The 288,358-nt window shown below is 46.2% G+C and overlaps 2 protein-coding genes and 2 long non-coding RNA genes across 9 annotated transcripts; 1 reads left to right on the plus strand and 3 right to left on the minus strand.

The window, feature by feature from the left end:
• Positions 1-18,652: 18,652 nt before the first annotated feature.
• On the minus strand, positions 18,653-24,295 carry LOC148222669 (uncharacterized). Its single transcript, XR_015805739.1, has 2 exons — positions 24,215-24,295; positions 18,653-23,257 (listed from the first exon to the last, which is right to left on the minus strand). It is a non-coding gene; the product is annotated as an uncharacterized LOC148222669 (long non-coding RNA).
• Positions 24,296-24,357: 62 nt separating this feature from the next.
• Positions 24,358-88,603, plus strand: P3H2 (prolyl 3-hydroxylase 2). Its single transcript, XM_014891584.2, has 15 exons — positions 24,358-24,849; positions 71,165-71,311; positions 72,250-72,439; positions 75,144-75,275; positions 76,382-76,524; positions 78,359-78,448; positions 78,922-78,962; positions 79,447-79,541; positions 82,216-82,343; positions 82,862-82,957; positions 83,046-83,196; positions 83,708-83,825; positions 83,987-84,062; positions 85,241-85,381; positions 86,406-88,603. Exons 1-15 carry the CDS (start codon positions 24,373-24,375, stop codon positions 86,496-86,498), a joined length of 2,118 nt encoding a protein of 705 aa, XP_014747070.2. The 5' UTR covers positions 24,358-24,372; the 3' UTR covers positions 86,499-88,603.
• Positions 88,604-102,719: 14,116 nt separating this feature from the next.
• Positions 102,720-205,030, minus strand: TP63 (tumor protein p63). 3 transcript variants are annotated; one of them, XM_088170909.1, is made up of 14 exons: positions 204,838-205,030; positions 183,662-183,790; positions 182,813-182,945; positions 150,550-150,804; positions 123,451-123,637; positions 121,661-121,776; positions 121,233-121,342; positions 120,848-120,984; positions 119,755-119,837; positions 118,673-118,809; positions 108,874-109,031; positions 107,837-107,981; positions 106,924-107,017; positions 102,720-105,677 (listed from the first exon to the last, which is right to left on the minus strand). In XM_088170909.1, the coding sequence occupies exons 1-14, from the start codon at positions 204,873-204,875 to the stop codon at positions 105,384-105,386; spliced, it is 2,016 nt and encodes a 671-aa protein (XP_088027035.1). In that variant the 5' UTR covers positions 204,876-205,030; the 3' UTR covers positions 102,720-105,383. The 3 variants fall into 3 exon arrangements, with proteins under 3 accessions (XP_088027035.1, XP_088027034.1, XP_014747072.2); XM_088170908.1 differs by lacking the exons at positions 183,662-183,790; positions 204,838-205,030 and having other exon boundaries at positions 120,860-120,984; positions 182,813-182,939; XM_014891586.2 differs by lacking the exons at positions 183,662-183,790; positions 204,838-205,030 and having other exon boundaries at positions 182,813-182,939.
• Positions 205,031-268,538: 63,508 nt separating this feature from the next.
• On the minus strand, positions 268,539-281,950 carry LOC148222670 (uncharacterized). 4 transcript variants are annotated; one of them, XR_015805743.1, is made up of 4 exons: positions 277,449-281,950; positions 276,301-276,439; positions 270,253-270,304; positions 268,539-270,148 (listed from the first exon to the last, which is right to left on the minus strand). It is a non-coding gene; the product is annotated as an uncharacterized LOC148222670 (long non-coding RNA). The 4 variants fall into 4 exon arrangements; XR_015805742.1 differs by having other exon boundaries at positions 268,543-270,148; positions 276,301-277,886; positions 278,393-281,950; XR_015805741.1 differs by having other exon boundaries at positions 268,543-270,148; positions 276,301-277,610; positions 277,828-281,950.
• Positions 281,951-288,358: the final 6,408 nt, after the last annotated feature.

A 288,358-nucleotide genomic window follows, 5' to 3' on the forward strand; every position in this document is an offset into this window, starting at 1 on the left:
ACCTTTCTGGTCTCTGGCCGGGGCACCCACGGGCTCCCCTCTGCCCCAGGCTAGCCAAAATTGTGATGCTGCGTGGCAGGGAGCCAAGGCAACAGCCGTGTCAGAGGGCTTTCCCCGCATGGGGAGCAGATACCCAAACCTCCCCGAAAGGCTTATATGGAGGGAGAAAAAGCCAGCAGGAAAGAGGATGGGGTGGGAGGAGGTAGAGCGGGGTGATCCTGGAAGGGAGGATTGGTTTGGAGAGGGGGAAGTGCTTGGTGCTTGGAGGCTTGGCTGGGGAGGAGAGGCTGGTGGAGGTGTGGGGTGAGAAGGTGACAGTGGAATGTGGGGACTCTGAGAGCAGCCTTGCTGGAATGATGGGATGGAGCTGGGAGAAAACCAGTGGAGGAAGGGCAATGAGGCAGATTGTTTTCAGCTTTCTTTTGCAAATGAACAGAGGTGGGAGAGGCTCTGAGGGGAGATAGGAAGATTGAGCTAATCTCCATCAAATTAACCATTCTTTAAAGACTTGCTGAGCAGGCAGTCCATCCATGGGGGATACCGGTGCCAGTCCTGATCTTTATCCTCCTGTGCCCATGGAATGCACTGCTCACCACTAACACAGCACCTGCACAGCCTGAGAGGGTCCTGGCTGGTGGCTGGGGGTGCCCTGTGCCACCCTCACACCCCCAGCTCTCTGCCACACCGAGCCTTTGATGAAGCTGGATAAAGGGATCTGGGAGAACTGGTCCTGCAGGGAGCCTGGCAAAGCCCACCTGATACCTTGTGCCCAGCTCTGCCATGCACTGGTTAAATTCAGCTCCATTCTCAGCCAGAAAAACCCTCTGATAAGTAGTAAGTCAGCCAGCTGCGTATTTACCTTCCAAGCTAGCCAGCTCTGACATGCTTTGCAGAGCCAGGCCCAGCTCCAGTGAGGGGGGAGTGCCCGGGAATGCTGCGTTGGGGAAGTGGGAGGATTTATAGCTGTTTGCGATGGAGGTCGGATGGGTCACCTGAGCCGAGGGGGCCTCCCAGGTCCTTCTCCCTTGCCAAGAAAGACTTTCCTTGTTCGGCCTCCCAGATAGTTGGATCGAGCAGCCCCTTCCCAGGGAGTGGGGTCACTTCGGAGCAGCTGAGCCTGGGAGATGAACCCATGGGTAGGGCTCCTATCCCGCCGGGAGCAGCATCCTGCTGCTGGGATGAGGAGATGGGCCCGGAGGGCTGGAGGGAGCTCGGCAGAGAAATGAACCGGGCTGCAGACATTGTTCTGTATTGCTGAGCATTTCTATTTAGCCAGCTGACCATCTCTTTGTACACCCCCACCCTTCCGGGCTGCCCTCACACCAAATAACAGCAAAAAAATAGATATTTTCCAGGTAAAATGGGGTCAGTGCCTGACCCAGGAGGGGTGCATAGGGATGGACTTTGTTTTCAAACTGCAATGGCTTAGAGAGACTGCTTTACCATCCAGCAGAGCGTTCTGCAGGAGCTGTAGCACCCCAGTTTTAACCCCCACCCCACCATGGACTGACACAAACAGCTGGACTCCCCCAGCTCTCCTCACTTGCTGGTTTGTTGGGCTTTTTTTTCCCTCTTTTTCCAGGAATGCAGGAACCTGCTGCTCCTGGATGGCTCTGGCATGAATTTCCACTTCCAGCACTCCCAGTTCCAAAGCTGAGCTGCGAGTGCTGCCAGCTGAGCTGCTGGAGAGCTGCACCACGCCAGGGGAGCACTTGGCAGAGGCACCGAGCATCCTGCAGTGCCCAGAGCAGCTGACCTTGCACAGGGAAGGGGCATGGGGCACGAAAGAGACGTGTGCAGGCAGCCCTGTGTCCCCCTGGCTGAGACACAGCTGTGGGGAGCTGGGGGACATTGTTCTGCTCCAGGGGAGGTTGTGTGTGAGGAGGGCTCGTAGGAACAGTTTCCACAAAACTGTATGAGGTCACAGAGTGTTTTGAGGGATAATAGGTGACATGTAGGCTTTTCTTCTGAGAGGAGTTCTTGCAGGAAAAGACAGAAATCGGAGTAAGGTCTAGCAGAATTTCCTATAGCCAGGCCCTGGGGACAGGGTCAGTCTTTCTGGGCCAGTGAATATTGAATATTTATGCTAATTGAAAAGCCTGGCAAGGTGAAGGCTGGCTCTACAGGTGCATGGTATGGTAGTCCCACTCCGTGTCTTAAACTGTGCTGAACACCATTTTCAGCTTATTTTCCATGAAATGCCCTGACAAGGCTTGGGTGTGTCTGCTGTTGGCAGGGCACTTTTGTCCAATCCCCATCTCTGAGATTTCTCACCCTGGTTAGGAAACCAGTTGCAGAACACCACAGATTCCTCTAAACACGACTGTTCCCCAGCCTGGTGGGCCTCCACAAACCTGAGACAAAGTCTGTGGCCTGGTGAGTCTCTGTGTCCCTCTGGCTGCCTGCGTCACCCACCAGGCACTGGGCTTTGCAGGCAGGGGATGCCGCTGCTGCAGCTCCATCTGCAGGTGCTCACCCAGGCTGTGCCTGCACTGAGCCGCTCCCCGGAGCGTGGATTTCCAACCAGACGACATTGCTCATGCTGGGCTTGCACAGTCTGTTGCTGTCTGTCCATCCCTTTCCATCGAGTTCCTGCCCTGGGTTTCAACACCAGAGTGCTGCTCCTGGCTGCCCCACTGTCTGCCTCTCCACGTGGTGTGTTCTCATGCTTTGCCTCCAAACCCTTTGAACCAGTCTGTAAGATCCTTCTTATCCTCCTCCAGATCTTCGTCTGAGAGGATTTCTCTAGGACAATGATGAGAAATTCATTGTCTAGCTATGAGGAGAGGAAGGGTGTGGGGTGGAATTTTTATCTCCCATCCCTGCTGGGACATTGGCTCCTGATGTGATGTGACCCGTTTGCTGACAACCACATTTTCAACCTGTCCAGCAGTTGTTCTGCTCACTGGTGAGTGAGAACAGTCTGTGGAGAACAAGATCAGAAAGCCACGGGCAGCAAGTCCTGGGAAGATGGCCCAAGCAGCGTGCAAGGCTCCTGTACTCATCTGTCCACGTTACCCTGTGTCACAGGCATCTGTCCCTGGACAAGGCAGGAAGGTGCATTTAGCCAGTGCAAAGTCCAGCAGCAGTTAAAGCAGAGCCTGTAACAGCATTTCATCATCCCAGTGTCCCTCTCCACTCAGTGCTCCTCAGGGCACGCAGGGGATTGTGGCAGCCTGTCCCAGCTTCCTGCAGGGCTGTCCCAGTGCCACTTGCTGCTCCTTTGGTATCTGCAGCAGCTGTGATGGAGGCCCTTGCACACCTTTGAAACCACAGTTTCTGTACCACTCTGGACAGTCAGATTAGCATCTACAAAGAGAAGATATGAGGCCTGAAAAGGGCTTAAACACAAAAAACATCTCCAGAATAAACTGATACCTCAGAGGCAGTCATGACTGAGGAGCAGCCTTCTGGTCTTGCATTACTTATAGCGTAAGTTCTACAATACCTAGTGTGGGGTTTACACAGGCAATTCATGCCCTGTTGGCTGTGCTTTGTGAAAGACCTGCTCTGAGATGTCTGTGGGCAGAGCTTGGCAAAGTCTACACAAGTGGGAATGTTGAGATATTGGAGCAGACTCTGGGTTTACTTTCCAGGAAGAAAAAGGATCCCCTGCTCAGGGCTGACTCACTGTCAAGTAGGATTTCAGGAGGCTGTTTGAAGAAGATTTTAAAATAAACAGGAACACCAGCCTACAAGGCTTGTAACTTGACAATTTTCTTTGATACATGAAAATAAAATGAGCTGGAGGTGGTCAGTCCATCAGATTTCTAGCTCTATTTGAGTCAAAGAGTTCATCCTGGACTGATCATGGGATGTTTGTTGTTCCTTTAACCTAAGAAATCATGAACACAGCCCCACCTGTGTCTCGTGCTACATGGACAGGCCTTGTTCATCCTTCTATCTGGAGAAGATGGCAGCAAAGGCAGTTAGATTGACCACTGGCCTAGAGTCTGGGAACTGCTGGCTCTGAATTTTGGGCTTGGAGAAATTCTACTACTTTTGAAGTATAAAATGGGGGGGTAATGATGCCTCAGCAAGTTGCTTAGAGTGGTGATGGGGGTTAACTAGTTAATCTCTGCAAAATGCTGTAGGTATCTGAAGTGTCATGGTTGTATTCTCGCCTTTCACACAGGCAGTGTTTACTTCATCTGAGAACTCAAAGCACACTGCTCTCATTGAGACTCCCAGAAGAGTTTTTGCAACCTTTCGTGTATGTGACCTTGTCAGGACTGACACAACCAATCTGTGTGAAATAAGCTGTTGTGATCCCATTCATTTTTCTAGCAGCAAGCATGGTTCTTTCATCAGCTCATTTGTCTGATGCAGAGACCAACGCCTGGGATTTCAGGTCCCTGGACCAAGTCTGGTGTTGAACTGGCTTCACCTGCAAGGGTTTGCAAGCTCTCCATCCTGAGTAAGCTGGCAAGAAGCACATAAATAGCATCGCTCCACTTACACATTCCCACCCGGTAAATCTCCGCAGCCCTGTCTGGGGCAGAGCGTGCCTCGAGCGCTTCAGAACTCGGGGGGGACAAGGAGGAAGAGGCGTGCGATGGGAAAGCAGCTGTTGCAGGGCTGGAAGGCGGCAGGGTGAAGAGGATGGCTGTTTTTGGACGCCGGGGGACGCGGGGCTGCTCGGCAGCGGGGCCGGCCCCACGCCCGGCGCTCCGGGACCGCGGCGGTGGCGAGCAGTGGCCGGCAGGTGGCGATGCGCCCCCGGCGGGCTGCGGGCAAGCGAGCGGAGCGATCCCGGGATTCCATCCCAAATCCTGCCCCCAGGGCACCGAGCCTCCGGCTGCAAGGAGCCCAGAGCCCCGAAACTGCACCGCATCACACCCAGCCCCGCGTGTGCTGCTCATCTGTGCTGCTGGACAGCGGCGTTTGTCACCCGGGCTCGGCCGAGGGACCGTGCGGAGGATGGATGGAGGCAGGAGTACACCCAGGATGGAGAAAGGAGTTCAGCCAGGCTGGAGGCAGGAGTACACCCAGGATGGAGGCAGGAGTTCACCCAGGATGGAGGCAGGAATTAGCCCAGGAGCCGCCTGGTTCTGACCTTCCTTCCATTGCCCTTTCTTCAGGGGTGGCTGCTCGCCTGCCTGGCAGGGAATGAAGGGCCAAGGGGGGGATGAGAAGGAAGGCATTGTGCCCTGCTAATCCTCTCCAGCCCACACTTGTCACTAAAATGCCTGACTTTGTACCCAAATCATGTTTTCTGCCTTCCCAGTACAGCCAAACGACTTTGTCCCTAAAATGCTGAGTGTCCCTTTCAAGAGGCTGCCAGCTGTAACTCCAGACATCCAAATGGGATGGCAGAACTGCTCAGTGCCCCACCTGTGCTATCGTTTCTCTTTTCTTTGCCTTGTACATCTTAACTCTCTTACCAAGAACTGTGTGAACTTAATCCTTATACTTCTTCAAAATTAAATTTACTTTTTATCTTTCCCTATTAAAGGGAGATACTTTTCAGATGGCAAGGACTCACTCCTCCAAGAGGAGATGAATCGAGGGCTGAGGCACTGCTGTGTTTTGGTGGGAGTGGATGGGACACCAGAAAGCAGGGGGATGTGAGGGGGAGCAGCATGTCACCTGCACAGGTTATCAGTCCTCTGGAGGGGCAGGACAGTGCAGGGGAAGGGAAACAGAGGGACCTTCCACCATGGGCTGATATTTTCTGATTTTATACTTTAAAATATATAAACTGTCCTAGGATGAGTGCCTGGGCAAGCATCTCCACACCCAGGAGGACTCCCTCGTGGTCATCTCCTGCAGATTTTCTGTCTCCTTGGGCTTGCCTGGATCCAGCATGATCCTCAGGCCTTCCTCTTGGCATCTTTGTCCCTCCTCTGCTCTTGCTTCAGTTTTCAGCTCTCCTCTCTGCATTCCAGCCCCAAAGGAAGAGCTGGGAGGAAGGCAGCAGAATGAGACCAGGAGCTGGAGTTAGGAGTTAGAGATAGACCAGAGTGGCCATAACTTCTTTCAAGTGGTTCATTCTCCTCATATGCCCCCCAAAATCTCGCTGCCTCTCACTGCATCCCAAATTTCTTCTGCAATACAGACCCTCACTTGCTTGCTACCCTCCAGCTCCCAAAATACAGGCCATACAGTCCTGTACTTTCTCTCTAACACTCCTATACTCTCCTTCTTGCCTTGCCTCCCATTCCAAGGAGAGAAGGGAAGCCACTGTCACTGTTCCAGTTTACAGGGCACTGTATCCTCCTTCTCCCCCCTGCACCGGTCCTACCCAAGCAGCTGAGAACAGGGAGCTGTGGACAAACATCCAAACTCCTGGGGCAGCCATAGGAGCCATAACACTGAATAATACCCTTCCATGAAGCCCAAGCCAAGGGCTGCTCCTTGCACATGCAGCATGCTGAGCTGGCCTTGATTTTCAGCACACTTGTGAGGCCAAATCCTGATTTATTCATGGCAGTTTTCCAATCAGCTGGAGTAGACTAGGACTTAAAGCGAGACACACATTCTCACTAATGTTTTGTATAGCTGTACTTTTTCTTCCAACACGATGGTCTTGTTAGTAGCTGGAATGCTTCAGAAATGTGCAGAACAGATGCAGGTAATTTGGGATTTCCAGTCTTGGGAATATTTTGTGCCCACTGAAGTCAGTGAGAAAACTACCACCACTTCTAGTGGGTGCTGGAATGCCTCTGAGCTATTTGGCAGGAAAATTTTGATTGCCTTAATGAGTAAAGGAGGGCTTAGTTTTTCCACAGGATAAAATAATCAGCAGCAGTGAGCTCTGGAAATGGCTGTGCTATCACTTAGGTCTCTCATAAAAACAGACCAAACCCAACAAGAGCAACAAAGTCCTGAGTGAGGGAAAAGGAAACATTTTTTTCTTAAAAGCTCTGGGCATTTGGAGCACTGGGAATCATCTCAGTGATCAGTTTGAAAATGAGGGTGTTTCTTAACCTCAGTTCGTTGTGGGAATATGTAGCCTGGTATTTCTGTTCTGAGCAAAGATCTTATCTGGCAAATGAGCCAAATTACCCAAAAGGCCTGTGTTTATCCCATTTCTGTAACACAACAAGGTCCAAGTCCCACTCCACAGACTCACACAGCTGTGTGTGCAGCAGAGCTCATTTCAGGAGGACATTTGAGATGTAGATTTTCAGGAGTTCCACAGTGTCCACACTTTTTTTTCCCACATCACGGATGTTCCATGCACTCAGCTCACAAGGGCTGTGTCTCCTTCTTCTCAACTGCCCAGGGAAGGCTGCAAGGTTGGAGTTGAAGGCTGAGATTCAAACCTCTTCTGCACCTCTTCTGTTCTATTATGCCATGTTTTCCTTTCCTCCAGTAAGGAGGTTTCTTTTTTCTCTCTGACAAGGGGTTCATCAGAGGCAAAAAGAGCCCTCCATGCAAGAGCCAGATCTCTTGCATGGTTTAATGACAATTCACAGCCTCCTCTTATACCAATATGTAACAAGAGTGTCACCTGTGTAGTGTGGAAAATATTCCCGGGAGAGCTGAGGAATCTTGGACTAGACACAGAAGTATCTCACTATGGAAATTTTAAATCATGAGGCGTCAGGGCTGTTTAAAGAAATCCTGAAAGCAACAGCCCTCTGAGCTTGCTGCTCAGAGAACTGCACGTTTTCCTAATGTGGGAACAGGTGATGGAAAAGCCCCCTTCCATTATCGAATGCTCATGACTGACCCCTGCCAGGAGAGTGTTTTCCCTAGAGTGTATTTTCCCTTCACATTGTGTTATTTCATCAGATTAATATCCCCTGCTTGAATTTCTTCAGTTCACTGCTACAGAAAGTGGCTTCAGCTGTAGGTGTCCTGCAGCCAAACTGATGTTCTGCACGTAGGAGGCATCACCCCGAGGTGACCTTGCAATGACTTCACTCGGTGCCTCACAGTAACCTATAGATACTGGGCCTGTAAAAATGGTTTTGTGAGAGGTATAAATACAAACACTGTGAGATCACATATTCCAGGCTGTAACTGAATGCAGACTCTTGGAAGAAAAACAACTCAAAGCCCTCCTGGAAAAAGCTGTCAAGTACAAGCACACTTCATAAATTTTTCCACAACCCCAAATGTACCATGCAACAAACAGGCTTCTTTTAGAAAGTGGGGCCGTGAACCCCACAGTGGCTGGGCATTGCCTGTATTATTTGTAATCTGTTCAGGATGGGGGGGAGGAGGGGTTATCTCAAGCCCTGTTGTGCTGATGTTCTGAGGATCTCCATGGGAACCATGACCATCAGGAAGGAGTCGTGCTTGCTCTGCAGAGTGAGTGTGATGCCTTTGGTCTGGTGCCACGCAGCATTCTCCTTGCCCAGGGAATTCCCAACGTGGCTGTTCCAGGCAGTCCCAGCAGTAAAACCAACCAGTGACTTGATCAGATCAGCCCGCCCAGCCCAGCAGTGACACTGGCAAGGAGGACACAGACTGGGCAGGAAAGTGCTGAACCTCTGTCTTGATGGACTCAAGTGCCACCAAAGGAGAGAGAGTCAAACACAGACCTGCTCACTACTTTGATTTTTGCTGTCTTTTCTCTCTACTTCTAGGCTAGTTGGAGCAAGGACAGTCCAAGCAGGATTCCTAACAGCTTGCTGTGGAGCCATCATCCTTTAGATTTCATTGGAGAAGGTTAACCATCCTGGCAGATGAACCTGCTTGCAGTCAGAAAAGCAAACATCTGCTGTGCAAGTGATTTAGTGACAGTTTACCTGGCTGTGAAAGGTGCCATAGCAATGACAATTACAGTATGGCCATAGGGAGCTCCCGAATTCCATCTCACACTTGTCTATTAGTGATGGTCTGATTAGTCTGGTGATGTTGCACAAATGCCTAGAGCAGGCAATCAAAAAGAATTATGAGCTTAATTAAAACCCACCATGACCATTTAACTAGGCATAATGAAGCTATCCAACCTGGAACTGGCCCAGCCCTCAAACACTTGCTATTTCAAACGAGTGAGAGTGGCCAGCAGTGGTGGTTTTACAGTTCAGGGGAAAATGGCATGTCCAGTCCTACAGTCCCTCTACACCCATGCCAAGGCCTCAGTGCAGCACAGTTGTTTGTGCATCTCCTATCGAGCTCTGTCTGGGCACAGGGCCACCCTCACACAGCCCCTGCCAGGAGCTTGGCCCCAGCTCAGTGTCCTGCACACCACCTTCTGCCTCTCTGCATGTTTTTCTCCCTCTTTCCAGCAGTTACTCTAATTATTCACTGGAGCAGGGACCGGATGCTGTGACAACAAAGCTTGTGCCACAATCCTGCAGAGTCCCTCCCAGATCAGTAAATAGTTGTTGATATTGAAAATAATCCATCTGGGCTTCTGTTCAGCCTCAGAGGAGGAGAATGCAGAGGCTGCACATGGTCTCCACTGCCATCTCCTACTCATGCTGCTTTTAATGAGGCTTAGCCGTGCTCCTCAAGGCTCTGTCCCAGCAGCACAGGGACATCTGTCTCGGGAGAGCTGCCAGAGCTTGGCCATGATGCAGGAGCTGTCCATCAGCAGGGTCAGCCCTGGCGACTGCTGCAGACTTGTTCCCTATGGGCACTGAACGTGGGCTGGGGGCCCACTTGCACTTCTGGGCAGCACCTCCCAGACCTTCTTCTATAACTCTGTTAAGTACTCTGAGCTAAAGGTTTCCATGGGGTCTGTCCATCTCAGGCATTTCCATGGTTTTAGGATTTTTCAGCTACAATCGTCCTGTTCTCTGTGGCCAAGATTTGGGGCAGATATGTCATTTTGTGCATTCTTGCCTCTGGTTTGTTGTGAAAACAAAGTGCTGCCCAAGCCTGGAGGTTTGGCAGGGAGTACCCACTTTGAGTAGGAGGTTTTCTGCTTTGCCCAAACTGGACAAGCTACAGGTGTCTGAAAAATTTATTGTAGCACTTCTCAGTGTGATGGGGCTTGTAGATGCTCACTGATATAGCCGATGTTAATATTAAATTGTGTTCTAGATAGAACAAATAAGCCATAGTCTGAAAAATCAGCACATTGATGCCCTAGTAGGCACACCAACATTTGTTGCTATATTTAATTTTCATTTTGTGTGGATCAATTTTAGACAGCTAACATGTAGCTAATGGCATTTATTTCTTGCACAAAGAAATTAATGAGTATCAGAGCAGAATTTAGAGGCAACATAAAACAGTCAGAGAAAAGCTGAAAGTGAAGTTGGGTCCTCAGAGCAGCATTTAAACACTTGCACTGAAGCTACAAGGGGAAGAGGAGAAAACAGAGGATGAAATTATTTCATATGACATTAACATCTACTCTGTGGTGTGAGCAAACCACAATGCTGAGGGGGAAGGAGGAAGGAAGAGTGAATAATGGACATTATGCCCTGGAGATCTCCTGTAGAGCACTCAGCTCACAGGAAGAGCAGAAAACAAAATAAAGCACTCAGCTCTGACACTGATTTCAGAGGGCTTCACATTATCCTTCATTTTCTTTAGCCAGTTTAGGAACAGAGAACTTCCTTGCATGACCTGATAAAGCCATTTATTTGTGGTTAGCCTTCAGTGTCCCTGGCTCTTCAACCTTGCCTGGGCTTGCATCAGTCCTGTGGATCTCTGGGGTCTTATGCCTCTTTAAGAAACCTGGCCAGGCTCAACACTGATGTATTTTTATCTTCTTGGATTACTGGATGAATGTCAAACCCACCTAATCCTGTAACTCACAGTGAGGGTTCATTTCTTCTCCCATATGCAAGGTGCCAGGCTGGGACTGAGGGCAGGGAAGGCAGCAGGGGACTGGGACCCTTCTCCCATAACTGGGGACTGGATGGGATGAGGGAAGGGGGAGCTTCCCTAGGTTTGTTTTTGTCATGAACTTAGGCATCATAAATTTCTATTTTATTCATTTTCCTCTGTGTCTACCTGCTTTCTGTTTTTATATTGTGAGATCCTGAGAGAGGAGGACTGAGGTTTTTTTATTCTGGATTTTTATAGCACTTTGCACAAACCCCGAGTGCTGTCATAACAGATAAATATAATAAAAATTCCTGTGTATATAATAGGTTATGTTGTTTCCTGGTCTCATGATGAGGTGCCTAATAAACCTTGCATCTAATGCTTGGACCAGCTCCATAACTGGTGTAAACCAACACAGTTGCCAGTTTCTTGCCCTGTGGTAGCAGAGTTTAACCTGACAGCCACTGAAATGTTCCATATGTGGAGAGACTTCTGTCTGATTTTCTCACCTGCACGTGTCTCTGTGAGAGACCATTTTGGTGCAGGGCAATGTTAGTTATCTCAGCCTTTCAGGGGGAAGTGGTTGCCCCAGGGGGCGGATCTTGGCTCTGTGTTTTGTTGACTTTACAGTCTGTGCTGGAAATAAGCAGAACATTTTTGAAATAAAGGGGTAGCACTGATATATGACAAAAATACATCTCAAAACATGTTTAAGGGAGGGATATCTTGGTCTTTTCTCTCATAGCTGTTTGGATAAAAGAGAGAAAATATAGCTAAGACAAAAATAAGACAACCAGGATGGTTGGAGGCCTGGTTGAGAAGAAGTTGGGCTGTATTCATGGGTGCCTGCCTGGCACTTTCTCCCTGACATGCTGACAGGCAGTTCACAAATGCAAGAATTTATTGTCTGGGTGTCACATTGCTGAATGTCACTGAAATGCATTAGACTTCAGGTTTTCTGTTTTAAGTGCAGAATAAATCTCCATGGCCAAACCACTGCAGAGATGAAGCACTCCTGGCATCAGCTGGCAGCTGGTTTCTCTTTATGGGGGCTAACTCTGCCCACTTCTGTGTTAACCCTGCAGGAGAAACACAGCCTTGACACAGCTTTTGGGCTGGACACACCAAAACCTCACATACTGCTTTTTTGAGCACAGCAGCTCATTCTACTCGCACAGGAATGTTTGTGTGCTTGCGAAGCTGGGGGTGCAGCATGGGAAAGAATGAGTTCCTGTGATGTTTTGTGATGAAAAAGTGGACACAAAGTTAAAGAAAAAAGGTCCCATTTTATCCCAGCCAAGCCTCATTGGGGAAACTCCAACAAAATCAGTGATGTTTGGCCCAGAGAGTGAGCATGTTGGCTTAAGCATAAAATGAAGCATCCAACCGGTCACAGATGATTTATGAGAATTCCTCATGCCTTTACTGCCATTTCCTCCAGCTGTCCCAACTCCTTCCACACCATCCTCCCATCAGAGAGCAGGAATTAGCCTTCTTTTCCCTAAAATGCTACACTTGGGGAAGACATCTGACTGAGCAGGCCCTCTCTGCAGATGGGATTGGCTTCAGATATTGAATGGTTTCTCTTTACATAAATATGCTAGCTCCAGCTCTCCTGGAAAACCAAACACCTCCCTTGGGCACCTTTAGCAGGCATCGTTTCCCCTCATGGAAAGTCTGTGTGGAATGAATACAGCATCAATTAGGGAAAATCTAGCACTGATGGGCAGTTTGGTGCCTCCTCAGTGTAAAAAGGACAGAGCTGTTTTACTTTGGGTTCTCTACTTGCCTGTTATTTCTTCCTGTCACGTTTGTCCCAGAGCTGAAGAATGCTTTTACATGTGTCCTTCTCCAGGGCAGGGTCCTCTGGGACCTCTGCAGGGCCACCTTTAATGTCCTGCAGAGACCTGCTGAGAGAGGAAGAAGGTCACAGACTTTTGGTGTTCCTGTCAACCTGATCATCATGAGCTTGAAAAATCACTGCAGCCTCTCACTTCCACTGGAGCACAGGACTCCTAATAGGTCTTGCTGATCCCTCATGTCCATGGAGCTCAAAGCTGGCTTCTTTGCTTCCAGGTGACCTCTGGCTGGGGATGTGCCATGCTGAGGATAGGAGCCAAAGGGAATGGCAGTTTTAAAGCAGCTGGGGGTTGAGGGCTGGTCACTAAAACCACAGCCCTGGGCGGTGCTATTGGTTGCTGCTACCTGGTACTGACCCTTATGTCAGTATTAACCCTCAGCACTGTCATCACAGCTGGATTTTGCTGTGTTCTCTCCTCAGGTTCTGTCTCTGCTGTGCTGTCCATGAGCCATTCCCCTGGCCTAGGGACTGTCCCTTGCATCTCCACCAGGATGATGCTCTTTGGGGAGGGAGAAGTTGAAGAAAAAAGCTGTGGGCACAGCCACTCCAGGTGTCACTGATATGCAGGATGCTGATTGCAAGCTGCTTTCATGAATTTGGGGAAAATCCCCTGAAGCCCTACCAGGCAGGGAAGCTCTGGCCAGCACAGTGTGAGCTATTCTGCTCAGATGTTAGTGCAGAGGGAGAAACGTTTCCCAGGGATGACTCACAAATTCCTGAATGTGCTGAATGTGCTGAGGTTTTTCTGAGATGAGGTCAGCTCTCACAGAAGCAGGACTGCTGCAGAAGGGGGTGAGCTGATGGCTTGATCTCCATCCTGTGTGTGTTCAAAGAGACACCACAACAGCCCTGGTGCAGAGTCCAGTGCTGGCACACATCCCTCTCCAATGGCTGAGCAAATACAAGGATCTCTGCCAGCTCCCCTTTGCCACATCTCCCTGCTGGATTTGTATCTGCATCTGGAAGCAGAATATCAGCAGTTCCTTGGGATTTGGTCAGTGCTTATAACCAGCAGTGCAGCAGGCTTTGAGGCAGACATAGAAGCAGAAAGAAACACAAGGAAACACTGCAGGCAGTGTTAACATCAGACATGCTTTTCTTTCAGCTTTCAAGGTGGTTTTCCAGATCTAATTGTGTTCAGTAGTTAAAAAGCACATTAATTTCTTCATTACCCGCAGCATATGGGATGTCCTTGTTCTTATGTTGTTTTGATTTCTAGGTATTTGAGGGTTTAATAAGGTTTTGTGTTTGTTTAAGGAATTATTGCCCACCCAATTTAAAGATAATGGGACACTGTAGCCTTGCCAAGTGTTTTTATGCTTCAATAAAACAACAAGCAATTTACACAAGGCAATAAAATGGTACCCTGCCTCCTCAATGAAGAAACACAAAGCCATGTTTGAAACCATGTCTAGCTCAGAAAATAAATCCACCCTTACTCAATGCACTCCATAAAATTAACTGGGTACAAAATCCCCCATACACTCTCCTTTTCCCAGAAGTTTGGAATATTGGCACAAGATGTGTTTGAAAATCCTGTAATGTATCAGCAGAATTTGTCCCAAGATACCATGCTGTCTGTGAAACAACAGACTGACTACTCATCAAGACTTCCACAGGGGTGTAGGTTTGATCACATACCCCACCAATCCCTTATTTCTTTTCTCTTTGGGCTCTGTCACTCGATGTAGGGAATTGCCTCTTTACCCACTCTGCTGCAGGGCTCAGGCATTTCAGGGCATTTTCCACAATGGCATTCAGAAAATTTTGAAGGCTGTGCTGACCTTTTGCCCTCTGAACAGCTCTGGCATCTCTGTTGAAGAGTTGAGAGCATCCTCGAGCCCTCAGGGTGGGCTCTTGTTGCCTTGCCTGCTTCTTCTGTAGTAGCAAAGGAGAATTTTGGACACCCATGGGGATGATCATAGCAGGGAAGTAAGAGTCCTGTTCCCTCATGTGTCTCACCTCAATCTAAATCTTGAGCTTCAAAAGCCTGCCTGCAGCTTCATCTGAACGACCTCCTGGCCACAGGGATGCTCTGGCCCCCTTCAGGGGCTGCCATAGAGGAGAGAATTCGAGCTCTGTCACGACTAAAGTGGCAAGAAGAGGTCTGAGCCCAAAGTGGAGTAGGATCCTCTTCTTCTCACACAGCACTTTACTCTTCAGCAGAAAGGATTTCTGCTGGCTGTTCCAGTGGGAAATGCCCCAACAAAACTGAGCTTTGTGTTTTCCTCTATGCAGCAATTTGTACTATAAATGTTGCTGTTGGTAGTGTAAGCAGGGGCACCACCTATAAATAAAGGCTCAATTTTGCTTTTGCAGATGCCAACCAAACTGAGGCCCTGAAGCACAGGATGGCAAAAAGGATGGTGGAAACTCACAGCAATACTGCACTAGGTTCCAGCTGGGGAGGAATACACTCCCCACATTCCCCAGTGAATCCCCCCTCAAAACCCATCCAGCCCAGCATATCCAAGCATGTGCTGGTTAAAAGCTTGGAGCAGCATCCAGCTGTGGCCGAGGACCTTCTGAGATTCTGAGATGCTTTTTAGGCCTGCATCTCCACCCAACCGACTGCTAATTCTCTGGAAGTGCTCTGGTGACCTCTGCTTTGGGGCGCCTGCCAGCCTCTTCAGCAGCTGCTGCTCTGAGTGACCTTCCTGGCTTACAACAATGGAGGCTGTTTAAAGAAATAAATATACAATCTGGCCCATTGCAAAGCCAGGTTCACAGCAATCTGTCCTGACAAAAAAAGGTCAGAATCTCCTTAAATAGAAACACACCCTGGTACTAAGATTAAAGATTTTGCATATCTCTTCTGCCATTAAAATCCCACTTCTCATGAGAAACATCATTTCTCCTTCCATAAAGGATCCAGCTCATTTGAGCCATCAGCTTGTCAAAGTATGATGGATTAATGCAGCAAAAGGTTGCTGAGGCTTTTAGCTATCCTTCTCTGGACACATACTTCAAAAACCACTCTTGACCTGGCATACAGAGCAAATTTCACTCCTAGTCCTGAAGGCTTGGCCAGGGGGATGCCTGTGAGACCAGATCACTGCTCTCTGCAGAAATGACAGGGGTCAAAGAAGAAACCACAGTCTAATTTCTAACAGCTGAGTCCTTCGATGCAAGGAGCTGGTACAAAAGCAGCACTGTCTGTGTCTTACTTATTTTCCACTAAAAGCTGAAACAGAAACCAGAAAATTAAGGAAAACTGAGTCTTTGCTACTGTGTTTAGACATCATCCCTTCTTGGCTACCCTCCAGAATCTTTTTTTGGACAAGTCCCAGAGGTAATGCAATGTAGGGGAGAGGGAGCGAATGCACACTAGGGTCTATTTATAGTGATTACATTAAGGCTGAAATCTGTTCCCTCCCTCCAGTCCATCCTCAGCCAAAAAAAGGGCCCAGAGGAACTGCTGAAGCTGTACTGAACAGGCTGTGCCAGTGGCATCCTCTCTGCTGGGGCACTCAGGTGCTCACCTTCCATGCCTGAGCCAGCAATGGGTGTCCCCTGCAAGGAGAGTCAAGAGAGCTGATTCCTCTCTCCTGGGTGGTTTCAGGCTGCTTCCACGCCTGCCTGGGTGCACAGCACGTGGAATGCTGGGAATCTGCTCCCTCCACAGCCTTCTCCTGCTCCCCTCAGACAAACAGCCACTAATCAGAGAAACATCAGCTTTCACAGAGTGCTACACCACAGGGAACACAGAGGCCATTTCCCTTCTCATTCTTCAAGAGTGTTTCTATTCTGCAATATCTGTAATTATAGGGAACACTTCGATGAGATACAGGGTATTTGCTCCCCTCCACTTCACTGTCACCATCTGGATTTGCTGCTCTTTCCATATGTCCCACAGCTGATGTTACAGTCACCCTCTGTGCCTCCTCTGCTGGCTGGTGTGCAGTTGGTGTCCCTGGAGCTTGCCATCCCTTGGAAGGGTAGGAGAGGGTGGCACAGGGGAGCTTGAGGCAGGTACAAATCTCACAAGTGTTGTTCTTGAGCAAACTGGAGTCACTCTCTATGCCTACACCACTGCTCCACCATATCCCATGGTTTCCATCTCCAATCTTTCTGTAATTTACACCACTGTGAAACCAGAGTAAGTTTGCTGCTGCAAGGGAGTTTGTCCAGCTTTAGTTCAGCTTTAATGAAGCCTAAATATTATCCATGGGGGAAGAGAAGGAAAAGAGAGATTGAGGGAACATGTCATTCCTTGGATTGGCAGAATCTTTTCCAAACTGAATGTTTTCCACTGGCCTGCAGTAGTTCAACAAATAATGACATTAATCCACTTCTTCCAAGTCTCCTTCCTCCATTCACCCCTTCCAGCCCTTTCTCCAGCAGGAATGCCCTACAGAGCATCTGTGCAGCATCCAGCTCTCCCCAGTCATTGACACAGGTACAAGGGATGGGACGAGAGAAGGAATGATGGTGCCATCTCCTGCACACCTTAGCTGGCCACAGAACCTCAGTTGTCATTTTCCTTTCAGCTGGAGCTGAGTGACTGTCAGGAGGTTTCTCGTGGGCTGGGGGGCAGGAGGTGCCCCTGCTGCTGTGTGTTCCCAAGCTGGTGCCAAGCATGGCAGTGTAGATGTTATGGACCCACTGCCAGGGGAATCAGGGCATGGTCCATCACAGGCTCCCAGCACAACTGAAATCTTTGTGTTTTCTCTCATTTGCCCCAGGGCCACACATTTGGCTCCAGCACTCTTGTTCCAGAATTACATTTGTAAAGAGCAACCAAGACCTGCCAGAGGACTCTGTATTACACAAAATGTTAAGAATTCCAGTTCTGCTTCCTTTCCCAGGGGTAATTTCCCTTAAAACAGGATTTTGCTGAGATGTCCTGGGTTGGTTATTCCCTTCCCACATCTGGGTGGGAAGCAGTGTGCCAGCAATCTGTCTGCCTAACAGCTGTAGTGAAGTGAGTTTTATGTGTATAGCATTAGCAGAACATTTTAGGATTCTCTAGGATGAAAACTATGGCCATATAAACCTAACACCTTGCAGTAAAAACGATTCAGCCAAATGTGGTCTGAAGTGTAGTTTTAATCACCTCTGAACCTCTCTCTCTGCATGCAGTGTCTGTGATCTTCCTCAACAGCACTTCACCCTCATGAAGATTTGTTACTTTTAACTAGGGCAGGTCTTTAAGGAGATGAAAAGCTATTCAAATTTATACTTAAATGCACATAATTTCTTCTGCTTTCCCTCGTGCTGTAGCTGATAGGGCTGCAGATGTTATTTGCACCTCTTGGTCAGCTCAGTCAGAACTGCATGAATGTACAGGAAAGATGGACTGTGAAATGGAGCCACAGGGAGCCCAGTCCTTGTGAAAGAAGTCAGCTTAATGTCTTTAATAGTTTGTCATCCCCCACTTTTCACTGAATCATAAAATTAAAATTGGGAAAGACTGACAACACAGGAGTCCCCTCTACCCCTCTGCCATGCCGCTGTTAGTGAGAGCCTCTGGTGTTTGCTGTGGTGCTGGTGGGTGATGGATCACAGTTATCACTGCTGGTGATGACCAGGGAGCTCCTCTCTGCTGAGTGTGTCCTACCATTGCCAGATTGCTTTTGCATTTCCTCAGTGGACTTTGTCTTTTGGGCTTCCACTGCTGCTTCCTCCACCCCTCTGGTTTCACAGGCAGGATGTTGGGTTTCCCACTGCCACAACTCCCCATTCTCTCCTGCTGGGCTGCTCTCCTTGTGGGCCTCTTCCCCCTGCCTGACATTTCCTTCTTTCTTCAATAAGTTGGAGTCTGGCTCATGTGGAGAGCTCTGTGGGGAAGACAAATATTTACTCTTGGAGTCACAGTCTCTCACTGCTGGGCAATGCAGGGTGGCAGGTCTGTGGATAAAACATTGCTGTTAGAGAATTATATTTTGGATGGGATGCAGCATCTATCTGAGCTGGCTCAGCTGCCCCATGGCTTATTCATAATCTTATTTTAAAATGTTTTCTGAGACCTGATTGATATTTTGAAACCAGACATGACCTGATAAGAGGAATGAAAAAAAAAAAAAAAGCATCAAGGTGCTCAGATTATAAGTTAATGCATACAAAAAATAAGCATGAGGTCATACAGAGGAAATACATGGCCACACTGGATTTAGGGGTAGTTATATTGATTTTAATGAGGGTTTATTTAACATTTCCAGTAAAAGACACAGTCTGCTTCAGATAGTTTTTGAGAAACTCCTGAATATTTTCCTGTTGTCCCACTTTAATGCCCACATCTCACTTTCACTCTGATTCCTCCATGTCACTCAACACCAGCTCAGTCCTCACACTTTTGGCATGAACAGCTCCAGAGCTGCCAGCACTAGGAAACCTGGGAATCAAATCCACCAGATGTTCACCCCAAAGGTTTTCACAGGCAGGATTTTCATGGGAAGCTCTTCCCTGGAGAGATGGTGAGTCTGCAAACATCCACACCAGCTGCACGGGAGCCTGGGCCACTCATACACACATCTCCATCCACCTCATTTTGGGCAGAAGAGGAGGTTTGCTCTGTGTGGCCTCTCTCTGCCATCCCATCTTTCTTCTCCCTTCACCACCACAAAGGGCTGCAGTTTGTCAGACAGAAGTGTCACCTGTGGCTCTGCCCCTCCTAGAAGAATTCTGTGTCCCTCAAAACCTCAGCAGCCTATGGCACTCCATCCATCCATCCATCCATCCATCCATCCATCCATCCATCCATCCCTGTCTGTGACCTCCTGGAGCTGCAGCCAGGCTCCGGCTGTGCGAGCACACGCTCTGCACTTGACCCATCATTTTGGCAATGTCACCAACTTTGGTCCAATTACAGCTGTCATGAATTGGACCCTGTTCACGCTCTGGAACTGCCACAGCTTACAGCTAAAGTTCAGACAGTTACACAATGAAACCATTCACACGTCTCATTAACTCCCGACTATGCACTGAAAATAACTGTGTCATATGAGTCTCCAATTCAATTTTCCCCGTTTATATCATTTATAGGTACCTTCCTGTTCATAACAGCAGCTCTAGTTATGTAAAACCTTTTGCCTGTCAGTGTAGGAAAAGTGGTATGTAGAGCACAATATAATAATTCTTTAGTGTTATTAATTGTTGTCATCCCAAATAATATAGGCCATAGAAGTATTTTAAATCCAAGCTCAAACGTGACAGGCATGGAGCCAACTCCTTCAAGAAACCAGTGTGCCTTTCTGTATTTTATACTTCTGGAACTTTATTTTTATTGTTTTTTAATTTACAACATCAGTCAAGTCCAAGTTTCCAAGTAAGCAAAGTGCAAAGGCACTTGGAATTCAGTAAGGTTTATACTGTTGTCTACACATGGGAAGACACAAGGATCTTCTGCTTATGTGATTTATAGGATTGTATTTCTCTGCCGAGTGCCAACAGCAAATATTATGTTGCATTTGTCTGTGCTCTTGTATTAAGGCTTTTATAACAGAGGCAGCACAGGGGTTTCTGTGTATCACAAAGCACTTGCAAACTAAAGCACACATGTCCAAAGCTTCAAGAGGCACAATGGAGGGATGATTGCAGAGGTGGTTTTGGGGAGTTAGTTTTAGTTTGTGCTGCAGTAGAGAAGCAATGACAAATTCTAGAACACAAAACCCTGTCCAAAACAGGAAGAGGTACAGTAAGTCCCATGAAACGAAGCAGAGAGACGGGACAGACAAGAACAACAAAAAAAAAGAGCTGTCAAGGCTTTTATTAATAATGGTGTGCAGCAGAGAGAGAAGTGGACAAACCTGTGCCAAGGCAACTTTTCTGGATGCTGCAAAGGAGGACATGAGATGACCTTGGCAGTCTGCGTGAGGATAAAGAGCAGGTCATGCACTTCTAGCAATGCTGTAAGCAAAGCTTTGCTGGCAGTCATTTTGTGCTTCTTCAGATATAATGTTAAAAGGAAGTCATTAAGAAAAATGAGGCTGTCATCAGCAAGATATGAGATGGACATGTGTTGGAGAAATGTCAGGATAGAGGGCTGCTAGGACAGAGGACATTCCAGGTTCTTGAGATTGTAGTTCATGAAATAACAACAGCTGGTGTTTGATCACAGGTCAGATGTCTGGGAGAAACTGATAGCTGCTCCCAGGTCCTGAGCCAACGGAAATATTGCTAGAAGGAAGTAAAATTTAAAGTGCTTAGGAAGAAAAATTAAAGACCTTTTCACTTGTGTTGACCTTAAGTCATCAGCAACCCATGCAGAGCAATGCATCAGAGACAGGCCCAAACAGACAGTGGGACAGCTGTGGGACAGCAGATTTGTAAGCCACCAGCAAAAAAATGACAGGTAAAGCTTGGAGCAGATGCAGTGGCATCCCCAGCAGGCACTTTGTGTTCTCTCCATCCATATTCTACACTGTTGCAATGTGCTACATCTTGTTATACCGAGATTAATAATTTACAGAGAAAATTCCTCCTTGGTCACTCATCCTTTCACTCTGCCCGAAGCCAGTTTTATACAACTCTGATGATGGATTTTTTCTAGAAGGAGAGAGTCTCAAAATATGGTGCACGATTAATATTGTAGTACATCTTTTTATTTGGTATTAATTTCCTGACATTTACTGACATTCACAACCACTCTCACACCCTCTTCAATAATAAAGGTGTTGGGTAGATGGAGGCATTCCATGGAATTCAAGTACAGATTTGGGTCTAAATCATGAAGTACTTAACTAATGGATGTGATATATTCAATTACCTTCCACTTTTGTACATGAGGCAAAACCCAAAGCTCTTTAATAAGGGCATGTTGTTCTTTTCCATCTGATTCAAAGCCCTCTGTCTCACTAAGGTACATGGCTGAAGGGGTCACCTGTGTTTGATTTGGAATTATAAAGTTTGTCCATGATTATATATAAAAGCAAATCTGCAAATGAAACAAAGAGGGCTTGAAACCTAGGTCTGCTTGTAAAGTGCATGTTGGAAAGTAATTTTGAACAGCATTTTAAATTCTGCTCTTATCTTGTTGCCAAATCATCAGTGGTTTGACTCATATATCAGAGTTGTCAAGGAAAAAAAAAAGCTTCAGATGAACCTATTTATGTAGGAAAAGGTTTTTCAAAACAACTGCACAGGGGCCAGGATCAACATCTGAACACGGGCTGAGTTGTTATATTTTTAGAATTATTCCTTTCATTAAAGGCATGAGGGATATCTAAGGCATCTTGGGGCCTGATTCAGAGTTGTAACATCCTAAACCAGTAATCGCTATGCTGGGTGAAAAACCCTCTCTTTTTATATGCAAAGCTTCCAAACCCAGTTCCTTTCCAGCTCCATGCAGGCAAGCCCACCTTGCCTAGCCTATGGCATTGATGGCTGTAGCAGCAGCACTGCTGGGTGTTACAGTCCAGATCTTCTGCAGGAATAAGAATCACAATAAAGGGACCAGCAAACTTCTTTCCATCTGGTTGCTGCTCTGGCAGTGAGCAGGCTCATAAAACTAAAGGTGGTTGTTGAAGCAACTGCACAAATGTTGGAAAGATGCACTGGATTAAGAGCCTTGTGTGTGCCAACTCTTGCTGAGGTCTTTGCTGCAATTAACTAAAACAGACTGTCAAGGTGAGGGAAAGCCAAATGTTTGTGAACAAAGAAAGTGTGACTCCAGGCAGGGAGACTGAAAAGTGGAGTAGTGGCAGTGTGGCCCTAAAGTGAATGGGTGCCTACAGAGAAAACCCTTCAAGAAGGGCAGCAGAATGGGGTTGCAGGGTGTCAGAACAAAGAACGTTTTCTTGTGTTTTGAAAAGAACTTTTAATGGAAAAAAAATCATCTGGACCAGAACATGCAGCAGTGTGAAATAAAGCATTTTGTTTGACTTCCTTCTCTCTCCAATCACTCATGTACTTTCTGCATTCCTTCCTATGCAGGGCCTCAGTTACCACTGCAAGCACAGAGATGTTGCTGACTTGGAAGCAATGTGGATTTAGGAACAGCACTTCTGCAAATAGATCATCTGAGATGCATTGCTCAGAAAATGCACCCAGAAAGCTGAGCATTTTATTAGGGGCAGGGGTGTCCCCAGCTCTAAACTTCTACAGTCACCAGTGGCACCTCTGGGACCCTTGAGAATGTTTAAGTAGCCCCCCCATAATGTCGCCTCTGCTGCCAGAGGAGTGCTGATAAACTTTTGTTTGCAAAAGGCTTTATCTGGACCTGAGACCTTTGTTTTGCACTGGCAAATGGTAACAGCACGTACCCCTCCCACTGCAGATACCCCTTCAGGGTGCTGTTCTCCTGTTGTTCTCCTGTTGTGAATACCCTCCCCAGCATGCCAGCCTGGCAGGCACAAGGGTGGAGGGACACCCAAACCTTTAAAACATTTTGTGCCAATTTGCAAGATAGCAACAAAGACAATTGTGATGAAATCTTTGCCAGACTGGAAAGATCTTCACCAAGAAGTAATCTCTGGTCATGTGGAAAAAAACTTCCGTTATGTGAAACTGCTGTAAACTGACTCCATAATCTGATCACTTGCCTGATGAGAGGCTGTTGAGCCTGGTTTCTGGTCCTGGACACGGCAGTATAAACAAGGCATGGTTTGATCAAAGTCACTGGAGCAGCAGAGAGGGATGCACAGCATGACCGTGAGGAACATCTGGCTTGATGAAGTAACAAGATCTTGGACCAAGTGTACTTCAAGCATCTCCCATTTGCAACTATTTTAGTCTATGAGAAGATAGGCAATATCTCTACAGATATTCCTGAAATGTCTGAAAGAAACAAGGCCACAATGCCTGTGAGAGACTCTACTGAGAACAGTGCTGTATGCAGAGACTTTGGAGTAGCAAAGCCCAGAACATCTTACAGTAAAGCACCTAGCCAAATCCAGGGTTTGGTTATTCCCCCTCATACAGGAACAGCTGATTTCAGCCAAATTACCTGTGTTAATATGAAAAACTTCTTGGTGACAGGTGTTCAACACTGAGATTATTTAAAATGCCAACTAAGATTTTTTTTTTCATGTGTCACCAGTCTGCATTGCCAAGCGTCTCGTCACAAGAAAGCATTAAAATTCATTCAAAAAAATGAGTAACATTTTTGGCAGGGCAGGGCATTGCAGCATTGGAAGAAAGAAATCTTGGAGGACTCCAGACAAACACACAGCTGGGAGCTGAAAAAGCTTCGCCAGCCACTCACTGTGCCCATCCCAGATTATTTATTTGCAGATTTCCCGAAGGAAGGAGGGTGCCGGGGTAAGAAAGGCGAGGGGGGTAGAGAACCCAGCGAAAAATGGCTCCAAGCAGCAGCCTCGCAGGGAGACAAAACCAAGCATCCTTTGAATAAGCGCGGGGATGAGGAGCGGCAGGAGGAGGTGCGGGGCACGGCAGGGAGAAGCGGGAGCAGCGGCAGCAGCCTGCCACTGACATCACCGCGGGCCGATTTGCATTTCCCGACGTCACTGAGAAGCTCAGGAGCGGGGATGCTCCGAGCAGCCCCCGGCTCGCTGCGGGGGGACGGGGCCGGGCCGGCGGCGCGGGCGGGGCGGGCCGGCCGGCAGAGCGAGGCCCTTTAAGAGGTGCCGGCGGCGCGGGAGGCGGCACAGGCCGGGCGTGCATGGAGACATAGCCCCGCCGCCACCGCCACCGAGCCCCGCGCACGGCCCCCGGAGCCCGCCGCACCACCCCGGGACACCGCTCCCACTGACGGACCCCCGCGTCCCTTCATACCCAGATCCATCGCGCGGACCCCCGCATCCCACCACGCCGGGATCCGCTGCGCGGAGCGCAGCACAGCGAGTTCCACGGCGCGGAGCCCAGGATTCTCTCGCATCCCGCCGCCGAACCGGAGCGCGCTGCCCGCGGCGCGTCCCGGCGGTGCGGCGGGCATGGCACCCGGGAGCCGGCCCGGGGGGGCCCCGCCGCTGCTCCTGCCGCCGCTGCTGCTGCTGCCGCTGCTGGCCGTGCTGGCCGTGCCGACGGCGGGCGGCGGGTGCGCGGCGGAGGGCGGCCCGCTGGAGCCCTTCGATGCGCTCTACGCCAGCGGGGTGGAGGCGTACTACGGCGGGGACTTCGCGGGCGCGGCGCGGTGCCTGGAGCGGGCGCTGCGCAGCCGGCGGGAGCTGCGGGCGGCGCGGCTGCGGTGCCGGCGGCTGTGCCGAGCGCAGGTGCGGCTGGAGGCGCCGGGCCCGGGCTCCGGCGGGGACCTGCCCTTCTTCGGCTCGGTGCTGCGGCGCGCAGACTGCGTGCGGCGCTGCGAGGAGCCGCTCCTGGGAGCCGTGTCCCGCCACCGCGCCGCCGAGGAGGTGCGCTCCGACTTCCAGCGCAGGGTGCCCTACAGCTACCTGCAGCGCGCCTACATCCAGGTAGGCACCGCCCGCCCTCGCCAAAGGGGTACCCTCGCTTCCGTACTCCGGAGCATCTCAGGTGTGCCCGTCCTCTGCCGTGATTCTGTGCGGTCACGGCCTGTTCCCGAGACAGAGAATCCTGGATGGCAATGTAGATTCTCTCCAGCTTTGGCTCACCTGTGCTTTCCTGTCTTGTTTTGGGTGGTTTTTCTATTTGCTATGGGGAAAGGATGTTTTTGTTTTAGTGCAACATAGTATAATTCTGAAACTTGTCTGGCTTCAGTTTGCAGAGAAAAACCCCCAGAAACCCCTCAGTAACCCCTCAATGCCCTCTGCAAGAGGTGTTTCCCTTTCAGACAATCTGAACTGATTCCATGTTTCAGGAACTGGGACTGTGCATGAAGCTGGAAGGTACATAACCTGTGTTCCAGGGACCTGATGCTCATTATCCTGATGTGGAGTACTTTGCAGTATTTCTGCAAAGCAACAGTGTGCAGTCAATACTTAGCAGCCACTGACATCCTGAGTATCATCCTCTTATCCCAGTAACTTCTGCCTTATAACTGGTGCCTTCTCTGAGAAAAATGGTGCTATACTTTGAATTTCCTTGCCAAAAAGAAGAAAAAAACCCAGAGGAAAAACAAAAACAAAAAACCAAAAAACAACCCCCACACCGCGACAGTTAATGGTGTTTTTCTTATTAATTGAAGACTTGTGCTCTGTCAAGCTAGCTACCTGTAGTCAGTCTTCCTGTTCATGACTCGTAAGGACAGAAACTCTGGGAATTTCGTTTCATGCCAAGCGGAATGTTTAATACATTTCTGGAACATCTCCCTGCGGATTTCTGTTTTATTTGAGCACATTCATAACCTTTTTGTTGCTATAGGCAACTTAATAGGTGAAGACCTGCATAGCGGAGCACAGGGAGGGTGATTCTGCTGAAATCCATTTCCAGGTGAAGAAGCAAACACCTTTCCTAGGCAGTGCTGGTGCCTGTGGTGCAGTGCTTACACAGCAACACATCAAGGAGGCGACACATAAGCACTCTGAAACCTAGTGGAAAATCATAGTTATATTGCTTTTTCTATGCTTCCTTTTCTCTCATTGCGTTAACTTCAGTTTTACAACTCAGGGACTTGAATTGCATTGGCTTAAACTCTAGTTTATGTGATGCATAGAGCTCCTGAAGGAAATCCTGGGGGTGAACTGGAACTGTAATTTGGCTTGTGTGCAATGCCAGTGCAGCTGATGGTCCTTATTATAAAAGATACTCTATGTAGTGTCAGCATCTGTGGGAAGTGACACAAAATTTGTCATGCTAAAAAATTAAGTGATTTCTTAATCTGATTTCAAAGCCTTTTTCAGACTCACTGATGTCAAACTCACAGAAAAACTTTCCTCTAAATTAAGTAATAGGGTTTTTGTCTCCAACTTAAGAAAAATTAATATATAAAACCCCAGAAGATTTTGGGGTATGGGCTCTTCTTGCATGTATGCTTCTACTGAGACTGAGGTTGTTTTCCTCATTTAAAATGGCATTCTAAGCTTGTCAAAGCAGTGTGTTGAAAACAGCCCTTTAAAAATTTATTTTATTTGTGACTCATCTTAATTTGCTTTTGCAACATCTGGGGATTTTATGTTCATGCTAACACTGATTTCAGTGCTCTCAGATGGTAGTGGATGTTCTTGTTATCTGCATGGCTGTCCGGGTGTTGGGCATTGGAGCCAAGGGAAGGTACTCTTTGACTAGACTTGTTCATGTTTTTAATACCTTTTTCTTTAACCCTTTTTGATGCTCTTGGGTTTTATAAGCAGCACTCTGACCAACCTCGTCCCTCACAGCATCCTGCAGTGATTTGTCTACATCCTCACCTGGCTGTTGCCTGTACCTGAGCTCTGCTCCCAGGATTGCCCTTTTGCTCTGGCTCAACAAGTCTGTGCACAGGAGAAAATACCCCACATGGGATTTGCCTGCACTTGCACCAAACATGAGGTCTAATACCATGCACTTGGATGTGAACCATCTCCTCATGCCAAGGCTAAGTGCCAAGGCTTTGGCATGTTCCCTGAGGGTTGGGATGCATCAGCTCCGCGCCCTCTGGGTTGATTTTGGCTGCAGCCTCTGCTCAGCATTTTGTCTGCAAAGGGGAGCTGCAAAGCAGGGCTTGTGCAGAGCCCCCCTGCCTTGCTGTGGGTGCACAGACAGGCTGCCCAGCTCTGGGGGTGGCCATTGCACCCTTGTGTTTTCTTCTTGAAACCAAAGGGGAAACGAGATGAGGTTAAATGCCCTGCTATGTACCCTGTCCAGCTCCTCCCTGGGCTGCATGATGAGGCCAGGATGCTGGGCACTTGTACAGAGCAGTGGGAGGATGGCAGGGTTTGGTGCCATTTGTGGTTTGAGAGAAGAGGAGCAGCCTGGAATGTGCTTCCCACCTCCCACTCTTGCTGACCTCGTGCTTGTTTGTTTCTCAGGAGGGGAGAAACACATCCCGTCAGGAGGGAGTGACAGAGCAAGGAACAGATGAAAAAAAATCGAAGGGTTTGGCTCTTGTGCAGTGCTTTGAAAAATGGTGCTGAATATACATGAACTAATCGTTGCAACACTCCTGTGGGGTAGGAAAAGCAAAGGCTTTCAGTCCTGCTGGACAGATGCACAGCCAAACGTTGGCCAGCACTATGTGTGCCTCTGCTGTTTTGGGAGCAGCAGAGCCACCTGGATGCCCTGGGAGCAGGCAGGGCTCCCCACTGCTTTGTGGTGCCCTGGGAACAGGTTGGGGTCTCCCACTGCCTCTGGTCTCTCACTGCAAAGCAAGCACCAGCACACCCTGGCCCAGTTGTGATGATGTGAATGAGACTCTGCAGTGAATTGGTGGAAAACTGGTGCTAGATTTGGAAGTTTGGGGCTTTTTTGCTCTTTTTTTTTTTTTTTTTCTTTTTTTCGACTTTTTAAACTGGACGATAGCAGCAAATGCACTGGGCTGCATTGCTCCTGCTTCTGAGCAGATGCTGAAAATATTCCTGCATAGAGCACTGTGAAGGGGCAGGGAGGTGATGATGTGTGTAGGTGAAATACCAGTGCTATCCCTCTATAAAAACATCTTCTGTCAGCCTCTGATGTGATCATCTCCATCATCCTATCAATTATTTCCTAATCTATCTGCATTTTTCTGAAACAGAAACAGTGGTCTTCTGAAGACTTTTCTATTTCACAGACATGATCTGAGTGTTTCTTGTCTCTCTGGCATGATGTGAGGGGAGGCTGTGGTGCACTGCAGGAACGGGACAGCTTGTGGATTCAGGTGAAGGTTTCTGTTGGCTTCAGGCTCAGGCTCCTGAGGTTGACTGTAGACAGATGGCATTGAACAAGGAGCCCAAGTCCAAATATGTTTACAAGACTTTTTTGCAGCTTCTCAGTATGTATTTAAGTAGGAAGACTCCTCCTTTTCCTAGGATAGCTGGTGGTGTCAGGTAATTTGGAAGTGTAGTGGGTACATCTGGTTGAGGCAGTTAGGGTGGGGTGGGTTTGAGAAGGTTTGGAAACAGAGAAGGGGATGAAAGCATGCAGTGCATGTAGTGGGCTCTCCAACCCACAGTGAGGAGGCTCTTCAGTGGGTTTCTGCTGTCATGTTCCATGGACAGTTTCCCAAATGCTGGTGAGTTTCAGCTCTATGCTGGCTGCTTGGTCTTTGTCAAAGAAATACCCTCTAGGCTTGGCAGGTGGGTGTGGTGGGATCTCTTTGCCCTCTTAAATATTTTATTAGTCATGTCCTCCTTGCTTTGCTGCTTTAGTCATCTTGTTTCTGAAAAACCTAGCCTGCAGGCCATGATGTTCCTAACCCTGCTTTTTGGAGTTTTTCTAAGAATGAGTGGAGGGGGAAATGTGCACAATGTACACTGTGACAGCATTTGCTGCTGTGAGCTGCTGACTCAGGAGCTGTGTTGGAGCTTGCCCTGGATGGTCTGCCATGAACCTGTGTCGGAGCATTACTTCCAGTCCCCAGTCTAACTCCTGCAAGTCAGCTTGGTCCAAAAACAAGAAGTAACCTGGAAAAGTTGATCACTGTGTCAATTGCAAAACCAAATCTTGTTTCTCTTCTACCTTACTGACCCACCCCTTGAGGTCTCTTTCCTTTGTCTCACCCTGTTCCCAGCCACAGCATTTGCTGGCCTGCTTGCTGGGTTGATGGCTATAGCCTGTTTTAATTTTCCCTGGATATTGGTGTGCTGCTGCTGAGCACTTGCTCCCAGTTTGTAAATACTGAGTTGCAGTGGTCTTGTCTTCCTCACTTGCCTAAATGCCCTGTGGCACATCACTGAAGCATGGCAGGAATTGTATGTATGTGGTCTGTAACCACCAGCCTTGGATCTAGATGAAAGAAAAGCTTTTTAGTCTGTGCTTGGGTTTAAAGCAATAAATAAAACAAGTCTCCAGCATGTTGGACATTGCTTCTCTCTTAGTAATACCAGATTGTAGGTGGAACAAAAGGGGCAAGAGTCTGACTATGTCTGGCTTATTCTGTCTTTGGCTTGAGTTCCCCCTTGCCATGTTTGAGATGTTCATTCTGTTACCATCATGACCTCATGTGTTGCAAGCATAAAACAATAATGTTTAGGAGAGGCTGTTTATTTGTTCTTTAGAGCTGTTTCTTTTTAAAAAAAAAAAAAGTCTTGTTTGGGGAGAACTTTGGCTTTTATCTTCAATGCTGGGTTTTCCACAGTGCAGCAGATGGGGCAGTGCTGGAGGCACTGCTGGGAACATGAACATGTCCTTGGGTCACACTGTGCTGTCCTGCCCACCCACACCACCGAGACGTCTGAAATGCAACTGACACAATAATCACTTGATAAAATACCACAGGAGAGAAACAAAAGGGACAAGTGGGAGCCCAAACTTCAGAAACACTTGTGATACAGATTATTGCCTGACTCCGGTTCTGCCTTTGAAAACTGCCTGTTTATGAGAATGCAGACCCAAGGGAGGAGAGTCGTGTACATAAACCTTGGCCTTTAATCTCTCCAGTCTGATTGTTCTGTTCTCTGCCAGTGCTTTTGTGATCTCTCCACCAGCCACATTTGGGTGTCTGAATGCCTGTACCAACCCTTGGGATGGTTGTTGTGACACCTCCACCAAATTCTTTCCACCTTGAGTAACTACTCACTGCTGCCCACCTCTGTGTTTCACAGGACCAGAGACTTTTTGTCTCGGTGACAGAGACAAAATCACGTGTGGCTCACCTACCTAGGGATTGTGGAGTAATCCTGGATTCACTCCAATGTAGTTGCTTAGGAAATTTGGTTTGTTTCACTCAAGGACTGCTGTTTTCCATGAACATTTTGCTCAGTTTTCCTTCATGCCACAATGCTGCATGGAGCTAAGCAGATAATGGGGTCCTGCCCTGGGGTGAGCCACAGCCTTTGGGGAAATATGGTTTCACTTGCAGCATCTCTTGGGCAGTGACACAGGATAATGTGTAAAGACTCTAACTTTGAAGTCTTTGGGGGAGCAGCTGTTTTCTCACCACAGGCACCACCTGTCCCAAGGTCTGCCTGTGCAGTTGGTCTTGTTTTTGCAGGATTTATGTGACATCTCAGACAAAGACCTATAGTAAAACTGTCAGATAATCATTATTATTTGAATTTTTACTATTAGTGGTGTTTATTTATCTTCAATCTTGAGAATTGGTATTACTCAGATACAGGATAAATAAACAGATCCCAGAATTAATCTCTTGGAACGTCTCTTTATTTAGGTTTTCTGAGAAAGCATTCCTACTCCTCAGCAGAGGGTAAATGTTAGTGCTCAGAAAGTTAAAATTATTTAAGACAAAAATAAACTCAGTTTATGGGGAATGGAGAACTCTGTGCCTTGATGGTTGGGTCAGTATCCTGACTTCAGAGCAATATTTCGTCCTACCCTAAGCCCGAGATACTGACACAACTGCCCCTGCTCCTGTTCTTGCTGACCATTTCAAATGAAATGCTTCTAAAATGTTTAGAGTTTAAAGTATTGTCAGAGAGGGAAAGAGGTGACCCAGTGGTTCAATTCTGCTGCCAGCAAATGCAGACTAGGTACATCTTTGTGGTGAAGGTGTCTCACTGTCTTCACAGGAGTCACAGTCTTGACTTTTTGGACTTGACTATGGCTTGTGATGTACTAAAAACTAGCTGTAGTGATTTTCTGATGTTTTCTTTTGCTTTTTGAGTGTTTGGGTTTGGGTTTTTTTTATTTTTAAATAGAGCAAATCCAAAAGCAAAACTAAGGTGTTTGCAGTTTGCCACATCATTCCAACTGGTAGTAAATTAGCACAGCACTGCCCAGCAAATCAGGACACAACCAGTAAACACATACTGGTCTTAGACCCACTAAGCTTATTTCATACTGCCTTGTTATCATCCATTTGCTAGCCAGGGCTGCTCTTTTTGTCTTGCCAAATTCCTCTGTCTCACTTCATGGCTATGCAGTCGTGCCAGGGCTTCAAAATATACTTGCAGTGGGTCCCAGCCTGCAATATTTCTCAGTCTTTTGGAGAAAACAAGGTAACGCTGAATTCCTCATTTCTTGGCAATCTCTGGTGACGTGGCTTGGATGATGGCTGAGACAGGTGTGACTTACGTGGTTTGAGTGGATTTTTTGAGACCTTGATCTAAAGGCCTCCCTGTGCAGGATAATATCCCAAGTGGAACAAAACTGGGCACCAGTAGTGCAGGAGAGCTCAGAGTCCTGCTGCTGAGATGGGACCCAGCAAGGAACCCTTCCCTGTTTGTGAATCTCCTCAGTTTCTTGTGGTTATTGCACCTGCCCCTGCTGGCTCCTTGGCAGAGCCTTGCTGCTGAGCTGCCCTGTCCATGTGCCTTGGTGTGCTGGGATTTGTTAAGTGGCTTTTTGTGCTGCCTGTTAAATCTCATCCATACGTCCCAGAGCTCTGCTCTGGCTTCTGCAGAGCCCTTTTGTTGTCCTTGGCCACAGGAATAACAAACGGCAGCTGATGATGAACTGCATGTGAATGAGCAATGCGACTTAGCCCTGCTTAGCAGACTTTTGCCCAGTACTCTCTGAGGTTTCAGCAAGGATTATTCCCATTTCCTTGTACAGCTGGTGACTTCATCGTGGATGGCACCAGCAGTGGTGAGAAACCATCCTGTCAGTAGCTGACACATTTATTGCCAACCTCCTGAGCCCTGCTGGAGCCTTGCTAGCAGGGTTCTGGGCTCAAAGCACTGCTGGACGTCTGGAGCAAGGAATTGAGGGGTTATTTATCTTAGCTTTTTCCTTTGGAGGTGGTATGAATTAGTCATTGTGATTGGGTTTGTTCCCAAGGAGTAGGAACCCCTATACTCTGCACAGGGCAAATTTCCATGTGTGCAGTCTGGACTGAGGCCAGGCTGAGTTTGGATAAATTTATGTGAACCCAGAGTGACCCAGCTGAGGGCCAGGGAGTTTCTCTGCCCTAGCACTGGGGAAGCTGAGATCAGGACTTGGCCAGTGGGTTTCAACAGTGATGGATGGCAGGAAGGAGGGCAAGAACTTCTCTGGATGCTTTTGTTTCCAGCCAATGTATCAGCAATAATGTATTGACATTTTTATTTCTTGGCTATGAGCTGGTGATGACTAACGAAGGCAGGGGGTCTGCCTGTGGGTGGGTTCAGGCAGCAAAGAGCTGTTCCTCATCAGCCTGTACCTCCCAACCAGTCCTTCTCCTTTCCATGACAACTGGACAGTTAAACAGCCCCTCCAGGGCTGACGTCAAGGGTCAGGGATTTGGCCACCAAATAATTATAGCAGCAAAAATAGCATCACTTCCCCACCCCTTCCTTCCCACATGATTCTGCTGAATCCCAACTCATAAATGTCCTTTTTTTTTCTTTCTTGGATGAGAAGCAAAGCCCACATGTATTAGCTGGAACATATGGCAGGGTTTGGCTGCAGCCCGTAAGTTGTGAAGGCCAAATACTCACTTGTAGCTTCTTGTTCACTTTAAAAAAAAAAAAAAAAAAAAAAAGAGGAGAAAAACACGTTCTTTCAGGATTGGATGAAAGGCTGAGTCTGTGCTCATGCTGGGATGGGAAGCAGATAGGGTGTGGGACAGCACCTCCCCTATGCTGTTGTGACAGGGAACGTGTCCCCTCGCAGCACGGAGGTGACAGGCTGGCCACTGAGAGGTGGCCTTGCTGGCAGTGGCCACTGTCCCCTGCTCCCTGCCCTAATGCTGTTTCTCAGGTCAGGCAGAGTTTGCAGACAGGCTGCTCAGGAGAATGTCACCAGCACTAGGGCTGCAGAGCAGTCAGCAGGTTTCCCATGTGGGTTAGCCATGGGCAGGAGAAAATCCTGACTTTGCAGCACTAAAGGTTTTAGTAAGGGTCATGGGAAGATCTGAGAGGTCACAGAAAATTTGTAAAGGAGAGGAAAATGAAGGGACATTGTCAGAAATTGACTGTCTGCACCACCAGAATGTACCTGGTGTTCCCAAGTTAAAAAATCAGAAAAATCACAGAACTGCTTGTTAGACACTAACTTGCTGCATTTCACCATGGGTTTTCCAAAGGACTGCAGTGGTGGCCTTGATCTCACATCATATCCCTGCAGAAAGATGAGCCTGAGACCTTGCTGTATCCTGTCAAAATTAGAAATGGGATGAATCTGCATGAATCTGCAGAGCCTTCTGCCTGAAATAAAGGGGTGGGCAAATCCTGCCTCAAAGTATTGCAGGTAGGGCACTGCCTCCACCACAGCTCTTTGAGGTCAGGGCTGCACTCCCCAGGGTGCAGTGGGGAGATGTGCTGAAGTTCATTGCCCAGGGCTGCAGGTACAACTTCTTTTGAAGATGGAGCCAGCCATATTCCTTCCTAGGAAAGATCAGTGGGGTACAGAGAGAAAGAGCTTGGAAAATATCCTTCAAAATATTTGCTGAAGGTGTTGCTGTGACTGCCTAGGGACTGAAGCACAGTCTGTTGGTTCCCTTGCTTAGAAAGCTGCTTTTAAAGTGGTTTTTGCCAAGGCACTGTCTGTTCTAAGGTGTATATTTATTCTGGGGCATCTGTGACCTGAGTTACTCTGTGTCCTTGGAAGCAGATGAGAAACTGCAAAGTTTCACTGAAATAGTCTGAAAGGAAGAGCACTGACCTGTGGTATGTTGCACTGTTCTGCTGCCGGAAAACACTTCCCCATCCAGGGCCGTCAGCCTCATCCAAAGGATCTGTGAAGCAAAATATTTTAGTGAAAGGGAGGAAAATGTTGTATCCTATCCTATTTTTCCTATTTATGGAGCTGCTGGTCTCTCTGTTGCAGGGGCTGAGAATGGACAGGAGTTTTCTTACCTGTGGGCAGCACTGATCTTGGGGATGTGTTTGCAGGCTGCTTACCAAGAGTTTGAGATGCACTGAGCTGAGGAAAGGCTATTTTTGTAGAGGGAGCTCATGCTGCTTTGGGAGAGGCTTTTATTGCGTGATGATGCAGAGTCCTGATCTGTGCTGCTGAGAGCAGATGGTTGGGACAGGGTTTGCTGAGTGAGTGGTGCTGGTGCATCTTGTGCTCTTAATTACCCTGGTGCATTCAGCACGCTGTGTGTAGGCACAGCAGGGTGCTGCTCTAGCTGCAGATCCCATTGTGGGCTGCTGGGGAAGCTGGTCACCACTGTTCCCTTTGTTTCAAATAATAGTCTTTTGGCCGATGGTGGTTCCTTGGTTGGCAGCCCTACTCCATTTTCTTTAACATACGTGCTGCACCCTGGGACCCAGGTGGCTCTGCTGTTCTCTGGAGTCTCCTCCAGCCAGCTACCTTGGCTCACTGGGGTGCTGCTCTGTAAAACTTGGTTTCACCTTGGATTCTTGTTACAAGGCAGACAAATAGCAAATAAAACAGCCATGTGCCACTTTCGGAAGCAGCTTGTCCACTCAGCTGTCACTGCACGTCCCTTCTGTGCAGCCTAGGCTGGGCTGCAAGATTGTGGTAGCTCACTGCAGGCATGTCCTGTGTGTTGTGAGGATGCAGAGGACATCCTCAGGCTCCTGCAGAGCTGTTTCCCCAGGTGATGTTCGTCTCTGGGCTGTAATCACCAACTGAGTTCCAGCTGAAGCCTTGCTCAGACTGGCCTCATGCAGCAGTTTCTCCTGCATGGGGGAGCTGAAGCTATTGCACCCCTGTCTGCCATCATCTTAACCTTTGTGTGCCCTCCCAGCCACCCTTCCTGCTGCTAGAGTTTGCTTTCCACCACCCAATCTGGCTGAATCTCTCTCCCTATAATCTGAGCATTCTTTGACCAGACTCGCCACCCTCTAAAGGGGCAGATCCTGTGCACACCCAGTGCTTTAATGCTGGATTTAGGTCTCATTCCTGTAGCCTCAGTGACCTGGGTGTAACAAAAGCACACCAGTGCCTGCTTGTTCCTTGGTGCCTGGGCTGTGAGAGGAGGCAGCTCTGCAAGGCACTGCTTTGTACAGGACAAGGCTTTAGCTCCCCATGGCCTGGGATGTGCAGGACAGTTTCAGTTTTGGCAGCTGGACTCTTCCGTGTGATAGATGAAGCTCTGGGAGTTGGACTAGGCTCTGATTCCTTGAATGTTGCCAAACTCCGATCTGAGCTTAACAAAAGAGATTTTCCCATCTTGGGAGACTCATTCCAACCTGATTACTGTTTGGGTTGTTCAACAAAACAGTCCCTAGAAAATGTCTTTTGCACTGTATCTCAAGGCTTTCCACAGTGGCGTTTTTAACTCCAAATCACTGTTTCTTTAATCACTGTGTTTTCCAAATATATTTTTGGATCCTTGCTGCGAAATCTGGCTAGATGACAGACTCGTAAATACGCTATTTTTATCTTCTAATTCTTTTTGAATCAAATCATACCAAACCAGGTAGAGAGACCTGCATAACCATTCATCTGGACTTTCACTTTGAAAGTTACAGCACTTAAAGCTGTCAGTGAGTTGCCAGCAATCACTACACTCAGTTATCTTGAAAAACACAGTATAGAAGCCATAGTGTCCTTCATGATGCTTTTGAGAAGTATTAGATAGCAAAGGTTTGCATGTTTCAGGGTTATTGTTTGCATTCCTGTCCCTTTGCTGCTATTCTACATGGTGGATGTTACAGCTCAGCTCCTAAGAGGTGGAAACCTGCTGAGAAAGGGTTCCAGGTCCTTTGGGATCTTCTGTGCTGCCCTTTGGGGTTGCTTTGGTGTTGCAGCCAACCTGGGCTGAATAACAAAGTCCTGCTAAGTAGGATTGCCAGTTGAGCTCTTGCATGCTCTAGGTGTGTGTCACTGGCTCTTCTCGAGTGCACAGATGTGCATGGAGCTGGGGAGATGAACAGGAAAACCCTCCTGGTGTTTGCACACCTGAGATGGGAGTGAGTGCTCAGGTATAAGAGCCAGCAGTGCTTAGCCCCTGAGTGAGGGATTATTTCATTGAGGCAAGAATGTACTCAAGCCTAGAAAGGGTTGTGTTTGAGAAGTGATCAGGATTACTGTGCCAAGTGAAACACAATGCTGGTGTTGCTATCAGTGCTTTTAAGTGCCAGTTGGCCAGTGGTACAGCTGGGTCAATAGTGCATTGTATGAACCACTTTACTGCCCATCTTATTTAAGCCACTTAATGACAGCCTTGGAAGTTATTCTCTGCTATTGAGGGAGGAGAGCTAAGCTCAGACAGCTGAGAGTTCAACTGTATTTAATTTTGCTGTTTGCTCTTGAGTCCTAGGGTTGGAAAGGTAAAGATTGTAGGAAGACAAGGAAGGGAAAATCTGCTTTTCTTTTCATAGTATTTCCTCTGTGTCAGGAGGATCATCAGGCATTTTGGAGGTTATTCTTGTAGATTTCCCTGTAGCAAAACTGCAGTAGAATTTTGGCTGTGCTGTATTCTCCCTTTTATGTGCCAGCGAGCTTGGCCCTCTGCTCTTATCTACACTTAGTGCTTTAGCAGTCCTGAGCATGGAAAACTAGATCTGCTTTTGCTTAGCAGTGTAAGCCAAAAAGCAACACTTGACTATCTCTTGTTTCAGAGCCAGGGGGCTGCTGAGTGCAATCAGAGACTTTGTCCAACTGGTGAGGGGTGACAACAGAAGGATGTCAGTGCTAGGGAATTTCAGACAGAGATATGTACCAAAGGCTGCTGAAAATAGCAGGGTTTGAAGCCTTCTGAGCTGCACGCTTTGATCTTGGTCCATTCTGAGGACAACTGATCTGACTGATGGACTGCACTGTAAGTTGGTGATGGATTTAGCAGAGTCCTCACAGGTGTCTGGATTTTAGAGCTGCTGAAATAAGCAAAAAAACTGTGTAAAATGTCCAGTGGTATAGGTGTATCCGTCCTTTAATCTGAAAGCACTGAGATGGAAATTGTTATAAACTGAATAAGGATAAATGGAAGGGAGTGTGATTCAGCTTATTCAGAAAGAAAAAGAGCTGAAGTGGTGCCTGTACTTGCTGTGGACTTACATCTGTTCTAATGACTCAGGTTGATGCCTGATGACTTACTAAAGCACAGCTGCATTGTGCATTGAAGCGTGTGTGTTGAATCTGTTGGGTTTTCATTCTGTCCAGTGCTCAGATGAGATCTGGCAGACCTCAGGCTTAGCAACTGCCTGGTAGTCCCAAGTGTGTTTTATTTGGGAGCGTGTGACCCAGACACCAGAAGAGCCTGTGAGGCAGGACAGGAATGGCTGGGTTTGCTGCAGCCCAGCACTCTGTGCCCTGATTTGCCCATCTGTGGAATGAGTTTGATGTGCAGTAATTGCACACCAGGAACTCGGCGCTCTAAGACATGACTGACATCACATATTTGGGGAATGTCAGATGAACTGTGTGGTGTCTGCTCTGTGAGTGAGCTCCAGCAGGAGCAGCACACATAAACAGTAGCAGATTAATTAAAGATGTCCTGTTCTGCAAAAGGCCAATTATGGAGCAGTTTGCTCAGAGTCAGCAGTGCTGCCTGGCTTATTAGCAGGGCATGAGCTAACTGTCCCCTCAGAGGAGAGCAGCCATACAGCTGTGACAATTCACTGTCACAGCTGTCCTGGACATGAAAGAGGAGACATGGATGTCAGCCATGGAGGCTCAGGGCAGGGCAGCTTCCAGCCCTTTGTTAAAGCTCTTTCACAGGCAGCAGAGCAGTGTCTGTGCTCCATACAGCAGACATTTGCAGTCAGGTATTGCTTACTACCTTTGCAGAGATCTCATTGATTTCAGTACCTTTGGTATGTTTATTCCAGATGTTTCTCCTTGAGCTGCTCCTGCTGCTGTTTAAAGGGCCCTCAAAACCTGATAATGTCCCTGGGATCTGGGGAAATTGAGCATTTCAGATGAGTGGGAGTCTGAAATCATTGCCAGGCTGCAGAATAATGGTTCTCCTTGTTTTGGGCCTTCAGAGCCTGACAGGATCATTGTAAGAAATGTGACTCAAGGGTTTTCTTTGGAGTGGTTCCTGAGTTACAAACATTTTCTGGTTGGGACCTGGGCTGAATGTGGAAAGCCACATTCCAAGGGCAGCAGCTTTCATCTCATAGGATACATCTGACTGAGGATGAAGGGCGAAGTGTCCTAAATGTCCTAATATCCTAAACTCAGTCACATCTCTCTGTCACACCACTGCCCAATGCCATATATCCCATTCTATAGCTCACCATAAATTACCCTGTGAATCTTTTCTACACACACCCCTATTTTTTTCTGGTGAACCTCACTAGCAAGACCCCTACAATCAGCATGAGCTACTGCAAGGACAGTCAGACCCATCAGCCATGGGGCTGAGCAGGGCTGACAGCTCATCCTGTCTCAGCTTGAGGAGAATTGCTGAGAGGGATTCTCCCTTTCCAGCAAGACTTCATCTATTTTTCATATTGCTTTACTTAAAACAAACAAACAAAAAATCATTGCTGGAAAAATAATTATTTCAACATCCACTGAGATTTGTTTTGGAAGGCTGATACTCTGCTTGATTTCAAATTCAGCTCTGAAGCATATTTCAGTTTGTCTTCCACCCATGGGAGAATGGAAAGAGAAGTGTAAGTGAGAAATGTGGGGCAGGGAAGAGAAGTGGCAAAGGGATCAGGGAAAGGAGTCACAGCATCAAATGTGTTTGGTAGACTCCTGTGCCAAACTGGAGGAGGAGGTCATGGAGATGGTGTTATATTGAGAGGCACTTGCCTGTAGCAGGGTTTGGGGAGGATGAGTAGTGATGGGTTTGGTTTGTTTTGAAAGGAGGAACTTGCCAAAAGGTTGTATTTGAACTTCTTCCTGCAGAAAACTAGAGCAGGAGTTCATGCTGGGGCTGAAGCAGCCAGGTAGGCTCACCATGGCTGGGAGAGAGGGAGCTGATGGTAATACCTCACAGGGTCTCAACCCTGTGCAAAGCAAACAGCTGCTGTTCATGTCTCTCAGCTTGTCTCTTTTGAAGGTTTTGAAGGCCTTGTGGTTTTGCTTTCACTCCCTAAAGCCTGTGTGCCAGGTGTATGGAGGAGCCAGTGCTGTCTCACAGGGGATTTGGTCCTTCCTAGGACAGACTCATCCTCCAGGCCAGGTAGGCAGAGAGGTTGAACCAGGGTTGTTCTCAGGTAATGTGCATTGGGTTTTCACATGACTGAAACATGTCCTAAATTTCTTATTGCAGTTTTTCCTAGTTCATAGTAGAAGATTTCATCTTTACAATAGGACATTGATTCTTCAGCAGCAAGCATAGACAATTCTTTTCTGATCTACAGAGACATGGATTGCTGCAGAAGAAAATTCACAATGATTGGTGTTTTGATGGGTCCCAGGTTAGCAATTGGGAGTGTCTTAGCCTGTCCATAAATACCTTTTCTACTGTAAAGTAAGGCTTTCCAAGAGCTTTTGGCCTTTGCCTTAGCAAAAAGGATACAATTCCCTGGCATGGGATGCAGTACCCCAAACCTTGCTTTACTTTACCCCTGACATATATATTTGTATCCAATGCACAAGTGTTAGTGTGTTCAACTGCTGTGTGATATCTTCCACAGAGCTGGGCAGGGAGGCTTGTAAATTTGGGAGATCTTGGAGCTTGCTTGTGCATACACACTGGTGTGCACTCATGTGTGCAGGGCTTTAGGAATGAGTGTAACTCATTTTTCTTTGAATCTTTTTTAGTCCCCCAGTAGAAGAAAACTTGCCAAAAATATGGCACCCTGAATTCGTAACTGTTTGCTTCTTTGTTCTCATTTGCTCATATCCCTAGAGGAATGAAGTCATTTATTTGATTTGCCCTGCTGCTTCACACTCCTCCTGCTTATGAATGGCTGGGACAGGACTGGGAGTATGAATAGCCTGGCTGCGTGTGGTTTGGAAAGATGTGTTCACTTGCACGTTGGTGTCCAAACAGAGTAGCTGGCTCTGAAATCCTATCAGTAAGGCTTTTGAGTAACTTAAAACCCTTCTCCTAGATGCTTTGAATTTCTTCCACTCTGACATTGTGTAAGCCCCTGTTGAAGTTTCATTACCTCAGTAACCACAGAAAGGCAGCCAGCCTTTTCACTGCAACCTTCCCCACAAAGGTCTGGATTCATTCCCTCACCCCTCCTTTTTCCTTGAATGCAGAGCTATAGCTTATTGTAGTTTAAATTACAGGGGAGAAGGCCAAGACTGCATATGGAGCTGGGTGGCATCGTGCTAAAGAAGTAAAAGTGTGTCCTGTCCCCTGGCTATCTCTGAGCCACTCTGTACTAAATATGGAAGGTGACCTGTATAATTTTCAATATAATTAGGATATTCAGTGCTTTCTTTAGAGTAGCTTATGACAGACCAGTCCCAAACAGCTGCCATTTCATGGGCCATTCTTGGTGTTTTCTGTGCTTTAAATAACTCCAGAGTTTCATGATGTGCTCTGGTGAGACTTTTCCCTACTTTCTCTCTAAAATTTGTTCCAGAGTCTTGTGTATTGAGTCACTGATTCACCATTGGTTTAGCAGAGCATTGTGGTGTGAGCAGTCAGAAGATTTCTCTATTGCTCCTTTCTCTTAGGGGCGGTATCCTGGCAGAGGAGCTTCAGCCCTCCCCAGAATGGTACAAGTCCTCCTCAGCACAAATATTCCCTTCCCACATTCACTACTGAGCCCCTCCAGGTTGCTTCTAGCCAGACTTTTCCTGCTACTTTTAACATAGATCAGAAGAGTGACCCAGGAATAAGAAAAATGTATTTTTTTTGGCCAATTTTTCATCTCATCTGGTTTCACCCAAGCAGACAATGACAGTGTATACCACTGCTGTGTAGAGAGGCTAAAATATCCTGTTAAAAAATTTAGTCAAACCTCTGCCAGCATGGAGCTGCTGAGGAACTGAGAAAATTTTCCTTGCCGTGGAATATTGCTAGAATTTAGGAAAGATTTTAATTTTTCCCTTTTTTTTTGAGTGACCTGAGCCCAAAGAACTGAAATCAGTGGCAAACTGAACATCAAGCGAAAAGGTTTTTTATTTGAACTCTACAAGTTAGCAGTTTAAATTAAGTCAAGTTCCACTTGCCTATGCTTGGAGAGGGAAAGTAAAGGCTGTTTTAGACACCAGGCGATGCGTTATATGTGCCTCCCCAGACACTCTCATTTGCAGCCTTTTTTATATTCAGACACCTTTAAAATTAAGGGATTATTTTCTTTGGCACAAGATCGCATCTATTTTCAGAAGCACCCAGAGCTGCTCCAAATGCTGCAGTTACTGCTGCTGGGGGAATTGGTGCCAGGCAGCTGCTTTTCATTTCTAGGGAATTTAAGAAAAGTTCACAGTGCTTAGCTGATGTTTTGTGTTCAGTAAAGCCTTTGTTTTCTCCCTCAAAATTTAATTAATCACATTATTTGTTGCTTAAGCAGCAAGGTAGCAATCAGGCAGAAATGATTGATGTTATTTGCTCATACCCAATCCAAAGTTGTTGAAGCAAGAAGATGAGAAGATTCTCTGTCCTGAGAAAGAAAAGCTGTTACTTCTGGCTGTGCTATGGGAGGTCCAAGGCAAGAAGTTTACCTTAGCTGAGTGAATAAGCACAAAAACCCCATCTAACAGCTTTCCTCTTTCATGGTGGTTATGGCTTTTTTTCCCCCCTCTAAATAATGATTTTTTTCATGTGTAATCTGCACAGAGCCCGTGTGCAATTCTGCTCTGTGCTAGAGGATGGGATGCTCAGAGCCAGTAACAGGTGTACAAACTTTTGGAGTTCTTTCATCTCATAGAGCCTGCAGTGCATGCACTGATGTGGTAAATAAATTACTGGGATTGTACATGTTCAGCAAGGTGAAAGCAGGAATGAGAGTTCCCTGCTCTTGGTTCATGCCCGTGGTCAGACTCTCCTGGGCATCAGGCACTCACCTCACTGGTAAGATGAAAAGGTACAAAGGCACTAGAAGTGTGCTTTGCCACACATCACACCATGTCTTGTTGGAATTATTCCGTTTAGAAGACTAAAAGAGCCCAGTAAGTTGTCTTCCACAGAAAATGTTAAAAAAAGAAATTAAAAAAGCCATGTATGCCAGAAGGGTGGCAGTGGGAAATGGACCAACAGGGCTTCTCTGCCCTGCTCTCAAGAGCATGAGCCTCTCCAGTGATGTGAAATCCATCTATTTCTTAATTTTTTAAATTAATTTCAGTGTTGTAGCTATTCAAACTCCCGTGCAGGTGGGAGGGTTAGCTGTGCACATTTTCATTGCAGGTAACTGCAGAAGGAAAGAGGCTCCACCACTCCACAAGGGGGGCTGAGCTGTGTATGTTGGCAGGAGGACAAGAATTATCTCTTCATTAGCAAGCTTGTGAATGTTTGCTCTAAACGTGTTGTTGTGAATTGACACCTGCAATTCATGTCCTTCCCCTGCCAGATGCTGTCAGGCTCATCTGTAAAGCCACTCTTGGCCACCCTGTAATTCTGGTTAGACCTAACCAAACCCACAAGTGGGGTGTGAGGAGGAACAGCTCTTGGTGCATACACCAAGAATGGATGAGATCGAGAGACGCATTCTTGGTCTTTTCTTAATGTTTCCAAGACAGAGGTTTCAGTGAATGCTGGATCCCTCCCTGGCTGATATGCAGGAAACCATTTTGCCATAAAAGCTGTGGTGTTAGAGCTGCTTCCCTGAGACAGCTGACATCTCACAGTCCTTGCTGAGAAAGCCTTGCTGTAATCTGCTAGATAAGGAAAGTATTTTTATTTCACCTCCAAATACACAGCTTGCTCAGAGTCTGGCTGTGCCACAACTGCACATTTTTTCAAGGAGAGGGGGAGGTTCTTGGTTACCAGAGATGCTGATCTTACCCCCTTGCTGAGTCACGTAGATGCAGCCCAGACAGGATGTAGGTTGCCTCTCAGAGTTCCCAGGTTTTTCCACCCTTGCAGACCTCCCATTGTGGTTTCAGCTAAAAATAGAATGGAGGGACTTGATTCATCCTTCAGGGAAAGAGCAGAGGACCAGCCTGGATTTTCATGTCTTTTCCATGCAGGAACTGAAGTTCCAAAGGCAAACATTGGTGTTGGCTCCTTGGAGAGATGATTGGCTTCCTGCTTCGTTCTCGGGGACTCAGGACATTTCTGACTGTCACGTTTTGGGCTGTGTGCTACCTCCTGTGGCACTGAGAGATGGGAAACCTTGCTGGGCTGGGAATTTGCTGTGGTGCTGATTCAGGGAGGCGGATGGGGAAGATGCTGGAAGATGCCTGTGTTGTGACATGTGACCAGAACCGTTTCTGGTCACAACTTCTTTCACAACTTCAGATATAAACAGCCAGCCTGGAGCAGAGCCTGGAAAATGTAGGGAGTCATGGGCTTTTTCATTCTTCTTCACAGCTTCTTCATCTTGGCCCTTGAGAAAGAACAGAGCTCTTGTTTATTATTTTCCAGCTCACAGCCAAGGCAGGGTAGTCTCATGGAAACTGGATCCTTGCAGAAGGAAAGTTTAGAGAGTGTTGGTTTGTTTTCTTTGCCATTTATCTTGCTTGAGGAGATGAAGGACTGGGAATGAGGCAGGTATATCACCATCTGAATAATGTGGATTGTCTAGTGTGTTTTGGGATTAATCCCAGTTTCCTTTGGCTATTTTTATCCTACAAGGTGTCAAGTGCTTATGTAGATTTCATCAAGTGACTTGTGGATGCTTCTCAAGTAAAAGATGCTTCAGTTGAAATGAGGGATGTTTCCCAGCATGAGGAAATCATCAGAGGCACAGGAGTGCCCTGGGTGGGAGCAGTAAATTAGGCAGAAGCTGGAGGTACCAGCTGAGGAGAAGGCTGATGGTGACAGTGGTGCATCAGTGGCTGCCTGTCTGCCCTGACACACTGAGCTTGCTCTACAGATCAGTTTTCTTCTCCTCTGTTTTCAAAGATGTCCATGATACCAGTCCTACAGCTCTTCTTCATCTCTTTTCCCATGTCTATATCATTGGGTTCAACTGGGTGCCAAGGGACAGCACAAAATCAGAGGTACCTGGCCAGCACAGGGCTCCTTTGACTTCTGGTTTCAGGAGGAGGCAGAGAAGCAGTTTCCTACCTGGAATTTCCTGTTTGGGTGCTGGGAAGGTTGTTACGGATTCCAATCTTAATTACGAATTTTTTGTTTCAATTAGATCCCTCCCAGATAAACTTGAGCCCAATACCAGATGTGTCACGAACTATTGCCTGCCATTCTGTTCCTTTGAAGCTCCTTGCAATAACAGTGTGGACATGCAGTGCACTGCAGAAACTACATTTGGATTTTCTAGTGAAAAAACCTATTTGCCCCAGGCTTTTTGTTATTGTTTTTGTATTTGTTGCTCTTAGTAATGTTTGTGTGCACTAGAAAACACATGATTAATGGTGTTGGGGGAGGAGGAGGTTTGCTTTCAGTTTTTGTTTTTATGCAACTGACACAGAGAGCAGCTGTATCCAGTTACAATAAAGGTCCCCAAGAGTGGCCAGCCCTGGGCACTCGAGGAAGGACAGAAAAACATGTTCAGAGCACAAACAGGATGCTTGTTTTCTATATAAAAGGCAGCTAGCAATTGCAGTGGTTCATTAAGAGCTGGGGCAAATGATCTGGCCTGGAAAATTTTCTGAAATAGAAGTGCTCATGATCTTTCAGAAATTGTAATTAACTCTCAAGGATCATAGATTCCTGTGAATGCTGCACTGAGAGATACTTTAAAAATTTATATATTCCAGCCGTCTGATTGAGATAGGTACATGCCAGATTATTATATGTCCTTTTAAAATTCTCCTGAGGAGAATCCTGAATTCCCAAAGGAAAATTACCTTGAACTTGGGTATTCTTTTTCCTGATACCTAGATAAACATTTTTACATGGCATGAACTAAGGCAGTGGCTATACTCTGGTTCCTCATCACCTTTCTTTTTATATGTCAGCTTGCATCTGAAGTGTGTTTTCAGCTCCCCTCTGTGTTTTCAATTCTAGCTTGAGATATCCAACTGCTTCCAGTCTTCCCTCCTGGACCAGACCTTCCTGCCTCCTGTCCCTGCCCCAACTCTGCTGGATGTGTGTTTAACTTGGTTCCACTTTCCCCAAAGCCCAGACCTGGCAGTTCTTGCTGCTGATGCCCTGCAGTGGGAATGCCAGGACTGATGTTATTGTGAGATAGGCTGTTTACAAGAGCAGCCCACATTCTTCAAGTTATTCTAGCCCTGGCATTTCTGCAGAAATCAGATCACTGGCGGGACAGGTGTGGCCTTTGTGTTTGTAGGTCCAAGGCTGGGTTAATCTGTGCAGGGGAAGAGCAGAGTGCTTGTGAAAGGGCTCTTCCTGCTGAGGGAGCCTCTTCCTTCTGGCACAGGGGGGATGCTGCCTACCCCAGAACACTGACAGCATGTGCAGATGTTTTGGAGACTGTGGGATGGACAAAGGCAGCATTTCCTGTCAGAGAAGGTTCGTTTGCTGAGGAAGGTGGTTTCAGGGCCAAAAGAGCAAGAGCAGAAGAGTCCCGTGGGTGGTTTCTTGTGGTGTTTTTCCAGAGGAGATGCTGATTTAATACTTCCTGTTGTTCAGTGGGATTCTCCAGTTCCCAGGGCAGGAGAGTCAGTGGTGCTGAGCCCTTGTGTAATGGTATGCAGTGCAATGGCCACACATGCTCTCCAGGGCAGCAGACGTGGGAGATGCTGGGTGCTGCTGGAAAACACTGCCAGATTCATGGGGAGGGGTCTAGAGGGCAGGGGCAGAGCTGCAGGGTATTGCTCTGGCATTCAGGGAGCATCCTGCCTTCCTGGGAGCTGGTCAACAGGATAAGGTCATGGCAGGGGGTCTGGGCCAGCTCCACAGCAGCTCCATGAAGCTACTGCTGAAGACAATTGTTCCTTAGTGTTTTTTACTTATAAGCAAATTCCCCTGCACTGGATAATGAATTATCAGATCCAGACAGAGGAAGTCTCTCATAATTCTCTTCCTCTGAGGTAACTCAGATTTTTTGTGAATTAACTTGTTTCACAAACTAGAAGCACAGGATACAAAAACAGTGGTTAAGAATCTCCTCCAAGTAGTACTCCAGTGGATGGAAAGTTAATATAGGTCAGACAGCTGTGCCAAATCCCAGCTATCCAAACTGGGTAGCAGACTTTCTGCTTTCCTGTATCCCTTCATATTCTATATGATGTAAGCATCAATAAGCAGCTCAACACATGTGTCTATTGCAATCATGTCAATGGGTAAAGCCACACAGAATGTGTGCTCCCTGGGCTAAAGTTGTCTTTGGAGAACTGGAGATGTGTTTTCCACCCTTCCCCCTCACTCTCTTATCTCCAAAGAGAGCTGATAACCTGTCTTCCCTTCCTCCTGGCTTTTTACTTGCCATAAACTGCTGATAGACATAGCAGACCAGTCTGTGAGTGAGCTGTCACTGAGCAGGGTTATCATCCCACACCACTGCAGAAGTGACAAATGTTTGATTCCATTTGTTTTTTCCCTTTTCCTTTTTCTATTTTCCATCCTATAGTGAAGTTAAAGTTCATTTGTTTATGGCTGATCACATTTTGTCAGCCTTCCCAGCAGCAAGTAGTGCTTGGCAAGGTACTGCTGAGAGTGCATGGACCAAAAATTATAAATACCTTGAAATTTAGGTTGCATGCTCCAAATTTCAGTTTTTATAGGGGAAAAAGTATTGCTTCATGTTACAGAAGGGAAGTGGAAGAAGTGGAGAAAATCAAATGCTTCAAGCAAGGTCTTGTCCAGGAATGGAATCCAAACAAATGCTGTCAGCTTGTGGCCTCTACAGACAGAGGCAATTTGGGAGGGGGGTGTGAGCTCCCTGTACTCCTGTGTCTGGGGACTTGGCTGTGCTGCTGCTGGAGGATGGAGAGAAGGGCCAGGGAGAGCTTGAAGGTGCTGTTTCCAAAATGAGGCATTCTCCTCAAAAGGAGGAATTAGATGACAAGGGCCCTTCACACCGATCAGGTGAAGGAGGAGATGGAGAGGTGTGGGTGTCTCCATAGGTGACCTCTGTGAGTGGTGATAAGTTATGGAAAGGAGGGTGTGTGCTGGGGTCCAATCTGGAAAGTGTTTTTCCTGTCAGTTCTGGATTGTGATGAAACCTAGGTGGGAGGGGAGGTGTGTGTGAGTGACATTTATCCTGCAGAGTTTTGGGATGCTCCAAGGTTATTCTGGAGTGTTGACTACCTGGATTTATTGCTTCAGCATAACCACCAAAGTTCTCGCCAAGTGCACACCTGTGAAATGAGGCTTGTAGCCATAGATAAATTCATTATATTTGGAAATTTTCGTCATACACACATAGTAAAAAAGGCCTGATACAAACCTGTGTAAATTCTGGGTGAGAACTGTTAGAAAGAAATTTTAGTAGGAGATGAGCAGTGATTTAGGGGAGAGATGATAAGTAGGGGTTACAGAAAAGTTGAACTGATATATTTCTGCTTTGTTAATAGAAAAAATATCCCAGGGGAAAAAAAAAAAGCAACACAGTAAATTTCTTTCAGGAGCTGGACACCCATGTTTAAATACCTGTTGGTTTTTGCCCTGTGGTGTTAGAGAGTAACCCCATTCAGCAATATATTCTGATTAATGTGTCAGTTCCCTTCTCTGGAACACAAAGATCAAAGGTTTTTAGAAAATTCTTCCTTCCCACACAGAGGGCTATTCCTAGTATTATTTTTGGAACTGGGGTTGCCAGAAATTTTCCAAGACGAAAATTGCAAATCTCATTGCTCTGTGGGCCATCTGCTTAATTTAATTTTTTTTTCTTTCTTTTTTTTTCTTATACATGAGACATTTTGGAGCCTGTACGTAACCAGACAGTGGTGTTGACTGATTCTGGCGTGTTGCAGAATGAACACCTTGTAGCCTGAACCAGATGTGGGGAGGCTAATGAGGTGTCTGTAACCTGAGTGTGAAAACCTGAAGCTGCAGCAAAAATTTGGAATTTGATACCTCTTGAGGTAATGGAAATGAGTGCTTTAGGCAGAAGAGAAACTGCAGATTTGGAGTAAAGTGCTGTTAAAGCCAATGAGAAGTACATGAATTAGAAATGAGCGATGTTACTTTGAGAGTTGAATACTGGCTAGAAAGTGAGGTCCCTGGAAAAGCTTTCATGATACTTCTTTATATTTGGTTATTTTTAACTGCTGAGAAAACACAGCTTGCAAACATGGAGTTTAAATGGAGTCCACTGGGTGTCTTGCACCCAGGCATTGCATATGCTACAGCTATCTAGACAGACAGAAATAACTACTTTAAATCATCCTTCTTACTTAGGGCTTCTTACTTGCCTTTGGGAGAGGGCTCTTCATTCATATTCCTTTGAGAAACTTTGTATGTTTGTTTTTGTCTTGTCTGGCATGTTGAAGCAAAATGATGTGATTGACCTTTAGGGTTACAGATGAAGCCTGGCTTCCGATCCTTGTTAATTTAGGATAGCTGCAGGAAAATCTCAGAAGCACTGAGATATTACAGATGAAAGCAGAACGGCTTGAAGAGGTTCAGCACTTCAGAAATTTGTAAATATTCAGCTGAGAGGAGTGGAGCACGTGTGTGATTTACTGGGTGTCCTTGGCAACCTTTGCCTGTTTATTGGAGCAGAGCAGGAATAGCCATTAATAAAACAAATAAAAAAACAACAAAGAAAAAACCCCAGGAAATCTTTTTAAATTTTGCTTGAGGCTTCCCTGAGCACATAGATGAGGTGGCTGTGCTGTTATGTCCCAGTGAAGGGCAAAGGCCTGGAGAGGAGGCTCAGGGCAGAGCCGTGCTGGCACTGCTGTTCCGTGTGGATCCTTACACCATCCTCCAGGCAAGCACTGCTCACTCTGCAGCTGCTCCACGCTGCCTGTGGGAGAGCTGCTCAGCATTTTTCTCAGGGATCTTGGAACGTGTGTGCAGCACCACGTGGATCACATGGAGCCCCTGGTTCCTGCTGGAGCAGAGGGAAGCTCTGTCCAATTCCCTGTGCGTGTGATGGAAAGCTGCCCATCGCTGTTATCTGCAAGGCTCCTCCCAAGGAGTTTCTGAGAAGGGAGCAGCAATATCTGAATTCAGCTCCAAGGGGACGTGGAAAACAGCCTCTCTCCTATGCCTCTGCTGTAATGAACATCAGCCCAGAGCCCATGGGACAGATGGATAAATGCTCCAAAACTGTGCTGAGAGGAACCATTCCACATCACCATGGCTCTGTTAGTACAACACTGAATATTCGGCGAGGTTGTTCCTGTTGAGTGTCCTGGGCTTTGCTTTAAGGATCAGACTAACCCCTGCTTCATGCAGCATCCCTGTCTGCTCTCAGCCCCCGAGGAAGTCGAGGCTCTAATGGAGTGAAGCCGCAGCAATTCACTGGAAAGCATTGGGGTAATTACTGACAAGGCTGTTTACATATCAAGTTCCCTCGTTGTGATGCACTGATTTGGCACTTTGTACACAGCTGCCGGTTTAATGCTGAAGCCAGCCTTTTCCCAAGCCTGGCTGTGAGAGAACCGCTTAAAAATGTGTTGCCTAATTGCTGTTGCTTAATTAACAGCAAGAGCATGCCAGCTCTGCATCTTGGCTGTGCCAGGGAAGGGAGGCAAGCAAAACTGGGAGGGGGAAGCTCAGAGGAAGCCTGGAGCTCAGTAGGTTTGTGCAGGTCGTAATGATCTGCCAAACACTGCTGAACTTTTTCACTGGGCTGCAAAAAACTGTGACAAATTTTTCTTTCTCCTGTCCCTTCTTCCCTATATGGAGCCAACTCTGAGAGCCACCAGCTTGGTACCGTATAGACTGGAAGGGAAAATGTGTTAGGCTTAACAAGTCACAGAAACACAGAATATTCTGAGTTGGAAAGGGCCCACAAGGATCACTGAGTCCAACTCTTATGTGAATGGCCTGTCCTGGAGGTTTGTTTCTGGCTATTCCCATGTTAGCTTTGAGAGTGTGGGTGTCCTGTAGTTGCCAGCATCTGGGGTAGCCAGTCAGCATGGAGCAGTGCAGCACCAGCAGAATTACCAGGAGGGGCTGGAAGCAGGGTGCTTGTCCTAATGCTGTGCCCTCAGGTGTCTCTGCACCACAAGCCTGGTGCTTTACCCGTCTGACTCTGGCTCTAATGTCATATGACTTTTTTTTTTTTTGGTAGTATTTTACCACCTTGCACTACTGGACTTGGGCTTACAGAGGTAGGAAAGGCTGTCATAATCTCTTCCTCTTCACCACCAGTGCAGGGGTCCTCTCCTGGTGGGCTGGAGGCTGAGCAGCACTGGCCTGGCTGCTCTCACTGGTGGAAGTGCAAACAGGAAGGTGTTGATGTTCAGACTCAGTCACCAGCTCCCAGCCAGCCTGTTTTTAGCATTAACTGTCTGCTGCAATGGAAAGGCCACGTTCAAGCAGAATATCCCTCTGTGGGTCTAGGATGACAGTGGCATGGGTGAAGGTATGAGTGAGTGGGTGTTCTTTTGCTGCCTGCAGATGAATATGTGCAGCTCCTGCCTTTGGAGTTCAGAGAGGGGTTCAGATCCATCTGCAGAAGTGCACTGAGCCTCTGCTGTGGTTAAATGACTGTTCAGACTTGGAAGGAAGGAATGGAACATAAGATCAAAGGTGGATGGATGAGGCTGTGTGTCTCAGACATCTGCTAAGTCCATTGCAGCTGGCTGTGCTGCAACATGAAATTCTCAATGCCTCTTGCAGAGGAGAATTCCCATTGCCTGCGTTACATGGCAGCCCAAACACACAGCCTGTGCTGTGCTGCAATAGGGTTTAATTTTTTTTCCAGAGCAGCTTTTAATCCACTTACTTTTCAATAGGCCTATTTGAACATAAATGAATGCAGTTAAGTGTGTGTTTCCCAGTTGGATGAAGGCAAGGTAGAGGTAGGCAGATGGCCTGGAAGGGAACACAAAGACTTTGGAACAAGCTGCTGTGAGGTGCTCTTATGTGGTTTTTGGAGTTCATGAGCATCCAGTGAGGGAGATGCCAGGCAAAACGTGGCTTATACCCATGTGAATTGCCTTGATCAGAATCCTCCTGTTTGTTGCAGAAGTGCGTGGGACTCATCAGGGGAAGTGGTGAGGAAATTAATTTCTTTGGGATCTTGGTTATTGCTCTGTAGGAGTGTGAACATGCTGTGCTGTTGCTGTAGATCTGCTGCAGCTGTGTCATCTGATGAGGTGCTGAGAAAAGGGCTCTTCAGGCCAAGGGGCATTGGTGTCTTTCAGTCTTTCACAGGATTTGATGCACCAGAGTAACTTCTGCGAGTCCTCAGAGTGTGTGTGTGAAAGGGAGCATTTGGGTATGAACACAGGTCAGATTTAATTCTCACACTGCTATGAAGGCAATTCTTCATTTCTTGTCAAAGTGTGGAGTAGATTGATGTGGACCAGTGGAAATTACTTCAGTCCTTTGACTGGGACAGCAGAGTTCAATACCTGCCTGTGATCAGATAAAACCTGAAGCTACATGGACTGAGGCAAAGGAGTCCCACTAATTTATCCATAAGTTGGAGTTGCTTAAAAGGACCTATTGGAACTGAATCTTTGGTTTGTTTGCTCATTATTCTGGGAGGTGAAGTGGGATGTAGTCTCAGTGCCTGAATTCAGTACTTTCAGAACTAGACTGTGAAGATTTTTTTGATGAAAATCTGCAAGCTTTAAAGGGAAAAATCCGCAGTTTAGCATCAAATCTTCTCCCCAGGACAAGGTTCCTAACAGCAGTGCTCTCAGAATGCTCCCACTCATGCTGGCACCAGATCAGTTTGGCACTGAGGAGGCTCAGGGAGCAGATCAGTCAGCCTGTGCCTGGGGAAGGTGGCCCTGGCTCAGGATCAGCTGCTGGAAGGGAAAGTATCCTGAAGATTGAGGGATAGTCAAGCTGTTGATACTCTAGGGCTGTTGGCCACTGCTGGCTGGTGAAAGATGCTGCATGTGTCTGAAGCTCTGGATTTCTTTCTCTTTTCATGCAGCCGATGCTAAGACATTCATGCACACTGAGGGCAGTGCAAAGGTCATGTCTCAGTCTGCAGAGGACCAGTTTTTGTTTCAGCTGCAAGGTCCTAAGGTGTGTAGCATGTTCCATCAGTGGAACTGGGAGAAGGGAAGGGGCAGGAGCAATGTTTGTGAGGTTTTGGTGGTGTGGGTGTAGCTGGGCTGTCCTTCCCTGCCCATGGCAGCTCAGTGGGGACAGGAGCTGTGCTCGAGGCAGTTTGCTCACCCCATGGTGACAGCAGCAGCAGCAGTGCTGTGTGTGGAGATGGAGCACAGCTGCTTGGAGCAGGTGACAGATGACAGAGCTGCTGCCATGGGCTCCTCTCAGCACTGATCCCAGAGCTGCTGCCTCAAAGCTGCAAGGGGGACGAGGTGGGGAGGGGGTGCAGGGTGGCCAAGAGCCCACAAGCTGGGGCAGGGTGACCTCTGAGCTGTCCTGTTCCCTCAGTGAGGGCAGCAGGGCAGGGAGGGGAGTCAGTGTTTCCACTCTTGGCTTTCATGCTTTATTGCTGCTGCTTTCAGCAAACTAGCTTGGCCAGAGGAGCTGTGGGGGGTTTGCAGACAATGGCTGCTCACATTTTCCAGCTGTCAGATACTTAATGACATTAACTCCCCAGCCTCCTCGTTTTTTTACTGATTTATTTTTTTCTCTCTGGCACAGCCGGCTGAAGTGCTTCCAGCAGCCAGATAGACCCAAATCCTGGCTCTTATCAGTGCCCTTCCACTCTGAGGGACCCTGCTCTGCCAGGCTGCCCTCAGCAGCAAGGGAGTTTCTTAACTTACTGGGAGCAAAGTTCAGAACGTCTGAGGTGCAGTGGGGATCCCTGGTCTTCCCCTCCCCTGGAGGAGCTGTAAATGTGCATTAACCTGATGGATGTGTGGGAGGGAAGTGTCTCCCCCTTGAGAGCAAGGAAATAATTCATTTTGTGTATGGAAAAGGCATCTATTCTCTGCACAGACTACTGACAGCAGCAAAAGCCACAGGGTCTGAGCATCCCAGAGAAGGGTGCAGGGGTTTGCCAGCTCCATGGCCCTGCTCACACACAGCCAGCAGTGTCCCTGCCTTTGAGCCTTTGTGGGGCTGGCAGGTCCCTTGGCTCTGTGTGTGTCACTGCCAGGCTGCAGGCTCAGTGCAGGAGCCCTGGGCAGGGCGAGCTTGGACCCTCACACCCTGGTGTCTCCAGTCATTTTCTTCAGCTCTGCTCTGCTGGTTTTGGGTCAAAGGACAGCTGAGCTGGGAAGTGTGCTAAGCCCTGCTGCAGCCCAGTTTGTTCAGTTATTTTTGTCAATTAAAGGACAATTTGCGTTCAACTTTTCCTGGGGGTAGCGGTGACTGGGGAGAAGACACTCAGCACATGGAAAAAAAAAAGGAAAAATACCTTTGAACTCTGTCCAGCTGCTTGCATTCTGGAGCCACCACTTCTAAACTGATCCTTTCCACCTAGCTTTGACTCCAGCCATACAGTTTGCCCTTGTTATAATATAAGCATTATATATAATTGCATGCAGGTCTGCAGACAGCCGGCATGCTGTCACAGCGTGCTGCTGCTGTGTGTGGGCATTACCTGTGTGTTTAGATGGTAAGAGCTGTAATGCTTGAGGAGGCTGTGGCCTGGGAACATCCTGAAGATCTACAGTGCCTTTATGCCCCACTGTGGCGTGTACCTGCCAGGTGTGTGTTCTCATATGCATTCTGCTTCCCTCCCATCACGTGCTCTGGATTTTGCACAGGGTCCGCATGAAAAATAAAAAAAACCAAAACTCATTAGGTCATTTCGGAACACTCTAGAGAGTTTCAGTAATTTGCTTCAGTTATTCTTTGGTATTTCTGCTTTTTATTTTCTTTCTTTTTTATAATGCTATAGCAGTAGGTAGTCACAAAAAGTCAGTGCTTCAGTTTGTTAATCAGTGATCAGGCATGTTAGCAAACCCTTCCTGCCCCAGACTCTGTGTGGGTTGTGGGGTGGTGGAGTGTGAGGGACCCAGCATGGAAGAGCCACGGCACCAAAGTCTGGCAGGGTCTAAGCTGTTTTTCTGTGTAGCAGCAAGGAGATGTCCCCTGCAGGTTTTGATTTAAAGAGCTGAGTGCCTGTGGGTCAGACTTGTGAAGCAAAATTCATTATTGGAGTTAAATGCCAGGAAAAGCATGTTTGCTCCCCTTTGTGCTGAGGAAAGTGAACTTAAATTGTTCTCAGAGGCAGCAGGTGAGGATGTTCTTCCCCCAGCCATCAGAGTGGGCAGTGGGACCATCTGGCTCGTGTGTCCCTGGGGCTTGCTTTAGCCTGCAGGCACTTGCCAATTTACCAGCAGTGCAAAGGCAGGAGTGTGGGAGGATTCCCATGGGCTGGTGAGTAGGAGTTGACAGCTTGCACCTCACAGACCTCCCGATGTGCAACAGAAAAACTCAAGTATAAAGGGCACTTGAGGGCTGTTGTTCCTCTAGACCTGACATTATTCCAGTCCACTTCACCTGAGGCTTCTCCTTTTTGCACCATTTCATTTTCTGCTTCATTGCCAATGAAAGCAATATGCTATTTTGATATGATTAGTGGTAGAAAGCCTAATCAGCCCTTTTCTTTCCTTGACAATATCTGCCCTGCCTGCCTGAGAGCTGATCCACCCTGCCCAGCCAGTCACGCAGCAGGATTTCCCAAGGGCTGTGGCACAGCATCCTCCTCCCTTTCTTGATGTTTTCCTGTTTATCAGGCACAGAGCGCTGTGGGAAAGAGTCAGGCTGACTTTGTCATCCTCCTCGCTCTGAACTGACACATACTGAAGTAATTAACTTGGCTATCAAATCTCAGCCGTGGGCTGAAACTTGGCAAAGAAGGTTTTGGGGCAAAGTGTGTGTGTGGGACAGGATATAGTGGATCTTCCTGTAGGAAGCCACCAGGGTCAGGGACATAAGCAAGAGGGGTCATCATCACCATGCCTTCAGATTTCTTCACAGCAATGTGATTTATGGGCAGGGCACTCATCCTAGTTCAGATTTCTTTCACCAGTATTGCTGGGTTCATGCTGATCTGCTGTGCCTCTGACCCCTTCTTGCCAGCTAAGCATATGGTTGAGTCTTGTTAGGGTCATTCGTTATAGTGATCAAAATACAGTCAGAGAAATATGGATTTCCCCCTGGAAAACTTCAAAAGTGCCCCTCTCCCCATCTGCAGATTTGATATTACCATCCAAGAAAGCTGTGAGTTAAGTTGTTGAGAAACAGGCAGACCTGGAGCATGTTTTTTGGGCCAGTTTATCTGGGGTTGTATTTTGGACTCCCCTTGGCATTAGAAGATTTGCCATTGACTGTCATGGCTCTAAGTTTTGATGTTTTCCTGCACCTGTATGTGAGCTCAGAACTACCCAGCCTGATATGCAGTAGTTGGGGAAATACTTGGGCCATGTGTTACCTGTTCTGATGTTGTACAGCAGAGGGTAGGCAGGGAAACTCACCCAGCCCCAGTGTGGTTGGCAGCACCTTATGAAGTATGGTGACTCACCCATGCAGGGCATTGGCTTGCCTGCCGTGTGCCAAGCATGTGGACATGGCCATGACTCCACTAGAGCAGGTGTGAAGTGCTGGAAGGGGCGTTTCCCTCTGGTAGAAGAAGGGCCAGAGCCCATCTGTGTGTCAGTGCAGCACCACCATGCCCTGACACCTCTCATGCTTTGCACACCCTATGTCCCTGCTGGATGCGAGCAAGGAGAGCTGAGGAGGATTTTCTTTCATTCTGTTTCACCAGCTTTCTAATCTGAGCCTGCCTGTCACTTCCTTGCTTCAAAACTACTTATTTGGCAGGGTTGGGAGCGTGAGTCATGGCCGTGGCCCAGGATCCTGCCTCCTGCTTTGGCCAGCAGTGCTGCAGCTGGGGCAGAGCACATCTGCTGCTGATGCTCCAGTGTGCCTGCCTGCTGCACGGCATGGAGGCACTAACCTGGAGCAGAGGAGAGGGTAAATTAACAGGTTAATGAGCAAAAGCACTTCTTCTGATGTCTGAGAACAGACCGTTTTCTAACGTTTTGCTTTCCAAGGAGAGGGTGTGTGCACTCACTTGGTAACTTCAGCAAACTTCTCCCAAAGGCAGGATCACTCTCAAAAGGAAAAGTTGGTGGGAGATGCATCCACACACAGGCTGTCTCCAATATCATGGGCTGGGAAATGAACCTGGATTCTAAAAGCAGATATTCCTTAGAGATTGAGAGAGCTTTGCAGAATTTGTGCTGAATAGGAGTAACCTTTCCATCAGGATTGTAGGGAACACGAGTTTTGTTCTCTCCTGGTATCTGACTTTGTGACTTGTGCTGGACTCACTGCTGGAAGAAGAAACACAGTTCCAGTTGGCAGCACAATGAAATACAGGGTTTCCTGGAGATATCCCTCCTGGTTTGCATAATGGCAGGACCATGTGGGCCAGTCCTCAAGGATTCATCTCTTGCACCCCACTACTGAAAAGAGCAAAGAAAGTGAATATGCAGACCCTTAGAAAAACTGCCTGGCAATTTTGTTGGTGAAAAAAACAGTGCATTCTTCTAATAAGAAAGATGGGAGGAGGGAGGAGGCAATATTTTGTTTCTGGTGTATAATGCTAAAAGCAAACAAAAAGCCCTCTTAGGGATAAAGGAGACTCTCAGAAGTGCTGTAGCCTGCTTGAGACGTGCAGAACTTTGTCCACAACCTTAAGGACTTCCAGGCCAGCTTCAAGCATGGCATGTGTTGGCCAGACAACAATGAACCCTTTGAACACACTTTAGGTCAATGTGAAGAAACACTTGGCTTGTTTTCTTGGAGGGGGAAAGGGAAGGGAGGCTGGTGCTTTGGTCTTGTATCAGCAGCCGTCTGTGGTGAGCCGCAGATGATTGCAGTGGATGGCACGGCTGGCTGTGGCTTCTCTGTGCAGGGCTGGTTCCTGAGGCACTGAATCCTGGTCTGCTGGAGAGCCATTGCTGTGCAAGGCTTGAAGTGCCTCTGCCCTGGCTCTGTGGTTTCAAAGACAGCTTTTAAACTAACGTGGGAGTCTGTGAAATTACCCTGCTGCGATGTGTCAGCTGTTGACACAGCAACATGACAGTATGTCATCACTTATTTCCTGCTTGAGGGATCATAAAGCCTTTTTGCATGGTTTATTCCCATATGTTTTCCAAAAGAGAAACTTTATTGTATCTCTCTTGCCCTCATTGTCCTCCTCTTCCAGACTTGGCCTCTGAACCTCGCTCCTGAGCTCTCTGGGGTGAGGTACATGTTTGGGGCTGCACTGGCCCTGCTCTGAGCCATCTCTTTGGACTGATGTCATCCGCTGACAAAGAGGACTATTCTCTGCAGTTAATGGGTACCTAAGTCTGACCTTTTTGCCTGAACAGCCTGGGACCAGAAATGCCAGTGGGCCAGCCAACCTGTCGAGCATGAGACAAAAAAGTGTGATATGGTACTTGAGAAACAGCAGCTGCCTTGCAGCCCTGGTTTGAGCATCTGGGCTTGTGGGAACCCCTCAGCCCATACCTGAAGGGGAGTTTGAATCTCTAGCTGCAGTGGGAAGCCCACCCTGTGCTGGGCAAATCAAGGGGTGCAGCTCCTGATGCTTTAGCCTTCCCTGGTGCTTCATTGAGAGCAGCTCTTATTTCCCAGGAGTCCAAAGCTGCAACTGTTGTTGGTCTGGTGTAAAACCCAGCACAGAATTGACTGGAGGTTGTTGTCTCTCCTGCCCCATCACAAGGCAGCTTTTGCTGCTGTCCCGTGAAGCAGAGCCTTTTCCCTTTACCAGGGCAGGGACAGCCTGTGCAGCTGGAGTCGGACATATGGGCGGTCTCATGGTAAATCCTTTGGAGAGCTGCTGAAGGAGCTTGGCTCAGGTCTCCAGTCAAGTAGGATGAGGGAGGGAAACGCCTCCAGCTTGTTTGTGGTCTGGCGGCCAGAGAACTCTCTGCTGCTGTCACTGGAAACCAGGGTTCATTTTTACATTGACGTCGTTCCTGGAATGTTTCTGCTGCGAGTGCCTGAGCCCCAGAGCATCTTGGAGGAGAGGGATGCTGCTGTCACAGAAAGCATCTGTAAATCATAACCCAGAGAGCTGAGGGCAGCACTGGTGCTAACTGTGCAAGTCTGCCCATGCCTCCGTTTGCCAAGTCACCATTTAGGTCATGGAGATTTTATTCTGTGCCCCAGATTTATTTTGGATGGAAAGCCACGTGTTTCCAGTGAAGTTACACCTGTAACTGGGATTTATGTTTTGAATTAGCTTCAGAAATGACCAAAACACATTTCTGAAAAGTTCTTCATATTTGTACTTTTTTTTTTTTTTTTGGGGGGGGGGGGGTAGTGTTAGAAGGATGGTCTGCGTTTTTAACAGTAGTCTGATCTGTGAGCAGATTAATGTTTTTCCAACAGCTTCTTGAAATGAACAGCTGTTGTTCACTAAGCCATACAGAAGGGTTTTGTGGAAACTAAGTCCAAACTGATTCTCTTTAAAAACAAAACCAAAATTAGATGCGGTATTATGGTTAAGTACACGTGCCAGAGGCTGAGTAAATGTAACAACAGACTTGTGACTTAGTCTTCACCCTATTTAATCCATCAATAGCTGGCTGTAAATCTCTGTTTAGAACAGCATTGTTGGGAAGTGCTGCAGCTCCTGCACTCTCCAGCCTGGGATGCTCTGAGCTGTTGTTAGAGGTGGGTGGTGGCAGATCCTTCTCACTGGCTCTGATGGGATTTCTCAGGGCTTGTAGTTTCCCCTCAGGGGTTTGGGGTGAGTGCCATAGGATGTCATTACATCCTGCCTGCCTCGCTGCTCTCTGTCACTTTCTGTCTCTGCCTGTCTCAGTTGTAACCCTGGGTTGTGTTTAACCAAGTTAAAGGATATTTGTGAACCAGATGATGACTAGCATCCTTATCAGAAGTTTTGTTAAAATACTTAGCTATATTTTCTTTTAAAAATCCCTGCAGTGACTTATCTGTTTCTTTAAGCTTTCTCTTTTCTTGCAAGTAAAACCAGTGGTTTTTGGTACCAGTGAGAGAGAGACCTCTGGGTCTCAGTTTGGTTCTGTGGCTCCAGGCCAGGAAAAAGTTGAAGGCATGAAGTCTGCTAGATAGCAGAGTACCTCTGCTTTCATCCATGTCATGCTGCCATTGGAGCTGCTTGCAGGTTTTATTTTTTAAATAAATAATTTTTAAGGGTTCCTGAGTTTGCTGATCGGGTTTTCAACAAAATGGAAATATTTGCAGAAAGCAAAAGGGTGAATCAACATCTGGCAACTTCCTCAGCCACTGTATTTTTTGTTCTTTCTTGTGGACAAATGCAAAAAAAGAATTTAAGTGAAGTCTTTGTGCACATAAAACCCTCACTGTCCATGCATGATTGATTGGGGATGCTTGCTGTTTCCCTAATTCTCTTTCTTAATCTTGGCATCATCCACGTTTTCTGTCTTGGCTATTTCCAATGGAGATTAAATGTTTCTCTGCGGAGGGGCAGGCGACACCCACCCACCCACCCACCCACGTTGGAGGCTCCTCAGACAAATGGGTCAGTGTTCCCTGCAATCACGGGGGAGCAGGAAGCCAGCCCCTGGCCACAGCTCAGGGCAGCAAAGCCGTAGAGAGCCTGACCCTATTTGACTTCTCTTTTCTAGATCTCAGTCTCTATAAACAGCTCTTTATGGTATTTGCCTTTCAAAGAGGAACCAGGGTGTGGATGGGAACAGTGACAAAGAGCCACTTATAAGGACTGAGTGAGCTCTTACAGGAGTCCACTGCGTAATTTTCAGATCAACAGAAAAATCTTGCAATGTCTTAAGCCCTGACATGTCATCTGAGGTATTTAAATGCTGTCATTCATCCTCCCAGCAGTCAGGGCCAAAAGATTTGTGCTCCTATTTAACAGGGAAACTGAGCCATGAGGGTGCTCAGTGCGTGGCAGAATTACCAGTAAACCAGAAGCGGAGCCAGCAATTGAAAGCAGAACCCCAGTGCTTGGAAAACACTGGCTTCTCACAGGAGCATGACTTCAGCTGTGTCCTCAGCAAGGGCAGACAGCTCCTCATTTTTTGCATAGTAGAGCACAGCTCTGCCCCAGACAGCAGGTACTGTGTCTCAGGGTGCCAGGGTGACATCAGTGCTGGGGCTGCAGCAGGGGCACAGAGCCTGCCAGTGCTGTTAGGGATATCAGCCTGTGCTCAGGGGGTCCCCACAGCATCCCTGTGGGACACACCACTCCCCGGGCACCCGGCTGCATTCCTGTCCAGCTCCCCACGGGCTCTGGGCTCCGGATCATCCTGCAGCTGGCGGGGCTCCTTCCCTGGAGCTGCACCAGGCAGCTGCTTTCTCCATCCCAGGCAGGCAGAGCAACGCAGGCAGTGATGGAATAAACACCTGTGTTGTGCCTCAAGTGACATGTGCATGCTTTAGGATGTTGCTCCCTGGTGGTAGTTGAGAACTGAGAAACTGAGGAGCTGGTGCTTGGGTAGGAGACCAGAGAAGGTCATCCATCATGGTTTTCAGCCTTTGATGTGAAGAAGGTTGAGGAGTGTGTCTGTACAGAGTTTCCAGCAAGCAGGGCCACAGGGGTGTCAGAAGATGGAGTTTAACACTGAATGTGTTTATCTTCATCCAGGCTGTGGCTGGGATCCTGCCTGTCCACATCTGCCCCCAGTGCAGGAATGTGTGCAGACCAAGTGCCTAGCCCATGGACTGCTCTTACTCAGGGTAGTGGTCTGTGTCTTATTTCCAGCTTGTGGCTGTGAGGAAGAAGGGTGAAGTGCACACCTGTAGGAGAGCACCCAGAGGCAGAAATGTGGGATGTGCCACTGATCAGCCCTTTGCAGAGGACACGTCTCTTGGCTGCTCTCAAGGACAGACAGGTGCCCACTTCCCCTTGGGTCACTCACTCCTTTGGCCACATGTGAACTGGTCAAACTGGGAGCTGACACATCCCACCCATATCATTCTGCTAATTCTTGTGAAGGGAAAACTGCACCATTGGGAGAACCCACTTTGCACTTCTGTAGGTTCTTTACCAAGCCAGGATAATAGGATTAATGAGAATGCCTGGAAGCCTCAGTCATTGGAAGCATAACCCCTAAGCTGAAGTCTCCTTGCCTTTGTTCTCCAAGCAGGTTTGCCTTAGTTCTCTCCCATTGGATGTGAATGTTTGGCAGCCCTCCAGGATGGGCAGCAGCTCCTGGGCTGCTCACAGGGTAAAAGTGATACTGATGCAGCAGCAGATCTTGTGATTTGGTGCTAATGGCTCTATAACTCCATTACTGTCCATTTGTAGGGTTTTTTTTTATGCACTAATTAACCAACAGTTTGATTTGATGGCATAGTCTGGGCTCTATTACAAGTGGGCAATTGTGTCTGAACATCCCAGTGGGCCCCATGGCACAAAGGAGGGGTTTGAAAGCACTGCTGCTCTGTGTGCAGCACATTTGGCAAAGGCTCCTTCCTCCCACCCCTGGATCAAATGTCCTGATAAGGGGATGGAGCTGCAGGGCTGGTTTCACTCCTTCGAGGAATGGCATTAGGAGCCAGCAGCCCCCAGGTCTGGTTCTGATTTGCTGTGAGACATCAGACTCCTTACCTGCAATTCAGGGAAAATGATACCTCTTTGCAGGGGCCTCGCAGGGTTCAGCTAAGATTAATAATGGAGGGAGGGGAGATGAAATATCTGTGGCATTTTGCTGTTAGAATTAATGATGTAGAGTGAAGCCAGGGCATCTCTGTGAATGATCACTGCACTTGCCTCTTGAGATCTGGCTGTGTTTTTTCCCTCTCCTACCCTCTACTAATCAGAACAAAGTTAAACTTTGTAGTAGAATGGCTCAGAAACGAGCATTTCTCAGTGTCTGAAGAAAAAGCGGCACGTTTCCTGGAGTAATTAGGTCCAGGCTCTCAGGAAATGAAGGCTGTCTAGCTGATAAGTGTTTAGTAATGATTACCAAGCCAAGGCTGGGGAAAGCAAGCAAAGTGTTTTCATTGCAGAAGCAGCAAATCCAGCTGAGGCTTGTGGTGTGTGTCACGTATGGAGGAAAATGTCCAAGTGTTATGTGGCTTTGCTCGCTGGGGCACGAGCCAAATCTGCCCTGGTGTAACTCCACAGGAGCCTCTGGAGCTGCACCAAGAGCCTGAGCCGCAGAGCACACATCTCCATACAGTCCCCTGGGCTGCCAGAGGTGTCATTCTGGGGACTGGAGTTACTCTGCTCTCAAAGCCAGCAATTCCTCTCTCAAATTAGTAACAGTGCTCATCAAAGCTGAGGGAGCTGGAGGAGGGTAAGAGGCACATTTGTAAGGGTAGAATTACATCCTCTCCAAATGAAATACATGTTTCTTCAGTGGTGCTGGGTAAACTGAATGTGGCAATGCGTGAAGGTGGGTTCTTCAGTGTGCTTCTGTTGTGTGTCAGCCCTTATGAAAGGGAACCTCTCTCCCAGAAATTTTAGGGCCAGATTTTGCAGAGAACGTGTCTGGAAGTTGCTCTGCTGTGAAGTCAGCACAGTCCATCCCATGCCAGCATACTCATCCTGTCAACAAACCTTGAGACCTGATGTGCTCTCAGTGTTCTGGATGAGAAGGTGGCTTGTGGACCCCTTCCCCTGCCCTGTTTCATGTCCCACTTCATTTCAGAAGATGCATTTTGGTGGGAAACCCTATCCCTGTTTTAGTCAGATGGGTTTGAGTTTTACAAGCATTGAGCATTGGAGCAACCTGAAGAGCTTTGCTGCTGCAATGCCTCTTGCCTTCCAGATGAGGCAACGTGTACTTTGCAGTTCCACCTTTTTTAAAAGCTCTAACATAGCCTAGTGGTAGGTCTTTCTCAACCACACATGTACTCTGGTGAAAATAATATACTGATGTCTTAAAATCTCCCAAATCCCTTTATTTATTGCAGCCTGTATAAATGAGTTCCAGAAAGGATTACACAATTCCCAGGAGGACAGGGCCATCAGTGGCTTTTCAGCACAGTGGTCCAGAGGCAAATCCTTGTTCAGGAAGCCTGAAGGTGCTGGACATTGCTGACAATGCCCTGTGTGTGAGGGTCTCTGTGGACCTGCCATGTCCTTGCCTTGCCCACAATTGTCCATCCCTGGCCACTGGGAGAAGATTCCTGGGATGCTTGAATCTTTGCACTGAACTTGGCAGCCCTACAGATAGTGCTCCTGGCAACACCCCTCCTTTGCTTTTCAGACCAACCAAGATTAAATTGCAGAACTGTGGATATATTTTCCCTTCTTCCTTGTACTCTCTCTGTTTCTCTGCAAACTTTGTTTCCAGTGCAGTGCCTTCATGCTGGCCCAGTAGTAGTGAATCAGCACAGAAAATTCTTTTCAAATATGGCAGTTTTCTTCAAACCCACCTAAGGCATAAGCTGAGTTTTCTTCCCCTTGGTGTCAGTCAGTTCCTGTCATGGTGAGCAAAGCCCACCCCCAATCTGTAGATTTTCTACAGACTTTGCAAAATGCTTGAAATGGAATCTGATGGTTTATTTTATCAGATCTGCAGTGCCCTGATGTCCATCACCATTATGATGTTTTCCATGAATTCAGCAGCTGTCAGTCATTATTTGCTGGTTTACAACTTGAGCCCTGGAAAAGGTATTCAAGAAATACCGTGTCTTGAAAAAATGTGAATTAAAACCATTTCCTTGAAGACTGTCAAGGGTTTTGGGTGAGGGGGCAATGCATAGATATGCTGTGAGTCTGTTTTCTTGTTGAAATTTATTGTTTGTTTGCGTCTCCCTTTGCTGCCCCATCACAGATCAGGGCAGGGAGAGATAACCTCATCCTCAGATAGCACAGTCCTGTTTGCAGCCCACCCTCAGGCAGCACTCTGCTTTTCAAACTAAAGCTCTAACAGCACACACTGACCATGGTCACTGCCCGAGTCAGTCAGCACCTTCTTCAGGAGAAGACTTTTCTCTTGGGCTAAGGGAGGCAGTCCTCAGGCTGGCACAGGCCTTAAGCCTGTTGACAAAATTCCATTTACAGCATAAAAGGGCTGCAAAAAGCAAGTATCATTTATCACCAGGTTGCTGTGGCTTCCTGGCTCCGGGATGCTGGTGGAAAAGCATGTGTGTTCTGAGAAGGGCGTGTTCTAGGGACACACGTAGCTGTTTGGATGTTGTTAAGTAGCAGCAGACAAGCATATGCATCTGCACAGGAAACTTTGGCTCCCGAAGGGCATTCAACAGCTCATCATGTCTGATTCTTCTAAGAGGTGCTGAGCCATTGCTAAACCTTAGAAAGGGAGGAAAGTTTCTGCTGTAAGAATTTTTCTGCTTGTCTCAGATTTTTCTGTTGTGTTTTTCTTAAGTGTTTAAGTAATTACTTCCATAGAGATACCAGTGTGGAGACAGCTGGGTTAGGAGTCTGACCCAGTTATCAATCAGTGCAGCTTGATTAGCTGCAACGTCCAGGGAGGCAGGATGCTGGAGAAAATTCACATCGAAACTGCAAAGCTGCTTTGAACTGTCTGCCAAGTTTGTTTTGTTCTGGTTTTCCCCTAAAAGCATGAGACCCTCCTCTCTTGGTAGCAAAGGTCCCCCTCACTCCTTGCCAGTGTGTTCAGTAAGCTTCACCTTTCCTCTCCCAGGTGTTTCCATGACTCGGGACCACCTGCCTCAGTTACCAGTCAATATATCAGATGAAAGCTCATTATTTGTCTAACAGGCAGTGGCCAACAGAAGTGCTGGTGGTCTCTGGGGAGGGGATAGTCACATCCTGCTTGTTCCCAGCTACTCAATTTCATTAGTTTCAAATGTCTGGGCTCGTCTTTGATACTTTTCCAGGTGAGCAGCAGCTCAGGCTGCCACAGGGATATAACAGGAGGAAGGACATGCAAGAAAAAATCCTGCTGTGGAAAGCCTGTTTGGTTTTATACTGTCCATCTTTTAGTATCAAGCACTGCTTGTTGCCATTAGTGTGTGAGGGTATTGCTTCTTCAATGCTACTCATCTCCAAGGGTACTGGTTAATTATCTGGCCAAGGAAAATTCTGGGATGTAGGAACTTCATGGGTGACAGTCTGCACAGATTCCTGAGGGCTGAATGCATCCCATCTTCTTTTCCTCCCTGAAAATACTGTTTCACACACAACTTAGCTGCTCTCAGAGTTTGTTAGGCGGAACTGAGTGTCTACACAGGACAAAATGTGGCTCAGAGTGTATTTCACAATCAGTCTGATTGAAGGTTCAGTAAACACAAACACATTTCCCACTGCTTGCTCTGCAGATGAATCCTGCAGTGCTTCAGTGCTTCAGTGTGTGGGAGATTTGTATGGGAAGGGTCCTCCCTGCTGGGAAGTGGTTTTGCTGTGAGTAAATGCCCTGTTCCTTGTGCAGGATTTGTTACACAAGTGTGTGCTGAAGCATACAATGTACAGCCAGAAACGTGTGGAAATCTTCATTCTTATGTGCCTGGGAACAGTTCAAGAAGAGCATGTCAGAGAGGGAAGGAAGGGAGAATGTAAGGGTCAATCTAATTTGCTTTCTCAATGCCAAATGTCCCTTTCAGACAGGGTTATCCAGTCAGTCTGCTCAGCATGGACTCATGCAGACATGAAATAATGCCAGCATGGCTCAAGTGAAGGTTCATTAAGCAATATAATTTCCGTCTTCATTAATTGAAAGAATTTTTTCCATGAAGAATATTAAAGTGGTGTGTTCAATTTGGTTGTAGATTTCCAAGTATCTCCCACTTTCTGGAGACTAATTCATCATTTAGTCAGCTCATTTGACCATGTACCTACCAATCCACATATGTGTTTGTGTCCTGAAAATTGCTTGTTGGAATACCAAAAAGCCCCAAGCCATTTCTAAATTTCCTTTCTCATGAGAGATTTTCCCTGTGCCAATTCTGCAAATTTGTTGTTTTGGATTTGGGTCTACCAGAGTAATAGGTGGCAGCAGCACACAAGCTGGGGAGGTCGAACAGAAACTGTCCAAAGCAGGCTGGAGGTTGTCTTCATTTTGAAAACAAAAAAAACCTCTGAAAATATACGTGTGGATCTTCCAGGAAGACATAATTATTGCCCCCCTTCACAGCAGTAGCAGGGATAGGAGGCAGCCCTGTTTATCTTGAGTTGGAAGACAAGAAACTGGTAAAAGGTTTGGAGAGCAGGGGATGGTGTGGTTCTGAACTTAGAGATGGCCTCACACCTTTGGCTCTTGGTACCTATTCCCTGCACTTGATTAAGGCCCTTTCATGCTGTGTTCTTGCCTTGCTCTCTGATTTTGGTGGTTCTGTGGGGCCAGTTGGTGCCACAGTGGGCTGCAAACAGCTCAGTCATCATTGTGCAAATGTGTGACCCATCAGCAGAGGGAAAATTTCCCGATTAACTTCTCTGGAGAAATTTTTCCTTCTTATTTGCAATAATAAAATAGTTGAGACAAGGTCACATGCTATTTATAGCCATCTCACTGCTCCTTGCTCCTACTCGGCTGGGCAGTAAGCTCTGCACAGACACAACGAGATTAATCCTTCATGACACTGAACCTTTTATTTCCCTTGTTGTGCTTGCAGGCTCCAGAGCCTCCTTCCTCTGCAGAGCCCAGTGCACTAAGCCTTCAAGACAACACAGCGGCACTGGAGCTGTGGAAAAGTTTGGAAAAAACATTAGAAAAACATTATCTGTTCAGCAAACCAGGGATTGTCTGCGAGGTTGGAGACTTTGTTTTCTAGGTCAGCTGAATGGTTTGAAATTTTTCATCACAAGCTCCATGCCAAGCTTAGGCACTCTGCAATTACCTGAGGTTACATGCAGGTCCAGTCCTGGCACGGCAAGAAATGCTGAAGGATCTGACATTTTCCAGTATATAAACCTTCCTTCTTTTCCCCTCAAAAAAAAAAGTTTTAATTGAAACTATATTTTCTGTGATGAAGAAACCTTAATAATGAAGCAGATTTGATTAGGACAGTCTGACACAGAATGCATGACAGCTGCCAATATCTGATATTAAGTTCAATGCAATGGTAACTCATGAAAAATAATCTGAGGTCTTGGTTATATCATACCTGTGACCTCTTTTCTCAGGCAGAGTCGGTATTGCTTTGGCTACATTCTCTATAAAATCCTCTGACTTTCACACCTCTTTATCCTTGTTTTTGCCCTGAAGAGCTCAGGGTGAGCTGGGAGCAGCTGAATACCTGTAGTTGGTCTGGCTACAGCTGCTTTCCCCATAAGCTGCAGTGTGTCAGTGTTCAACACGAGCAGAGGGGTGGTGGGAGGGCAGCCCTGGCTGCATGAGCCCCCTGTAAAGCTGAGCAGTGCTTGTCTCACAGACCTCACCCTGCCTCTTCCACTTCCTTATCCCCACTGCCAAGCTCCAGAGTGCAAACTTAAAGGACTGAAAGTTTTGGGTCATGGTAGCTGAAGCCATGGTGCTGCTGTGAGGCTTTTTCCCTAGGGAAGGAGCAGGAATTTGTGCCAGCTTGCTGAGCATCTGGCACGAGAGGAGCTTTGGTCCGAATTCATTTGTCTGCAAGTAGTGAAGGCAAGTGTGAATTCAGAAATGCCTGCACATGGGGCTGAGGCAGCCTGAGGTGTTTGGGGCAGGTGTAAGTGATGAGGTGAATGCTCTGATTCTCTTTAGGGGACCCAGCAGCCAAAATGGGGTAAAATCAAGCAGCAAGTTAGACATTTTTCAGTGAGACAGCTTGTTCTTAAGCCCAGCAGGTTGGTGACTGTGGCATCACAGGTACAAGTCAGGTGGCTCAGCGTGGAGTTTGCTGGCTTAAACCTATCTTGGCAGGTACCAGCACGACAATGAATTGTAAGGGTCTGTTAGTGTTGTTAAGTGTCACTGTGCAGCCCCTGAAGGCTCCATAAAGGATTTTCTCAATGGTTGTCAGTGAGAATTGGGTTCAATTGTCTAGTGATGATCAAGATGCTCACTCAAGGTTCTTTCTCCAGCCTGTGTTTGTTCCTGCACAGTGCTCCAGTTACAGCAGCTATCCTGGTCCAAGCCATCTCTGCAGGCTGGAAGCCACAATCCCACTGAAGCCCAGGCCAGCACTGTCCCAGATTGGAGTGAAACGGAACATTTGCAGTTTGCTGATATTCTTTTATTTGAGGTTCCGCTGCTTAAAATAATTTTTTCCTATTTTTCTGTGAAATGAACCACTCCTAAATCACATTGAGGGAAATAAACATCTTCCAGCATCAGAACCCAGCAGCGCCTACGTGTTGTGTTTTCCCCTTCAAGATCAAAATGGACAGGGCAGGGTATTCCCAGGGCTCTCAGTGCTGATGCTCTGATTTCTTGTGTCTTCTCTGGTTGAAATATACACTCATTCCAGTGGGGTGAGCAGCAGACCTTAGAGCACATACTGAGGTTGTGAGTCTACATTTGTCATTTTTTCCTTGCTGATTTTCATTCAGCAGTTGTTGTGCAAAGATCAAAATCTTCTTGTGTTACATGCTTGCACATGGCCCCCTAGTTGCTTGCCATCCAAAAAAACAAAATTACAACTCTCTGGGAAAAATGGTATTATTTTTATTGTTATTAGTTAAAAACAATGGAAAATCAGGCACAAAAAAAACAAAATTATTTTTTCCAGTGGCTGCACAGTGAGATTGTGACAAGGCCAGGAACTGAGTCCAGGTGTCCTGCGTCCCAGCCCAGACCTTTAAGCACCAAAATATCCTGCTTCTTGTGAATTTAGAGTGTTTTGGCAAAGGTTTCCCCAGAGTGTTTCATAACTAATGTCAGAGCTAGACTCTGAACGTGTCTTACCAGTTAGGAATTTTGCTTTTATATACACTCACCCACTTTAAAACTCCTCCAAACTTAGCAGCTGTTGGCTTCTTCGTGTTACTTGAATGTTTCTAAGAGAAATATGGAACATGATAAATTGAAAAGCGTTGAGTTGAAATGTTCTGCTTCAAGTCCACTTAACAAACTCCAAAGGTCATGGCTGCTGTGTAGAGCCAGCAGGACTAGACACAGTGTGGGCCTTGTTTGAAAGGGATTTTCTGTTGTCTAGAAATCAGACTCATCCTGTTTCACAGGGGTGGACTTTATCCAGAAGAACTAAGCCCATCCTGGGATCTCTGACAGTTTTTGACAGCTTCCTGAAAAGGATCTAGAACTAAGGGGAAAAAGAACATCCCAGAGCAGACTATTGCAGGTTGTGTCTTGAGGGACCACTTCCCCTTCTGAGAGGTCTTTATTCCCTTTTAAATCTGCACAGGCAGGGTGCTGTTTGTGAATAGAAATCTGTGGTGTGGAAGAATGCAGTTCCCCCAGGCAGCTCAAATAGTGGCTTCTTAGCAGTGCTCTGGGTCAGGTCAGCAGCTCACATCTCCAACAAACCTTTTATTCCATCTTGACTGTCTCTAACTACCAGCTGCAGTGGCATTCCCACAGACACTCAGCAGGACCTGAGAATAACCTTTGTGAGATGCTCTGGTCAGTCCTTTCTCCCACATCTGATGGTGTCCAGCTGCAATGAACCTTTCCAGAGTGGGATTATGTTGCAATGATCTATTTCAAAATGGAACGTATGTTTCTGAATAGGAATGTCTCTTTTTTAAGAAAAAAAAAAAGTTCAAAACTTCTGCTCTGAAGGGGTTTTGTGTTTTTTATGTGCTGTCCCGGTTAAAAATTTCTTATAGTCATTTTTCATGCCTGCTGGAAAGCCAAGGGATTATTATGGAGAGTGGTGTCCTTTGGAAAGCTCCAAATGAAAGACTGGAATAGATGTTGTTTTTGCAGTAAAATCTGGCTTCCCTGCACATGTTGTCAGCACAGAGATAATCCTTAAAAACTTCTGAAGTTTACACAAGGCAAATTTTTTGCGTTTCTGTGGGCACTGCAGCACAGCTGTGCTCTGGTGTGCAGACCTGGGGAGTGGGCTGGGATGCTGTGGCTTTCACCTTCCTTTTGGGGATATTCCTGTGTGCTTCTTGGGCTAGCTCTGCCCTGGAGCTTGTCTGCCCTGCTGCAGGATGTCAGGATGTGAAGCTCCTGCTTCCCTGCAGGTCTCTGTTCTCATTCTGCTGGCAGGGTTTGTCTGCTGGGTGCCTGTGCAGGTGAGCTGCTGTACCATGTCACATGGATGTGCCTGAGCTTGCTGGCTCTGGTGCCTCAGGAGCAGCCTTGCAGCACTGGCACAGGGCTTGATTTGGGTTTTGCCATCAAGGAGAACACTTGGACACAGCCTAGCCTGGGCTAGCACTAGCCAGGCCCTGGCTCACAGGTTTGGGTCAGACTGCTGATATATCCCAGAGACCTGAGTGCAGATTGCTGGTACTCAGTGGTGTTGGCTTTCTTTCAGAAGTGTTTTAGTGACTTCTCTCTTGCTAGCTCGTGCAGAGCTTTCACCTGAACATCTGTTCTGCTTCTGGTGCTCCCAGCAGCTGTCATGGATGTGTTTAGCACTAACAGTTCTGTTTGTTTATGAGGCTTTCTCCAGGGTGAAATTGATGTCTGGTCTCAGTTGTAAATATCTGAACCCAAAATAACTTGGTATATCAAAATAAACTTCTCTTTATACCTTTGCCACCATCAGCAGTCTGGCCTTTTGCAGCTATACACAGCTGAACTTAATAAATGGTCCTCAGTCCCCATCTCCAAGTAGAAGCCCTCAGCCTGGACGTAGCCCAGCCTCCAAGGCTTGTAGAGAGAGCAGAATTTGCAGCTACTTTTCCCTCCTCTCTCTGTCTCATATCTCATGAGAGCATCTTTCCACCTGGGACTGTGCAGGGGGTTGGAATAGCTGAGTTAAGAGGATGTGCTGCTGGAAAACAGGCTGGATCCCATCACCAACAGACCATGTTGCAGTGACTTGTCTGGCTCTCAGGAACTCCAGCTCTTTCCATTTCATTTATATAGGGCTTTCCTCTCAATTCAGCCTTTTTTTCTTTTGCCTCTGCATTCAGGTTTTCCTTTTTTGTCCCATCATTTCCCAGTGGTATCAAAAGGATGTCAGAGGATGCAGCATAAACTGCTATGTTCACCTTCCTACATCACCAATCTCACTTGGTCTTTCTCATCTTGTTACAGCTGAACAAGCTGGAGGAGGCAGCAAATGCAGCTCACACCTTCTTCATGGCAAACCCTGAGCACATGGAGATACAGCAGGACCTCGAGAACTACAAGACCACGTCAGGGAAGGTCAGCTTGATCGACCAGGAGGCCAGGCAGCACATGGTGAGTCTGAGCTGAAGAGGTGCCCACCTTAAGTGTCAGGAAGTCTGGAGAGGAGAAATTAGGAGGCCAAGAGAGATAAATCTATGAATGGGGAAATTCTTACCAATACAGCAAAACAAACTCTCCCTTCTGCCATTTTCACTTAAAGCAAGCCCACTCCTGCCTTCTCTAGGCACTCTGCTCTTTGATTGCTGCATCTCCAGCCTGGTCCCTCTATTCTGAGAACTCTGGGGTCATACATGGCTGTGAACAAACACCAGCAGACAGCTTGGATGGAAGCCTCCATGACAGATCTCAACTCCTGTGTGTGTTTCCTCCATGACAGATCTTGGCTCCTGTGTGTTTCCTTTGACCTGAGTTCTCCCACCTGGGCAGGGTACTTGCACATGGGTGGCTGTGCTGGTGAGGATGCAGAGTGGCAAGCAAGAGTGTCAGCTGTCTCAATTTCTCCAAAGCAAAAGCCCAAGGGCCATCCCCAACTTCCCAATTTCACAAGTCTCAAGGGAGCAGGAATGGCTGTTGGATGTAATTAATGGAGGTGCTCATTAGGGGCCATTCTAAGAAAGATCATCCTTGGTCAGGACCAATCTGTTCCTTGGCATTCAGTGTCGTCTGGTAGGAGGGTAAAAACAAAAAAAAAGGATTTTTTGAAAATACAATGCATAATCTAGGAGTGGCACTGAGGATTCTCTAAGTATAGAGGAGTTCAGAAGAGCATTTAGGCAGGTTTATTAGGTTCCACTGGTTCAAAAGTCCATTGATGGCTTAACCATGGTTGGGTACAAGTGGTTATATCTGATTGCTATCTGGGAAGACTCTCCTGTCCCTGTCCCCTTGTACCTTCTTTTGAGAAGCATCTGCAGGTGGCAAGGGCAGGATGCTGTGCTCCAGGCAGTGTAACCTGCTCATGGTGTGTGTTCTGCCTACCTGCTTTGCAGGAGGACTACAGTGCTGGGGTGAGGCACTATGACAAGGAGGAGTACGAGCTGGCCATTGAATTCTTGGAGCGTGCCTTGAAAGGCTACTACTCTGAGGATGAGGATTGCCAGATCATGTGCGAGGGGCCACAGAGATTTGAGGAGCACGAGTACCTGGATTACAAGGCTGGTCTCTACGAAGCTATTGCAGGTGAGATCTTTTTGCATTTTTAGAGTTCTCACCCTTGCCCCTGAAATGTTTTTAATTATTGAGTTTGGGCCTTTGGCTGGATTTGTTGAAGTGTCTTCCCTTCCATCTGTGCTGCTGGTGAGTAACGCTGCAGGAGGCACCTGGAAGCCCATAAAGTGCAAACTCAGAGGACAGTGAACTAGAGCATCTCATTTTGGTCCTGAATAGAAGCTGGGCTAGAAGAAATGCATTTCCAGATGCGTGGAGCATTTGCAGCTTTCTAGAGTTGGAAGTTTAGGTGCTTTATCATAAACTGCTTCCATTTCCCCTGTACACAGTCTCACACACCTTCCTGGAATCTAGACATTGCTGGCCTTTGTTTATGTTTTCTGTTTCTGAGAGCATATGAAGAGAACAGCAGAGTTCTCTTGGCCATGCTCCAGGTGGCCAGGAAAGTTGCCAGAAAGGCTCGTAACATGGATTTTCTCCCCATCCAAAAGGATGGATTTGTCATTAGTGGAGGCCCACCTAATTATGATCTTGACTGAAATCTCTGGAGAGAATTGAATGCTGCTGTGTAATCTTCAGATTTGCATGTGTGGCTCTGAGCCAGAGAGGATTAAAACAGTTCATTCTCAGTAGAAATGAGATTACATTTAATTAGTCGTAAGGGAAGGAAGAGCAATAAATTAAGGTTTGATTGGTGACAGAAATCTTATTTATCTGCTTATGGTCTTGGAGTTGCATCAAGCCCTGAAATCTTGCTCCTTGTGTGGAAAATACTTCACTCAGATGAAGACTGCCTTTTGGGTTTGCATAATTCTGTTTGTGTTGAGACAGGAAATCTAATCGAAAGAACCATGAGGAGAAACTACCAGAATTCTGGATGGGAAGCTGCCCTGGTGGTGTTTGTTTACCCATGCAAAAAATAGAAGTGTTGGAAGGGCTGACTTGGTCCCAGTGTGGCTGATCAGGCCTGCTTTTAGAGCCTTGACCAGGACACCAGGGGCCTCAAGAGAGCAGCCTTCAGTGACAAAGCAAACCCAGCATCCTTCTCCCTGAAAGCTGCTGCTCTTCAAACAGGACAAACTGTTCCTGTGCTGGGCAAGTCGAGTGCAGCCCCGGTGAGCTGAGGTGTCTGAGGTGTGCTGGCCCATCCTGAGCACAGACAGGGTCATGTCAGAGCAGGATGTCACCTGGGAGGGACAGCAGCCAGGTGGTCCCTGCAAGTGCTGTGGCTTGGCCAGGTGTGCCTCGCCATAACAACCACAAACCCCAGGGCCATTCAGGCACCCAAAGAAACAGGGAGCTGAGGGAGGGAAATAAGATCTGTGATGCAATTGCTTTTCTATAGGAATTTAGGTGGTTCCTTCCAGGACAGCATAATCTAAAGTTCACCCCTGGTCCAAGGCACTCAGGCCCAGATGTTTCAGTAGGGAGTGGGAACACATAATATACCAAGAAAAGAGAGTTTAAGTTTCTTCAAAACTCATTTCTCTTTTCAATCCCAAACTGATTTGCTGTGCTGCTGCTTGGGGTTGAAACATTCTCACCTTTTCCCCCCAGGGACAGATACATTTCAGTGAGCTGATTCCAGTCCTATTTCTAGGGCGCTTTGACAGTACCAAGAAAAAGCAGTGCTTCTCAGTGATGGATTGATTATTTCAGATCTAGGATGCTTAAACAGGTTTAAATTACACAAATATGATTTGTGTCCTCTCCCTTCTTGCTTTTCTGAATGTAATAACCCTGGATGTGCATGCTAAGTCAGATAACTGGTCAGACTACCTGTCAAGAGCACACAGGCACCGTTCTGAGTTTCCACTTGATTTTATTGCAAATTCCTGAAGCGGTTTTTATGGCAGCTCTAAGAAATGCTTTGGTAGCTGAGCACATGGTTATTTTCAAGCCTATTTGTTTCTTAAGGTTTTTAATGGTGTGCAGAGACAGAGCAAACAAAATAGATTCGTAAGTACATTGCAGCAAGGGCTCCAAAATGGAATCAGATGTCAGTGTTGGCTTTGAAATTGTACAGCTGGTACAACGCCCATACTGTGGAGTCTCACTAATTAATAAACTTTGTTAATGGCAGATGTTTACCATGTGCTTGTGATTCCCTGGGATATACCTCATCTTTGAGAAGCAGCAAACATGGGGATTTCTGCTGCCCAGATTTGCACCGCAGACGTTTTGGACTGGCCTTGCTTGGCTGTGCTGGGAATCTGCACCAACCCCTCTCAGCCAAACCTCCCCGTGCCCTCAGGAGCTTTCTTGCTGCAGGAAAGGAGAGGATTAAAGATGAGCTGAAGGGAGGGAGTCTGGGGCTGGATTTCGTGTGGCTGCACATGTGGCCACCTTGTCTTCACCCCTCTGCTTGTTTTGTGGGTGTGTTTTTGGGGTTGAAGTGCTACCTGCCACCTGCAGTCCCCGCACGCCCCAGCTTCCCTGGGCAGAAGCAGCAGCTCCTGCCACTCAAAAGAGATGCTCAAGCTCCCTCTACAGTTAACAGGAGGAGGAATGTTTTTCTTCAGGGGGACAAAAATATATCTGCAGCTCTGTCAAATTGGCTTTGGGGAGGAACTTGAGCTCTTTCCCTGGGCACACACTCACCTGGTGGGGCAAAGCGGTGTGAGTTGCACATCCCTCAGCTCAGGAGTTTTAAGCTGTGTCTCAGCACCATCACCATCCTTCCCAGCTCAGCCCCTTCTCTGTGTTTTCCTGGCAGATCACTACATGCAGGTGCTGGCCTGCAAACACGACTGTGTCCGAGAGCTCGCCACGCGCTCGGGACGGATCTCGCCCATCGAGAACTTCCTGCCCCTCCACTACGACTACCTGCAGTTTGCCTATTACAGAGGTAAAGGCTCTCGTGCTGCTGCTCACAGCACCTGCTGAGTGCTGGTCATTTTGTACGAGTTCAGATCGCTCCTTTTGGGAGTAAGGCTGTTTGCCCCGATGTCCACACTACAGTGATACAGAGGCATGGTCTGAAAGACAAGCAAAGGACATTTGGAAATTGTCTCTTCAAAAGCCAGGTTGACTGCAATACAATTAAGTAGTTTTATGAAGGTGTTTTAGATGATCAGTCAGGTTTTAAAAGCCTGAACATTAGGCTTAAACATTAGCTTAAACTTTAGCTAAAACATTACTATTCTTTAAATAAATCATGCTTTTTAAGGGTCCTTTCATTTGCCTTTTGATATTAAAATCCTTGGGATTTATATGTTTCACATTTTCTGAAATGAACTGATACATTTTCTAAATTAATATATAACAAATATATGAGTTAGCTCAAGTTTATCCCAAGATGCCAATTTTTGCCAATTACCAAATATTTTAAGATTTACAGTGAAGTTGCAGGAGTTGGAGAATGTCAGGGGGTGGCAGCGCAAAAGAATAATTCCAGTTGTGTGGTTGTGTGTGATGTTTTATTATGTTCTGTTACATAAAAGAAAATAGAAATCTGCAGAAATCTGCTATCTCAGGCTTTTGCTAATAACTCTTTACTGAAAAGGGCAGACTGTGCAAGGGTCAAAATTTCTATTCAAACATAAAGATTCTTCATTCATCAACACAACGAGAAGAAAGCAGGAGGAGTCAGTTCATGTGTGGTGTACAGGCTTCTTTATTCTCTGCCCAGTTGGAGGTTTACTGTGGTGGGTAAAACCCCATGAGCTCTGAGAGATGAGAAGCAGTTTGATGCTGGACAGTATCCACATCCTGCCCATCCAGCTGGATACCATCTGGTCTGTGCATAATAGCAGAAAAGTCTTGTCTCTGTGCCTCAGTTTCCTTGCTGTGGAGTGGTTAAGACCAAGTGGTATTAGAAGAGTCCTGTGAAGTGCTGGGCTGCCATTCCAGCTGATGGGGAGCTCAGGCTGTGCTTCCCTCCCTGCAGAGTCCCCTCCTGGGCTCTGTGTGAGGCCCCTGTGCCCCCCTGACCACTGTTGTGTTGCCCCCCAGTTGGTGACTACGTAAAAGCCCTGGAGTGTGCCAAGTCCTACCTGCTCTTCCACCCGGACGATGAGGATGTCCTGGAGAATGCAGGTTACTACGAGGGTCTCCTGGAAGGTACAGTGGATCCAGCCACCATCAAACCCAGAAAGGTGAGGCTGAGTGACACCTGAGAGCTCTTGGTGAGAGGCTTTAATAAAAGAATCTGCTGGAAATGAAAGCAGCTTGGCAGCTTTCCCCCAGTGGGACCACTTTGAAAAGAGAAGCAGAAGTGCTGGGCTCGCTAGTGGTGTTGAAGTAGAGATTTTCAGGGTGCAAGTTCAGAGTCACTGGTGTGGGGGAGAAGCTGGTGGGCGGGATCTGCTTTAAATGGAGATTAAATGCCTAGTGAAGCCTGAGCAAGGGCAGGGAGGGCAGTGACCAACAGTGTAAACCCTCCTCTTGCCCAGTGCTCCAGCAAACACACAGAGGAATGCAATGGAACACCGAGCAAAGGGCAGCACCTCTTCAGAAAGGGCTGAGAAATATTTTCCCAGGGGAGGCTGGGATCTCAGCATTACTCTCAAGTCTCTTAGCTTGGAGTTCAGAGATCAGCCTGTTCTGCAGGGAGTAGCTCTGCTATCACAGGGTTAGGCTGGGGTCAAATAACCAAACAGTGTGTGTTCCATCACCCAGCAGGACAGGCTTCCTCTCCAGTCTGGGCAGCCTTTATCTGTGGCCCCGGGGCTGCCTTCCTCACTACAGAGAAGTTCTTCCCATCCCATCCCATCCCATCCCATCCCATCCCATCCCATCCCAGCCCTGCTCATTCCTCTTGCACCATATGTAGAGTGTTGGCAGGAACTGGTGTTTCCATTCCTTTGGGAATTCCTTGCAAATCAAGGGGAATTTGGTAAAGTACTAAAAAGTAAAAGCAAAATGATCAAAAGGAAAACAAGACAAATTGTTGTTTTCCCTCACAAAATTAATCTAGGAAAAAAACCTGAAGTTGACAAAACCATTTAATTGTTTACAGTATTTTGAAGTTTTCTGTAAAATGAATTGACTTTTGCTTTGCACAATAGTTTTCTAGGAGAAACACCAGTGTTTTGTTTGCAGATTTTTCATACAAAATGAAGCCCTCTGATGGACAGTTTCCAGCTGGCTATGCTTTGTGGCCCCCATCCAAGCACTCTGAGTGCATCCCAGGGCCAGGCCATGGGCTCCATGTGGGGAACTGAGGCACAGCCCAGCCAGGGTCCCTGCCCCACCAGTCTGAACTTGCCCCCATTCCGCAGCTGAGGGTTCTCTGGTCAGCCTTTTGCCCAGATATTTTGAGGCTCTCCAAGGTGCTCAGGAGTTTCTGCCAGCTATGGACATGTGTTTTGGGGATTCAGGCTTCCTAAATGAGTTGTTGAATGTCACTGTAGGGGTGGGCGTGACATACAAAAGGCACACTACATTTCAGAAGGCTAATACCTGTTTATTACAACAGAGCACTGTCTTCTATACCCTCTACACAGCCTACACATTCTTCATTACAATTAATCAACATAACGATCATTGGTGTAAAACCATCTACGCCTCTGTTTCCATAAAACTTTTCTAAAAATACTTTCTGCAGCTGCAGGTTTCTTCTTGCTTATCTTCTTCTTCTTCTTCTTCTTCTTCTTCTTCTTCTTCTTCTTCTTCTTCTTCTTCTTCTTCTTCTTCTTCTTCGTCTCCAGGCCAATGGCCTTGGTCAGAGAATACTTCTCAAAACAAACCTCATTCATTAACCCTCTCTAACCCACAGACCAGCTATGGGTTCTACTATAGTTGAACACCTTCTGTCATGTACTGAGTGGCTCAGCCTTGTGCCTGGGGTTGTGCCAAGCATCCCTCACCCCACAGCAGCCTGCCTACAGCATTGAATGAAAACCAGAGCCCTCTGAAGCAGAGGTGCTTTGCCACTGTCTTGCAAAAGCTGGCCATGTGCAGCTGCTGTTGTTTTCCTTCTCTTTGCAGGAAGCCAGAGCGCTGCTGCGGCGCCACAAGCTGGAGTCTCAGCTCTTGCAGGTGGCTGCAGCCGGCCTAGGATACGCCTACACGGAGCTGGTAATGCTGGGGGTGCTGTGCCTAGCACCTTTGGGGTTCACAGCCATAGGACCAGCTCCCCGTGCCCCTCTCCTATAAATCCAGTCCTGTGCAGGTGACTCAGGAGCTGGGTCTTGGCCTGGTTCGTTCCCTGTAGGAACATAGTGATGGCAAGGCAAAGAAAGCATTCCTGGGGGGAAGGAGAGGCACGTACAGCCTCGTCCAGCTCTCTTGCCATGGTGTCTGAGTCTCAGCCACTGCCATGGTGATGGGGTGAGACACAGATGCCTGGGCAAGCTGGGCTTCCTAGGTACTCGTCACACTGTGCCAGTTTGGGTTCACATTTTCAATCTGGTGACCTCAGGCCGTTACCTAAATTTTTGTGGGGTGGAGCCAGAGAGGCTGGCTGATGTCCCTGGGAGTCAGGCAGAGCAGGTAATGCCCTGGCTTTGGCTGGAGCATTAAATGAAGAAGTTTGTCCTCTTTTCCTACAGAACTACTGGAACAGGTACGGCGCTCGCCAGGATGAGCACAGGTGAGCCACAGTCACCCCAGCTGAGCTGCAGCTGCACCATTCCCCACGGTGGGATCAAGGGAATGCGCTCATGGTGGGGACCAGCCTGCTACTCAGGGCTGCTGCCCATCCACCCAGCACACCATCATGGCTGAATTAGGGACCTTTGCCCCTTACCATTGCAAACATTCCCACAAGGACCTTATTTTAGCTGACTGCCTCAAAACCAGCAATGGTCTAGAGGGAACTTGATGGATGAGGCAAGTGGTGCTGGTCAGATTTGTTAGTGTCTGTGCTTTGTCGGTGGAAACTGTTGCTCCCATTGCCAGAAAAGCAATGTTTTCCACAGGGCAGGGTGAGGACTTCAACCTGTATGGTTGTGACATTTGTACAAAGTATTGATTTGCTTGGGATTTCTGTGTCTTAGTTTCCAAAGGGTGCAAAAGTGCAAGTCCAAGAACTTGTGGCCAAAGTCATGATGTTCCTCTTCTCTTTTGCTCCTCAGTGTCCCATCAAGTATCAGCAGTGAGCCAGAGGATGGGCCCCGGCTGTCCCTGACAAAGAAACCCATGCCGAAGCCAGATCGAGAGCTGAAGGAGGGTAAGGCTGATGAAGATGTTTCAACAAAATCAGGGGATATTTTTTTTTCCTACTGCTAGAGACTACAGACTGCAAAGGCTGGCCACTGAGCAATGAGGGCCACTCCTATTTAAGGGAGTTCAAGTTTTGTTTAGGAGACACAGTGCTGCCACAGCATTTCTGGGTCTGTGGATCCCAGGGCATTGCTCTGCCCTTGGATTTGTTTTTCCCACCTGCTGAACTACTCAGTCCAGAGCCCTGAGATGTGGAGCTGGGAGGCTGGGCCTTCCTCACCGTGGGGAAAGCGATAGAGCAAACAGTAGTCTTTCCTACAGGTGCTTTTAAGATCAGTGTGTTCCCTGTTGTCCAGGCTGCAGACGGATGGATGCTGGAAGCAGCCTGTCCTGATGCTTTGCTAAATGTGCTGGATCACACCATACTAACAACCACTTCTCTTTGCAGACTAAGCTTATGGTTTCATGTCTTAGCTCACATGAAATCACTTGTTTATAACCCTGTCAGCAGACATTTCAACTGATTTCAGCACATTTTCAGCAACCACAGAAAATATCATAACATCTTCTACTAAAGACAGGATTTTTCCCCTTAACAATTTTGAAAAACAATATTTTAGCCAAGCACCAAAGCAGAGTCCTTGCTGCAAAACAACAGGGTCTCAAGCCAGGAGGTGTGTTGTCTCTAGTGAGCCAGCTCCACAGCAGCAGGCAATTAAACCTCCCTGTAATGCAATGGGTGGTAGCACTTTTGGGGGAATTTCACAGCTTTCCCCAGCCCAGGTTGTGTCCAGCTGCTCAGTGTTGTGTTTAGAGTGTTGTTATCCCTTCTCTAGCTGTACATAAAATAGGCAAATACCACAGGAAGATACCAAAGATCTTGCTTAAGCCAAGAGCTGGTTGAATTATATTTGTTGGCCTGTTTGCTGTTTATAACCAAGTAATTTCAGAGTCCTTCTTTCTGTTTTTATTTCTTTCTGTGCTCTTATTCTGGTTTACTTGCAGAATGTTTTTGTTTACAAAGAAAACTGAAACCATCAAAAAGAAACTGGGATTTTTGTCCATCCAGCTGCTGCTTTTCTCTGGTGTCTTTCTTCTTTCCCTCTTTTTACTTTGAAAAAGGCCAAAAGAGAAAAGTCTATTTTAATTTTGTACTCTTCTGTACTTTTGCCCTTCCTCCCTTCCTCCTTTCTGCCAATTCCTTCACTCCCAAAAGTCCAAAGAATTCCTCAGCTTCTATGGTGTGTTTTTCACAGAGCACAGACACAGGAAACAGGTCTGTCTCTCTGCTGGTGCTTAGGGCAGGCAGAGGCAAGGAAAGCAGGTGGGAGCCCATTGTCAGTGTGGGATAAGGGTTCAGTGTCCATGGCACAGAGCTGCCTCATAGTTCCCTGGGAGGAACAAGAAGAAGTGTTGGAAGTGTTGAGTGATGCCTTCCATGTTCATCCCTCATGTGCCTATGGCTGGGGAAGAACAACATCTGAGCTGGAAAACCCAGCCCTGTGTTGGAGCCTGCCAGGAGTTTGGATTTGAGAATTCTGATCCAGCTGCATTTGCAATAGGTGTGGTTATCAAGCAACAAAATCAGCACAGTGAACACCAGAAACATTCCATCTTTTCCATTTCCAAGAAGCCTAACTCTTCAAAAATGAAGCTGTGGGCTAATGACAGGGCTCTGTGGGCCTTACATGTCTTCCATAGGCCAAGCAGACCTGCCAAGAACACAGTTTTGACTCAATAGGTAGGAAAAGTAAAAGTTACAAAAGCATTGTCACAGAGAAATTTCTTTGTGCCACATGGTGAGAGGAACTCTGCAGCTCTGTTTCCTCTATTTCATTGCCTGTCTGTGACAAATCATTTTCTTCACAGTTTAGATGTATTTCATTTTTCTCCTGGAGAAACATCTGGTTTAGGCTTTTATTGTTACCATTTCTTTCCTTTTCTTTCTTGGAGGAGATGTGTGGAAGAGGCTTCAAAAGATGGTGGTTTAGGGGCCTTGCTCTGGTTTTTTGATCTGCCAGGTTTGGTGGGGATGGATTGAAATATCTTGTAAAAGGCTAGCAGGCAGAGGGAGGCAGCTCAGAGGCTGGATGTGAGGGATGGCAGGGACAGCCATGGCAGCTCCTTTGTCTCAGTGGAGGAGGATTATCCTGAGAGTCCTCTGGCTCACCCACTCCCTGCCCTCCTTCTTGGAGGAGAGCAATGCTTGCTGCAAGCTCAGCCCCATGTGAGGTTTTCTCTATGAATAGAAGATAAAAAACACTGATGGCAGCTGCAGAGAGTGGCTTTGCCTGCCAAGCCAGCAGCTTCCACACAGCACAAATGCAATGGGAACCTACATTGGTGTTGACAGCTGGGCTAGAGAGTCAAGTTAGCCACTGTCCCTGTCTCTCCCAGTGTCCCACTGGGGTTTGGTGTTTCCAGGCTGTAGTCCCTGCATTTGCAAGGCAGCTGTTGAGAAGGTAGAAAATGCTGATGCTTCTGCAGCAAATTGATTTCATCTCCTTGTGTTCTTATTGCTTCTGTTTCTTATGTTTCTGAGGAGAGGCCAAACTCTTCTCTCTGCTGTGGAGCTCTTTGCCTGCCAGTGCACCTGGGTGACTTCAGTGGCCTCCAGCCACTGTACAAGATTTCAACAAGCCAGGGCATGTTCAGCAGGATGGTTTTGTGTCTCTCCTCAGGGGGCCCTCTTCTCTACAGCGATGTGAAGTTTGTCTACAACTCTGAGCAGCTGAATGGCACCCAGCGAGTGCTGCTGGACAACGTCATCTCAGAGGAGCAGTGCCGGGAGCTGCACAGGGTGGCCAGTGTGAGTGAGCAGTGCCCTGGGCTGAGTGTGACAGCTGGATGTGTGATCAGGGCTCCTGCCTTGCTGAGTGGTACAGCTGATGGCAGGATGCCTGTGGAGAGCAGGAGGATGCTGGTCCCCAGTGCACACCCATAAGTGCAGCACAGGAGCTGCTGCTCCATCCTGGGCTGTTCTTATGAACACAGTGCAGGAGGACAGAGCCTGTGCAGAAAGAGCTCTTTCCCCATGTAATAACAACCCCAAAGGATGCTCATCCACAAGTCTGGTTGAGCCTTCTTATTTGCATTAACTGAGCTGCAGAAGGGACTGAGGGTGCCTGAACATCCCCAGTTAGGAGGTGGGTGGTTGATATCCAGCATCTGTGTTCACAAAGAGCTGCTGCACCTTTCCACCCCAACTCACCTGGCCCAGTGAATGCAGCCCTGGGCAATTTGGGGAAGAGGTGCCATGTACTTCCATTGCAGATCCCTCTCTCCTGACCAATCAGTTCACTCCTCATCTGTATTCATATCTTCCAGGGGATCATGTTGGCTGGAGATGGTTACAGGGGCAAAACCTCCCCCCACACCCCGAATGAGAGATTCGAAGGAGCCACTGTCCTCAAAGCCCTCAAGGTACAGCTCCCTCCTCCTCCTCCTCTCCCGTGCCCTCCCTCCCAGCGTGCACATGCACTGACCTCTCTTTGCCCTTCTCCTTGCCCAGTATGGCTACGAGGGCCGTGTCCCCCTGAAGAGTGCCCGGCTGTTCTATGACATCAGTGAGAAGGCTCGCAGGATTGTCCAGTCCTACTTCCAGCTCAACTCCACGCTCTACTTCTCCTACACACACCTGGTGTGCCGCACTGCCCTCTCCGGTGAGACACGGGGCTGTCAGTGGGGCAGGCAGGATGGGAGGGGTTCAGCAATCCGTGGGGGGGTTATGAGAGGGGCTCCCAAGCCCACAGTAGCTCTATTTTGCTTCATGCTTAAATTGGTGGCCAAGGGCTGGGCACAGTCAGCATCCCATAGCAGCGAAAAGGGGGCACTGCTGTCCCCCAAAAAATAATTTCTGGGTTGTCTCTTGGTTTTCATATCTGCAACTCTTCCTATTTTCTCCTCCCTTTTATCTTGCCTCCTCTTGTCTGTCCCTTCTCCTTTCCACCCAACCCCAGCTCTCCATCTCGCTTTCCTGCAGTCAGGAACAGGCAGAGCTGTGAAGATCTGAGTCCTCAGATGCTGCTTTTTCTCCTCAGCCATTCCTTTCCCCCTCTCACCTGTGAACACCACGGGGAGTGGGGTCACCCCATGATGAGACCCCACAGAGCATGGCATTTCCATCTCATCCATCCCTTCTCCTTCCCCCTTCCTCCACATGGTCCTGCCTAGGCCAGCAGGAGCGAAGGAATGATCTGAGCCATCCCATCCATGCTGACAACTGCCTCTTGGACCCCGAGGCCAACGAGTGCTGGAAGGAACCTCCTGCCTACACCTTTCGGGATTACAGGTAGGAAGGAAGGGAAGGAATCTCCCTTGGGACTTCTCTCCCTCTGGCTGTCCCCCACCCATGTCTTAGTGGAGCAATGTGGGATCTGTCCAGGAGGTGGGAGTCAGCCTTGAGACCTCCCCAGTGCTCCCCTAACTGGGGTTTTCCACTTCCTTCCCCAGTGCCCTCCTGTACATGAACGCAGATTTTGAAGGTGGCGAGTTCATTTTCACCGAGATGGACGCCAAGACTGTGACAGTGAGTTGTTGCTGTGGGCCAAAAGCTGTTCCTCAGCAGTCCATGCTCAGGGCTCTGGGCTTCTCCGGGCAGCCTGTGGCTCCTACCTTGCAAACAGCCCATACAAAATCCTGCTGCAGAGGTTCACAGACCATCTGCTCCCCCCCTAGAGGCTGTGCCAAGCAGTAATCTGCGGATTAGGGGTTCTCCCCACCCCAGTGCAGGCAGAGGGATGGCTGGTAGCTGGACTGCTGAGCTGCCACCCCATCTCGTGGTCAAACATGAACTGGTCTCCGTACAGATGAAGTGCCTGATTCAGGTCTCTTGTTCCAGAGTGGGTCACAGTGGTGGACATCAGATTCTAAGAGGAATGTGCCTCAGGCATGAGCCCTCATCTCTGTTTGGGGTCATTAAGGAAGCTGGGCACTCACTCCGTGGTTGTACAGAGGTCTGGGCACCATGCTGGGGTCTCTGGAGAAGCTGGAGGGTAGATTGTGTCTATTTAAGTGCTAGAGGGTTGATTTTGTTGGCACCTTTGCTGCTAAGGTCCTGCAGGACTCTTCATGGACTCTGGCAAGAGAAGAGGAAAAGGAAGGAAGGAAGGAAGGAAGGAAGGAAGGAAGGAAGGAAGGAAGGAAGGAAGGAAGGAAGGAAGGAAGGAAGGAAGGAAGGAAGGAAGGAAGGAAGGAAGGAAGGAAGGAAGGAAGGAAGGAAGGAAGGAAGGAAGGAAGGAAGGAAGGAAGGAAGGAAGGAAGGAAGGAAGGAAGGAAGGAAGGAAGGAAGGAAGGAAGGAAGGAAGGAAGGAAGGAAGGAAGGAAGGAAGGAAGGAAGGAAGGAAGGAAGGAAGGAAGGAAGGAAAATGTTTCATAGCCATGCCAGGCTTACCCTTGACCTCCCTGGAGTTATGCCACGGGCCCATTGTGCTCTAGGTGGTCGCCTGCAGGCTTTGCAGAGACTCCATGCCATTATGACCTTTCTGCACAATGTCTGCACATCAGCAACAAGCTTCACACCTCCCTAAGTCCCCCACACATTTTGTCAGCCATGTCCAGAGCTGTATATGTCCCCCAGAGCAGCTCACTAGGTCCTGGGGCAGTGCAGAGGGATGCCCAGTGAGTTCCCAAGCCCTGGACCGTGGTGAGCCCAGCCACAGGCAGTGTGTGCAGCCTTGCCAGCCCGGCTGTGCTGTTTCCCTGCAGGCCTCCATCAAGCCCAAGTGTGGGAGGATGATCAGCTTCTCGTCAGGAGGAGAGAACCCCCACGGGGTGAAGGCAGTCACCAAAGGCCAGCGCTGTGCTGTGGCTCTCTGGTTCACCTTGGACCCTCTGTACAGAGAGCTGGTGAGTCCCTCCATCCTCATGGGAGGGGAGTTGGGGCATACCCAGCATCCCACAGGAACCAGGACCATCTTATTTCCTCCAGTCCTAGTACATCTGTTTTCCCCCTTTACATCCTCACAGCAGCACTCCCATGATATGAGCTGGTGTCCCCAGGACAGGCTTTTCCTGGGGCACCCATGGCCCTTGGCTTGTGGAGTGCAGTGCCAGGCTGGGATGCTGAGTGGGGCGTGGAAGGCTCCGTGCAGGGCTGGGTTGGCCATTTCTGACACCTAGTGGCAGCAGCCTGATGGATGGGGAATTCCTCCAGAGCCATCTGCAGCTCAGAGTGCAGTGCTGAGTCCTTCTGCTAAGTCCTCTCAAAGGCATTTCAACAACTTGAAGTCCATGGCTCTGGGCACCCAAGATGCCTTGGACAATCTGAGCTGTGATGCCTTTCACCAGGCACCCTCCACATTCTGTTTTAAAAAGCTACTGTACAAGCCCCTGCCTCCCTTTGGTAGCAATTCCGGTCTGTAAAAATAAGACCAAGCAAAATTAACTGCAGGAAGAATGCAAACCCCTCATTCCACCTCCACGGAGGTGGGCTACAAGGTTTGGGGAAAAGCTCATTTTCAGACATGCACTTCAATGTGTCCCAGTTTTTTTGCACTAGCAGAAATTCCTCCAGTGCCTGTATGGCAGGAGATCAGCCCTGAGCTGGAAATCAACAACAAGCAGAGGGGACAGGAGGAGAGTGTGCTATGGCTGCTAGTGGAGTGTGACAAGGGAACATCAGCTCTGCCCCAACCACTGCAGCCCTGCAGGGAGGAGGGAATCAGGTCTTGAGGTGGAAAGGGATTTTATTTATTGTGCCCAGCAAATCCCCAGCTCCAGTCCCACACTCTCCCCCGTTCTCTCACCTACACTGCTGGTTCTGGGGTAAAATCCTCGCTGTGTGTCCTCCCAGCAGCCTGAGCCTCACTGAATTAGCTGAAGCAGGCACTGAAGTTCTGCTGTTACCATTTCTTCCCTTCCCCTCTTGCAGGAACGAATCCAGGCTGATGAAGTGATTGCAATGTTGGACCAGGAGCATCTAGGACCCAGTGAAATGAACATCAACCCAAAGGATGAGCTATGAACTAGGCCAAAGACTTTTTCTATTAAATATTTATTTAATATTGTTAATCTTATTAGAACCCTTCTATTTTTGTACAGAGATGCTGTATAAATTAACAGGTTAATATGATTGTGGAGTTTCAGGAATGCCTCTTCTGTGTTTAGCACAGCTTTTGCTGGAACCCTCATCCCTGTGCCAGCATCTCCTGGTGGGGCTGACTGCTTCCAGCATTCCCTGTTTTTCTCTAGCACTTCTCAGGACTCATTCAGGCCCACTCTACCTCCTTGGAAAATCTATTTTTTTTTCTTTCTCAACCGAAAATAGCTGCTTCTCTTTAGCATCTGCTGGAGAAAAGTCTCAGGTGTCCTAATGCACCAGTCTTCCTGCTCCTACTTCCTGCTAGGGGAAACTGGAGCACAAAAATTTGAGTTATGACTGTCCCTTACCATTTGAAATATGCCTTTTAGGGGGAAAAGGAAAACCCAAGTCCTAGAAAAATGGAGATACCTCTGTAGCCATGCAAAGCTTACTTCTGAGCAGAGCTTCTGGAAATAGGCTGCTGAGCAGGGGCATGAAGGGATGTGATTTGCAGCTGACTCTGGTGAAACAGGGTCTGTCACTCATGCTCCCTTCTCTTGCTGATGGCCTGGGAACATGAAGGATGCTGCTTCACACTGCATTCTTTGAGCTTCCAGCCCAGTCTGCTGCTAAAACCCAAAGTTTGTAGTCATAATTTCCAGATCCCTGTTGGAAAGCAGCTTAGGCAGTTACAGTGCCGTGGTGTTGGATGGTCACGGTGCAGCTCTCTACTCTGGATGTCCAGGCTGCATCCTCTCATCTTGGCACTGCAGAAGCAGCAGATGTTCATGGTGTGGTAGTATCTGTTTGCTCAGAGTAGTTCTGACCCAGCCTGAGGATGTTACAGTGAAAGCAGGTAGTCAAGTAACTGCTGCCAAGCCAGTTAATCATTCTTCCCCAACCATTACATTTAGTCCTGTGTGTGGGATCAGAGCAGCCCCTGTCTCCATCAGAACAGGCACTGAGTCACAGAATTGCTGTTCTAGACATAAGGACAGCTTTTATTTTGAACCAACAGCTGCTTCTGCTGCTGGAACAGAGTTCCTAAAAGGCAGGTTTTAGCAATCATCACTGTTGAAATTACTGCAAGGCTGCAATCTACCTAGAAAACACTGCAGGGACCTTTGCTGGAGTTCCATCCTTGAGCTGCTTTGCTCAGCTCCCTGCTGCGTTGGCTCTTTCATCAGTCCTTTTCTGCTCCCCTCTGCAGTTTTGGCATTTCCCAGGACTTAAAATCTGCAATAGAGAGCTGTCTTTTCTCTTTGCTGCTGTACCTTGTGCCTATTCAAACCTCCCAGGCTCAGAAGCCCCCACTTCCTATCCAGTCACTGGCTGCAAAGGATGTAGACAAGGATTGTCCTTCTGTAGAGACCTCCTCCAAAGCTGGTTCTGGGCAAGATAAGAGGAATTCTGTGCATCTTAAAGGAGAAATGCCCAGACTGTGAAGAGGGAACTGTTACCACCTGGAAAATTCTGGAAGAGTCGTTTGCTGCTCCTCCTCCAATGCTGCATCTGCAGAGGAAAAGGCTCTGAGCATTTTTAAGTCACCAGTATTGCTTATTCCTTTGTTGTTATCTCCCTTCCTCATAGATTGTTGAAAAGATTCATCAAGTTGGCTCCCCAAAGAGCTGCCCACGGGTCTCTGCCTTTGAAGAACCTTCCCTGCTTAAGTGCCTCTTCTGTAAATACTTAACTCCATCTCTCTTTTCAAAACAGCCAGAGGAAAAGCTAGGGAGAAGAAGGGGAGGGCAGCTGTTGAGTTTGGAGAGCTGACCCCCATTTCATTGTCCTTCCACATGCTGCATCCAAGGCTCGACTCTGAATGCTGCACCTTCCTTGTGGGTCTGTGCTGCCATTCCCCAATGAGCAGTGCCCAAGTGCATCCTGCAGAGCTGCCCCTCGCTGCAGCCCAGCCCTCCCAGGGATCCCACCAGCTGGTTCCCCTGCCAGGAGGTGCAGGGCCTGGCACAGGTTATGGTTTGTTTGTTGCTGTGGTGGTTAGCCAGAGCTGTGTCTAAATCCAGGGAAAATAAACCAAACACATCTGGGCTTGTCTTTGTCTTTCTTCAGTCAAATATTAGAAGGAGAGACCAGGCACTTTGGGGTCTGCTTTGTGATGGCACCTGTGCCTTTGGGGTTTCCTGCCTTAGCCCTTAGAGCATGGACTCTGTGTGTGTGCTTTTGGCTGCCTGTCCATCTGCCTTGTATCCAGCTGTGCAGTAGCTCCCATACCATGGCCATACTCCATGGTTTGGTGAACAGGAGGGAGTCACAGCCCCTGTGCACTGCTGGGGTGTTCAGGGCCACAGCCACTTTGGGTGAAACAACTCTTGTGCAGAGCCATGGAGCAGCCTCGGGGGATGCATCATTTCTGGACTCATTGCAATCATCCCCCAAGAAGGGAGAATACTCTGGGCTGTGCCTTTCACCGTGCTGCTGTGCCAATGAGACCTGCTGGCAGCCTGGGCCAGGCTGAAGCCAGGAAATGGGAATGCAGTGAGTCAAAGGCACTTTTCCTGTTTGTTTTTCCACCTCTCTGCTCTGGCAAAGTCTAGCTCAGAAGTGGATTTGTATTCCTGCTGCAACAGCAGAGGTGGGTGCCAAGTTTACTGTCACTCTGTAGCCTCACAGGAGCGAGTCACAGAGCTCTTTGGGGCATGCACAAAACATAACGTAGGGTTTTGCATCTGTTGTATCCAAGTGGAACGGTTTGCCACCAAGGTGGCTTGGACTGAGAAATGAATTTTAACTCTCGGATTTGATGTGGGGGCTTAGCATCCCTGCATCCCTGCAAAAAGAAAGCTGACAACAATACTGAATGTATACACTCCTCCTTGGTCAAATATGCCCCAGGGACAACCTGGTGCACTTATATTTTTGTTTCCTCCTACTTTGGTTCACTCTGTCACTCCTCCTCTGACCTACCAGTCTGGTAATTGCTGCTTCCTAAAGCCCCATCATGAAGCAGCTCCCCAGGGAGGCAGTGCCTGCAGTCACAGCACTGAGCACAAAACTGATGTGCATTTCAGAGCACACTTCATAGCCCCCAGGCCAGCTCCGAGCTCCTCCAGCCAAGGCTTGCCCAACCCACTTAGGTGTTGGCCATTTGTTGTACATTCCCCAGTTCTATCACCAGCAACCTGAGCCTTTTGGAGATGGAGGTGGTTGAGCCATGCCTTAGTTCCTTTTTCACTCTGCTGTGCCCTTATTATTATTATTATTATTATTATTATTATTATTAATAATAATAATAATAATAATAATAATATATGTAGAGTGGGATTAGCAGGGTTGATTTATGACAGTCAATGAGGCAAAAAACAACCTACCCATAAAGGAAATGTAATGGAATTTAGAATTATTTAAAACAACAACTGAGGTGGTTCTGTGTGTGTGTGTGTGTGTGTATGTATGTGTGTGTGTGTGTGTTTGGGGGTGGATGTGGTTTTGAAAGTGAAGCCTGCATGCTGTTACTCCATGCCAGGGCACCTTTACTACCGAGGAGATTTGTTTTGCATTCATGTCCAAGTAGCCCAAGCCAAGTTCACTCGCCCCTTGCACAAAGCTGCTGCAGGTTGTGAGGGCACTGGGGGAGCCTGTTCTGTGCCACAGGCATGTCTCAGCAAAGGGAAGCCCATCATATTTCAGGACTATACAGATGAAATGATGCCTTCATTAAGGACAAGACTGCACTTTGCAGTCAGGGATGCAGCAACAGTGTGAAGAGCCAGTGGCAGCAAAAGCACCAAGGGTCGGGAGCAGTGGCTAACAGAAGTCATGACAGCCCAGCAAGGCACCTGATGGCTCATGCAGAGGGTAGGAGCATGGAAAACACCTTATGTAAGTGAAGAACCTCCAAGAGAGGCCAGCAGAAAGCCTGAGGCTGAGCCCCCTTGGGCTGTAAATGCCTTACTCCAAGTGGCTGCTGAAAGCTCTCCAGCCAGAAGCTCACCTCTGTAACCTCACCTGAAAATAAGACTTGTGGCTACTTATAAATTCCTGAATCTATAATCAAGGCAGAAATACCTAAAACTTTATGTCCAGTGGCTACAGTCTAAAAGAACCTGGACATTCCATAGGCATTAGCCTGAGAGACTTTCTGAGGCACTAATTTTAAGCAACTGAACCTTGCCAATGTTCTTGTGGAGTCTTAGGGCCATGTGGACCGTCAGTCTCCATCAACTCCACTGGATGATGACTAATCCCCATTATTCCAAGCTAAGCCATGGTAAACTTAAAAATACGGTGTATTTGGATTTCTTGTATGTCCTCTTTATTTCCCAGGCTCTAGACTGACACCCCAAAAGACAGCAGCTCTGTTCACCCTGTGAGCCCCACTGACAAGCTCTGCCAGCAGCCAGCCTGGCTGAAAACCCTCTGCTGCTGCCACTCCATCCCACCCCACAGCTTCATCCCTCCTGCTCTATCCCCACCCTGCTGCTGGCTCTCTGACCTGGTGAAGGACAATTTGGGTGGCACCATCCCCACCGTGAGGTTGGCAGTCCCTGTGCAAGGGTGTCCCCATCTCAGAGGTGCTGTGGCCTTGGGAGGGAGCAGAGCCTGCCCTGGGTCAGCTTTGCCCTGCAGCTGCTGAGTGCCTGAGAGCAGCTTGGACAGAGAAAAGAGTGGGCAAAGCAAGCAGGTGGAGCTTGCACTGAGCCCTGCTCATCCTTCCACCTCATGTTTACACCTGGGCAGAGCCAACCTGAGCACTCACAGGCAGCTGAACATCTTCCCATGAAAAACTGTCATTAAAAAAAAAAAGAGGTTGTTTCCTCCTGTCCACACCCTTGCCCAGCCTCGGGGAAAAAAGAACAAAACAGCTGGCAGTGAGATAAAAATGGGCTAGTCCTGCTTTGGGGAAGAACTATATTAAAAGAGGAAAGAAGTATGTATGCCTTTTGTTTCCATTACTATTTCTTATGTCCACACCCCACAAGTTAAGAGCCACCTTTTCCTGGGAGAGATGTTCCTGCTTGTCTGTGCATTGGGGTATGACCCTAGCCAGGTTCCAAGACACTGTGCTCTTCCCCATGTGTGGATGGGCCCATATTTATGTGTGCTTCTCCTCCCACCACTCCATTTCCACACCAGCACTGAATGAGATGCCTTGGTGTCAGCAAGAGCAGCAGGAACAAAGGAGAGCAGCCAGGCACAGTCAGATCCTGCACTGCTGCTCAGCCCAAGCACAGCCCTGCCTTCACTTCGGGCCTGGGGCTTCACATGGGCAGGTTCAACAGAAGTCACTGAGAGCAACAGAGCTCCCCAGTATCCTCCAGGAGCACAGTGTAGTAGTGTGTGTGGGCCACCTGACCATCTCCCCAGTGGAAACTGCTGTCTCCACAGTTCCAGACGATACCATGGCCAGCCAAGAATTGCTTTTATCTTGTTTTAAACACATGGTGAAAGCTGGCACTGAGTTTGTTTCCTTCTCATATAGCAAAACTTTTGTTATGCAGAAAAAAAAATTCATAAATGTCAGCACGTCCCAACCTCCTGGCCAGCATCCAACCCCACCAAAAATAAGTGCAGCACACTAGAGGAACTTGAGAAAGCAAAACAGGTGACTCAGAGAGCTGCCTGGCCATCCTCACCTTGTTTGTGGTTGAAGGCACCCCTGAACTTCAGGGGAGGGGTCCAGCTGTGGTCTGGCTGGGTAGTAGCATGGGGGGCTCTGGTGGCAGGGCACAAGTGCAGGAGCCTGCAGGGTGTGCCCTGGTGGGAGCAGGCACCGTGGGGGCCCTGTGGGCAAACAGAGCAGGCTGGTGAGAGGACACAGTTGGCAAAGGGGCAAGTCAGCTAATGACTGGTTCCAGGGATGGTTTGGGTAATGAGAATGGCAATTCTAGTAGGTATTTCCTGAAGCTGAGCAGGGCAGGGCAGGGGGAATTAATATATGCTCAATTTGGCTTCTACTCCTCCTTTATTTATAATGAGATTAGCAGCAGAGATGGCAGGGCACCCTCACCCACTGCTGTGATGGGGTGAGCTGATAAGCACCTCCTGCACAGCCTTGTGTGCCAGCCCCTCAGCTGAGTCGGGGGGGGGGAAAACCACCTGGAAAAACCACCCTCCCATCACACAGGGCCTTTTTGCAATGGTCCTAAGCTCAGGAGTAAAATGTAACACGAGACTGGCTGGTAGTGCCAGGGGTGGTGCTGATACCCCAGCGCAGCCCAGTGCCACATCCCCTTCTTGCAGTGCTGCTGCAGCATGTCAGCTGAAAGCATCAGGTTAAACGTTTGTCCCACCTCACTGGTGAGATATGAGGCCACCACTTGGCCACCGATGTGCCTTGGGCAGCCCCCGTGTGGGAAATGAGAGGGGTTGATTTGACTGCATTGTGGCAGAAGCTGTGCAGAAGTGTGACTGCCCTGCAGAGCATCTCCCAGCTGCTCAAGGTGCTGTAACTGGGCTGTAGCAAAGGTGGAAAGGAAGCTCTATTATGATCCCCCCCTCTCCCAGAGAGGAGAATGTGGATCCCCTGACAAATTTTGAAAAAAAATCATCATAGCACCAATGACAAGGTCTGTTCATGGCAAACCCAGAGCCACCTCTGAGTGTACATAGCCCTAGGCAGGAGGAATTTGTCTGTAAAACCACTGAACCCCTCCACACCTGTATTTTAAAGACTCGTATTAGTTACAGCAGCCAAACACGGGTTAGTAATAAACACATGGGCCAAGTGCATCCATCCAGGGCAGAGGCTCCAGCTGCTGTGGGGCACCTGTGTTGGCCTTGCAGGGCTTTCTGCCACCACTGGGCATATCTGAGGCGATGGCTGAGCCTGACATCCCCTTCATGTTGCCACCGTCTGCATTGTCCCAAGCTGGTATGTCCATGAAAACCATCTGTGGTGGCATGCATTTCTCACTCAGCCCTTCCCAGTGTGTGCCCATAGCCAGGGGTGACCATTTTGCTATAGGGGGCAGTTTCCCAGTCATGTGGTGATTGTGGGGGGCTGCTCCCACCACCACACAGGAAAAAACAACCCACCAGTATCTTAAAACCAGTTTGCAGCCCCCAGGCACCTGGGGGTTGTTTGTTCATCTTCTTTCATTTCGACAGCTCATGTGAGAGGCTGGGAGCTGGCATTCACTGCTCCTATGGTGCCAGCTCTGAGATTGTTTTATTTGATCTGCCAACCAAAATGGGTGGAAGGGTGGAGACTGTATTTTCCTCTTTATTTTTGTTTTCAAAAAACCCTTCTGGCCCTGGGTGAGGCAGAAGAAGCTGAGTAGTTTCACGTCTATCTACTCTGTGACAGTTACCTGCCTACAGCATCAAGGCACAGCTTGGTTCCTCCAAGCAGAACTGGGTGTGAGTGGATGGCCTCCCTGTTTAGGTGGGGAAAGCCCTCAGCCACTTTCCACAGCATTTTTCCCCCCACCAAGCACACTGGAAAAAGCTGTCGTGTGAGCCCCTCCTTCCTTCCTCTGGCCAGGAGATCAAAGGAAAAATGAAGTCAGCCCATGGCACTGGGAGAGAATGGGGCAGGCTGTGAACCCCTCAGCAGCAGGAGGGTGATCTCTGCACTCATTTTGCACAGCTGCAGGGAAGGGGTTTGTCACTGGAGTGCCCAGGGAAAGCCCTGAGCCATGTGTGGTTGACACCCTGACCTGCCCTGAGCAAACACTCTCACAATACCCATCCCCACATCAAAATGTGTCCCAGACAGTGATTCCTAGGGATGGGATGAAGAGCATCTGGACTTTCTCTGGAGCCTGGCTGCACCCTGTGCTTCCCCAGGTGACTCACAGAGCCTTCACAGCATCTCTGCAAGCAGAGCAGCCCAGGGGGGTTTTCCATCTTGCTCATGGCTATGAAGAGATGGATATTCATGTGCATCTTCCAAAAGTTCAGCCACGAGCAAATGATGTGCTGTACTCTTCTGTGCCCTGCCAGGTCCACCCTGCCAGCCACAAGCCCACGGTTCTGCCACCAGGTTTTCCTGGCAGCTTGGGCTTGCCCATCCTTCTGGAGCCTCCTGAGAGGCCGTGGGGAAAGTAAACGTGCCTGCACCAAAGCCAGGTGCTGCAGGGAGTGAGAAATCCTGGCTGGTGAGCACACACCCTGCCCTGCCCAGTTGGCACTGTGCACAACCCTCCCTGTTTGCTGTGGTGCTGCCCCTGCAGCCACGACCAGCACCCTGATAATGAGGCTTTAGTTCCCCTTGGGGTGGAAGATGCCACATCCTTTCTCCCTTTTCAGACTAATTACACTGAAACAAAAGGGGAGCTGCACCATACCAGGAATGCTACCAGGCCTGGGAGTCCCCCACCCAGTGGGATGAGGTGGGAGCTCCTGATGGCAGGGATACAGGAGCCAGCAGCCAGCCTCCCACTCTTCTTGCTCAACTGCTGGCGCCACCAGACAAAAGATAACAAACACTTCTCCTGTGCTGGTGATGGGCCTAGCAGCAAAAGGAAATTTCCAGGTCAGAAGCTCCTGCTGGATAGCCCATGCTCCAGGCTATGGGGAAGAGCTGAAATTCCAATTTGCTCCCTGTGTAAGCATTGCATAGTACTGGGGAGACCCACAAGCTGCACACCCCAGGCACTGCCTTGGGTTGTCCCCTGCTGCCTTCAAACTTCATCTCATTTCCAGCACTTCCACCCTTCCCAAGAAATGACATGGCTGCTGCTAATTCCTTCTGAATACCTGCAGCTTCTGGGGGAAACCCACAGGACTTTTTGTTTCCCCCTCCTTCAGTAGCTTTGCAAGCCAATAGTCACCATGTGCCAGGCTATGGTAGTCTGAAGGCAGCTCTGCCTTGCAGGCCCACTTGGTATAAACAGGGATAAATGCACCAAAGGGACTGTCCTGTTCTAACCTAGGAGGGAGGAAAGGGCAGAGTGCTGCCTGGGAACACAGGTCAGCTCTGGGAGCATCACCTTGACCTTTTCTCTCCCTGTCATGCCTGGCCACCCCAGTCAGCATTGCTCTTCTCTCACTTGCAGTGGGAATGCTCACAGGCAGCTACAATAGCACGAATGGGGAGAAAATCAGGCTTGGGAAATCTGCTTGTATTAGTATAGATATCTGTCTTGGGCATCCTTTTCTGCAGGCTCACTAGGTTTGATTTGCCTGTCTCAACTCGCTGAGAACCTTGTCAAAGCCATTTCAGATGCCCTGGCCTAAGCAGGCATGCAAGGGTTAATCTGTGTGCTCCTTGGGCCCAGCATCACCTCAAGTCGAATGGAGATGTGAGACTCTAGAGCCAGTTTCTTTCCAGCTAGGTTCTCTCCATGGGCTTCATCTCCTGTGAAACACCTTGGCCTCTCAGCTCTGCTTCCTGGCCATGGGGCATCACAACAAAAACAAACAAATAAACAAACAAACAAACAAAATACAATTTCATTCAGCTCTCTGGTTCCTGGGGCCTCTTCAGACAGCAGCTGGTCACTGCCTGTGTAGGATCCAGGTGCCTTCACCTCCTCACCTGCCCACCTTTGTGTAGCTGCTGGCAGCCCTGGCCCTGGCAGGGCATTGGACATGACTTGTCCAATTTCCTCATCTCTGAGGCAAGGCTGAAACCATCTGAGACAGCTGCTGCCCATGGCCTGACTGTAATGTACTTGGCTTAATGGTTACTCACTAATATTTTACCCTTGGGTGAAATGATAAGGTTCTGGGCCAGGTGGAACATGTTCAGCCATCTCTTCTTCAGGGCAAGCCGAGTCTCTGCTGTTAGAGTTGTGCAAAATCAAGTTCACGTGTGGTTTTGGTGCATCCATTTTTACTGTGAGCCCTAAACCTCCAATGTACAGCACAATCCTACCTACTGATAGCTCCTAAACAACGGACTTCCTCCTGTTTAATCACTAATTAAGCAGCAGGAAAACTAGAATAGAAACTGTAGTAGAAGCAACTGTATTGCTACCCGGTCACTTACAGCTGGAATGAACCTTCTCTAAGGAGAGCAAATCATCTCAGTGGCAGGCAGAAACCACCACAGGCTGCTCTCCAGTAAAGGGAAGCCCTGCTCAGGATTTTCAAAGGTTGTTGTGGGTTTGAGGCTCAGGCCAGAGGGAAAGGACTGGCCAGTGCTCAGAGCTGGCTCAGCATCAGCCTTGAGAGGCCAAAAACTGCCCTGAGGGGAGGGCACTGCTCGGGGCCAGGCTTCTCACACACGGGCATTGCAGCACCTTTGAGGCACAGCGTGGTGGAGGTGATCCAATACCTCCTGTTTCTGTGGAAAACGTCTCCATGGAAATACTCCTGTACACCTTCAGGCCTGCCACTCTCTGCAGGCTCAGCAAGGGCTGCTTGTCCGTGTCCTTGGAATAAGAAATCAATGCCTGTATCTCGCGTTTTGCCACGGCGCGTGGATAATTTGATGCAATTGTGTTGCCGCCCACTCCTTTAATTAATCAAAGAGTTTTTCACACAGCACTGTGCAATATTTTATTTCCTAACATCCCTGCTACAGTGTACTAGGGTCTGTTGTAACATTTCTTACCCAATCCCAGCACTGAGGGCTATGCAGCCAAGAAGAAGATGGATCACATGTGTGGAAATCTTCAGCATTGTCTCCAGAGGCGACGGCCAAGGAATCAGAAGCTGAATTAATCAGAGGCTCACAAAGAGATTTGGGAAAACAAAACAAAAATAAAAAGGAACCAGCCAACAAATGAAAACAACCCCAGGAAGAAAACAGGAAGAAGTCAGAATATTTCCTGGGGTTTCACTTAGGAAGCTCAGGAAAAACTGGAGGACATCAGAGGTTCTCCTAAAAAACTGGGAAACAGCTTGCTAGAGTTTGCTGTTCTAGGACAGAGCTGAAAACACTTTCTAAGGGGTCACCACAACATCTTCACCTTCAAACCTTCTTCTGCCCAGCTTCACCTTGGAGCTGCTGATGGGGAAAAGGGAAGTGCAGGTAAATCCTGGAGATGATTGGGCTGAACACCTGAACAGAAGTGCCTGAAAAATGCCTGTCCACACCTGAGAGCTGAGCAGCCCTCCCACAGGTGTGAGTGCAAATGGGCACTTCTGTCCAGGCTCCCTGAAAATTGTGGTGTCCCTAGCCAGGGAAAGTGGGCTCACTCGAGGCAGGGGTGAGCAGTGGGGGTGACTTTCTGCCCAGCAGAGAGGTGGCCCCACACACATGGCTGCCACCACAGCACCGTTCTCCACCTGCCTGCCAAGGTGGGTGCTCTCCTCTCCAGCTTCTCCTTGGGAGCTGCACACCATCTCCACGGCACAGCCCCGACCTGCAGCAGGTGCCTGCCCAGCTCCGGGGGCTCTTCCCACATTTGTCCTCCCTGGAGCAGGACCCACATGTGCCAGGTGAGCTTTGACAGACTCACCATCACACTGAGGCACAGCCAGCTCACAGCCTCGGGGCCAGCAGCCCCCGGGGGAGCCCCTGGAGCCGCAGAGGTGCCGGGGGGTGCCGGGGTCCCCACCCAGACCGGCTGAGCTGCCTGCCGGGCAGGCAGGTGCTGCTGTGGGAGTTCTGGCTGCAGCGTGTGCTCGCTGCCAAATAAACACCCGCTGGTGTTTTCTCAGCTGGAAGAAGCGATGTGTATCGCTGTGGCAGGGAAGACTTCTGCAGCCAAGGCTGTGTGTGTGCGTGAAGGGAAGGTGGAGCAGCCCTGCTGCCCCCGGGCAGGGCACGCACGGTGCCCGGGGCGCTGCTGCACCTGCCTTGGGCTGGAGGTGATGTGCACAAGGCACCCGTGCACTGCTGCTGCTCCAATGTGCCTCCTGGGGTAGGTAGGCTCTGGAGGCATCTCTGGGCAGAGGTTCACCAACTAAAGGCACTGCTTCAGGCTTCTTGCACCCAAGGGCTGCTTGGGGTGAGAGCCATCTCTGCTGGTTTGGCAGGTGATGGGTTTTGGTCTTCATCTTCTGAATTTCTCATTTGTGCTGGCGTGGGTTGGGATGGGCACAACACTGGGAGATCCCCTGTGTGCATGGCAAAGGCAGGAGAGCAGCTGCTTTCCCAAGAGGTGGCTGCAGGAAGATTGGTTTTGTAACAACACCAAGGAGTCACTTGCTTATTCCGCTCATGCAAAATAAACAAACAGGAGTTGCTCTGCTGCCTGCACGTGGGGCGCAGGGGCTGAGAAGGGGCGGCTTGACAAACTCTGCCCACGCTGTGACCCCGAGTGGCCGTGGGGCACCCGCGGCTCCCCCGGGCTGAGCTGAGGCTGCGCTGCCGCGCGGCACCGCCAGGGGGCAGTGGCTGCCCGGCAGCGCTCCGGGCTCTTCCCTCTTTTTTGGTGTTTTTTGTCATTTTCTGCTCTACAGAATCCCCTCGACAAGGAACCCAGCAGCGGGAGACGATGGACACGGGAGAGTCCTGGCCTCTGTGCAGCCAGATCTCACCTTGTCTTAATTGTTTTTTACTTTTTTTTTAAAATACAAGTTTGGATTCCTCTCCTCTCCTCTCCTCTCCTCTCCTCTCCTCTCCTCTCCTCTCCTCTCCTCTCCTCTCCTCTCCTCTCCTCTCCTCTCCTCTCCTCTCCTCTCCTCTCCTCTCCTCTCCTCTCCTCTCCTCTCCTCTCCTCTCCTCTCCTCTCCTCTCCTCTCCTCTCCTCTCCTCTCCTCTCCTCTCCTCTCCTCTCCTCTCCTCTCCTCTCCTCTCCTCTCCTCTCCTCTCCTCTCCTCTCCTCTCCTCTCCTCTCCTCTCCTCTCCTCTCCTCTCCTCTCCTCTCCTCTCCTCTCCTCTCCTCTCCTCTCCTCTCCTCTCCTCTCCTCTCCTCTCCTCTCCTCTCCTCTCCTCTCCTCTCCTCTCCTCTCCAACAGAAGAGGAAAAGCAGCATCTCTTCCCCAGGTCTGCTGATTTGTTTCATTGCTCTCCTTTTCCCCTTCAGCCCCTGCACCAGTTTCTTTGCTGCACACACTTGTGCCATGACGGTGTCTCTCTCTCAGTGCAGCCACAAGCTTTTGGAACTCAGCAAGGCTGATTGTATGGACAGAGCCACCCTGCTAAATATTAACAAACATGCTTAGTCTTCCCTTGGCCTTGATGCAGGCAATAATGAGACTGCATCTTCCAGGGCATGATTCAGAGTGGGAATCTAATATGCTCTGAATGGCTCCCCAGGGACTTTCTTGCCACTGATGATGCAGAGTGCCTAATCTCCTACCCTAGGCTCTTGGGAGAGACAATATAAGCATCTCCCTTGCATGTTGTAATGGTTGGTATCAGCCCAGCTGCTGGTGAGTAATTGCTGAGCATGCCAGCAGGCACACACCTCCTGTTGGAGCACGTATCCCCATCATCAGGGGAAGTGGCACAGCCAAAAAGCCACTGCCTGCTGTGCCCATGTTACCACAAAGGCAAAGGGCAGTGCACTGCAAAAGTAGTGAGAAAATCAGCTGAAGTGTGCATGGAGACCCTCACCAAACAATCTTAGAGCACTCAAATGGAAAGGCCTCTTATGGATATTACTGTGGGAGCAGGGTGGGCCATGGCACTGCTGTGACTGCAGTCACCAAGGCAGATTGGGCACAATCAATGTCCTCAGCTGTAGTAGGGACCCTTCAGGCCTTGGTTTCAAGGCAACAGGTACACAGCTACCGTATACCACCCTCAACGATGTCTCTCAGTGCTCATCCATGCCCTGGACCTGTAGCTGCAAGTCCCTTGTCCTGCCCCAATTCCTGCATCTCCTGCCCCCTAATCCCACAGTCTTTCCTTTACTCACCTGTGGCCCCAGGCACCCGGCTTATTTCATAAAGGCAGAGCTGATGTTCCTAAGAATAAAACATACAACACTAGGAGTGTTGGCAAGGAAGTCAAAACATTTTAACAAAACCAGTTAATCCCCCGAACACCCTCCAGAAAACAACTTTGACCACTTTGAGCCAAGGAAGTCACCCAGCAGCAGGGCAGAGCTGCAATGGGCAGCCCTACAACATCCACAGGCAGACAAATAGGATGCAGAGGGCTCTGACTCCTCACTGAATTGAAGGCACCTACTAACACTAACTGCTGCTGCAGTGCACTTACATACAAATCTAAAACCACCTAGTTTCACACTGCTGATTTTTAGACCATGTGGGAAGGAATGCATAAAAAATTTGAGAGGCTGGGCCTGTATCAGTTGATGGGGATAGAGATCAGGATAGAGAATCTTAACAAAAGATAACTACCATACACCTCTGAATAAAATTGTGGCTCCTTCACCTTAGGGAAGCAAGCTGGGAGAAAGCCACAGCCAGTCCTTGCCAACAGAGCATAAAGATTAGCTTCCTTCCTGTTTATTTGACCTTCATGGCCAGTGTATCCAAATATCAACAATAAGGCTACAAAACTGCAGCCTCCACCTTCTGCTATGTGCTCAGGAAGACAATTCTGCCATGGGTCATAGGCAAAACGACTCAGGACCCAAAAACCACCAGCTGGAGCGTGGCAGGCAGAGAGAGCTGTGTGCCAAACCTCCCTGGCACGGGCTGAGCACAGGCACAGCCCACAGGGGCCAGGCAGGGCAGCCCTGCAGGCTCCCCACTAACCCCCACACAGCAAATGACAAGAGGTACACATTCCATAGCCCAGTTAATCGGAAGGGCAAACAGCCCTAGCTCTGACTCCGTGCAGGGCTGGGCTGCCCACATGGTTTTCCCATGGAGAAACAACTTGGGAAGAGGCAGAGTGGGAGGCCAGCTCCTGTAATCCTTCCCCCATGGCACAGGCAGCTGCTTTGCCATCAGGAAGGGGGTTTGCTAAAGCACACAAGACAGGAAGAACACGGTGAACAGGACACCCTCCACAGGCTCCACTCAGACACAAGTTTTGTTGTGTCCGGGTAAGTTTCATCCCAGAGGACTGCTAGCTTCAGCACACTTAGGACTAACAGAGAGAAGGGCATGCACATCTTCAGAGGTCCACCCAGGCTTGCAAAACACAGCTGGAAGCTCATAATGGATCCCTGCCCTGGAACCTTCGTGCTTGCAAATGAAGCATCCCAATATCCAAAGACGAAATTCCAGTGGGTAGGGGTGGAGGGCTAAAGGGAGAGCAGCAGCTTGGGATTCCTCAGCACTGAAACTCCTGCTGTAGCCTAAGCAATGCAGAGATTCCCCACTTCAGCAGTGGATCACAGCAGACAGAAATTACAACTGTAGTTGAAGCCTATCTGTTCAATAGAAACAGAAATCTTATTTTATGTGATCCAGTTCGCTCATTTAGAGGCAGAATCCATCAGCTGAAACAGCAGATTCTCACAGGTAGCATTTCTCTCTTTTGAGAACAACATACTAATTTTTAATACCACATTCAGGCAATCTCCGACTACCAGAGTGCAAACAGGGTGCTTTTGCCTCTGGATATTGTTATCTAGAGTCTAGTTCTCTGAGCATTGGGGAAAAGGGAAAAGCAACAGTAATCAGAACCAAAGGAATGAGGCAGGCATTCCCTACCCCCATCAAACCAGCTCCCAAGGGAAGCTGAGGCAGCCTCTTCTTTTAAGACCTTTTTGGGGTTTTCTTTCTACTGTCCCCATTCCTAAGCATCCTCCCCCAACCATAACCCATAAAAACTGTAAGACACAGTCATGGGGCCCCTGTCAGAAACGACTGATGAAGCTGGGCTGTTAATGTGGTGGTCCATGGACAGAATGAAGTCCCCAACTAATGGAAGCTACTCCCACCCCCTTCAGGACAGCCACCCCCAGCGGCTCTGAGCTGTTTCTCACTTCAAAGTAAGAAGAAAAATTGAGAAGAAGAAATTGGAAGAAAAATTGAGATGCAAAGGAGAAGGAAACGGCTTTGCTAGGGTGCAGACGGTGATGCACAAAGCCTTTGGTGCAAGGCTATTTCCCAAGTGTGGAAGTCAAAGGGCAGCACTGACCCTGCCTGCTCCAAGCACACACTCCCTCCCTCCAGCAGGACATGGAATGTGGGGCACTAACCGGCATCCTGCTCAGAAACAAAACAAGGGCAAAAAAGAGCCATGCCAAAGACTGAACACTTCACAGTTCATCAAGAGTTTTATGGAGCTGACCTACTGCATCTGTCAGAAAGGCAGCAGATGGATGTGCGATGGCACGTGGACCACACCCTCAGGACTCAGATTCTGTGGGGACAGAAAAACTGCACCCATGGGCAAAGGTGACACTAAGCCCCAGCTGCTCAGAGGAAGACTTTTCCAAGAAGACACACAGGGAGGAAAAGAAGTTTGGGAATCCAGTGTCATTTTCAGTTTCGGCTTTTATTTTCACTCACTTCAACAACAAGGTGTTCCAGGCAACACTGTCATTGCTACAAGCACTGGCAGATACTCAGCTCAGTTAACACTTCGACGCCTCAAAACAAAACAAAATCACAGCTCTACATAGGGGAGGGCAAAAGCTACAGCAGTTCAAACTCACTTGAAGATTCCCGTTATACAGAAGTGGCTACCATAGTTGCATACAGTAGAAAGGAGGTTTTCACAGCATATATTTTAATCATCAGTGATGCAGCAGAAAAGCTCCATCTGGCTGCCGAGTTGAGAAGCAGATACTGAAGTTCTTGCACCCAGACTCTGGGCACAGCATTAATTGAATTAACCTTAATAGTCCAAAGCCCCCTAGATCCTAAAAATGACGGTGTCTTTTGCATTAATGTATGTACAGTACTGAAGCAGCTCAGGAGGACTACACAATGGAGATGCAAAACCTCGGAGGTGAGAAGGGCACAGCCTAATTCACCTCCAGGGATTTGTAAAGTATCTGCACTAACCCTTTGCTCACACCAATACTGCCCTGCTGAATTAATCATTGCATCAAGTCAAGAGCAGAATGACTCTCTTCTTTTGTACTATATAGAAAAAAAAAAAAAGAGATATAGTAAGTTCTCACACTGAGCATGTTAAATACTTTGAAATCTAGGACACTGCTCTTTGAAGTGTTACAAAATAAAATGATACAACAGGCTTCCAGTACGTGCCCCCCTCCCCCTCAACTGCAAAATAACACAGTAATCTCAGTATGAAAAATACAAATATATTCATCCAATGACTAGTTGTTTGTTACACGATTTGTAACCACTAGCCTTCTGCATAAAAATAATAATTAAAAAACAGAAAAACAAACAACATTTTATTGTGGTTCGGTCCCAGTAGCCCAAGAAGAAATAAAAATTGTCATGTTATGCTGTAGGAAAACAAACAATTCTATGTACAAAATATTTATATACAGACTTCGACAGTGGCATCACCATTTACAGGTAACCAAAACAGGCTTGCACAGCTACCAAAAGGCAGTCTTTGAATGCAACACAGACCTGGCACAACAGACAGATGGAGGATGCTAACCATACTGGAGTTAAATGAAATGCATGGCACAGAGCAGGGCCCACAAACAGCCGCTGTACTGCGACCAGTATATTCAGCTGTAGCAAGGTAGAATAAAAAGTTTAAGTTGCTTTTTTCAGTCTTTTGCCAGTTAAAAAAAAAAAAAAAAAGTCAGGCTTACTGTTAAAAAGAGCAAGCTGACTTGAAAGCAGCTGTGCTGAGCGCCTTTCTCCTCAGCTTAGGTTTGTTTGGTATACCTTAGAGTATGACTACTTTGGCTAATAATGTGGAAACATGCACTGTTCAGCTATTTATCCAGAGGACCACTGGCAGTAGGAGGAAATGCACCAGAGCACAACTGTGGTAGATCCCGTCAAGAAAAAAAAAACAGAGAAAAATCAATTTCTCATGTAAACATGGCTTATTGCAGTAACACCACTCATAGTACCAGGAACTGGTCCTTGATTTAAGGCAGCTTGGTGGCTATTGTTTGACTCTTCTAGTTGCTTGTCACTTAACCTAGAGCAACAAACACAACAGGTTCCAACCCATTACAGATATACCTAAAGGCAGGGCTACTTTACTTGGGAGGAAACCAATGTATGTGAAAGGCTGTCTGAGTTTAGGATAGCTGAAGCCCTACAAACTGGTGTGCAGCTCTGGCTGCTCCATTTAACTGGAGGCTAGGTGGGAAATATCCTTAAACTAGCCAGGCTGCATGTGTGGCAAAGCCTAATCCTACAGCTTAAATTTCAGTAGTACTGCAGCACGGGTAAACTTTGGGTGGGGGCAGAATGCAAGAGTGATGAGTAGTTTTATTCACACCACTGAGGTTGAACGGAGCAAACCAGGACATACACATGCATATCCAAAACAAGAAGAGAGCAGGCTTGGTTTTTCCAGAGAAGGTGAGGGAAAAGGCAAAAGTAGGATGCAGGTGCTGTAAGCACTGGCCTGCCCAGCAAAGTGCATGTGCTGTCTCAGCTGGAGAATATTATGAATATTACACATGAACAGAGCACTCAGCTCCAGGGGAGGAGGCTGTTTAAGTGCAACGTTCAGCAGACCAATTCCCATGGATTTTTTCAGATAAATTGTCAGTTCAAGGCTTGGGTTTTTGCTTTTGGTTGTGTTGTTGGGGTACTTCTGGCTGCTTGGGGTTTTTTTTCAGGGTTTATTTTTTTGGCTTTTTAGGATTTTATTTTAACCTTCCAGCTTTTCAAAGTGGGATTGCTGGGTGAGAGAAACACGTTTGCAAGTCAGGGCACCCACAAGGTGTGCGAAGATTCAAAAAGTTGAGAAAAGAAGCCCTCTCCCCAAAGGAAAACACGAAACAAGTCGGCCTTCTCAAGAAGGTCAACGGTTTTCAAGGAAATACCACCCACCTTCCCCCTTCGCTCAGCTCTTCCCCTCGCAAGAGGGTGGAGGCTGCAGTCCAGGAGCACGAGCTAGACAGCACCCGGGGCATGACCTAGCAGGAGCGAGCAAGAAGCTTCCCTCCGCCCTCCGTCCGGGGGTGCAGTACCAAGCAGAAGGAAGACAAACGAAGGGCTGAGCAGTTCGTGGCCGGGGCGGGGTGGAGGAGGGGCCCGAGGCTCTCACTCGCCCTCCTCTTTGATGCGTTGCTGTTTGTTGCGCCGGGCGTCCATGTCGAAGTTGAAGTCGTTCCAGTCGTCGCGGGGCGGGAAGGAGATGGTCTGGCGCAGCGTGAAGCGCACGGCGTCGATCACGCGCTCCCCGCGCGTCTCGCTCGAGCCCACGCTCACCGTGGAGGCGCCGCTGGGGGTGCGCAGCAGGTGGGGAGGGGAGAAGTCATGGAGCTGCCGGTGGTCCAGGATGCCCTTCCAGATGGCATGGCGGAACTGCTCCGGGATCTTGAGGCTCACCAGATCCTGCAAGGCAAGGTGCAGGGCTTAGAAGGGGAGCCCCGGGATAAGCTGGGATCCAGGAGCGAGCACAACCTCTGGGACACCAAGAGCCACCAAAGCTGCTAAAACCCAGGTGGCCACGATGCACAACAGGAGACAAACCACTACTCCTGAAAGTAGTGGTTCACTCTGGATCAGGCATTGTGGGGTCACGAGGCAGCAATGGCCTGTTTTGAAGGCACAAACTCTATTCTTAAGTTGCACAAAACACTTGCTCATGCATAGAACGTGATGACCTAAAGCTAGAAGCTTAACTGGACTGCAAGGCGTCCAAGGCAACCTCAGGGAGATCTGCTGGCTATTAGTGGTGAGGAGATGCTGAGCTGCTGAAGGTCAATGGCTTCGAAAATTTCCATGTTTATTTCAAAGCCTACAACAGGATTTTAGAATCCAAGCCTGAGCTCCAGTATTCAGAGCTCTGGGTGTGACTCTATAGGAACTGTCTTAATTATTTTAACATAATCAAATTTAATAACAGACACATGGCCTTAGAAAACTTGTACTTTGAGGCCCCGTAATTTCTGCTGCAAAATCTGAGGGTTGCATTACCTAAACTCTAGGATACATGGTATCAGCTTCTGAAAAAATTAGCAACAAACTTCAGTTAATTTGGGTCAGCTTTTCTAACTAGAGCAGCAGCAGAAGGAAGGCAGCCCATGCTAGGGAGCAAAAGCACCAGAGTCTCCCAAAGTCTTGGGGGGAAAAAAATGGGACAGCCAGCTCAGACGAGAGTAATGGCCCTGGAGAGAAAGCAGCAACTCTGCAGCAAAAGCCATGCAAGAATAAAAAAGAGAAAACAACAAACAGGGATGAGATGCCCCTGGCAAGGGAAGATGATTAAGGTAAGGGCAGAAAACAGAAGCAGGGAGGGAAAAATGCAGACCACTTCTGGAGAGCCTACTTGTCTGCAGGCGAGTGAGGTGTAAACTGAAACCGAGCCTTACAGAATTAACAGGCACGTGGGCTGGGGGCGCTCCGGGGGCTCACACAGAGCTGGGGAAGGGGAGACACTCTTTGTGCCAGGCAAGGCAGTTACAGCGCTGGCCCCAAGTCCAGCCTCTCTTCACCTCATAACATCTCCTCTCTATGTGCAACAGCCTTAAATCAAACTAATCATGTAAAAATAAAAGTATACTGAGTCTGGATTTCTGACCTGTTCCTAATGCAGGGCCAAGAGTGCAAACAAAGGAAATGGTGAGGAGTTACTTACATCCATGGAGTAATGCTCAATCTGATAGATGGTGGTCAGCCCCTGGGTCGTGAAATAATCCACACAGGATGAGCAGCCCAACCTCGCTAAGAAGCTGCAGAGGAGGAAGGAAGGAAGGAGAGAGAAAATAGGATCACCCTGGCTGCAACAGCCCAAACCACAGAAAACCCAAACACTCAGCCAATCTGCAGCAACAGGAAACAAAGCTTTCACCCTTGGCTTGACCTCCTCCAAGACATCCCAGGCCAGCAAGCCACATTGCTGCCACATCAAACAAACGAGGGAGTCCTTCAGCTCAGCATCCAGCAGACAGCCCTCATGGCAGCACCCTGCCTTAGTCAAGAGCTGGTGCTGCACAGCCTGGGTATGGAGGCAGGAGGGCTCACACAGACCCTCCTGCCAGGTCATGGCACCCAGAAGGTGGCTGAGCCCATGGCAGCCTGGTGCATGCACAGAGGGCTTCAGCAAGGCATGGGGTCTAGGGCTCAGACACATCAAGCACTGTCAATCAGCACATTCTTCCCTAAGTGTAAAGGGTTCCTCATTTATGGGCAGCATCTTTCAAGTGGTTTGACCTCACAAAGGGCAAAGGGGCTTCTGACCCCAGCCATGGCTTGTCAAGTGGCCAGAGGGGAAAACAGAAAAACGAGAAGTGTTTGCAAGACAGCCTGGCACCCTCAAACTCCACCAGTCCAACAGATGCTGCATCCCTCAGCTTTCTTGCAGTCCTAACGTCCCTGTTTGTCTCACTGCTCAGAGGTGGGGATTTGAGGCTCGCTGCCCAGAAGGTGCCAGCCTCAGGACTGCCAAGGGCCCAGTGGGATCCAGTGCTCCAGGATCACGCAGGCTCCTGACCCAAGGGCTCTGCTCCCTTGGTGTGGGCAGTGTGCCGGGCCAGCCTGCTCCCGCTCACCTGACGATGCTGCAGTCTGAGGGGTATGGAGGAGGGGGGGTGCAGTGGGACGTTGAAGGCATGGAGAGGGGAGGAGGCAGCGCCTGCGTGGGGCTGAGGCCATTCATGTCACCGGTCATGGCCATGTGGGTGCCCATCATGGGAACTGGAGGAGAGAAGGAGGAGCACATTGTTACCCAGGCATGCCCAGACCCTGGCTTCACCCCCAGCACGGCACCCAAGCACAGCACCCACAGCTGAAGCAGCCTGAAATCCCCTGTAAAACCCTGCACAGGGAAAGCTCATGAGAAGTTTCAGGCAGGGCCAAGGGCCAGATTACAGACAGTCCTTCTGGAGCTCTCCCCTCACAGGAGAAAGTACCATGTCATGACATCTTCCCTCCCAGACAGGCTGGATAGAAACCCTGGCTTGCCCTGCCAAAGGAGAGGAGCAGGACAGAGCCAGCAGAGTAACCTAATACAGCAGCCAAACAGCTTTGTTTTCAGAGACAGCAGGAGCACCAGAAGGGACTCAGCAACAGGTGTGGGCAAGAGTCCAGCTGTTTTGAAAGAAATTAAAAAACAAAACACCAACCAAAAAAGCCTCAACAAAACTCAGGCCCCAGAACCATGTCTGTCATCCTGGATTTACAGGGCTGCTGAGCACACAGCAGCAGCCAGGAGGAACAGAACTGCAAGATGTTTCCTTTGAAATTAAGAACTTTCTTAATTGAACCGAGGGGAAAAAATGTTGCCAACGTTTGCATCTCCTCTGCTGGGAAAGGAAGAAGAAGCAAGTCTCCAAAGCCAGAGGACAGTGCAGGCAGCTAGATCTGCAGCAAGCAGCAGCTCTGTTCACCCTGTGAGGCTCTGGGCAGGATGCTGAAGCCTTGCCCCGTGGCACACCAGTGAGCTATATTTATTTGGCTCTGTAGGTTTATGGCAAATGACTCCAGGCTCTCCAGCTTAACACTAGAAACACAGAGATGCCAAGTCTCCCTGTCCAGACTAGCAGGGAACACGCAGGGAACAGGAGAAGGAGGAATAAGAGATTCTTACTGTTGGTTCCCATGCTGTCGGGGATGGTGGTTGGGGTCAGGGCATTGCGCTGCTGGGGGTTGATGAGCTGGCTGACCGAGGGCAGCTTGTTCATGCTGTTCATTTTGCTGAGTGGTGGAGAGTTGGAGCCATAGGAGGACTGCGACTGCATGGAGGTCCTGCAAACCAAGGAGATGTTAGGACAGGGATCACAGCAGCTGGGTGTTCAGAGTGTGCACCCAAGGGGCTACATGGGCAGTGAAATCACTGACACCGTAGGAGCATCACAGAAAAAAATCACTGGAGAATGAGTCAACAGGAAATGAGAGGTTTCCCAAATATTCTCAGTACTTTAAAAAAAATGAAGTACCAAAAAAAGGAAAGCTTAACTTTTAGTTGAAACTTTTATTTAAGAAGTGTCTATGCAAGTTTTTAAATTGAAAAGAATATACAGAAAGCCAGCAAACATCTGCCAAGATTTGAAGAGTACTTTTAAGTTAAGCTCTCCTTGTGGTCAAAGACTTTTTCATAGGAACAATAAAACCAGCTCAAACCATCCTAAATGTCCCTGAAACCTGACTGCAGAAACAGTTTTCAGATTGGGTCATGCTTATCACCTTATTTTTTCCAAAATTCCTAGTTACTCATATAATCAGGCCATTCTCAGGTGCCAAGGGCTCCTTGCTCAAGACAGATTCCATGCACTTTAGGGACCACTACTGAGATGGTCAGAGCCGCCTGGGATGCCGACAGGCAGTTTTTGCTGGTGTTAAGGCAAACCTGGTATCCAAACCCTTCAGGCTGCTTGCAGAGAGGATCAAGTTCCTGCTACCACCTGACAACAGCACTAGCCTCCCTCAAGCCCATCCAGCCCCAAACTCCATCCAGAATACGCATTGAGTGGGCCAGAGAGGCTTGCCAGAGCTCCCTGCTGCCCAGCCCCAGGGGTCCCAGCTGCAATCCTGCCATGTAAGTGATCCAGACTGCCAAGACTAGGCTGCTTCTGAACGGCAGCCCAGCTCCCAGATCGAGTTTCGGCTGTGGCATCCCATCTGGAGTGGGGTCTTATGTGGGATATGCAGAAAATGGTCATTAAAGCCAGTCCAACAGCACAATTGGCACGGCGTCGTCATGCCACAAGGGAGAAGGTTTTTCTCTCTGACATCAGGGGCATTTGTAGGATTGGGCAAAGGTTTGGAAAATGTGCCTGCTTCCCAGGCACAAGGACCCTCAAGCCATGGTCACCCTGCAGAGCTGAGGTTGCCCAGCTCACCACAGGGCCTGGCACTCATATCACACCGACTCCATGGTGAGTGTCCAAGGGCACATTCCCATCTTATTTCCCACTGGGAAACTTGTTCTCATCTGGGTATAACTGGTTGCACCAATTTGTGAGAACTGGCTTTTCTTCTATGCAAATAGAATAATTATTACTCCAAATAAGCAAAGTCTAAAAGGAAAGAAAAGGCTTATTCCTAGACAATTTATTAAAACCTTCAGCACTCAAGGTCAAGTTCCATACAATTACATTGTCTCCAGCTTCCTGCACTTTCAAGACTTGCAGTGTTGGGTGGAGAAAACATCTATGCTAACAGGCTAGAGTATCTAAGGCCCTGAAGAAATGTTACCTAATTACACAATTACAGGAGGTACAGAAGGGTGTGAACTGTCCTTTGGCAGTGAAGATGCAGGACAAGATCCAGCAAACTTCACAGACTCAAGGAAGTGGAAAGCACAAGAAGCTTCACAAATTAATATTAACAATGGCAGCAACTCCCAAGGGGAAGTGAAACCGAGCCATGAAGTTCAGAACCAACTTTTCAGAGTGAAGGGAATGATTCAGATCTGAAATTTCAATTCCCCAATTATGAAAGTTGAGGCCAGCCATGAAATTCAAGTCAAGCTGACACCGCCCTTAGCCTGAAAGGCTTCTGGATTTAGGACCAATGAGTATTTCTACTTCATGGGTTCAGGCACTTATCTCAGCTGAGCTTCAGCTGAAATTAATACACACCTGAAGAGTCTCTTAAAGCAAAATCTGCATGATGTGCAAGCGAGGACATCAATAAACACAGCAAAATTCCAAATCAAATCAACAAAGGCTTCCCAAAAGACACTGAGTTGCACTGTTTGAGGTCAGCAGTGGGCCTGTATTTGCTCTCTCCACCACTAATACTGATCTCAGCAAAGCTAATTAGGAGACTACAAAATACTTTGGGGGTAAAAGAAAAACAAATCAAACACAAGCCAACTCAAAACTTTAGAAAACACTGTAGAAAACAAATGCATAGTTTAACATATAGCTTAGGGACTCCACTCTTATCTCATTCATACTCAGAGTCAATATTAATCAAGTTCAAGAGAAAAAAACAGAAAACAAAAGCATTTTTCTTTGTACCCACACTAGTTTCAACTAAGCTATTCCAACATATGAGCAGATGTTTAAAAGGCCTACAGAAAGCCATCTGGCCAAACAGAAGTCACAAGATAAACCAAGATGCAAAAGTTTATTGAAAATTAATGTCACACATCAATATAGCAAGAGCCTTAGAAACACAAGAAAATGTTTTGGTATTAAGCACAAGTACTACATGGTATCTGAGGATCCATTTAAAATATATTATTTTTTTCCCCCCTCGATTTTTTAAAACAGCTATAAGAATGTCACGCACAGTGATTTTCATTAAAATTGTACTTAGTAAGTCTCAAGAAAGATTAGAAGTCAGAGCATTAACATTTCTTTGATATCAATGCCAATGAAATGCATTTTAATATCAAGGTATAAGGACTTCAATTAAGAGACTATTATACTTCTTGGAACAGTCTGATACAAAAGGCACTGAGTCACATTCTGCAACTGAGTTCTCTCTTCAAGAGGCTATGTAATTATTTAGCAAATAACATTTGTAGTTATGCAAGCTCATATGAGGGCAATCAGTCTCTCATGCTTCAAGGCATACACTGATCATCTCAAGAGGTCAGGAAGGAACTTCCTTGTCCTATATATGAACAAAGTTCAGGTCATAGTCTTGTATAACTCTACATTTTCCCAGCTCACTGGATACCATCCATCTCCAGAGGCAGCAAACTGCTGGGACAGACCAACTACCTGATGGAGCAGACCACAGTCCTTGTTCACTAAGAGAGCACACAGCCATGTAAGCAGCCTTAAATGACATCAAAGATTCATTAAGTGTAATTGGGCAACTCAGGCTCAGTTTGATTTCACCCAAGCCTCTGTGCCTACAGTTTGTTGTCCCTGCAGACCCAGTCAGTGCAGAGACACAAACAGAATCAGCTGTCCAGTTCTGTGTCTGCCCTCCCTTTCAGAAGCAACACCAAAGATCACATCCCAGGTTCACACAAAGCCAATGTGCTCATGGACAATGGCTTTTAAAACAAGGTTTCCCACAGGGCTGCATAACACTGGGGTGTCACTGCTGTAGTCTGGTAACAGTACACAAGTGGCACAGATGATGCTCAGTTTCATTTACCTGCTTTGAAGGCCCATGAAGCAGCAGGACACTAAAAAGCAGAGATGCCCTTGCTCCCCACATCCCAAACTGCTGCTATGCTAAAGCAAACAACAGCACATCTTCTCAATCACTGCAGTGGTTTGGAGGCTTGGTACCTCACTGGGAGCATGGAAAGGAGGAACTCCAGTAGTTACTGGGCAGACAGGAACAGGGGTGGCAATAATGACTCCCCTTAGATTTCAGGTATGGGAATTTCTCAAGGCAGGCCATGGATGCAATCTGCTCTCCAGGAAATGGGGCTGTAATACAGGGAGTGGATATATATCAAGTAGTTGACACAGACTGATATAACCTGACTACCTGGTAAGGCCCAATTAGTCCACTTGGTTATTCCTTGAAAGGAAAAGGCTTACTTTCCTGAAGACACAGAGATGGCAAAGAAGCAATGAAAAGACAGCTGGGAAAAAGTTTTCATTTTATCAGCAGAGGACAGACTACAAAGCAACTCAAATTGCTTTCAGCTCCAGGTATTTGATAAAAGAAAAAAAAGAATAGCACCTTCTAATATAACCACCTGGTAGTTGGAAAGCAAATCAAATCACCATTAAGATCAGCATCACAATCACCATCCTCTTATAGCCAAGTGGGACAAATCAGAAAGGCTTTCCAGAAAACAAAAGGATCCAGATAATTTACATTCTTGTTTAGTGGAAATCTGAGATGTTGTATTGCCCATTACAGTACAAGGCATTTCCTAGAGGCCACACCAAATGATGCACTGGAATCTTCCAGTGCAGGCTGTGGATGCCTTCTATCTTCTGGTGGGCTCCCTCCCCAAACTTGCTGGTGGGCAGGCTCAGGAGCAGTGCTCTAGATACAGATCAGTACTTCCTTGTCACAGTACTGCCATATTGCCATCCAAAAGCAGACAATGCAAAAATCCAGGAAATTTTCATTGGAAGAACAGAAAACAGTGCCAAACATAATTCTGCATCTGGGCTGCATTTACAGTTCATGGACACAATTAACAAGACCCTCTGGCTGCAGGATTAATGGGCAAGATGGACATGGCCTGAGGCCACTTGACTGAATCAACTGCAACATGAAATGGCCCTGCTTTCCTTCGAACTATGAGGCTTGGAGAGATGGGGCAAAAGAAAGAACAGATGAAAATGCTAAGGCACCATCTAATAACTTCTGAACATCTGTAGGGAAAGAGGCAAGCTCCAACCCCTTTTCATAGGTAGGGCACAGAGTTTTAGACACTACCCTTCACACCCTGAGCTGGGCACACATGGATATCATTACAACTCTACTATACATTAAACTTGTGCTGTTCAGCCCACCACTTGGATCGAGCCCACAGAGTTGGAGGAACTCCCTAAGTTCAGTAAAGCTGGATCAATATCAGTAGTGCTGGTGCAAAGTTCAAGTCACACAGCCTTCCTTACAATTTTGATGTACTTTACATCAGACCCTTTAAGGTTGGAAGTCAGTGGAAACAACTCATGATGCCAAAGTCAAGGGCATTTCTACAGAAAAAAAAAATTGATTTCTTAGCAGTGCCAGTTCATATAATTATTACCTCTCTCTGTCCAGCAGTACAAATACATCAGCTACTTATGCTATTAGTGCATGACCAGCACTAAAACAGACCAAATTGACTATCACAGACCATTTAAACATATCCTCTGCTTCTGTCCCCCCAGTCCATGAATACATTTAACTTAAACAGGACAAAAGGCATTTTAAAATTGAGACCTGCTCAGAGGAACCCTGCCAAGTTTCACAAATTCAGAAGTAAGAAGGAGTATCAACACATTACAAGAACAGGAAAAAAAAAAAAAAGTTACACCAAGACAGACGACATCATGGTTCCCAACTTCACAATGCTATGGGCTACAGCTAAGAGGTCTGTAGAAGTGTCTGTTGTTTCTGCAAAGTTTGAGTCCCTTCAGAAGTTTACTCTCACTATTCACTCTGCTGCTATCAGGCTGTGTATTTGCCCCACTGTTCTTAGTCCTGCCAGCTGGGCAAAGTGACCCTGCCAGCTCGGTTTATGGATATACTGATGGGTTTGGGGGGCTGGAATGTTTTAGGATGGCATCGGTCTGTTTGGGAGGGTCTCTCCTTGAGTCCATGAGTTCACTCCTGAAGCAGGCCGAAAGGAGACTGTAAAGAAGGAACCAGAGAGAAGAAAAAGATGAATGTACAGGACCCTTTGCCAGCCACCAAGAGAGAAACAGCCACTTTCCACCTTCATGATCACAGTATGGGCTTTCAAAAAGGGAAAAAGCAGATGTCTTAGCACCTACAGTGAGGGTATGTAACAGGGAGATTTGGGAAGCTGGAAAGCCCCAGGCACAAGTGAGTGCTTGGCAAGGAAGGGAAAACAACCAGTTGGTAGGGAAATCCGATTCTGTCCTAGTCTCATGGGTACAAACAAAGCCCTGATAACGTTTCCAGTGACAAATAAAGGAGGAATACAAGCATTCAGCCAAATGGGAAAAAGAGCATCAGCTTCCATTAAGTCCACTTTTAACTACAATCACTTCAAAACCAGAAGCTGGTGCTAGAGATGGAGAACTGTGCCTATTTGCCATACTAATTAGAGCTCAACTATTCCCCTTGGAAAAGCTGAGGGGTCCCTGTGGCCACCAGCTGATGAAGGGGGCACCACATCCTCAGAGCTCACAAAGCACTTCTACTTGGCTCCTTTCATCTTGGCCATTCTGTAGTGAGGACACTATCCAAGTGCCTGGAGTTCACATGCAAGCACAGCACTACAAAACCAAACCAAATCATGCAAAAATCCACTGTTAGCTTTCACACCAAAAGCAAGATTAATGAGGTGAAGGTACAAAGAACACCTTCCCCACCAGCCCCCTTCCCACAACAGCAAGCACTGGGATCCTTGCAGCTCACAGCTCAGCTGGAGCACTCCAGGCATTGGATAGCTCAGTTCTGTTACAGCTCACTAATGAGGTTAATTCCTTCTCATTTGGATAATGAGTTCTGCTCACTAGACTGAAAGGCAGATAGTGGGCTCATAGCTGCAGCCCTGCTGATAGGAAAGTAGTGTTTGCTGGTGTACAAAATCCTACTTGGATGTAAGAGCCCTCTTCCTGGTAGCTACTGGAAGACTTTGTGAAAGCCCTTCAACCATAGGAGCTGGACTTCGTGTTCCTTATGCATGTTATGGGTCCCTTGCAACTTGAAATATCCTGATTCTCTGCTGCAGGAAACTAAAATACAGACAGTTCTGAAAAGAGTGCTCAGCAGAGTGAAACCCACAACATGAAAAAGTGTTTTCTAGTGAAAACCTTAAAGACTCTGCAGGTAGCTCCCTGGGAATATTGATGGTAAACATATTTCACAGCAGGGTAATGAGGAAACACTCCCTCCTCGAAGCATGAGCCACCTCTGATATCTCTCACAGCAGTAATCAGCTGGCAAATCTACAGTTTACACAAATGGTAGCAAACTATGAACTCTTCTAAATAAACCTGTGTGCTGCAGTTCAAGTATGGGCCTCAGGATTTGACAGTGAAAAACAAAGAACACAAAATGGAAGAAAAAAAAACACCAACAGCTTCCCACCTATGATCATGAAGGTATTTGGCATAACAGTAAATAGAAGAAAACCATGCATAAAGGAGCAAGCAGAGAGAGGAGATGAGACAGAGAAATATTGTGGTCAGGCACAATGTGGAGCATTGCAGTATTTTGGTCATCTAGTGGGACACAAGAATTCTAACTGTCACCAGATTTGTCCTTTCTATTCCAGAACAGTCAGACAGCTGCATCTGCTGGCCTGTCAAATGCAGTGCTGGTCTGTAAGTGCATGAGAGTCATTATACACCTGTTTTCCAAAATTACTGATCTATATTTTTAAAACTATCTTTCACCATGACCAGCTCAACCTTGCTTTTCCTACTCTTCAAAAAAGATGAGGCTTTCCATATTGTAGGAGTGACTGGGAAAACTCTTTCCACATACCTAGATACCTTTTCTAAGTTAACCACTGCCCTGAAAAGTAAACCGAAAAACCCAGCAGTTCTTCCACCAAGGTGCAACTCTGGAGCACATGTGGATGCTGCTCCATTTTGAGAAGGAAGAGCCAAAGGCAGCTTTCAGACTTTCTATTCCCACAGAGCCCTGCTGGGACCTACAGCTTCCAACATATTCCACCTTGCTCACAGCATACACACTTTCCCAGCTCCCACTTTTCACATGAGTGTTGAACTAAAGGTGAAATGGGACCATTTTAAAGTACATCCCTGTATACAGAGTGAGAGGCCAGAATAGATTCAAAAAGGAATCCCTGTGCTCCTGAGTTTGGCCACTCTGACATCTCCCAGCAATTTGCTCACATGCAAGGCTGTTCTTGTCCAAACCATTCCCTACAAATCAGCTGCTCTCCCCATTCTAACATTTGAGACCCGAAGCTCCTTTTTTGGGGTGCAATTGCATCTTAGTCTTTTCAGTCTAAACATCTCTCTGCCCTGAACACATTCCTTCAGATATTAAGCCATACAATGGATTGAGGAAAAAGCACCAAAACCCAAAGTACACCTAAGAAACTGTTGCCTGCATATGCATTTCAGCACAGAGGACCCTGCTTGATGGCAAGCTGTCAGCAGAGACAACTGCAGCAGCTCTGGACAAACACTAAAAGTTATTCTACACTCCTGGCACCCTTAAAAGCTCTTAATCTTTCTCCCCTGTATCTGAGCACACTCAGCAAATGAGAAAAATGAGTATATAACTGGACAAGTGCCAGGAGACATGCCAAAAGAAGTTTCATTAAATTAAATGGCTGGAATTCTACATGCTCGTCTTAAAGGTAACACAAGTATCTAACCTCATTTCCCAGGAACACATCCTACTGATATTGAAAGAAGGAAAAAAGCAATTATAGCAAAGCCAACTGTCAGCACCAAGAGAAAGCTGTCATCTGCTGCTGTCCATTTCTGCTTACAAAACCATTTCTCAGCTGAAATGCTGTGGTTCAGGTGAAGCTTTGAAGATGAGCAGTAGAGCACAAAAAGGCCACAATGCCTAGGAGCTAGTAAACACAAGCTATAGTATATACAAACAGTGCAGATGACTGATAAAAGTAAATAATCATAATGAGATTTTGAAGTGCCCCAAGAAAGAGTCCAGAGCCCCTGGATGCTCCAGACGTTTTGGCAGAAGGCTTTTTTCACACCTCCACAAGACTCCATCTGACACTAAAAACACACAGGTTGAAATATGAACACATGCAGAGATTTGGCAGAAAGCTGTGGTATTGCAGAAGTCCTGAGACAAGGCCAAGGCATTGAAATAAATGCCTACAGGCTCAAGTAGGACTTATGTGGTGCCTTGGCCCCATGCTAACCTCTGCAGAGGAATGAGTTATACCCACAGCCTCCTGACTGAGAGCTTCTCAGCAGGAACTCGGGATCTGAAGCACTACCACTTGGCAGCCACCTACAGCCCGGGGCTATTTTCTGTCCCCCGAGACAGCAGGTGAAGCAATGCCCATGAACGACACTGCTTACAGCCCATCTGGGAAGTCATTCTCTGTCCAAACCTCTGACTGCAAAGCTTTGGGAACCCAGACACCTATTCAGCCTGTCAGCTGAGTTCAGAAAGGATGGGAAATTTCCCATGAGCAATATGAAGAGTCATCTAGCAAAGTGCAGTTTTTGACAATACTTTGAAAGTGTATATAGAATCTTTCTTTGAAGTGTCCACTAGCCAAAAAAGCAAACTTTTTGTGTTTCAACTTTGCTCTCGACTTCCAGCTGCTTGGTTTTATAGCAGTGCAACTTGAAGTATTGTTATACCACTGAGACACCAGCCCTGCAATGCATGAGAGATGCACTGCAGTGGGGCCCAAGCACTTGGCTGAGCTCATGCTCACAGCCCCAGCTCTACATATTCTTAGAAAGATGGTCAAATAGATACCCTGGAAAAGGCACTGGAGATGGTTCCATGTCTGGTGCCATTCCCATGGAGCAGTGGGAGAGGAGTGCACCCAGCCTGTGCTCCCCAGCTCCAGGGGGAGCAGGTTTCTGACCACAGGCTGTCTATGGCTCTGCCTCACTGTGCTGTGCCTTGGGCTCTGGCTGGAAGCCAGAAATGAGGCACTGACCCCATCCTCATGCACTCTCTAAGGCCAAGAGCTGGAATACGCGAGATGAAAGTCTAGAGTCAGGATGTGCACCTGGGGAAGGAGGATTGCTCTGTCCCATTGCTGAGCCCTCAGTTGAGCCCTCTGTCCCTGTGCAGAAACCTTCTGTGTCTCTCTCCTCTCTCCCCCACTGCACTGACACTGCAAGCACACAGGTACTCACTGCTTCTGGAGCAAGTGCTGGTGCTGCTGCTGCTGCTGCTGCCGGTAGGTCTCAATCGTGTGCTGGGGGAGGTACTGCATCAGCTCCAGAGACTCCTTGATCTTCAGGAGCATCTCATACGTCTCCCGTCCCCTCACCTGCATCACAAGAAAAGGAAAGGGGGTTGGAGGGAAAGAAAAGCTTTAAAGGACTGCATTTATAGACCTTATCGATAGTCACCTTAGGAAGATTTAAATAATGTCAGGTAAACAACCAGAGTAGGATGCAAATACACTGTTTATACATGATGCTCACACAATAAAACTGCTAAGCCTTGTTCTAGAGGTGCAGCAAGTAATGCTGAAGAATGACAGCCTCACACTGCAGGCTGATGAACATCTTGGGGTTGTCATATGGCTCAGTGTGAATCTATGCCAGCCAAAAGCAACATTTTGATCCAATCTATTTAGACAGAAAATGTCCTTACTTGCCTCAGATATAAGCAGATCTGGTGCTGAATCTTACATGCCCTCAGAAAAGACAGCATGGAAATTTGGGAGCTGGGTTTGGCTCTCCCTTCTCCTCCAAGCACACCATGATATGTGATTTATTCAACTAACCATGCCTCATGGGAAAGAGCTAAATGGCCAATTAGAGATTTCTTGCCCTGAGTCTATACTTAATATAGCATATTTCATTTCTATCACAGCATTATAATTGCAATACACATAAAAGACACAGAAGCATCCACCTATCAGTAAGACAACACCAGTTTTCTAGAGAAAGGTCATGTGCCACAGACCCAGAAAAGACAGAAGAAGAAACTAAGTTAGATGTCAAAGACAGCATTCCAACCAGGACAGAGATCCCTTGGAATATTCTCATATGCCTTGCCTAAGCCATTCTTTGCACCTAGTGGGATTTTTATTTGTATTTTTAAATTTGGAATATGCATTTAAAATTAGTAGCTCATGGGATGAAAAAAAAAAATAAATTATCATTTCACACCCCAACCTCATCCTCAGCTCTCTCTGAAGTCTAGGTGAGCCTCGAGTCACCATTGAAGATATTAAACATAGGGTAAATAAAAAGATAGAACTCACTGGCAAATACAAGAGCTCATCATCTGGGGAACGTCTTTTTTTGATAGATGTCATCTGTATGCCATGAGTTCCTTGTCGAAAAGCTGGAAAAGAAACCCAAAGGCATCCCGTTTAAAAAAAAAAGAAAAAAAAAAAGGGAGGGAGGGGAGAAGCATACAGAGAAGGAAAAGGCAAAAAGAGATACAAAAGAGAAATGAAGTGTACATGACCAGCTCAGATCTATAGTGATCTGAAGGGATCTCTAACTGAGCCACTCCAGAACTGTCCTTGCAGCTCCTGTCTCCTTAAGGCAGACACCTGCAGATGCTGGCTGGCCATGTCACCTGGGGAAACATCAGCCAAGGAGCACTGGATATGTGACAAAACCCTGGCAAGCCACACTTAGAACGAGCACTGGCTCTTTACAGGAAAGTTACAGAAAGTTTTGGTATTACAGGGCTCACAAGCTGTTGGTGAATCAGTGATCCATGAAGGCGAGACCATTGGCAGGGAGCAGAAGTCACTGAGAAAACAAAGCCCCTCTGCAGTCTGCCTCCCGTCATAACCTGTGCCCTGCTGTTGAGCCTGCTGCCTTCACTGAGTACAGGGGAAATCAAAGGTGGATTTCCATATCCTGCATGTCCAGTGAGAACTTGGCTCTCTTCAGAGCACAGAGAGGCTGCTTGCCAGGGTGTCTCTGATGCACAGCAGGGTTTGTGTGCAGCCTCAGTCTAGATTCCCTGTGGCTGGAAGACTCCTTCCACAGCATAGAAGACTGGCTAGATGAAGCGAAGAGTAACAGCGTGACCCCAAACAAGCAGTAAAGGTTAGAATTCCAGACATACAATTGGAAGGTGGCAAATAAACACCCCTTTCACCCACCACTGGCAGGGCTAATCTAACACCAGGAATGCTGCAAGGGAGTCCACAAACCCAGACTGTCCAACATTGCTTTGTGAACACCAGCTCGATTTTTAGGCTGATTCACCTCAGGAGAACAGATTACTAACACCCTCCTGCCTCCAAGCCCAGGCACAGCAGCACTCTGTCCCTGTGGCACAAGCACCCAGAGACAGCCCCACGTGCCATCTGCCCAGCTCTGCCAGCTACTTACGGCGCTTCGTACCATCACCATTCTTTGTGCTGTCAGACACTTGCTGCTTGCGGATGCTGTCCTCGTCTGCCTTGCGGTCTCTGCCTGGGCAAGCACAAATACGGGCTTCGAAACAACGGCGGCCCAAGACTTGCCCACTGGGAAGAGAGGTGAGGACAAACATCAGTTGGCATCTTGGATACAGGCCAGCAGCTCCCCTCAACTTCACACCACACTGTGCACCTTCCATTTTCCAGTACGGATTCCCCAGGTGCTAGGCAACTCCCACCTGCAAAGAGCTAAAAAATATCCTACAGCCCCTTGAATTAAGCTGTTCCTAAGGATATGGGACGCTGCCCTAAGGGAAGAGGAGGCAGAAGGGTTACAGTCGTGATGCACAACTTACTCTCTGGTTTCCAGGGTCACAATGATAAGGATCGGGCGGCGGTTCATCCCCCCAACGCAGCTGCTGTTGCACATGAAGTTGTACAGGACTGTAGTGAACTCGGTACCAACCTGGGTGAGACACAGGCCATGAGCAGAAGAAGTGGTGGATGGAAAGCTCTGCTTTTTCTATGCTCTCCTCTTGTATTTCCCAAGCTGGGCTGCAATTTGGCCAGCATGAAATAGTCCCCCACTACAAAGTTTCCTTAAAAGAAATGAAGATGCCCTGCTCTCAAGGGAGGGTGTTTCACAGCTCACTTCTGATAGAAAGGAAGAAGGGATTCATTGTGATGAGGATAGGGAAAGCCCAAGATCCAAACTCCTTTGACCAGGGTTACAACCCCCACCCCTTGCCTGCCAGGATGTCACCAGCTCGAGCTCACAACATACCTGGGGTGGCTCGTAGGGGACCAGCACACTCTGCCTCCCAGTGATGGGGTCTTCTACATACTGGGCATGGCTGTTCCCTTCCACTCTGATCAGGTGGCTGGGTGGTGCAATCTGTCCTGCAAGGGCAAAGAGGGAAAAAACAAGAGACTGTTCAGTGCAGTAAGGTCATGCACAGGGTGGCAAGATCTGCCATCAAGGGAGATGCATGTGGCCCCTGCACTGAACTCCATCAGAGTACACACAGCTACCTCCCAGCCCTTGAAGCATCCCTTCCCAAGATCCCTGCTGCCAGACACCAAAAGTAACACAGCCTTTCTAAAGCTCACTCTGAACACCTGTGGCTAAACCTGAACAAGGGTTTCCCAAGATCCCAGACTAAGTGAGCCCAAATGTGACCTGAATGGCAGCTCACAGCAGTTCTTCCAGCAGATAACTCCTGCTGGATTTTCACACCAGCTGAAAGGCTTTATTTTCCTCCCTCTAATGCATATACAAAACAAATTCCTTCTAGTCTCAATTCCTATTCTTCTTACTATCAATTGCTAGCCCTCTTCTGCTCCCTTCCATAAGTCTTGATCCTTAAAAAAATAATTCAAGGAGTAAGACAAATATGCATTTAATTAATGGTCAGTTGGAAAAATCATGCTAGCTTACAGCAGTGGCAAAGGGAACATGATGTTGTTTCCTAGGCCACTTTCCAATAATTAAAAGCTTCCTTCCTACAAATTTTCTTTAGTGTTTCTACAACATATAACTAAATTCTGAGGAGAGCAACCTGCTATGGGTTTTGTTTTGTGTATTAAGTGTTCATTCTTACTCAAAATTTCTACAGAAATAATTATTTCAGAATGAGAATTTAAGGCTTTTTTTCCCCTTTCTTAGAACTCCATCATTGAATGGTGTCAAACCTCAATAAATCCAGTCCTGTCAGAAAAAGCACTTTTTAATATTAAAAACTGTTTTGAAGAACTGTCTCACTCCACACTGATTTTACACTCCCAAGTCCTTGCTTATTTCTGGGGCTTGTCTAGCTGGCTGCACTGTAACTAGCAATGGGATCCAGGCTCCTAAGACATCCTGCTAACTGATACCAGCCAGGTTTTTTTACAGTAGGAGATAAATAACGTACGTAGAATAAAACAGATGCTCATCTGAACTTACGTGAACTTAAGTGGCCAAGGCAAAACGGAACCCAGCCCATGAGCTTGCAGAAAACCAAAGGACATTGTAAGAACAGCTGCTACCTCACTAACATGAGGAGAAGTAAAAGATGAAAACATTAATACTGAACTGAGAGTGTTAGATGTAGAAGAATGTTGCCTACAGTTGATGCTGGCACTGAGCACTACCCTGCTGGAGATAAACAGCTCCTCCATCTTTGAGGCGTGGATTAAGGACTGGAGATGATATTGCATCCTGTTACTAGATCCCTGTCCCAGCGACATGGAAGCTCATTCCTGAGCACAAGAACAGCTGCTTCTTGTTGCAAGAGCAAAAGCAGAGCAGAGGAAGGCTGCCAGAAGGGCAGTGCCTGCCATGGGGACAGACATCCATCCGACCTGGGCAGGCATGAGGTTTATTTCAGTGCTTTCCTCCCAAGGACGAGCTTGCACAGGGACAGCTAAAGCACTGCATGATCCTTCCTGCCAAGGATGAGAAATAAAAAGCTGCCCAGGGTGTCACAGGGAGGTCTGTTTCCAGAAGGTTTGCTCTGAAGCTGCTGTCACATCCCTCAGTGGCCGCTCATCAGCCCTGGAGAGGGACTGCCAGCACAGCACTGCCCTCCTTACCCTCGTTGAACTCCCGGCTCAGCTCGTGGTTCGGGCAGCGTTTGACCACTTCAGTGACGTGTTCAGCTTTCTTGTAGACTGGCATAGCCCTGATGACAGCTCCCTGAGGTGGAGGGGTCATCACTTTGATCTGGATGGGACATGTCTTGGCGATCTGGCAGTACAGCTTTTTCAGTTCGGTGGAATACTGAATGGGAAATAGACCAAAAGAAAGTCAGAAGTTCAACCAGGGATGAAGGTACACCAGGAACATGGAGATGGCTTTGCACATATAACTGAAAGCACCAGCCACTGCACAGGCACTGCATTTGTTTGCCCAACAGCTATGTTTCCAGAAAAGTGACAGAACCCCTAGACCTTTACCTGCTGTAAAATAGCAGAACATAAATCTACATACTAGCTTTCCCAAAGGCAAAAATCTTCATATAAAGAGCACTTTATTTACTCAAACAAATAAAGCCTTTATGTCTCTTCGGCACACACTCCCTCTTGCAAGGGACACCCATTACCCACCTAACAAACAGATGGTATTCCTTTCACAGCATCCTGTAATCCTGGAAGCACTCAAAACCACAGACAAAGGCATTTCATCCTGTATTCTAGGAAGCCCTCCTACTCTTGCAGAGGGATTAAATAAAAACATGAACCTTGGTACTGAACAGTACTTGAAAACAAGACCCTGATCAATTTGGGAGTTATACAATACCTGACATTTCAGTCACCTTTTTAAAACCATCTCCTACATCCTACTGAACATTGCTCTAGTAATCCCCTCACTTCTGAACTCCAAGCATTACATGCAAAAATGAGGTAAAAAAAAAAGTACATTTTTTTCAAGGGCCAGAAGAGCTGAACAGCCCGAAGACCAGCCCATGGTGACCATAACTTAGAGCATAATCCAGCAGCTGGCTCCAAAAGAGAGGCTGTCACCATGCAATGAGCACTTGGAACAGAACAAGATGCTCTTTTTCACTATGCTAATTTGGAGCAGATTAGACTTCTCTTAAGATGCTCCCCACTAAAACAGTAACCTAATGCAGCATTTTTGTGGAGTGTATTCACATCTGGAAACCTTTACTCAGCAAAACATCAAGGCTGAAGTTGGTGGTTTCTTTTCAAAGCCCCTCACCATAATAATCTGCTTAGCAGGGAAGATGGCAAGGGAATTCTCAAGTGGTTCAGTACTGTACAACTTAAACTCATTTTCTTGGATATCTCGCATGAAGGAGACTCTCCAGTCCCCCCAGCTATACAAGGCCCTTCCAAAATATGGCAGGTTTTTCAGAACCCTACTCCAGAGGCATTCATTTTTCTCCTGCTATTCAGACATTCACGAGTGCAGAGCTCTCCCTGTAACTCTAACAATGTAACCCACAGGAATTCCTGGCATTTCCCCATCTCCCTGTACTCTGTTCTTGCAGACAAAGAAAAGTGAAAGCCCCAAGGTGGTTGTTTCCTCACAAGAAAAGGTCTCTAGCAGCCACGAGCCAATAGAGCCCCATTCCCAGCTGTTCAAACAAAGAGGGACAGGTTCATACTGGTCAAGGGCACCCTGTGGCCATGGACCCTACTGGTACAGGGAGAGCCAGCATGTGCACAGGAGGGTGGCAGATGATGCAGCAGCAAAAGGATTAGTTAGTGATAGTCAGGGATTATTTGTACTTCAGAGTGTACACACTGCTAACATCGGAAAAACCAAACTTTCAAGAGATACTGGGTAGGAGAGAGGGATTAAACATAAGCCAAGCCAGTCCCTTCCCTCCTCACTCAACGCCATCCTGCCATGTGGCAGAGAAGATGCTACAGGTATTAAAGATACAAAAAAAGACTTCTTTAAAATGCAAAGGCCAAATTGTGCAATGCATTTTATGTGCCTGCAGGCTAGAGATTAAACCCACAAAGGATTTACCCAGCCTGCGGAAACAGGGAACACGCCAAACAATTACAAAAAAAAATGTTGCGAAACAGATCTAGATGGTGATTTATATCATACATCTTTTAAATGTGAAATTCCTTATTGTTTTTTAATTAAAAAGCAATTCCTTAGTAAAGGTAAGAATGAGCTCACCATGTTGTCTTTTCATCTCAGAGGTAGAAAAAGAATTACTTATATTTAAAAAGGAAGGAACCTAAAAGCATTGTTTCCTTCAACACATCAGATTGCTCATAGCACTGTGAAGGTTTCAAGGACAGAAAGCCTCAAAAATCTCAAAAAGCCAACTAATCACTTGGATGCCTTAACATCACTGAAGCATAAAGAAATCGGGCACCCAAAGGTGATGGGCAGAAATGCAAGCATAAATATTGAAGAGCAGTGGTGCACAGAGGGCACAGCACATGCCAGGAGGCAATGTGTCCAGTGTCTGCTGGCATCCAGGGAATTGAACAAATGGAGGGAGATACCCTCAGTCACTGATCAGGACTCATGCTGACTGTAGTTTTATGTATATCATCCTAAAAGACAGCAAGCTGGGGTTACAAGAAAGGGGAAAAACAAATATCTCTGCTTTCAGAAGGACTGAGATGTATCCAAACCAGCACAGCTACTGAGGCTCATGATCAAACAGCACAGCCCCTCTGTGAGCAGACAAAGGGATCTGCTCTTCATCCACCTTTGGCACCCAACTGTTAGACCCCTTTGGCTACAACCAGCAAGGAAGCTATCGGACCCACACCCTAAATTCACAGAGAGCAAACAGCCAAGAGCTAATGGGTTATGATGAACAAAGAAACACTGGACAGGCTCAAGAGCTGCAGGTTCCAGCCAACAGCTTGAACTTGGCATGTCAGGAAAGGAGGGAAACCAGGAGCCCACCTTTGCCTCAGAGCACAGTCAGGACATGGGAAGATTAAAGGGCAGTGCTCAGAAGAGTCAAAGAGGCAACAGGGGGCTGAGCTGCCCTTTTATCACCTGATTGCAAGAGTTCAAGCCTCAGGCACTGCACAGGGCTTGGGGACATGGCATGGAGCCATGATTTCACATCTACCCCAGGCACAGCCGCCTGCGAGCGTGTAATCACTGAAGGGACAGTCATTTAACACCAGTGTAAATCTGTCCACGGGGTACCTGCTGTCAGACAGAGAGGGGCTCGAGTTTCCCACCCCGCCAACTCTGCTGCGACCAGGAGTAACCTGATGCACAGCCATTTACTGGCATAAATAGATGCCAACAACTAGGTCATGGTGACTTCGTCCTGGATCAGTGATAATCGCTATATCCACAGAGCAAGACAGGATATTGTATATAGATTTCAAAGCAAAGGCACTTCAGAAAGAAAACCCGAGGCAGGAGCTGTCTGTGCTCTCAGATAGTGCCTGCAAGCCAGGATCACCCTCTTGGCACAGGTGCTGCTCCTCAGTGGTCCCAGACCACCCCACCCTGCAGGAGGTGACAGTTCACAGTAAAATGGTGAGCAAGGGGACTGACACTCAGTGTATGAGGGGTAAGATCGCAATTCCCAGAAATCCAAAGCATGACCATTAATCAACACATTTGAGCAGGAAAACTAAATTAATTAGGAGTACAAATATAAAAATGAGTTTGACCAAACAAGTCTATCAGTTAACAAGTTGACAACAACCACTATCTAGCAGTAGGAACAAAGGTTGTGCCAACAGCCTGAGGAGTGCAACACCACTTCCACCAAAGTACAGACCTGAAAGCCATTTAGAACAAGAGCTGAGCCTGGAGATGTTATCTGCTCAAGAGGGAGAGGAAAGAGCTTTGGCTTGGGACTTTTCTTTGGACTTTCACTGCTGTCTGTCATGAATTTAGCTTTTTGCTTAATAATACATTTAAAAAGGAAAGATAAAAACATTCCAGTGCCTGCAGCTCTGCTCTCCCCACCTGCCCGTGCAGACATACTGTATTACCCACTCTTGGCACCCTGGCTAGTAATTCAGTATCACAATACACACACCAGCTACCATCAGGCAACACCTGTCTGATTTCTCAGTAAGCCCCTTCTACTGAAGGTGTGTCAACAAAGGGTTGAAAGGCAAAAACAAAACACTTCTTGACTCTCAAATGGAGAATTTTTGCTAGAAAGGACTGTAGTCTCCTGAAAATAAGTGCTCAATGCAATACAAGCAACAATGGCTTTTTACCAAGTATTCAATTCCTCTGCAAAACTCTGATGCAGTGAAATCCCCCAAATACTACTTTAGAAATCTGCCTCTAATATCTGTTTTACCATCTGATCCAGCAGAGGGATTATGGCTCCTAAATCTTTAAAAGGAGTGAGGTTCAGTCAGCTCTACAAATGCTGACGGATGTCAGCTTGAAGGTGATCCCAGAGGTTGGCTTAAAGCATTACAGCTCCCTGAGCCCCTCCTGCTCAGATCAACAGGTCTTTCAAATCTTTTGCAAGCTTCTTTCAAGTAGTCATGTTTTAGTTCAACTCAGTTAACTAGATCCATTTTACCTGATGTTTTCAAAGCTGTCAATCAGCTATGCTTTCTCCTCTACCAAACTAACTCCCAAAGAAGGGGAAAAAACAGGTTAGAAGAGTGCAAATGCAATAGCTACTTCCACCAAAGTATTCACAGGTGAAAACAAGGAGAGTCACAAAGAAATAGATAATAATTCTAATAGGTTTTAATTATTTAATAGAATAAAAGGCAGTGGGAAGAAAGAAAACTACCAACTAAGAACAAAAAGTGAATTTACACAAGCATTTTAAACACCTTTGCTATGCTAGACCACGATTTAACTTTTCATTTAAAAAAAACCTGCTGAGAAGATGTGGGGACACATCAGAAGCACATGCAGACACACTCTTAGAAACCAATTTATACCCCGAGGACACTCAGTGAGCAGGAGCTGTACCAGGAGTGCTGCACACATGGACCTCTCCTTCCAGATTTAACCTTCAGCTCAGCATAGCCTTAACCCCACGGCTTGTGAGCTGACTTGTGGCAGCTTCAGTTTCAAGTCCTCTGTCCCACGAGGCTCCAGAGAAAAGTGGACAGCTTGCTGCTAATGGGCATAGCTGGCATTCAAACCATGGGCACTGCCAACACGTCCAGTGACACAGATCCACCAGGTGTGGCAACAAGCCTCAGCCCCACAGCCCGGGGCACCAGAGAGACAGACACGCCTGTGGGTATCCCCATCTGCAAGGGAAGCCGTCCGGGATGCCCCGAGCATGGGAGCGGGAGGGGATGCTGATGTAGCCCCACCAGTGCTTTGCAGGCATTTACCAAATTTCTCCACCCCGGGGCAAAGGAAAAACCATGTCATACTTTTCCCTCTTGAGGAAGGGCAGTGAATCACCCAAGGGCGTTCGCCTTTGCAAAGACTTAAACTTCATTTTCCCCTAGGGCTCCCCTGCCCCCTCCCCGTCCCCACCGCCTCGCCAGGCGCTCACGAAGGGAGCTGACGAGTTATTAAAATCCTTCCTCGGAGCGCTTTTCCGCGGGAGCCGCAGCCAAAGGCCGCCTGTTGCCACCTGTCAGTCGCGGGGATTAATTACCTGCGCCGGGCGGGGAGCGGCACATTCCTGCCGGCCTCGCCCGCCGGGATGTTGACACCGGGCAGGTGGGCCCCGCATCCCCCACGGCCGCCCGCACCGAGGGGGGACGGGACCCGCGGGGTTGGGGACCGGCACAGCGACACGGGACAGGGAGGAGCGGCGGGGCTGCCCCGGGGCGCCGGCAGCTGCTGCGCCTCGCAAACCTTAGCGAAAAAATAAACACATGGCTGCGTGTGTGTGTGTGTGTGTATGCTGACCTGCTTAGGTAAACGGGGAAGGGGAGGGGTGGCAGGGAGGGAGGAGAGCGGAGAAACGTAGCCCGCGGACAGGGATTCAGGGGCCGCTGCCCGGCGCGCCGGGTCCCGCCGCGGAGCCGCTCCCGGCTGTGCCACCGCAGGACAACGAGAGCGACGAGAGCAGCTCTGCCCCTCTGGCACGGGCACAGCACCCTCCGGCCTTGGCAGATGACAGATCCGTGTCCCCCTGCCCGCAGCAGCTCCTGCGGGGCCCCACCACCTGCAAACACACCCCGAGGAAGGGCGGGATGAACAGGGCACATACACACGTGGCCATGTATGGAAGACCCCCTGAAATTCCCAAAAATACCGAACTGAGAGCATCTGCTAGATTCTCACATCTTTAGGTTAATAAACTCCTTCATATTACAATATTCAGCATCTCACTTGAGGCTTCCCAGAGGTTTTAATTCAAAACTACCTCCATCAGGATGTATCATCTCTACCTAATGCTGTCAGCAAAGCCATGATAATAACAGAAATAACACTGATAATTTCCCATATTGCTTTTGCACTACAAAACTATTCTAACTGTGAAAACTTTACATATGTGAGCTTTTACATTTCAGTTTCACATCTACAGACTTAGTTCATCCACAAATGAAGATGTCTTGAGGTTCAGCTTGAATACCATTTAAAAAAACAGCAACAACAAAAAAATCAACTGAAAAGTATCCTGTACAAACAGGAAAAAAACTCAAATGGAAAACTTTGGAGGCAAGCTTTACACATTTTTTGATGCAAAGTGATAGGTGTAAAGGAAGGCTTTACTCTGGTTTGGTGAGTTAAGTTCTCTTCCTTTGCTAGTCAATTATTTAAATATTTTTGAAATTAATTTATTTAAAACCAAAATCATGAGACTCCTGCAGTCAAATGGCCCTAGCTTCTACAGCTAGTTCACACATTGCTTGTGTACCACGTCCAGTTTCTCTGCCAGTTTCTAAACCGAAACTTTTGCAGTAGCAAACAAGTTTCAGATGCTAAGAATGTCTAGTAATTTACATTTCTAATAGATTGCTTTGCAGTAGAAGTTTTGTGAGGTAGAAGTATGAAATGAGAGCAAATCTGCTGAAAGGCAAGGTAATTGCTGATCTGATGCTGAAGATTCTTCTTGATACCTGCATCTGCCAGTGACTTCTCCACTATGAATGCACAACAAATGAGCAACCTATCTGCCTACCACAGAAAATATAACATTAGGAAGCATACACTGTAGGAGGTTCACTCTCATTCTAACCAAACTCACCTACTAGCTATGATGCGTTAAATTCCAGCAGAACAATGAGGGGTGATCAACATTAAAACTGGATCTGAAAAACATCCCCTTCAATTATTAAGCATTAATTAGTAAGCCAACACAATTCAGCAAAATTTTAAATCATTGCAGTGACTGCCAAAGCAGCTTTGTGAATAACTCCACTGCATTTCTTCCCTCCTTCCACAGCCCTGCTACTCTCAAAAGACACGTGATTACTCCACATCCTCCTAGCAAGAGGGGAACCCACTGCTAACAAAGCACTACACTAGAGTTACAAATATTTGCATCTCTATAAAATACACACACCTGCTTGCAGGTAATGGAAATAGTGAAGTAGTGGACACTACACATACGACCACACATTTGCCTACATGAAACTAAGTTGATAGCATTACCTCAAGCATCAGAGCAGCTGAACACTAACAAGTGACATAACCAGCCATAGTCCTTCCAGGCAATTCTACTCATTACACCAGAATGTATACTCCAATACTTCAGGCAAAAACCTCTGGGACTTGATTTAGCAAAAAAATCTTCAGCATACGCTTAACTTTTGGCAGCACTGTTAACCACCACCCATTCAAGTCAGTGTGCCTCTGTGTGAGGGAATTTGAGAACTCAAACCTGAATTTAAGATCTGATTTAACTTGCATATTAACGGACTCCAGAAACAAACTGAAAGTAATATATTCAGGCTCTCAACAGTAAACCCACCACACCACATACTGCTCCTAACTCATGTGCCTTGGCCTCTGATACTGAGCACCAGAACCTGTTCTGCTCATGAACTACTTTAAGTAAAGTCCAGGTTGGCCATTTCAAACCTCCTCCTAGCTTGGTGTGGGGGATTCAACTTTCTTACAGTCAGTCTCAGACTCAGCCAAAGAGGAAAGCTGCTGTGTTTCCTATTAGCCTCCCAGATCCCACTTGAAACAAGTTCACATGCTGTAGCATGCTCCATCCTACCAGCCAAACTCCAAAAACTCTAATCAGCTAGAGGAAACATCGTCTGGAGTAACTAGACACCAATTTTTAGTGCATCTCACCATTACTTTTGTACCCTGCTGAAAGCCAAAGGGTAATGAACTCAGCGATGAGGGAAGAAGCACAGCAATACATAAAAGTTGCTCAATTAAGACAAAGCAAACAGCAAAGCAAAAATCCCAAAACTCTCCAAAATTAGTCTGCTCCCACCAATTCTAACCTTGTTTCAAAAACATGAGTCAGCAGTAGAAATCCCAGACAAGCAGGTCAGATCTTGCAGCCCCATACAGAGAGCAGATAGAAGCTTTGAGTCCTCTGCAATTTGTGCTACAGCCACAGGTAGCTGCACATCAGCTAAAGATCAGGGGAAGAAGCAGGAAACGAGGAAATGCCTAATGCAAAATGTCACTACAAAACTTTAGTTCCTTCATCTGCAAATAAGGGAATTTCATTAATAACCCAGAGGAAAGTGAATGAGTCACTTGTACAGTATCTGTTACACCAGAGGGAAGCCAAGCTGGACAAGAGAACACATTAAAAAAAACCCCACCAACAACATAACAAAGTTGGTCTGGCAATATAGTCTTCTCAATCAGCAACATCCTAAGCCTGCATATTAGTGGCAGAGTCCGCCCCAGAACTATCAGGCACTCTGCCACAGACTGCACAAGCCATTCAACACCCTGGAAAGCAGGACACTTTACTAGATGGTGACACATTTCCACCCAAATTCTGGCTCATGCCAAAGTACTGGCCTACTTGTAAAATACCACCGGGTCAGCACGTTGCAAGGGTAAGAGTATTTACGTCAAATACTGGCCCATCTTCCTAGCTAGGGCACAGCCAGGCTCACAGGAGATGTCTTTGCACATTCAATCTGACACAGGAAAGAAAGTTCATGCAGCTCAAAGGTGAAAAAAAGTTTTAATGTCTCATGACCTCTCATACTAAACACCCTTGCCCACATACATTTTATCTTATCCATTCTTTCCTGACTTAGGTTTCAGATTCAATAGACTTTACAAAAAGGGCAAATAATCCCTGAAGAACTTCACATACAAATAATTTGTACCTTTTTTCCTTGCCTTCCTATAGTGCTACTGCTGTTGTGCTGTGACCAAGTGCAGGACTGCTCCTGACTGTTTCTGGAGGGGGGTACTGGCCAATGCAGCCCATGGAGCAGGGCTGGTAGCTAAGTGGGCAGCCAAGGGGCTCAGCTGTGAGCTAGAATAAATCAAGGGGCCACCAGCCAAGTCAGTAAATGAATGCTCTTCTGGATGTACGCTCTCAACAAAGACTGAATGGCTCAGATGGACAAAGGCAATCTCCTTTCTCCTACTCACTTTGCTTCCCCTCCTGCTTCTTCCACCTGAGGGAAGGTGCAGATACCCCTCCATCCTTCTAATAGATTACTAATCGCACCAATGGGAGACAATGGAAAGGAAGATGGAAAGTATTAAATCTGACAGGCTCTCAAAGTGCCAGTGCCAGTGAAATGAATCATTAAGGTGAGTAATTTTCCTGTTTACTTCATAGGCTCTAAGCCCCCCCGCTCCTTCCTCCCTGCCTAGATGTGGGCAGGACCCATCAAGGCAAAGCTTTGGAAGCAAGCAGCAGCGTCCCCAATTTCTACATAAATGCTGCAGGCCAAAGAGCAAAGGCAAGTTCCAACTGAGTCCTTGACAGTAATCAAGCACTGCGGCGCCTCTGGTCTTGTCTTGTGCATACCTTGCAAGTAGCATCATGTCTTCCCAGGGAGATTTCACTGGCACAGCACGCAAGCGCCTTGTTCCTTGGCTTCTATCTCAGAAAAAGAAAGTCCCGAAAACACACACACACACACGCCCCTGCTTTTCTGCTCCAAGGGAGACCATTTCCCTCTATATCTTCAGTGTACTGTTAGAAGCCCTTTCAGAACAAAGTTTTGAGTTTGGCAGAAATCTCTTTTGTTCCTGTGCAGAAAGGATAGTGCCAGACCCTTGCCAAAAGGGCATTGAGTCTTCTCTGTTCATGTCCAGGAAACTATCCTGAGTCAGATCTTATTACATTTTAAACTAAGTGCAAGTACCAGCAAGTCTCTTCCATGATAACAGCCAGGGCCTGTCCCATTTCCTGATCACATTACGCTCAACTTCCAGAGTTACATCTATGCAAATATTGTTCTCCTGCTTGTCAAGCATTTCATTGATAATTAAAGTGAAAAGCCAGCAAAGCTTTTCTGGCCAGGATGGTGAGCAAGGCAACAAACTCAGACACCAAGCAGGGACAAATGTTCTTCCTCTTTATGATCACCAGAAAAGGGCCCTCTCCTTCTCCTAGACAATAGGGAATCCAGACTGAACCAAACCATTTCTGCAAACATTCCTCTGTTTTCTGGAATCACTGACACAACGAGGCCACATTCTAGCTCTGAGTCACAGTGAAAACATGAGGATTAGGAAAGACAAAAATTACACCTAACTAAGCAAGTCAGTTTTACTGAGAACATAAAGATGCAGTAACTCAGATCTAAGATCAATAAAGCATGACAGCAGCTCCAGAATACTTAGGATGAATGGTGACTAAGCCAAACTTTTAAGCCTTTTATTTGTACAATTAAGCTCTGGGGGTGAATGGCGAGAAAGTCAGCTATTACCAGCATTTGCAGAGTTCTGGGATCTGTATTTTATCCAGATGCTCCTCCTTCTCATCCTTCTCCTTCCATCCTCAATGACCTAGCTAAGCACAGTCCTTGAGTCAACTCATGTGGTTTCTCCTGAGCCTACTTTCAAAGTCAAGACATGATTCAGCAAGGTGTTTAAGCAGATGCCTACCTTTAAGGTTGGGAACAGCCTTGCTGACTCCAACAGAACCCAAGAGATTTCACTGGGAATATTCACGTGCTAGAGGTTATGCACTCACTCAAGTGCCTCACTGAACGGAGACCTTGATTTTCCTATGTACCGTGGGAAACAATTCATCAAGTTCCCTGCTGAGGAACACAGCAGAGCTGCTGCTGCAGCCATCAGGACATTCCCTGCTCCAAAAACACAGCACCTCACTCCCAGCCAGCCAGTGAGGTCAATGCTGTGGCATCTTCTCTGCTAGGATAATCAACAAGTCCACACCAGGTTTGGGGTACTCCTTCATTTTGTCTCATTCCCTGGACCTGTACAACTGCAGCAAAGGGAAGAAAGCTGTTCCACAAAGTAGCATTTAGAAAGGGAGGAGGGCTGGCAATGAGTTCAGAAAATGTTAGCAGCAGTCCTTCCTCAGGGACCCCCCAGAGAAGTAACAAATCTTCAATTTTGCATCTCTTGCCCCCTAAGAGTAGAATGCAAAACCACATCCCCGTGGACATGCAAGCCAAGGGAATTGTGCAGTAACATGTCACAGAAGAAATGAAAGGCTTTAACACAGCAGAGCCAGATCACTGATTTTTAGGCTGCTTTGAAATTTCAGCAAGAAAGCACAAGAGTATAAAGAGAGCTTGCATGGACCTGGATGCACTTCACAAGCACATCTACATTTACGTGCTAGGTACACTCAAAAGGAATGACTACCCAAATACTCCAAGACATAATAACAGATCTATAAATTATTGGAAATAGATTACATCAAGTCTCTCAATACTTAGCAATTGATTTATTTCACTTGGTAGCAAAGATAATTCCATCTGCATGATGTAACTGGAAGCATAACAGGAATTCATGCGGATTTAGATGCAAATCCTTGCAACCACAACCTGAAGATGGCTTTCCAAGGAAAACACCCAACAGCCCTTTGTCCCTGCAAACCTCACTGCTCTGCACTGCTTCATTTGCAAAATGCAGGCTCTGAAGACCCCAAGCAACAGATGCTCTGTGAGAAGACCTAGCCCATTCAAAGTAAGTCTGCTTTCCCAACCAAAAAGCAGTCTTTATTACTGGATAACAATGAGAACAGGAATAGTTCCCTGGGAAACATAATTTTAAAGTCAGATTTCCCAACTAACCACACCCAATTAATAAGTAATGCTATGTTTTTGAGTGATTATAGAATCCCAATTTTTTTACCAGTTTTAATTTTATAATTTTCTCCATCATCACAACAACAAAAAAAGGAAACAAACGCCCTCATGATCTTATATAGGTGGCAGGTAACAAAAGGCAAGCCCCTTCCTCACTAAAAAGGAGTAAAACAAAATAGAACAAAAGACAGAGTTGCAACATCAGACGTTATTCACTCACACTGTCTGGCACTCCCATTTTCCTTACAGCTCATATGTGGTGCATCAGAGAAAGGTGCAAAGTCTCCATGGACAGAACAGGCTGCTGCCCTGCACAATGCTGTGCAGGTGAATCCCTGCCCTAGCAGAAAGCAAGCTTTGTTCTGAGATAGCTACCATGAATCTCATAAGCCTGCACCACTGCAAGTGCTACCAAAGGTAACACTTAAAAACATCCCCTTAGCAGCTCTGAATGTAATGAAAAGGCAGGAGAAGGGCTAGGACTAACACTAGCAAGCCATTTGCAAATGTAGCCCACTGAAGATAATTAACTGGAATCAAAGAAGTCAAGGACTTGGAACCTGCACAAATTCACTGCCTCACTAGAATTTTACCAGCCACTATGTAGAGGAAAACTCCATTAAATCTGACTCTTTCCATCCACCAGCTTCTCAACTGAACAACAGAAAAAAGTTCACAGGGGAGTAAATATTTAGCTCTTTGCTGCAGATAGCAAACAACAGGATGCAGAAAAACCCTAAATAGGATCAGAGACACTACAAAACACAACAAGGAGGTGACCATGCTACTGCTGTGACAGACAGCAGTTCATTATTATGTAAGGTAGAGTGCAAGGCTCCTTTGCACAAAGCACTGGGTTAGAGGGGAAAAAAAACCCCAATTTTACAAAGTGTGGAGGCAACAGGTTGAAACAGTCCAGAGGGAGGCTCTTCGGAAGAAGGAAGCTGATGAGACAGAAGCCCTAGCCACAGCACACCATCTACCTGACCCTGAAGGACATCAAGGAGTAGAGACCCAGCTAGACTGTAACTGTATTTCTTATTTAAATGCAATTTGTTTAATCTCAAGTTGGATTCAACCATCAAAGGCTGTCTTCTGTAGCACACTGACAGTTCGCTCTAAATCTCTGCACCTTTAATCCTTTAATTAGCCAAGAAAAATGCGATCTCAACTCTTCCACCAACCTAAGCTAATTTTCTGCATGAAGCTTCCAACTCCTGTAGGTTACAGGTTTTAGCTGCTTGTGTAGCCAAGGGGAAAAATACTAAACAAAACACACACCCCCAACACCCCATTCCCACAGAGGCTGATGTGTCTGTGCTTCTCCAAGGAGCAAACTCCTTGCAGAAACAAGAGGGACCCATTTTCCCATTGCAGTAGTGGGCTGGGAGGCATAATTACATCACCCAATTCAGATAAAGAGCCAACAGAGATTTCTGGGAACAAGGCAGTGTTTGCACAGGACAAGGATAAAACTGGAGCCAATTCTTTACTAAGAGAGTGTCATTAGTGGATTCAGCCATCCTTCTCAGTGACTTTGGGATGGGAGCTCCTAAGCAAGCCAACAGAACACTAGATGGTCAATCACTTTGGAAACTCTTCCCAAAAGAGGGGATTTCTCCAGAGATAAACCCTGCTATTTCTCAAAAGTGTCACAGCAACACAGCTCTAAAGGAAGAAATGGAAGACTGCACAAGCCACCAGAGCATCAAGACAGACCCATTTGAGCAACTTGAAATACATATCAGGCACTTCATGCAGCCCCAGCAAGAGCAGACTCAAGGAAGGACAAGAGGGTTACCTAAATTCTTCTTGTCTGAAGCCCTAAGCATGTTGGAGTGAGGTATATCCGCACATGAACACAACCCTGACCAACCCTCTGGGTCAGGGTGAGTTTGCAGGGCAAGGCAAAAGCAAACAGTGCTCCTGCTCAAAGAGCTCCTGCTCATGGTGCAGCTACAGGAACTGCTGGCTGGTTACATGCTGACCCCATATATGACATGCAGGAAAAGAAGTTCAGGTGCAGCAAACCATCTCTGCACAGCCCCTAAACCATCACATTCCAGCTGCAATGTGCCAGAGCCAATTGCTACAGCAGTACACAGACACAGCACATCTCTTTCCAGGGCACAGCCTGCATGTCCACGCAATGCTGCAAGGAGCCCAAGGCTCCATGTGAGTTTATCTGCCAAGTGTGGACAAGCTGTAGGAAGCCCTCCTGGTAGCTGGCCAGGGAACCCATGTGAACAGCAGCACCAAGAGTCATCAGGGACTTGACAAAGGCATGAAGACTTGGGAATAAGGATAACCTTCCTCTGAAGAGCCAATGCACACTGGAAGAACCCTGTTGACACCAAAGGCAGAGGACAGGCATTTGTGCAGTTCTTTAGTTTGCTTCTGTGTTGAGGTCTTGACAAAGATGAGCACATGACCAGGGCTACCCCACTTACACAAGTGCTTTTGGTGAAGTCACAGCAAGAGTTGGTTTGAGAAAAGGGGAAAAAAAACCCCTCTGCTGGTTTTAAGCACTAGCAAAATACTACCCAGGCAGTATTACAATCCCATCTCTACCTAGAACAGAGCACTTGGAATGCACGCCCCTTTCCTCTGAAATGATTTTAGAGGCACAGTGTTCACACTGACCACCTTAATCAGCCCAAATGAGTCCTCTCATCTCCTCAGGAAGGAATTCAGCCCATTAGACAAGCAAAAAGATCTGAGTAACAGTTGCTACATTCCACTGACAACAAATCCCAGTCACACACAGTACACACCTTCAACACCCACACTAGCTACACGTGCAAACCAGAAATACAGCTGCATGTACATCTCTGGGGTTGTCTAACAATAAAAAAACCCAAAACAATGAAGAACTCAATATAGTGATGAGAACCATCAGTGCAACAATAGGAGAACCTCAGCATGAGAGCCTCTATTGCAAACCTCACCACCCCAGCCACTCCTGAGTCATGTAACTGTTCTCCACTGCCACAGGCCTTCAGAAAGAGGCATTTCAAGTGCACAGTTAAAGGCAGGCAAATGAGCTCTGCAAGCTGTAGTTGCAAGATGTTCATGTTACATACAGCTTCTACAGGACAAAGAGGATGGGAGTAGCAGGCAAGGAGCTTTGGAGTGGGAAGCTGGACTCCGGGGTCCGGGCAGCCAGCCTGGTCACTGCACCTCTGCACTGTCTTTGGTCAAATGCACATTACAGAACATCCTTCCACCAACAGTCCTCAGGCTGAGTGCAGAAAAGTAGCAAACAGTTAACCAATTTGCTCCAGGTCACAAAGCAAGCTCATCTCACAGCACCAAGATGAGTTTTTTCACTTTTAAGAAAAAAAAAAAGTAAAGGAAAAATTGTACCGTGCTCAGAAAGCAGCTAATCAGATTATTAAAGTGCTTAAAAGTTTAATGAAGAAATCAAGGCTATTAAGCAAACATTCAGCTTGATGTCTCTTTTCCTTCTTACCCACCCTTCCTCAATGCGTTCAAAACCTCTTTTTGCTATGCTATAACATGTTTGAACAGGTACTGAGATACAAACAAGTCTTGGCCCCATCTCATACAGAATGGATTGGTTGCAGATGTTCTCCTGCAAGCTACATCTTGCCTCCTGCAAGAGCATTCATCTCCAAAACACATCATTTCACCTAGTTTGCCTGAAGCCAAAACTCAAAGGTTATTTAATTTTTAATATTTTTTTTATTAACTCTAACGTACCTACAGCTGTGCAAGCAAAACCCCATCTGGTTTTTCAAGGCACAAAGAGGCAAGCGACTAAGTTTAGATAAAAGTAACCAAGTTGGGGCAGTCATCTTTCTGCTCACCTCTGCAGGAGCCAACAGCAATGTCAGGGGTGCAATAAAACAAAAATCTGCTATATTTCAGAGAAGCCTGACATATTTCACTATCTTCCTAGGACAAGTCAGACATGAGCTCATACAGTGGCAGGTGAGTCAGTGACGAGTCAGACAAGCTCCTTAATTAAGCTTTAGGGGCAGATGATCCCTCGAAGGTGTAATCAGATTGGTATGGCCAGTGGAAAAAGGGGAAAAAAACCCAACAAAACAAACATTTTTGAAAGCTGAGTGAACTTCTACACCCTTGCTGAGCCATGCTGGGCAGGCTGAAGGCGGCAAACTGCCCTGAGACCCCAGCATGCAGGAATATCTGGCCATCCTGCACCACTCCCTGGCAGCCAGCACCTGCCTGCATGCTTAGTTCTGCTCCTCCAGGGAGCAGAGAAATGCTGACTTCCCCTGCAACCAGGTCACACTGGGGTCACACTGTGGACACAGGGCCATCCTGAGTGTCTGGTGTAAGGAGCTCTCCATTCAGAGGCAAGGATTACCAACAGCTCTGACCTGTGTGGTGAAGAGGGAAGAGGTCACAAGTCAGTCATTCCTAATCACTAACAGAATTAATCTTGGCCACATGATTTATCAACATTTAAAATGCTACCAAGCCATTTCACTTAAGAGAAAGGCCCCATGAATTCTGTGTTTTGGAAGCTTCTCTGAAATAAGCTGTAAAGCATGCATCAGAATATCAGCGCACTGAAACAAAATAACACCATTAAACAGATTGAGATCAGCAGGGTGACTAACAGCATCAGAGCATTTTTGTTCTCTTGATACCAGACATGCAGCATGGAAATGGTTTTCCTCCAGCACGTGTCCCTGCAAATTCATCCTGGAACTCATCTCGCCCCTGTAGCTGCTCTTCCTGTGCTGCAGCGCTCCCTCTGAACGCCAGCAGCATCAGCACAACCCAGCTCTCCCCATCTTTATCTTGCCCAGATCAGTCTGCTGAAAAACAAGCCCAGAAACACAGACTCCAACCTCAAGAGGCATGGCAAAGGAAATGGGCAAAAATGACTCAGAGAAGTCAGCACACAAAGGGAATGCCAAATAAAGGTCAGATTTATGAATTCCTTATAGAAACTGATTGCAAAGCAGTAAGTCCACATGCTTTGTCTTTGTCAAGCCCTACAGAACTAATGATAACACTTCTGAAGATTTTCCTAAGACCTCACCACTTTCTTTGTGAGCAGTAGCACCGTAAGAGGTTTTAGTAGGATATCTAGAAGTGCACAGATTCCTTTCTGTTAAAGTCCTGTTTGCTCATTTGCCTACAAGAACTCACAAAGTATGGGTCTAAAAATGACTAAGAATGAGTTGTATGAGAGATTTGCAGGAGAAGAGATGGGAGACAAGGAACTCATTGCAAAACCAGCCACCACCCTGCTGATTAATGAAGAGGGATCATTCAGTGCTCAGACACTGGACAAACACCTCATGGGAAGACTCTATCCCACCTGTGGTGATGCTGATGCTCCAATGCAGACAGGATGCACTGCCTGCCCTGCTGAAGGCTCTGCAAACACCCTTCAGGCTGGACACCAAGCCCATGGCACCACTCCCACCCCTTCCCCACAGGAATCCTTTCCAGCCCTGCGGTTGAAGGGGGGATCCAAAGAGCTCTGGATGAAGGTCTGATAGCAAAACCGGGTTCACTTTTCTCCCACTGTAAGGTGAGGAGGGAGGCAGCTCCCAGCCACAGCTCACACAGTTGAGCTAATGAGCCCCAACAAGTGGTAGGGTGAGTTTGTTAAGGCTCAGCACCACAACTAACATAGCACTGGTACAGCACTGCTCTGCCCACAGAACAGGGACAGGCTTTCCCTCTAGCTATAGCCCCAATGGTCTGTGTGCCAGGAATTTTCACATCTGGTATGCCCAGTGCTGGTGAAGCTCAATATCTCAAGCAGGGGAAGCAATAACCCAACCAGAAAACAGAAGACACCTTCCAGTTGCCTCAGAAGTTAGTTTATAGAAAGACTCTGATGTCCTGCAAACAAAGCAAAATAAGAGACCTGAAAGCTAAAGCTAGTGATAGGGCACATACAGCAAGCAGCAGTGTCCAGCTGCCCCCCTCAGGCATCTCACATCAGGGGTCTAAGTGTTTCACAGCATGGGATCACAGTTCTGTATTTGAGGGTGGGTATGTGGAAAAGGGTAAGAGGGGGAGTGGAGGCAGAGAGAATGACTTGCACAATGTTCCCCAGATCAAATCTAGATCACAGGGCAGGAGCAGCTCTGAGGCTGGGCTGGGAGCCAAAGGCAGGCAGTGCTGCTCCTGAACAGGGCAACTCCTCTCCCCAGGAGGAGAGTGTGGTGCACCCCAGGGCACAACACATGCAGGGAGGAGAGCCCCAAGGCAGAATGGCCATCAGGGCTAATGGAGAAAAACACCAGGGCCATAAAATGTAGACCTGAGTCCTATATCATTTGTTTAGGAAAGCCAGGTCAGCCTTCAGGTGCTGTTTTCCTGTTTCTTCTAGCACATTTTTCACCTTTCCACGACGCTGAATTTAGGTGGACTTCAGCAGCTAACATGTATCAGCAGACCATAAAACACTTCTTCCTATCAGACATGTAATGTTTTGCTCAGTTAAGAAAACTCTCACAGAACACATTTAAAAAGAAATAAAATAAAACAAATGAGAGAGAAGTAGCACTCTCCTCCTGTGGCTCCACCAAGTTTTGTTTCAATACTTAAATGTTATCTTGAACAACTGGAAATGGTAACGTTTGTATCAATACACAAGTCTATTTACAAGAGGATCTAAGCTCTTACTTGAGTAGCTATCCTGCTGTGTTTACAATAACAAATCTGACACACCTGCACATAGCAAAACCTCATGAAAAGATTTCCATTGCATAATAAAGTTCATGCTCTTTCTATATGGAAGCCATCCCTACTCAGGACACTTCTTTTTAAAACAAAGTAGGAATTTCTTCACAGTATATGACCTGCCAAGCACTGCAGCTAAACCCTCAGCACACAGAGCACCACCAATGCAACACACGGAATTATTCTTGCTTCAGCACATCTCCAAACTGCTGTGTACTCTGTACAGAATTGGCAGGGACATAATATCTATGATAAATGCGGTATTTCAGCTAACCTAAAGAAAGGAATCATCATCTCCAAGGGCAGTCTTTGTCTATATGGTGAGCAATACCTCTTGCACCAGCCTCCCTGAAAAAATTGACCCAAAAGCAACTTATTCACCAGCCACTCAAATAGTTTTTGCACAACCTTTTTTTTTTGTTGTTTGTTTGTAGGGTTAAAATATCTTCTAACAGTGCTCAGTTGATGCGGTTTAAGTTACAGAGATCAATGGTATGGGGGTAACTGACAACCTATTAGGAAACCCTCCTTGCCCTGGAGCTGCTGCCTCCCTTCTGGGCCAGCAGCCGCGACCTTTGGAAAGGTAAGGAGGCAACTGTGCCGATGCCTCTCTCAGCTCTGCCAGGCTGCTTTGCATGCCTAGCACTTGTGAAATCCAGGAGAGCTCAGCAGCTTTACATGCCAGCCCAGAGGCAGTCCCAGAGTTGAATGCTACCAAAAAAAAAAAAAAAAAAGAAAACCAAACAAAAAAACTAAAAAAATACCCCAAAAAACCCAAAGCATAAGAAAAAAAAAATAAAAAAATCCACTCCCAAAACTGCTGGTTCAGAAACTTTAGCACTCCTGGCACCTTGGTTTCCCTTCTGTAAAATGGCGACTCCACTCCTGATTTGCCTACCAAGCAAAGGTGTTTCCTGATTAGGGAAGTAATGTTTGTGCAGCACTTTGAAGACTTAAAGTACTACATTAATCCTACATGTTGTTCTTAGTAGAAGCCAATTTTTAACTAAGAGGAGGAAAAAAAAAAAAAAGAAACGCTGATTTAAATGGTGACCCTCCCCTACTTCAAGATGTTCACTCATCTCCCAACATCAGCTATTCTTATCTGTAAATGTTTTTTTAACCCTTCATTCTCACAGTTCTCAGAAACCACAAGTCTCATTCAGCTTTTATTTGAAAAATGGCTTCTTTCCAGGCTGTGGCTGTTTCTTGTAAAGTTAATTCCTTTGGTAATACTGCTGGAGGCACATTGGTATGTTTGGTGTGTGTATATACACATATATATTTTCCCCCTTTTCACACGGTGTTGTTTTTATATATGTGTAGTGAAAGATTCCTAATCCAGGATTATGATTCTCTTTATTCCTTTCTCATGAAAGTAGGTGGGGTTTTTCTGTGCAAACAGCATTGATGAAAATTATGTTTAATTATGCTTTTTCCTCTCCACATAGAAAAACAAAAGAAGTTTCTTGCACCTAATTTTTACCTTCTGAGTTTTCCTTCAAAAATAACTAAAACCTTAAAATGAATTTTCTGAAGAAAAAAAAAGTATGATGCCAGCAAAACTAGATATTGCTTGTACAAAACAGCAGGGGGATCTTCTGCCCCAGCAGGGGACACAACCCCTCCCCATCCTATGTTCTAATGCCTCACGATTTTTCACTTGCAGAGCCCAGGAGTAGTGTAGGATCCCTGTAGTGAGCTCTAACTCATCTCCAGTTACAGTGGGAGGGAATCAGCCACAACATTGCAACCAAGAAGGCAAATCCTAGTGGGGAGAGGAGGCCACTCACACTCTCTGATGCTTGCTTTCCCCCAGCAGGGCAGCCACGCTGGGTGCCCCACACCGACTGTGCTGTTTGAACATCAGGGTACACACAAAGCTGGAGACCCAGATTTTCAGTTCCCAGTGCTGACAAACACCAGTTCATACAGTAAGCAAATAACTTCTCTTCTCATCCTTCCTGGGCACCACTAAGTTGAACGGGGTACAGACCATCCCTTCCAGCATGGTCCTGCAGCACAGTTCAGCTCTGTCACCATGGAGAGCACAGAGCAAAACTCCTGCCTCACACTGAGAGGCTGCACTGCCTTAGTAGGCCTTACAAAATAATCTGGGACATAAAAACGGGGGAAAAAAAAAGCAAGACAGCTTACATCACAAGACATTTTCTAGAAACTGTTCCACAGGTCTGTACAGCTGCTTGTAAGGAGCAACAGAAGATGGTAAGTGGTAATAAAAACAAAATATACATGACAAAGATATTACGGGGAAAAAACACAATTACATTCTAATGGGAACTGAATGCACTGAGATCTCATTTTACTCAAGCATAAAAACCCAAACAGAAGCCAGCAGTCCCCTCCTGACTGGTTCTCACAGGTGAACTGGTTCTTCCCAGCTTTGTGAGCTTGAAAACACCTCCCTGCCGTGAGAAAGGCACCTCCTTCAAAGACAATAAGCCTAGCTCCTCTCTTTCCAGGTAGATGACCTAGGACAAGTTACTTATGCCTGAAGAGCCTTGGTGTTAGGCCCTGTAATGTCACACAGAGGGAAACACACCTCAGAAGCTCCTCAAGCAAGAGAACACAATTGCCACCTCTCCCTGCACAGGAGTGACAGTGGCAATTGACACCTGCCCTGTGCCAAGAGCCCACGCATGCTGGGAGCAGCCTCTTGAGCAGGCACAGCTGCTGAGGGCTTAAGGAAGCCAAATCCGAGCCACTTTTCACCTGAGACAAGTGGCCAAGTTCAGCAGCACTGCCGCTCTGCCATGAAGGCCTCGGGTCACAATTGGCCCACAGCACCCCAAACTGCAACCCCATCCCCTCCTCTGTCACCTCCTCCTTCTCCCCCTTTGGATTACAGCATCTTTTCCCTTCCTCTCTGCCCTAACAAGTGGGGGCTAGCACCAGCGAAATAAGCTGGGCTGACATTTAGGAGCAGAGTGGCCCCCAGGTGACCAATCCCCCTGTACGAATGGATGTCTCACAAGGACCCTTCTCAACTGCCCCGAGCAAACAGGCCAAGCCTACACCACTGCTGGCCAGGAGCCTCTGAGGACAAGAAAACCCCAAGTCCTGTAACAAGGACACCTTCAATCCCCTCTCTCCTGACAGCTTTAAACACAACGTTAAAGGGTGAAACCGGAAAGCTCAAATTACCCTGACCAACACACCACCAAGGAATGAAAGCTAAGATTTCACAGGAACACTCACTCAGCACAGCCTTCCACATATATTCATTGAGAGAGTCACCAGCATTTAAAGAAAAGCTCTCAGTTATGATACTGAGAGATAATCAGCAGTCAGACCATACTGATATGGCCAGAGTTACTGAAATCATGCATTACTTGAACAGATTTAAGAGAACACTGAACACATGATTAGGAACCATGGAGCCAAGACAATGTACACATCTAATTACCCTCTCACTGCTTCACTGCGATTATGCACAGTCCTCGAATTCATTTTATAGAGATTAGCAAAAAAGTCCCAAATACACTAAGTGGATCAGAACACAGAATGTATTTAAAATAAAAATGGAATGAATCAATCTGAAATAAAAATACTGAGATAGCCCAGCCAAGGAATCTGTTCTCTCAACCACAAAAACCTGTTATTGCTTGTGTGGACTAATTTAAGTGCATTCTTTTCAGCTTCCTTAAAATGCAGCTTTTCCAAATTCACTAACTCCAGCCAGCACAATCCACTTAGTTGTTTTCATGCATGTCGCACACACTATTATGCAGCTTTGCTAGCAAAGAGAGTCTGAAATCTGAGAACTTTCTGATGGTTGTAGGTATAGCTGAGTTTACTGAGAAGAGGAAAAAAAAAAAAAAAAACAGTGAGCCTGCCTGGAACACGGACTGCAGCTTTGGAGAGCTCCACATTTCATAACAAACCCTGAAAGGACCAACCCAGCTCTGCTCCAACCTACTGCAGGGCATGAGAATCAACTGCTAAACTCAGGTATTGCCAGCACCTGAATTATGCAAGTCTCGCAGGGCTTGGTGTCTTTCTTCAGCAGAATCAAAATTTGCAAATAAATTTCAGTTTTCATTAAAAAAAACTTAGAGCAATTTCTGCCTTCTTGTGACTATCAAGAAAAGTTTTCAAATATTTAATAGATGCACCCTAAAGGCTCAAAAACCTGGGAGAGAATAAGAAGAACCTGTTTGTCTTTTAAAAAAGTCTCATGACTTGTAAGGTGGTATCTTGCTTTTGGGGATGGGTGGATCAGATCCTTTTTTTGATAGCTTGCATTTGGCAGTAACGTTAACTTTTACTTACCTTGACATACAATTTTAATTTACTTTCCTACTGCAATCACGCTTTCCCCCATTTAACAGGTTCTGCTAGTGGCAGGTGATTGCCAAATATTTTTTAGGGGGAAGGGAGTGCAGTTGTTTATTTATTTATTTGAGCTCTGAGTGGGTGGGGAAGGTAGGCACACCACATCCACGAAGAAAAAAAAATCTGAGGTGGCACACTTTTGAAATGTCTTTTTTTCTTCTGCTGCAAAACCAGGAGCAGATACTGCAAGGCATGGGCATATGGGAATTTTCCCACAAGTGAGACACTATTCTGCTTAAGTTCTTCATCCAATTCAGAGGGTTTCTCCCTCAACCTCAACAACCTACTCTGTCTCATCATTACAAACAGTAACTGCTTGTTCCTTTACAGCATGGTTTTCAAGAAGGTTTTATTGTATGAGGGTGCATGCGAGAAACTTTGTTCAATTTAGACTATAAAGCCTTTTGTTTTCAAACACTTCAATAGTTTCAATTGTTAAAGACTTTCCTTCTGAAAAGGCTGATTAACCTGCTTATATTCTTACTCGCCTTCTGAGGTCATTAATTAAAAAAATAATCAAGGATGCTTATAAAGTCCTCTGCAATCCAATCTCAATTTGTCATCATTAATTAGATCAACATTGCATACAAATGAGACCTAACCTGATTAGACAGCATGTTTTACTGGAATTCCTACTTAAGGTCATGAAAGACTTCAGAGAGAAAATTTGCAATATTTCCAAAGTGAACTGCTCATACATATGGAATCACCCTGTCACCTAGCATCAGCTAGTGCTTCTCTTTCTCTTTGTAATTTTGGCCTTTTTTTTGTTCCCCCCCCACCCCGTCCTTTAATTAGGAGCCCATCAGAACCCTGAGCAGAGAAGCTGTCACACTCATCTCCTTCCCAGCTTATATTACACAAATACTGCTGATTTTTGCACTGTCCTAGCACAATAAACTTTCCCCACTGTAGAATTTGGAAGAGAAAAAAAAAAAAAAACAGTACCAAAATGTTTTAAGAAAAAAAAAAAACAAAAAACGATTCCAGGTCTGTTTTCAGAAACATAGCATTTAAGTAACCAGCAAGTACTCTACTTCTGTTGGAGGTGGGGGAAGTAACCTTGAGATCTAAATTAACAAAGTGGCTTAGAAGCCTGAAGCACCTTCACAGGTCTCCAGTCACTCCATGACAGCACACACTCTTGGCTTTTTGGAGAAATAACCCATTCCTCTTACCCAGCTCACTGCCTTCACTCCCATGACCTAATCTGACATGACTCAGCCCAGAAGCTCGGAGGAGCTCTGGTGAAGCACCTTGTCAGCCAAGACAGCAGATCCTCTGCCAGGCACCACCAACCCCTTCCCAGAAGGACAAGGTGAGTCAGACTGGCTTATCCCCTCCATAAAGGGGGAAAGTGCAACACGATGGATTTCCTTACTTAGTTTTGTTTTCTGGTAACTGCAAGATGGAAAACGGAAAAAAAAAATAGAAAACTAAACCAAACAAACTAAGAAACAAGGCTTTCAAGTTTTGGACTCTTAATAAGGGTGGGGCCATCAAGTAATTAAACTTTTAATAGGTCACTGCAGTGGAAGAAACTCTTCCAGTTGGGTAAGTTCCTAATCCATCATTAAAAAAGACGACAGGCATTAATCAAAGTGTATGAAGTCACATGGGGGGGAGCAACTCCAAGAACTTGCTCTTGCTGAGAGGATGGGGCAATCACTCCTCCTTTCATCAACATTTCATGCGTGTTTCCACACTTCTCAGGACAACAGTGGGAAGGAGAGCCTTCACGTCCTTCCCCACCCACCCCACTGATAAAGCTGTCGAACACAGATTACCAACTGCTCAAGAGCTCATGTGAAACGAGTTGGTGGATTAATTAGCAGAAGGGCAGAGCTCTGAAGATGGATAGATGCTCTACTTTGCAAGGCGTATTGATTGAAGGTCCCCAGCACCACAGGACTGTCATAACCCAGTGTGAATGTACAGCACACTGCCAGCTCCTGCACGAGCAGCTGAATCTGGGTCACTTGGCTCACTGCAAGGACACCTGGACCACACTCCCTTCTCCCTAATCAGACAGCTGTTTAAGAGCCCGTTCCTTTAGTAAAATACATGGACTTACACCTGAACATTCTGCAACATGCACGGGGAATACACCTGCATCTGCTCATCCACATCAGGGCAATGAAAAAGAGGGAAGGCTAAATGAGCCTTTCACCAGGCTGCACACATCTGATGACTGTAGTCACCAAATAGTAATTTAATTTCTTTTTCAAAGTCAGTAGGCAATCTGAGCTTTGACCACTACCTAGATCCACATTAAAATCCAGCCCTCACTTCTACCCCAAAAAGCCACTATCACTGAGGTGAAACATCTCATTTAAGCTTGCTAGTAGCTCTCTCGCCTTCATCTCTGCTGGAATAACCTACTACATATGTTCAAACCTCATAGTTGAAAGGACAGCATCAAACACTCTGGCTCCTTGCAGCTGCGTTAGAGAATTCTTTGTACCATATGTATCAAAAGACAATGTCTTTCATATCTCCTTCAAAGGACCCTCTCCAGAACAGCTAGCAAAAATCCAAACCAGCATTTTCTTGCCCTGAATAACAAAGTAGAACTGACCAACAGTTTCCTTACCTACAGGGAACTGAAAATAAATATTGTGAGCAGTGTAACAGGAGAAACAAGAACAGGAAAAAAAGGGTGAACTACAGCAGAGCATCACTCCCCAGGCTGATGAGTAAAAAATGCACTTTTAACATCACTTGAAAGTATCTCACCCTTTTATGCATAAACAAATGAAAATTTGTTTGTGACTGGACCTATCACATTTTAACCTCACTTAACACGATTTTCTGAACAAAGTTATTAATGTCAGTTCTAGACACATTTTACCAGAAAAGGCTTTTAAAATATAAGGGATGTAACCTTATAGTGATCTGTAGTTATATGGCATCTTTTTCCAGATAAGAGCACAAGGGCTCTGCTGCTTTGCTGGCAGCAGTAGCTGGGAGGTTTTTTTTTAGTTGCCTTTGCAGCTAGATTGTATCTGAGATCAAAGCAGTTCCTCAGATTAAAAAAAAAAAAAAAAAATGAAAAAACCCACACTATTTTAATGGTCTTAGCTTTTGGTAAAAAGTCTATCTTTCTTTGCTTTAAAAAAAAATTAAAAATTAAGTCCTTGCTTTTATTCGAGCAGTGTGGGGCAGGACATTATTCACTCCATCTACTCCAAGTGCCTGCAGGAAAGGAAGGCAAATATTGAACATCTTCAGGACAGCAATATTCTTCATTGTAAATATCTCTGCTCTAAACCACTGCAGCTGGATTTAAAGCTCCAGCAATGCTGTGTCCTAAGCTACAAAATCTCTAGAGCTTGAACAATCAAGCCAGTGCCACCAAAGATCAAGAGCTGGGCCTCAAGTTTCAAGCTTCTACATTTTTTTGGTAAGAAAAGTAGTGTTCTGACAGCAAAGCATTAAATAAAAAACCCAGAACACCATACCAACAACAAAACTCCACAATAAAACAACCCCACCCCCTTCAAGGAAACCCTAAACGCCCCCCAGGGCTGACCTGAGCTGGTGACACACTGGGGGTCCCATACCAGCTGCAAGAGGAGAAGGACACAGGGACAATGAGAGCCTCACACTCCATGGGTCTGAGCAAGGAGCACCACCTCCAGCCTGCTGGCACAGCCCTGCATGCCAAACCTCACACAAACCCACTGATGCTGAACAAAGCCAAGGGAAGCACTGAGGCAATACTAGTGCCCACCTCGGGTTTTACTCCAGTGCTCCTGCTAGGCCTAAAAGAGAGAGCCAGTAGTTCATCATGCATGATGTCTACGTGACTGGCTTTTTGCAAGGCATTTTAGTCTCCTGGGATTTAGTGGTATTACTGAGGGTTAAATTCCCACCACACCCTCTCAGAGCAACCAAGATAAATGTCTCCCTTCTGTGTGACACATCACGCCCTGCAGAGGACTCGGGTCACTTTGTTCTTGCACAAGCCTGGGTATGCATTACACGAATAAAGTCGCTACAGGCAGGGGGACCAAAGCCAGCGAAGGGATGCTGTGCCCTTACCGTCCATGTTGCTGACTTGGCTGTGCTGGACTGTTGAAATGATACATCGAAGCTGTGAGGTCCTGGGTAGTCTGTGTTGGAAGGGATGGCTGGGGAGGGAGAGAGGGCATCAAAAGTGGAGCTGGGCTGGGCGTAGGGCGAGGGGGCCGTGACGCTGTTCTGTGCGTGCTCCGTGTTGTAAGGGCTGGTGGAGGAAGAGCCATTCTGGATCTGCTGGTCCATGCTGTTCAGGAGCCCCAGGTTCGTGTACTGCGGCTGCAGAGAGATGCACAGGAGCGTTAGAGGAGCCGCATCAGCACAGGCTGGCCAGACATGGCACAGCCTCCACCACGGAGGATGCACAGCATCATCTCAGCACCGCTGCACATGTCACACCAGGCGGGAGATTCACAAGGGATATCCCCCTCCTTACATTGGTGACCGAAACAGAAAGGAGTACAGCTTCTCACAGTCACACGCTGGATCAGCAGCAGAGCTGGGAAAGGAGCCTGTGCATAACCAGGAGGTGATGTGCAGGGCAGAAAGCCTTCACAGGGAGACAGGCTCGCTATGTCTAGCAACATCCAGTCAGAGGTACTGCTGTAACCTGATAAAAATCAGCAGGTTCACTACAGTGTAATTGGCTCTAACTTATACAAGGCTACACCATCTTCATCAACCTCATGCTCTACATAAAAACTGATCCTGCTACACAGGATGACATTAGGACCTCTAACTCAGATAGTAACTGTGCTGAAATGTGACTCACTGAAAAACAGTTAGGTGCCACTAGTCTATCTGCACCATGTATTCAGCTCCCAGTGACCAGTCACAGATGGTGGAAGAGAATTAAAGTTCTCATCAAGTAGAATAGAAACAGCATGGAGGGCTGCTTCTCATGCTTAAGAACTCAGTTGTACAGTTAAGCGTAGTTAACTAGTAGTAGTTCAGTGCTACTTAAGCGGCCTTCAAGTACAAACAATATATGAAACAACTGGGAGCCATCAAAACCAAAATTATTTGAGAATAGCATATAGAAAAGTCGAAGAGTAGATTAAGGACAGGTTAACAGAGGAAAAAAAATCTAATACCCTAAATTCCATGTTTAGCTGTGCTTCTCCACCTCAAAGAGATAAGAGGGGAACACAGTTTAGAGGAAGATGACAAGAAGCAGCAAATCCTTTTAATGCTATCCTGTAACATAGCAGTAGATGACAAGTTTTCAGCCTGGAAAAACAACCATGAGGAGAAAGGTGGAACTCACTATGATAGAAGGGGATAAATTCCTAGACAACATGGAAAAAGAACAAATACAAAATTAATGTTTTCTTAAAAGAGGAGCTGGAGAATAAGCAACCATCTTGAGGAGAATTTTGGCTTAAACATAGTTATTCTTCACAATAGAGTTATTTTTCACAAAACCCACAAATAAACATAGATTTTTTTTTTTGCCAAAAAATGTCACAATACTAAAAGCCTAAGTTCAAAGAGGCAGGAGACAAGTTCTGCTTGAGAAAAATCCATCAAGACAAGTGTATCTGATTTTAAAATTCTGAACTACCGACACTTGGAAGCTGGGAAAGTAATCTGGAGAAAGTTACACAATTGCCACTTGTTTTTAATCCTCCAAAGGACATGGCACTGGCAAGCATGACAAGGCAGCAGACAAGTGGGATTCAGTCACATCAGGTTCACAGCCTCATCCTTGCATGTGTCCAAAGGGCACTAACTGTGCCCATCTCAGGGCAAGCAGCCTCCCAAAGGTTTGTGATGTCCATTCCCAGCAGCTCTGGGCTCAGCCAAGAACGTGCAGCAATAAAGGCACCTGGCTCTGCTGTTAGCTGCTGACACAGCAGAAGGGACTCAGGCTCTTCCTCTTATCCAAGGCTCCAAGCAGATCATGTTCCTCAACATCCTACAGCTCCAGTCCCACCCAGAGTGATCAGGCTCACCTATCTGTCAGTATTTCATCCAGTCTGCTCACAACTTCCCTCATCTTTCCAACAGTTATTCCTCTTATCAGCCATGAAGCAAAGGCTCCCTGAGTCAGCTTTTTGTTATGGATCTCGAGGTTGGTGCTCTCTCAATACTGGGAATCCCAGCAGTCCTACTGAAGCTTTGAGTAACACATCACTCCTCCAAAGACCTGAAAGGGAACGGCACAACCTATCTGCTGAGCTCTCCTGGGAACTTTGGACAAGCCATTTAACACCCAGCTTTCCCAGTCATTTCAGCCACAGAGGAAAACAGGCTGGTCCCTTTGCAAGGATGAAGTGCCTTCCATGTGCCCAAAGATTTCACACTCTCAGTTGTATTTCCAGAACAGAAGTAGAGAAACTTAATCCACCCACTACAGCTCTTCCTTAAGTTTCTATTTCACTAGAAGAAGCTAATATTTTCAGGGGGTTTCATTAAACACTCAGGGTGAGGCTGGTGCTCTGGGATCTTCAGTGAGGCCCATGGGACCTTCCAGAGATGGATCAGCTTGCTACTACTAGAAGCTGTGCTTTGAAGGTCTGGGCAGGGGGCAACAGCACAGAAAACTACATTTTAGGAGCTGGGCTAGGCTGCAGAGAGAAGGGAGAGTTGGTTCCCTCCCTCCCTTGCTCTGTCAGCGACTTGCTGTGTCCTTGGGCAAGGCACCTCTCCTCCCCCTCCACCCTCACCCTACTGCAGGCAGCAAGGTCTGCAGGGCAGGGATTGCTCCTCACCATGTAAAAAGCCCTGCACTTAATGGGCCTCCTTTGTCTCAGGCCTGCAGGCAGCAGAGTAATAAAAGCAATTACATATTGAGTCCTAATCCTGGGTGAACCAGTGACTCAGGTTAGTCATTTGCCCTCCTTGCCTCAGTTTCCCCCTCTGGAGCAGTGTGGATGCTATTAGTACCCAGCATCCCTGTTAGATGGGAGAACTTGTATTTAATTAGACTCAAAGCTAAATAGTTGATGGGGAAGAGAGCGATCCAGACTGGTTCTTCTTCTCCAAAAGGAGATTGCAGCTTGGGCAACACAGATGACAGTTATGTCTCATCTCCTGCAGGCTATTCACTCAATCAAGACCTATTTAACGGACTTTTGGTACACGTCTTCCCTTGAGGCTAATTCTGTATGGAAAGAGACAGAATTCTGATACACTGTGCCAGGAAGAGTCTTACCTGCTCAATAATTCTGCATTTCAACAAAAAACAAACCCTCCTGCTCCAGAAGGCTCTAGTGAGACCTGAAGACTTCTCAGAAATGTAGAAGTATCACTCAATTGTTTCATTCCTCATGGAGATTACAATCAGACACACTCCCTAACCAGCAAATGATGAGAAGACAGCTGTGATGAAAACAGTCTCCTACACCAGCTCAGACATACAGACAGCAGAACAATAGTGTTTCAGCTTTCACTTAAAAACTGTTTCTCTAATCCCAGGCCACTTAAACTAATGGGGAAAGATGGCCAAACAAGCGGCCGGCGTTAACAAGACAGCACAGCCTGGAAATGCTGAAGGTGCTGCCTGGGATCCAATTAAACAAAAATAATAAAATAAGTGCCCCATTAAAATGTAAGATATCCTTAAGATATTCCAAGATCCTTTTCATTCCTTTCAGTCCAGGGACCATCTGTCTAAATGTTATCAGCAGAGCAGCCATTCCACTGCATTTTTACACTCACATGCCACAGGCAAATGCCGTGTCCCCATTTGCTCTTTAAATAACTATTAATCTCCTTGCACTTAGCCTCATGCTGACACAAGCAGCTGTCGGACTCCCCTTCTGCTGCTTGAGTCCCACCAGCCTTTCACAGTCCCTGGCCCCATGATCCCCTGGGCAGGCAGGTGCTCCATCCTGGGGACAAAGCCACCGGGTTTGCACACACCAGCTCTAAGCCCGGTCTCGCAGCTCTGCCCCAAGGCAGGCAGAGTTGTTTGCGCTCAAGGGGTCAACACCTGAACTGCTTGCAAGGTTTTGGAGGAATCTGATAAGGCTTCGGGAGGCACACGCCTTCTGACAACAGGACAATTAGAGGGGCAGCAGGCCCGGGGAAGGCACACGCAGGAATTCACCCCCTTGGCCCCAGCAGCGCTGGGGATGGGGAGAACAAAGAGAGGCTGCAGACTGTCTGCAAGGTATTGCCCCTCGGGAGGGGACTGCAGGGCGTGTGTGCACACACACCGCTTCCTTTCATCACTCACAGAAACGAACACAACAGCATTTAATGCAGAAATTAATTCTTGGCAGGCTGGCATCCCAGCATTTAACACATGCTCATATTTTGCTGTGGGGTCGTTTTAAATGACTGAAATGTAGCCCGACCACTGATTCGTGATATAAAGAGAAAGCTATTTGGTGGAAAGAAATGAATTGCATATAAAGCTGAAAGAGCAGATGATCTAATTTTCGGTGCCTTTGTTTGCTATTTTGTTCCCTCCACCAAGTTTCTGAAACCATTAATGTCCCTGAACCATTACAAAAACCTTCAGGCAAGTCTAATTGCAAATAATTAGAGAGCTACAATTAGATCTTGGACTATGTATTTCAAAACATCATTTCAATAATGCATCTTGAACTATCAGTTTCGTTTCACTTCCTATATCGTATCAGCTTCACTTTCAGGTCTTCATGCTAACTCATGGTTGTGGATTAGGAGAGTCATGGTTCTGCTGAATTAAAACCAGACTGAAAAGCGATGATGGTTAAGCGCGGTCCTGCTGCCGGGAGGGTGGATGTCCCCCGGGAACACGGGGCACAAGGTCCAGCAGAGCCGGTAGCCAGCGGCTCCGGGGCACTTGCCACCAGAGGGCAATGCAAATGCTCCAGCAGGGCAGGGAAGATGCCCCAGCCCACCCTTCTCACCCTGCCTTGCAGCAAGAACCCACCCCCGGCTCTCCGGCGTAAAGCCCATTGTGTTAATTAATAAGGTTATGAGAAAGATCTGCAAAAAGACCCTCCGTTGGAAAGGAAGTAACTAATGCAAGTCATGAAAAGCTCTGAAGGGGACTTCCACACCAAAAATCCCCTAAAATACAGAGCTCCAGCTATTAACTACCCAGTTAGCAGCATTTTAGAGAGATTTAAGAGTTTCTCCACTTGAGAAACTAGACAAAAAGTTACCATCTTCAGGTGTAGAACACCTAGATGCCTCTACCCTATCAAAATCCTTCTCCCTAAAATATCAAAAGAGCAAGCATTACTATGCACACCTACTGACTGCATTTTCATTTTCACCACTGGATCTACACAGCTCAAGAGCAGTGTCCAACTACCCAAAAGCCTTACAAAACACCTGGTGCTTATTCTCCAAAGATATGAGATGATGAAGCTAAAACTACCATGGTTATTACCAACAAGAAGATTTGCACAGCACTTCAGAAATTCTGTGCTTTGTCCTTAACTGCACCACAACGATGCACTAGGGCTAACTCTTGTAGGACTAGCAAGCAACTTCAAGCAATATTTCAGTGCTGGCCCAGGGAAATATTCAGATTCCTGTTGGAGAACAGTTATCTTAAAAGAAGCAGGATAAATGTTTCCTATCCAAATCAGATGACAGACACCTCAAATATATCCATAAATATTGAACTCCACCTAAGTTTTCAAACCTTCCTAGTAGAGGATTTTAGTAGGTGGAAATAAGTCCCTTAAGCTCAACAGAAAGGCTTTTATCACAAATTATTAACCAAGATCCTGCTGACTGCCAGTTGCTCCGATGGTAGCTGATACAATACCCCATGTCAGCACCCTGCTTGTGCCATGACAGAGCAGTGCCAAGAAATAAAAGGCTCCACCCATGGCCCTCAGCTAAAATCAGAGCTAAAGCAGAGATAGCTCAGCTCACTTATCACAATGAAAGCTGTGATTTGGTTTTCCTCTCTAGTCTGTTTTCCCATATAAAAAAAAAACTCAAAAAAACTCACCAAAAAACAAATTTAAAAAAAGTGAGGGTGGGGGAGAGACTGAAAAATTTGTTTATGAGGAACAAAACTCAGTTTGGGCACTGCTCTGGTCCCCTCCAAGTGACAAGGCGAAGATATGCACAGCTCATTTCTACACCAGCTCTGCCACACTCCCTCCAACTCCCATTCTAAAATGGAAACAAATCCTGTGGGTCTATTTTGCAGAGGCTTTTCCACAGAGCTACTGTGCAGCTGAATATACGAAGCACCTGGAAACCCTCAGATACAATGATAATGTGCACCATATACTCAATGTGAAAAGCAAGGGAACAAAACTTTGGTTGAAAGATATCAACAGTTACCAAGATTGATTTGTTCTAGTACAGTGCCTGGAAACCTATCTGATTTAAGTAATCCTACTGTTGGGTCATTGCTTTTTCCAGGAAGAGAGGAGACTATTTCCCATCCCAGTGGTTTAACAGGTTCCCAGTGCAATGGAGGGCACTGGATTAAAAGAAGCCCTAGAGTCAATCACTCTCATCCTGGATATTAGACCTGCTGCAGCACAGCCTCTCCTCAGCTCAATCCCACCTGTAAGCAGGGAGCACAAATATTTCTGCACATTTTCTCCTGTACTATTGAGAAGGGAATCCATTTGACTTCTACAGGGCTGTGCAATATATACAATCACCGCAATTTAAAGAAACTAAATTCAAGACTAAAAAAGAGAAAAACATTCTTCTTCCAAGAAGTAACAAAACCCCATGAGTGACACACACAATCCTTCTGCACAGGTATTTCATGTTAAGTAGTTAGACAGCCTCACGAGTTGCCTGGACAGCTTCCAATAGCACCTGAATATATAAGGAAAATCTAAGGAAGACACTCCATTTCAATCAGCTGGGGAGGAGAAAAAAAACCAAACCAAACCCCCACAACTATTCTCCTCCCCTCAAAAAACCCACCATTAACTGACCAACTCAAATCATACCACTGTGTTTCAAGCTTAAAAGCTTGACTGCTCTGCCCACTTTACCAGAGCATGTCTTCTGTCCCAGTCATCCCAAACAGCCCTACCGCCCCCTTGGGAACAACACACCACAGAAGCTGAACAGGAGAAATCAGTGCACGTCAGTAATCTGCAAACACACAGAGAAACACACTTGAAGAACAATCTGGCTTGTATACTGGAGGAGGCAGAAGAGTCTCTGCCATTTTCACTGAGATCTACACCCTTTAGGTTCACAGAAACAGCACAACTTTAGGAGCCATAACCTGTAAGGCTGCAGGTCACATTTCACTGAGCCACAGTACAACTGAACACAGAACTCCATGTTCAAGTCCACATATGCAAGTATTTGTGGGTTCAGAGAATGAGACACATTGATGAAAAGCAATGTAAGGGCGAGTTTCTGGACACCCACAGGAGCTGTAAGCTTTGCAGTTGTCTTGTTCCACCCAGCTGTAAAAGCCTTCTATTTTAGCTAAACTTTTGAGTTTTGCCCCTTGGTTAATTTATTTAACTTAGCAAAAAGTGTTTTTCAGCCAAAAGCAGGGTATCTTTTAAAACAAGCACAGCCCAAAGCAGGAATGCCTGTAATTCCTGACTTCTACCACCTGCCACAGGTTCATGAAAAAGACCTTGTCTAATTCGAGGATTATCAGAATGACAGTGCATCCCACTTCACAGAAATATTAAGGCTGGACACTCTACAATGTGTAAGTACTTCTAAATATTTTCCAGTGCATATAAAAATAATATCCCTGAACTCCCCAGAGCAGCATTTTAGGCTCTTAAAAAAATTTCTAAATTGGGCTCTCCAAAAAAGTTCTACTTGCATAGTAAGCAATGGTGTTTCTGAAAGTCAGACCATTTTATGGTTTTAGACTATTAAAAAAAAAAACAAACCCTTTCAAAAATATAAACCACTTTCATTAGAGTATTTCAGCTAGCTTCACTTATTTTAAAAATTCAGGCAGCTTAAAACAGGAAAGTCCAAGATCCACCCCCACTGCACACAGTCATTTCTTCACTCTGAACTTGTGCTCGACAATTTATTTGACGTGTAATCTGAAAACATATAAACAAAAAAGGAAGGCAGTAAAAAAAAAGGAAACCATACAATATCATCTCTATGAAATGCATGAAATCACAAGACATTAGAACTCCATGATCTCAAAAGAAATTGATTAATAACCCAAACACTTGGCTTCTTAAAACTGAAAGAGAGCCAAGAGCTTCCTATGTTCTCCTATTACCAGCTGGACAACACAACATCAACAAAGATCTGAAAGAGCCATGAAGTACAGACAAATAGGAAAAGCACCCCCCCATGTTCCCAGGAGATGTAAACATAACTGAAGACAAAGACCTGCATCAGAAAAACCAAAAAAAGACTGCAAGATCTCAGCAAGGCTTTTTTTGCCTGCTTTCAGTGGCTGACAATAACTGTAAGATCCCAGCTAGGCCAGCTGCCCAGAAATCCTATGTGCTGAGTTTCTACAACAATACTGAAAAGTCAGATAAAAAAACAAAAATAGAACTTTAGACATTAAGAGGAACCAATTAAAACACAAATGGGGAGGTGGGGAGGAGGAGCAGGGGCTGGAGAGGAAAAGTCCAGTAGTTGATTAAAGCTGCCTTGTTTCTTAAACTCTTTACTGGACGGTAACCATTGATGTTATCAGGCATTTCAGACATGCAGCATTTTATTGCGTTGAGAGGGCAGCTTAGGCTGGACAGGATATCTGTGTGTCATCCACAGTGAAAGGCTGCAGGCACAGCAACCACCAAAGTATGGCCAAAGGGCACAAGGACAGTGAATAACCAGGGTCAGAATAGAACCAGGAACTGAAGTTAGCTCCCAAATTCATCATTATGCTCAAAATCTGAATGCATCATCTTTTAAACACAAAACACTCCAGCTAGGTACCATTTTAGTCAGAACAAGAAATTCAGATCATCTGCAAGTTAAATAAGTCAAGCAGTTAAACACATAGGGAAAAAAAAAAAGAAAAAGAAGAAAAGAAAAGCCACACACAAACCCCCCACGCCCACTCTTTGAAGCATGGTGCAACTACGGAATATAAGAATTCATAAGAAGAGTTATAGGAGGGCAAAGGGCAGATTAAAACAAGTTAGAGCAAGCAGAGGAAAAGGGTTACACAGCAGCATCAGAGTCCCTATAGACTGAAAGGAATATCTACTGGATTTTCTAACACATCTGGCCATTTCTCCTGTCCAAATGAAGCAAGAAAACTCCTGGATGATGTTCCCAAAAATGTCTGGACACCAAACAGCAGACTGGAAAGCTTTCAAGCTTGAGGGAGGAGTCAAGAAGACTGGATGCCAAATTCTGATTAGATCCCAACTGCAGAGAACAAAAGGAGGCAGAGTTTTGCCATCCAACACTATTTTTTGTATGAAAGCAGCTCCTGGCCTGCACCAAGCTGGCATTGCTTGAGCCCAGGGATCTGCTGGGGTTCAGTACAGCAGGACACAGAGTCAGGAGACTCCCCAACCCACCCTGCCTCTCAGCTCACATCAGAAACAGCTTCACATCACTACTGCAGCCTACTCAGAGGTGAGCAGGAACTTCATATGGTGTTTTCCAAAGATGTCAGGCTGTGCATACACAAGACCCAAGAGCTGATCTTTGAGAGAGGGGGCTATGAGTGTACAGAGACAATATGCATACAAAGGCACTGCTTCTTCCACAGAAACTTCACTCCATCGAACATCAAGAATATTCTCCTCAACTGTTTAAATCACTTTGCCACATACTCTGCACGTGCAGGATTTCCAATGGGCTCTCTGGCATGGGGCCTCCAATGTCTAAAAGCAAAACTAAACAGTTTCCAATACTTCCTGTCCCATAGTACTGACTTCAGCAAACACCAGGACATATGGTGCCATGGTGACTTATGCAAGGCACAGCTTCAGAGATTTACATCTGAGGTATTCAGCTGCACAGACCTTTGCCTGTGCAGACAGAAAGGTGTTCTTCCAGATTTTTGAGTAACAATGTACCTACTAATTTCCATCTGATACCACATTAAACACACTACCCCTCCAATCTGAACATTCACAATTCCTTTCAGACACAAAACACAGCAGACTGACCAAGGCTCATCTCAACAACTTTCCCACCTTACTATCAAGCAGTAGATTCCTGTTTCCAAAATATTGGTGACACCTAGCCAGTGCACATTCTGGTTTCCTTTTAAAGAACTTCTTGCACATTTTTCTGCTGCTGAAAGAAAGTGAGGGGAGATTTGCTAATCTATTCAGTTCTAGTCAGTCACCACCAGCACTCCTGAGGGAGCCAATTCTTCAACTATGGATGAAATGCAGAGTAAAACCGCAGAAGTGAGAAATCACAGTAGAGGCTCGCAGAGGCTACTGAGAATTTCAGAGACATAACTTAAATCTGCAGAATTCAAACTTTACAGAGCACTCAGGCAGAACTTATTTTTTTTTTTGAGCCATCACTCTCCAAAAAATACTTTTGTGATCCCCAAGGACACCATGACATTACCTAAAAAAAGCCAAAACAAACAAGCAAAATGATTAAATATACTTTTCAGTCATTTCTCATACAGCAGAGAGATCCAAGTGCTGACTCAACACTTCTGCTGGCATCCACCTATTCCTATTGTTCTGTTCCCCTTGGCTCCTGAGGCACGGTGCTCAAGGCCTGTGCATCATCCCCTGACACAGCTGGACCACAGCTCTGCAGCACAGAGATCTCTGCCTCAGCAGCACAGCCAAAGAGCCCAGAACCTCCTCCCCCCTCCCCAAAGCTGGCAAGATTCTTTGTATTTACTTCCTAGATGTGGATTAAAACTGAAAGATTCATATCTGCTGAGACACAATCCATCCCTTTCATTCCCAGACACTACCCCACCATAAAATATTTCCCCTTCCCTCCCTAAACTGGGCGTTTCCTCCCACTTTTTTGCCCTTGGTAAAAACATTCATCTTCTTGCCATCTTGAGGAAGTTGGACTCATCTCAAATTTCACCACGTCCCCTTGTATACCACTTCCCAAAGTCCTTGGGGGGAAGTTTAATCCGGATCCAAACTCTGGAATCAATCCCAAGAGGCTGCTGGGCTCAAATCAATGCATTAGTTTTCAAGCATGCTCAGCCTTGCCACTTGGGTCCACTTCCAAAGTGAGCGGACAACTGAGCACAAGCCCAGAAATACATCACACCTCAAGCCATCCACTCAAGATACCAGCACACACATCCTGGTTAAAACACTGCTCCTTTAGTTGTTCCACTAAGACCCCAGGTGAAACAGCAGTGGCAGGGAATTTGCAAAAATACAAGATATCATTGAGTGTTCTTGGATCAACTCCCAATTCACTCAATCCTAGTACAAATTAAAAAACAAAACCCAACAGGCACCAAAAAAAAGTAAAATAAAATAAAGGCAACCACCTAAAAGCTCCCCCACACATATCCCATGTTTTTGTTGCTTGCTTGTGTACAGAGCTGATAACAATGGTCAGTAATTTCAAATAAAATCATCAAATTTAGATTCAAGACCCCAAAGAGGATCCAACCAAATTTACTTTGCCAATGCCAAGGACCTAAATCTTTCGTATGTCTTATCTGAGACTTCCTGAACAGCTGTTTCTAACTGGGTTTGCTCTTTGTATTAGTAGCCTTACAGAAGTAAAACCCCAATCACCTTAAATATCATCCTGTTCTTTGTTCCTTGCTCAAGCAGCTAAGCTAACCCTGGAAAGCCTCTCACAGGCTCTCCTTTAGAAAAGAGCTGAGATTCTCACCCAGGACTCAGTGTGTTTATAAGTAATAGTGCAGAGAAACACAGGGGGTGAACCTTTCTTGCCAGTAGTTCGCAGCCAAATCATCACTTGCAAAGCCGTGTATGTTCTGGGCTGCTGTACAAAAAGCCTTATGCCATTATTTATTTAGGTCTGCTCCTACTGAAAAGCAGCTCTTTAATCCATCTGACAATTAGAGCCTCTTTTCCCAGCACAGCAAAGTTCTGATGGGAAGCTCTGGGAGACTGAAGACTGCAAGACTTCTCAGAAATCATTTACTACTGTAACTGAAGAAAGCAAAACAAAACAGGGAGATTTTTAAGAACAGCAAGTTTAATCACTGGAGAGACCCACCCGCATGCCTGACCATGGCTGAGCTCATGTGTCACTCTAAAGATCATGGCCTTGGAGAGCTGAGAAGGGACTGCAAGGATCATGGCACTGAGACAGCAGAGAAGCCAGAAAACGCTTGCAAGGGGAAAAAAAAAGTTGAATCTTAACACCCTTTGAGAGAAATTATTTTCCTCTTAATTCTACTTGATACCAAAAGTGACTTGACACTAATCCAGGCCAAGTGGCACAGAGAGCTTTGAGCTCATTTCTCTGCTGGAGAGCATGGAGGGAGTGCTGCTGCTAGAGTACAAGAAGCTCCTCTGCTTTCTGATGATTTATGCAACCTTGCTTTAAAAGAGTTGCATTCATTTTATTGCCTACTCTGCACATTCTCAAGAGGCGTTGGAGGCAGTGCCAGAAAAATAACAGGGTTTAACAATGTCTAGCACAAATCCATCGGTGCAAGAGCTCCTTTCTGAAGCGTTTCCAGATTTTTTTTTTCAGTGGGAACATTTTGTAAATAGAATTTAAAATTTGCCTTGAGCCAGGCAACACCCGCTTTTATTCAGCCCTTCACGATAATGAAATAAGTAGTTTCTCCACTAGTTATAACTAATGCCTTCCAGAGGAAAAAGTGCAAAGCAAATGGTTTACACCCTCTCACATCCCACATCCACAGCTTTCCTGTTGCAGATGCCATGGCTTCTTCATAGAACTACTGAAGCTTCTGTCACACAGTAAACAGACCTGCAACTGGAAATAAACACTTCCACAAGGCATAACTCGACAAATGGAAACTAAAAGGCTGCCACCAGATGGGCTGAAACATAAGGTAGAAAGAGTTCCTTTCTGGTGTTTCTTTATGCACAGGGAGAAAAAAAGAAAGCAATTTCACTCCACTTAAAAGCCATTGGTTTGTTATTTAAAATAAACCAGGTAAAGAAAAAGAAAGTAGCTTCTGAGGGAGCTAGGCAAGAGCATAACTGGGCTCATGTTGGAAGAAATCAGAAATCAGGTGCTGGTGACACTGCTGAAGATTCAAACCACCAGACCAATTAAAACAAACTCATCAAAACAGTAGTTCTAGTCCCCAAGGAAAAACATTTCCAGACTATGGCTATATATAGACAGATTTAGCCATGTATATATAGAGATAATTTCATCCTGTCTCAACAAAGGTCAACTTACAGCAAACAAAATGGAACATCAGTTGCAACCGCTTCAAGATGTAAAACATCCTGACCACACTGCAATGGCAGCTCTTTTTAATTTCTCACATTGTATTTTCATACTAGAAAACATTTAGTATTTTTTTTCCAAATGAAACAAGAAATAGAGAAAATCATCTGTCCCTGATTTCTTATTGCTTAGTAACCTTCATTTTAACCATGGAAAATGGCAAAACAGAGCTGCAATTTCCAATCTGATGTCAAGTGTAATTACATGACTACACAAACCCCGGAGCATGTACGTAACTGAGCAATAACATCTCACACGCAGCCAGACTGTCCTGATTTCTGCACAAGCACTGCACAGTTAAAGCAGTGCAGATGGCCCAATGTCATCAGGTTTCATTTTTGTGTGATATAGCACACATTTCAGTCTTTCCACCCACATAAAGGTCACAATCACTTGTTTCTAGGCTACACCCATAGACTTAGACTGCTGAGGTCCCATCCCTCCACCTAAACAAGGAGAGGATTTCTCCAGGCAAAATCCCCAAATCACTGCTCAACATGTGGGTCGCATTACCTGTCCTACCACAAAGGATTTTTGGTACCCTACGACAGAACAGAAAGCCATCCACAGCATGACAAACCTGCTGCAGTGAGGGCTGGATCCTTACTGGAAGCATACTCAACTCTTGCCCTTCCTCATGTTTCTCCTTGGGGATTGCTTGTTTCTCAGGGGGGACCCCTTGTTTCAGCCAGGAGGGAGATGGGCACATGGCAAGAGGCAGGTCTCAGCTTCCCACTACCCATCTCTCTGGGCTTCTTCCCTGGCAAACCCCAACGGGGCAGTATTATCCACTTAGTCTGTCCAAATAAAAGATCAACGCATTTCCGACCTTCTACCTCAGATTAAACCTTTGCAACTGGAAGGCAGCTTGAAAACCTCTTGGAAAAAAAAGAACCTGGTTATATAGGGCTTCTGCAATCTTGCAGAAGACGTTTGCAGTCCAAGGATAAGACCTATGCCTCTCAAGCCTGCACAGATGTCATCACATGACAAAACTTTAATCCTGTAACTGCAATTACAGCAAAAATCAAAGGACGAATGCACAAGAAGCGTAGCTAGAACTGCAGGGATACCATCAAGGAACACATCCTACAATGTGTCTCCCTATTTCTTGCTCCCGGTGACAGCCTGTGGGTAAATATGTGGGGTGTTGATACCATTTAAATAAAGAGAGGCCACTGGAAGGCACGGAACTCACATCTGAATCCTGCACAGGTCAGGGAGAGGCTTCTTTTCCCAGGGATTGGGAATTGTTTGCCTGCTCAGAGCCACCAGAAGTCCAGGAGAGCATCACAAATAGGAATGCAGGAGAGAGGGTCAGGTCTAGCCAAAACTGTCTTACTTGAGAAAAAAATTAGACTTTATATAGCATCTATCAAAGTGTTTTCATCTTGGAGTAGGACAAGATGTGGGGTTCAGAGGGTACTGCACAGATAATCCTTTCTTCCTGGTACCTCTAGGAAGGAAGCAGGTGGGCTGCTCTCCTGGGCAGTGACCAGGCAGCACCCATCAGAGATCACTTCCTTGACCCTGCGTTTGGCTGAGGACCACAGAGAAGGGGCAGCAAGAGAGAAAGAGCCTTTGTCAAAGGCAGTCACGATGACTATCTATGCCATGTGGCCAAATCAGCCAAGGAAAGCCACGGCTTTGTCCTCTGGTAATTCTCAGCCAAAACCAGGCAGACAGCAAGGATGATAAACCCTGGACACACTTTTACTGCACACCAATGAAGCTGATGCTTAAAATATCAGTTACATCTCAACCCCTAGATTCTTTAACCTTAAACTGAAGTTTTCTGAGTCAATATCCCAGATAGGTACAATAAATTTTTCTCTCATTGAGGATATCCAGCTCCGTCAGGACATCCTTCCAGACCACCCTGGAGCCCCACATGTCTGCTCCTACAAAGAAAGGACTCACATCCAGGGCACTATGGCTCAAACACACACATCTGAATAATTACTTAAAAGCTAAGAAGGAAAAGGAAAAAACCAAAAATTCACCTTTCTGAAGAGGCTATCCTAACCCTCAAAGATATCTGCAGCCATACATATATATAGCTTTTCTTAATTTTCAGTGCAAAGGAATGCTGCCAAAAACCCATAAAGCAGTGCACAAGTTTTTAGCATAAAACTAGTTTCCCCCCTGCCCCTCCCGAAACTATGATAAAAATCTTAACGGAAAGAGCTTCTTTAATTTGTCTCCCACAAAGAGCAGGAAGATCTTTGGGAAGGATGACTGATATAATCAAAAGTCATGGCACATATTTCTTATCACTGTTTGAACAAGATGTGTTTATTCTTTTGGCAATGATTTGATTTTAGCAAGCACTCCAAACTCTGCATCATCACTCAGTCAAACTGCAGAGGAACCCAGAGTCCCTAAAGGGAATCTTTATTGTTCTCATCTCCCCCCACAAGGATGCAGGAAACTTGGATAAGACTAGACAGACTTGCATGTACTCTCCTTCACACCCAGTTCTGTGCATGCTTCCTCACAAATATTTGAACACAACACAAAATTCCACATGTGGAGATGAGGCAGGAAGACAATGACATTCAAAGGGTTCCTGTTCATCAGCACCTCATCATCCTATTAATAACCACCCAGAGTGTCTCCTTTTCACATCTACTCATAAGCACACAAGAACAGATCTCCAGGGTCATCAAGTCCAGTGCCCTACCAACAAAGAGCTTAATTGTTCTTACAGCTGACCCAGATCAAATGCTGGGATAGAATAAGCTGGAAAAGTAGCTGAAACAGGTTCCACCTCCAGCCACTCGGGGCTGTGATTCACCTTAACACCCTTCTCCCCTCTCTCAGCTTTTCCCAAGCAGATCTGGCCCATTTGGGAGGAGCCCATCTGACCATGGTGTTCAGCACCAGGCTCGCAGGCGCGGGTGGCCCAGGGCCACGGGCGATGGTGCGAGCTGGCAGCCCTGACCACACAGCCTGCACTGGGCTTGTGCAATGGCCCGTTCCCAGGCTGGGAATGCATTCCCAGGGCAGAATGCACCACACGGCCAGCGTGTGGGGATGGCAGAGCAGCCAGCATCCTGGGGTGGCAGGGCAAAGCACCCCAAGAAGTGGCCTTGGCATGAGAGAGGACTCCATGCTCTCCATTTTAAAACTTGGTTTTTAATATGGGGGGAAAGTAATTCCTTAAATAAGGTCCACTTCTAAACCCAGAAGCTTGTCAGTACTAAGTTTTTCATGAGTTGGTATGCCTACCTTGTGACCAACCCAGCAACAGCTCTAAAATCTGAACTGCAATTACCAGTGACAAAGTACTGCTTCCATTTGCACATTGAGAGCTTTTTATTTTTTCTTCTTTTCTACGGAAATCATGCCAAAGTCTATTTTTTATTTGCAAGCTTAAGATGGGCGAGGTTCATCATCACCAATATATTTTAATTGAGCATTAACAAGTCTCCCTCTCTTTCGAGTCATTAGCGAGGCTGCTCTTCCTCAGAAACAAAGCCAAGTCAATGCTAACAGAGTTTTCCTTCCCCAGCCTACAGTGCTTCGCTGGATGAACTAAGTCAGTGTACCTTGTTCAAATCCAAGGAGGTAAGAGGGAGAAAGTGAGGAGGAAGGGAAAAAAAAAAAAAAAAAAAAAAAAATCAGAGCCAAAGCCTTTTAAAAACCTCCTCTGACAGCAATAGTGATGAGTGGCATTTAAGCAGAGCGAGAACGCTCCTGAGCGCATCGTTATGACAGATGAGCCCAGCCAGTCAACCATAGGGACTCCACAGTCCCACTGCTGCTATTCAGCGAAAGTTGATCAGATAGCAGACAAATAACACCAAGCAAACACTCCAAGAAGCGCTCTCTCCACATTTAAGAGTTTATAATTAACCTAGGAAAAAGTCACCCATTTGGGTCTCCTGCATGGAGGCAGCAGAGGAGCCACACGCACACGGGGGTTTGGGCTCCCTGCAGAGAGGGATGGGGAGAGCACGCTGGTTTCACTTTACCCTCACGCTCCCCGAGTCACAGACCCGCCATCCCAAGCGTGCAAGCCTCGAATAAACCTTCAACAGACTTTTCCTCACCACCCATCTCATCTCCTAGCTATGCTCTCGGCCTTTCAATTTCTATTTTGCTTTCTCTTCCAAGTGGCTGATCTTCTGTCTGCTTTGGGGCTCATACCCCATGCCCTCCACTCAAAGCCTTTTCTTCAGAAATACACACACACAGAGCTCTGGCTGCTTTGCCATTCTGGCAAGTGTCAACACAGCTGCTGTCTCCGCTGGAATGTAAACCAATATTGTTGTTAGATCTCCCTCAACCCCCGGTAACTTCCTCCAAGATTTGCACAGCATGTGGCAATCCTCTCCACTGCCACCTTACCAAGCATTGACTCAGCTGGTTAAAAGCAATTAAATAAATAATTTTTAAAAATTAAATCAAAGCTGCACCTGAAGTTTACGTCCCACTCACACCCAATGGAGTGCAAAGGGCTGTAGAAAGCAAAATGCATCCATTGTACACACATTTATCCTCTCATAATATGCTTATACAAACACTCTGTGTAAAATACCTTGCTGCTGCAACTTATGAGGCAAGGTATTAACAGCACTGAGTAAAAGAGGTATTGGTGTGGACACTAACACAGCATTTGTGTCGGAGAATCTTTGTTTGCATATTATTTTACTTTAAAAAGTAACCTAAGAAGGGATTTATAACACATTTTTAGTTATTTCCTAACTATACCATCCACTTTAAACCACAAGCAGTGATTTTGGCAATAAAAGACTCGTAAAAGAGTCACAGCGCAGACAACACAGCCAGTATTCAGACTGCTACAGGAATGCAATCTGTGTGCATTGCCCTCCATAAACAACTGCCTTGCTTCTCCAATGAAAGAAATTATGTTGGCTGAGCAGGGCTCCCAAAACAAATATGCTGTCCCAAACAAAGATTCGAAGTTCACACTCATTCAGATATTTAGCCCAACAAACTCTGCTTCCCACTGTAAAATGCAAAAGTCTCACAAAAACAAGTGCATGTTCCGCACCTAACTTCAGGGGTGAAGAAACAGCACGTATTCACTAAAAATAAAAATACATTAGCGATATCACAGCTCAAAGCTAGAGTCCTTACCTCGCTATACTGGGACTGGGCATTGTTTTCCAGGTACAACATGTTAGCAGTCAAATTGATCAACGCTGCTGTTCTTTCTTCTGGCTCCAGGATTTTGACAAACACCTCCCACCCCCTAGAAGACCCTAAAAATATGTGATGCTACTGTGGAGATAACAGGACTCAGAGTGTGCCTCTCTGCATAATTGAAGTTTCCCTTATATACCTAACTATAGGCAAGGAGGAGGAGGTGGGGCTCTCCTGCCTTACCTGTCCAATCTGTCAAAGTGCCACCTGGAGTCCTCCACTCCAATGGAGAGAGGCCTCTCCCAGCTCATTAAGTAGTTAGAATTCCTTATCACCAATCTCTAAAGAGCAAAGGGAAGGGAAGGGGGGGAAATGGCCAAAAAAAGAGAAAAGAAAAAAAGAAAGACAGGCAGGGAAAAGAAAGGAAACAATAACTTTCCCCTGTCACTTTTCAACAAGTTTGGGAACTCAAAAGGGAGCCATGGAATTGCTCTAAAGGAGCTGCTCCAAGAAACTTCTATTTTATTTTCTACAAAGATTCCAGGGTTGTTTTTTTCAGGCACAAGCTTTGCTGCTACCAAGAACCGAAATGTTCAGGAAGGGATAGAGATGAAATGCTCGACAGCAGCAGTGCAGTAATGCAGCTAAGTATTTGGCTCCTGTTGTGAGCAGGTTTGGGACAATGTCTCTGAGAAACTTTATGAGACTCAATCACTGGTTCCATGCACCATAATCCAGCTACATTCTCGGTCACCTGTGTGCTCCCATCCACACTCCCAGCCACCAGGTCCCATATGTGCAGGGCGTCAGTCCAGCTACGTTTTTCCCCACTCCTTTCTAGTTGCTCCGAATTTGCATCATGATTAAAAAAAACAAGTAAAAAACCCCAGCTCGTCCAAAGACTCAGGTGTTGAATTAATACACGGGAGAAGTTTTTGGGTGCCGCTCAGTAAAAACCACCTGGACAGGATGCCCAAGGCAAACACTTCAAAAGATAGGAAGAGCACTTAGCCGAGATCTGCAGGAGAGATCCCCACTGTGGCTTCACCCCGGACAAGCAGACAAACCCCTGTCTGTGCTGGTGTCCCCCGGAGCGTGCCGGGGATGCGAGGTCAGCCCAGCGCAGGATCCCCGAGCGCCGGGGACCCGCCGGGCCAGCGCGATGCTCGGCACAACAAAAGGCAGCGGCTCCCGAAGCGCCACCGAGCCACGAGAAACACAACACCTTTCCAAAGGGCTGGGGAGGGGACAGACAGGAAACCGAACATCAGAGCACAGCGCGGCCCAGCCTAATGACAGCGCTCCGAACTTTATTTGAGGAGCCGTCGTCACGCAGGGCTCGGACTGCCGGGGGACAGCGAGCCTCCCGCTGCGGGCGGCGAGCGACCGGCCACAGGGGCTTGGCCGGGAGGGACAGGGTCCCGGGCAGGGCTGCCACCCACACACGGGCTGAGAGCGTCCCCGCCTCGCCCCGGGCATCATTTAACCCCAGCCGCAGGCTCGGGCTCACGGGAGATGGCAGCGAGCAGCCTGTGCTGCTCAGGGGACTGCCTGCCGGCTCCTGGGCTGCGCTCCTGCCACACGGCAGCTCTGCAAGGTAAAGGACGCTGCAAGCTCACCAGCCTGTTCCAGGCTGGAGCAGGCAGAACATTCCTAAGGCTGCCACTAACGAAACGGGGCAAAACCATCTTCGGGCAGGAAGCGAAACAAGAACAAACAGAGCAGGGGATTACAGCGTCCCTTTGCCCTGCAGGAGCCCCTTGCCACAAGAAGCAAGGGTCTGATGTAGCTCTCACCCTGCAAGCACAGCTCACCGGAGCTGCTAGGTGCGAGTAAAAGGCTGGAAGCGTTTCCAGTGCACCTTCCCAACTCCTCTCAGCGAGCACAGTGCAGGGAGGCACTTCCCAGAGCAGGCTGCAGAGAGGAGCACCGAGCCCTCCCGACCCACCGCCATCAGCAATATCCCAGCTCAGGTAGGGCCACACACACCTTCAGTGCTGCTGAGTTACCAGCAAAGAGCTGCCGAGCACACAGCCAGTTCCCCAGATCGCAGGAACTACTCAGACCGCTGCCACAGACCCTTGTCCTCCTCTCCATCTTCCCCAGCGCCTCCCTAGACCAGGGGCTGTGCCCGATGTACTTCTCTGATCTCACCCGATATGGGCACAAGCCAAAAAGCCACACCAGTGCTAATCTGGAGATCCAGGTAAAGTTTGCAGGGAGCAGCCACAGCACCGTTAGCAGAACGGGGCACTTGGCAGCACCACTACAAAGCTTACACACAGCTGGACACAGAGCAAGAATTCATGGCACCCATGGATGTTCTCCCGTCTAATAGTGAAGAAAAGTTATGCTGTGCTTAGACGACCATTTTGACCCCTAAATACTGTCAAGCTTTTGGTATTGGCCCATGAGTTCAAAAACTATGGAGGGGAAGGAGAGAGCAGAAGGTACATATATAAATCTCCCAACCCCAGCAGGTCATTCCAAAAACCTTTTTCATAGCTATGCTCTGAAACTCACAAGATCCTCCTTTTCCAGGTCATTAATGCAGCATTGTTGTGTGAGGTATTTGCCATCTTCTGCCCCACAGGTGGCTGGAGGTGGCTGTGGGTGAAGCAACACCCAGATAGAGAGAGATACATGGAAGTTTATCCAAAGAGATCTGCATGTCAAACACTAGGAGAGGTGTATATAGCATGAATAAATTGACATGTCAGCACAAATCCCTGCCCTCTGTACATACAGCCCTGACCTGGCTAAGTGTTTCAGATGCATTACTCTGTGTGGTCACCTTGCAGCAGATGCTGGACAAGCGACTTTTGCAAATCCATCATCTACAAGGGACACAAAGGAGGACACCATCACACCAGGAAGGGTGGCAGGAGATAACAGAGCAGGCACCAGACACTGGTGCCCACCAATGCTGCTGCACCCCAGGCATGGATGTGTCCCTCTCATCACCTCAGGGTCCCCAACTTTGCTTCACTGGCCTCAGATCTAAATGCACTCTCCTGTCTCACAGGCTGGTACCATGCCTTGGATATTCACACTGGGCACCAGTGGCACAAAAGCAAAGTAAAGGCTTGAACCTTTCTACCTTGTCATGAAGAAAAAAGAGTTTCCAGATCCTCATTTGATTCTCTCCTTTTGCAAAATGTACAAAGTTTACATGCAGATGAGCCTCCACCAATCCAACAGCAGCCAGGCAGCATCTCTTTGAGGTTCTGAGAGGAAAATCTGATTTCCTGAAATACCATATGCTTAAATGGCTGAGTCATAAATCCTAAAGGACACCACCTCTTTACACTGCACACTCACTTTTCAGCTGTGGGACAGTGATAGTTATAATTTGTCTGAGCCTTCTGGACAGGTCTCCAAGGGAATCATCAACTGTAATGGTCTGAAGTCACAGCAAGACAATCTTTGTAAACAGAGATTATGCCTTATCGTACCAATTAGTCTAATCAGAAAAAGCAAACAGATTCAGGCAAAGGCTCTCCTTTCACACATTGCTAAGAATTACTTCGTGCTGAGGCCAGATGAACAAGGTTCAACTCTATTTTTAGAGTCCAACAAGTTCTCCTCCATACCAAAAGAAAAAGAATAAAGTAGAAAACAAAACAAAGCATTGAGAGAAAAGCCTGGCACTTATGCTCTGGATGCTTAGTTGGATTGAAATGTAAAAAGTAGCTCAGCCTCAGGAAAGGAAGTCTCCTTAAAGTAATTTACCTCCAATACTGTAGGAAACTAAAAATAATAATTGCTAGTTAGATTTGAAAGTTTCAGCTGCAACCCTCCCAGGTCTGACTCAGATATTCTAGAAAGCTTCTGGCAATGCTTTGTGGCTCCTGCTGGTATGCCAAAGAACAAAATAAAAATGCAAACAAGACCCCTAAGTTTCCAAAAATGAGCTGTCGGCCAAGTCAAACTGCTGATTCAGAGTCTTTGTTTGAATGTTCTTTCCCTGTGCTCCTACATGGTTTATCCCAGCTCCTCTCACCAGTACCACAGGCAAGTTCTCAACAACTCTCCCTGGTCACAAGGTAAATGTGCAAAATTGTGACGATTATAAATGTCATTACCACAGCTGCAGCGTTAATTGGAGATTGTGTAATTTCTTGTAGAAGGGAGGTGTGTGCATGCACACCTGCCTGCGTGTTAGGCAGTTCATGCAGAATTTCCTGCAGATCAAATAAAAAAAAAAATCTGCTCAGACCTCTCCACTTGTATAAAAATAGCATCTGGATCGACTGCATCACCAGACTGTGACATTCACTTAAGTCAGAAATGTTTACAAATTAGGACTGAGATAACAGGAGGAGGAGGGAAAAAATAGAACATAGTTTTGGGTGGATTTTTTTCCTGTTACCTCTGAATAACTGCTGAATACTCAAAAAACAAACCTCTGCCAATTGGCTTTGACAGTCTGTCGAGTGCAGATCTTCCAGGGACAGATGTGTACTCTGCGATAGCAGGAAGCCAGGTTAAAGAGCAAAAAGAAAATACTTAAAAAAAGGCAAAAAACAATCTGCCTTCTTGAAAACTCATGCAGAGCTCATCTTCATTACTGAAACCACAAGGAAGAGAAGAAAAAAAACCATTGTCCCTGAAACAGGGATTTTCCTCCCTTTTGTTTTTAATCCAAGCATTCATGGCAAGACAGAACAAATTTAATAAAAAAAAAAAAAGGTATAAAAGGCAGCATCCTACTTGCTGCTGACTGGCTACAGCCTTGTGTGCATCCCAGCACCGCATGGAACTGCAGCTGATCCATACCAAGAGAGGGACCAGGCAACCCCAGCTCTCAGACCAACCTCTCTGTGCACCTGGGAGCACAAATTCCAACTTCCTGGTTTCCTCACCACTGACCCAGGGACAGGTCTGAAGTCCAGAAATTCCTTTGAAATGCATTGAAATGTATGAACCTTCACGTTAGAAACATGACCCATCTGCAGATGTTTAGTACTGAGGATCAATCCCTTCTTCCAAGGACTCCTAACTCCATTTTTACCCGCACTTCAGAAGTGTGGGGCAAATAGCTGGACTTGCCAAGGGCACATCTAGGAGCTGGGTCTCCTCCTGCCCATGGTGCAGGTCGGCTGCTCCCTCCCAAGGAACATGCCCTCCCCAAGGCAATCGCCTGTCACAACAGCCCTGCCCTCCGACCCTGGGTAAACATCTGCGCACGCTGCTTATTTGAGCTCCTACAGTCTCGTTATCTCCCCCAGAACACCCCTAGGGCTAATTAGAGAGTTAATGGCATCATGTCAAGAGATAACGCTACACGGTGGGGGAGCAGGGAGAGGGAAGGTGGAAAGGAATTATGAAACAAAACCAGTTCCCTTCACAACCGCTGTGCAATATTGGTTTAGGAAGGGCGCGCACAGCCCCTGGGGCCCCTGCCCTCCGGCTGCCCAGTTCCCTCTAATGAGAGAGAGACTCTCCTCCAGAGAGATTCAGCTCTCCAGCCAAGGTGATGCAAGGCCCCACACCTTCCCCACTGCCTGCACAACCCAAAACCCTGCCACCCCATCAAGGGTCATTTCCACCAAAGTGCCAGCAGTAAGTCACCTCCCACAGCTGGTGCATGACATAGGAGGCACACAAAGCATAAAGATGAAAAAGTGTTTCTGCTTATTCCTGGCACTCCTTTTATCTAATTTTCCCATTTTTACTGTACCCTAGTGATTCTTTCTTAAGAAATTTGCTTTCACTATGAAAGCTTAGATGTAAAACCATCTGGACACATCTTGGCAAGGCAGCACATAAGCCTGCAAAACTAGCAGCCAGCAGACACTTTTGCACTGATGAATGCAAACCCATGGGTGAGTAGACAGTCATGCATGTAGACGTGTCATGGGGACTCCAGGAATTCCAAGCCAGGGCAGCTCTTTGGTTGGAGTAATGACGCTCAACAGTCAAACTGTGTTTTTGCCTCATGAGGATCTCTGGATACTCAGCACAGCATGATTGACCACCCCATATTTATACAATATTTTTCAAAAGTTAAGAGAGGAAGTTACACAAGAAAATTAATGAAAATTACTCCTAACTGGCATAAACAGTCCCATGCCTCCAGCTGGAGACAGGACAGGGTCACAGCAGAAACCTCCACCCCCAAGACCAAGTACTCTAGCCAGGGAAAGGGAGCAGGAGATAGCAACAGATTACAGAGCTTTTGTTTTCAGTCAGAAAGGAGCAACTGTTGACAGACTAGGGCTGTTCTTGCACAAGCAGCTGAGGGGAAAGTGTTGTGCTTCCCTTATCTTATATAAACTCCAGACCGGTCTCATGAAATGCACAACTGTTTATAAACGCACAATCACAGCAGCTCTTTCCAACCAGCCTCTGTGCTGCTGCCAACTCCCTCCCACCCAAGCCCTTTTACAATAAGCCAGTATTTAGAAGAAAGTTGCCAGTTTGCAATAACTGAAGAAGAGTCTTCCAAATGCCTGGTTACAGCCTGACCCTGCAGCCCATGGCCATTCACACTTCTCCTATTAACACATCACTGTTATCCGATATTGCCCAGATGCTTTGGAGTGAGACACACTTCCCTAGGCAGGAAGCCTGGAAGCCTGTATATCCCTCTTTTCCTATGAAGAAATGCTGCACTTTGCAGTGCTGCTCTTCCCCAGAAGACTGATCACTTTTGTTTCAGACCTGTTTAATTTTAATCCAGTCTGGACATCACCATGAGGTCCACCATACCCCATCTATGCTCTCATGGAGAAATAAAAGTGCTTCATACCTTTTCCTTCTGTTTAAACAGGCTGGAGGCAGAAGTCCATGCTTTTAGAGTGACAGTTATATTGGTTACTGGAAACTCCTTTGATCTTTCATTAATCTCTGCAAATTCAGCTGATGATTGGAGAAGAGTTCAGTGAGCAGTGAGCAAACTAACCCAGGCCACAAACCACTCCTTAAACCTGCGCTTCACGGAGACAGATTTAATTTTTGTGACTGCCTGACAATCCACTCATTAACTTCAGTGCTATCAAATCAGTGACAGTGAGGTGGAAACAGATAGTAAAGACATTCAGTAGAAAACATTACCTAGTCTCATGAAATTTTGGATGAAAAAAATAATAGTTATTAAGAGGACTGTGGGCAGGATCTGCAGAACCACAAAGCAACATATATAGTGAGACTCTGGATTCCTAAGACTCTCTTCAAAGCAAGAATCCCAATTAATGCAAGACAGAACTTTTAAAACAAAAGCTACACCCCACAGCTGGCTGCAGCACAGACACTTTGGCTGTGCTGGACAAGGAAGGGGAGCAGGACACTCCCAGGGCTGTGCTCCAGGTTTGTCTTAGCCTGGAAGGAGAAACCCCTCCCTGGCATGGTCAGCTCTGCAGCTTGAAAAAGGACTGTGAGGTGCTTCCCATCCACTACTCACCTCACCCCACAAAGAGGGGTACCACAAAGCTCCACAAAGTTTTCATCTGGCTGGATATAGACTGCTCAATTCATCATCCTTCCAGCTAACAAGAGAAAATGACCTTATTTTCCTTCTTCAAACAATTTGGTTTAGAATTAAAAAAAAAAAACAAAACAACCATAACATCCAAAGGAAGGTGAATTTTGGGGGAAAAAAGAGGATCCTATTAACTAGACAGAAACAATGAGTGAAGCTTCCATCAAGACAGCATAAACCTTAAACCTGCTCCAGCGACAAGAGTGCCTACAATCTATTGTTTCAAGATCAAGATACCTTTTAATTAAGTGTTTGTGCAGACCTTTTAAAGATGTAAAATAAGCACTAATGCATTATTGCTCCATACTTGCTCAAGGAGCACGTGTAGCACCATGGAAACCTTTGGAGGCAGGCCCAGCTGCTTGAGGAAGATGTTTTCTGAAGCAACTGCTTCTTTTGTTTGGAGGCATTTGCATGTAGGCAGAGGACAGGACTCCAATTACCACACTCTTCCATGTCAGGTGCTCACAGCAATAGAGTTGGGGAGTTAAAGCCACACCTCCTGAAACACCCCATTTCACTGTGACTCTCTCCCTGTAGGTTTGTGCTTTTCAGCTTAAAATTAGTTTATTCCTTCCTAAGGTGAATGTACAGCAAGATGCTGAAGGGGAAGAAATAATAAAAGGAATTTAAAATATGCTTCCAATATGATTACAGAGCAAACAGATCACCCATTAGTCTTCTTCAATACCATTGAGAATCCTTAGAAACAACATTAAAATCAAAACACTCGGTGTAAAGATACTACTCATCAACTGGCCACATTCCTACAAGAAGGAATGCAGCCATCTCTGGTCTGGACCAGGGATGAACTAGGGCCAAATAGCACAGGAAAGGGAGCTAGGGAAAAATTATTTTAAAGAAACATAAATATGCCTTTAGAGCCCTTCTACACACAAAATAAGGGAAGTCTTCAGACTTCGATTAAACTGAACTTATAGATACATTCTTTACATTCATTCTTATCTGAAAGAACTGACCATTTCTAGATCTGGATCTGCAGCCCTAAATGAGATGGATTAGATCATTTGGAGGGAGACCTACACAGCAGAAGATTAAACATCCAGCAGGCTTACAAAGGCAACCCTAAATTAAGAGAGCTTCTGAGTTCAACTGCAAACAGAAGAGGTGCTGGAGGGAAGCTTCCAATAGAATAATGCCTTTGCTCATTATGGAAATGTCTTTGCATAATCTCAACTTTCTTTACACAGCTATGGAACGAATAAATAACCACAAAGAAGAGAAACTTGGCAAGCCTTAAACTCTCTCAAACAAAAACCAGACAGTAATAAATGCTTTGATCACATCCCTGTGCTGTACAAAGTCCTTCCTTCCTTCTTTTCCATGGTCAGTCCTGGAATACTTTGGCATGGAAACAGATGGCCACACAAGCCACTTTGTTGCATCTCCTTATCAAACCAGCCTCATCCTCCAGGTGCAAAACCATTTCCCAACAAAATGCAGGGCTGTGGCAGCACACATCAGGTGTTAGTCCCTGCACCGAGGCACTATTCCTGCACTGCTCACCACATCAGCTCCCCGCCCTGCTGTGGGCACCCAGGGACAGCCTCCCCATCCCACAGTTCCACCGCCCCATAACCAGCTTTCATCTGCTTCTTCAGCCCTTACCTTGCAACAAGCAGAGTTCTCTTCTCCTGGCCCAGAAAAACACTTAAGCAATTAAAATTAAGAGTTCAGAGCCTGCACTTTAGTATTAAAGCATTGGATAGGATGCAGCAGTCGAGCAGGACAGGGGGGAGAGATTTTTCTATCTGTCAATCAGATGCACAGCAGATCCTGACCACAGGTCCCACGTGATGGGCACCAGGAATTCACTGCATGGCCATCAAATATGAATTACTGATTTACATGGTGCTAAGGCTGAGAGCACACACAAGAGAGCCAGCAGCCACCTTGGGCCAGAACAGTTCCTCTACAGCTTGTTGGGCTGCAGCCTGGGAATGTGCTCTGTACAAGGTGGTTTGGTGGCTCCTTCATGAGCCTACAGCAGATTAAATATGAGAAAGATTTCTTGTTTCCATTGGGAAGCATCAAATACCGACACTGAGATGTGTCATTGGTAAAAGGACCAAGGCAGAGAGCCTCAACACCTCAATTTCCTACACAAGATGCATCCAGTTTATCTATCCTACAGCCTACTGTTACTTCCACCTCTATGCATAAAGGAGAACAGCAGAGCCACAGAGCTAAAGCTCTCAGTTTTAGAGCTATGAAACACACATTGCACTTGCAAAATTCCTGTAGTTACCAGGCTTGGGACACCCACAGCCTGTAAAGCTTACACCCAAACCCAAACACAGCCCTACACACACCACCATCCCCAGGCATCCCACAGGCTGCTCAAGCCACACACAGCAAACCCCCATGAATATTTGCAGAAGAGGAGTCTGCAAATTTTCAATTTAATAAATTTTAAAAAATAAACAAAAGACCAAAAAAAACCAAAACCAATCCACAGAAAAGAAAAAAGGCAAGGAATTCTCTCTGCCTTTTATGGGGAGGGACTGATCCAGGTTAAGAAAACTCTGACCACAGCACTGTCTGGGGAGCAGGCATTCCACTGAACTGGTTAGGCAAGGGGCTGCAGGAGGACGGCTCGCTCAGGGGCATGACAGGAAGGTATGTACAGGGGGAGGGGGATGAGCTGCTCCATCCCTGGGGACAGCACTCCAGCTCCTGCCAACAGGGCCCCCGGAGCCCTGGCCACACTGCTGGGATGGCAGAAGACTTACAGACTCGGCAAACCCCTCAAATAACACTTTTACCAGGATGCTCTTGCTGAAATCTTTGCAGCTTTGTTTAGGTCCAGACCAGCATCTTAGTTCAGCGAGCAGTTTACAGGACTTTGGAGAAAAGGTAAAAAAAAAGCAATTTTGCACCTAGTAGAGCAAGCTGACAGCACTCTGAGGGCTCCAGGACAATGCAGGGTTATTGCACTGCCACACACCCACTCCTACAGAGAGATCTCCAGCCCCATCCTCCCTGATGCCCCAGGGCATTTAAAACAGTCAGATACAAATATAAAATTGCTGTAACATCACCTGATTTCTAGCACTGCAGGACACAGGCTTTGCAATCAGTATTCCTTCTGAATGCAGAGAACTAGACATCATCCTACCACACCCCACAGCTGCTGGCTACATCTTTGATGAGAGTAGAGCCTGGGAACCACCTTCTTTGGGGCACTTAATGAATGGCAGGAGGCCCACAAGGACACACATGCAACTTACCTTCCTGGCCATCCAGAGCTCCCTCCCACACCAGGGCCATGACAGAAAGTAAGTGTTCTCCACACCCACAGGGACCACCAGCCCTTCACTCCAGTTATGCAAAAAAGGCAGATCTTGGCTGGGGCTTCCCAGTCTGCCTGTGGTTCACACCAGAGGAAAGGAAGGGCCACAGCTGACAGCCAGGACGGGCCACCCAGGACATTGTGAAAGAGCTGGTCACAAGGCACACGGCTGGGGAAGGCTGTTGACTGTCTCATGTTATATCAGAAACCTCTTCCTGCCCCCTCCAAATCTCTTCATCCCAAGGTAGTGCAGATCCCCAGTTTCTCTTACCCCTTTCTTACACAGGCAAAGGAAGATTATTTCTTCCTCAAAACAAGTGTGTGAGAACTGCAAGGTCTCAGCAAGAGACAGCCCAGACGAGAGGGGTTTCTGTGTCACCCAACCTTCTTCCCCAGATTTCTCCCCAAAGAGCTGCATTCTCAAGGCAGTGAACACAACTGATAGGTGTTCAGCAGGGCAGGATTTGTGCTCATTTTCCAGCCCACTTGTGGGACAATTTCTTCAGGCACTGCAGCTCTTTCCCCACTTCTAGTTCTGTTGTGAACAAGCACTTAGACCCCCAAAAGTCAAATAATAACAAAAAATTAAAAAAAAAAAAAAAAAAATCACAAGTTTCACCAACATAACCCTTAGGCTCAAGGATGGACATCTTTTAAGACTGCAAGTTTAATTTTTCAGCCATAAACTGCAAGAAAGTACAAAACTTATTTTAAAAGCTGATTGTAATTGCTTTAAAGTCCACACAAGGACAATTGCTTTAAATAAACTCTTTAAATAAACTCTTAATTGCTCTGCACCCATTTAAATCTCACATGGCGATGCATTTTTGAGAAAAACTGGCCTTGCTCTTTTCCTAAGACAAATGTAATACTATAATGCACTCTGCCTTGATCTCAGTGCTCATCTCCCAGGGCCCCTCTGTTTCTGCTGCATTCCTTTGTGTTTATCTGCCCTCTTCAACCCTTTGCTGCAATCAGCTGCGTGCAGCACCTCGTGTCTAGAAGTGACATGGCTGAGGTTACAGGAGAGACAGGTGCAAGGGAAGCTCGTGCCCCGAAGCCATCCAAAGGAAAAGAGAAGCTGGAGGGGAAGAGAGTTGTAAGGTATTTCAGATTAAAGCAAACACCTTGCCCCAGGCTACACATTCTCTGCCAATGAAAGCTGCAGCCGCTGCGAGCCCCAGAAACAGCAAAGCAAACAGACTTCTCTGCAAGGGGAGTTGTCACCTGTCAGGGATGTTTGCAAATTTATAGGGAGGTGGTGGTGGTGGTAAGGGGAGTAAAAAGAGCTTTCCTCATTTTAAAAGACGGGCTGTTTGCACAGGTTTGAAATGCATATTTTGCTTTGTGAAGGCTTTTGTCCAGCATTCAACTGAGAGAAGGTGCTGTCTTCCACTGAAGACAAACTGGAACATTTATTAATGTACATACATTAATGTACTCTGAGCTGTTGCCTTTACAGTAAGGGTGAGGATGGGATGGAATTTCCCTGCTCCCCCTTCAGCTTGTCACATCAGTGACAAACACTTCTTAAAAAGAAGTCACCCTGCAGCCTGGCCTCTCCAAAAATGCCTCCTGCAAGGCTGGGCTCAAACCCTTCATCAGCAAGAAGTAACTGCACAGAGAAAGCTTCTTGTCCCAGGCACCAGTGCTCACCGCAGCAGTGCTCAGAGAGAACAAGGGGAAGGGACTTTCCTTTCATGTTTTGCTGCACCACTGGCAGGAGAGGGAGACCCTGAACAGTGAGCCCAACAGCCACTGCAGTGCTCTGCAGACAGCTTGGAGGAACAGGAAACAGGGAGTTGAGCTTGTGCTCAATGCCACAAATCCAGATGCGAGCATGGAAGGAGAAAAGTTACTGTTAATGGCCTTTAAACTGTTGGGGATTGTTTTTTAGGAGGACATAGCTCAAACAGACCATTGTAGTCCACTTTGAAAATCAGAATCCCCTGTAAACATGGAGAGTCTTTTAGACTATTGAAGAGACACCATTTCATTGGAGCTGTGCTATAATGGTGGAAAAAAACCAACATCTAGATGCTGATGGAAGGTTTGCACCCCACCCCTCATGCCCCACAAAATGCTGAATCAAAAGATAACCAGACATGATGTAAGCCACCTCTCCTTGTACACTTGGATTAGTTCACCACATTAGTCAGGCACATACCCAACCTCAAACTGGCTTTTTAACCTTCATGGAAAGGTAAGAGCACTGCAGCCTCCCCAGCAGTCACACCAGTGCAGCACTGACAGGTCAAACCTCCTGTCACTAGGGACTGCAGCCAGAACGACCCAGGAGCTCCTTCCTTGCAGACACAATCCTCCAGGTCACAAACACTACCAGGATACAGACTGCCAACACACCATCACATCAAAAATTGTGGTTGATTATCCAGGGAATTAAATGACAGTAGTTTGTCAGGATGGAAACAGTGCAAAAAAATTTACACATACCAACACAAATTTCAAACTATACTTTATTTTTACTCCAAAGTATTCAAGACCCAGGAAGAACAGAAACAGGACATGAACAACTCAAACTCCTGAAATATCTCCTGGTACTGCCTACAAGAAAAGCACCTGGCTTCTTCTGAAGAGCTATTGCTAAGAAAGAGCCAGTCTGTTAGTGCCAAAGGCAATGAACCAGCAACCACCAGTGCCTCATCTGCATTCCAGTCTTGAGCCATATCCCTGAGATACCTACGGCCAAGACTCATTACAAACACTCTCTAGTCTGAAGAAACATGAGGCGAACAGAACCCAACCACAGTCTGAAAATGAGTTTTCATTCATATATGACCCTCAACAGAAGAAAAAACAGTGAAGAACCTCTGGCCTTGGTCAGCAAAATTGCAGCTGTGCCCAGAATCCAAATTATTTGAACCCTGAGGTCAAACTAGCTCTAAGCAGGGAGAGTGCAGGGATGGTTGAGTAGCCTGTGCAAGAGGCGCCTCAGCTCTCCTGCCAGTTTAGCTGCTTCATCCCTCTCTCCTGCCATTGCTGGTGCAGAAGAGCAGGTGAGGAGCCAGCCAAGGTGGGAAGAGAGCCCTGGGGCAATGCAGCTGGAGTAGCTCCTGCAAAAACTCCCCTTTTGCCCCCAAAGGTTAAGGAAGTTTCTCATTACTCACCCACATTGGGTCATTGAGCTCGGTGTCCTGCACCCGGACACAATCCATGCTGATCTCGATTTTGTTTGTGGAGCCATCTTCAGATGGGCCATCGATGAAGTTTAAATCAATTGGCTGAACCGAGCATATTGGCCTGCAAAGAACACAGTAATGAAGTTAAAACTGACCAAGTTCTGTTTTCCACCACCTCACCTTCCTTCTCTTTCCCTTTGCCCAGGACTTTGGCATTACCACAAGCCATGATAAAGTAAGCAATTACTGAGGAATAACTAGATCCTCACCATTGAGCTACAGCAGCCCCTGAACAGACAGGGCCCAGAAGGACATGTCACTTGCTCTGAGGCAAGAGCAGAGTCAAATCACTGAGAGACAAAACTCAAGGAAGATTTATAGCAGTGATTGTTTCAGCATCAGTCATGGCAAGTCAGGAATGGGAACAGAGTCAGTTTTATTTCAATCAATGGACTTGACAGGGTGAACTCTGCACCATCTTCACCTCTTCTCCACCCTGGCATCAGCAAGGGGAAAATACAGCCTGGACACAGAGTGATGAGCCCATGTCCTGAGGGGAAATGCCAGCCAGGAGCCTTAGGAAGCAGCCAGCACAGCCACCAGAGGCCTGGCAGAGAGTCAGTGTCACTGCTGCCCACTGCACCTGGAACCCACAGCCTGGGTGTGGGACCTCTGGAGAGATGAAGAGCTGTCAGTCACCACAGACTGACTCATCAATACCTGATCAACAAGGACAGAAGATCCCAAACTCCCCAGCATCAATCCCCTGAGCAGCCTAGTTATAGAAGCATCCCCTCCTAAAACACCTTCCATATGTTCCATGCAAGGGCTACTTACTGTTCCAGGAAGTCCCAGATATGCTGGATTACTTCTGGGCTGAGGAATTCCCTGGGCTGAGAGCTCTGGGACATGGCTGAGCGGTAATAACTCTCCTTCCAGGAGAAGGGGCTCGGAGTTTCTACAAACCTTAAAAAACAAAAGCAAAAAAACCCAACAAACAAACAAAACAAACAAATAAACCAACAACAAAAAAGAAAAACACACAAAGACACGTTGAATGCATGAATCCAGCTCGATGAAAACCCATAAATAGAAGCTATTTTGTGAAAAAGGAGACACACTGAATGCCTGAGACATTCACAGCTGTACAACACACATTCCACACTGCTGCAGATGCTGCATTTAGATGGGAGAGAATTTGGCCTCCCTTCCCAGTAAGTTAAATACCCCTCAGAGTCCATTGGGATGCTGTGTAAGAATCCCAGAGTGGGGGGGAAAAAACCTAAACAAACCACTTTCCATTTCCCCCCAAATCATCAATGTCCATGTGAACCAGATAGCCTTTGCAGTAGGTGAAGCAGCTAAGCAATGTGGGATTCCAGTGTCCCAGGCTGTCTGCCTGTCAAAATGGCATGCTCTTGAATGATTTAGGTGACTTCTACACCCAGCCACTGCAGCTGAGGTCTTGGACTAAATATTGGGTTGTGCTTTTGTTTGTTTTGGGTTTTTTGGTTTTGTTTTAAACTTGAATAATAATAAATATTTTTGTCTATGGAAATAAGTTAAATCACATCAGATTTCATCTGCTTGTCTAGTGCCCTCTCACCTCCACCAATTTCTGAGCCAGATCAACTGATTTCCACCAGATCTGTTAATTACCTGGGCCATTTTTATCCCCTTAAGCTCCCACAAGCCTCACAGAAATAGGTGGGCCCAAGAGGAGCAGTGACAGAGCTGGAGCACTCATGCCTTCCACAGCTGCACATTCTCATCCCACTGGCCAATTTCTAAATTCAAACACAGCAGCTTTTACACTCATGTCAAAATACTTGACGGCTGTAGGGAGGTAAAGGGGGTGAGAGGAATTTCTCCAGTATATTTGCAGTTGACAAAAACTCAGTTCAACTTCAGAGTATGAGGCAGGTGACCAACTTTCCTGCTACGGGGTTGGGGCTGTCCTGCAAAATTCCCCTATGGGAGTTATTTCAGCACAATGAAAGTGAACAACCACATCCTCTGCCAGGGGAACGGCTGTGGCAGGAGCCAAGGTTATAACTGGATTCCAAGAGAACTGAACTAGTATTTGGTTTGGCACATATTGGTCCTGGTTAACACAATGGTCTAAACAAATTGCATGGAAGACCCCAATTTTTTAAGCTGCCAAAATTAAGAAACAGTGCTTCAGAGGAAGGATCACATTATTGTGCTTTTACTCCACTTCTCCTGAAGTATTTACTTCTGGCTGCTGCAAGAGAGGTATCTGACTCTCTTTACTGAATTTTTACAGCATCTTTCATTTTGAGGATGACTCTAGTCTACAAAAAGCTGGGCTTTCCTCACCTCTGCTGCCCACAGAACTGCATGCTCTTAGAAAAGAGCAGACTTAATCTAAGCTAAAGGAAATCAAAGTGGCTTAAAAGCCCCCAGAGCCAGTGCTGGGCATGCCTCGAAATAGGTGAAAGCATCACTTAAGCTCCTCATCCTTTTTGTGATTAGGAAAAAAAAATCTCCAGCATAATTTAAAAGTTCATGAACAGCCAGAAACAAAAATGAAATGTAGAGTGAATGGGTAATAGCTCTGCCTCACAGATGAGAGCACATGCCCATACCGTGTGTGAAAAATCACAAATCCTCTGAGAACAGCAGTTATCCCACAAAGTACCCGAAATTACTCCTTTCAGGCTTTCAGTCAGGTAAGACACTTTCACAAATGCCATATTGAAACCCAGAAGAACAGAGCTGGCCTAAAGCCTGTCATATAAACTGCAGGTCAACATCACCACAAGCCTTGGAGGAACACAGTGGGAAGCTCTGCAACCTCCTCTGCTGCTGAACCCAGACAGACCACAGGCATTGCTCAATACCCTGCACCCAGTCCTGGCCACCACAAATGGGCAGAGAGCCCACAACAGGTTCTCTCAAGCCATAAAGTGCTCATTTTTAACAATTATTTGTACTTATCACAACTGCTCTCTATCTGTACACTAAAAACCACTTTCCATTACTACACAGACAGGAACTAACGTCAATGAAAAAAAACAGTTATAACAAACTAAACCTTTCTCAGAGACCTTTCCTTCAAAAGGTCTCAGTTCAACAGGGTTCCTGCATGCCATGGCATGCCCCACTTTTGGTTCACTGCTGGACAAAGTTCTCAGTCATAAAAACACCAAGTGTCCCAGTTCCCCCTGCCTGCTCTGGTCCTGTTCAGCTGCAATTCCACAAACCTGCCCCAGCCAGGCAGTGCAGGAGATATCAGCTGCACAGACTGATAAAGCCAGGTTTGTACTCTACACCTCTGCAGCTAATAGAGCTGTTGGAAAGCATTGCACCAGTCAAGGACACAGCTGGTGCATCCCTCACTAAACACAACTCTGAAATTCTCCAGAAACTTTCATGTTCCAGCTGCATCATCCTTATCCCTGTAGCCAGACAAGCTCCTAGCTTACTGATTCTAAGAAAAGCATTACCCCAGGTTTTATTTGATGGCCAAAAAGGCACATTTCCCTATGCCAAGCACAAGGAGTCTCCTGGTTAATGTTTTCACAGACTCCTTGAACACTCTCTGCAACACCTTTACTCTCTGTCCTGCTCTATTTCCAAAGGAGGCAACAAAATTAGGCAGTCCACAGCATTACAGTAACTGCTTTTTACTCAGTTTGGTGCACCCTGTTCTCAGGTGGGAAAGAGCTGTCAGAAGGCAAGAAAACCAACTTCAGCCCAGCACAAAGCTGCATGCAAGATAAACTGTCTCCTTCCCTGTGGTCTCAATAGAATCTAAACTTAATGCTATTTTCCTTAACTAACAGCCTTCAACATAGAGAAGCCTCTGTCTACCAAACACATACTTAAGTGTCTGAATTTCTACTGGAAAATAATAGCTAAAGTCTAAGCAAAATCTGTACATAAATTTCACTGCTTTAGTTAATTGTCTTTTCTCACATCAGCAAATGCTCAACTTTCAGTAAAATAATCTCTCAGAGCCTAAAGTTAATCACAAGGCTGCATTGCTTAAATTGCTTCTATGAACCAAATGCTTTTTTTATTAACAGACACTTAAATAACATTCCTTTTACCTACATCTGCTCATCCCAAAGGCCACTGCAGGAAATGGCACTACTGAACACAGCCTGTTACACCAAAATACTGACTAGAACAGAACAAGGCATGGCAGTGAATCTTGTTCTTAAAGTCTACAAGGTAAGTCCCTGCACCAACTGCTGGACTATGTGACAAGATGGTTTTCAAAGAGAGAGAGCACTAACTGCACCAGGAACTACAGGGGGATTTACAGCCCCCATCAAACAGCAAGCTAAACAGGACATTGCATCCACCAGCCCCTCCTTTAAAAACCACCACAGGATTATTAACAGCAAGTTTAAGTCTCCTCACAGAAGCAGCACCTCACCGAGAGCAGTGTTCCTGTGTGCAGTGCTGGGACACTGCTCCTGAGCCAGTGAATCCCAGGACAGGTTTCAGGCAGCCATGCCCTCCCACTGAGGTTCTATTTATCTGGCTGAAACAAGAGCAGCCCAGAGTGCAGGTGGAAGCATTTCTCCCAATTCCCTAGGTGGGGGGGAGCCCCAGGCACACTGATTGCTGTGCTGCCTCCTGAGCTCTCCCAGCAGAGCTGTGTTACAGCCCCTGAGTGGGGATGTGTCCCAGCTGATCCCCTTTGCCATCGCACTCGGCAGTGACAGCACCGTGCGTGCCCTGCAGCTGTGCCCACTCCATTCCAGAGCCTTCCGGAAGGCTGGGAATGTGAAACTTTACCAAAAAAAGACCCAAATCGAAACCAACAAAACACCAACCAACCAAACCAAAGAGCAGCTCACCCTTCCAAAAACCACCGAGCAAAGCACAGCATTTGCCTCTCACAAGCTGTGGGCACGCTGCTGTTGCCTTTCCCTGGAGCGGCGGGTCCCATCCCAGGAGGAAATGAAGCCCTGACCGCTTGGCCCAGCGTGACACAAAAGTGGTGGCCAAGTGTAGAGAAAACAAGAGCATTTCTGCTCCCTCTAAGCACATCCTTCCATTCTTCACCACGTTACCCCCTTTCCCTACCTTCTTATCAAAGAGATTAAGGATAAAGCAAACAAACCCCTCTCCACCCCAGGAAACAATGACAGCACGCTATCAAACTCAACTACTGCCACACAGCAACACTTCTCACCCAGAACACCACCTCTGGCTGCAAACAATCTTTCTTAGAAAGGGCTTAAAAGCAAAACACGCGGGTTTGACTTACCCGTGGGGAAGGGACACGAGGAGGTGCGGAGGAGGGCAGGAGCCAGGCGGGACGCTGCCATGCGGAGCCCAGCCCCTCCTGTGCCGACCTGGACCTTAAAGGCTGGTGGCACCTGCTGGCACTGCTGCAGGGTCACATCTGACACAGGGCACAGCCCCAGCACCGCTGCCGCATGTGTGAGTCCAGCAGCCTCCTTCCAAAAATAAAGACTGTCGCAACCAAGAGGTGGCTGGTTTCTTTTGTTTTTTTCATCCAAAACGGGCTTGGTGCTTCAACACTCTGAACTACTCCCGGGTTAATAGCATGGCTTATGAAGAAACCAGAAATGAATAAGGTATTTCGGTGAAGCTGCTGTGTTGGGTTTCAAGAGGTCCAAGCGCCTCAATTTCTTCATAACTTCCCTCAAAAAGTGGAGCTCTGGTTTGGTTTGTGTTTCTCCTGCACGTTCCCAGAAATTTTCTGTATGGCTTATGGGTGCAGAACTTTGTGGCTTGGTGTAAAGCTGCACTGTAAAATTTTGTAACATAAAATCTTTCACAGCAGGGAATAATTTTTCACAGCAAAATTATTCCGAGCCTTCTGCTTGCTGCCAAAACTACAGGGTGTTTCTTTCTGTTTCTCCCCATGAGGTGTGTATCAATGGTGTACAATTTTCCATCACTGAGCCTGTAGTTCTCAGTCAGTGGACATGCAGATGGGGCCAGAGAAGTCTTTCTCTGTAAGCTACAAATTTCGTTCTTTTTTCACAAGATAAAGTCCCTTAAACAATATGCTAGTGGGGTACTTGGGAAACCTGGATGCAGTGAGAAGAACATCTATTCTTATGAAGAAAGTACTTCCACGTTATATGAATGTACCCAACAAATGATTAATGATGTCTAAATAAGGATATCTAATATGCCTCATTTTATTCATAGTTCTCAAAGTGCTCAGCAAAGGAAGATACTGTGATTATTCCCATATTACCTGTGAGAAAACTAAGACAGCAGGAGGTCATAGAATTACTCCCGATTAGTCAGCAAGCCATAAATACGGCCTTGGTCACCCGAGTCCCAGTCTGGTGCTTGCTCTAAAAGGAGCTAGTGATTTTGGGTGCTTAGATAGAGAAATTCAGAAAGGCCTTAATTTCTTCAGGTAGAGTATACTCTGTATGTCCTATACTAAGAAACTCCCAAACTTCATTTATCTTCAGACACCAAAATGCCCAGGAATGAAAATCAAGGGGCTGCAGAAATGCTGTGACACACACAGAGTTCAGGGTGGAAGGAAAATTCCAATCCAGACTAAAACCCAATATTTCTTCCTGAATTTATACAGCATTTAACCCTTTAAAATCCCTTAATTCATGTGTATATTAACCCTCAGCCACCACAGGGTGTGAGCTGGATAGAGATTTAAGTCTCAGAGGAGTCGGCAGCTCCAGCAATCCCAATCCACGTGCTCGTCCCTGCCTTCTCCAGTTACACCTTGAAGCGCATCAAAAGCAAGGCTAAACAAACGATTTAAAGTTCACCAGCATTACGTCTAAATGTCTGAATCTTGGTGTCGGTTGTATTTTTAGTTTTTGCGTGGGGAGGGGGCTCCTTTCCAGATCGCACCGTTAAAACTGGAGGAACTTGGCAGCCCTCGCCGTGCTGGAATTCCCCCTGCTCTGCAGGGTAACACTGCAGTGATTTGTAGACATCGGTACCTAATGAAGCTCACAGCTGTGCAAGAGGAGAAGGATGCGGGGTCTGGCAGCACGGGACAAGCGTGCGCCTGGCAGGCGATGTCATCTGGAATTCCCCGACTTGTGGCTCTTGTCCCCCGTGCCGGGAGCAGCCACCCTCACCTTCACCCTGAAGCACCCCCTTGTAACCCTTTTCTAAAAGCTACAGACCTTCCGAAGTCAAACAGCTTCATTGCCATCCCCTAAATACGGGAGCAAAATGGAACAGGCTCTCCACTCCCTCGGAGAAGATTGCAGTTGAATTTCATCAACCTCTATTCCACCTCTTTCTGTGTCTACTTCATCATCAAGCAGCCTCTCTTCCCAGCATGAATTGCACTGTAGAATGGATTTTCCTGCTTCTTTCTTTGCCTGATGCCATATTCCAAGGTATTAACTCACATGAGCCCAAAAGACACTGACTCCCATCCTAGCAGAGGCAAGTTGTGATGAACTGAACTCGCTAGTATTTATTCTCCTTTCGATTTTAAGCTGAGCTTTCAGGTTTAGCATCTTAAAATTTAGACTTCCAGCAAGTTCTTTAAACCCTTCAGATTGTCTTTGCACATAATGCCACTTCTATGCATCAGTCCTAGAAAATAACTCCAAAAGAATAATGACAGATGCATGGGTTAGAAAGGACAAATATAAGGAATAACAAAGAACAACACAAGATTCTTTTGAGACAGAATATAACATCCACCTATGATTCAGTTTTTTTCCCAGTTCCCACATTTGTCAGATGTTTCATAGTTCTGGTCTCTCAGAAAAAAACATGGACAGCAGCAGGGGTCACAGGGAGGGGCAGCAGTGAGAAAAGTGGTCGAGTCTCACAGGGGTGTGCATTTAAAGAAGCTGACTGCCAGAAGGGTGAAGCCTGAGCTCAGAAGTGGCCAACAGCCAAGGAGATGTGGGGAACACGTGAAGGAACAGGGAGTGGCAGCAGCAAAATGCTCTGTGACACTGCTGGTGTCCTACAGCATCTGTCAAGGACAGACCAGGGAGCACTGTTAGCTTCTCCTGTCCTCTAGGAAAGTGTGCTTGTCCTGCACACACCCTGTTTCAACTGCGAGCTGTATGGTATTTAGAGGAAATAAAGCAGTTCTGTCTCACAGGAATGCTGAGTGTTCTGCTAGGGTCTCCTCTAACAGTGCATCCTGATCTCCCTGTGACTCGGATTTGTCTTTTGGAAGCATATGTGTGTGAGATGAATGGAAAGGGGTAGGAAGGGATGGCTCAGCCTCCTGGTTGCTCTTTACTCAAGTCTTCAGTGCACAGGCAACACTGACCTATATCAAAGAAAGTGAAACTGGCTGTACAGAGTAATCCTCCTAATTCACCATGCTGCAAAACACAAGGGGGATTTTTCTCCTTTCATCATCTCCTTTCAGTTAGAGTCATCTTGAGTAAGACTGCCTGCAGTGAGGGCAACACTTGCAGCTTTGTGGCAGCCCCTCAAAGCACATTATATCCTGTCCTGCTCCAGTGCTGGCTGCAGAGCTCCTCTGGGAGGAAAGGATTCCCTCTGCATTCCCACTGGGGTTCTGAGAATGAGCACTGTGTGGCCTGCTCCCTGCATCCTGCTGAGAATGGCTTCTCGAAGCTGAACAATTTCAGTACCTCCACAGCCCAGGAACTCACTGCATCTCCTATCAACAGCTCATCTAATCAGCTATCTACATATCATCATTTTCAGCCTGACAGCAGTGACCACTTTTGCATAACAGAGATTTCGTCCTCAGGGCTTCAGGCAGCTCAACACTCCACCAGCATTTGAGACACTCTCCCCTAAGTGTAACCCCTATTTTATTTTTTTCCTTCAAGGTTTCCTTCAGCATCTTGTGAACTTTCCCCGATGTCTCTTATCTCCCACTCAGTTTTTGACACCCCCTTTTTACCCATCCTCAGAAGCTCAGCCACGGACATCCCCTCCTTTCTGCTCAGCCCTGACACCCACTCCATTTCTCAGCCCTGGCCAAGGTGAAGCACTGTCACAGCAATTTCTTCACCTGCCCATGGCAATTGTTGCTTTCTAGTCGGGGCTACAAACTCCTCATAAGTCACAGAAGACCACCCAACCTGTGTGGAGAAGCCCAGAGTCAGAATGCAAACCTGGAGCTCAGGACACCCAAGCTCAACCCCCAGCCCCTGGGTGACCTGTCCAGCTTTGTTCTTCCATTCCTAAGATATAACAGTATCCTCAAATTGGTAAAGCACATAGATATCTGTTAAAAATCAGTACATCTCCAGGGAAACATGGTCCCAAGACTTTCCAAATTTAGATAGTAAAAGAAAATATAAATAATCAATTTTAAGAAAGTCTTGAACCCAAAACCAATTAAAAGCATTTGCATTATTTTGTAACTCACTTTTCCAGTCAATCTCTTTTCCAAACCTACTGTAGTGGTGGTGAGAAGCAGTGCCCATCTGGAGAAGGAAGAGTCAGAGCTGCTGGACAGAGTTGAGATCTTTTACTGCAGTAAGTGAGAAAGTCAGCACAAGTGGAAAATCCAGGCCCAGCCCTCAAAATTCTGAGGTATTTTTGGTCCAAGTCCAAAAATAAGTGCTGTAAGAAAAACTTTACAGGCAAACTGTCTAGAAGCCACAAAACATTTGCAAGTCCCTTTAAAAAATAATAAATCACTTAGGTCTAAGTAATAGATATAACTTGCTCTATTTCAAATACCCATCTGAGAACATTTGTTTGAGTCTAACTTTCGAAGTTTATACAGGAGTTTTTGTAGCTAGATAGCCCAGGTAGCTTCACAGCAGGATGAACAGAATGATGAGTCCTCCCCTCAGGGGAGGAGGGGACAAGCACAGCTCTCTGCTGAGGCGTCTCCTGATGGGTCAGTGCTGCCTCCAGCCCTGCTGCCACATGCCAGCCTCTGCTGTCCAGCTGCAGCTACAACTCAAGACAACAGAGACCATTTTTTGTCTCTCTGGGCTCAGTGCCCAACCCAAAATCGCTCCAGGCCCACTTGTCCACCATCAATAATCTGCAGCAGGTGTCTGGGGGCACCTGAGGAAGTAGGAACTCAGACACCTCTGCTATTGCAATCTGCTGCACAGGATGGGGAGAGCCCTCATCTTTCCTGGAGGAGCAGTGTTAAATGCCCAAAGCAGCCTAAACCAGTTAACCATATCCTTTCAGGTACTCAGGTCTCTGCAGTGTCAGGGAATATTAAAATAAATAAAACAACAGCCCTAGAAATAAAAGCAGGCAAGGTCATTTTCAAGAGGTGTCAGTCATGAGAAAAATACAGCTATCACAGGTCTTCATCACTACTCTTCTACAGTGATTTTAGATATTTAACAAGGAGCACTGCAAAGTTCTGGAGAGGCAGTGGCCAGAAATCTCACCTTCTTGAGGCTTGCTAAATCAAATTCTCCTCTTGAGATTTGGTCATCAGTACTTTTCGTGCTATCACAGCATTTACCCAATAAAAATATCTACCTCATATCATTGCTATTTTTTACAAGGAGCTTTCAGTATTACCCACAGGAAATGGGATTGTCTTAATTATTGTCTGCCAAACTTCTGCAGTGTTGAGTGCAACCAGCATCTCTACATTTTCACTGGTCTACCTCCATCACACCAGTACAGAGACCACAGCACAGAATGAAAAATTACTTTATTTATTTGTAAAAGATGGTAAAATAATTCAGCCAAGCAGATTAGGGCTTCAGAAAGGCAGTCATGGTGTCAGAAACCGGTTCTGGTTCTACGAGGCTCTGAAAGAGGACAGAGACAAGGGGGAAAAAAAAAAAATCCAAACCTAACAGGAAAGTTCCACTTGCAGCAGGGTTAGAGTGGCAAGGGAAGACCTCGGCTACATCCACACTGATGCCTTGGCCAGAGTTCAAGATCTGGTTTGTGTACTGTCCCTTACCTACATGCAAACATGTTTTTGAGACAAAAAAACCATGGCCTGAGCTCTAGGCTGTCTGGAGAGGAAATGCCCATGAACACTGTTAACCCAAACCTCTCATTTTATGTAGTGTAGGCAAGTTAGGCAGTCTCAGCTCAGCTTCTGACATCCCAGTCCATTCCCAAATGTCCTGAGCTCACCTCTTCCTAAGGATGTGCACCCTCAGAGCAGCTGCAGGCAGAACCTGACCATGAGAACCTGAGAGAAACCCCCAGATCAAGGTTCATCACCAGTATGGCTGGGTCCCCAAACCAGGGCCCTGCTCTGTTCTGGGTGACTGCAAGGGAGATCTCTGTGAGTTCCTGGCTGCCCTGCTTGGGGACACAAGTGGAGTCTGTGGTGCAGAGAGCAAAAGCCTGCAGCCCCAATGGCTCATGATGGGGTTGTAGCCCTGCAACATGCTCTGAGCTCTGTTCAAAGTCTGGCACGGTGCCTGCAGCCTCTTGCCTGCTTGCACCACATCACTATCAGTAGTAATAAGGGCATATGGTCCCCAGGACAGTAATACACCGCCAAACTTGCTGAGATCTAAACTTTTTTGTCACATGAAGGAGTCAGATCGTGCCTCTGCCAGGGTTGCCCCAACAGCTCCTGGGTTTTTTTGCCCAAGTGTTTGGTGTGCTGCAGCTGCAGACTCCGGGAAGGCGCTGGGCACCCCTGCACGCTGAGCAGCAGGTGCTGAGCTGCTCTTGTCCCAGTGCATACAGGACAGGCATTTCCCAAATTTGGCCACTGTGAGGAGGCAGCAGGGAGAGGACATCCCACACGGGCGATCTCAGCATGTTCCCTCCACCAAGAGGAAACAAAGCAAGAGAAATCACGCAGCCCACGCTGATTTTCAGCCCTGGGGAAACTATGCATTGCAGGGCATTTAGTGGTATTAATATAGTGAGAGAAGAGAGGGACAGACAGGGAGCACGAAATATCAGCTTCTTTTTAGAACAGGAGGGATCTCAGACTGCCTACTGCAAAAGGCTTGTGACATTTTGTGTTGAGCCAGGTAAGACACTTGGCTCCCTAAGGTACCTACTCTTACAGAAGCTGCTTCTGTCTTTAATTACACAAACTCCTTATGAACTGCTCAGGGGACTTAGAAAGTCCTTCTCACAAGCTTTCTCTCAAAGGTTGAATTAAAAAAAAAGTAAAAAAAAAATCATCACGATAATACAGAAAGTCCCCAGAACTCTTTAGAAGCAGGAAACTGTAAACAGCAACATCCTGAGTTTCAGTAAATAATTAAAATGCAAAACAGAAACACCAGCAAAGCAGATGTTAGGTCCAGATTCCTGTAATATGAATTTGCTTGAAGCTCCCCAAAACTGTTACCCCCCAGCCAACCTGTAAAATCTGGTGTGTTTTGGACACTAAACATTAACTCCCACTCCTCACCCTTGCCACCAGTGATACTCCTACAGGAAAAGGAGCTCTTCTGCCCAATACCATGCGGGCTGCGTTTTCAGCATGTAGCAACTCTGTGGCAGGGCAGCTATTCCTAACCCCAAGGGGCAGAGAATCCGTCTGTCAAAAATAAGAGCACTTGCAAAAACCTTTCTGTGTGTCACAAAATAGCTCGAAGACAGGGCAGATGAAGACAAAGAATTAAGAGCAGATTATAGTCCTGGAGGACAGGAACAAATGAAGTGTTTGTCAGGAGCACTGCTGGTGTGTAAGGGAATGCTACCTGGAGCGCTCACAGGATCTCTGCTTTTGTAACTATGCCGGGTGCTAAGAAATTACAGGGTTGACTCCCTATAATTTTATCAATACATTGCCACACCTAATGTGATTTATGATTTTTGTTTGTGATAATCTTAAAGCTGTAGCTGCTGTAGTGCTATGAATACATATAGCATCACCCTTTTCATCAAAAACAGGAATGACGTTTCCATCCTGTATATTTCAAGATGAAAATTCATAAATATGAACAACCAAACTTGGAAAACTGTGTAAAGAAATTTTGTTGTTTTACATGGTGAGTTTTAATGCTGTAATATTTGACGACCTAATACCCGTGTTAACTCTCAGAGCCAGCTGAAATACAGTTTCACACCTGTCACTGCCATCTCATATACCCCACTTACAGCAATTCCAGCCGTCCCACTGTTGTTCCTCCCCAGCTCCTGCTCCCCAGACGCTGCTGGCAATACACAGCTGAGCCACTGCTGTTTGCAGCATCCAGCTCACCAGCACAATTCGGGCTTCTTTCCATGCATTTGTTCAGCCTGCAGTGACTTTTGTGCCTATCAACATTACTAAACAACACAGGCACTGAACGTCCCAGGGCAGGGTTTTGTAAGCAGGCTTATTTTTATGTTGCAAAGAACCTACTGAAGCCCTGATCACTTACTGCAGGATTTCCCCCTTCTCACTTGGGGAGGTGGCTGTTCTCTTTATAGCTCCATGCACTAACTGAATTCCCCTTGCTTATGTGTACTGGTATTTATCACATCAGACCACCTGTGGCATTTAAACACCTGATTGGAAATGACTCAGCAGCAAAATCCTGTGGGGAGGTGATCTGCTACACAGGAGTGATTGTAAACAGGCACCAAAAACTCCCAAGTAAGGCCTAAGAACAAATACAGATGTTTTCATGAAGCTGTCTGAGCTGATGTTATCTATTATCAGCAGAGCTAGTCAAACCTCAGAAATCTATTATAGCAAAATATTTTCACTCTGATTATTTCAGTGTTGATCATGGGCTACAAAATTTTAAGGCAAAAAGAAGTCAAAATTTGTATGGCAGTATAACCACTGGCTCCCACCGCCATGTCCACGTTCCCAGGACACATAAATGCAAAACTAGCTTAGAGCCAGGCACCAAACTGAAAGACAAGTTTCCTTGATTTCTTCCTCATCCAAGACCCTCCTTCCTCCCCCATACCTTATTACTCCGATTGAAATTATTTTATAGGGAAGTCTTCAATACTGTTTTGGATATATGTTGAATAGCAGAGGGTTTTATTTTTCCCCAAATCGAAGCTGAGCCCTTTTGCTTTGTATCAGGCCAGAAATCCTGGTGTTTGTTGAGAGGAGCTTTTGCAAATTAGCGGAAGGTACAATGTAAATCAGCATGGAATTATAACTTATAACGTGTACCATGAACATCCTAAATGCCTCTGAACAGATGAACTATTAGGAGCTTGCTTCTTTAATTTCTTCAGGATTTTTGGGAGTTGAGCAAGGTGTTATAAATCAGGTGTCCTCTCCTCACAGTATAAAGGACCCCATGAAAGATTTCACATATTCTCCTTGCGGTCCTTTGGGATCTGAGAAAAAAAAGGTTGGTTTGGTTCCACTTTAATCCTTTAAGCAGCACTAAAAGGACCTCCAAGAAGACAAAAATTTTCTTGAGAAGCCTATACTGTTTTGAAGAGAAAAAAGTGCTGTCCTTGTCAGTGGCTGTGGAGTAAAGGGGTCCAGCAGGTACAGAATGGAGGAGGGCAGCAGGGATAAGCACACTTCAGGGGCTCTGCCAGGAAGAGAGAACTGAAAAACCTTCAATGTGCAACTCGAGCACTGTTTTGTAAAGATTTTGTCTTTTAAACCCATCTTCTGATGAGATTACAGTACAAGAACAGGACAGCGGCCAAAGAACAGACCTCAAAGATAAGATAGATACCCTCCCCTGTGCACCATCAGCAGCACACATCCCTGAGGAGGTGCAGGAGGCAGCTGAGAGCTCCCATGCTGGCAGCATGTTCCCTGCAGAGCTGCTCTGCAAAGCCCTCCTGCCAAGGAGGCCGCTCTGCAAGGGTTGTTTTGGCACATGGAGTGCTGTCCTCTCATGTGCATCTGGCTCCAGCTGTGGTCCTTCCCTCATGGAATTTTTACCAGGGGTGGCAGCATAGCTGTGAATGTGACCAGCACCCCACAGGAGAGCTCACAGAGGCCAGAAACAAAAGCACCTTCCCACCTCTCCTTCCCGCATAGAGCCAGTTCTGCTCCTTCAGGAGGCACCAGCTGCTCTGAGCACACCACAAGCTGCTCAGAACCATTTCTGGGCCCTCTCTGAGTCTCTGGAAAGTACCTGTACTATCACTGGCTATTTGTGCAACTAGATCTGCACCAAAGTCATGTGTCTTTCTTTACTTGTCTTCAGGTCTTTCTGCCAACACAGCAAGTTTGGGCTCCCATAGCATAGGTGAAGGCAACTGAAATTTGTCCACTCTGTAATAGCAGGAGTTCAGTTATTCCTCAGCAAAGTATGGTATGGGGAAAGAGAAAAAATGTGCAGTTGCCCAAAAGCAAGGATTCTGCAGAGCCTGCACGTGGGATGAGATTCTCCTGCAGGACACGACCCTATGACAACTTAAACAAATCTCTGTCCCAATGTCACCCAGCTGATACCTGAGTGAAAGGAGAGCCCATTACTCCAGCATCAATTCACAGCCTTGAGGGACACAGCCCTCTGCTGCTGCAGCCAGCATGTTTTGTCTGGATGTGTCCCCTCCCAAGCCAAGGGAAAGAAGCCTGCAGTCTCATTAGTGCCTGGTGGCAGTGATGAGCGGGGGGTACAGTGAGTTTCCACCTCTGTGCTGTATTGCAGCATTCAGCTTGGCCAGACTCCTATCTGAGAACTGCAGTCTGTTCACCAGCCCTGTTTGATAGGTGTGGGAACCAATGAGGGAAGGTGAAGTGACACATGAAATGCTCCTGATGAAAGATCTCTTGGAACGTGGGAGCTCTGGCTGGCTGGAACTAGGCCCTGCTCACCAAGATCCATCCAGATACAGCACCCAAGAGATGATGCTTCCATGGCTCAAACACTCCCCTTCTTTCCAACTAATTTCTAATACCCTCCTTAAGTAATTTCTTACAGTTTTCCTCATTATTTTCTAAAACCAGATTTTTTTTTCTACACACCTGGCTGGGGTGTTTTGTTTGATCTTTTGGTTTTAGCAACCTCCTCAAAACCCAGGACCATGTCTGAGAAATCAGGTTTCCAGCACAGGTACTGCAGAGACCAGAGGATTTCAGGGCTGTTCCTCTGTTATTAGTGAGACTTGGGAGGCCGAACTGTATCACATTGTGTTGAGAATACAAAGTGAGAAATGAAAGGAGAAAGAGCAGTTTGTGTGAGAGCCCTTTCATTCAAAAGGGAGGAGTGAGCCACGGTGAGCACCTTCAACACAGCAACGATGTGGATCCTGAGGCCAGCAATTAGCCTGGGCATGGGCAGAGGGAGGAGCAGAGCAGGCAGGACGACAGTGCACCAGCAGGTGCATTCTCAACAACCCCCAAAGAACAGAGCTCCTGGGTAGAACACAGCCTAATGACCATTATTTCCAAGAACACAAGTAACTTATCTGTAAACATCACTCCCCCAACCAGGCATTAGCTGGAAAAAAAGCAGCTTTGGGGAGAGATACTAATTACATAGCTCTCAACAGCTGGACTTTGATCATAATTACAGTGCCTTCTTCATCTTACATTAGTGGCTTTCAGCTGCAGCTAGGTGGGCACTTCTTGGAAGGTGGAAATCCCGCCTGTTTCAGATAATCGTCTCTTTTTATGACTCAGAGCTGACCTGGGTTTTCTGCAGCACAGGATGAGCTCCCACGGTACCATCCAAGCCAATAATTCGTGGGGGTCAGTGGCCTGGCACTTCAGTGCAGGTGCTTCTTGTCATTACAGCAGCACTTCCCAAGGCCCAGGAGCCAGAGCACTTTCTGTGCATATTCCTGATTTCAAGTATTTCCCTTTACAAGTAGAAAGTCTTTGAGGTCTGCCCAATTTTAGCATCTCTTAGCTCTTTCTGTTTAAGAAGACAGATGGGCAGATTCAAGATACACCTGTCCAAACAACCTCTCTTCAGTCACAAGCTACATTTGCATCCTTCACTTCTGCAAAAGGATGTACATTCCCATCAGCAGCCACTGTTCCCCTGCCCCTCTGTTAGCTGGGCTGCAGCTCCAGCACTGAGCTCCAACACACAGCAATGAGTGGGGCTGTGAAGGAGAAGGCTGCTGCCCTGTGACCCAGCTGAGTTCCCTATGATTTTTTGTGATGCTTTGCTTTGATACCCACATTTACAAAGAATTTAATAACCTAAATGAGGGAGCTGGGTTGTTGAGACAGAGGCTAAAGTGGCCAAACACAATCACACAAGGTGCAGAGTCTGGGCACTCAGCTATTTTTCCTCATCTGTGGCACTGAATTACTGTGTTGTTTGGATATATCGTTTTACAATGGCCTGTGAAATGACAGGCATAAAGCATATGAGCATCATAAAGACACATTAGCTAATGCTCCTCGGTGTGCTCTGTCTTCACCTCTTGACAGAGGAAATGTTTTAGCTGGCTCCCACGTGCCCTGCCTGCTGGACACCCCCAAACTGGAGAGATAAGTAGATGAAGCAACAGCAGAGGGTAAATCAAAGCCACAAACCTTAGAGTTAACTGGGATTTATAACTGCTTCCCCTTCCACACTGAACTACAGGGAAATCTGTGTGACATACATACCCTCCCACCAGTTTAACAGGGTTTAGAACACTTTTCACTACTGGTGTTTTGCCAACGTACCTCAGCTCACCGTTATCAGTTTGCTGGTTAGATAATTACTAGATGTAATTTTAAGATTGCAAAGAAGCACACTGGTATTAGCTAAATAAAGTATTTTGACCACATCAAAGCAGAAGTGTTTCAAACAGTGTAAAATAAATGCAATTCTGAAACTATTGAATTTTGTTAAAGCAGTCAGAGAAATGTCACATAACACATCATGAATATGCAACCAGTGGAGCTTAAAGATGAAGACCATCTATGTATCAGACTGAGAAAAGTATCTTTAGGGCCAGCTTTGAGCTGATTTTGACCTGTGGCAGAGCACAGTCACTAATAATTGAACAAATGCCACTCTTGGCTCATGTAAAGAGACATGCATAACAGCTGAGACATGTTGTTACTCTAAGCTACATCTCAAACAGGTTTTATGACTGAGGGGTGTCACAAATTCTCTGTCCTGAGGCTTCCCACACTGCAATGGTCACTTAAAAACTCATCATGCTGCTAAAGGCGTGTCTTGAGGAGCAGCATTTCTGCTGTAAGGCTTGACTCACTGCATGAAGCAGATTTGTAGGGGTGGAAGGCTCATTTAAAAAGTTCTACCAAATGGATTCCTTTTCTCTTTAATTCATGCTGCAGCTGAATTTTTTGCCTGAGCCACAGCACAAATTTTCGGAGCCTGTTATTTGACATGAGATAGGGATACAATCTGGCAGGAGTTCACGGGCTGGGAAGCTGTCCCACAGCTCAGGTACACTTCCCAGTGCATCTTCACACTTTCCAAGGTCAAAGTTTTCCCCTTTTTTCACCCTTTTTCTTCATTCTCAGTTTTGGAATTTGCCTGGCTGGGGCTTTCAGCCACGGAGACATTAATGTGCTGAAGACTCCACCACTGCCAGCCCAAATCCACCTGGCTGGGCAGGCCCTGCTCGTGTCCTGCTGTCTGCTGGCCACAGGCACATCCCCGCGGGGTCAGCAGGGCTGGGCGGGTGTGCAGGAGATCAGAGCGTGGCTGCATGTGCCTGGCCAGCCCTGGGCTGGTGTTGTGGAAGGTCTCTCTGGGGAATCCAATACCCCCGGCTCCATTCCATCTTCCTGTGCCACGGCAGCACTGCCAAGGACCGTGTGCTATTCCCCAGCCTCTCCTTTCCCTCTGCTGGCCCCAAACCCGGCTCCTCCTCGCTGCCAGGTCCCCACTCTCCTCCCCAGGACCTTCACACAGCACTGGCACCAAACACCCGCATTTAGGGGGGATGAGAGTCCCCACAAACCTTGTATCAAAGCACAACAGTGGGAAAAAAGGCAGAGATGGCAAAGCTGGCTGCAATGCCACAGGCTGGGTGATGGTGGCCAAGCCCTTTCCCCAGCACAGAGCCATGCAGCAGGGCACCCTTCCTTAGCACCCTGCAAGGATGCAGAGTTAATAGTTAACTCTTCCAGAAATTAATGCCTCTGTCAGACACCAGCCAGGGCTTTTACAAAACACAGACAGAAGCCAGTCTTATAAAGGAGCTCAGCAAGTGACTGTGCCCAGAGGATTTCACCTCTCCGAACTTTACGACTGGAAAAATACCATCTACATGTCATTTGCATGCTTAAATATAGTATCTTCTATTGGGAGAAACAAACAAACCGACAATGTGATACTGTGACACCTCGTGTGGACATGCTCTTTTATCTGCTGGAAAGTTATAAAACTCAGCGTAACAACAAAGCTAAAATAAGAGTGGTTGTCAGGCTCTGACGCTGGCTGTTAGACAGAAGGAAAAAATATTCCTGGAAAATTACTCTCTCTTAGAAGGCAGTTTTTTTTTTTTCTCTGAATCTTTTAAATTAATTATTTACCCTTTAAATTCCAAAATCTCAGGGCTCAATATTTTAGCTCATATTGTTCCCAGAAGTTTTTTTCACTTTAAAGAAACAAACGAACACACAACATAAAGTTAAAGCCATTCCTGTACTACCCAAAGCACAGTGTAACCTTCTGCTCCAAAACACCGGGGAAAGATACTATCAGCTTTCGTGTTATTTATAATATTTTTTTTTTTTCCTCTAATGCCAAAGAGGAAAAGGAGATATCTTAAACGGATGCCTATAATTAAACAGTAACCTGTTAGAAAGCCAAAAATAATAATAAGCTCCACTGAGCGTGAAGAGAGTGGCACATTTTTTCCGCGTGCAGCCCAGCTGCCAGCGGCCGATAGCAGGGAAGTTAACAATTACACAGGAGACTGCGATCAAACCTGCGATAGCACAGTTACGTCACGCTCAGACTCACCGCTGGATGCAGGAATCAGGGTAGTATGGCAAGGTGGTGAAAGGTGCTGCTTCAAAATTCATTTCCTTCCAGCCCCTCCTTGGGGACGAGGCGAAATAAAATAAATAAATAGATATAAAGCCAGCGGGCTAAAAGCAATAAGGTCAAGTGGTACACGAGGTACAACTTTAGAGATTTATTTTACACTTGTGGATGGGTGGGATCTGCCGGGGACTTGGCCAATGGGATTCACAGAGTCACCCGAGCATCACCACCACTCCCTCCTCGCCAGCTGGGCATCTTCTGCACAGATATTTTCCCCTCCTCTCAACATCCTTAATAAACTTTGGTGTACGCTGGCCACACTTGTTGTTGGGAGCTCATCTGGGGCTTCTCTGAACTTCTGATCTCGCCGGTCATTGGTTGCCTTCCCGCCTGACTTCACAGTTTAATTTTGGCAGCTCTTGCAATTTTACAAACTACTGTGGCCGCTGGTCATCCTCGTCTCCAGATGGCCGGAGTTTCCTCTGCTGGGTGCAGCCCGTGCTGAATTTCATCATACTTTAAAAGCTTTCCTTGTCAACTCTGGGGTTAGTACCTGCTTATAGTTGTCTGGGGAATTTTTCAGTCTTTCTCACACCACAGTTCAAACAGTCTGTTGTGGTCACAGTTTCAAAACTGAATGACAAAATATGGGGAAATTCCTCAATTAAAATTAACTCTGAACTTTTGCTCCTCTGCCTCCCCTTCCTGCCCTCCTCCCTGCAAGAATACTATCAGATATATTCAATGTTTCCCTTTATAGCTTTTCGCCATTTTTTCCAAAACAATCGAGATGATACAGAAATCTTGCATTGTTTGGTATTTTGTAAATAACATACACATTTTCTGCATTAAAAAAAACCCCGGTATTTGCAATTATCTTGAGAAGAAAGTAAAAGTAAGAAAATAGAAATCACATCTTTTTCAGAAACCAAAGCCTAGAGAAACAAGAGTAAAGTCCACCAAAACAAACTACCAAAGATGAAAAGCAGATCTGATTTTCCTGAAGTAATATGAAAACAAGAAAGAACAGCTTTAATTCTCTCCCCACCATCTCCTCTTGTTTTTTTCTTCTCCCTTTTGAGTCACATAGAAAATCATTCAGGAAAGCAACCTGTTTTGTCCCCCTGTTTCTTCCCCCTCCATGATTTATCCAAATAGTACAGGCTGTAAACCTATCCTGGTTTTGTGGGTTTGGAGAATGAATGAAATATGAATCAGGAGCTAAATTAAAATGGATTCCAGCAGGAAAAAAATAGCACCCACATATCTGTGCACCAGAGGGATTGCATCTTCAAGCAGACCTTTATGTTTGTGTGGACAAGGAGAAGTGTAAGGGACTGCCCTATAGCTCAGCTATAGTGCATATTTTGTGCCAATGTCAGCACAAATTCCAGCCACCCCAGAGAAAAAGTCAGGAGCCCTCCGAGATGGCAGCAATTGCCTCTTACTTATCCCCTCTTGTTTTCCTTGTAGGAAATGTTGGTTCGAAGAATGTCACGTGGAAACATTTTCCTTGCTGCCTGTGCCAGGGTGGCAGGAGAGCTATTTCAGACTTGACATTCTCCACCCACACTCAGCCTGATAGTTCCTAACATCTGTGAATTGTGAATCCTGTAAACTCGCAGGGCTGATCCCCGGCCAAGTCCAAGCAGCTTTCACTAAATGACACTCACCAAGGAAGAGAGGCTGGAAGTGAAGGGTGTGTTTATTAACTGGAGTTAAGGGCTCCCTACTGCTGGACACTGCTTCCCCTGCCTGGCCCATGGAAGAACAGTAATATCAAACACCTTTTCTCTCTTAGGCAGAACCGTGGAGTAAACGTCAAACTTTGTAGCTTATGTTATTGGGGAAGAGATATGGGAATCTCCAAATTTTCTGGGGAGGAGAGAGGAAGATTCACAGCAGGGTTTGCATACACACAAAGCAGCCCAGAGAGAGCTTCAGAGTGGCTGCATCTTCTCCTGCTGCTGAAATCAGGGCTGTGGGCAAATACCTCCAGGGAATGGGCAAGGAGGGCCACACCAACTCACTGCCAGCCTGGCTCTGTTCTAGCCCTTGAGCATCCACCTTTAACCAAACACACTGCAAGGAAGTGCCCTCCCTGCCCAGACCATGTGAGCAAGAGCTTGGCTTCGTGCTCTCTTACTCCAGGATGTGGTTTCAATCTGCACCCATGGATGTGGGTATGGATAACCAAGACTGCATGCAGGCACCAGGCTGGGCTCTGGGCACACTGCTGAGACCTTGTGCTTGCTCCTGGAGAAACACCAGAAGCTGGCTGGAATCTACCATGCCCATGGTGGGATTAGCTGTTACCTCCTCAAGCCTGACTTCGTGGAAGGGTGGTCATGCATTGTGTGCTGTCCAAACAGCCTGGAAAAGTTTGTCTCTCCTCGTAGATTTCACCCTAAAAGGCAAAAGAAACATCATGAGAAAACTGCTGTTCTTGTGAAACCGTGCTCTACCTACTTCTTCATGGGAGCTGGAGAAGAGTCTTTCCCAGAATGGCCTGGGTGCAATGGCCAATGCATTGGGAGCAGGGAATAACTCCCACCTAGACACAGACCCTCTTCTGGTTTTGGCCAGTCTCCTCACCTGGCATGTGCCCAGATCACACAGCCCATGGGCTTTGTGAAGTAAAACTGGCATCTCCTGACATTGCTGCTGCTGGGCTGGCTCTGTCTCTGAGGGTGAACCTGGCCTCTGGTTTTACACTGCCTTAGCTCTGCACAGCCTTGGTACCCCAGACACAGTAAATACAAGTCTGTTACAGCCCAAATCCCCAATCCTGTGGTTCCTCTTTGCAGTGCTGAACACGTCTTGCAGTGCCACAGTGAAGAAGTGGTAGTCTCCAGCTAGCAATTCACACCAAAAGAATAATTTCTCCTGAGAAAAAAAAATAGAAAAGCAGCACCAAATAATTCTGATAAGTAGTAGCTTGTAACAGGGCTCTCTTCTCACTCACAAGGCACTGATGAGAGATGTTTCTAACAAGGACATTTCCATAAAGCCTTCAAAAGGAACCTAAGACCTGTACCACCCCTCCTGCCAGGGGTTGGGTAAATGCAAATTGCTCATGGTTTGGTTTGCTTTGACAGTGCACACAACAGCTGCCTGCTTTTCCCATTTTCATCCTCCCACAGAGATCTGGACATGTTCTAAGATAGCTCAGAATGTATATCTTTTGCTTTTCCCAGCAAAAGAGGAAAACAGCCATGGAAACCCACTGGCAGTAGTGTACAAAAGCCCCCTGCAAAAGCCAGCAAGTGTCCTGATTTCTCTCCTGCAGCCCAAACTTCCTTCCTCCCTCCTGCTCACAGCCAACACTCAGCTGTGGGTTGATGGACCTGGCTTTTGGGCGGACATACTCACCGGTGCAGTGAGGTTGCATCCAGCTCCTGTCAGCTGCAAGGCACGCTGCATAGCACAGTCGGCGGTGGAAACACAAGCACAGGGGTGTGCCTGTGTGAATTGCCAGTGCCCCATGCATAGCTGGGAGGCTCTCGGGGCTCACTGGTATTTGGCCAAGTTCATTTGCACTGCCTAAAAGGAAACCTACTGGGAGATGGAGTCCGAGATGTTTGAGAGCTGGGGATATTTCAGAGGGGGGTCTGAGTGACTACTAGTAAACTTAATTTAGGGAGAAATTATTTACTTTAAGAAGAAATTCTTTGCTGTGAGGGTGGTGAGGCAGTGGAACAGGTTGCCCAGAGAAGCTGTGGCTAGCTCATGATGGAGTTCTGAACAACCTGTTCTAGTGGAAGGTGCCCCTTCCGCACAGCAAGGGGCTTGGAACTGGATGATCTTTAAGGTCCCTTCTAACCCAAACTAGCCCGTGATTGTGATCCTGGGAGCACAGGCGAGGGGGAGCATCTTTCAGTGGCAGACCTCAAGAGGAGAAGGGTTAGTGCCATCCCCAGGGCTGTGTGCCCTTCCAGGACCCTTCCCCGCCGAGCTGGTGTCGGGCGGCTCCGGCGGCTCCAGGCACGCGTCTGCAGCAGCGGGAGGAAGCCGGGCTGTGGGCGCCGTGTCTGGACAGCGGATTTCCAGCCGAGCCGCGGTGCTGGCCGCAGGCAGCGTGTGTATGTGTGTATGTGTGTGTGTGTGTGTAGGTGGGCAGGAATGCGGGGCTGCGCTCCTCTCGCCGCTGCGAGGCACCGGCAGCCCGGGCACAGCTGCGCCGCGCTCCCCGTGCCCCTCCGTGCAGCCTCCCTGCGCCCGGGCTGCGGCTGAAACGGCCAGGACGTTCTCTCTTAGCATTTGTATCCCCGGGACATTCTCTCTTAGCATTTGTATCGCCGGGACGAGACTGCTGGGGATTTATGGTGGTGTGATGGTGTCCGCACCGCCGCCCGAAGCCGGGATGCCTGTGAGCAGCCCCAGCCCTGGGAAGGGCACAAGGGAGAGCGGCGTCCTGACACCTCTGTGCCTCCAGCCCTGCTCCGTGGGACCGCTGAGCCACTTGGAGCTGAAGAAGACAGGAAGATGCCGGCTTCGCTCTGAGCCACCTTTGCAAATACTGTTTCCAGGATTTGCCTGAAATCAGACCCACCCTTTACACCAGAGGATGAAACATTTCATTCACAGCTCGGGGTTTCCAGGGGAGTGGTTGTGGTCTTTTTGGTTTTTTGTTTTTTGGGTTTTTTTTTTTTTTTTTTTTTTAAGTTAAAATTAATTTATTTTAAGAGCAAGAAGTCTGTGGGATATTTGGGGAATTTTTTTTTTGTTAGAAAAAAAAGTTGACGAGAAGGAAATAATTCCCTCCTACAAGCAATAAACTGTTTTGAGCTTGGCTATCCAAGGGAACAGAAAGCCACATCAGCATGCCTTTTGAGCACATTTTTTTGATTTTAACTAAGTGGGGTTAAAACATTAAACATTAGGGATGTTTAAAGGTTTCAAAGGAACCGAGGTTTTAGGAATTTCATGAACAGAAGTAAGCAAAGACTTCAGTAACTCCAGTGGAGGGAAAGAGGACACAGGAATATGACCCTCACAGAATTTGGAGGATCTACCTGAATGTTGTGATGGTGGGAAAAACTTCCTTAAGAATTCAGATTTTGCCTCCAGCTAATTTTTGATCCCACTGCTCCAGAAGTGTCAAATTTCTGGCTTTTGGCCCATCAAAGCCTTCCCTGCTGCACCTTCCATATTGAGAAACAAGAGACAGGGAGGAGAGCAAACTTAATAAATAAATAAATAAATAAACCCACCACAATTCTACACATGATCCTCCCATTCCCCCAGCACCTTTTGTCCCTAGTGCAAAGACAAAGCAGTAAAGAAGGGCACTCATACCCCAGGCCCCTCATGCTGGCCCTGTCTGAGGAGCACAGACCTGCTGGTGGGGCCTGAGGGATTGAGCCCAGCTCAGCTCCCCGCATCTGTGCAGGTCACACTTGGTCCCTGATGGCCAAGTGTGGGCCCAGGACTGGTGAAAATCCAGTGAGCAAGCAGTCCAGCACAACCCTACAGGCACATCTGGAGAGAAGATGGCAAAGGTGTCTCAATGTACCACTGCCCACATCCTTCTCCAGCTTAACCTAAACATCTCAGTGCCAACAACTGTGGTCTTAAAAATACACACCAGCTTCAAGCTGCCATCTCCATGTCAATACCACACACCTGGAGCTCTGCACAATCCTCATGCTGGCCATCGACTGCTTAGGCAGATTTAGGAGGAAACAAAGGACAGGGCACTGTTCCAGCCCTGCTCAACAGGACAATGGGAAGTGCTTTCAGAGCTGTCTGGTTGCCTTTGGTGTCTCCTGTGTCACATCTGTAGTGTCAGCATCATCCACTCACAGCAAAGATCAGTATAGTTTCCATTTTTCAGTATTCTCCTTTGCAGGGATAACAGATGTTTTCATGAGGAACAAACCACTTCTTGAGTGTTTGTCCCCAGGGTCTTGTCTCAGCAGGAACTCAGATGACAGCAACTGGAACACTGACTGCCTCAGAGGGGAAAAGCTGAATTCTTCCATGTTCTCATCTCTCACCATCACCTACTTTGTAGTTATTTCAGGGCATGCCATAGTTCTCTGCTTGAGCAACCCTGAAACTATTAATACTTTCAAGTAACCCAGAACAGCTACAACAGGAGTTTCCCACTGCCTCCCCTTCTGCTCCAACCCCACAGCTCTAGCAAAGCACTTTTTACTATTTTCCTGTTCTCCCACATGCTTATAGAGACTTCCAGCTCCCACAGAACACTTAGTGGCATCCTTTGTTTGCTGTAGGCTTTCCCATCTTCCAAGTCCCAGAGCAGAGACTGGTTCTAGGAGAAAGCCCAGAGCACCCATCTCAGCAGGTTAATTGAGCTGTCCTCTGGGCTTCCCACAAGCACCAACTCCTTGTGTTTCCATGGGATCAGGACAAGCCAAAAAGCGTGCCTGAGGTTGGCCTCACTTCTAATCCATCAGCCTCTATCTCACTGACTCCCCATCAAGATCCTCAGAGTTGTAGTTTCCTGTGTCACAGTGTGTTGGTTAACTCAGTACAGCTATGGCTGTCTCCTCTCCTGGACACATTCCCACCACTGAGGGCCACGCTGTGTCTTCATTCTCCTACAGTGGGGGCAGCAGAAAGTTTTGACCCTTGTTTTTGAGTAGCTGGAAGGAGATGGCATAGGAGCAGACCTGAAGATGAACATATGTTTTGGAAGCTGCAGTCTCCATTCTCTCCCCTTTGAGAAGTCATCAAACAAAACTAATTGTAAGGGTAATACCACCAGCAAAGAGTAGATATGAGCACTGGAGAGGTTTCTTTCCACTGTTACTAAAAAACAGGGCACTTCTCTCTATGAAGAAGGAGCAAAAGAAAGCAGGTCTGAGAGACCAAATTGGAATATTGCTTCATCTCCCTTGCCAAGCCTTATGGTTATTCAGGCAGATGTGAAGAAGGTAAAACACAGAGCAGTGACTATAGTGATAAACCAGAAACAAGGCCAAAAGGAGGCTCTGTCCCAGCTCTGGCCCCAGGAGAGCCTGTCCTGTCCTCGAGAGCTGGCAGGCCATGCACAAGTCCCACTGGAAACTCCTGCCACCCGAGGGGGAGGGAGGGAATTTCCCTCCCTGACGTCAGCGCAGCTGTGCCGCGTCTCCAGGCGCTCCGAGACACAGCGGGGCCACAGCCTGGCCCAAAGTGGGGCTGGAGGCCAGAGCGCCCCAGACAGGTGGCACCACCCTGCCATGGGGTCAGGATTGCATATCAAAGGGGTGCCAGGAGCTGTGTAGGTGGAAGGCTTGGTCTCCCCATTCAGCTGCCACACGACATGTCTGGCATTCTGGCAAGAGCCGTGCCACAAATACACACAGCGTCATCACCCCCGTAGGGTCAAGCCCAGGTTGGGGACAGGAACCTCGGTGACCACATCCCTCGTGGGTGAAGGTCTGCCCCAGCCCTGCTGGGCACTGGAGGGGGTGGTGAAGGAGGGCAGCACCAGGAGCTCCCTGCAATTTCCCATCAGTTTTCTAGCACAGGCTCACACTCATCCTCTCACCACAGACCCATCCCAGAGTTTTCTCACGCTCTGCTCACATCTTCCAGGTGTTCACATCAGAAGCCACAGAGGTTGGTTCACAGAATTCTAGGATATCAGCTTCTGAAGTGCTGGTGACAGGCAGCAGCACCAGCCCAGCAGCAAATGAAAGAAGAGGCTTCCTCTACGTGAAGCAAAGCAAAAGATTTGCTGAATCAAGTTGTCTGTGTGGAGAGATTGACTCAGAGAGAAAGTTCCTAACAAGGAGAGCTTTTACTGTCAGCCTCGATGGAAGACACAGAAATGCAGTAAACCGAGTTTATTGCTGCATCACTCATCTTTCACAGCCTCTGACTCTTCCTTGTGAGTCAGAGCCGAGCTGAATTGTAGCAATGTCATGTTGCTGCTATCAACCCTGCTGTTCCTGCACTTTCCCATCTCCTGCCTGCTCTGCAGAAGCAGAAACCTTTCTGCCCTTTTGGCAGCTTCAGAAAATAAATCCTCAATGCAAAAGCATTGGTCACGAAAGAATTTCTCATTTCCAAACAGGATACAACAAAAACTCCCTGCTTGGCTGGCAGAGCTTTAGTTCCCAGCATTAAGGCTATGTCTCTCCTGCAATCCAAGGTGCAAGCACAGCTCCTGCAGGCATACCTGAACTAATGGGATTAAAGCCAGTTCAAGAACAGTAGCAATTAAAACAAAAATCCCTAAAGCATTAACCACTAGCGATGGAAGCCCTGGTTGCAAACCTGAACATCCTCTGCTAAAGCCTGCACTTCCACACCTCCCCAGCCAGCAGTACCCGGCTCACCATTAAGGTGGGTGTGTTCACATAGGCAGTAATTTCCCTCCTGTCTGTGCTGGAGATAGAGCCAAGAATGCCTGCAGTTAGGGGCAGAGGTCCTTTTCCAGGCTTACAGTTTGAAAAACACTAGAGATGGGACATGCTTAACTCTGCTAGTTGGCCCGTCCTCCTCAGGATGGAGCACAAAATCCACTTAATCAGTGACAGTACAGTACATGGGCATAAAATAAGAGTTTGATGCCACTTAAGTTAATGAAACATTTTTTGTCTCAGAGCAAAGCTGAGGAAAGCTGAAGAGCCAGTGTTTCATGTCTTTGTGGAGAAGATAACAACTAAAAGAGAGTCTCTTGCATTACCCCCATCCTTGTGCTTTGATGTTAATAACCATACATGCATCCTTGAAAAAAAACAAAGCCTCACATGTGATATGATCAAATCTTCGCACCTCACTTTTTCCAAAGTGAAACAATTTCTGCTGTGACTCAGCCTAAGCACGTCATACATTGCACCCTTGAAGCAGGCAAAAGATAACTCCGTGTCCCAAACTCCCAACTCAGCCTTCAGCTTTTCAAACCAGGGTAATTTTCCCACGGCCACGGGATGGCAGAAGCCAGTATTGCTCATCCTTGGGAGGTGAGGCTGCCAGAAGTGACACCATCGGTAACACAGCTAGAACAAGAGGTACCCAACACACAGGTAATCCTATGCTTTTAGAAGCCCAGTCCCTCCTTCTGAGGGGATCAAATCTCCCCCAGGTAGCAACACTGTGGGCAGACTGAGAACCAATAGTTGGTTTTCAACTATCAGCCTCTTAGAAACCTTGGCAGCGCTGCCTGTTCTGAGGCAGCACCGTGCTGGAAAGTGAGGTACTGCGAGTGCGCTTAACAGTGCCATCTGGTGATCCCTGTCACCGGGGATCCCTGTCACCTGGTGATACCTGCCATCTGGTGATCCCTGTCATCTGGTGATGATCCCTGTCACCAGTGACCAGTAACTTTCCATACCTCTTTCTGGGGGGCCACTCCAGAGTCACTTAGAGACCACAGTCTGTGTGGGTGTGAAAGCAGAGGTCAGCTCTGTCTTGCAGGAGTGCACAAGCCCTGAAGAGAAAGGGTATTTTAGCCCCTAGGTTCACATTTGAGACAAGTCCAGAGGTGGGAAATACTCCTGCTTTTTTTTTTTTTTCTTGGTGCTTTTGTTTGATTTTTTTCCTCAAGTCACCTTTTTTAAGGGTAGGGTTCCAAAGCATGGCGCGAGTTGCTCAAACAGCATCAGTTCAGAAACCTTAACACCACCTGCCTCCTGCTCAAGGATTCCCAGCATTAACTCCACTGAACATCTTTTACAAGTCTTGTGGAGCCAAGAGAGAATACACACAACTCCTGCACTAAAATCTGCTGTAGCTTGAGACAGCACTGAGGGACAACCAAAATGCAAGGTATGCTGATTATCCACTGAGCACTTATGGGCTGTCTGCATGCCTATAACCACAATAAATATCAAGTAGCTGGCATTTCTTGTTCCCTTCATGCTCACTACGAAAGAGACGCCACCCAGGTCCTCCAGGGACAGGTTCTGAAAGAGCAGTGGCCACTCAAGGCTGATGACAGCTTTGAGAAAAACCTGTCACTTAACACTGCTCTTTCCAGCCTGCTGCAAAAGGGAGGAGGAGGTGCCTCTCAGACAGCTGTAGCCCCAACAGGTGCATCATTAATGTACCAATGGCTGTCCCCATATCCCAAGTAGATACAGGTGAATCTTTCCAGTAAGTCTTCTCAGAAGATGAGGAAGAGGAATGCTCATAAGAATTTTTCTCTGATGTTTTCTCCAGTCTCCAGGAATGGTCCAGAACTGTTCATGTTCTCCTTCTGGGAGAGCTGGCTTCACATACCTCTGGCAGGTTATATTATAGACCTCTCTCTGCTCTAATAAGAGTAGAGTGCAAAAAACAGCCCCAAACATATAAACCATTTCCAGAGTCTGCAAAGCTCTCCATGTTTCTTTGCCTGATGCTAACTCCTAATCTATTCTCCTGCCTCTCAGGAAATGAGAATTGCTCATTTTATTAAATTGCTTCCAGTTCTCATGTCATAAGGTCTCTACTTGAAAGTGATGTTAAATGTGATTTAAATGATATTTCTGAAAACTCCTTTTAAAACAGATTTATAAATAAAATATGTTCTTGTCTAAGAGCACCTAATTAATGTGTCTTTCCAAATACCTTAACCTGAAGCATTGGCAATCAATGGCTAGGCAGACAGGTTTTAAGAAAGTCTCTTCTAAAACGGATTGCAACATGCAGATTCTGTGTTGTTAAAACAATTCACATACCTTTTTCACACATGATTTCAGGTTACTAAGGTAGGCAAGACCACACAATATAACTTAATACATAGCAATCAAAAATTTCCACACCATCCTTTAATATAAAGCCATGTCCCTATGTAATAAGTGATGCAACAGACTTTCCCTGAAGTCCCAATTCCTACAATTGAAGCTTAAGCCCAGCAAAGAAAGAATTAAAATTCTTTGGTTGCTGCTGAATCACCGGCTGCATAGGGTTATTTTCCTGTGCATTAGACTTTAATTACAACTAAGCTTTAGCCATCTGTTCTACTCCCTAATTACAGATGCAACAAATATTTCACAATTCCAACCGTTAAAGCGATCTAAGAAAGCTCCATCTATGGTGTGCAAGGTTGGCTTCACTGGGGCCCTTTGCACTCCTTTTTAAAGCACTGGGGAAGAGGACAGGATCCTCTGCACATGAAGCAGACCCTGTTATTAATTTCAGGAGGCCTTTTCTGTGTCACACCTCTTGGAAGGACTGTAAACTTCCCTGTGCCAGGGCACAGAGAGCCACAGCAGTGCTACCTGCTGGTGGCCTCTAACCCAGATGTTCCTGTCCCACAAGGACTTGAAAGAAAGATGAGCAATTCAGAACAGCTGATGCATCAGCAGTTACAGCTTTGGGAAAGGACTCTTGACAAATTCTGGGCTCTTTTGGTGGATGCCAAAGGTGCTTCAACCCCAGCTGCCCACCTGGCTCCTCTTGCTGTGGCTGTTCTCATACCTCACATGCTATTAGGATAACTCCCTGTGAGTGTTTAGGCTTTATCACTTCAAGGGCCAGTTTCTCATTCACACGAAGAAAAGTGGGACTTCAGACATTGTGCTGTGGTCAGCAGCATCTGAAGGCAAATTCCCCATTGTGTTCCCTGCCTGCTGCAATAATAATTACCTCAGCAGAGAAAAGGGTTGGATGAAGGCATGATAGTGCCCCCACCATCCAGAGCAGCACATCTGGCCTTGCTGGGAGCATGGTTGCCAGCTCTCCCTGCACAGCTGGGCTGGCTGGCCTTGCCCATAGGCTGTTGGATAGCCCAGGAGAAGAAGCTTGCTGCAGACTCTGGAGCCTCTCACTCACCTTCCCCAGAGCTCTGCTCACTGTCACGAGTCACAGCTGCAGTTGCCTGAGCTGCCACCACCACACTCCCCTGTCCTGAACCCTGCCCTGTCCGGAGCCTCAAGTGCACTTGTAGCTGTAGGGTTGTGCTTGTGCCTCCACCAACCACCTGGACAACTGCCCAGTGTTTTGTAATTGCACACGCTGCCACTGACCTCAGCAATCCCTTCACCAGTCATAGTCAGATGCCTGCTGAGCTCCAGAGCTGTTATTCATCACAAAAAGATTTGGTTTCACAGCAGCTGCCTGCAACTGCATCTGTGCCCAGTTGTGCAGAGGAGGGCACGTCCTCTCCAGGTACATGCCATGGGCTACTTTTTGTATGTATGTGTGTCTGGAGAAAGCACAGACAAAGGATAGGAGAAGAAAAGGTTAAATTCACAGAGCTGAAGTATGTTTATAATTGTTAAAGTACGAGAAAGAGTAGACCTTTTCAGACAAAAGAGGAAGCTAAGAAAGGGTAGAGTAACCCAGAAGCACATACAGTTTCCATGGTGGGATTTCACATAGTTGTATTTAAATTATCTCATCTCCTGCATCCACAGTTAAGTTTTCAAATGATATCCAGTGGTTTCTCACCACAATTATATGTAAGACCCTCTTTACATTTCTAACATTTAGGTATACGCCCAGACTTTCATTCTGAATGTAATGTTAAAATGAATTTTTAAAAAGTAATCCACCAACACTCCTCTGCTGTGCTTTGACAAGGACCCAAAACCACCACGTTTCTTGTGGTTTTCTTCTAAAATCATTATGACAGGGCTGAGTGGAATCACGAGGCAGGTTTGCTGAGTGGTTTGGTTCTGAGGATATAATAGAGTCCAGAGTCAAAGTATTTATCTCTGGCATCAGGGCAAGGGATCACAGTGTTTCTGTGGGTATTCATAACCATGTGCTTGCATGTCCTAGCCTCTGGGTGATTATATATCATACAAGGTGATAACATGCACACTGAGAATAACCCTGCAGTAGACACCATGCATGAAAAGAAGCCACTCTCCATGATGACTTCCTTGAAGTTGGTCCCAGAGCCAGAAAATCCTGCTCTGTCATTCTGGTTCAACTTTAGGCCAACAGGAAAGCAACAGCAGAATAATATCAGATGCTTCAGCCTCAAGGAAGAAGCAGAACAAAGTCTAGTATTCTCCTAAGACCTCCTAAAGCTTTCCAGAGCCATACGTGGAGTTATGCCCTCAGGCAAAGCACAGTCTTATTTATCTCTGCAAAGGTCCTGGTGTCTTCCCTTTCAGCCACAGAGCTCTGTTCGGTTTGGACTTTGATATTGCACTCAGGAACCATTTGAGAAGTGACCAGAGCCAAGAGCAGCCCATGGATGAGAGTGCAACATGAGGTTCAAAACCTAAATATAAGCAGCAGAGGTTTAAATGGCCCAAAAGCAATATAAACAGGACACATGGATCCAGGGCTGGGCTGAAACTGTCCTTATTCTAGTCACAAAAGAATTCTCACTGACTTAAGTAAGGTTTTTTGCCACCAGGATATTGTTTCAATTTAATTAACAGGCTCCAACTGTATCTTTCCCTTTTTTGTATTTTCCCACTTTTCATGCCCTGGGGAGTGCTCAGCAAGCAAGCAGCCTGGGAAACAGGTATGCAGAAATCCCTCTTAGCACAGGAGTCAGAACTGTGAACAATTTTCCCTGTGCTGAGGCTGACATGGACACGGTGAGCAAATGACTGTGAGGAAGCCAGAGGAGGGGATCTGCTTAAGGAGATTAAATAATTCACTGTGGCATTTTTCAAGAGTTAAGTTAAAAGGGAAACAATCTCTTCATTTGAATGATCCCCCTCTCCCACTTGCATATAAGGATAAAAACCTGCTTTTATTCCCACACATGATCAGTTTTATTCAATATGATTTCTGTTCCTGATCTTCCTTTACTGCACCCCTCAGCTAGCCAGTTCTGTACTGCAAAGCCCAAGAAAGGAGGAGAGCAGCACAGTGGAAGACAGGACCCCAAACAGGAGCTGTGTGCTTTGAATCAGATGTGTGTTCTTACTCACAGATACAGCACAAATTCTGAATCAAACCCCCGGATTTTCCCCACCCACTACCCTATGTTCACTGAACATCCCAAGCAATAAATTCAACATGTCGCTCTGGGAGATAAAGTTGTGTTCCCTGCATAGCAAGGACAGCTGCACTGCACTGAGGATACACTTGCAATGTAGAATTATATTGATTTTGGCTGATCTCAACACTGTTGACCTCAAGATGTGTGATGCCAGATGAAGATTAATGGTGAGGAATCTGGATGGATCAGCTACTAGATACTGTAGACAAATTTGCCATGTCTGTGAGATATGTACCTTAAGTTGTCCTGCTGGTTTCTGGGCAGACCCTGGCAAGCTCAGCCCCAGCCAGGTAAGATTCATCTCAGGACCCAAACTGTGCAGTAATTTGAGCATGGCTGAGACCCCAGACCAATACACCCAGCACAAACATGGCCATGGCTCAGTCTAGTGCTGGCTTTAGTCCAGGCCAGACAGGGGCTCACATCTGTCTGTAAATGCTGCATTGCCATCCTCTCCCTCCAGCCAGGTCTGATCCTGCAGGGCTCTGTGCCTCATGATGCACTCCCCATCACCTCAGCACACACCAACCATAAGCTGTAGAAGAAACTCCTGCCCTTCACAATGGTCAAGAACTGTGCAAGCCAGGCTGGGGAAGCCATTCAGCAGATTCAGGCTATCCTTAAATGATGCAGCTGAACAAAAGCAAGTTATTTGCAGGTGACTGAACAGCAGTAAACAAGTCATCCTGCTTGCAGCAGCAGAAAGCATCACAAATGTGAAGTTACAGTAACTTTCCAGAAAAGGAGAGAGAGGAATAGGTGGAGACCTGCTCGGAGGTGATTAAGTGGATAGAGTCATATGCCCTAACCACAGTGCACCTGCTCTCGGGCTCTCCTGCTCCAGCCCTCCCGCACTGCCACATCAATGCAAGCCCCATGCACCTCTCCATGCTTGGGGCAGCTCAAGAATTCCCAGGAAGCAGGAGCAGGGAGAGGGGCAGAGCTGGGATAGGGAGCTGGGAACGGTAAGAGAAAGGGCAAAGAGCCCTGCAGTCACTGTTTGTTTGCCACGTGGAAAGGATCAAAGGAACAGCAGTCCCTTTCTGCAAATATCCCCTGCCCTGCAAGAGCCATATGGGCCAGGGTTTCCTGCAGCTGGCACACAGCTGGTGTGGTCACCAGCATGGCTTTCTTGGGCTCCAGTCTCAAACAACTTTGCCAGGACTGCCTTGCCATTTTGGCAGCCAGCTAATACAGGCAACTGCCTGTGGTTAGAGAGTGCCCTACAGGCAAGAGCACCAGATGCCTCTTGTGGGGAATTTCTGAAGAAAATCCAAGAGGACCATCTGAAAGTGTAGAAAGAGGTTCATAAGAGTAGGAAAAAAATTAATGACTCTGTCAGGGGATAGGAAAGCAGCCCTTAAGCAATGAAAGATAAAAAAGCATGATTATAGCAGATTGCATTCAGCACAGACAGACCCCAGCAGAAAGGATAGGCTGGAGTCCCAAAGTTAAAGCTGTAGGGATTCTCTGAAGATGTGTTTGAGCACAAGTCTCCTCCAAAGGTGAATATGTAGATGTAGAAACTAGGGTTGGCAGAAATGGTTTAACAGTGCATTCCCTGTTTGTGCTACAAATCTGAAATATGTGCCGTTCTGGAGCAGCCTGCTGGAAGAGGTGTTACTATGATCCTGGAAAGACATTGGAACATGAGAATGGATCTCCAAAGATATGGATGAGAGGAAAAAAGCAAGAAATCAATCTAGGGATGTGGCAGGGCAGTATCCTGACAGGGACATACTGTCATTGCCCTAGCTTCTCTCTACTGTCAATATGAACTATTCCTTTTCTTTCTGATAAGGTTGGGTCACCAAGAAGTTACAATTTTCTTTTTTATTTAGATTAATAGGTTGAGCTGAGGTCAGAAGTTTTAGTACATACACTATGTCAATGGCTTGCACTGATCCTTCAGCCATGATCTTGTACCAACCCACAGCCTTCAAAGACTGAGCTTTTGCAACAGAGAGCACGTGCACATGGATGAAAAGTCTTGTGAATGTCACCTGGTTTCCTTGCAGACTCACACAGATGTACAGCCCAGGTATGTACCCACAGATGTACATAAATGTGCAGTGAGGTAGAAAAGAGAGCCCACAAAATAGTCAGGACAAGGATGATCTTCAGAAAAATCAAAGTTGTTCTCATCTATGTGCTAACTCAGCTGCCAGAGACCATGAGCCTCTGTCTTGAGCATCACAAATGAAAAAGATTCATTAAGGACATGCTCAGAAATGCTGGGCTCAAACACCAAGTTTGCTTTCTAATGGAAATGACCTGCTAGATATTGAACATTGTGGGTTATTTGCTGGTGCCAATGGAGAACAAGTCTCACAAGACTAATTCATAAACATCAGAACTCAAAATATTAATTCTTGGCTTGCAAATTAATGTCACTTCAATTAAGGAGATGTTGCCTTGAGTTTGCAAACACTGAAGCCCCTGAGGCTTTTATGGGCATGAGGATCAAAACAGCCAAGCTGTTCTGATCCAGTGCAGTGGTACACACAGCACCACTACAAATGAAAAAAAAAAGGACCAAAAAATCTCCTTCTCCAAGAACCAGGCAGCTAAATATTGTGGTGTGACCATGCTACTCTGGTAGAACCAGGTGAGGATAAACCACATGAAAGACAACTTGTCCACACTGGAAAGCCAGCTGGAGCTGGTGTTTTGAAATGTTGTCACCTGCCACTCTGCAGTGGATCCCAGCTGGCCACTCTGTTCCTGAGCAAAGGTAGCTTTGGCTCTGGGAAATTCAAAGACAACCCATCATCCTGGGCAGCTTGTCTTCTGCTCTGTACCCATGACCCACAACTTGGACAAAGTGTGTCATTCTAAAGCAAGATAATTATACCAAACATCATTAGCAACAAAACAATTAATTCCTAATTCCGAAGTGCTTATACAAAGAAGATGAAGATAAGGAGAACAAACCCTTTGCAAATGCAGCAGAGCATTGACTGTCTGCATATGCCTCACTTAATTACCTATTCAAAAGGAACAAAGCGTCTTTCATACTGTGACTCCAAAAATTAATTAGTCTCAGATCTCATTAAATAAAGATCCAGTTCAACACTAATTAAATTAGGCTGCCTTTGACAATCAGCTGCAGTCTAGCTATTGAAGGTAGCAAGCTCCTTTTCCTCACATCTCTCCCAGGTGTCAGCAGAGGCAGGGATGCTGGCAGCATCTGCAGCCCTGACCCTGTCACCAAGCATGGAGCAGGACCAGGATGCCCATGGGCCTTGGGAGTAGCTAGCACACAGGAAACCTCTTGGACTTGAGGTTTTCTGTTTCAAGAACTAATGTCTCAGGCAGAATCAGCTTCTCTGTGGCCAGACAACATGCATTCAGCATTGTATTTCAGCATGTTCTGCTTTTTGTCACTGCTGTGTTCAGCCCCAAATGTTCCACACAGTCCTGTAAATTATCTTTCTCTGACTGCTGGAGCAGACTCAGCCTGGGCTCAGCATTTGGTCTTTTCATGATTTACCAAGGACAAACACAAGGCAAGCATTCACACTCTGGGCTTCAGCTAGAGGAGATACAGTTTCTCCAAAAAAAAAAAAAAAAAAAAAGAGAGAGGCTGAAGGTTTTTACATCACCCTAGCCTCACTGACACAGAAAATCTGCCCCATGAGGGCTGAACCCAGCTTTCAATGCAGGCTTCCTTCTGAGCCAATTGAGAATGGTGGGATCTCAACCACAACAACATCTTTCCTGCTGAGCTGGTGCCTTGCAAGTCTCATTATCCTGCAGCTGATACAGGACAATTCACCTCTCACATTTTCTGCTGTTCTGTTGGACCCTGAAGAGAAGCTTAAGTGAGCAGGACCAGGCTGATCCTTGGGTTAAGGGGGTGGGTTACAGCACTCCAGACTCACCAGGGCCCTACTTGCACCACTTTATCATTCTTTAATGTTTTACAGCTTTGGGAAGCTGGAAGAATGAGAGTCAAGTCAGAGATGTTAATGTTGCATTTAATAACTCAGTCATATATCTTTCATTAGTTACCTAATTTTAAACTGGAAGGAACTTTTTGTACTCACAGCTTCCTCTGGTAACAAGTTACACCATGTAATGGTTCAGTGTGACAAGAGCAACTCTGATAGAAGAACTGCACAGCTGCAAGTTGCAGGCACTCTCCTTTGGATTGTTCTGCACTTCACAGCCACCGATTTACTTTTATGCTCCAGCTCCTGAGAGAGTGAGCAGGAAGCGTCTGGATAACCTTCTCCATGTCATTCACTAGTTAGTGGACTCATCTTCCCTTTTCTCTCACTTTTTTGAGGCTAGAATTATCACCTTCTTAGCTGTCTCTTTTATCAGAACTGCATCAGTCTTTACTCATCAATTCTTTTGAATCTTGACTAAATTAGCAGCAAACTAAATGTTTCCCAAAAAATCACTGGGAAGTATAATGAGCAAGAAACTTAGGGTAACTGCCACACACCTAAATAGCATTTACTCCTGTAACACTTTACATCTCCCATGAGCAGGAAAATTTATAGAGGCAAGGAGATTGTAAATGTGAAAACGTCAACGGTGACAAACCACAGATAAGCATTTCTGAGAATTTGTATAATAATCTGTTTGTCAATGAGCTGTCAATAAAATCTGACTGAACACTAGCCTTGTAAAATGAAGTCCAACTCTTCAGCAAATACCTACATTAACTTTCTTAGGCAGCATCACTGTCCACTTCAATCTGAAGTATCACCTCTGCAAAAGACCCCACACAGATCTCCTTGTGCCTTCATCACTCCAAGGTGGCTATAAGGTGACAGTCAGTGTCCTTACTCATTCAGTAAATGCCTGCTCCAGCAGAAAGGCAAACAGACCTACTGATTCCTCTGCTCATTTCCCAGGCAAGTTTTGCAGCTCCTAACCCCACCAAATATCCATGCTCAGATCTGTGGAAACTTGTAATGTTCCAACAAGTTCAAGTTACCCTGAACTCTCTGCAATCCGAGAGCTCCCAAAGTGCCCCCACATTAAGGAGATTACACAAAAATGTGAAATGCTCCAGTCATTTGAAATCGCCATGTGATCAGCACAGAGTAAAGGGACATTACTGGACTGCTTTGGATGGTTCTGTAAAGCCTTGTAGCTTGGGCACACACATCCCTTAAGAGGTATCAGGCAGAGATGGAAAGGAGCAAAGCTGAAGTGGGGCCTTGGCTTAGACAAAATCTGTATGCCAACTACATCCAGAGGCTGCAGCTCTCCTTACCTGGTAAGACCTTCTAGGAATCAGTGAATGAAAACCATTCTGTGTAGGAGAGATATGTGGTGGTGCTGGGGAACAGGACAGGAAATGTAAGCCACTAGAGAGAGACAGACCTGCAAGAACTGAGCCGTTTTCTCAAGCATAAGTAAAAAGAAGTAAGTGTTCCAGTTTGCATCCCTGCAGCACACATACAGAAACCTCCAGAAAAAAGTTCAAATGTCTTTCTCCAGGGTCTGGTGCACTGTGACAGTGTCTGAATGCTCTGTTCTCATTTCTCCTTATAAAGGTGGTACTGTCTTTGCAAGAAAGCTTTAAAGAAGATTGTGATAACATACTTTTCCTCCCTCTGCTTTTACAACTTCCCTACTTTTTTTTTTTGGAGCTGGCTAGTTCCCGCTGCTGCTGACAGATGCTCAGAAAAATTCCCAATTCTTACAAATTTTATGCTGCCTGGTGATCACGTAGGTAGAAAACATGAGTTCCCTATGTTCTCTAAAGGGAAAGATGCAAGAAGTGGTTCAGCCTTCATCAGATTTAAATTAATCTCAATGAGAACATCGATAAAACTAGGATGTAGGAGAAGTAGTCACAGGGAAGAATATTTTATTAAATAGCAGAGGATCCCTTTGTCCATCAGGAGATCTCTCTGCTCTGCATATATAATGCTTATTATTACATTGCAGCCTCAATATAATGCAGTAGGGGAAAGAAAGTGCTGGAAACAAAAAACCCAAGCAAAACCAAAACAACCCAACAAACCAGCCCTTCATTATCCACCAGACAAAGCCCTAGGAAATCTGACTTCATTGCCAATCACTGAACTCAGTTGCCTGTTGTTAAAATTGAAAAATGTCACAGTCTGTCTCAGCATGGAAGAAAGAGAGTGTGGAAAAGCACTCAATTTACAAGCTTTGCTTTCCCACTGGCATGAGAGGGAACTGGTGGTGGTTTTGCTGCAGATGGAAGCAGCTCTGAGTTCCTGTCCCAGAGCCCATGCTGCAGGGACAGAGCTGGCATGGGACACACAGAGCAGATATGCACATGCAAGGAAAGCTCTGCAAAACAAGTGACACGAGGTGGATTTTGTGATTGCAGCTCTGATTGCAACCACTTGTGCACCACTGCAATGAAATACCTCCCTGAGCTGGCTTTGGGAAGGACACACCTGGGAACAGGAGCCAAACATTGCACTGTGCTCTAGGGAATGTCTGTGAAGATGTACCCCTGGACCTCAGGGACACCCACCCTGCCACTGAAAAAAGTCATCAGTGGACATAGGATTAGTTGCTTTGGAGATGTAAATGTGGACAAGCTCCAGTGTGGGTATGTTATTTTGAATGCCAGGTACCTTTCTCAGTTAATGCCATTTTTAGTGTTGAATTGAGGCAAGAGGAAGCAGGGGAGGGGGAGACCAAGTTCCTTAGCTGGAGCAGAAATAGAGATTTTCAAGCTGAAAAATGACAGAATGTGCAAACAGATCCCAAGTTCAGAGCAGGGTAGGGGGAGCACTGCTCCACACCAAATGCTCCCGTTTGAGTGGGGTGGGGCATGAACAGTGCATCTCTATCTTGGACCACAAGTGAAAGACCATGTTGCCAAGCAAACCAGCAGACAGCAGAAGCCTTTTTCTCTAAGAGCAGCTCTTGGATTTAAAGCCTTTTCAAATCCAGTGAAAGAGGTACCAAGAGATCAAATTTACACGGTGATGACAAGTTGCAAGAGAAGGATTCCACTTCTTACATTGTACATATTAGAATTTCAAGGGCTTTTGACTTTGTCTAATCAAAACCCATTTTCACTACAACACTCAAAGACCTTGAATGAAATCAAGATAACTCCCTTGCCAAATTTTCTCTGAGTAAACTATTTCTCCTCACATGCCAAGTTGAATAAAAAGAAAGAGTAACAAGTTTTAACATTTTTCTCTGCTATTAGTCAGAGAGGAAAGTTAAACCACTGAGCATTGAGTTTCCACCAAAAAAAAAAATCAACAAAAAAACCCACTCTAATTAAACAGAAAAAAAGTGCATAGGACATTTTCCCAAGATTCCTGGAAAAGGAACAGGGCATAGAAAAGCTATCTCAAGCCAAATCACGATCTTCTCATCTACAGTAAGTCCTGTCTCCATGAATGAGATGTGGATTTTGCAGAAGTTCACCCTGAGCTGCAGATTCTGCACAGTTCCCATAAAGCAGAAACAAAAGCAAGAATCTCTCACGCTGCATGTGCACATTTCTGCAAGGCAGTGCCTCACCCAGTTCTTAACAGGAAGCTTCCCATTAACAATAAGAGATGGATGACGAATGAATGCTTACATACTCTCCATTCACTTCTAATGGTTTTGTGATATAAACCATGCTAGTCACACAAGTTTTTCAGGGAACTTCTGTATGTTCAAAATGAACCAAAATGGTTCTGTGGCACACCTTGCCCCTGCACTGTACTGCAGGCTGCACAAACTTATTTGCAGGAGGATGCTCTGGCTGGCTATTGCAAACAGCCTACACATGCTCTGGAAAACTCAAAGATGGGTCTGCATCCCATCGCCCTCCTTTTCACACAGATTGTGTCAAGTACTGATAGAAAGTGGAGGAGGAAAGTAATCAGTCTTCTGCTTTGGAGAGATGAATGTTAATTACATCTGATACTCTGAGAACAGCCCCCAAGAGCAACCCTACACTGAGGAGCTTATAGGAATTTCCCACTGACCACCTGCTCTTAAAACTGTAGGGGGAAATCCCACATGCTCTGGGATGAAGGGAGTTCAGTTAAAAAAAGCCCTTAACAATTACAGCTGCAGGTTATTTTTAATTGAATTCAGATGATGAATGTGAAATAGATGATTTTGAATGAGATAAGCAGGGAAATACTTGTTCTTGTCAAGAAGGTAAGGAGCAAACAGTTTTCTCAAGCAGAGTGAATAGGAACTTTTTATCACTGAAAGGGAAAGAATAGATCCAAACTATCAATATTTATTTTAATCCAAATTAGGGATTTGAGTTAAAGTGGCTCAAAATCCAGCTCTATTTGAATTATTTTGAAACTACAGCTGAGCCTGTAAATCGAAGGTCTCCAGTGGTCAAAATAGCCACAGAGTCACAGGAGGTGCAGGTTTGTATCTCTGCACTGATCTAGAGAGCCTTGAGAAGCTTCTCTGTTCAAGGGCTGGTCACAAAATTGGTGCACAGCTCTGTCACATCAACACCATGACTGTCCCAGCTGTGGAGAAAGGAGAGGGGTGATGCTCTCACACTCACCCCACTGCAGTTCAGAGCTGCATGCACACTCCTCACACACCTCAGATGCATTGATTAAATTGTCTGGGCAATATGTCCCCCCTAGAGAAACAGGGACAATATTTCCTTTCTCCCACTCTTTGTCTTGTCAATCTATGTGATAAGTCCTTTTACATGGAAAAGGTGGTGTGAAACAGCAAAGCAGCCAGAATTTGTGGCAATGAATAAGTACCTGTAACTAAACTGTAGATTTGGTCCTGCAGAGCTGCCAGCTGCTTTTTGTGTGTCACTGGGAATCTGGGTGGGTAATTGAATGCTGAAATGGAAGCTTTGTAGACACAATGGATGTCCCTCAGCATTGACAGAAAATAAGAATAGTTTTGATAATTTTGGGGTATTTTCCACAGAAGCTGGCAAAAACATTCATCAAAACTAGGACACCAGACTGAATATTAACAGAGCAATGTGGACTTGTGCCCAGGCTGGCAAGATGGACATGTCCCACCACCACAACATCTTTTACTTTGATTTTGAGCTCATTTTGGTCATACACATGGCAGAACTGTAAAAAAAGGACAAAAACCTCATCTCCAGGCTATTGTTACATGAAAATACTCCAGTGGAACTTGATCAACACTCATTTCCAGTGTAATGAAAAGAGCTCACAGACAGCTCCTCCCTTTCCCCCAACCAGAGACCTTTGCAGGCCATTATTTCCATTAGAAAACACTAACTGTAAGTGCATATGTGCAAAAGAAAGGGATGAGCAGAGCTGGGAAAAAACAAACCCAAAACATGCCTAAAAGCGTACACAGTGTTTCACAAGATAATTGCAGAACAAATAGAAAGCAGAGCCAGATAAACACAGCCAGCCTGTGCCACGTTCTCATGGCCATCTCAAGAGCATTTTAAGACAAAGAAATGGAACAGGAGATTTCTACGATGAGATTTTCTGGTATCTCAAAGATTACTAAAAATAAAAATTATTTTATAATTTATACTTTACTAAAGATAAAAATTATTAATGTGCACAGGTGCTGCACACACGGTGCATGTTCAGAGTCAAAGCCTTTATGCTTGGAGGAGGACATAGCTCAGCACAACATGGAACCAGCCTATTTCCTTAAAAGCACTCCACAGCTGCCACATGGCAATAAAACCTCACTGTGACCCAGCCAGGTGGGATGTGGGCTGGCAATCTCCCTGCAAACATTTTTACAAACCTTCACTACGGCCTGCCCTTCAGTTCTCTCTCTGAAGAGATTCAAGCAAGATGGGGAAGTTTTATAAAATCATGCTAAGAGAAGGAAAGGAAATCCAACAGTTACCTGCCACAATTTAAATTAAAAGTAACTGGAAACTATCATCCAAAGAAATGGGAGAAGAAATAATGCATCCCATGGAGTGGTAATGCAAACCATTCCTGCCCTTGCCCCATCCAGGTTATCTCTTGGCCAGGTAAGCCACCTCTCAAAGGGACCATCATCGTGCTCCACCCTGGCTTAGCCCTGGGCTCCAAGCTTCTGATCACTGTTAGCTTCCCAGGGCTCTTTCAGAAGTGGCAGGCACTTACCTTCTCCCTGGAGTGTAGGCTGATTTGTTAACTAGCTATTGGAATTAGTAATCCTCAGTTGAGTCAACAGTTAGGCAGTTGCTTATATCACCTTACAAGGAAAAAAATATTGACACTCTTATACTGTCAACAGATCAGAAGTAGGCAAATATAGACAGAGATAGAGTATTCAGATAACCTGCCAACCCTTGCCAACTGCAAGCAAAAAATATAAACAGAAGGCTCTCCACTCTATGAAGATTTGCAGTAGGGCAGCAGCTATGTAAAGAGCCCAGACAGCATCTTCTGAGCTGAGTTTCAGGCCAGAGGAGCATTATTTTGCTAATTCAAGGACTTTGGTTTCTGCTCAGAAGAGCTGCTGATGTTACAGAGCAGCTGGAGCAGCAGTGACTCCATCCCTTTACCAGAGGCATCAGTTTACAGATTCAGCTGCAGTTGCAAAATAATACAACAGAACTGAAGCAGTCTGGATTTTGAGCCATTTTAAACCAAAATTCTTAATTTAGTTTAAAATAAATCTTGGTGTTGTCCTGCTCATTATGGCTTACTGACAAAATGTACACTGACATGCAGAGCCCATCCCAGATTTCAGGGATACAGTACATAGCCCTGCTCTTCATCACTCACCATCTTCTCCCATGGCTGGTGAATGTCAGAAGATGTTGAGCCAGCAAATGCTTCTGATTACCCTGTCAGAAGCTGTTCCCTTTTCTGTGCCTTCTCCCATTGCTCTGTGTCCTGTAGCCCTTCTTTCCATCTGTGTACTAGATGTCCTCTTACAGCCACATCCCTGCAGGCTCCTTTCCTTGGGCATCTCTTTATCACTGGGCCATCCTGTACTTCTCATTCTACATGACCTGGGAGGGACTAATGCTTTAACAGGTTACTTCTGTGGAAGCAATTGGCAGAGGCCAAATGCCCTTTTACAAAATCTGGCTAATTGTTCTTCCTCCTAGAGCAGCTGGAAAAAGGCTGGGTGAGCAGCTTGTAACCCTTTCAGCAATGAGTTAGGGCTAATACAACTGAAAAACAACTTTGTTGTGCAAAGACCAATTCTTCATGGAATTATTACAGGGCAAAAAAAAATAAAACAACAGCCCTCTCCATGTAGCCCCTCGCTCTATTTTCTGAGTCAACTCAGAGGAAGACTATTCAATCCCTTTCCTCATAAAAACCACACAGGCTCTCCAACAATGACAAGTGGCTGCTTGGGCTAACCACATGCATCCCCACAGCCCCTACTTTCTAACACCCTCTTGGCAAAGCCAAGGGACACATCAGTTTGTGGTCCTGTGGGAAGGAAATCTCTGCTGGAAGCTGAAGCCCACACCACTCTGGGATAGGTGTGCATGGAAGAAATGCTGGCTGATGTTCAAATAATCAACCTCAAGGTAGGGCAGAGGGGCAGATGTATAGGAGAAAGATTTTAAGATACCAGCTATACATTTCTCAATGTCTATGAAGGTTAAGCTCTGAGGACAGATATATTCTAGGTTTAGATTTCTGAGATGGAAAAAACCAAAATTTAGGCTTAGCCCATCAAGAAATGGGCAAAGGTTCATTCTGAGCTGCAGTTTCTTCTACCTGAACCAGTTTGCCCAACCCTGGAGATGCTACTCAAGATATTAGCTTTACTGAAGTTCCCACCTGACATCTTTCAAGGAGGGCAGAAGGGCTCAGAGAACTCCAACTCCACCTTGGCTTATAAACCTGCCAAACATGTTTCTTGGCAAGGCAGCAGAGTCATTTCCCCAAAGGCATGGTGGTTTTGCTTTGTCTTTTACCAGGTTCTAGCTCTGTGGTGCTAGTAGTTGTCATTAGGAGACAATCATAAACCAAGAAAGCAAAACAGGGAAAAAGTAAATAAATAAAAACAACAACAAAAAAAAAATCAAGAGCACAACGACACACAAAAAGGACATGTTGTTGAGCAAACAAAAACCAAGACAGATGAAAAAAAGAAATTACTCATTTTTTTTTCATAAGTTTTTTGCTTGCTCCAAAGTAAAACCAAATGGTGGAATAAGTAATTTCCATTGTGTTTAGTTGCTCTCTGTGGTTTTCACCAGTAGCCACAATTGTCTGCATTGACTTAAGTATTATTTATAAGGTACAAGGAATGAGTTGTGGAAAAGTCAACCAGGGATTTGACAAACTGCAAGAAAGAGCTTGGAAGTTTTCCTAGTCCTCACTGTGCCTGACACTCACCAGCACTGGCCTCTTTCTGTCTCTTTCCCTTTTCTGCCCTTGATAAGAGACTTTTGTCATTTCATCCTATTCTGAGAACACCTCAATATCAGCAGTGACATGCACTCTTCCAGCAATAAAAAGAGGAGGATGTTAGCATCTTATTTGAGATAGCATGGGAAATGAAAAAGGGAAGAAGGTTGGTTGATTCTCCAGGAGACCTATAATCATCCAGCCTGCACATACAGTCTCATGTGTCCAGTTCACCATTTTATGCTCTACCATGGAAAAACCACACAGTTCTTCCCATGACAAAACCACCTGGTCCAGACCTCACTCTTCCTCTTGCCTGTCTTGGGCTCAAGTATAATTTGAATTGGAATTTCTAAACAAGCCAAAACCTTTCATTTTAAACCAGCTATTGAGAGCTGCTTCAGAATCCTTAATACTTGCAGATCCAATAATAGTTTCATTTTAATCAAATATATTACAGAAGTTTTATAGAATATATCCAGATTAACATACTGTTCTCAGCTGTAAAAAATTCCCTCATTATTTCCTGACTATCTTGACACTGTTTCTCCCTCTTAGGATGAATGCAAACACATCTTAGAGTTTCCCAAGGGACAGAAATACATTATCAAACTCTCTGAACCTGCCTATTAGAACATTCCAGGCTTGCACGGTTTGTAGGAAAGTTTTTTGGTTTTGATCAATGCAAGATGGCCCAGCTGCTTCTCTTGACTCACCTCCTAACATGGTGATTTTAGTCTCAAACTGGGGCAGAAGTCAAATTACAGGCAGCGTGATTCATGTGCCTCTCACTTCAATCTACCCTCTTCTCGGAAAATGAATTACTATTTGCTTTGAAGTAATATTTCTCTCAAGTTAACTTTTATAGGATTTGCAACCTGCTTGCTGACTTGGTTTGGCATAGATTGTTGTACTACTGTGGTGATCTCACTGCTGAATGCAGCAGAGTGCTGACAAGAGGAGCTTTCCTGCAGCAGGGCCAGGTGGTCCTTGTGCATTCCCCTCAGATTTGTTTTATACACACCACAGCAACTCTACTGGCACATCACAGAACCACGGAATCATGGAATCAGGTCACAATTAGGTTGGAAACGACCTCTGAAATCACTGAGTCCAACCTGTGACCAACTAGACCATGGCACTGAATGCCACATCCAGTCTTTCCTTAAACACCTCCACCAGCAGTGACTCCCTGGGCATCCCATTCCAGTGCTAATCACCCTTCCTGCGAGGAATTTCTTACTAATGTCCAACCAAACCTCCCTTGGCTCAGCTTGAGACTGTGTCCTCTCATGCTGTTGCTGGTTTTCAGGGAGAAGAGCCTGAGCCCTGCCTGCACCCTCATTTCAGGGAGTTATAGAGAGGGATTAGGTCCTACCTGAGCCTCCTCTTTTCCAGGCTGAATACCCTCAGATCCCTCAGCCACTCCTCATAGGATTTGTGCTCCAGACCCTTCCCCAGCTCCACTGCCCTTCTCTGGACTCGCTCCAGCACCTCAATGTCCTTCCTAAATTGAGGGGTCCAGAACCAGAATACAGTCCCAAACTGTGGCAAGGTTTTTGCTGCAGAACGACTGGCTCTGCCTGTATTAAGACAGGACTAAAGGCTCTGCAAACTTTAATAACCTCAGAATGATTCTTACCCTGCGTAAGAACTGTAGTTAATCTTGTCTATTGTCAATTAAAACAAATAAGAGAAAAAGAGGTCCAACTCCAAACCCAAGGACATCTGGATTAATTAAACAAGCAGCTTCCTTTTCTTTGAATCTTGTTGTCTCTATACTGATCCACTCCACAGCTGTCTTGACAAGACTACTCCAAGCCCAATTTTAACTATATCCTTCACTATTCTCTTTCTAAAGAAAGATACCCTGCCCCAGGCTACCAGACTCTTCGATTTGCACTGGTCCCTCATCAGAATCTAGAGAACTGTCATCAAATTTCCTGGTTTTCTCAAGTCAGCCTTTGGTAATATGTATCTTGGACTTTTTGAAATTGCATACATAATCTTCATTGGCTCAGCCGTTCTTAAGCCATGATTAATAATCAAAATAATAAAATGTAAAAGAAAAAAAAAAGATAATTACACCCATGCTGGTAACTAAAGTGAATACATCTCTTGCACACAAAACAAATCCCTGTACATTGACTTCCTCTGAGTCACGCCCCAATACACCCACGCCTCGCCTCACTAAGGTATTTCTCATGTCATCATAGCCTAAAGCAAACACCTACACTCTCTCCGAGCCTGCAGGAGAGAGAACCCAGCCTTGCAGCACTGGGATCAAAGGTGTAAACGCCACCATCTTCCCCAGGATGTCCTGCAATTAGCAGGGGATAACCTGGAGATGGTGGCATGGCCTGAGGTAATTTTTCTCAAGGGAGAGGGTGTGTGATGGCTTCTGGTGTAGCAGTAAGCTCCAGACATTGGGCCAAGTGCAACAAAGGGACATCCAGCTCCTGGCCTCAGTCAGTTTGACCCCTCTAAGGACCACAGTTTGGATGGAGTGAAATGAGGCTCTTACACAGTGTGGTGGTTTCAGACTGGGGTCTGTGGAGATGCTTAGACAAATGGGCATAACTTGGCATCCAAAAAAGAAGAGAAAGAATGAGAGGGAGAAATGGAAGAGAGGAACAATGTGGGGGGAAAAAGGGGAACAGAAAAACCATGAAGACTGAAGTGTTGGAAATGCTCTCAAGGAAACACAGACTCTTGCTCCTCTTTGGTTTATTTTGTTGGGTTTGCATTTGAAAATACAGCTCTGTCTGACAGCTCCAGTTTCTGCTGCAAAGCGACCCTGGGCTGACACTTTTGCAAGGTCCCACTGCATGGGCACGGTGTTCCACAGATGAATGTTCAATTTGCCTGCCAGAATGCATCCTTGCATCAGCTCTAGCTACTGAAGAGTGGTCTTTCCCACCAGAGATAGAAAATTTAATAAGTGTTCATGCTCTTAGGTTAGAAAGAAAGGCAGGTCACATTAAGGTCATGCAGTGTCCTCAGCTTGCTGTGAGCCAGCCTGGCTTGAAAGCCTCAGTGAATCCCAGCTGCCACAGAGTGACCTCAGGTGCCTCTGGGCTGCAGGTTCTCCTCTCTGCTGTGTCATATGGTCTCAGCTCCCTGCAGAGCCTCCTGCCTGCCCTGCTTGTCCTCCTGCCAGTGCTGCAGCTTGGCTGGACATCAGTTGCTAAAGCTGGCAGCAGCAGCTGTGGTCTCCCTGCCACCACTGCCCTGCTGTCCCCAGCACAGCCTGGGCTTGCCCAAGCTGGCTGCAGCTTCACCAGGAAAGTCTGGACATCCCAACAGCAAGGGCCCACTCTGCTCAAATGTTCCAAATACCTGCTGGAGGCAGAGCAGAACACACTGGGACTGTGCCCTCCCTGAGGAAACCAGGCTTGTTGAGGAGGGATTTACTGGACCAACACCTTTGAGCAGCTGCAAACCCCTCAGCTGAGGCTGGGGCTGACCCTCAATTCTGACTTGTACATCAGCTGTGGGTTGGATGGTCTTGTTCTGGGCTATTTTGGGCAGCTCAATCATTATTTATGCACGGCAAGACTCTTGTAACATCCAAGCCTGAAGCAATACCTTTCACACCAGCAGGGTTTAGCAGCGTAACCAGCTCCAAACCCAGCATTAGCTACAGACAGGACACCAAGTGTCTTCATGGCCACTGCATTATCTGTGAGGCTTTCCAGCCTCAGAAGATAGAAGCAGAAGTTAAAACTGAGGTCAACAAAGTGTTTTGAGCAGCATTTTCTTGTCCTGCACTGTCTCCTTACAGCTGTGACCATCAAAGCAAAGGCTGGGGCCACTGAACTGGATTTTCAGCAACTGTGCCCTTGAGACAGAAGAGGATTTGGGAGGACCCTTACCTCCTTCCCAGCTCACGTGGACATCCTACTGCATCCTGAATTTACAGTGTCTGAAAATCCCAGGAGACTGAGAGGTAACATGGGGAGCAATTACCCTGTCAGTAACTGTGGGCTGAGACTTTCCATGCCAGCCATGTCCCAACCTTTCCTAACAGGACAGAAAAGGAACATAACTAGCAGCAAACAGCATGCTGATGTGTTTCAAAATCTTTGCTGGAGTACCAACACCTAGGCAAACAAACAGAGCTGAGCATGCTGCAACGAATATTTGCCCCATCTACAAATATGAGCCCTCCTGATTTCAGTAACCTGCAGTGAGGAATTCAGCCTATGGATCTGCCAGGTCCATGCCAGGCAAACACACATCAGGGCTTCTCTGCAGCAACCAAACAGACAGAGACCCATGGAAAGGTGATAGTGATGGCACAGTTGGATAGTCCCGAAATACCAGTTTCCCCATAAATAGGCAAATCAATTAAAGGTTACGAAATGCAGTAATTTTCTCTGGGTGTAGCTACATGCTTCTGAGTTTAATGAGCAAGTAAATGAAGTTGGGAGCGAGAAAGAGAAAACACACTTTGGGCTTCTACTGTTTTGTTCCTCAAACTCTACAAAACTTCACAAGGCTTAGATCACGCCTGGTGACCCTTTCAGGACCTTCCAGTTCATGCCATCCTGCAAACAGTCACTCCTGCCCGTCATCCCCTTGGGCCTGACGACTCCTGGGAGGAGGGAAAAGTAGAATTGCCTGTTAGGCACAGAAAGTCAGGCACAGAGATGGAATATTGTCCAACCAATTTTACAGATTGTGTGGGGAAAGGAGAAGGGCTAGGAAAAATGTCAAAAAGAAAAAAAACATGCAGAGAGAATTAAGACTTGAAATGGACTAAGTCAAATATTGCCCCATTTTCTGCCCTTTGAATAAAGTTTTTGCACCCTTTCTTTTCCAAAGCCAGATAAGGACCTCAAGCCAGAGGTTTTATATCTCCTGCAGGAGGATGACTGTATCCCTACAAAGGACAGCCACCTGTGTATGATCCTCTCTCTCAAAAAGTAAAACAGTTTTCCAGATGAACTTCAGGAGAACCTTCATAATGCCCCAACTTTGCCTCTTAATTTATAACTTGATCTCCTCAGTATCCTACCTTTAAAACTAAACAATTCTTTGTTGCTTGAGGGGCAAGTGTTCACATATTGGCCTTTGGGTTTGTGTGCCTTGCTTCCTTTATACAGTGAAAATTTCTGCTAAATCAGAGCCATGACTGAGAACTTTGCCCTGATTTCATTCTCCGCTGCACTTTTTTGGGGGTTCCTCCTTCACAGCAGCCCAATTTGTACAAAGAGGTGGTACAGTGAATCATTCCAAGTCTTCCCAGCTCTGAGGGAATGATGGGGACTAGCCCATGCACAGGCAATAATAGGCTTTCTGAATCATTCCCCAACAATCTCTTGGCATTGCATTTGGGGCATGAGATACACCTCCAGAGTTCTCCACTCCCCAAAATAAAAGATACTGCCACCTTGGGCACATTTAGTAATAGAAAAAGTAGGAATAAAGTTCCTGTTCCATTAGAACTGGCCACAGAATTTCCTTATGTTGGATTTTGGTGCACAGAATCACATTTGGTTGGAGTTTGCTGGTTGAAGTCACTTCTGGGACCACCTTTCTTGTGCTATGTGCCCTAGTCCTAAAAATGCTCCAGCCATGGTCAAGGGCTTGGTCTCAGATTTAGGAATGGATGCTCTTAGGCATGACCAGAGATCTGGCATTCCTTCCAGGGGAGAGCAGGAGCCCTGGCTCAGCCCAAGGCCCAGAACTACTAAAATCACTGCTTTCCTATCACAGGCAGTTTTGATAATCAGAATGAGAGATTTCTGCTCTCCTGGGATGCCGACAGAAGCGTGGTGATTTCATTCTATAGCACATATGGAAAGCAAAGACTGCTTCTGATGGAAATGCTTTGTCTAACCAGGAGACATTGCTTAAAAATATAAAAGTTCAAACACCACAGTGTAAACTAAAGTGAGAAGAAAATTATTACATGAAAAGTTCTTTTAACCAACCCCACCAACTTTAGATTCCCTTTTTTAGATCTACTATAAGCTTATTAACATTACAGGGTTACAGTAAACAAAATAATTCAGTAGGATTCAAAATCACAATCCAAAGAACCTATAATTTTCCATTAAAAAACAGGGACAAACATTTTGCCTGACTTCACAACCATTAAAGACAGCTGAATTCCAACAGTACAATATTTGAACAGTGTGTTTAACTAACAGATGTGTCAGCAGATCAGTATGACAGTATTCATGTCCTGGAATAATTTCAGCTTCACATCAGGGACAGAAGGGAGATTGTGAGTGTCATTGTCAACACAAGACCTGCCCTTGCTAATATGGTGCTTTACCGAAGCAGATCTCAGCTTTACACAATGGACTCCTCCTGAGGTCCATTTACTGCTGCACAACCATTCCATTCTCTGTGTAAAGGGACAAGAGGAATTCATATTTCTTCTAATAAAGAACCACTCCACAGCCCTTATTTTAAATTTGCATTACACAGACACCTTTAAAAAGAAGGTGTCGTTAGGCCAGAGGAGCTGGCTCTGCAACATGCTTCTTTGGTAATAATATCTTCCACATTCTGTAACTTCTGAAATATAGGTATGACATAAACCCTATGGGGGCTCAAATCACGGAGATATTGCTAACCCGAGCCCTGCAGCCCTTCTCATTGGGTGCACGGGGCAGACACTGCAGCCAACCACCCTCCCAGGGAAAGCAAAGATGCTTGGATACTGTGCTCTGGAGTCGTGTCCTGCCTTCAGTGGTAACCTTAGAAAGACTATCTTTTCAGTTTGGTCATTAGATAATTTACAAAAATATCCCACGCTGTGATCTCAGCACAAAGGGCACACAGGAGCACAGGTGGAGGGAGATCTGCCTCGCCTCAGGAAGATGCTAAGTGGAAACCAAGGTGAAAGTTGATGATGCCAAGGACCCTTCAACAGTATTTGTCTTTCTCAATTTGTCCTGGTCCTTGGAGAATGTTTATTGCCCCTCTGGGAGATCTGTGCTCAGCTGCCTGCTTGCAGAAATGCTTCTTTTCAACCAGGAGTGTATATACTGCTTTTGGGCTGGAGTGAAATTTTAAGTAAAAATACCTTCAAGATAGATTTGTAGCTAATGTGATGACACAGCCACACAAGGATGTCAGGAAATTGGATGGTCTACTTCCCGTCCTCCTCCCACACTGGTTAGGATGTGAAGATCTGATGTGTGATGAAGTTGCTATTGCCTAATGAGCTATTGCACATTCCCTGACATGGTGCAAGAGATTATGTCCTGGGCTTTGCCTGCAGCAAATGAAGCTTGGCTCTCTTTTCTCACGTTAAATGCAATTCACTGCAAAGTAGGTGTCTGCATGTGTGCACTGTTATCATATGACAATGGATATTGTTGAGCTGCTGTAAAGTGAATGGTGACTGTCTCCCTTCCTAGGGAGCTGCATTTGACACAACAGGCAGGAACTCAACCTCTTGAATGAAAACTCTGTAAAATGGCATGGCTTGTAAAACAGGACGAATTTAGGCAAAAAAGACAGGGAAGGAAAGGTCCTGAAAATCTGGCCACCAATCAGAGAGAGATCTCCTGTCAACTGCTTCTGTATTGAGACTCTTTTCGACTAAGGCACTTCTCTCTGCAACTCCAGCACGGAGTTGTGTGCCTAAAACTCAGCAATGGGAGCCAGGCTCGTGGGTCCTTTTAATCCCAGCTGAGACAATCCTTCATTATTTTGATCAAAGAAATGCAATCCTACAAATCATAGGTAAGAAAACCAGATGCATAAAGCAAGGCAGAGGTTGAGCTGCAATTCCCCAGAGGCATTAAACTCCCAAATTCTTAGCTTTCTTTTTGTAAGAGACTCTACCTACAGAGAACAATATGGACTAAGTCTCTCAGAATTGGGCTCTCTTCCAGACTCTTTCTCACCTCTCCTGAGAGTGTCTGAAAAAAAACCCTGGCACTGCAGAATAAGGGATGTTTGAAAGTTGGAGCCTCTGGGTGCTTCTATGGAGCCTCAGGTGCTTAAATACCTGCATCTGTGATCTTGAAAAAATACTAGATTTCATGGAACAATTTTGCTCCAAGTGCATTCACTTATGTACAATGGAAAGCATTTTTCCTTAAAAAAGAAAAAGAAGGGTCCTTTCCTTTGGCAAGGTCCTTGGAGAAAGACAAGGAAGGTTCACAAACACTCTCCACTGAGGCATATTCACCCTGAAAGTGCTTGTGTGGGCATCATGAAAATATTGTGGGCTTCAGCTCATGAGGAGTGAGAGCTGTGCTTGTGAGGCAGGTGACCGATGAGACACCCCAGGGAGCAGCTGCTGAGTCGTGCACAGTCAGAACAATCCCTGCACTGAAGAACATCTGAATAACCAGCAGGGTGGATACACAGCCAGCAGACTCGGGGTGAACAATTCCACACAAACAAATCTGTAAATCTGCCTGTTTGCACAACATGAGCTCAGACGTCAGGAGAAAATTCGGTAATAAAATTAAATTTTGACTCTTAAGGTGAGAAGTGATGGTTGCACTGGATTTTGGAGACAAAAGAAGACTTTTGTAAGAGTCAGTTTTCTATTTGAGGGCCCCCTTTTCCCCTGCCAGGTGCTGACCTGCCATAGCTCGACCTCAGCAATGTTCTGTTGGGGTGGGAAAGGCCATGGTCTGCCAAGTAAGAGCCATATTCCAGGATCGCATCCAGGAGCAGAACATTAAGAAAAAAACAAGGAGGATTCTGGCACACATTCTGGCAGCAAGATGTGCAGCCCTGGACACTGAGGACCAGGGTCACCAGCTCAAGGAAAGGGCAGGACACTAAAAGCGTAAATGAGTGGAAGAGGTGACCAAACACATTCATGGAATTTGCAGCTATTAAGTATCATGAAAGTATCAGGATGGTCTGGGAAAGCACCTGGTTGCAAGCACCAGGACGTGTCCTGTTTTCAGACTTATTCCGAGCCATAAATGGGTACAGCCAGAGGCAGCACTTGGGTTACTCCAGTCCTTAGCCTTAGGAGATCTCTGGGCTCCTGGAGTTCTCTTGGAACTAATTCCCTTCCATATAAATGCTTAGATGTCCATTATATCCCAGTACACACATGATAGTTCACTGGCCAGGGCTGGCAGATGGTATGTAAAGCTTAAACACAAGTTCCCTAATTCTCTCTTGGGTTTCAGCATATGAAAGCTCCAGCTGTCATTGCAGTGAGAGACAAAACAACACCATTTTGAGACTCCCCAAAATTTGATTCGTCCCTCAGCAGCTACAATTCTATGAAATACTGAATTAGCAAAAGGTGCTACAATATTGTAAGCTGATGAAATAACCCAAGACACTGGCAAAGGGCTCAAAGGTCCCAAGCCCTATTTGCTGGTAACCATGGCACTGCAAATTCTGTTTGCTAAATACTGGCCCTGAAGGGAAGGCAAAGGTGAGAGGCTTGCAGGAGGCAGGCTACAGTGCATGTTGCTAAGCCACTGAGCAATAACATGTTGTGTGTTTCATGGGTGTGATGGCATCAGTTAGAGCAGGCATGTGACTCAGCCCCAACACTGAATCAAACCTTTTAAAGTACATGGCTAAATTCTCTTCTTATCTCCAGGGGATACCAGAAGAAGAAAATAAAAACTTGTCAAGAAAAACCTTTCAATTTACTTACATTCATAGAAGTATCAAAAGATTAAACTACTAAGCAGGGTAATTTTTCAAATGGTTGATACTTCGTTGATGTAGGATAGCCAGGCCATTTTGAGTTCATCCCTCACTACTCAGTCAGTAGGAGCAAAATTAATAACCACTCTCAGCCATGTCAAGCTTTCAAGATGAGGCTGGTTTCAGACAGGAGAGCAAGCAATGAGCTGGTTTCTAAACCCTTGGGGCCTTAGGAGCCCAGCTTCCATTAATGTCCCACTGACAAGCAAAGAGCTTTGATGCTATGTGATAAAACTCAGCACAGAGATCTTGGCATTCATGAAATAACCAGTAGGAAGTGGCCTGGCCAGGCTCTGGCAGTGCTGCAACCAGAGCCCAACAATGTGGTAATGGATTCAGCTTCCCTAATACTCTGCACTTCTTCATGAGCAATGTCCTTTGGCCAAAACCCCCTTATGTCCCCATTGGGATAATGTGACTTGGAAAATACTACCTTGCCTATCCTACAGGCTAGATGCCAGCCAGGAAAAGAGAAGGAAGGAAAGTAAAGAGCCACCAAGTGTTGCAGAGTATGTGCTCTCAGCTGGCACTCTGCTGTGCCATTCCTGCTCTCTCCAGCACTCTCGCGTTTTTGGGCAGGGTGAGGCTCTCTCCATTCATCTTTTCTGGTCACCCTCTGTAGATGTTTCTTGCAAGTATGAGTGTTGAAGAGCCTCAAGTGGTTGTGTAGACACTAAACTGCATGTGGTTGGTCAAAATCATAATTTACTGATACCAGCTGGCTCCTGGGATGAGCAGAAACATGCTGGGGTCAAGCTGTGCAAATTAACCCTATTAAATTATTCTTCAGTGGCTGCCTGTGCTCGTGAGTGCAGTGTGCACATAACCCATGAGGGGAGCTGTGGTGAGAGCAGGTGAAGGAGAGCATGAGGCTCCTGCTCCCCATGATTGCAGTGTGGTAAGTCTGGGAGGCACCACAGCAAGACTTTTGTTGAGGAGCAGCTCCCTCACCAATGCTCAGAGTGCAGGAGAAAACTCACACCAGGAGTTTCACTTCTGCCTTACAGCTGACAGCTACTCAAAGACATGAGGTGAAAGGTGGATTGGGATGGAATAAAAGCAAACTGTTTTGATCCCTTCTCCCAGCTGCATGCAGCACATGAAACTGTGCTTTGGAAAAGTCTAAATTCACACCCTCTAAATCTCTTGGTTCCTACATGCATCAACTCTGTCTCATCTCCAGCACTGTAGCATAACCTCCAGAGACCTAGCTGGGTTTTTGGTTTTGGGTTGTTCTGAGTTTTGGGTTTTTTTTCAGAAATTCTACCCTCACAGCATTTTCAACTTGATTTAGGGCACTGACACAACCAACTCCTCTTCTTGCACCCAAAACTATTAACCAGGAACCTTTCTACCCCACCTCTGTGACAATTTCTGGGATAGGTCAGCACCCAACCTCTCATTTGGAAATTGGCCTATTTTCATAACATACAGTTCAGTCTCAGTGGTCTGCACACAGGATTGAAGTTTGGCCCTTTATGTCAGTGGCAGTATTCTCATGCTTTGCAAAGGTTCCCCGAGACCTGAGCCTTCAAATGCACATGTACCACTCTCAGCAGAAGACCTGTCCCAAAGCCTCATTTCTGTCTCAGCAGAGATCTTTAGCATCAGTGAGTGATGCCCAGAGATCTCTGTAGCTTATAGAGAATGCAGGTACTAAGCACAGTCTGGATGCTTTAAAGTAACCACGAACTAGAAATGCTTTTTCAGAAGATGCTCTACTGAAGTTTAGATAGAGCAAGAGCATGCCATGGACATTAAAAAGATGACAGACAATTCTTCAAAGTGTCAGACAGAGAGACCCTTGAATGCTTCACCTTGTCACCACACCAGCAGCATTTTCTGTGACCACTGCTTGGTCGCCTTCTTGCAAAGATCCACCTGGTGAATTGCCTGATTACAGAGGCAAAGGTGGTGCAAAAGGAAAGTCCATACTCCTCCCTCCTCATTTTTTTTAGGATCCAGTTCAACCATAATGCATATTACTTTGGACTTTAGGGAGAGAATTGTACTTGGCACAAATTCAACATATTTTTCAGTCAGATCTTCTCCACTCTTTATCAGATTGCACCCAGCATCTAGACCTGTGCACTCTTTGGAGAGGGACTCATTGTTCATGTACAGATGGCAACTAGCAGACACCATCTCTGTACTACTGCACTATCAGTAACAAAATCTGGTAATGATTTTAAAAGAAGACCCATTACAAACCTGCTTAGTTTTCCTGTGAGGTTTTCACCAGATTAGAAGTGCAGGATCCAGTGTATCTTTCATTAACCACATTAAGCTTGTTATAAAACCAGTTTCTATGCAAGAAAAATCCTAAGTGAGCACTCAGGAGTCGAGGCCAGCTTGCTGTGTTACCTTGTTGGAGGCACACTCAGTTAATCCTTGTGGAAAGTCCCCTCCAGTCCCCTGAAGTCATTGTAACATACACGCGAGTGTGCGTGCATGGGTATAAATAAAAAAATGCATCATGGACCTCGCTCCCCAAATCTGGCCTTATTTGTAAGTGCTCCCCTTGCCACAGCCTTTTCTAGCCTTGATCTGATGGGGAGGAGGAAGGTGTCACCTGTCGGTGTCCTTGGCAGATGTAAGTGTGGGCACGCAAGGGGAGACATTTTAGAAACAGGGAAGGAGGGAAAACCACTCTGGGCAGCAACCAAGGTCCAGCAGAGCCCCTGATGAACAGAAATGAAAGGTACTCAGAAGGGAAAGCAATGAGAGACTGGAGAAAATGCAGAGCAGTGCATTGGGAGCAATGGAGGGTGGTGCTAAGTGCAAAGCATATTGCTAAAGCCCACCTCCACATAACCTGCTCTGTCTAGTGATGAACAGAGTTTGTTAAAAAGTTTCTAAGAAGACATAAGGGAAATATGGTTTTTGTACCACATTCATCACACAGTCACCCTTGTGCTTGTGAGATCAATTCCACATATCCTGCATGCATTGCTTACAATAGGTATCAGCTATCTTCTGTGATATTTTAACATTTTATGGCAGTTTTGCACTTTGTTTATAATTGTTTGTGCTTTCAAAACAAAACAAAACAAAAAACCCCCCAGAAACCCAAAAACAACAAGTAAGAAACAAACAAACAAAGCCAACTGTTTGGATGCAACATTTTCCCTGAAAATTTGAAACAGACAGAAGAATTTGTTTCCTTGCTATGCTTCTTTACATGAAATTATTGAGGAGAATTTTTTCACATTACTTTACAGATTATGGTCTCATCCTTCACCCATTTCATCATCTTATGTTCTCCGGCTTACGTGCATGTGTAAATTTCTCTATGCACAGGAGTGAGCACGGTCAGAGCATCCGGGGTTCTGGACCCTGCTGAAATGCACAGTTCAGCATGTGGTGTCATGATATTAGAGCAAAGGAATGGTTCCAAGAGTTAATTCCACGAGATATTAGTTGCTTATCTTTGGCTTTGGCTGCTTTAACCCGAAGTCATTGTATCCTTGAAGCATAGTAAAAGCACATTGATTTGAAGTGTGCCTTTTTGCAGTCACACGAGTGCCTGTGTACAGAGCCTTAAACAGACCAGCACTGAGGGTGCACACAAAACCCACTCTCCTGTGTGTTAGCAGTGCCAGAAAGCCACAGGGAATGAAAAGCATTCCCTCCTTAGCTGAGCAGTGGGAACCTGTATTTCAAGTCATCTCTGTTTGTAGAACTGAACTGAACTCCTCTGCAGCCCAGGTGGGAGGCAGAGCAGCCCTGGCTCCTGGCAGGAGCATGAGCTGCAGAGCTCCTGGAGCCCCAGGCCCCAAAGGAAAACCTCCACAGCAGGCAAGGGCAGAGCAAGTGCCACTTCCCCAAACACCTCAGAGACAGCAGCTCTGCTAACTCTCCATGAGCTGAAGGTCAGGGAAACAGGAGTTTGGGAAGCTGCCTCCTGGCTTCTGGGGAGCAGGGGTGAGTCCTTCACCCTCTAATGTCTAGAGGGCAAAAAGTGCCCAAAACCTCATTATTTGAGCAGTATTTGGGCAGTCCGGGATGTTCCAGTGTGGAACAAGTTTTGACAGAAGATTGCAAGTGTTCCCAACATGAGGGATGCCCCATTTTCTACACAAGCTGCCATACCAGAACTGGGCAGAACTGGAAAATTATACCATATATTAATGTGGCATGTGAGAGGGTTATGGTTTACCTTTTGTTCTTATTTAATGAGAGGGTGGGAGAGGAGGGGGTTAAGGGAGGGGTGAGATCATGATAGATGAAGAGAACTGGCTTGGCTAACTCTCCATAGCCTGTAGCTACTGCAATATTTATGAAAGGGAAGGTGCACCTTGGCAAGCTAACCTGCCTGAAATTGGAAGGTTTCAGATGAAAGGGAAACCCTGTAAAGTAAAACTGAGTGGTGCTTGAGAGGAGAACGATGGCAGGGAAAAAAAAGCTATCTCCTCACCAAGAGTTTCCATTTCTGAATGCTTTGCTTTGCCCTAAAAAAAAAAAAAAAAAAAAAAAAAAGCCACAAAGTAAAGCAACTTGGCCAGGCCTGCCTGCTCCCAGAGCAAAGGAACCAAAGTGCCAACAAACATCAAACTCCCTTTTTGAAACTGGCAGAAGTCCTCTGGTATGTGCTAACACTGCACATTGCCCTGGCTGCAAGGCTGGAAGGGTCCCGTCCCCACAGAGGCTGATTTCTACTGCATTTTCCTGAATTTTGAGGTTATTTGCACAGACAGGGCAGGGCCCTTGGGTGTCCATTACAAGTCTGCTTTTTCAAGAGGAAAAGATTGAAGATGCTATCATGAATGGCATTTCCTGCTTCTCCTACAGTTCTTATTGACATAGAAAAAAGAAGAATTTTTTGTCAATGTTACCAAGACCTCTTATTTACCAAACTCTGTATCAGCACAGGGCTTGGATGTTTTTAGAAGGAAAAAAAGCATGTAGATGACAAAAGTATGAATGTCAGGATGCTGCAAAATATTCCCTTGATTTCATTTTAGCACAAGACATGGAAACAACTTTGAAAAATTTCAGGAAAATATTTGATATAACATAGATAATTTTTAATTAAGATCTTGCCGCTGGGCAGACCCACAGCCCTGGCATCTCTTATCTGCCAGCACAAGGCACTCCCAGTATCCAGTACTCCTATGGAAGGAGCAAGCTCTGTGCATGCAGAGGTGGGTTTCTTTTAGTTGCTTAACTGTTTCCTCCACAAAGACAGCTCCAAAGTGAGGTGATAAGCCACTGCTGGAATTGGAGGAAGGTTTATTTTTTAATTTGGATGAAAAATATAGATCTCACTCTCTCCTCCTACCAAAGAGAAGGGTTTCAACCAGACTGGATGAGTGGCTGTACTTTCTATTGCTTTCATTTTTTAAATTATAATTCCCCTAATTTTGATCTCAATCTATCACTAAATACAAAAGAGCGGTCTGAAGGCTTCAAAAGAGAATGGTGTGATTTTTTTCCAGCAGTTTTTCTTATTGTCCCTGCCTTCCCACGCCAGCCCTGGCACACAGGGGCAGGGGAGGAGAGTGCTTGGCACTCTGGAGGTTCTCACACCCCTCTCCTGTCTAGACCAGGGCTATGTCTGATTTTCTATCACCCCAAGGCTACAATTTCCAGTGAAGAAAGTATTAAATTCAAAACCATCTGCCCATCTCGGCTCCTTCCAAAAAGTCAAAACCCGTCAGAGGCGAAATTCCCACGTCTGGCATCAGAAAGGCTCCTGTCCCATTTGCAGCTGTAACATCATCATTGCCCAGCCCATGACGTTAAAGCCTCTCACAGCGTCTTTGGGGCAGGGACAGACACCCATGGAAAGCCAGGATTTCACAGGAGCACGGAGAAAAGAGTGGGTACAGCATGGAGCAAAGGTGCTGGGAGCTGGGCAGGATTTAACCCATTTAAATTTGCTCCTTGTCGGACTCGTTCTGTTGTGCTCTGACTTTTCCCTGCCGAGACCTTCGGCTCAAGTTTGCCTGCTGCTGGCTGGGCCGGGATCTCATCTGCAGCATTAATCACGGGCAGCTCTCCCCGGGCTCGGTGGCAAGCCGGGGTCAGCTCTGGGCTGCCGGGAGGGGAGAGGGAACAAGGCGAGTCACTCAATCTGCTGCCTGGTGTCACAGGTGATTTATGGCCCGCTTCAAACACAGCCATTGATCTGTTCTGCTTTCCCCAGCACGCTTGTCAGCGTGTAATAAAGCCAATGGGAATTCCTGGGTGTTGAGTCAAAGTTAAGTATGCTCAGGTTTACTTATTTAAAAAAGCACACCTGAAGTCTCCCCATTTGGGAAACAGCTCAAGATTTACAATCCTGCAGAAATTTGCAAGGGTAAGAACAAGAAATACAACCCCAACCAGCCCTTCAGGCAGCTGGCCAATTAATCTTCCCTTTGCTGTCTGCTGCTTGTTCTCCTTTCTGCCTTCAGCAGTTTTGGAAGATCTAAGCCAGGCAGCAGCAGTGACTTCCTCACGCCTGGCCCGCAGTGAACCCCTGAGATCCGTCCTGGAGGTGAACCCAGCCATTCCCTGGGCTGCATCTGCCAGAAGGGCTGCTCTGGAAATCACCTGCTGCTCTCAGTGCAGGTGAGCCTCAGGCCAGGCCAAGCACCGTGTGGGCTCAGCAGGGCAAGGGCTCTGTAGCCACATGAGCTCACCAGCAAACATCTGCCCAGCTCTGTGTTGGCTGGAGCTCAGAGGGCCACTGACCTCAGCAGCTCTGGGACTTGGGGGCCTTTCCAAGAATGGTTCTCTGCTCACCTGGGATTGCTGCAAGGAGGGAGGAGGTGCAGGGGCAAGCCAGGTCAGGCAAAACATGACTGTGCCATTGGCACTGTAGGATGGTGCACGGTAAGGGATAGCACAAGGCACTGAGGTCTCCCCCCACTGCTCCCAGGTCACCTGAAGCCACAGCCCACGTGTGGCTTTGCATCCAGGATGAGGGATGAGCTCATGTAGTTCATCCTTCATCATGTAGGATGAAGGAGAGCATGGACTGAATGACAAGAGAGGCACCTTGCCCAGAAGTCACCAGGCAGTTCATACTGTTCTGCCCTTGCAGGCTCTGTCTTTGATTATAATATCAGTGCCTTCTGACTTCCATCAAGAAGGAAACATTGCTCTACAGCATAGCATGGGCTATACATTTAAAATGGTGAAAGAGTAACACTTTTTCCAGTAAAATTATGTCAGATATCTTATTCTCTTGCTTTGCTCTTGATTAAAAAGCAAATAATAAAAAATCCCCAATAAAACAAATCCACGTTTTCTCATGCAACCTTTTAAAACAAAAAAATTGCACCTTGCACCAGAAATATGTCAGCAAACTCCCAAAATTCTACTTCTCAAGAGTAGTTTTCCTAAAAGCAGCATTTCCAATACATTCTTCTTTCACTAATCAGAAAGCATTGACTGAGGAACCTAATAAGAAAGTAGTTGATAAGCTCCAGCAATTTTTATCCATACGATATATTCACTTTCTCAGCAAAGAGAATTCTCACTAACAATTAGTAGGCAGTAGAATAATGAGATTGCAGGAGCTGCTCCACGGATCTCATTAAATCTGCCAACTTAGGAGCATGTCATGCTCTATTTCAGAGCACTCACAAATTCTCAGCTCTCGGGAAAGGCAGAGGTGAACCATTTGCCACAGGTATCTAAAAAAAAATCACAGAATTCCCAATCAGTGGCCACTGAGAAGATGTTGGCCCCAGTTCAATGGATTTTCAATTTCAGCTACTACACGTGTCATAACAATCAAACTGTGTGAAATAGAGAGCAGCAGGTTCCTAAGAAATATTAACGCCAAGTCTGATTGAGTAATGAAGGAAAATGCACACCTATGGGACTTTCCACAAATCTTATCAGTTCTCAAAAAAACCCCAAGGGACACACATCTTCGAGGCTCTTTTTTTCTGGGATGAACTTCCCAGCACACTGGGGAGGAGGGAGAGAAGTTGGAGGAATAAAAAATCCCTTTTGAATGAAACATTGAATTAAATGCCAATGAAATGTTGATATTTAAAACACCCACTCACATATGGACAGTCTGGGAAGGTCAGCCCACAGTGGTGCTGGATTCCCAGCCCAGTGCATAGAACAGTTTCGAATTTTCCCTATCTGAGCCCTATTTTCAAGGAACTCAGTCCTCGTTATTTTATCTTCCCATTTGAAGATTGTCTGTGACATCCAGAGGGGCAAAGAGAATAAGGAAGAAGTTATCTCCTAGGAAAAGAGGTGATTTTGTGGCTAAAATCAAAACTGCTAGGATAGAAATAGAGAGTTCTTGCTTTCTGTACTTCAGTTTTTATTTGCCCTCCCAAGTCACAGCAAAGCTGTCACTACAACTGCAGCAGAGACATCAAAACCCCCCGCACTGGGAGTGCCAGCATCTTTTGTATAGATTACCACCACAAACTCCTTTGCCTTTCTAAGGCAGATTTTGTGACTTTTCTTGTCCAGAAGGCAAGTCCCAGGGTGATAAAAGCAGCCAGCTTGTCCTGCTAGCAACACAGACACTGCCTCATCTCTGTAGCAGAGGGAAGCTTTTTCCCAACAGACCCTGCCTGGCTTAATCCTACTGTAGCAACCAGCTGGAGTCTGCATGTAAACAGCACACACATCTGAAAGCAGCTGGGGAGCTTGAGTAAATGCTGGCATTCACAGCCAAGCCCTTGGATCCCTGCTCAGGCACAAAAATTGTCTGCAGTACAGTCCTTGCAACGGAGCTCTCAGCTTTCTGATTGAGCCCAGGAGTAGTTCCCCTGAAGAATCCCAGGTTAAACTGGTTGCAAGGAAAAGATTCTGCTGGTATACATCAACCCCTGACTTCAGTGTCAGCATTCTCCCAACTGAGCAGAATTAGGCCTAGAAGTATATGGCATCAGCTCAGTAGGAAAAGGATTTGTGGGAATCTCAGGACATTGTTTTATACTGGCTGAAAATCTGGCCCTAAATGTTTTACAAAATTTGATGGAAAACTGCACAGACTGCTGCCAGGAGGGATGCTCCTTTTGGGGCTTTAGAGGAAAGATAGAGGCAGATTTGAAGCTGTGACTTCCCCAGAATCACACAGTAGAGACCCAGCGAGAAAAGTGCTGCATTTGAAATAGACTCACACAGTGCCAAACACTCCCTCACACTCTCCCAGATAAAGTGAGAGGAGTTGCTCTTCCACCTCCCAGATCAAGCCTTGAGCAAGGCAATTAATTTGAAAAGGGCAATTTGATTAGACTCAATTTTGCCTGGAGTAAAAAACATCCATTAAGTAACACCAGTGAGTGAAAAAGGTGCTCCGTTTCCCCTAGGCTTTCTGGCTGTGTCAGCTGGGAGTATACATGGTAATGGATTCATCTGAGCTAAAGGCGACAAGTTGGGGTTTAACACAAGACACTGTAAACCTGGTATTTTGTATTTTTCAAACTTCACATAGGAAATAACCCCAAGATGCTCAGATTTTGACAAGCAAGAAGGGGTACGTGGGGAAGGGACAGACACTTACCTGTGTTCCTGCCACCCTGAACACTGTCCCAGTATTGGAGCTGCCACACCAACAAAACCAGTGTTAAATTCACCTCCAACAAACCAGGATAAAACCATTAGTGGGAGCTGGGAGATACTGCCCTTGTGGGAGATACTCCCATGATCAGGCTACAAACAGATTGTCTCACTGGTTCAAATATCTAGAAATCTCACATCTCTACACTCAGCAATGACGTTACAGCCACAACTTCCTTTTACCAGTTTAAATGTGGCTTGTTAAATTTATCTGAGCAGCAGATGAGAGCCCTTCCTGGAGGACCACAGAGGCAGTTCTACAGAAACAGCAGGTGAGAAGCAGAGCCATCACTGCCCTGTGCTGTGTGCTGTCCATCCAGGGTGCTGGAAAGTGCTCTCTATGTTCTAGCTCAGTGCATATCCACCCACCCACATGGGCTCATTCACTGCTCTGCAGTATTTTCTAGGCACAATCTGGTGATGAACAGCCCACACTGACACAGCCTGAGGTACACTGCCACCAGGCACATGCTTGCACATTTAATCTGGCAGCAGAAGCAGCAGTGCCTCTTGGGACACCCAATTCAGAGCCACAGAGGGGAAAACCAGTACCCCAGTCACACGGATGCCTTTGGGAGCATCTGTCAGCATTGCCATAACATGGTACCTGCTGGTTCATGAAGCAACAGACTCATTTAGCACTAAATGGGTAACATTTTGACTAACTCTAGCTGTTTGAGCCAAGGTTGCAAAGGACACCATTAACCATGGTACACAGCACTACTGCATGCCTCTATTTGGCTCGAATTCATGGCATCCCTCTTGGAAAAACTTGGAATATCTGCTTATTCTGCAAATTGTAACAATAGCCTTTGTGCCCTGCCTGTATGGTAATGGAGCGTGTTCAAGCCACTGACAATGCTGAGTTCCTTGAAGTTGCTAATGGGTTAAAGCTGGGACATCTGGTGAAACACTAGCCTCAGCTGTTCCTCAAGTGACATCTTCTTGGGTCAAATTTATCTCTTCTTGCCAGTCCATCTGCTCACAGCCTGTCAATGAGAAACACTTGAGAGCCACAGAGCAAGAGAGGCAGCAGACAGCAGTGAAGGACAGCATCTTGGAGTCTAACTAGATAGTGATATGGGAGCAAAAATAGCCCCAGTGCTCTCCCCCTCCCAGTCATCTTCCTCCCGCTGCGCTCCAGGGTCAGGGTCAGGCCAGGAAGCAGTGTGTGCCACGCTGAATACAGAGCCCAGGCACCCGAGGGCTAAAGAGAGGCTTGTCTGTTCCCTGAGGTAACAAGGAAAAAGCCAACAAGCACAACTGAACACGCTACTGTACTTGCTCGTCCTTCCAATGTCCCAGAGAAAAGGTTCACACCGTGCTTCCAGCTGGTGAATGTTCATTTCCTTCTGCAAGGCACTCCAGAGCTTCCCAGTGTTTGCTGGCCACCCCTGGGCAGCCCTGCCCACATACCAGCCCAGAGAAATGCAGCAAGAAGCATGGGGGAGCTGGAGGATACCAGGGAAGGCACAGGGGAAATGTGCTCTTCAGCTGGTACATTCAAGGTCCAGTGCCTCCTTGCCCATGTCTCTAGGAAGGACACCTTTCTTCCAGAAGGCAACGACCCTCCCTGTAGACATGACTATAAGACAAACACACACACAGTGCTCTCCAAAGCACAAACTTAAGAGCCCCAAATCACCCTGCAGCCTGTAAAACGAGGTGGGGGTTGAACATGACTTCCCCCACTCCAATGTATCTGAGACCAGAATGATATAAAACCCATCCAAAAGGGGAAATACTGCAAGGATTCGTGGAGATTAACTGGTGTGTGAGTGTGTGTGAGTGGGCAAGGAGTCACTTCGCATTAAGGGTACTCTGGGAAAAAGAGAATAAACTTTCCTTGGTATCAGCTGACCAGCAATGACCTCTGAAGATGCATTAACCCAATGGGTCTCAATTTGGTGAAGAAACACTTTGGTTTAAAATGGGCAGACACAGCACAAAGACCACAGTTTTGCTCCATAAGTTACAAGGGTACAGTTAAACAAGCACACTGTGCTCTTAATGTCTTGCTACCACAGTGGTGATGTCCTGGAGCTAGTGAGGATCAGTTTCAAGCTGGCCCTTTTCTACGCAATGAGAAACTTCTACCTTGAGTCACTCGGATTCTTTCACAGCAGTGTCATAACGCTGCACTGTGCTATTGCAATGCACCTGCTTGTGGCCCCATGCTGCCCCAAACACTGCGAGGAGGCATCATCATGACCCCCATGAAGCAACAAGGCTTCTTGGCATGCTACAAATACCCTCGAAGAGAAAAAGCTCTCTCACACTGCCAGTGCTATGCAATTGCTCTAATGAGCCACACGACTATAAGAAAAGCATTTGCCTTCTCCTTCACAGACTTCTCCATCCCCCCAGTTAACTACATTACCATCATAGCTAAGCCCCTGTGCCTGGCGCGTGCTGGCAGCTGGCAGAGCCCACGGTTCAAGACGTGCCTGATGCATTGCTGCACAGCGGATCAGGGCACAGACATTTTAGTGTGCGTCAGACACCACATTTCTCCATCCTTGAAACTGATCCTGCCGGAGTGTGCTCTCTGCAGAGCCAGGACTTTAACCCGAGAGCGCAGCTGCATTTTTGAGTATCATGTTATTGCAGTGTTGTGGTGGGGATTTTGTTCAAGGGAGGATGGCTCCACTCTGACCTTTGGCTCCAGAGGCACGCTTTAAAATTAAAACCTTTCTTCTTCTATGAGCCACCACCAATTTATCTCCATCCATACAATGGTGTGATTCTAAACACCGTTTGCATTCTCATCTGGTAGTGTGCATGGCACTTTGTACATGCCAGCAAAGGCCCACAGAAGAACAATATGTACTCTATTTTTAACCTAAGAAGTCTTCTATAGATGTGATAACCCACAAAAGGGAGAAAGACCTTGCTATTGACCATCTGGCACAGTGTTATCCCAGCTCTGAGCTTGGAGTCAGAGCCACAGACCAAGAAATTACATTAAACCAACAGTAGAGCCAAGCCAAAAGGAACCTGGACTCTGGTGGAGAGAGAGCAATGAGGATGGTGGCCAGGAAGAACAGCAGCAGCACTGGGAGGGAATCCTGCTCCTCTTCTGTTCACATGTGCTCCTGATCCATCGTGGCAAGTCCTTTCCTCGCCATGAGTTTGTTTCTGCTCCTCACTGCCCCATGCAGCCCGCAGGCACTGTGTGTCCATGGATAACGCACAGGTCCGACCATCCCTGCTGAGCATCCTCGGCACAGCCGGATCCGCTCCGAGAAATGAGACTTCCTTATGCTTTTAATTGTGCTACCCTCTAGTGGCCATGCCATCCCCTTGGAGCTCGGATCTCCGCTCCTGGCAGAGGAGAGGCCTTGGACCTCAAACCTTCAAGAGCAGGAGCGAAATTGGAGCTGTGCAAGAATGACTTGCACATTTGAAAGGAGGCAGAGACCTGGCAAGGTCAAATGCCATCCCAGGCTTCACCACCCCAGCTCTGCTTTGGTCTTAGGAAGGGAAAGATCTCCCTGCCCAGGCTGAGAGGTCTTGACCCAAGCAGGGTGAAGCCAGCTCAATATCAGGTGCTTGCAACACGAAAAGCATCACCAAATTATCACTCTTGGCAGGCTCTCCCAGAGAACAGCTTCTTCCCTTTTCCCCGCTGTCTAACACCAGGAGCGCCAGCAGCTTGGATGGCAGCAGCAGCACTCAACACGTCAATAAAATGGGTTAGAATTCAAGGAACGTCCTTGCAATTACCGAGATAATTGCTACATTTCAGAACCAAACATTACTTAATGGCACTCAATTATCTTGTGGCAGGGCCTGCAATGGCAGTAACTAATTGCTTAACTAAAGACTTTCTTCTTTCCACCCTGTGTCAACACGCATGCATGCAATTAGGCCACTGATGCAGGGAGGAGAGAGATACCTGTTGTGAGAAGAGGGGTTAAGTGGCAGCCATAGCCATGTTCCAAAGCTCAAGAGGACAGGTGTCTCCCTCAGACTTCATAAGGATGTGAAGCAGAACCTCAAAAGCTCAGGAGGAAAAAAGGATACAGGCTTTTTCTTCCTGTCTCTGAACAAAGACCTCAAATGACTACACAGTGTGACTAGTGCCCCTCTTACAAGCCTATAGGCCCCTAGGCTAAAATGCATGTCAGCAGCTTTTTCATAGTTTACCAGTCTGTAGAGTTCACAGATACTAACAAAAAGAAAAAAATAATCAACTGCCTAAAATCTAACAGAAGACTTCCCTTTGGTTACTTTCAAGCTTGTTGAAAACCTCTTCTCTGAGCATCTCTCTCTTATGAAAGAAAAGCTAAAGGGAAAAGAGGTGCACTTTCCTTGTTATTTGCCATTTCAGAACTTCTTCACAATTCTCTACTGTCTTAAGAACTCTCTTAAGCAGAGCCTTTCACTTTGCTTTGACACAAAACTGCTCCTTTTCCCCCAAGTTCCTGTCCCTTCTCCCTGGCTCTTTCAGCCTCTCCTCTATATGAGCTGGAAACACAAGACCCCAGATCAGTCCATGACCCTCCTGAAAACATCAGGTCCTGGTTTCTACCCCTCACTGGTCATGTTTGGTTTGTTCCTCTGCCCAGACAGGGTTTACCACAGAGCCAGCCCCAGGCCCTGTGTCCTGAACATTGGCTACCCTGCATCCAAGGGCTGTGCCTGTTCAGCTCTGCTCATCCTTTCCAGACTCACATTTCTCAGACATAAGTTCCCAAGGCCATTTTGCTGTTCAGTCACCAGCTCAACTCCCTCCCTTTGAAGCCTCTTCTTGCTACTCTTAAGAACATTTTTTTTCTACCATTCATCATAGTTTCCACAGAAGCAGTAAACAAAATAGGGTTGACTGCCCAGCTCAGAGCCCCTCTTGGGGGACCTTCAGTTTGATGTAAAACTATCTGTTCTCACCCTGGTTTTGTATGTTTGTCTGTTTAACTCATAGTCACAGTTTACTCTCATCCATTAAGTTACTAAACAGTCCTGTTAACATTTGAGACAAAGGCTTCAGGGCCCCAAATTTTATGTTTAAAATCTCCATTTTCCTTTTTGCTACATTAAGAGCTTTCACAAGCTAAAGGACATAGTCTCCTCTCCAGAACACCACGTTAGTTTGCCCTCATTTCTCCCCATCCTTTATGTCCTGTGTGCGCTCTTTGGACTTGTAATCCAGTTACAAGCCAAGAAAGGGGACAGGAGCCAGTGGGGCACTAAGACCTTGTGGACTCAAACTGGTCACTTAAAAGAATCATAATCCAGCAAGGGAATAGTTAACACTCCCTAAAACTGAGGCAGTTTCATAGCACACAGTTCAGTTTGCTAGCAAGGCACCTTCTCCATTTTCACATGGGCTAATTGATTCACAGGAGTAACCTCACCTGCAATTAGCCACTGCTTTAAGTCTTTGATCTCTATAACTCTCCAGAGGACAGCAAGATTCCCACATGAAAGTGTTTTATTATTTTATTCACATTTGGGAGTGACCCTGTGCTGCTGGGTTTATTAAAAAAAAGTCCTTACCTGATCTCAGCGATTCCCATTGAGCTGAGCAAGGCTGTGACAAGTGGAAAAGCTCCCTTTGGGGGATGGTTCTCCCAGGTGTTAGGGGTAAATGAGTACAGCCCCCACCTGCTGGCCTTCACCTGCTCTCTGAGCAGTCTGCTGCTGCTCTGCCAGCATCAAACCCATCCCAGAGATGGACTTTTTGGGAACATGCCTTGTCTTGCTGATTCACTTCCTAGGGTAAATTTATTTCTTGGAGCTATTGTCCAATTCAAGTTAAGGATCAGCACACGTTGTTCCTTTCCAGGGAGCTTACCTTAGCCAGCGGATAGGAGACATCTACATCTGATCCTGAAGCACCAGCTCAGGCCAGAGGGTGCACACAGCTCCTGAAGAGCCAGCTGCCAGATTTTGCCTGGCTGTTTTTCTAGGGAAAGGGATGGGGCAGAGCAGGTAGCTCAGAGGCCCAAGCCACAGGTCTGGTCCCAAAGAAAACAAAACGTCAGGGCCTCAAGGCTCTTAATTAACTCTATTAGAGTGATAATCATGGCCTGCCCAACCCCAGGGGAATGGAAAAAACCCTCCAATGTGAGATGCATATAAAGGTATTGGACTGAAACATGAATATTTTCACCCGCTGTCAGCGGTTAGGAAGCAGTGGGGGGGTGGGAGGACAGTGAAAAGAAAAGATCCTCAACTCAAGGAGATTCTGGTTTAGCACCAACACGTAGGAAACAACCTAGAAGTCAAAGAGATTTCTGTTAAGTGTATTTGGTTTTTGCAGGGCTGCTTTCGAAACATCTGAAAATTTTAGATTATATCCTTTACAGTTCATTAGTGCACAGTAAAATATGCCCCTAACCACTTCCTTTTTGGTTTTTTTTTTTTTGGTTTTTTTGGTTTTTTTGGTTTTTTTGGTTTTTTTTCATTTTAATTAGATGTGGCTTAAAAGTAAATCTCTCATATTTCCTTGCAAAAGAGCAGATAGGACAGTGCTTTAAGAGAGCCAGCACTGCTTCCATGCCTCTGTGCAAGATCTGGGCTCCAGTGATGAGGCTTTTTTCATCTCACAGGAATGAGCTTCCAGAAACTGGTTCAAGGGAGCAGGAGAGGTGCCTGGTTCCCACAGATACCAGAACCCATTCAGTGGCTGGTGCTGCAGCTTCACTGAGTATCATTGAGTATCCTGATGTGGAAAGGGCTCAGGAGGATCATGAAAGTTCAGTTCTTGGCCCTGCACAGGATGGCCCCAAGTTCTATCACTTGGGAGCTTCCTTCTCCCTCTTTGGATATAAAGAGAGATTACAGGAGTCAGGGTGAAGCCACCCCTCCCAAATACCATTCCAGGGCTGCTGTGAAAGGACACAACATCTGGCAGGCAGCAAGAGGCAGGAGCTACTCTTGTCACTCAGACTGTGTGGGTTTGGAGTTTTAGATGTAGCACCAGGGAGATGCATAATTAGAACACCCCAGAAGCTGCTTTAAATTATGAAAGCAACTTAATTTTCCTGCTGCTTTTAGAAGGAAGAGGAAACTTCAAGCCACCTTTTATCATCTGAGGCTGCAGGCAGGAGATGCTGACCCCAGCCAGACAGTGGGATCAGCACAGCTTTTTCCCCTGCCTTATGCAGCTCTGGACTCCCAGCACATGCTGATAAGGAGGTTTAAGAAGACAGCCCAAAATGTATTGCTGTCAGGGTGCAGACCTAGCGGGCTCCCCAGCTCTGCTTTTGGTAGCAGCTTCTCCTGCTAGCTGCCCACCAGTGCAGTGTACTTATGTTTAAGCACATGGCACATGAGTGGCACCAAATTCAAAAATCCTTCCCTCACTAGGTACCAGCTCAACTGAAATGTCTCTTTCCTCTTTGGTTGTAAAACCTACAGCATCAGGTCATCACTCATAACAGTCTCATATCACAAAGTCTCTATGAAGTGTGGTTTGTCCCAGTTATAAAAAAAACCCCACAATCACAAATATTGCCTACTCAAAAAGATCAGTTAAAGGTTGGCTTTGCTTTCTGGCTTCTTCATTTTCTGGCAATACACATTTCACCCTTTCAAACTTTTCTTTGCTAATATGGGAACGAAAATTTCACTTTGATGTTAGTGAATACTGAGATGAGGGCAGAGAAGTGCTAGTGGCTGCCTGTCCCTGGCTTAATGCACAGCCATTCCCTAGCTGAACCATAAGCTCATCACCCTCCCACCCTGACCCAGCAGCTCAGCTCAGCTCATGGTGCAGCCACTCTGCACTAGGAGAAGCATGTTACTGTCACAGCCTGACCTCTCTGTCACGCTTCCAGAGCTGGTATGTTAAGGGGGAAAGGAAGGAAAGGGTAAGTAACATGAATTTCCCAATTAAAAATCACTGAGTAGTGACAGTCAGACTTCATCTTTAAGCCCAAAAAGCCTCTGGGATATGAGCCCTTCTGCATTGATGTTACTGCATCTCACTGAGGGCAGACCTTGTCAGCCGTTTCATCATCCTCTTTTGTCTCACAGGCCCCTGACCTTCTCACGTGAGTGGAAGAAGTCAGAAAATCAGGGTCTGTGCTGCCCTGCTACCTGCGGGTAGCATTCAATAACAGGTGCTGCTCCTGCCCTGACCCTCCTGCCAGAAGACTGTCAGGCAGCTGCTCTCTCTAAACTCTACCCTGCTTAACAGAGGACAGTGCTTGCCTTATTTCCCCCCTCCTCCTCCACTTGGAGCTCTTATTTCTCACCTCCCACTGCAACACTTATCAGAGAGTGTATCCTTCACCTCTAGCGTCCCTTTCCTCAGACTGGAAAATCACTGATGATGGGGGTGGAGGTGGCAGCTTGTTCTCAGCTCATTAATCTATCACAAACCTCTGCAGCAGGCTAGCTGCCTCCAGCCCTGATTCATTTTAAGGCACAAAGGATGTTTGTGTTTGATTGGATATGCTGCATAAATGATTCCAAGCTGTGAATTTAATTTTATCCCTAATCACAGACATGGGTTGAAATCCTGTGCATTAAGTCAACAAGTGAAATCCACTGACCTCCATGGCAAGGTGGGACACTGGTCACCCTGAAATAAATAATAATGTAAATTAGATCAAAGGGATCCACAGGAAGGATATATGCAGGAAGAGATTATTCATAACATCCTTATCTTTACTCCTGGTCTTTGGATTCACATATGAAGGGGATATTTGCTTTCCTGTGTCTCTAGCAGCTGTGAAACAGAAACACATCATTAAGGATCCTCACAGTCCAAGCTCAGATAAATCCCAGAGGCTTCTAACCCAGCCCCAAGATGCTCCTAGAACATCAGTCAGACCTTTCAGCTTTGCTGGTAGCTTTGATATCCCTGTGGATAAGGGATTCTTCTCTTCTGGGCACAAAGAACTCTCTGCCTGCCTCCAGCAGAAAGCTTTCCCATGGAGCCCTCACCATCCCTGGAAGTGCAGGGCTTAGGGCTGGAGGCACAGTTTCTGCACTGTTCATTTCCCAGCAGAGGAGATAACTCAGACTCCCTTTCCAAGGACATAAAGGGTCTCCCCCTCCAGACTGGTAAATCAGTCAAGTGCTCAACATGGAGCTCCTCCCAGGAATCAGGAGAAGCAAAAAAACCCGTTTAATTTCTTATTCTTTTTTCTTAAATGCTAGTGATTGTGCAGTAGGGTCTAGATGTGTATGCTTGGCTCTTTTTTTCACAAAGACCCCAAACCCCAAAGTCAGACCAGGGAAATCAGTTACAGATTTCAGAAAGTTTCTCTCAGCACCTCTACTGTGCCCAGGCAGGCTGGAGTGAGAGTTGTTCAGTCCTGCATGAAATCAGCTGTCAGTTCTCAGCCCAGCTCTGTAGTACAGCATCTTCTTTGGACAAAGCCCCTGTATCATATATAACATCACACAGGAGAGACAGGGGAAGAAAGAAAAGGGAGGTAAACAGGTGACAGGAGGAATAGAGAAGAGAGTAGGACACACAGTCATGGTCTGTGCTTGTTACTAGAGCAGCAATGCACATCTGCACTTCCCAGCTTGTGTCTGTGCTCTGGAGCTGCTGAAGGTCTAATGGCTTCTCCCACTGCTGTGCCATGATGTGATGTGCCACTATGTCCTTGTCTGGGCATTACAGGGACAGGAGGAAACTTTTAGGAGAAAGCTGCTCCACATTAACTGTACTCAGCAGGGCAGCGTGGGCATCACCTCCCTGATTGAATGATGGATGGCCTCAGCACTGCAACCTCCACAAAAATGCCCTTGCCTGAATCTCTCCACGGCACCTCACTGGCCTCCAGAGCCTAATTCCTGAAATTACGTACTAGGGCAGAGGTTTTTGGTTTCCAAACCAGACAATGTGCTGGAGAGTGGCCAGAGGCTGTGGGTACACCGAGCAAGGGTGGGGTAATTTGGGGGGAAGCTTTCTGCCTACAGGGAGAGCAGGATGCGTGAGAGCAGGTCTACAGCTCTCAGCTGGAGCAAAAATTACCGGCAGATTATCATCTTGATAGCAAGATTTAGTGCAAGGAGGGCCAGGCCAGGTGAGTCACCCTGCTGCTGCTGCTGCCAGTCGTTGGGGCTGCTGATGGCTGTGATAACCCAGCGAGCACGGAGTGGGGACCAGCAGGGAGATTGCCAGCTTAGTTATGGAGCTGGGCACTCTGGAATGTCAGCAGCTGCTGCCTGTGCCCCTTTGCAGCACCAGAGAGGACAGGGCACAGGGCCCACGACATGCCAGCTTTGCCACTTGTTGTTTGGTGGGCACATCCTGAGCACAGTGCAGCCAATCCTACCCCTGGAACTGGGTGCTGAAGCAGATTTTGCTCCACCACAAGCTCCTTCTCTGGGGTGCACATGAGGAGCTGAACAGCTCCCAACCCCAACACGACAGCAGCTGAACGTGGCTCACTGAGCCATGGTCAAGCACCAGGGACTAAAAGCTGTGGCAAGCCCAGACCAAAGATCTTAAAGAACTAAAGCAGAAGGGAACAAATTCCCCAAAACAAGAAACAGCCTCTCTGGTTGTTTTGAAGAACACCAGGCCCTGGTGAGACAGGAAGGCCTGGGCTCTGCTGTCTTCAGTTCAGTCATTTGCCACAGCAGATGGAGGAGCTCAAATACTTGTGCTTTGCTCCAGAGTTTGCACACCCAGCACCAGCAGGTAGTGTCACATCAGGTATCGTTTTGATACCATGGTCTCTTACCCTCAGTGCTGGTCTAAATAGAACTGGGAGGGGCTCCCAAACAGTCCTGCTCAGTCTATTAGCCAGGGATCACATCACACCAGAGGGTGTGGAGAAGCCCTTGACACCAAAATGTTTTGACAATCAAACATCCCCAAGCAACTCTAGGCATCGAGCACAGCTGATGGATGTGTGGCCAAGGCGGCTTTGAGCTGTCCAGAGCTACACAGACACATAACAGAGAGCTCAGCAAATCCTTCCTGAGAAGTGGTGAGAACTCTTGGGTTACTGCTGCACACAAAGCCAGCTGTCCTCTCTGCACACCCAGTGCCACCTATGCTGGTGAGTCTGATGGGAGCCCCAGTCTGTGCAAGCTGAGATTCTGGTGCACACTGGTGCTGCTGACTGCTGGTTTTCAGGAGCCACATACACCCTACAGAGCACAGGAAAGCCATCACCCTCCACAAGCCCTTCCACATGGCCAGCACTGCACCCACCAGCCCATCCCACAGCAGAGAGAAACAGAGATTGCAGATGCTGCTGAGCAGACCCTGCAGGCATGAGGCTCCACAGACTCACCACTGTAACCAGCAAGGGATGGAGAGCTCAGACACTCTGGCTGACACGATTGCAACTCCTGCTTAAGAGCAGAGATAGTGGCTGGCCCTGCTTTGCACTCTCTCTCCCATGGATGCACTCTGGGCCCAAACACATCATCCTCTTGCTGAGGCTCCCATCTTCCTTTGCTCCAGGTGGAAGTGGTGACTGGATGTGATGAGGTGCTGTTTGTCCTGAAAAATCTTAAAATGTTGCAATTTTTTGCTCAGGGGCTGCAGCTGGACTAGATTAGATTACACTGGGCTAACCAGAGAGATTTTTGCTGGGTTTCTCCAGCACCAACCTAACCACAAATCATGAAGCAGCAAGAAGACCTGAAAAATGTTCACATCTGAAATGCTTTCTCACAGAACAAGTCCAATTAACAAAAAGTCCCATGAGGTCAAAAGAGAAATGAAAAGTAATCATTGGGTCAGAGGTTGTACAGTGCATTGACTATTGAAATTACCCTGCTGCAGTCCAGCTACAAGATTTCCTGTTTGCTTTGCCCTAATTTTGGGGTGGTTTACAGTGATTGGAATGATAAATTAAACTCCTACACTGGTGGCAATGGAGATGGAGTAATTTCACGAGTTAACTGTGACAAAACAATGTGAGAGACATTATGGTTTTATCTTGGTTTAAATTTGGAGACAAAAGTACACCTCAGTCCTTATTTTATTGAAATAGCTTATTCAGCTCAAAAACATATTTTGCATCCCTATTTCCCTGCTGCCCAGTGGAATATGATGCCGTGCACTCTGCTTGTCATAGCTCAGATCCTGTCTTACATTTCTGTAATGCCTTGCGTGCTGGAGAGTCTTGGCATGCTTCACAAACTGCTGTATACATGGCCAGAATCAGACATGCAGCCACTTCTGGGGTGGAAGGCAGCAAGGACTGCGTGTGCTGCACTGGGGGGAACAAGATTCTGTCCCGGAAGAGATGCTTTTGCTTAGCATGTCATTAACATCAATCTCTGAACACCCAGCAGGCTCCTGGCTACAAGTTTAGCTGCATCTCAAGGACTGGAAATTTTACTGCTGGGATGTGAACCTGTAGTTCCAGGCAATCTATTTCTGCCTAACCTGCTAGGCTGTTAGTAGCTGTTTTCATCATTTACATATACTATAAAACAATAATAGATAAATATCAATGTAGGTCTCAGCCTCCTGCACCCTTTGGAAGGGGTAATGTCTTCTCAAAGGATGCTTTTGAGAAAGGAACCAACACCAGGTGGAAAAGGAGTCAAGTTGCCAGAAGAGAGTAATCTTCTCTCTCCCACCTCCCATCATCTGCAGGTCTCTCTTCTCACTGCCCCACAGTGCAAGGAGGAGGCACAGCCTGACGGCTGAGAGGGCAAAGGTGGAGAAGGAGGAAGGACGTGGCTTGGGCTGTGATTCTCAATGAGCTGCATTAGCTGCAGAGATTGAGGAGTGCATGGCAGTAAAGTTGTGACACAGGTTCTGTTCTCCCAGTGCCTTCTACAGCCCTCAGGGTCCTGCACATCCCTCCCTGGTTGAAGAGCGAGCTGTGTGACAACACAGCTGACTATCACAGTTAGAGTTTGGTGCCTGGAGCTGGCATGTCCCCACTGAACACACCCCTCAATTCAGGCTCCTGGTCCTACTCTCATATTAAATGCCAGATTCCAGACATCCTGCAGTTTCTGTGACACCTACCTGGAGTCATTTACCATAGCCTACCTGCTCATCTCTGTCCTCTTTCCTGAAATTCTGGATGCCAAAAGCATCTGGTGGTCAGAGAGAGGTTCCAGCAAGGTTCTTGTTGAGGTACCTGCTTGTTGCCTTCCAGAACTTGGGAAGATACCAGTAAAAAGGCAGGTGATGCTTAGCAGATTGGAAGTTGACCAAGGGCACTTGTGACCTGGCCACAGTGCTACTACCAGCTTCTACCCTCACCTGGGTATTAGTTTACTTGTTTTGATTTCAAACAGGTCTAAAAGCTGTCTATTCTTAGGGAAGGAGAAAGGCAGGAAGAAAAATACTTTCTCCATGCCAGTCTTTTTTAACATCCTATGTTACACAAGGATGCAGTCCTTTCTTCCTGCACACTGAGGAGGTACAGAGGAAATTGCAGCAGCCCTGAGCACTGCCTGAGGCACTGGCTGGCAGCTGAAGAACACCTGGTTTGCAGCCACACAGCCAAGTGCTGTGGTATGTGTCCTACCTAAGCCTGAAACACAGCTGCCAACAGGAGTGAACACCAGGGTTTGCAGGGAATGCTGCCTTCAGCTGCATCCAGCTCCTCATGCTCAGGAAATCACAGCCCTGGGTATGGTGTAGCTGAAACTCGGGTGAACATCTTTAAGCAGTGGACAGACTGCAGCTATTTTTTAGAAGGCATTTCCATTTTGGTGGGGTAGAGGTTACAAAGTGATTGGCTATAAAATGGTATCTAACATACTGAAAAAATCAATTGCTGCTGACACAGAGTAGCCCTGAGCCAGTTAATCCAGCCCTGGTTCTCAGTGGCCATGAGGACACAAGAGCCTCCCAAAGCAATCAACTGAATATTCTGCATGCAGACCCGCAGGGTGTTGGGGACCCTGCTAGCTGGAGTTTGCTGGAATATTAATTTCCTAAGCACTGATGTAGGAATGAGAGACCACTGGTGAGCCCATGTACCAGACTGTCTTTATAAGGTGCTGTGGCTGAACAGGGCTGAGGCTTCACCTCCAAAGACAGTGTCTGGATAATGACCTTGAAATCAGCAAACAGAAGAAAACCAAACTCATTCCAGGCTCTGCCTTTCCTTGCCACCATGTACCATCCTAGATGCTTCCTGTTCCTCAACAGCATCTTCCACCTTGAGACATTTGAGAGAGCCTTTCCCTTCATCTCAAAAAGCAACAAAGCACTGGTATCCCAGAGCTACATCTCTGCAGTATGTATTTCTGTGCAGTGCCAAAAACCATTGGGGTGGCAGCCCTGGGGATAGCTGCTGTCTGCAGCCCTGACTCTTCTCCCTGACCACAGGCAAATACAGCTCTGGTTTGGGCCAGGATCTCATACCAGCCTCCAACGTCATTTGTTCCATCACCTGGACCTGTTGTTTTCAAATGTGCAAGGGACCAAGGGATATATTTGTTGATAGTATGTATGTTGGTTACTACCAGGATTGCAGTTTTAAGGATTTTCCACATATCGTGTGTCCTGTGTCTGTCCACATTGCAGTGCAGTGACCCAGACACAACACTGACAGCTGCAGGGTAAATAAATAAAAACAGAGTATTTTGATCTTGGAAGGGGAGGTGGTTTGGAGGGGAGGGGGGGGCAGGGTGTCAGCAGCCAGAACAGGGTGGCCACAGCTGTGATGGGAACAGATGCGGCATAGGGAGAGGGAGCAGGGAATAAAGTTCTGCAAATGCAAGCAATGCTGGGGAGTCTTGGAGAATGGCACACATATTTGGGACAGGTGGGAAGTGTTTACATTGAAATAAGAAGGATGATGGCCTGACAGAATGCTGGTCACGTTACCTGTGACCCAAACTGACCGGCCACAGCTCTCATGGGCCCAGAACATCTGAGACCACCATTTCTTTGTCACAGCTGAATTTACAGGGCACACTGAATTCACGTAGGGTCCTATGCAGTGGTAGAGCTGCTGCTGCTTAGAGGTGTTTTGTCCCTCTCATAAACAAGCTGATGGTGTCTCTAATCCAGCCTTTATCCCAGTCTAGCTTGTGGTAGGTCTCTGTCAGATCCCTGTGCATGCCTTGAACCAGGCAGGTACAAGGCACTATTGAGACCAAGCCAGCAAACCTGCCAGTGTGGTCTCCAGCACAGCTGGAGCACAGCTGGCAGTGCCCAAGGACACATATCTAACTCACCCCAAACAGCAGCTCTGCCATGGCTGGGTCCCAAGCTGGTTACATTGGTTTATTGGCTTTGGTGCTTGGCTTTTGTTTTGGTTGTTTTGTTTATGTTTTTTTGGTTGGTTTCTTTTAATAAGCCTAGCAAAAGTTGTTTCTCAACTGATGTTCCAATGATGAAACAACTAGAGTTGCACACCTTTCGAATTCTCAGAAGCAGCCCAGCTGCCAGGAGGAGCTCAGTGAGGCTCTCACAAACAGGTAACCTGCTGCTGCCTGACTGAAGTGGCATTTGTGCTGTGTGCTTTCTGCTGATGGTTATTAAAAACAGGAGGTTGTGGGTCTAACTGCAGAGGATCTTTGCAATGCTTCACTGAATTCCCTCCATCCAAAGGACTCATCACAACAAATAATGTGAACAAAATCCTTCTTCTGGCCCTTTATACCCTTTCCTTACCCTTACATAAAGCATTAAGAGCTGGGTTTTTCAAGAACCCTAGAGGCACATGTGTCCCCATTTAAAATTAGTGGAGGGCAGGGAATCCATCTCCCTAAGGTGCTCTTGAAACCTCAGCTAAAGGGGTTTAGCTGAGCCCAGAAAAGGCAAACCACATGGGTCTGTCACACCTGCATTACTCAAGGGTGCCAAGGAGACTTGTCCAAGGTCATTTTCTGTGGTGCACTGAAGAAAGAGACCAGAGGATCCATTTCCTAAGCCTCCAGTCTGCCTCCAAGCTTCCCTCTCGCTCCTGGCTGCTTGCTGACTCGTGTGACCCATGGGAGAAGAAATCCTTCTGACTGCAGCTGTGTCACAGGAGGATGCTTAAAGGCAGCTTGCAAGAAGGTTTGAGCATTTCTAATCAAGTTAGAGAAAGGCTCACACAAAGTCATGTTGAGAGACATTCCCTGCATTTATTCACACCCTAGCCCTTAGATAAAAATGACTTTGTATGTTAAGTTTAGGACCACAGAAAGCCCAGTGGATAGCAAGGGATTATCACAAAAGGGCAGCAAGGCTGTCAAAAAGAGCCTGAGGGACATTTTGTACGATTTCTATGAAGAGAATAATTAATTCAAACTGTATACAGACAGCTCTGGGAGTGTCCACTCTGGAGATGTTCAAAGAGTCTTTTGCTGCTTTGGGCTCACTTTAAATCGAGTGTCCTAAAAAAACACCAGCTATGCCTTTCTTTTCAGTCATACAGAATGCTTGAATATCAAGGGATCAGGGAAAACTTTGTTATTAAAGAGCTGCAAGACTTTAACAAGGTACATAGTCATTAGAAAGTTGTTGAGTCATGAAAATACTCTCAATAATTTGAAATTAATGTTTAGTGTGTGCTGCACCATAAAAATGCTTAGATGTCGTGGCTATGGATACTAAAGAAAAGCCTTAAGGCCATGACTACACGAGCAAGTTACCACAAGGTGAGCAAGGGTGTAATTTTAGAGCACACCGCTTACAATAAGGTAACTTCCCTTTTTCTAGCTCTTGTCCTGGGACCAGGGAAGTTGGTTAAGTCCTTGCTGAACATGGCACAGGCTGCCTTTTGAAGGCTGCTGGCTGAGGGCATGTATGTGTACCCAGCAGAACAGATAAGGTGCAGTAAATCTGTGCAATAACTGATCTTATCTTCTAGTAACTTTGCTCTCCAGCACACATGCAAGGATGGATGGACTGTGTGTAACAGCCAATGCCACAGAAATGGACACAATCAGATAATTAAGAAGGTAAGTAGAAAGGGCTGGATCTTCATGTGAAGATTCTGTTTCATAAGAACATATTTATATATTAATAAATGCTTGCAAATAACAAATAGGGCTCTAGTTTCCCCTATACCAGTGACTCCATTGATAAGGCAAGGAAAAATGACAAACTGACAAATGCTTCCTTCCTTCCTTTCTTTTCTAGAAAAAACACAGTTATCTGAAGTCAGACTGCTCCTGGTAATCTATCCTTTCTTTTCCATCTTTGGATTGTGCCCAGCAAAATTCATCAAGTTTCATTTATGATTTGTGAAACTTATTTGTGGAGTGTGTTCCTGTAAAGAAAGGGCTTCTATCCCAAATGAAGGATTCATCCTAGAGCCTGGCATGAGCCTGTCCAATGCTAGGTCCAGGGTATCCTGTGTCTCCTTTTCTTTTCTTTTCTTTTCTTTTCTTTTCTTTTCTTTTCTTTTCTTTTCTTTTCTTTTCTTTTCTTTTCTTTTCTTTTCTTTTCTTTTCTTTTCTTTTCTTTTCTTTTCTTTTCTTTTCTTTTCTTTTCTTTTCTTTTCTCCCACTAGTTATTTTAAAGAAGGGAGAGCTGTAAGTGTATTTCTTCACCAGATTTTGGAAACTGCTTATACCTCCTCTTGTAAAAACAGGAATGGAGCTTCACCAAGAGAGCCTTGCTACTGCTCAGGTGAGCAGGAGGAAGATTAGTCCTCCAGGGCAGGTGACTAATCCTGATATTCAGGCCATCTCTACATCTCTCTTCATCTCTCCTTCCATCCAGATTGATGTTATCAACATTTGGGGAGTGAAAGAGAGAGACTCCAAAGGAAGCCACGAGCCTGATGAGTACAGCAATCATCTTTCATTGCCTCTCACAAGGTAAAGACTTCATTAGACAAGAGTGCAGCTTCCTTTGGAAGGGTGTGTTATACTCAGCAGTAACACCTCTGCATAACCCTCTTCTTGCAGGTTAAGAACCCACAATCCCATAATCCAGCTTGCCTCCTTCCCTTGTGGGCTAGCCTGTAGGTCAGGGCTGTAGGATCTCACTGGTAAATGCACCTTACTCAAAGCAAAATTATAAACATAAGATTATACCCCTAAATCTCTATTTATATCCCCCAAACCAAGACAGAACTAAAGTACCTTTTCGAGGATCTGGCCTATACTATGTAAGTTTTGCAGGCATTGCACAACACTTTGTGTTTTCTAGGTGTGAAAAGGGGGAGATGGTGAATGGGACGTGTGGGAGGACTATGCGTGCCCCTTCTGACCAAGGGCAGAGGGATGTATTTTGGGGCAGAGGGATGTATTTTGGGGCTGTCATACCTTGTGTTGAAGAGAAACAAGCTGTGGTGGTGTTGCTCAGCCTTCCTCATGCTCCTTGTGGAAGCAGGGACAGAATGCAGATCCCAGCCAGCACAGTGCCTGAAATTACACAGAACCTGGGCAGAAATGATGATTCCCCTGCTGGGAAAGGGGAACTCATATTTTTACTCTTGCCCAGCTCTACACTTAAGAAATATTGTTCTGATGGTGGGTGTCTGTAAGCATCTGGTTTTTTTTCAGGTGCTCACTGTATCAGTGTCTCAAGAGTTAAACTACCTGGAAGAAGGGGATTTTACTAGAAGATCCGGAGTGGTGAACATTATCAGCAGTGTTAATCTGTCACATCTTTCCTGGACTGTACAAACCACGCTCCACCACTCTGGCATGTCATGGCCTGCCTTGTTACAAGATGTGCTGAAGCTGTAGCCAGCCATAGCTTGGCATCTCAGTGAACCTTCTGATCCAAGAAAATACGGGAAGGAGAAAATAATAGTGCCATTTTCAAAAAGAAAAACCCTATACAGACCAACCCACCTTATAAAAATTAACCAAAACTAACTTCTAAGGAAGTACTAAAATAGAACTTTTCAAATGCAACTTTAGATCAAACCTGTTTGAATTAAAGGTGAGCTAGACCCTTAATTACACATCACTAAGGGATGCCAGGTGGCTCAAAATCTGGAGGTTTTCTCTGTCATTTTTCTCTCGTATTCAGACACATACAAACTTAAAAAAAAAATAGAAAAAAGTATTTGTTTTCCTGGTTCCCCTTTCCTACTTCTGGCAAGAACCCGGCCAGCAGCCAGGCTGGCCTGAAAACATTCCTTGTTATGTGAGCTTGCAAGTGCAGCAGACTCAAGCTGGAGCAGTCCTTGGAGTTGATTTGGAGAGCCCACAGCTCAGTGCAGACACTGGGCTGCAGACACCAGATGAGAGGGAAGGCCCTTGGCCCTATTGTTGTTGTTGAGCTCCGGGAAGGGAGCTAGTGAGAGGAAAAATGTTCTGGATAGGATAAAAAACTCTCACAGGAATGGATGATCTCACTTGTCCACACACACACACCCAGATGCACAAATATATATAATTAACTGGAAAATACTGTGTGGTACAAAGGTTTCTTCAGCTTGGGATGATCACAGTTGGGCTAGTTAAGGTTGGTACAGCCATAACAAAGATTACTTCCCACACATCTCCTGCTAAGAGCCCTTCTACCACATCACAGCCTTTTAGTAGGCATTTATATCTGCTGATAGGTACCTCTATGCTTTTCACACAGAGAAAAGTAGGCATGTGATACAATTATTAAAGGTGCATGTAATAGCCCATCTAGTCATCAGTAGAGCAGACGTGCTCAATGCACACAAATGCTTTTATATGGACAGTCTGTGGACCCCTTTGAATGGTCACAAAGGTATATAAGGGACAGGAGACAAAAAGACTGTGCTGTTTGAATACCATAAAGAATAAAAGGAAGAATAAAACCAAAAGCCACTGAAGGCAGATCCATTTGGTTTTGCCTCTGTACAGGACATCTGTGGTGGAGCAAAGGGAGGACCACTGGGAGGACTGTGGGATTTTGGGGTTTCTTAAGGAGCTCCATGACAACCTGGACACAGCTCCAAAAAGCAGCTCAACTTACAGACACAAGTTATCCATTTCAAAGGTGTCACAAAGCATCTTCTGCACCTCTTTCCCCATTTCCTAGACAGTGCTTGCTAAGGGACACAGCAGAGTGCTCCTTAGAGCATGACTGAGACTTTACCAGCTCACCAAAGCATCAAAGTCATTGCCAGCATTGCCAGGCACTGCTGGGCTGCCATATCACATAACAAACAAGTCCTTGCTCTATCTTGTTCCAAAGATGATACATATCCATATATATACATATATATATATATATATATATATATATATATATATATATATATATATATATATATATATATATATATATATATATATTAATCTGGGCCTGTTTTTTTTGGTTTTTTGTTTGTTTGTTTGTTTTTTGGGGTTTTTTTTGTTTGTTTGTTTGTTTTTGTTTTTTTTTTTCTTTTTTTTTAATGAAACACATACGCCTCTATTTGTTTTGTTGTTTAGCTGGCTTGGTTTTTTGCTTTTTTTTTATTGGTGTTTTTTTGTTGTTTTTTTTTTTTTTTTGCTGGGTTGCTGCTTGGTTTGGTGTTTTTGTTTTGTTTTTCTGTTTTTTGGGGTTTTTTTGTTTGGTATATTTTTTGAAGGGTGTCAATTTATTTAGGTTATTGTTTTGTTCTAGGAAAAGCTATTAGGAATTCCCACATACTTTCCATTCATGCTGAAAATGAAGTTGGGTGTCCTTGAATAGAGCTACCTATGTTTCCACCTCGGTGGTGTACATGGGCATCCAACCTTTTCCTTGCAAAAAGCCCACACAACATCTCTTAGAATTTTGCAAGAACCAAAACTATCTTAATAAAACCAAGGAGAGCAAGAAAGGAGGTGTATTACCTCTGCTTTGACAACTCCAGAAGCCACTTCATGCTTGTAGCATCAATTGGAAACATTTTACTGCTTCCACTGTCCTGCTAGTTCTGTTGTTTGTCTTGCACTGAAGAAGTAGGACAGTGTTTCTCAACAGGAAGGCTTGTCTGGATCTCAGACAAAGAGGGCTCAGGAACACCAGCCCTCAAATAACCCAACCACTCACTCATCCCAACCCTTTACACATTGAAGAAAACTCTCCACCACAGCTGCAGATTTCCATCCAGCTTCCCCACAAAACAGTTAACGTAATCCCTAAGCAGAGATACTAACTTGAGAAGCCAAGAATGGTTATTTTTTAGGTAACAAAAATGCCCCAAATTTTACTGGTGTTACATAACTTTTAGCTTTTTGTTCCAAGCCCCAAGCTACTGAAAAGCTTCTCTGTTTTTTGGGACTACAGGTCATTCCTTTCTCTGTGTCCAAGCTGCTCTTCCAATATATTTTTAAACTGTATGCTTGTTTCCAGTGAGTGGACTCCAAATGACAGGAAAAACTCTGTAAGAGAGATTGTCTTCTTGCATATAAATCTTACTTTGAAAGGAGACAGTATTTTTGGAATTCAAGAGCTAGGGTTTTTTTTTTTTTCCCTCTGCAATATTTTTCTTCTGTCACTTACAGAAACACTTTCTCTGTTGAAGGAAGTTTTCTTGATCAGCTCTAAACTGAAGCAGGAGGCACAAGACAAAATTCTCCTTTCTAACCCACATTTTTTGGATGGAGGAAGTATTTTCTTTTAGACTGTGCAGGACTTCATTCGTCTACATCCAGGCATGCAGGATTTCTATTAAAGAATGCTACATCCCCCTAAATACAACAGAGTACGTATTTTTGTTTTTTTGGTCTCACTCTAAAATGCCCTAGGATGTCAGTGCTTCACCTAATTTTAAATCAGGAGGAATGGCCCTCATGGTACAGACGACTCAGAGATGCTTTGAGGTTCACCAACCCATTTTAAGAGTCTTGACCAAAACATTATTTATTACTGGTTACTCAACAACAACAACAACAAATATAAACTTGCAAGAATGAGTTGGGAGTGTCAAAGGCAGAAAAGTTCTATCCCAAAGGCTTGTTCTTTATACAAACTCAATGAAAAGAAAGAGCACAACATAATGATGAGAGGCTCAGAAAATGAGTTATCTCAGACAGTGGGCAAGTTTCAGATGGGTGCAAACATACTCCTAAAGCCAGCTCCTCACCCTTGATGACTCCTTGCATCCATCTGCTGATTTGTACACTGCTGCTCTGATGGACTGGCTGCTAGAGCTCCTGCTGAAGGCCATGCCTATCACCAGCAAGCAGCCCAGAACTGGAGAACACCTAGCAGAGCCCCAGCCACACACTTAAAAGTCACTTAGAATCACCCCTCTCTTTTGAAGCCTGGTGCTGTGGGCTTTTCTTCACTAAGGGACCCAACTTACCCCCACACAACAGGTAATGATCTCACGCTTGGGCCAAGGAGACACCAAGATATTTGGGGACTTTGTGTGTAACTGATGGTAGCTCTCATGACTTACTAGAGAAAGGAGATACAATCTATGCTCAGCACTGTGCCCAGCTGGTTGCACTGACCACATTGAGGCACACCTCCAGGTGTACATTACAAGTTCATTATAAGATGAAGAAGGATGTATAAAAATTCAAGATGGGACAGTTACTTGATGTTCCTTTCTCAACTCCAGAAACAGCTGAAGACCTGGAAGACACAGACACCAGCACAGAACAAAACCAGTTTTCTCGTCTGTTGATGCTTTACATGGCCATAGCCAACATAAAACCAGGGAGAGGGATTCAGCTTGCCTTACAGTGCAGGATCTCCATCCAACCTGAGCACTCTGGGCTTGTGTTGCAGCTGCAGAAAAAAAAACAGGCATCTTTTTAGGACAGATTAGCCAGGCTTGTTTGGGCTGTCAGGTTAAAATGACTCAGTCCCTAGCCACACCTCTTGCTTTTCTCTTGTTAGAAGGGGTGTCTAGACAGCTCAAGTGTAGGTGTTGCCGTGTCCACATTCAGTGGGATTAATCCCTGTTGGAGTACCACGTGCTGTGCCAAGGCAGCCCTCTGACACCACCTTGGTAAGCAGGGCAGAGGGCTGCAAACAGGCAGAAGAGGCTCAGAACCCCATGAGGATTTAGTGGCCTCAGTCCTGGATGACTTGAACAGCCACATGTGGCTGCAAGCCAAAAACAGTGCCCAAAGGCCAGCTCTCCTCTGCTCCTGGGGTATTTTGGTAACTGTGTTGTTCCCCTCTAGGAGCTCTGCAGGGGCAGCAAGAAGCCACATGGCAAGGAGGGCCAGTGCTGATGAAGCCCCCAATTAACCTCCCTGGTGGATGGGCTTCTCCAAGCAGCTCCCAGCGTCTGGATGGAAACAGGAACGCTGCCCTTGCTGCCACATGGTCTCCAGGGCAACGTCCCTGGTGTGTACACAACAGGACCATCAGGTAACTGTTTCTGTGTCACTGATCATCACAACCTTTTATTCCTGGCACAGGACACAGAGAGATGAATGAGGCTGATACGAGAAATGGCAACACCCTTCTGTAACGGAGATAATTCTTCAGTGTCATTCTCCAAAGCTGACTATGTGTCTACATACACACAAACACACCTCACTGCCCCTTTTCTCAGTATCTCTCAGTTGCACCAGCACTGCTTACCTTAAGAGGTACCTTTTATTTTATTTTTTTTTAAATTCATTTTCACTATTGTGGTCCAATTTTAGTGGTGTCTACCTGTAGCAAAGGGCACTAGTCATCATGTTTGTGTTTAGGAGTAAACTCAAATGGTTGGACTGGATAGTAGTAAATGAATAGTTTTCATTAAAATGTCTAAACCAAACAAAATTTGGAGTCCAGCCCTGATTCCATATACAAGTAATTCCTTCAACAGCCAGGTCCCAAGAGTAACTCAAGATATTTCCAGTGAGAGAATAAGCAAGGTATGGAAGATCCTGCAGACACGTTGCCTGTCCTAAATGCAAAAAGGACTCCAAAGAGAGGATCTAACAAATGAGATTTAGTGCCTCACATAGCTAGCATTCTTGTGAAGAACTTTACACTCTATGAACCAGGTACAGTGGTTTCAGTGAGTGCCCTGGTGCTCTGCCCTGGTGCCCAGTAGGTTTCCAGTTATCCAAACCTTGGGAAGCACTGTTAACCAGCTTATTTCAGTCTTGTCACGTATATCAGAGTTCAAATAGCTGGACCTCTGTGGGTGCCTATGATGATGACCATGAATTTAATCAGTCAAAGGACTTTTCAACCACTTTCCAGACACACGAAGAAAGAGCAGCCCTGGAAGCCAAGGAGCAAGGAATGCACTGACAAGTAGGTATAGAGGGACTTGTGCAGAAATATCTGCATGTGCATGTGTGAGGGGAAAAGACAAGATGAACTAATCCCTTTCCTTGGGGCTATGTCTTTTCTCTTTCAGACTGGCACGTGTCTCCTTTGTTTTCGATAATAAGAGGCAATTATATCTGAAATGTTAAACTGTAAATCCATCACGTAATTAAGGGAATTCAAACTGCACAGAACTATGGGAACATTTAAGGATGGATTAGGGACAAGGACTCTGAGAATCACACTGTGTTTTCCATTCCTTGACTCAAAGACTCAGGCAGTTTATTGCTTTCCCCAGGGACTGCCTATTTCCCCACAAGATAAGGGAACCACATGCTGATTCCAGGAAGAATCACTAGTGTACTGTGATGGAACAAAACAGCCTTCGGAGAGGGGTTTATGGCTTGTGTTTCCTTTAATTTTTTTTTACCCTTCTTATCACTAAACAAAAGCTTGTGGTCTTTCCTAGATAATCACGTTTAAGCTCTTATAAAACCACATGCCTGGATAAAGCAAGTCTTATGCAACTCAGATGAAGGTGTTTTTCCCCAGTGTAATCATTATTGAAGGAATCTATCATATTTTACAGGAAAGCCTAAAATGCAAAGTGCTTAATTAAAAATACAGATGAAGCAGTGTATTTCCAAATCCTCCCACCCCTCTACCACTTGCATTTGCAAACAAAAGAAGGAAGAAAGGAGGAGTACTAAAAAAGGAGACTCATTCTTTCCTCATAGGATCACCCGTGACACTCATCTCCCGTGGGCAGTGGAGGAGGGAGTGCCTGTGCTTATCCCACAGTACTGCATGGAATCTTCTGCAGGACAATGCTGGAGTGATGGTGCTGGTGAAAGCAGAGACTCAAGCCATGGGGGCTTTAAATGCAGGGTCTGACATCCTTCACATCTCCCTATTGGTGACTGCGGGCCAATCTCAGCCCCAAGGCATCAGTCCTTGCTTAGAATGAGCTTGATCTTGCTGCTGCTGGGAAGGTGCACATCTGTGCACATCTGTGCTGGCCTGGGCTGCCACACCAAAAGAGAGGAAGGCACCATATACTTCCTTACAGCAAAGGGAGAAGAGGGTGGTTTGAGCACAGCCTCAGACATGGGTTTCACCAAAAGAAACAGGGGCAGACATCAGGAAGTAGAGATTGCTTGGGTCCTGCTGGGTCTGTCTTGTTCTGGGTGCCCAGGTGATCTGTACCTGACATTACGAGCAGAGGCAAGGGTCATTTACACCTTTCTCCCCAACAATTCTTTCCAATCATGAACAGAGAGTGATTTTTGGGGGGTGATCTTTGGGCAAGAATGCCATTACTTACACCACAAGTCACCTGGGATAATATTTATTACCGATAGGCTTTTGTGGGGCAAGCTCAGGCAAGGGAGATCAAATCACTGCTTCAGGGCAGCCCTTGACTTATAACTGCAGAAATGCCAACACCACAAGAAGTTAAATGCAAAGGGGAATATGAGTGTACAGGGCTTGACTCAGAAACCGTAAGATTTGGTGAGGTATTTTTATTTTACTTTGGGGTGTACATGGGTCGTAGTCTACATAAGTGTAAGGGCTAGAAACACATTATGGATTGATTAGGGGGATTGCTTGATTCGTTGGTTTTTATGAGAACTCAACGTCTTAGATATTAACAGATTTTTTTCTTTTTTTAATAGCATCACAGTGCAAAATTCAGAATAAAATTATGAGAACTGCCTGCATAGTAACTACTGCTCCCACTTCTGCATCCAGCATTGCAAAAATGTTGATTAAAAGCTAGACAACTTTCTACCACTCACCACATTCAGATCATTAAACAACCCAAATATCTTCATATATTGAGTATCATCCAATATTAGTTGAAACCTTTTGGCTGGCCTGGATTTGTTTCCTTGCTGGAACAAGAGGGACAAATACTACACCCTTTCTTTTAAAAAGACTTAAGATGTATTATTGAAATTACTTGGAACAGAGTGCAGGGACCATCAGGAAAGGATTAACTGTAACAAAATCTTTGTGAGGTTAAAAACTGGGCAAGCTGGTCATTTAAACTTTGTGATGGGTCATTTGCCTGTAGCAAACCAACTTTTCCAAAAACCACCCTAATTAGGTGTGTCTACCTTGAAGGTGCTGCGTGAGGGTTTCTGCTGTTACTGGAAGATGCCCCAGTGGAAATGGCTCCATAAAGCTTTTAAGGAGCCACCAACTCGGACAGAGCGGATGGGTGGACTGCAGACTGGGATTTATTTAGTGAGAGGCGTGAAAAGCCAGCAATCCAGCCCAGCATTCCCTGGATTTCATCTCTGGCACAGGAAGGGTTTGCATGTTTCCCGCTTGTGGCTTCTATTTTAGCCTGTGTTCATTGCTGGGATGCTTGGACACAGCTGTGCTGGTTCATTAACTGCCCAGCATGTCACTCAGCCCAAGCAAATGGCTTTGGGGTAGTGTTTTCCAATGACTCAAGGGGAGGGTAGAACTCTCTGTGAGGAAAGAAAGGTGTTGGTCTAGGAGGTATTGATAATCTCCTGAGATACATTTAAAACGGGGAACAAAGAAGAAGTCTCAAGCAAGAGTGAGAAGGCTGGGTCTCAAATGAACATTTCAGATATAATCCTCAGCCACTGAGAAACCCTAATGAGACATGACCCAAGACCATGAAGTGGTCAATGAACCAATATCTCCCTTTGTTACAGTCAGTATCTGTAATAGAGAGCTCACTGCCCCTGTGGTTTTCCCTGTAGGCTCAGAATGAACTGTTTGAGGGTATTAACTGGACACCAAGAATGAGGGAAATGGATCTACAGTACCCCCACCCTTTTCTGGACATTACATCCTGCTGTCGGGTGAGAGCCATTCACAAAATTAGAGCATGCCCAAGCCTTGCCTTTTGAATGCTTTGGTTTGGAAGGTGCCCTGCCCTGTTCCAGAAGCTGTGTCAGGGATGTGCTGAGCTGTGCAGCTGCTAGTTGGGTGCTGCTTCCAAAGAAACAGGGTCCACATCCTGCTGCAAGTGACTCATGCTGAGATCATCCCACTCATGAAGACACAGAAGGAGCTGTCCCTCTTCCTCCCTCTTCTTCCAGGGAGGATTTGTGGCATGGAGGAGCAAAGCAGGTGCTGCAAGTGGGCAGGATTGGGGCTTTTTTGTGCAGAAGAAAAGAGACAGCCCCTAAGGATGATGTTGTCTGTCAGCCCACGCTATGGCATCCATCACAGTGACAGCCCTTGGCCAGGGGCAGTCTGGGAGAAGCATCCCTGGCACGCTGGCACGCCTCTGCTCCTTCCCTGAGCCCAGCTTTAACCCCTGCATTGCCCTGCCACAGCACAGCCTCCCTGCTTCTGCCTCCCCATGGGCATTAATACAACCCCTGGGGACAGCTCACTTCAGCCTTTCCATGGCTAGTCTCTGGAAGGCCACTGTGGGCCCGGGTAGATTTGGGGGCTGTGGATACTTGGCTTTAAAGGCAGGAAATCCACATGACATCATGACAAGCACAAAGTCCCTGTGACTATTGCCATGCTGGTACCAACCCTATCTCAATAACCAGCTGTGGAAGCCACTCATCCTAAATATTTCCCAAGGCATCTAAAACTAGTTCTAGTTTAAAAATCAGATTCAGGCTTAGACAGGCCAGCAAGAAGTGAGCCCAGCAGCCCTAAAGCTGTCAGTCCAGTCCCCTACCGTGGCACAGCATTGCTCAGCACGAACCATTGAGAGATCTATCATTTGTATACTCACATCTACATCTCTAGAAAAACATATGCTTAAGAAAATAAGGACTCTGTAGGGTTACTTCTCAATCTATCCCAGTCTGCTTGCCCTTGGGTTGTTCTAGCCTTTGCCCTGCACCGTTACAGCTCTTCCCCAGTGGGATCCTCTGTAGACACTTCCATGCACATGCACTCACACATGCCTGCACCACACAGGCTGCTGACTCCTGCTCCTCCAGGCAGTCAGTGCTGCTCCAATTGCCCACTGGAAGCCCAGCTTGGCCCAAAAACTAAAAGAGTTTGACAAAAACACATTTCACTGCTCTTCCTGCGAAACTCTTGAACTCGTGAAAGTTGAACACATGAAAGCAATCTGAGGTTAGCGTGCAATACAAAAACCACATGAAAGAGGTAATTTAGCATTAGACACATGTTACAGGAGCAGGTTGAAACTAATGCAGGTTTTGCATTCAGGTAATAAAACACAGCCCTTACATCGCCCTGTGAGGTGTCCCTACTTAGAGTGCCTTGATGGGGGAACAGCTGCAAGTGCTTCAATGCTGATATGAGTTGAACACATGAAACACCCTTTTCCTTTCACTCTTTTCACCCACTCTATGAAAGAGATACTCATACCTGCAGGACAGACTCTGAATGGTGACAGAAAACCCAGGAGGACTGTGGGTCAAAACTATTTTCTGTTCCCATTCCAGACCTACTGAAAGGCTGGACCAACAATCTGAATCCAAGCACTCCAGCAATCTTGTATCTGCTTTGTCATTTCCATAACATACCTGGTGCCAGTGATCCAGTTGGAGCACCAGAAGGGAGAGTAAGTGGTCCCCAGCACTGCCCACTGACTGCAGCTCTGGAATGGAGGGTTGAGGGCAGAGATCAGCCTCCAAGCAGCATTAAGGAACCTTTGTGGCATCTCTGGAGGAAATCACACACAACCTGATGTTAGAAATGTCTGTCCATGGTTGATTTCTGCAGGATTCAATCATGTTACCACTATTTTTACAGATCCCAAAGCACTCATTATCACTTTAGGCCAGAAAAACCCCAACAAATTCAACAAACTTCAAACAAGATTAAGTTCTGAAAATAGAGCTCCGTTGCACCTTTAAAAAGCGTGTTGGCAGAGGAACTGGATTTACTTTGAAAGTTAGTTTGGTATGAAAGAGCTACACAGCAAAATTCTAAATCCCTTTAGAGAACAGAATGAAATAAAAGCAGATATTTCATCTCTTAACACCTTGTCAGCAAAATTCTCCTTCTCGGGGAAGACTTTTTTTCTTTTGCAAAATTATTGTGCTTGTTTGCCAATGAAGCTTTTCTAAGAACAACATAGCTGCTTTCTCACCCTGCCTCTCCCAACACATCAACACTCCCTTCTGTGGGCCAAACAGAAAATTCTTTCCCTTGGGGCCTGCAATGAAGCTCACACAAGTTTTTGGGAGAAAATGCTGCACTGATGTAGAACCCACGTCCCTCTTTCCTCTCTGCCTTCCCCTTTTAAGTTCCTGACCCTGACTTTCAACTCCTTTTCTAGCTGGAGCCTCAGAAATGGATTTGATTTGAGATATTTCTACTGGTGTGCTTTAAACAAAAATAAACCTATCAAGGGGCACTAAAAATATGAAGATCAATCAACTCAGAGTAAGGCTGAAAAAAGTCCCAGTGTGACCGATGGCCTGACTTGCCAATGATGTACTGGCAAACACAATTCAACTGATCTTGTGGTCTGCATTCAGCTTAGGCTTTTAAAGAAAAATCTGGAAATGTGAATATTAATCAAAACACTCTATCACTGAGAAAGGTTCTATAAACATGCTGGGCTAGCAGTAAAGACCACAGAAGAGGACAATCTATGTCCTATTTTTAACTCTTTATTCACCAGCCGAGAATAGATGGAAGAATAGCAAAGGTATCACATACTGACCTTAATTAAGACAGTGATTCACCCTTTCTCTCTGCACACAAATGGAACAGCTTGGAGCTGGAAGGCTGACATGCAATTTAGAGTTTTTTGGGTGAAGAGGTAATATTTACCATGCAGGGTATTTTTAAGGGAGAATATGGGTTTCCTGATAGACACATTATCCTGGAAAAGACACACTGTCATTCATCTGTTTTTCTGGAAACTTACAGAAATAAAAATATGAAAGGTATTGATTTTTGAAAAAATGGAAATGACAAATTAATTTATCACTTTATTCTGACCCTTATATAAACAGGGCTTTCATAAATACAATATATTTATTGTACAAAAAACCAAAACTTGTGACATCTAGAAAGCTACTTTTTCTATTCTTCCTCACCTGATTTTCTTGGTCCAAGTGAAATGTCCTTCCAGAACAGCTCCAGAAAGAATGTTTGTCTTGTAAGAATCGACACAATGTATTTCAGTGTTATTTTTGCTATGACTAGATCTTCACAAATTTAATTTCAACAGCAATCTTTTATTGACTAAGGAGACTCGATATTGACAGTATATTGAAAAAGGGAAAATTTCTTTCCAGTTTTATTATTAGGTTGTTTCAGAAGTTTCCAACTAAGCCAAATCAAAATCAGTTATTTATAAAACAGAATATATTTTAAAAGCTATTATTAATGATATTTTTACCATTGCTCCACAAAGGTATCAAATGTAATCATCCCACAACCTATCTTGAATGCCTATCAACTGCTGATAACTAAAATATTTATATTACTTTACAGTCGTGACACCAAATACCTTCAGATGAAACTGGGAAATACATCTCTATCTACCACATTGATAAAGAGCTTTAAAGAGAAAAAAAAATGAATGAGAAGTATCCCTTGGACTTCTGTGGGATGGGATTTCAAAAGCCCAGCTTTACACAAGCAATTGAATAAACAAACCTGTTCTGATGCCCAAAGAAAGCCAGCACAGAGGTGTAGGTGTCAGCACAGAGAGCCTGGTGCAGGACCACAACCTACTGTGCTGGGCTGTCTTCCACAGTCTGGATAGGGATAGAAAAAGGGAAGTTTCTCCAATAAAAATGGGGAAAACTAGGAGTACAGAATCAACTTCAATCATACAGAGCCTGGGTCTTACAAAAGCACTCCTTTAGAAAGCTATATATAGGCATGAAAGTAAGCAGAAAACCTCCCTTGAAATAAAACATTTCAGATCAAGGCTTCAGCAAAATTTCCTTGCTTCACATCATCCTGGTGACAATACTTTTCTGTAGGAGGAAGTAAAGTGGCCTCTATTTGTTAAACTCAGAGCTCAGAAATCAAAGCAGCCTGGTAGGGAAGTGGAGAAAACCACAGATCCAGTTTTATTTGAAGATTTTTGAGTGGTCCTAGAGAAGCAAACCAGAAATTAGTATTTCTAAAATGTCAATAACCCAAATTCAAGGCTCAGACATCCTCTAGACTTGAGGTTTGATCAAAGAATATTAGAATTCAATCCCAAGTCAATGCACACTGAGATGTGCCATGCCCATTTCTATTTTTAAGGGCTGGGGAAGGTTTCAGGCAGAATTCTTTCTCACAGGGCATGCACAGTATGGCCAGCAGAAAGGCAGAATTTCTCACTGTGCCGTAGCCAATGTGCTTTTTTTTGCTGCCCAAGAGGAATTCTCTCCTCAGAGAGGAAGGCAGGGTAAGAGCCAAGGCCACAGGGCATCACACAGACTGACTGGTTTTCAAAAGTGCAAGGTCAGGCTCTGTTACAGGGGTAGGACCTGGCACCAGACAGATGGTTCTTCTCTTCCCTGCTCTCCTGTGTTCATTTCATAAATGCTGGTGGATCCTTCTGCCAGACCATGACTTCAAGCCTTTGAGGAAAGGAGCCTGACTGTTCATTCCAGACCTCCTGCCCTGCCCCTGCCAAAGGCTGTGTGCTGATATGGGAATTGTAAAAGCAGAGAAATGGTTTTAAAATTAACATGAGTCCCTAAGCGTTTCTTATGGTCAAACAAAATCTCACATACAAATTCTTCCACAAATTCCTGCTTTTTCTATCCAATCCTACAGTGAAACTGAAGAATGGGGTTTAGCATCAGACAGCAGAATTAGTATGTTTAAGGATTTTGTATCTCTATGTCACAGTTTGGAGTGAGAACTCTGATCTCTAAATTAACAGAGCCAGAGGGCAGCCATGGTCAGCTAGGTTTGACTTCTGAAGGGCTGCCAGCCCTTCAGGCTGCTCTGAATGAAGATCCTGCATGAACCTGAGTGTAGCTGATGGGAAAAGCATCCAATCTCTACTGCAAATGATGGAATAAATCACAGCCCTGACTTTTGCTCCAAGAACGGTTTCTGCTGTTAAATGTTGAAGACTTATACGCAGTATGAACTCATCCAACTTCCAACTACTAATTCTTATTACACTATTGCCCAAAGGAGCTTCTGTTTCTGAATTTCTCTTCCTTATATAGCATACTTGAAAACCAGACTTCTTTTAACTTGTTGTTTGGTAAGCTAAGGGGATGGACTGCACTCAAGGGCGTTTGCCCATCCTCCAGTCATTCTTGTGGCTCCTCTCTGAAAGATCGCCAGGTTTTCAATATCCTTCTTTAATTCTGGGTACCACAGCTGGATGGAGTGATCTCAAAGCACCTGCACCAGTGCCAAACACAGCAGTAAAGCAATCCCTGAATATAGAGACAGGGAATATCAAGCAGGCATTAGAAAGGCTCCAAGGATTGCTTTAGACCCTTTGGCCACAGTACTGGATGAGAGATGACACTCAGCCAATTATGCACTCAAGCCCTCAATCCTTTTCCAGATTGCTGTTTCTCAGCCCAGTCTATTCCATCTGGTACATAGATCTCAGATTTTTAATTTCCTTTACCTGTAGGATCCTGAAAAGAGAAATTATTTGCTATTTCCATTCTACCAAAGGATCCAAACCATGCTAAACTGGTCCTTCTGTCATCTGCTAACACCAGCAGAGTGGAGTTCACTCCTTACAATCACTGCCACACCATTAAGAAACTCAGTGCAACAAATGGATCCCACTAGGAACACAACTATTTGATGTATTTATACTTTAAACCTCTTTACAAATCCCACTTTGAAATTTGTAACTGAAACAGTTGGAATCCATCTGCTATTTCTTATTTGGTACTGTACCATTTGAGTTTATGAAAGAATATGTATGGAAGCAAGTTTAAGGCATGCAAGAAGTTCTTCCATCAACATTAGTGCAATAATCAACCAGATAGATCTCTTTTTTTTAAATCCAACTGAAGCTGACCATAATGAATTTCCAAAAAACAGTATTAGATATCTCTTCATATGAGACTGCTTTAGAGTGTTATTCCTTAAGTATTCCTTGCATATCCTTGAATTAATATTAATGTTAATTATTAATGATCATAGCAATCTATTTAAAATACTGATCTAAATTTAGATTTCTTTAGCCCCTAGAACTTCCCCAGTGTTTCCTATCAAAAATCAAAATAAAGACCTAGGGAGCTCTTTGGCTTTGTATCTCTAGGTTTTGGAGTTAGAAAAATCCAGTGAGATTTGCATATAAAACTTTAAAACCTGATTAATATACTCCCAAGTACCAATGAAGTGAAAATTATTCCATTATCCAGAGAAAACATTCATCTTCTGTTTATTCATAAGATACAAAGAAGGTTCTTTTTGTGCTACTATTATCAATTTTATCACAACCACTCAGCCAATTGAACTCCTATGGATTATTTAGTTTAAATTCTATTATCTTCTTTATTTATCTGATTTTCCACGTAAGAATGTCCTAATCATACCTTCCGTGAGGCATCAGCATTGAAATCTAATTGAGCATTGGTGTGCAAAGTAGCAGAAGAAGTTTTCCTGCTTATGGAAACAAGGAATCCAAGCATTCTAAAAAAGATCTGGTGCACAGCATTTTTTCAGGCATATTTTTTACTCTCGAAAAAGCTCTAGAATGCCTTCTGCCTCCCTGGTGGCAGCCCCACTCTGCACTGGTTTGGCTGCTGCCTCCCTGAAAATGGGCTTCAGATTCACAGCAGTGAGTGCTGAGGGAGATGCTGATCCAGAATTAAGTTTGTGATTCCATTGAAGGTCATTTTCCCCCCCGTGTGCAGGCGAGAACAGCCCAACTGGTGCTTTAGAATAAACAGATGCTATCAGCACCAGCAACAAATTATCTTCCTAGGCTTTGTAATTTCTGGAGAGCAGCAGGTTGCAGCAAGTCAATTTACACTGAGGATGGAGAGGGAGGGAAGCAGAGGTTGTATTGGCATTAGCAAGCAATTCACTGCAAGGGAAAAGGAACAGTGAATTGGAGCTGGACAACTACATTGAGAAAGAAGCCATTATCTGTGCATCCATATTGCTCCTGGTGAGGTACACAGCAAACCATAGGTGGGGATATGGAGGTTTCACACCTGAAGGAGATTTGTGTTTTATGCTCAAGTGCAAAAAAAAAAAAAAAAAAAAAAAAAAAAAAAAAAAAAAAAACACAAAAAAAAACCAAAAAAAAAAAAAAAAAAGAGAGAGCAAGTGCACATGTATGTAAATGTTTAGAGAGATCTTACATGAAAAGCAGTTCCTTGCACCAGGACTTGGGGATATGCTGCAGCAGGAGGGGACAACCCACTCTTTGTTTGCTGTTTCCAGGAGAACATTTCTCAGTGGTGGAGATTCCAGTCCCAAAACCAGAGTGGTGGCATAACTGCACTCAGGAACTCTTCCACTGCTCCTCTGCAAGAGTGGGAGAGCACATCTCCCTATATATTTTTAGGGGCACAAATATTTTAGCCTATAGTACTATGCATAGGTACCTGCCCATAAATTGTCAGAACTGGCAGAAAGACATGGAAAAACTTTATGACAAAATGAGAAATGGAGCTCCACGTTCCTAAAACCCAGTGTTGGGTCCCAGAGAACAAGACTTGCTCTATTTCTGTGACCCAGACTGGTCTCTGCTATGTTCAGACAGAGCACACACACCTATTTGTGCACAGAACTGCAAGATAAACCAAGATAAGAAGTTTATGTAATTCCTCCAGATAAGGTACCCATTAAAGGCAAGTCTTACACCTCTGCTTTTAGCCATGGTGTCGCTACATCTATTTCACACTTGCACACAAAGTCTGCACTGCTTTTTAATATTATTTTCCTCAATGTTTTAAGAAGAATTCATATTTCTGATTGGGACTGGGGAGCAATGAAACCATCTGCTGCAATCTTATTTGCAGAAGACACCAGACACTCATTTCAAAATTAGTCTGGCTTTATCATTACAGTGAAAGACACTGGCATGGAAAGAAAAAGTTGCCACACATCTCCATACAGGTAACTCTTCCTACAGCTAGACTCAAGGGAATGGTACTTCCCTTCCCATATGTGCTAACAAAAAGTATTTATTCCAGCACCTTGTGGCTCTAGCCCTCCTGTTTTCCACTGCTGTCAAGAAAATATCTGCAGATATTGATGAGTTTTGATGATTCATTCATATCAATCCACAGCTGCCTACACAATCTAGTATTAGTTTGCATTTGCCCAACCAAAAAAGGAAACTCATCTTACCGGTCCTGAAAGACTTTAGTACAAATGTGAGGAGGTAAGCTGCTCACAAAACTCAGAGACACAGAAATTCCTTCCATTTTTCTATATGAACACGTTTATATTTTTAGCCTAGAAGACTAAAGGACTATATTTTTAGTCTAGAGGAACACAGAAAATTTAGTCACCAGTGACCTTTGCAGGCTATATTAGAGACAAAAAATTTTAAAACCCCCCAGCCCCTTGCAAAGTATTACGAATATTACTCTCTGTTCCCTACATCATCCTTTAGATACTTAGGAGTTTCCACTCGTTGTCCTGATCCCTCATTTCCCTTACCTGACAGAGTGCAATGAAAATTCTACTGCCATTCTTTGTCTGATGGTCACTAAAGGTCTCCTAGGGGACATCTGTAGACCAAGAGTTTCAGTGGAGCAGGACCAATCTTTCCTTCAAATGACTCAAGGGATTTCTCATGCCTTCTCTTTTCTTTAAATAATCGATTCAGAACAAAGAAATACATTCAATAACATAACTCAAAACTAAGAGCTCTCAATAATTTCAAGTTAGTAGCATTCCAAATTCTAGAAAAGCTATTCACACAGAGCTGAAAGCAATTGGTATAAATCTAGATTATTTTTTGAAGAGTCTGATGTCTCCTGTTCAAACTGCTGGGTTTGAAACTGTCAGACAAAAAAAATCAGGCTGAGGATTCTCTGATTTAGGAGCCTGCAACATTAGAAATTAAATAATCCAGTCTCCTGACTAATTTCCATAGCCTTTGGACTGCAATCAAACCTGGGTGGGTGCAGCATCTCATCCTTCTAGCATAATATTTACAATATTCTGCTATTCCTCCTCAAGCACTGTTGAGGTTCCTTGATTCTTCAATTCAGTTCAAAATAGGAGCAGTACTTTTTCCTTCTAATGTCCGTTCATATTTTAGGCAAGTCCAGTTGAAATGGCCTAAGATTAGCTTTGAAGGGGCAGATTTATATTATATTATATTATATTATATTATATTATATTATATTATATTATATTATATTATATTATATTATATTATATTATATTATATTATATTATATTTATATTTCCCTACATTGCTCAACATTTGAAATTATGCTGAAAAAGAAAACTTAGCAGAAGGAGAAGTCCAAATATTCTCCCAAGAAAATTGGGCTAGCACATTTAAAGCACAAAAGTTTCCACAGCCAAAACATTCACATCTGGATGCTTTTAACTTAGTCAGCACGGCCAGACACCCACTTGTATCTGGGTATTGTGCAATTCCAGCATGAAACTCAAACTCATACCATGAATCCAGAAGCAGCAGTCTAAGACTCTGCCCTCACACCCTTTCTTGTAAATCTTTGGTCCTAGAGAATTTCTTCCAGCTCTAGGGTTTGGAATAACTTATTTTCAGACCAAAGCTGTCTTCTCCAAACCAAGTCCTGTATCCTGGCTGCGTTTGCTGGAGTTAAATCAGCATAAAACTAAAATAGCACAATGGAAAGTCAGGCTTACTGTTAAATCATGCTTCTATTTTTATCTGGCAAAGCACTTAAGCATGTGGTTGAGATGCACAGAACTTAAGCATATGCTTAAAGTTAGTCCTCTGTTTACATGCATTGTTAACTCAGGGCTTATAAATCAACTGATTTTGTGAATCTGGCTGAAATATTGTGATTTTTAAAAGAAAACACACAGTGCTGATCTCTGCATATAAAAAGGCATCCATAGGGTCAGGATGCAGAAACTTGTACATGAAGCAGGAAAAGCTGAGTATTGTCAGTTGGGCCAAAAGCTCACACAAACCTACAGAAAGAAGGAATATTTCCAAGTGAACCGTGGGACAACACAAAGCAGGAAACAAATTTTGGAGTTAAGCATGTTCAACCTTAGTAGAATAGGGATACAAACATGGTGGTGCAGGTAAAGCCAAGTCTTATCTGGCCCAGAATTTTACCTGCAACTCTGTCCAGAAGCAGATGCTTAACACACGTGGCACAGAATGGCCACAGTCCTGCAGCTCCTGGCCATTGGCAAGTCAGGGACTTGAAGCAATCTCCAAGCCCACACAGGCCTTTGTGTTTAGAAGTCTCTGATGAACGGATCCTACAGAATTTTGACTTATCCTCTCTTAAATTTATTTCATTTTGCAATTTCCAGTATCTGTCATCACTTCCACAGTAAAAGAATAAAAAAGTACTCCTTTTATTCAATGTCACTATCCATCTAGTTTCTTTAGCACCCTTAGTTCCTACGTTGCAGGGAGAAAGGAATGGTCAGTTCCCATTCACCTCCTCCATATCACTCACACTTTTATGAGCCTCTGTCAAATGCTTCTCCAGTTTTTAAGGCTGAGAAGCATTACTTTATTTAGACTTCTCCATTAAAAAAAAGACATTTCATACTTCTAGCTACTCTTACTGCTCTTTTCTATGCTTTCTACTTCTAATACATCTCTTTTGAAATTAAATGAACAGTCCTGCATGCAGCAGCCAAGATGCAGGAACACTACAGCAAGATCTACATCTCTGTCTCTCTCCTCTATATACTGCAGTGGCATAAGTTTTTTTTATTTTGCTGTCAATTAAAAAAAAAAAAAACCCTAAAAATTTCTCTTTGATATTTATAGGACTTGTAGTACTTGCCTGACATTTCAGGAAAATGAGCAGCTATGACATTATTAATCATTTTCCTGAGTACAGAAACCACAGAAAACACAGCAACCTAGAGACAAGAATGGTCAGGATTATTTTCCCCTCTATTATTTATGTATATTAACATTGACTTTTGTCTGCCACAGTATTGCCCAGTCTCTCAAGATCCTTGAGAACAGGACCAAAAAAGGTTTAGTTATCACTGTGATAATGAATTTTTTTTGCCTGAATGACTTTCCTGCTCTCCCTACTAATTCTTTTTTCAGGTAGGGCTGTTGAAGAACAGTTTTCCTTGCTCCAGAAACTCTGCCCTCCCCTCCTCACCCCCAAAGGATCACTAAAAGGAACATGAACATTTTCTAATATGAAAATTGGCTAGTTAGAGCTATCTTTTTCTTCATACCTTGCTGAGACTTTTTCAAAGTCCATTCAAAACCCCAAGCACACTATATTAAATGTCACATGCTTTTCCAGACTCTTATTCATTCCTTTGAAGTTCTCCAGGGTTTGCAATGCATGCCTTTAATTTACAAAGGCCGTGTTAGCACACCCACAGTATATCGTATTTAGGTATGCTGCCACTAAATCTGTTGTAATTTCCTTTCAATTTTCCTGGTAGACAAGCCAGACTTGAGTCACCTGCAGGTTTTTTTCATCCCTGCTGGAACACTTTTTAGGATTGGTGTCACATTAGTTAGCCGTGCTGGGTAAGGTAACTGAGGCTGGCTCAAAAGTTTCACACCAGAGCAATCAGAACATTTGAGTGACTATCATTTGTCCTGCTGATTTGCTATTGTTCATTTCATTCGTGTCTGTTTTAAAAGCTTTTCTGTTAACAATTCAATTCAGGACCATTCCTTGGGCTCAGCCCTTGGAGGAATTTGCTGTTTGCTGTGCAGGCAGTGCCTCTGCTCTCAGTGGTCTTGCTGACCTCCACTGCTCCTTTCACACCTTGAGCATTTGCTGAACCCACCAGACTGTCAGTTCCTGTCGTATTTGAAGGACATTTGTTACGATTTTCTATGGGTTTTGTGAGTCACCCTCAAACCATTTTAGTTTTTGTTGCAATGGGTTTACATTTAACTTGTAAGAAATTATAATCCTCTCTGATTTCTTTGTTTAGGCATGATTTCCACTTTTTGGAGGACACCATTGTATTGTCCCCTTCCTCCACTGTTTAACTGTAGTAACTTTTTGGAGGGTTATGTGAATTTTGGGAATATATTTTCTCCAGTATACAGGCATGGTACTTACATTCCTAGTTAATTTACTTACTTATTAATCCTATTAAAATTACATTTCTTAATATTAAAATGCTTTTGAAATAAAAACAGTCATGGTCTTTGAGTTTTTCCTAATGTTATTATTTCTTCTAAGGTAATGAAATTTGCCACGAATGGTCACTATTGCCAAGCCATTCTTCAGTGCAACAGCTATAATTTAAACAAGGTCTTAGTCAAAAATTACTTTTCTCTTTTATTGGTCTGTTTAGAAACGTAAATTTAAATTTGCCCTTTATATCCTAAGTAGGATAAATCTTTTCCATTCTATTTTCTTGCATACTTTCCATTGACTCTGATCTTTTTTTAAGTATTTCATAGATATTTTCACTGCCATGGTCAGCCGTTTAAAAGGATAAATTTATTATAATGTATTTCTTGATTTGGCGTGGCAACATCCAGTTCATAGAGAGTGGGTGGCAAATGATGATACAGATAATTGATTTATCTTATTGGACTCTGATTCCCAACCGACTGTGAGTCACTTCTCCAACGGCAAAATCTATTCCAGTTATTTCCACATCATGAGTGCCCTGGTAGTGCAGTGTTGGCACTGCTCACCTTTGTTCAGTATGATTTCTCTGAGGCCAGTACAGTGAAGCTCACCCATCCTCACTTTACATGCATTTAATATTTCTAGGAAAGTATAGATACTTTTGGTCTTGGTTTGCATGTGCTTGGTTTAACTGGACATTTGCTTAGACTGTTGGATTATCTGAACATTATCCGTGGCTATTCTGTCCTGCCATGAAGGCACAGAAGGAAATTGCCATCAAGATGAATGTGTTCTTCTCCAGGACCTCAACTCAAATAATTTGGAAGACTCACCAATATTTGTTTTCATTTGTAGGGCCACCAACCTGGCTGGCCTCATTTCAGAAGACATCATCCCTCCCATCCATTTTTGAGCATCTCTCCTGTTTCTAAGATGTCTCTCCTCTTTCTTCCCACACCACTTCCTTAGACTCACAATGGGTCTCTCATTGTCTGGGACATTGAATGCTGTGATGGAGCTCCTGTTCTTTACCATCCTCTCCTATCAAAATGTTATGTTTTGCCTCCTGGACCTCTCCCTTGTATTTCTTAGTGCTCACACAGCCATGATCAGACATGATGCACAAGGAAGGTCACCAGCTCCTCTCCAGTGCCCTCTCAAAGGCTGCCCAGACACCACAAGAGATACAAAGGCCCCAGAGCACAGGCAAACCACTGCATGTTCCCTCCTGGCCTTGTATTCCCAGTTATCCATCCCACACAGCACCACAGCCTGCCTGTTCCTCCTCAGCAGGGCTGTGGTTCTTCCAGCATGTGTCTGGCTTAAGTGCATACACAAAGTTGCCTTCTGGCAAGAGAGGGGTCACATGGACAGTATCTTTTGCACACATGTTTACTCATTCAGTCTGAAATGA

Source organism: Sturnus vulgaris, chromosome 10, assembly GCF_052056855.1.
Source record: "Sturnus vulgaris isolate bStuVul1 chromosome 10, bStuVul1.hap1, whole genome shotgun sequence".
Classification (NCBI taxonomy): Eukaryota; Metazoa; Chordata; class Aves; order Passeriformes; family Sturnidae; genus Sturnus; species Sturnus vulgaris.

What these genes read in the sequence shown, in the direction of transcription:
- TP63 (XM_088170909.1), bottom strand. Translation starts at nt 204,875, where the DNA reads ATGCATGACCACCCTTCCACGAAGTCAGGCTTGAGGAG. An exon ending in AGCTCAATGACCCAATGTGG is followed by an intron (nt 150,805 to 182,812) that starts GTGAGTAATGAG and finishes ATCTCTCTGCAG; the next exon opens with CCGCAGTACACGAACCTGGG. An exon ending in TCCCCTACGAGCCACCCCAG is followed by an intron (nt 121,343 to 121,660) that starts GTATGTTGTGAG and finishes TGTCTCACCCAG; the next exon opens with GTTGGTACCGAGTTCACTAC.
- P3H2 (XM_014891584.2), top strand. Translation starts at nt 24,373, where the DNA reads ATGGCACCCGGGAGCCGGCCCGGGGGGGCCCCGCCGCTGCTCCTGCCG. An exon ending in CCACCATCAAACCCAGAAAG is followed by an intron (nt 76,525 to 78,358) that starts GTGAGGCTGAGT and finishes TTCTCTTTGCAG; the next exon opens with GAAGCCAGAGCGCTGCTGCG. An exon ending in TACACCTTTCGGGATTACAG is followed by an intron (nt 83,826 to 83,986) that starts GTAGGAAGGAAG and finishes TTCCTTCCCCAG; the next exon opens with TGCCCTCCTGTACATGAACG.